Source organism: Arachis ipaensis, chromosome B2 (assembly GCF_059453495.1).
Source record: "Arachis ipaensis isolate K30076 ecotype BB chromosome B2, ASM5945349v1, whole genome shotgun sequence".
In the NCBI taxonomy this organism is placed as follows: Eukaryota; Viridiplantae; Streptophyta; class Magnoliopsida; order Fabales; family Fabaceae; genus Arachis; species Arachis ipaensis.
This window is the reverse complement of record NC_142437.1, coordinates 88,873,411-89,161,768: the sequence shown is the minus strand read 5'-3', so window position 1 is coordinate 89,161,768 and position 288,358 is coordinate 88,873,411. Positions and strand designations below refer to the sequence as shown.

The 288,358-nt window shown below is 36.4% G+C and overlaps 11 protein-coding genes, 4 non-coding genes and 3 pseudogenes across 17 annotated transcripts; 7 read left to right on the top strand and 11 right to left on the bottom strand.

Moving 5' to 3' along the window:
* Positions 1-33,658: 33,658 nt before the first annotated feature.
* On the bottom strand, positions 33,659-33,766 carry LOC148574775 (small nucleolar RNA R71). Its single transcript, XR_015906251.1, has one exon. It is a non-coding gene; the product is annotated as a small nucleolar RNA R71 (small nucleolar RNA).
* Positions 33,767-52,188: 18,422 nt separating this feature from the next.
* Positions 52,189-52,715, top strand: LOC148574774 (ATP synthase delta chain, chloroplastic-like; annotated as a pseudogene).
* A 291-nt stretch (positions 52,716-53,006) lies between these two features.
* LOC107625441 (small ribosomal subunit protein eS24z) lies at positions 53,007-55,337 on the top strand. Its single transcript, XM_016328073.2, has 6 exons — positions 53,007-53,482; positions 53,570-53,680; positions 53,903-53,944; positions 54,048-54,218; positions 54,883-54,969; positions 55,075-55,337. The coding sequence occupies exons 2-6, from the start codon at positions 53,609-53,611 to the stop codon at positions 55,114-55,116; spliced, it is 414 nt and encodes a 137-aa protein (XP_016183559.1). The 5' UTR covers positions 53,007-53,482; positions 53,570-53,608; the 3' UTR covers positions 55,117-55,337.
* A 7,106-nt stretch (positions 55,338-62,443) lies between these two features.
* On the bottom strand, positions 62,444-63,487 carry LOC110268891 (uncharacterized). The gene is made up of 4 exons (XM_088504422.1): positions 63,340-63,487; positions 63,144-63,237; positions 62,775-62,845; positions 62,444-62,472 (listed from the first exon to the last, which is right to left on the bottom strand). The coding sequence occupies exons 1-4, from the start codon at positions 63,485-63,487 to the stop codon at positions 62,444-62,446; spliced, it is 342 nt and encodes a 113-aa protein (XP_088360548.1).
* Positions 63,488-65,134: 1,647 nt separating this feature from the next.
* Positions 65,135-65,704, bottom strand: LOC148574773 (uncharacterized). The gene has a single exon (XM_088505956.1). It carries the CDS (start codon positions 65,702-65,704, stop codon positions 65,135-65,137), a length of 570 nt encoding a protein of 189 aa, XP_088362082.1.
* A 9,921-nt stretch (positions 65,705-75,625) lies between these two features.
* Positions 75,626-82,902, top strand: LOC107627376 (UPF0481 protein At3g47200-like). The gene is made up of 2 exons (XM_021115959.2): positions 75,626-76,431; positions 81,880-82,902. Exons 1-2 carry the CDS (start codon positions 75,719-75,721, stop codon positions 82,628-82,630), a joined length of 1,464 nt encoding a protein of 487 aa, XP_020971618.2. The 5' UTR covers positions 75,626-75,718; the 3' UTR covers positions 82,631-82,902.
* Positions 82,903-83,768: 866 nt separating this feature from the next.
* LOC107627375 (GTP cyclohydrolase 1-like) lies at positions 83,769-109,431 on the bottom strand (annotated as a pseudogene).
* On the bottom strand, positions 94,761-94,864 carry LOC148574772 (small nucleolar RNA R71). The gene has a single exon (XR_015906809.1). It is a non-coding gene; the product is annotated as a small nucleolar RNA R71 (small nucleolar RNA).
* Positions 109,432-118,015: 8,584 nt separating the features above from the next.
* Positions 118,016-136,820, bottom strand: LOC148574771 (uncharacterized; annotated as a pseudogene).
* Positions 136,821-138,731: 1,911 nt separating this feature from the next.
* On the top strand, positions 138,732-156,493 carry LOC107627374 (P-loop containing nucleoside triphosphate hydrolases superfamily protein). Of its 3 annotated transcripts, none has more exons than XM_088503452.1 (33): positions 138,732-139,012; positions 139,105-139,194; positions 139,305-139,423; positions 142,422-142,535; positions 142,625-142,706; positions 142,845-142,912; positions 142,993-143,064; positions 143,233-143,378; positions 143,459-143,561; positions 143,849-143,929; positions 144,310-144,378; positions 144,497-144,556; positions 144,631-144,792; positions 146,470-146,526; positions 147,727-147,969; positions 148,048-148,113; positions 148,196-148,378; positions 149,070-149,174; positions 149,636-149,704; positions 149,856-150,005; positions 150,152-150,265; positions 150,342-150,428; positions 150,520-150,723; positions 150,841-151,005; positions 152,093-152,299; positions 152,424-152,513; positions 152,602-152,742; positions 153,399-153,496; positions 155,350-155,425; positions 155,499-155,648; positions 155,722-155,841; positions 155,917-155,988; positions 156,145-156,493. In XM_088503452.1, exons 1-33 carry the CDS (start codon positions 138,889-138,891, stop codon positions 156,367-156,369), a joined length of 3,912 nt encoding a protein of 1,303 aa, XP_088359578.1. In that variant the 5' UTR covers positions 138,732-138,888; the 3' UTR covers positions 156,370-156,493. The 3 variants fall into 3 exon arrangements, with proteins under 3 accessions (XP_088359578.1, XP_088359577.1, XP_088359579.1); XM_088503451.1 differs by having other exon boundaries at positions 148,045-148,113; XM_088503453.1 differs by lacking the exon at positions 142,422-142,535 and having other exon boundaries at positions 138,756-139,012; positions 148,045-148,113.
* Positions 156,494-160,805: 4,312 nt separating this feature from the next.
* On the top strand, positions 160,806-161,987 carry LOC107627373 (uncharacterized). Its single transcript, XM_016330212.1, has one exon. It carries the CDS (start codon positions 160,806-160,808, stop codon positions 161,985-161,987), a length of 1,182 nt encoding a protein of 393 aa, XP_016185698.1.
* Positions 161,988-162,287: 300 nt separating this feature from the next.
* On the top strand, positions 162,288-163,400 carry LOC148574770 (uncharacterized). Its single transcript, XM_088505955.1, has one exon. It carries the CDS (start codon positions 162,288-162,290, stop codon positions 163,398-163,400), a length of 1,113 nt encoding a protein of 370 aa, XP_088362081.1.
* Positions 163,401-164,837: 1,437 nt separating this feature from the next.
* On the top strand, positions 164,838-165,902 carry LOC148574769 (uncharacterized). Its single transcript, XM_088505954.1, has 2 exons — positions 164,838-164,864; positions 165,339-165,902. Exons 1-2 carry the CDS (start codon positions 164,838-164,840, stop codon positions 165,900-165,902), a joined length of 591 nt encoding a protein of 196 aa, XP_088362080.1.
* A 353-nt stretch (positions 165,903-166,255) lies between these two features.
* LOC148574768 (uncharacterized) lies at positions 166,256-167,330 on the bottom strand. Its single transcript, XM_088505953.1, has 4 exons — positions 167,228-167,330; positions 166,765-167,153; positions 166,450-166,695; positions 166,256-166,408 (listed from the first exon to the last, which is right to left on the bottom strand). Exons 1-4 carry the CDS (start codon positions 167,328-167,330, stop codon positions 166,256-166,258), a joined length of 891 nt encoding a protein of 296 aa, XP_088362079.1.
* A 9,981-nt stretch (positions 167,331-177,311) lies between these two features.
* Positions 177,312-180,341, bottom strand: LOC107625439 (nucleolar essential protein-like protein). Its single transcript, XM_016328072.3, has 7 exons — positions 179,978-180,341; positions 179,802-179,894; positions 178,721-178,865; positions 178,486-178,596; positions 178,251-178,333; positions 178,119-178,176; positions 177,312-177,748 (listed from the first exon to the last, which is right to left on the bottom strand). The coding sequence occupies exons 1-7, from the start codon at positions 180,236-180,238 to the stop codon at positions 177,669-177,671; spliced, it is 831 nt and encodes a 276-aa protein (XP_016183558.1). The 5' UTR covers positions 180,239-180,341; the 3' UTR covers positions 177,312-177,668.
* A 7,228-nt stretch (positions 180,342-187,569) lies between these two features.
* LOC148574767 (small nucleolar RNA R71) lies at positions 187,570-187,677 on the bottom strand. Its single transcript, XR_015905539.1, has one exon. It is a non-coding gene; the product is annotated as a small nucleolar RNA R71 (small nucleolar RNA).
* Positions 187,678-207,412: 19,735 nt separating this feature from the next.
* On the bottom strand, positions 207,413-207,751 carry LOC107627372 (uncharacterized). The gene has a single exon (XM_016330211.1). It carries the CDS (start codon positions 207,749-207,751, stop codon positions 207,413-207,415), a length of 339 nt encoding a protein of 112 aa, XP_016185697.1.
* Positions 207,752-279,621: 71,870 nt separating this feature from the next.
* On the bottom strand, positions 279,622-279,729 carry LOC148574766 (small nucleolar RNA R71). Its single transcript, XR_015906325.1, has one exon. It is a non-coding gene; the product is annotated as a small nucleolar RNA R71 (small nucleolar RNA).
* Positions 279,730-288,358: the final 8,629 nt, after the last annotated feature.

Sequence of the window (288,358 nt, the reverse complement as noted above, 5' to 3'; positions counted from 1 at the left end):
ATTTTACTCTATTTTCTGCATTTTGCATTTTTTGTTCATATTTTAGTTATTTAGTTCATTTTAGTTATTTAGTTTAGTTTGCAATTCTAACTTATTAGTGGATCAATTAGTATAGTTTACCCTTTTTACATAAGATAGCTTAGTTATAGCTTAGTTTAAATTGACAAATATAAAAAAGAGTAAGCTAGGAACTTGAACATAATAGATTTAGATCCATAAAACCTTGTATATATAGCATTACATGATGTAGTTAAACTGACAACATGTCATCAAGGAGAAACATTAAAACTTCAAAGGCTACCCTAAATTACTTTTTAAGAGAATAATGAGAATTTTTAACTAAACCTGCATGACATACATAAGTGATAAATGATTTTTCAGCTAGAGAACACATAGCCTGTGAGTTTTGAGCTTAACTGTATGGTTACATTCAAACCATGATTTTTATTTCTGTGTGTTCCAACCTTCTTTCTTATTCTGATGTTTTTTACTTTGTTTTAGTCTATATGTCCGATTATAGAATTTAGGTACATCTCAAAATAATGATTGAGGCCATCATTTGATCTTAGCTCAGTTACCCCAAAATTAGCCTACCTTTTACATCACCTTTGTTAGCCCCCTTTGAGCTTTTTAAAACCCCTTATTCTATTTCAGCCAAATTACTAGCCTTAAGCAGAAAAACAAAAGAAAATCCCAAGTGAATCCTTGGTTAGCTTAAGATAGAAAATTAAAAATAGAGTAAAATGTGGGAAACTTATTGAGAACATAGTTGATAAAGACAAAAGGTAGAAAAATTAAAAAGAATAAAGCAACTCAAAATTTTGGGAAGCAGGCTCATAAAAATTCAAATTAATAAAAGTTACCATGTGTATTCAAAAAAAAAAGTTAGTTTTCAAGCATGTAAATAAGGGGATACAAAAAGAACTCCCCAATGCAAAATAAAAAGCAATGCACATGGATAAAAACAAGAATTGAAACATGAGCATGTGACATCAAAAGCAAGAAAATAGGGAGAATAGGTAAAGAAGCATTGTTTTACTAAGTATGTATGTTAGGTGAGATCTTAGTCTAATTAAGGATTCACTTATTAGCTCACTTAGCCTTATACATATATCCTTATCCTTTGCCTTGACCCCATTACAACCTTAATTAAAGACCTCATGAGTTTTGGTATGACTATGTTCTATAATTGTTGATTGGTTAGACGAAAAATAAAGTTATAGAAAGGAAGAATAAAAAGAAGAATAGAGTAATTAACCTAATAAACACTGAGTGATTAGAGAGAAAACACAAAATCCAGTGAGGGTTTAAAAGCTCATTAACATTTATCTCTGATTGTCTTACAAGTTTTTTTTCTCATCTCATTTGCAAAAACATGCTTTATTATTTGAGGGTTAGCTATATATATATATATCTCCTTGAGAATGTGAAATAACTTGACTACATGTAAGCTTATTATATAAGTGAATAATTTAGAGTTGCATGATGCATCATTCATTTAGATAGATGCATTTAGCATAGGTTGCATTTCATAACATTCCATCACTTTAGCCTTAATTATTTACCTTGGATTTAGCATGAGGACATGCTAGTGTTTAAGTGTGGGGAGGTTGATAAACCCATATTTCATGAGTTCTTTTGTGCTTAATTAGAGTGATTTATTCAACTCTTCACCTACTTATTCACATTAATTGCATTGTTTTACTTTTCCTTCCTTATTATGTCATATTGTGAAAAACATGTTTCCTAAGCTTTAAAATCAATTAATTTAATTACCTTTATTTCCATTCGATGCCGTGATTAGTGTGTTGAGTAGTTTCAGATTTTCTAAGGCAGAATGACTTAAAGGATGAAAAAGGAAACATACTAAAATGGAAGGAGGAAGCAAAACGGAGCTTTAAGGAAACTGGTATCCATGCGATCGCATGGATGACGCGATCGCGTGCCAAGCACGAATCAGCAGCAACGTGGCCGCATGACTGACGTGACCGCGCGCCTTAAGCAGAACGCATATGACGCGGTTGCATGACTGACGTGACTGCGTGGCAAGGAAAGGCTCCAAATGACGCGACCGCGTGACCCACGCAGACGCGTGACAGGGGCCACGTATCAGAATTTACAGAATGCGCCCCCAGTGAATTTTGAAGCCCTTTTTGGCCCAAATCCAAGTACAGACAGCATAGACCAGAGGTTATAAAGTGTGGGAATGCATCCATTCAAAAGAGAGCTCGCATATTTTACTTTTCAATGATTTAGATTTAGTTGAGAGGGAGATCTTCTCTCTCTCTCTTTTAGGATTTAGGATTTCTTCTTGTTTTAAGAGTAACTCTGGATCCCAGATTTAATGTTCTTTTATTTTTAGTTTTATTTATTCCAACATTTGAATTGATTATTATAATTTGATTTATGAATTATTCCATGTCACAGATTGTTCTTTGAATTAATGATAATTGAGGAATTTTCAGTTTATGATTGTTCTCTTTGATTTAAGTTACCATTGCTTCCCATCTAAGGATATTTTTATTATTCTATCAATTTTACTTTTTCCCCTTTTGGTTCTGGTTAAGGATTTAGTAACTCAATAGTTATTAAACTCAACATAATTGATAATCGTTATCTTGCTAATTGAGCTTAACTTAAATAATCCCAACCTTTTCTTAGGAAATAAATAGGATTCAAAGGCCAGATTAATTAGTCCATTGACTTTCCTTTGCCCTAGTAAAGGTTGACCAAGTGGAGTCTAGATTCAACCTTCATTATAGTTGAGAGAGATAACTACATTGGACCTCCAACTTCTCTTACCTTGCCAAAAGTTGTTTTATAGTTATTATTTATTTTTAATTGCCATTTAATTCACTCGTCATTTAAATTACTTGCTTCTCACCTTCTAAACCCCGATTACAACCTTTATAACCAATAATAAGAACATATTTCCCCGCAGTTCCTTGAAAAGATGACCCGAGGTTTAAATACTCGGTTATCAATTTTAAAAGGGGTTTGTTACTTGTGACAACCAAAACGTTTGTATGAAAGGACTTTTGAAGGTTTAGAAACTATACTTGCAACGAGGATTTATCCGCAAATTTCTAGACCACGCAAAAGTTCTCTCATCACATTGCTGAAAGCCACTCAAGGGGCGTGGCACGCTAGGCTGGGCGTGGCACGCCTAGCCCATCTTATATTATGGGCATGCCACTTGATGAGCCAGGCATGGCACGCCAAGCTTAGGAGAGCCACACTAAAGGGGCGTGCCACTTGAGCAGCAAGGCGTGGCACGCTGGTACAAGTTTATAGAGAAGAAGTTGAAGGCCCAAAAGGCTGGGCGTACCACTTGGTGTCGAAGGCGTGGCACGCCAGACCCTCACCCTCACTTAGGCGTGCCACTTGAGCATCCAGGCGTGGCACGCCAATGTACAAAAGGCCAAAGCAAAGGCTAGGCGTGCCACTTGGTATCGAAGGCGTGGCACGCCAGCTCTAGATTCTTACCTGGGCGTGCCACTTGAATGCTGGGCATGGCACGCCAGCTACTAGAACAAAGAAGAATAATGGGCGTGGCACGCCAGCATCACCAATCAATAAGAAGAAGACCTGGGTGTGCCACTTGAGTTCTGGGCGTGGCACGCCAGCGAAGGAGCCAAGCACACAAATGGGCGTGGCATGCCAGACCCTGGGCGTGCCATGCTAGTTCAGTTTTCTAGAGAGAAAGACCAAGCACACATAATGGGCGTGGCACGCCAAACCCTGGGCATGCCACACTAGTTCAACTTTCCAGAAACAAGAAGAAGAGGGAGAAGGCCTGGGCGTGCCACTTGAGGTCGAAGGCGTGGTACGTCAGACTACACAAGTGCTTAAAGAACCCTGGGCGTGCCACTTGGGCTCAAAGGCGTGGCACGCCAGGGGGGCCAATGAAGGAGGGCGTGCCACTTGAAGAGTTGGGCGTGACACGCCAAGCCAGATTTAGAGCTGGGCATGGCACGCCACTGAAGCGCCAGTCACACGCCAGCTGGGAGATCACGTTTATTGAGTTTCTTTTCCCCCCAAATTGTATTTTTCTTTTTCACTTTTGTATTTTATTTATTTCTAGTGCTAGGAGTAGTATAAATAACCCTTGAAAGTACTGAGAAGGGGGTTAAGTAGTTAGGAAGCTAAGTTGTGGAGTAGAGTTTTTAGTTGAATTTACTTTTTCACTTTATCATTTCTTCCATCTCTTGTACTTTTCTCTGAGCTATGAGTAGCTAAATTCTCTCTCATTGAGAGAGGGAGCTCTGTTGTACTTGATGGATTAATGATAGTTAATTTTTTCTTCTCTTCATCTTCTCTTTGATTTGCTAGAAGGAATTTCGTTTTAATGTTAGTGTTCAATTATCTTGGAAAAGAGATTGAATGCAAAATGGGTTTCATGGGAACCTTGGAAAAGGAAATATGAAAGCAAACTAGAAATCCCTTCTCACACTTGAATAGGATCTGGGTTTTGGTGTTTGGATATGGTGACATATAATCCTCCCTCTACTTGGACCTATGATGATGTGTGGTATAATCAGGGACCAAGCATATCTCTCTTCATGAGCAATTAGACCAAGGAATTGGCTATTGATCAAGATCTGAGAGATTGAGTCACCAAGGGATTGGGGCTCAATCAATCATGATTGCCAAGAGGTCAATGAGTTGCATGATTGAAGAGGATATGAGCCGGATTTAATCCAAAGAGACAACATCTCCTGATCTCAATGAATTCCCCTATTCTCATCTTCCACATTCTTTATAGCTTTCTTTACATTCTGTAAATCCCCATTCCCATTTACAATTAAGTCATTTATGTTTCTGCACTTTATATTATTGCCATTTCCTTTTCTGCACTTTATTATTTATTTACTTTTGAGTCATTTATGTTTCTGTCCATTTATAATTCTGCAATCACAATCTATTCTGTTTAGCTTGACTAATTTACTAATTGATTAAAATTGCTCAAATATACCAATCGCTGTGGATACAATCCCACTCCACTGTGGGTTATTACTTGACGATAATTTTGGTGCGCTTGCCAAAAGAACGAATTCATCAATTTTTGTATTGGGAGTGAATTCGATTCATCACTTCTCTCGAGGGTATTCGACTGTCATTGTTTTCATGGTCGAAACCAAAGGATATGTCATCCATTAATGCCTTTTGTCATTTCATTAAACTTTTCCTCGATATAAAAAATAATGATGACTCCTCATACTATCCCAATCCCTTAGTTTGTCAAAAAAGTGTCGTGGGATATCTTCATTCTCTTAAGAGTCTCAAACCTGAAAATCAAGAGACTGTCAATGATCTTTGGTAAAAAAACCCTAACCTCCCAAATCCTTCCTGTCGGTCTTCCTCATGAGTCGACCATGGCTCTAGAATGAAATTAGTCACTTACTCTCCGCAATATGTGTTAAGACAATTTGGTCTTGCACAAGCCTTACCTTTCCCTCTTTCTCTTGAAGCTGTGGGGCAAATGATACATTATGAAGTGTCGAACCTAAAAGAGTTCGACCATATTTTGGATATGAACCATCAAAGAGTAACCTCCCAGTACCAGTGATATGACATCAAACTTTGTTTTCTTTCGACCCCTGCATTTCACAAATGGTGGTTAAGTTATTATCATTCTCATTGCCCCTCAACTGAGCAAGCTCTCTCTAACTTGATTCTTCTTTCTGCACAGACTGCTGCTGCGTCAAAGAAAACCAAAGGTGAGCATATCCATAAAATCCTTGCCTTTGAGAAATATTATTAGGTAAAATGGCATTTCTGGAACATAAGGTATGTTTTCACCGAGGCCTTAGAGGTATGAAAAAAGAAAAAAAAGCACATTTTCATAGATGTCTCGACCGTTATTTTAAAGCTTTAGCTCAAGGCCCTTTTGTCCAAAAAAAATTCTATGCAAACATTCAAGTTCCCTTCTTTTCCCAATACCCCTTTTAGTCTTGCTGATTGACTATCTGACCCTTCTAAAGGAGCCTTAGGAGTAGATTATCGACTCTGAAAGAAAGACCCTCGTACCCTGGGCATAAACACAACTGGTGCCATCTATTACCCTGGTGCCAGAGATAAAATCCATGGTCGGACGAGAATTGCTGGATATTCTTCAAGTACCATGTTTTCTTAAAACTTCAAAATATTTAAGTCTTTACTCATCTTATACTTTCTTTGTGTTCTAGCTGCTCAACCAACAAACATAACAGGTGTCACTCCTGACCCCAAGCCAGTCGAGGAGAATTGGGAGTCAGACGAGGAGGTCGTTCCCAAGAAAACAAAATCTAAAAGAGCTTGAGGCAGAAGACGGTCGAGTGAGGCCACTTTATCCTCTAAAAAGCACGACGCTGTGGACATCATTGTGGGGGCTAATCCCAAAAAGGTGCAGAAACCTAATCCAACTCCTTCTGTCAAGGTACTTCTTTGATAGTCGATTCATGTTCCTTAAATAGTTGATCTATGTTTTTGCATACTTTAACTTTTCACATTATCTTTTAGTCACAACAATCAAAGCACAGTTTTCAATCTCGAACCGTGCCACAAAGTCGATTTGAACCAGCTGTCAATTGGGCTGGTATCGATGCAGAGGTGACTCAACCTCCTCTAAAGGTGATTGCTTCCCTTCCTTTTCAAAGTCCCATTCAGACTGCACCGTCGACTATTGCTTCTAAAGCTTCGACTTACTCCCCAATGGTAATTATGCTTACCCTTTTCTCTTCTTTCTTTTGCTTATATTCTTATTGTAAAATCCGGTCAAATCGTAATTAATTAAGTAATTAATAAAATAGGAGTGTAATGGTTGAAAAATTTAGAAATCAAAATTTGACAATTTAAATATGATAGTTGGACTCAATAGATTTTTTCGAGTTAGAAAACATAGTTTTCTGCATAAAAACACGCACTGAAAATTTGACCGGCAGTATCGGCTGAGATCTGTCCGGTACTGCAGCTGAGAAAATTAAGTATGTGTGAAAAAGATTACAAAGTTAAAACTCATATTTGAGAAAGTAAAAAATAATTAAAACGCACATTAAAACACTAATCTTAAAGATTTTGGCCCAAAGTTGGGCCCAAACCCAACCTATATAAGCCTTTACAAAGCCATTTCAATACTAACAACACATTCATTTCCACATTCATGCTGAAATTGAAGAAGAGAGGGTGAAGAGAGAAAACTCTAAGCTCCATAAACATTCAAACCACCATAACTTGTGATTCCGAGCACCAATTGCCACAACGTTTGCGGCCACGTGAAGCCCTTCTCATCCTCTATATTTCTATCTAAAAATATTGGTAAGAATCTTGAGAACTCATACCCCATTTTTGCAGTATATGATAAATTCGAAATTTGGTTATGGGTTTTGAGAAATCTTGTGATTTTGGTTATTTAGGGGTGCTCTAGTATGAGCTATCGATGAGTTTCATCAACAAATTTCGCAGGTTAAGGTAAGAGATCCTCAAAACCTTGTGATTTATGAGATTTTCTAAATCCTAGGTTGATATATGTATGAAATTGTGTATATTAGAGTTTTGGGTTCTTTTGGATACACCTTTGGAACTTGGAATTAGCTTGATAAGCTTTTGGGTGAGCCTTAGAGTGGAGATTCACAAGTAAAGAGCTTGATTTTTGACTTCTAAGAGGTACGATTTTAGTTTTATTTAAATACCGTATAATGTAGTATGAAATCCTAGGCTAGATGCCCCTATGATTAAGTTTGAATTGTGTATTTGGTTGGAGTTGATGTGTATAGATGATGTGTTTGGTAATGTATGATTTGGATGAGGATTGGGTAATTATGCATAGTTGTTGTGTTGAGGAATTTGATTATTTGAATGGTGATAATGCATTTATGAAATTATGTGTTGAATTGATGGATATTGGTTCGAAGGGCGGAAAAAGGTAAGAAAGGTAAGTGGTGATTGTATTGTGTGATGACTGATTGAGTTTGAATGGAAAATGTATTATTGAATATGTGGAAATTGAAAAAATTGATGGAATAGTGGAAAATATGATTTTGAGGTGTTGGATTGATGAATTTGAGTTGAAATGTATAGATGGAGTAGGTTTGAATTTGATTGAGTGTAAATATGTGAATGGAGTTAGTTTGTGGTCAATTTGTTGAGTGAAAATGGTTTTGCCTTGTGAACAATTGGAAAGAATTGGTAAATGCTATTTTGGTTAAAATGATTTTCGGCCAACTTCGGCGGCCATAAAACAGTCCTCGGAGTTGGAAAATTTTCAAAATTGGACTTTTATGAAATTTCATTTATCGATCTTTATAACTGTTCAAGAATGGTTGAAAAATAAATTTTGTAGAAAAAGATATGAAGGTTTGAAATTTGGGTTAAAAATCTGGATTTTATAACGTATTAGCTTTTTCAAGTTCTGGTATGGCCTGCGTACGTGAGCACTGTCGTGCATACGCGGGAGTTGGCCTTTGTCTACACCCATGCGTACGCGAACACGAGTTGCGTACGCGAGTTTGTCAAAATGATGCTCATGCATACGCGACGCAAGCCATGCGTACGCGAACGAACCCACTGCCCAAACTTTCCGCGTACGCGAAGGTGGTCTGCATATGCGACTTTGTCAAAATTACACTCATGCATACGTGAACTTGTGCATGCATACGCAATGACCCTGTTTTTCTGAAAAGTAAATTTTTAAAGCTTTCAACCATTCCTCGAGCCTTGTAAACCTTTATAAATCCCAATAAGAGTCTAGAGCTAGTGTAATTATGGATAGAAAAGTTAGAAATGATAATTAAAGAGATGAGTTGATTAATTGGAAAGAGAGGAACAAAGTGTGAAGTGATGTACTAAGAGGATGAATATGATGATTGATTATGATGATGAAAGATGATGATGAATGAGATTAACTAAGATTGAATATGAATTGAGAAGAGATTGAAGAGGAGATTGCTGATGAGATTAATAATGAAACGATTGTGAGATTAATGTTGAACATGATTCCAATTGTGATATACCTGCCTGGGTAGATGCAGTGGTATTGATCCACTTGCTCTGGGTTTGGTTTGAGTCTCCTGAGGTAGATGCAGTGGTTTGCCCCCACTTGCTCCCAGTCGAGAATGACATGAGATATGAGATTTTATTTGAGTTTCAGGCTTCCCTGGGTAGATGCAGTGGGTCGGCTCCACTTGCTCCAGGTTTAGATCTGAGATTCTGTTGACCCTTTGACGCAAGTTTTGACCAGGCACTTAAACTTCCCAGATTCCCCCAATGAGATAAAATTGATTGAATGATAAATGATTTTACATATGCATAGACTCATGGGGATGCACACTTAGGGACTGTCCAGGGTTTGCTATCGGACATGTCGGGTTGGCTTGATAACCGACAGATGAGACTCATCGGCCATTGGATAGGCATACATCATTTCCATATGTTTGACTTGTTTGGGTTTGCCTACTTGTATCAGTTTGCCTAATTGAACATATTACATGATTATATGCTAGTTGCTTTACTTGAACCAACTTGTGTATGCATTTTTTGCATTGTTTGTGTTTGTACAACCGAGAGGTCTCTCATGCTAGTGTTGGTTGATGCTGAAGGCTGGTGCTGGTTTTGGTTATGTTTTTATTTTGATTGGAGAGTGTGAAAAGACAGAGAATATTGAGTTAGATTTAGAAATCCCTTATGATAGTTACCAATTTATGGATTAGAGATAACTTAAGCTGGATATGATGAGGTATGGAGCTTAAGATTGCTTAGTAAGTTCGTGTTGCCTTATGCTGTATCTATTTGGCACTTTTACCGTACTAAAAACCTATGGGTCGGGAGTTCTCATTCTATATATATCTCTTATTTTTCAAATGTAGGTTGATACGAAGAATTTTACACCGGTTTGGAATTTCACAAAATATTTACGTTGTTAGTATAGTCCAAACCGATAGTCAATCCTCGAATCAAATTTAGTTTTGGTTTTGTCACGAGTACAAACTCCAATGAAAATTAACCGAAGTATTTAAATCTCGGGTCATCTCACAAGGAATTACAATGAAGTGGTCAATTATTGGCTATGAAGAACAAGGGGTTTGATTGATAAAAGGACAAGAAATTAAATGGGCAAGAATTTAAATGACATGAAAGGTAAATCAAGAATTAAAAAAGGCAAGAAAAGAACTATTGGCTAAGACATGGGAAATCGAGATCAACATCCTTGTTAACAAACCATATATTGATAATTATAAGGAACCAAGCTCATTAAGTCTACTTCCAAAAGTCTTAAGTACGTAATATCTACTCCTAGGCTTGAAGTACGTCAAATGGCTTGATCAACATCAATCCATAAGTCCTAACCTAGCTACTAATTAACTTAGTAGTAGACTAGAGTCAATGGTTATCAAATTGACCACTAGGGGTTCTTAAATCACCAATTCAATGAGACCCAATGACTCAAGGTTACTCAATTCCCTTAGCCTAGGCCAAGAGTCAAGAAAACTACTCAAAAACTAGAGGAAACATTCTATCAAACATCTAGAGTGCAATAAAAGTAAACATCATCAAATGCAAGAATTAATAACAACAATAACCAACAAGAGCAAGAAATCAACATTAGCAACTAAGATTATCACCAAAAGAGCATCAAATATCAAATTGCATTAAAAGAGATCTAAATCCAACATGAGCATTCATGAACATAAAAGAGAGCATAAAAGAAAAATTAACACTACAAACCATGAGAATGAAAGAGTAGAAGTAAGAATTCATAAAGGAAACAAGATGAAAACATGAAATTGGACCTAGATCTAAGATAGAAATAGCCTAAGAACCCTAATTCTAGAGAGAAGAGGGAGCTTCTCTCTCTAGAAACTAAACTACATGATGCTAAGCTACAACTAAATGCTCCCCATTTTCTCAATCTTCAATTCTGCATCAAATACCCTCAGAAACGAGTTAGATTTGGGTCTGAGCAGCTCAAAAATCGCCTCCAGCATTTTGCCTTTAAGTGAGTCATGTGCGAGCATCGACGCGATGCGTGGGTCATGCGTGCGCATCGCTTTGCAATTTCCTATCCACGCGTATGTGTCATGTACGCATACGTGTCGCCATGCAACTTCACTTCCACGCATGCGCGTCTGCTGCGCGTGCGCGTCCATTGATGTACTCCAAATCCTTATTTCCTCATGCATTCTTCACTTTGTATGCTTTTCTCTTCATTTCTTCCATCTAATACTTGCCTTATGAACCTGAAATCACTCAACAAACACATCAAGGCATCAAATGGAATTAAAGTGAATTAAAATCACCAATTTAAGGGCCTAAAAAGCATGTTTTTACACTTAAGTGCAAATTAAGGGAGAATTACAAAATCATGCTATTTCATTGAATAAATGTGGGAAAAGATGATAAAATCCCCTAAAATAAGCACAAGATAAACCACAAAATTGGGGTTTATCATAGATCTAGCTACTCAGTAGTAAGCTGTGATACATCTGAGAGATGGCGAAGATCATTGGACTTTGTTTATATTTTATTTAGATTCTCTTCACACTTATTTTGAAAAACTTATATGTATGTATTTATTTTTTTGAGAACTTGCCTATAGAGGCCTTTATGTATATTTTGGGAGAGATAGGAAAAAAATAATGTTGTCAAACTTATCTTTAATTTTGTATCCTAGCTGGCTAAACTTCGCAGGTCGCGACTAGTGGCTATTTACTTATGTCATATATTTATATCCTGTCTTTATCTTACTTTTCCTTAATATTTTATTTCTTATCGCTTTTCGATCATGCTTTATCTTTCTTTTATCGATACGTGAGTGTTCCTGATTCACAATTTTATTTTACTCCTTTTCAGACATCTGGTGCACGAAATTGACTCCGTAATATTCGCATAGATAGATCAGTAAGTGCACCGGGTCATCCAAGTAATACCTTATGTGAGTGAGGGTCAATCCCACGTAGATTGTTAGTTTGAACAAGTAATGGCTATCTTGTAGATCTTAGTTAGGCGGATAGAAAAATGCATAAAAATAGAATAAATAAAGTATTACTGGATAGATGTAAAATCAATTGATAAGAGAACGGTTGAGGCTTCGAAGATGCTTCCTCCTTCTGGATCAACTTTTCTCACTGTCTACTTCAACTTTTGATGATTCATTCCATGGCAGGCTGCAAGTGATTAACGCCAGGTCAGTGGTCATTAATCTCCTCTGCTTCAGATCAAACGCCAGGTCAGTGGTCATTCAATCTGAACGGGGGTGAAGCTCCTGCAGTCCATTCCCTTAGTGATCCTACTCAAAGCGCCACAATAAGGTCGGATCTTCCGGATTAGAGAATGTTGCTTCCTGATTCTAGCCTATAACACAAAGGCCCTAATCACCTTGTACCTCGGTTGAACTGATGTCTCCAAGTCCCCCAACGAAGTCGTAAATTAGCCGTCTAAGAGATGTATAATCAAGCTTGTGGTTCAATACTATCCCGTCAAGGACTCGCATGAATCCATGTAGAATAGGGATGACGATCAAGTTACACTCCCAATTTCTTAGGATGAAGAACAAAGATACATCTTAGAATGAAATCAAGCATAGATTGAAAGAGAATAGTGATATTATTAATCCATAAGAATCAGAAGAACTCCTAACCTTAACCTAGGAGGTTAGTGACTCATAGCTTACAGAAAAGTAATGAAAGGTTCTAATGGGCAAAGATTTCTAACAAGGGTGATCTTTGCTCTATATATACTAGTCTAGCAACTAAAGATTACAGAAATAGGATAAACTAGGTTGATAGTGTGAAAATCCACTTCTGGGGCCCACTTGGTGAGTGCTTGGGCTGAGCTAAGGGTGACTCAACGATCTAGTACCCTTCTTGGGTGTTGAATGCCAACTTTGGACTCCTTTTTGAGTGTTGGACGCCAGCTGTTCCCTTTTGGGCGTCCAACGCCAGGAAGAGGGTGAAGTGCTGGCGTTGAACGCCAGCTTTGGACCTTCATTTCTAGAAGCAAAGTATGGACTATATTGATGGAAAACCCTGGATTTTAGCTTTTCAATGCCGTTGAGAGCGCGCCATTTGGACTTCTGTAGCTCCAAAAATGCTCCTTCGAGTGCACAGAAGTCAGAATTCGACAACATCTATAGTCCTTTCTCTGTCTTTGACTCAGACTTTTCCAAAGCTCCTCAATTTCAGCCAGAAATTATCTGAAAATATCATAAAATGCAATAACTCAAAGTAGAATCCAAAAATATAAATTTTGCACTAAAACCTATGAAAATATAATAAAACTTAAACAAAACATAATAAAAACTATATGAAAATGATGCCAAAAAGCGTAGAAAATATCCGTTCATCAACTTCTCGTTTAATACTTCCTTTCAACTTATATGTATTATGAATCCACCTTGAGAGTCGTATCACCTTATTATCATGACTTATGACTCAAGAATAAGGATTTGAATATTAGGATATTACATTATGGTATCAGAGCTGTTCGTCCTCATGAGCCTGAGGGATGGACTGCTTATGCTTCAATGCATACTTTGAATTGTGCTTATGCTATTTAGGATATCTGATTGATATGTTTAGCATGAAGTTCATGAGTATACTTTTGAGAAATTGAAGTACTTAACTTGAGATATTGAGACTGATCACTTTGATATCACTTGTTTTGTGTGGATAGGATCCGAAATGGCAACTCGTAGACGGTGTTGAGGACGGAGAGGAAATGAGGGATCCGCTTCATCTGGTAATCAGGCCAAATTTCAGGCAGCGATGACCCAACTCGTTAACACAATGCAAGCTAGTGCAGTGGCTACAAACCAAGCTATGGAGAGAATGAACGGGAATGGTAATGGATCTGGAGGAAACTCAACTAAAGGAGGCCCTATAATATTAGCAACCTTTTTGAAGGTTAATCTCCTAGAGAGAGCACTTCAAGCGCAGCACATACCTGAGGGTCAGTTAGTAGAGCTATGCTAGCTGGAGAAGCACAACATTGGTGGGAAGGAGCTTACCATCTTCTACAACAAGGAAATGAAAATGAGGCGATCACCTGGGAAGTTTTAGAGAGGAGTTCTATAAAAAATATTTCCAAAATTTCGTGAGACAAGCCAAGGAGCTAGATCTGCTTCAATTAAGATAAGGAACAATGATTGTGGCTGCTTACACAAGCAAATTCGAGGAATAATGCCATTTCTCAAGAGTTTATCAGGGTGCTCCTGAAGGATATGAGGAGTGAAAATGTATGAAGTACTAGGATGGCTTGAGGGATGATATCATGCGAGCTGTGGCACCTCTTGAGGTTAATAGTTTTGTGGAATTGGAAAACAAAAGTCATGTGGTAGAAGATTGCTCTAGGAAGAATGTGAATGTGAGCACTAGCCGTGGTTGTTACCACAATTGAGGAGGTGCAAGATCCTTTACTCCAAGGGGTCAAAACTTCAAGAGAAGAGGATATGTTTAGCAACCTCAACGTGGTCGAGCTACTTTCTGAGGGAACAACAACAACAACCATCAAGAAAGGAGATATGGAAGGCAACCTCAGAATGAATTGACTTGTAGATGGTGTGGAAGCTATCACCCGAAAACTCTGTGTATAGCTAGATTGGGACTTTGTTACAGTTGTGGAGGAGCTGGACACATGTCTTGGAACTATCCCGAGAAGACCGACCAGAATGCTGGAAGAGCCCAACATCAAGGCTGTGTGTATGCACTGACGACGGATGATGCTGCTAAGTTGAATACTTTGATCAGTGGTAAATGCAAAATTGGTGGTAAAGTGTTAACTACATTGTATGATATTGGAGCATCTCATTCATTCATAGATTTTGATAAAGCTGCTGAATTAGGGTTAAAGGTGTCAACATTGTAATTTGATTTATATGTGCATACTCCTTCTTCTAAAACTATTGTGACTAGATTAGGATGCCAAGGAGTTCTTTTTAGGGTGGAAAACCGAGGTTTGTTCATGACTTTATCTATTTGCCAATGACTAAATTAGACTTGATATTGGGTCTGGATTGGTTATCAGTGAATCGTGCATTGTTGGATTGTTTTGAGCATTCTATCTAGTTTATGTCTGAGGAATCAGAAGGACCGGTGGTTGCACGAAGTTACTACTTAAATACGATGAAGGTGAATTGTAGTGGAGCCGAGTGCCAGGGATTTATCCTTGTGGCTGCAAATTCGTCAGGGGAAGAGCAAGATTTAGATTGAATACCAATTGTGCAATAAATTCCTGAATTTTACTCGAAGATATACCCAAGTTTTCACCTCAGAGAGAGATTGAATTCGCTATAGACTTAGTGCTAGGAGCTGGACCGGTGTCAATTGCACCTTACCGGATGGCACCGTTAGAATTGGTAGAGTTGAAGAAGCAATTAAAAGAGTTAATAGACAAGAGCTTTATTCGACCAAGTGTTTCTCCGTAGGGAGCACCTGTGCTGTTGGTGAAAAAGAAGGAAAGAGGTATGATGTTATGTGTTGACTACTGACAGTTGAATAAGGTGACAGTAAAGAATAAATACCCTTTACCACGAATTGATGCTCTGATGGACCAGTTACAAGGAGCTGGTGTATTTTCAAAGATCGACCTAAGGTTGGGTTACCATCAAATTAGAGTGAAAGAAGCTGACATTCCTAAGACTACATTCCGAACTCGCTATAGTCACTATGAGTACGCAGTGATGTCCTTTGGGCTAACGAACGCCCCTGCTGTGTTCATGAATTACATGAACAGGGTGTTCCAACCTTTTTTGCATAAATTTGTGGTGGTATTTATAGATGACATGCTGGTGTATTCTAAAACTGAAGAGGAGCATGAGGAGCACTTGAGAGTTGTGTTGCAAATCTTGAACGAGAGAAAATTGTATGCGAGCTTTTGAAGTGCGAGTTTTGGAAGAGAGAAGTGAAGTTTTTAGGTCATGTGGTAAGTAAGGATGGGATTGCAGTGGATCCATCTAAGATTGAGGCAGTTACTGAGTGGAAAAGGCCGACGTCTATAACTAAATTAAAAGTTTCTTAGGCTTGGCTAGTTGCTATAGGAGGTTTATCAAAGGATTCTCACAAATTACCTTGCCAATGGCGAAGTTGACACATAAAGAAGTACCATTTGTGTGGATGCCAGAGTGCGAAGAGAGTTTTCAGACCTTGAAATAAAGGTTAACTTCTGCACCAGTGCTTATTCTACCTGAGCTGAATGAACCATTTGAAGTTTATTGCGATGCGTCATTAAAGGGTTTGGGTTGCATGTTGATGCAACATTGAAACGTGGTGGCTTTTGCCTCACGACAACTGAGACCGCATGAAGTGAATTACCCGACGCATGATTTGGAACTAGCAGATGTGTGTTTGCTTTGAAAATATGGAGGCACTATGATGCGGAATTTCTACATCCATAAACTAACTAGCAAGTGTATCGGGTTGTATCAAGCAATACTTCTGGTGAGTGAGGGTCGATCCCACGAGAATTGATGGACTGAGCAACAATAGTCAAATGATTCCTTAGTCAGGCAAGCAGAAAATGATGTTTTGAGGGTTCAAAAAGCATTAAATAGTAGTTCAGAGAATAGAAAATGCAAACAGTAAGAGTGATGTGAGATATACGAGAGAAGGCAGTTAAGGTATCGGTGATATTTACTTTTCCGGATTAATTTTTCTTACCAACTATTTTAATATTACAAGATTCATTTTATGGCAAACTATCAGTGACTAAACCCTAATGTCTTAGTGATTTAGTCTCCTCTAACCTAGTTAACCGCCAACGTCTTGGTCACTTAATTTCGATTAGAGGGTTGAGTTCAATTCTAGTTTATGGCCACAAAAACCCTAATTACCCAAAGCTAAGAGGATTATATGTCACGTATCCCGATTAGTTTAAGTAATTATCGATTTAGGGGGAATTTACTTTCAAGTTATTATTCAGGTGAGATATCTCTTCTGAGAGTCACAAGAACGCATATAGAATAAGGGTTATTCTTCCGATCTACCAAGATTCATAAGATGAAGAACGAAAGTAATCCTTGAAACTGAATCAATACATTAATTAAAATAGAAAAGTAATAGTCTTAATCTATAGAAATAAACAGAGCTCTTAACCTTAACCAAGGAGAGGTTTAGTAGCTCATGCTTCAGAGAAAAATTAGGGTTCAGAAAATGTCAAAGTGTAGAAATGAGAAGATCCCCCTGAAGGGTGAATCTTTTTCCTTTTATATCTAACCTAATTTTATTTCAAACTAAAATAAAATAATAAATTCTAAACCTAAAAGATTTTGTTTCTAAATAAAAATTACAAAAATAAAAGATAAAACAATAATGAAAAGCTAAATCCAACTAAAGATGCTCATTGAGTAAAAGTAGATCCGGATTGTCTGGCGTTAAACGGCAACTTGGGCGTTTAGCGCCCAAAGGAGGCAGAACACTTGTAACATTGCTAAGTTGCTGGCGCTAAACGCCAGCTTGGCGTTTAGTGCCCCAGTAAGCAGCTTCAATTCTTCTCTTTTTTGCACAAAGTAGCATCAAAAGAGGATTTTAACACTAAAATATACTTAAACTCAACAAATTCTAACTTAAAATAAATAGAAAATAAGGTAAAGATGCTAACTCATCACAACACCAAACTTGAACTGTTGCTTATCCTCAAGCAACTAAAAATAGTACAGGACTGAGAAGAGAAATTTCCCAAGACTTGAGTGCTCGTTTAAGCTCATGTCCAATCACTGAGTGGGGCTAATAACACTATAATTCTGAATAGGTTTTGTGTCTCACTATCCTTTGAAACTCAGAAATATTTATATCTTTCAAAATTAGAACTCGAATAATATTATGGATTCTCTTCCTACTTAAGGTTTGATTGATCCTTGAACACAACTTTTTCTTTTCTTTCCTTTGGTGCTTTGTACCTTGAGCCTAGCCGTGACTCTTAGTGTTTTGTTCTCAAGCTTAACTTGGCACACAAACACCACAAGCACTTAACTGGAAAACTCTTTGAGTTATAATTTTTTTTTCTTTTTAATCCCTACCAGTTAGTGGTGCTCAGAGCCTTTGGCATACTCTGCAATTGTACTTGGTCTCGACTCTTAGTACTCTGTCTCAAGGATAACTTGACACATTCACACCACAAGCAAATGGTTATGAAAACAACTCTTTGAGCTTTTAGTCATGTTTGACCTTCCTAACCATTGATGCTCAGAGCCTTGGACCTTGATTTTTATTTTTCTTTTGCTTTTTGCTGTTTGTTTTGCTTCAAGGATCAATGTCTTACTGAGTTTAGAGAATCCATAATACTTCTCTAAGTTTCTGTAACACCCTAGCACACAGAGCCTTATGCTTAAGTCATAAGACAGAGGTGGCGAGGTATTACAACCTCTAAAAATAAAATTTAGTACATATAGTATTGTGAAGAATGTTTATAACTAGGAGCCTTTGAAGGAAAAGGGGTAAATCAAAATCATAACTCGAAAAGCACAACACTCCGATCGATAACGTAACGAAACAGATAAAGGATAAGCTAACGCAAGAATATATCCAAAGAGTTCCAAAAATAGAAATATCCAAAACTCAAAGTCCGGTTGTGAAGAAAACCGGTCCGAGCATAGAAGTATATACAAATATATATAAAGCAAGAAACCCAAAGGGAACCCAAAGGGTGAAATACGAAACCTATTCACCAAAAATTCCTCTAAGAGGAAGTCAAACAGTATATTTATATACATTATTTAGTGGAGATAAAAGTATCTAAGTGAAAACATAAAACCAAAGTAAAGTCCTGAGAACCAAGGATCTTCACTAAGCCAGAAGTCTCCAGCAACCTCAGCGAGGAGCCTCACGTCCTGCATCTGAAAACCACAAATCCGCATGGGTGAGAATCGGAGGTTCTCAGTATGTTAACAGTGCCCACATATCTAACATGTAATGTCCTGGGAAAGCCAAAGGCAATCCTAGAACTCCCACCAGATAATTCAAATCTTATAAACAGACTAAACCATAAAAGGCAACTGACTAAAGATCTTCAGTCTAACTAATACTTCCCTTTCCAATTCCTGCAGACCGCCCAACCACCAGCAGTAATATAATATGGCAAACACAATTATATCAGACAAGAAGATATACAGATAGGAAACAAATACGGCATTTAGACAATTAGCAAGTAATATGCAGTCAATTAGGCAATTCCAAACAATTCACATAGTATGCATATGATGAATGCCTGTCCTAATGGCTGATGATATCATCTGTCGATTATATAGCCAACACGACAAGTCCTGGTAGCTAACCATTGGACTGTCCCTCTGTCGTGCATCCCCAACTCGAGTTATTCACATTATAAGTCATAATTCATATCCAACACCCCCACTGGTGTATATTCACGGGGGCGAGCTCATTCGGAACTTTCACAGTGTCTGGCCATACTTACGACATAAGGTCAACAGAGTATCGAGTCTCCACCTGGAGCACATGATGGCTAGCCACTGCTTTCTCCTAGGGAAACTCGTATCTCAGATAGTGGAAGTGCAACATTCACATTTCATTCAATACGCATATATGCAATCATACTCAGCCATAAATCAATAATAGCTCAGCCGTAACACGGCAATATCTCAGCCATTCGGCTCATAATACATTCCATAATCAGCCAATTCATTAACAATTATAGCCCTTCGGCACATGACATATCAAGCACTTCCACATTCATCCTCCGTATCTCATACAATGATCTTTGATCATCATTAATCATTAATTCTCCCATTTCTTCATCCACAAGTTACCACATTTGCTATCCCTTCCCATTTCTAAGCTTATCATCAAGTTTTAAGACATAAGGGGTGAGATCGGAGGCTTAAAAGTATGAAATTTGGCATTGAAATCTCAAAAATCAACTTTGGGATGAAAACAGGGTCATGCGTGCGCGTCGCCCACGCGCATGCGTGGAACGCAGCAAAATAAAATGACGTGTATGCGTCCCTCCACACGCATGCGTGGATGGGAGAAAAGCCCAGTGACGCCTACGCATCAACCACGCGTACGCGTGGGTTCGTTTTGTGCCCCAGGCACAAAACCAGCACAACTCAGGCACAACTCTCGGGAATTTTGGCTGGGCCAATTGAGTTCGCCCATCGACGCGTACGCATGGGCCACGCGCACGCGTGGGTAGCGAAAATTCGAAAACGACGCGTGCGCGTCGGCCACGCATACGCGTGGGAGTGCATTCTGCTAAAAATTTTACTATGTTAAAAAGCTGCAAAATTCACAGATTCAACCCCCAATCTTCCGACGGATATAACTTCTCCGTTTTAAATCATTTTCACCCATTCTTCAAACGTCATAACCATCCCGGATCCAATTTTATTTCTAAATAAATTCGGCATAAAACGGGGATCCGGAGTCCAAGTTACGCTCTGTCAAAGTATACCCAAAAATCACATTTTTATACAAAATCACAAAGTGCCATTTTCAAAACAACCCAATTCCAACCCTTTTTAAAATCAAGAAAAACATACCAAAAATCAACTCAAGCCTTCTTAACTCATACATTAACATCCTTATCAAATCACAAAATCACCATCCCACCATTTTAATCCATCTCAATCAAATAGATCAATATCAAACACATTATCATGTCATATACTATTTCTCATCCCAATTTCCAACAACACCATATCCAATCAACCATCATTACATACAATAAATAACACCCCCACCATCAACATGGTTTTACTCACAATTCAACCTCAACCAATCATCAAACATATATCAAAGCATGCATAACTCTCATACATCATACCACCAAGATATCAATATTCATAATCACATATATGACCACACAATATATCTCAACCATTCAACAACATCAACAATTCAAGTCCTATCTTAGGGCCTCTAGCCTAAGTTTTCACACCACATTACATTTTAGATACTGAAAACTGAGACCATACCTTAGCCGCTTTTTTGCTTAACCCGGAACACCTCCAAATCACTTTTTCACAAGCTCACCAAGCTCCAACACCTCCAAGAATAGATTTTTAGCACACCAAAGCCCTTTTCCAAGCTTTCCAACATCTTAATCAAGCTTCAATATTCACATACACACTACCTAAGCCACAATTATCACATCTAAACACAGCAACTCAATACCCAACATCATAAATCAACAAATTCCACTAGGGTTGAGAATCTTACCACACCCAAGGGTCAAGGAGACAAGGTTACTCTTCTCGTTCAAACTAGTTGGGTCTTATAACATCAAAGAGCCTAAAATCTCAACACTTTTTCTCCAAAAATTCGAATTTAAGGCTGAGAAAACTAGACCAAATTCGTGGCTTACCTCAAGACTAAAGTAATGGTTTTTGGTAGAGCTCATCATGGTGAATGTGTGGCAGCAAACGATGCAGTAATCGGAGCTCTGGATCAAAAGTTATGGTGGTTTGAAGATCAAACAAGGGTGAAAACTTGGGAGAGTGTTCTTCCCCTTTCTCCTTCCATTTCCAACGTGTTCTTAGTGTTAGTGAGGAGAGAGAGTGCTGAAATGAGGGTTTTAGGTTTAGTTTGTTTGGGCCAAGGGCCCAATATGGGTCCGACTGGCCCGGTTTGGGCCGTTCGGTCCAATCTTGGGCCGATTTCTATAAAATTGGTATCGAAATTCTTGTCTCAATCTCCTCTATCATATTAAGCCATCTAAATCACATTTTTGGCTTTCTAAAATAAATTCTCATTTATGAACTAATTAGTCATTAATTAACTGGGTTTTACATTCTACCCACCTAATTGGGAATTTTGCCCACAAAATTCAAATTCAGTTACCTAAGAATAAGTGTGGATAATCAGTTCGCATCTCCAGCTCAAGCTCCCAAGTGTGCTCCTCAACACTGACTCGACTCCATGCCACTTTGACTAACAAAACCTCTTTCCCACGCAATCGTTTGATACTAGTATCGTCAATTCTGATCGGAGTCACCGGAAGCGTCAAATCTTCTTTTAACTGAACCGATTCAGGTTTTAACACATGGCTAGCATCAGGAGTATACTTTCGAAGCTGCGACACGTGAAATACGTCGTGCAGGTTCGAAAGTTGGGGTGGTAGAGCCATTCGATATGCCACCGGTCCAACCCTTTCCAGGATCTGAAACGGACCAATGTACCAAGGATTTAACTTCTTTGCTTTAATTGCCCTACCTACTCCTGTGGTTGGAGTAACTTTAAGGAAAACATGTTCTCCTTCCTCAAATTCGAAGGGCTTCCGCCTCTGATCAGCGTAACTTTTCTGACAACTCTGCGCAGTGAGTATTCTATCTCGAATTTTCTTGACTTGTTAAGTGGTCTCAGCTATCATCTCCGGCCCCAACAAGCTTTTCTCCCCAGCTTCATACCAACATAGCGGAGATTGATATTTCCTCCCATACAAAGCCTCATATGGAGCCATTGACAATAAGAATTTTATGTCGGTTCGGAATCGATCAAAATAAGAATCAATTCATTGGTAGCATAGTCGAAACCAACAATTAATTCTCAAGATCAAATATTTAAATCCAATACAAAATAACCGAGAGTAGTTAAACCTCGGGTCGTTCTCCCTAGAAATGCAATTGAGGTATTGCGCTTTCGGTTGTGGAAATACGGGGTTTTAGAATCGAAGAACGAAAGATTAAAGAAACTCAAGAAATAAAAGAACTAAGAGATGATCAAAATTATAATTAATGCAATTAAAGAGAAGATGAGATCAAAACCAATGAAAATGCTATAAATACATGGAAAGCCTTGACTTGGGAATGAGAGTCTAAAAAATCCTTTCATTGCCATAACCACAACTATGATAATTATCATGAGTTAATCTCGCTTAGTTAACCCCTAACATCGAGGAGTAAGTCAAGCAAGCATAATTGACCTTAACCTATAAGTCCTAACCAACTAATGAAACTAGTTGATAAAAGGCTAGCTTTAATAGAAACAATAGTCAACTAACTCCCCAAGAATTACCACTAAATGTCAGACATTATGACTCTAGTATCCTAGGAACTCAAACCTCAAGCCAAGGTGTGAAAATCTACTCAAAATCTAGAGTTGGCATTTTCACAAACACCTTGTGTGCATAAAAGTAAAACATGGAAAATTGCAAAGTAAAATGAAAAAAACTACAACCAACTATCAACAAAACCAAACATAAACAAGCAATCAAACATAAAGGAAGCATGAAAAATAAAATTAATTGATCAAAACTTCAAGAAACACAAAATTGCAAATATGAACAAAGTAACTTGAACCAAAGCAAATGAAAATAAAGACAATGTAATTAAAGAGAAAATTGAGAGTACTTACAATTAAAGATGATCAAAATCTAAAATTAAGCTTGCTATAAATTGCTACAATTGAAATTGATAAACCCTAGGAGAGAAATCTACTCTACACTACTCCTACTCCTAATACTATGAAAAACTTTGCCTAAGTGAGCTCCAATAATGCATGCCTTCATATGTGTTGAATTCCCCTTGATATAGCACTCTAATTTAGCCTTCAAGCCTTCCAAAAAGGGCCAAGAGGCCTCAGAATTCGCGAAGCACATGTTTTATTAATGCAACCACGTGCAGGGACCTGTGCGTACGCACAGATGTGTGCATACGCACACTTGGCTGAAGGTTCTCCTGTGCGTACACACAGGTACTTGTGCGTACGCACACTTCGCTGTGTGTGCTTTTCCTTGTTTTCTTCATGTTTTCTCCCTTGTACATGCTTTCTTCCACTTTTTGCTATCCATTCTTGCCTCCAAGGCCTGAAATCACTCAACAAATATATCACGGCATTGAATGGAATAAAAGTGGGATTAAATTGCTTAATTTAAGCATAAAAACGCATGTTTTCACATTTAGGTTCAATTTAGGGACAAAACACAAAACTATGTTATTTTGGTGCTTAAGTGTGAGTTCATGTGCTAGAATCCATCCAAATTGAGTCAAAATATATCATCAATTATGGACTCATCAATTTTTCCACACTTAAATAATAGCATGTCCTCATGCTAAACCAACAAGGAGAATGATCAAAAAGGGGTAACCAACTTATTAAATGCAACTACCTACATGCATGCAAGTATGTATATACTATTTATACCTATATATCTATCTATAGTTTTCTATGAAGTTGGTGAAAACAAACAATCAAATTCCCAAGCAAGTATAGACAAATAGGGCTAAGCAAGGAAATAATCCAATGCAACCAAAATCTAAAGAATTGATTCAACTCATCAAAATGAAGGAACTTGCAAGAATACATGACAAGAGGCATGGAAACATAGAATTGAGTAATTGAACCCTCACTAGGTGTGTATACACTCTAATCACTCGGTGTCTAGGGTCAATTCACTCAAGTCTCTTCTAATCATGCTTTCGAGGGTTTGCTTTTCATCTGACAATCAACAACATGTGATGCATGAATGCAATTATCATGAGGACTTCATAGGGTTGTAATGGAGTTAGGGTCAAGGTGGGATAGATATGGCCAAGTAGACTAAAATGATTGAATCCTTGATTAGTTTAAGTATCCAACTCAACCTATATCAACCAAATTAAAGTAAAATGCAATCCTAACCTTCCATCATTTCTTTTTCACAAACACTCATGTATGATTTATCATTCACATCACACATGCATTTCTTATTCATTTTCCTTCACTTAGGGGTAACTTTCATCCCCTTTTTATGATTGTGTGTTTTTTGTTTTTTTTTTTTTTTTTGGAAAGTAAAATGCATATGGTTTTAGTAGTTCATACATGAATGCACCAATTTTCAAAATTTTCAATGAATACCCAGAAATAACATTTTTCAATCACTACCAATGTTTCTCAAAATTCCCCCACACTTAAATGACACACACTCCTCAACCTAAGCTAATCAAGGATACAATCCAAGGTAAATCATGGTTTTTCGCTTAAGGTTGTGACGTGTTATTATCAAGAACAATGGGGGTAAATAAAGATCAAAGGGGTTAACAATGGTAGATGCAATGGGTAGGCTATATGGGCAAAGTAAGCTTTTAATCAAAGATGGCCCCAATCATGCTCAATGCAATTCAAAACATCAGTAATTGGAAATAAAGAATCAAGCAAAATCAAGATTACAATCATAGAAGAGATATAACACACAGTGAACAAAATTAGTGGTTAAAATGTGTAACCACTCATTCAAGCTCAAAAACTCACAAGGTATTTGTTCTTTACTCTTCTATGTTCCATCAAGAAATCATTCAAGCAAGTTTGAAAACAATTTTCTCAATCAATTCAATAGAATGCCCTTGCACAAAATTCTTGAAAATCTTTGTCGTTTTTTTCACCAAAATTATTTCCTATATGTATGTATGATATGATGGATGCAATTTCCAAAATTTTCCTAGTTCTCTTCCTAATTTTCAACAAGCAAAAAGTAACATGAACAATTAGGATCAAAGATGAACTAGGCATATGCTATTCACATCATCCAATCACAATCCATATCTATACAATATACCAAGCAATATAAAGATGCAATATGTACATATATACCAAAACGAAGGTGCAATACTAAAGATGACTAGAAACAACTAATATATATATATATATCAAAGTACTAGTATGTAGCAAAAAGTAAAGTGCTGTAAATATCTACAAAGGCATAATAAAACTGAAATAAACTAAATAAAAAGTTTTCAGGAGAGAGTTTTTACACCCAAAATATCGTAGATCCTCCCCCACACTTAAATCATGCACTGTCCTCAGAGACAAAAGAATCAAATTGGGGGGATCAGTTGTGAGATGCTCCACCGTTAGATGGTGGTGGGTGGTGATGACGCTGATAGACAATAATGGCGCTAGAGGACTCCGGGATGGTCTCAGCTGCCGGCTCCTCAACTCTCTGAACTATTGCTTCCTCAGCTATGGACTCCTCTGCTCTGTGGTCAGGGTGCTCGACTGTCTGGCCAGCTTCAGCTGCTGGCTCCTCCAGTGCCGGTTCCTCAGTCTCAAACTCTGGTGTATCCGGAGGAGGTGGCCCAGGGTCTTTACCCTCAAACTTCGCCACAATCCACTGGAAGCGGCGAGTATTGCGGCGCTCATAGTGGTGGACGGCTTGAAGAATCTCCCGACACAGCTCATAAGGTGTCTGAAGTCGGGGTGTGGGTGCGGGAGCTATAGGAGGTGTTAAGGGTGCTGCGGGCTCTATTGATGACGGTGGCTCAGTCGTCTTACTCTTCTTCTGTGGTGGCTCCTCATAGTCGCTGTATGGCAGGAATGGCTACTTGCTAATGAAGACAGATGTCCGGTCTGTCGGGTGTCTCTCCACTCTAGATAAGGCGGCTAATTTGGTGATCATCGATGGGTAAGGAATGTTGTATTTCTGTTGTTGGTTCACCTTCCACATCGAATCTCTGATAAGCGGAAGAACAGAGATCCTCTTTCCCTCCAGAATAGCTCAAAGCAAAACCGCCACACGGACTCTAATGTTTGTGGCATACGTGCTTGGTAGGATATAATCGGCAATGATTTGTTGCCAGATCCTTGCCTCAGGAGTCAAGTCGGTGCACGCGATGCTCAATGAGACCGCATTCTCTCCTCTGCTGTACTCCCATCTGGCCTCATGCAGGCCAATCTTCTTCAGGACTACGTCCAAGGAAAGCTTGCCGGATGTCAAGTCCTTCACTATTTGAGTGTAAGCATCCCTAGCCGGAGGAATATGCGGAATATCCAAGAGAGCCTTTAAAGCATGATCAGAGGTATCCAGTGTGACACCTCTCAGAAAAATGGTTGGGGCATCTCTCTTCATTAGATTTTCGTAGAATTTTTTGACCTGGTGTTCATTGATTTCCACCGGGTCAAATTTCACGAATCTCCAATGGTAAAAATTAAGTCTGTTTTGTATTAGGTCCGCATATTTCTCTGGTAAGTTCAACTTTCTCTCATAGTGAAAGGCTCGCTTTTCTAGTTTATTGTATTGCTCCTCGGCTGTTTCATTGATGAACTTGTCCGGTTGAGAACTCGGAGGCGCAGGAGGAGGACGAGCCAAAGGATTGGCCTTTTCCTTTCCCTTGTGAGTCATCCTGAAAAAGACAAAAACAGAGTACAACTCAAGAGAGCAGATAAAATTCGCAGAAAGAAGGAGGATATAATTAATCAATGCATAATAGAGCCAAAAAGGTAAAGAAACACTCAATTAAGGGAAAACATGTATAAAGCGGTTGAATGCTCAAAAGGAAATGTATTTTCCCAAAATCAAGCAACCTAAGTAACAAATGAAGAAATGAACAACAATTAAAGCATACATATGACTTAGGTGTAACAATGCAAGTGAATTGACTTGAAAGAAATCGAGTGTTGCAATTGTGCCTTGGAAATTGGAAGAGTTTGCAAAAATTGGCACAAAAGGCAATAATCAAAGCCATAGTGAACGCATGCACATATTCATGTTAAGAAGATAAGAAATGATCACATATACATAACTTCTTGTCCAAAGCAATACTCGGTTGAAGAACAGATTGCATTGCTAAAAAACATAAAGGAACAAGTTGCTATGTATGTGGTTATCCATTTTTTTAACAGCTTCATGAATAGGCAACAGCATCAATTCACTAAACAAAATCATGTTATGCACTTAGAATGTACCAAACAAAAATGGTTTCAGCTTAGTATTCTAACACAGCTGCAAATTGCAAGTGTAGTTTAGTCTTTCAGCAAAATCAGCAACTAAGTACATGATTAACAGAGCATCCAGTAAAGTATGATATGCACAGCAAAGATTGACATCAAACACCATAATCATAATGGTAAAGTCCAGTTCAGTTTGATGTTTCAGCAAAAATTTCACAGGGTGCATGATAATAATTAAAACTCAGGCGGCATCCAAATCAACAGAAAATTGCATAAGTATGAAATAAAATGCCAAATGAAAGCAAAATCCAAGGTCTATGCTGATTAGACATAGAAACCAGACAAAAAACTTCATTCAGGCAGTATCTCAAGCATGTTATGTGCATCAGTTAAAAATAGCATTCACAGTTCAATGTAGCAGTTATCCAGCCCAGAGAAATCAGAAATAATCAGCCAACATCAACATTCAGTCCAGAAAATCAGAAATTAACTAACCTAATGCTACATAGTTACTAAAACAGAAAATAAAAGAAATGCAGGTAAACAAGGAAAATGGAACAGAAACAGTAAAGAGCAGGTTACGGGGAAGAAAATGGAACCTATAATGCAGAAGGAAGAAGAAGAAGAAATGGACCGAGGGAGAGAGTCGCAGCGGCACAGAGGTCCGCCGCTGCTGGTGGCTACTTGCTGGTACTCGAAGAGCGGGCTAGGGCTCGTACGACAGAAACAGGGCTACTGGCGCGGAGAAGAAGGGAAGTGGCAGAGAAATGAAGAAGAAAGAGAGAAAGAGAGAGTGTTGGCGACGGTAGTGTGGTCGCCGGCGGTGATGCCTGGTGGATGGATGTGATGGTCTGGCTGAGCTGTGGAGGGCTGGTGGTTCTCAGAAAAGAAGAAGAAGAGAAAAGAGTTGGGGGGTTTTGAGGAAACTGAAGCACGAGTGTCCTTCTTTTTGAATTAACGTTCGAAAAGGACCTCGTGCATACGCACAAGGTCATGTGCGGACACACACTAGGATGAAAGAAGGGGTATGCGTGCGGGTGCTGCGAACAGAAGATGCAACGCAGCCTGTGCGAATGCACATGGGGCAGTGCGGGCGCACAGAAGGGGAAAAGGGGTTGCGTTCCCACGCACAAAGGGTGCGTGTGCTGCGACCAGAGGGGTTGTTAAAAGCTGTGCGTGCACACCGAGCTATGCGTACGCACAGGGAGCTCTCTTTTTTTTTTGAAAAAAAAAAGGGTGGAGTGTGCGTACGCACGCATGGTGTGCGGACGCACAGAGATAAAAGAAGGGGTGTATACACGCGCACAAGCCGTGCGCGTGCTGTGAGTAAAGGGAGTGTTTAGGTTTGTGCGTGCGCACAGCTAAGTGCGTACGCACATGGACGGAAAAACAGGGGAACTGTGCGCGCGCATGAGTCTGTGCGTCCGCACAGGACTGTGTTCCTACAACAAAAATTTTGCCTCTAAGGCATCAAACATGACATCCAAAACAGGTTTACAAATCCCAAAACACCATAAAACTCCATAAACACATTATTCTACTAAAATTACCTAACAAACATCAAAATGTAACTAACCAAGCAAGCAACATAGCCAATTATTCAAGAAATAAAAGCTAAAAGAGAGAAGGTTAGAAGGATATTACCATGGTGGGGTGTCTCCCACCTAGCACTTTGGTTTAGAGTCCTTAAGTTGGACTTGGTGAGGAGATCTTTGTTAGGGTGGCTTGTGTTTCCACTCCTCCTTGAATCTCCAACCAAGTTTGCTCATGATTTGACCTCCGGGGTCCCAAATGAGTAGCATCAAACTCTTGAGAGATTTCAAGCTAGCAACTAAGATCCGTAAGTGTTGATTCTTGAAGCTAATGCTCGGATCCCATACTCTAGGCTCTTGTTCATCTTCTTGTTGATCTTCATTGTTGCACTTAGATGAACATCGTCTTGAGTCACCATGTACACATTTGCACACTCCTCAGAATCCACTAAAGTCATTCTTGCACCACAATTGAGCTCCAAATGTTGATTTGGCTTCCTTGATGAATGATGAGCGGATAATTTATACCCTTTTTGGCATTGTTTTTAGTATGTTTTTAGTAGGATCTAGTTACTTTTAGGGATGTTTTCATTAGTTTTTATGTTAAATTCACATTTCTGGACTTTACTATGAGTTTGTGTGTTTTTCTGTGATTTCAGGTATTTTCTGGCTGAAATTGAAGGACTTGAGCAAAAATCAGATTCAGAGGTTGAAGAAGGACTGCTGATGCTGTTGGATTCTGACCTCCCTGCACTCAAAGTGGATTTTCTGGAGCTACAGAACTCAAAATGGCACGCTTCCAATTGCGTTGGAAAGTAGACATCCAGGGCTTTCCAACAATGTATAATCGTCCATACTTTGGCCAAGTTTAGACGACATAAAAGGGCGTTGAACGCCAGTTCTACGCTGCTGTCTGGAGTTAAACGCCAGAAACAAGTCACAAACCAGAGTTGAACGCCAGAAATACGTTACAACCTAGCGTTCAACTCCAGAAAGAGCCTCTGCACGTGTAACATTCAAGCTCAGCCCAAGCACACACCAAGTGGGCCCCGGAAGTGGATTTATGCATCAATTACTTACTTCTGTAAACCCTAGTGACTAGTTTATTATAAATAGGACTTTTTACTATTGTATTAGACATCCTGGATTGTATTCTGGTCCTGTGATCACGTTTTAGGGGGCTGGCCATTCGGCCATGCCTGAACCTTTCACTTATGTATTTTTAACGGTAGAGTTTCTACACTCCAAAGATTAAGGTGTGGAGCTCTGCTGTTCCTCAAAGATTAATGCAAAGTACTACTGTTTTCTATTCAATTCATCTTATTTCGCTTCTAAGATATTCATTCGCACTTCAACCTGAATGTGATGAACGTGATAATCATCATCATTCCTTATGAACGCGTGCCTGACAACCACTTCCGTTCTACCTTAGATTGAATGAGTATCTCTTAGATCTCTTAATCGGAATCTTCGTGGTGTAAGCTAGAATGATGGCAGCATTCAAAAGAATCCAGAAAGTCTAAACCTTGTCTGTGGTATTCCGAGTAGGATTCAATGATTGAATGACTGTGACGAGCTTCAAACTCGCGAGTGCTGGGCGTAGTGACAGACGCAAAAGGATAGTAAATCCTATTCCAGTATGATCGAGAACCTCAAATGATTAGCTGTGCCGTGGCAGAGCATTTGGACCATTTTCACAAGAGGAGGGGATTGTAGCCACTGACAACGGTGATGCCCTTGCATAAAGCCAGCCATAGAAAGGAGTAAGACTGATTGGATGAAGATAGCAGAAAAGCGGAGGTTCAGAGGAACGATTGCATCTCTACACGCTTATCTGAAATTCTCACCAATGATTTACATAAGTATTTCTATCCTTCTTTTATTATTTAATTTCGAAAACTACATAACCATTTTATATCTGCCTGACTGAGATTTACAAGGTGACCATAGCTTGCTTCATACCAACAATCTCCGTGGGATTCGACCCTTACTCACGTAAGGTTTATTACTTGGACGACCCAGTGCACTTGCTGGTTAGTTATGCGAAGTTGTGAAGATATGTTTAGACCATGGTTATGTGCATCCGTTTTTGGTGCCATTGCCAGGGAATCAATTTCGAACAACAATTCACAACCTGAGTAACAATTTCGCATACCAAGTTTTTGGCGCCGTTGCCGGGGATTGTTCGAGTTTGGACAACTGACGGTTCATCCTGTTGCTCAGATTAGGTAATTTTCTTTTTGTTTTCTTTTCAAAAATTTCTCCTTTGTTTTCGAAAAAAAAAATGTGTTTTCAAAAATATATTTTTCTTCAGAATTTTTAAGAATGAATTCTAGTGTTTCATGAAGCCTGGCTGGCTGTAAAGCCATGTCTAATTCTTTTGGACTGAGGCTTCCACTTATAAGTATATGAAGTTGGATGAAATATCAGCTGTTGTATACATGAGAGGTATCTATGTTTGCTGAAGCTTGGCTGGCCATTGGCCATGTCTTGTGTTTTGGACTGGAGCTTTCATTGAAAGCTTGGCTGGCTAGTGAGCCATGTCTAATTCCTGGGCTGAAGCTTTAGACTAACAATGCAAGATTCCTGAAATTCATATTAAAAATTTTGGAATCCTTATTTTTCGCTTTTAATTAATTTTCAAAAAAAATCCAAAAAAAAAATTAGAAAATCATAAAAATCAAAAATATTTTTTGTGTTTCTTGTTTGAGTCTTGAGTCAATTTTTAAGTTTGGTGTCAATTGCATATTCATCTTGCATTTTTTTAAAATTGCATTCATGCATGTGTTCTTCATGATCTTCAAGTTGTTCTTGGTAAGTCTTCTTGTTTGATCTTGATGTTTTCTTGTTTTGTGTCTTTTCTTGTTTTTCATATGCATTCCTGCATCCATAGAGTCTAAACATGAAAGATTTCTAAGTTTGGTGTCTTGCATGTTTTCTTTGCATTAAAAATTTTTCAAAAATAAGTTCTTGATATTCATCTTGACATTCAAAGTGTTCTTGGTGTTCATCTTGACATTCATAGCATTCTTGCATGCATTCATTGTTTTGATCTAAAAATTTTCATGCATTGCATCATTTTCATGTTTTTCTCTCTCATCATAAAAATTCAAAAAAAAATCAAAAAAAATATCTTTCCCTTTTTCCTCTCATAAAATTCGAAAATTTGAGTTGACTTTTTCAAAAATTTTTAAAATCTAGTTGTTTCTTATGAGTCAAATCAAATTTTCAATTTAAAAATCTTATCTTTTTCAAAAATCAAATCTTTTTTTCAATTTTTTTAGTTATTTTCGAAAATTATAAAAATATTTTCCAAAAATCTTTTTCTTAATTTTATATCATAATTTTTGAAAATAACATCATCAATTAATGTTTTGATTCAAAAATTTCAAGTTTGTTACTTACTTGTTAAGAAAGATTCAAACTTTAAGTTCTAGAATCATATCTTGTGATTTCTTGTGAATCAAGTCATTAATTGTGATTTTAAAAATCAAATCTTTTTCAAAAACTAATTTCAAAAATATCTTTTTATCTTATCTTTTTCAAAAATTTGATTTCAAAATATCTTTTCTAACTTCCTAACATCTTATCTTTTCAAAATTTGTTTCAACTAACTAACTAACTTTTTGTTTGTTTCTTATCTTTTTCAAAACCACCTAACTAACTTTCTCTCTCTAATTTTCGAAAATATCTCCCTCTTTTTCAAAAATTCTTTTTAATTAATTAATTATCTTAACTTTTGATTTTAAACTTTTCAAAAATTACTAACCTTTTTCAAAAATTATTTTTCGAAAATTACTAACTCCTTTTCAAAAATTATTTTCGAAAATCCTCTCCCTCTCTCATCTTATTCTATTTATTCATCTACTAACATCTCTTCCTCACATCACTCACCAAATTCGAACCCCCTCTTCTATCTGTGTTCGAATTTTTTCTCTTCTTTTCTTCTTCTACTAACAATAAGGAACCTCTTTACTGTGACATAGAGGATTCCTCTTCTTTTCTTTTTCTCTTCTCTTTCTTATGAGCAGGAACAAAGAAAAAGGCATTCTTGTTGAAGCTGATCCAGAACCTGAAAGGACTCTGAAGAGAAAACTAAGAGAAGCTAAATTACAACAATACAGAGACAACCTTATTGAAAATTTTGAACAAGCAAAGGAGATGGCAGCCGAACCCAACAACAATAATGCAAGGAGAATGCTTGGTGACTTTACTGCACCTAATTCCAATTTACATGGAAGAAGCATCTCCATTCCTGCCATTGTAGCAAACAATTTTGAGCTGAAACCTCAGCTAGTTTCTCTGATGCAGCAGAACTGCAAGTTTCATGGACTTCCATCTGAAGATCCTTTTCAGTTCTTAACTGAATTCTTGCAGATCTGTGATACTGTTAAGACTAATGGAGTAGATCATGAAGTCTACAGTCTCATGCTTTTCCCTTTTGCTGTAAAAGACAGAGCTAGAGTGTGGTTGGACTCTCAACCCAGAGATAGCCTGAACTCTTGGGATAAGCTGGTCACGGCTTTCTTAGCCAAGTTCTTTCCTCCTCAAAAGCTGAGCAAGCTTAGAGTGGATGTTCAAACCTTCAGACAGAAAGAAGGTGAATCCCTCTATGAAGCTTGGGAAAGATACAAGCAGCTGACCAAAAAGTGTCCTTCTGACATGCTTTTAGAATGGACCAATCCTGGATATATTCTATGATGGTTTATCTGAGTTATCAAAGATGTCATTGGACACTTCTGTAGGTGAATCCATTCACCTAAAGAAAATGCCTGCAGAAGCTCAAGAACTCATTGACATGGTTGCTAATAACCAGTTCATGTACACTTCTGAGAGGAACCCTATGAGTAATGGGACGCCTATGAAGAAGGGAGTTCTTGAAATTGATACTCTGAATGCCATACTGGCTCAGAACAAAATATTGACTCAGCAAGTCAATATGATTTCTCAGAGTCTGAACGGAATGCAAGCAGCATACAACAGTACTCAAGAGGCATCTTCTGAAGAAGAAGCTTATGATCCTGAGAATTCTGCAGTAGCAGAGGTAAATTACATGGGTGAACCATATGGAAACACCTATAATCCATCATGGAGAAATCATCCAAATCTCTCATGGAAGGATCAAAGGCCTCAACACGGCTTTAATAATGGTGGAAGAAACAGGTTTAACAATAATAAACCTTTTCCATCATCCACTCAGCAACAGACAGAGAACTCTGAACAAAATACCTCTAATTTAGCAAACTTAGTCTCTGATCTGTCCAAGGCCACTGTGAGTTTCATGAATGAAACAAGATCTTCCATTAGAAATTTGGAAGCACAAGTGGGCCAGCTGAGTAAAAGGATCACTGAAATCCCTCCTAGTACTCTCCCAAGCAATACAGAAGAGAATCCAAAAGGAGAGTGCAAGGCCATTGACATAAACACCATGGCCGAACCTGTAAGGAAAGGAGAGGACATGAATCCCAAGGAGGAAGACCTCCTGGGACGTCCAGTGATCAATAAGGAGCTTCCCTCTGAGGAACCAAAGGACTCTGAGGCTCATCTAGAGACCATAGAGATTCCATTGAACCTCCTTATACCATTCATGAGCTCTGATGAGTATTCCTCTTCTGAAGAGGATGAGGATGTTACTGAAGAGCAAGCTGCCAAGTTCCTTGGTGCAATCATGAAGCTGAATGCCAAATTATTTGGCATTGAAACTTGGGAAGATGAACCTCCCTTGTTCACCAATGAACTAAGTGATCTGGATCAACTGACATTGCCTCAGAAGAGACAAGATCCTGGAAAGTTCATAGTACCTTGTACCATAGGCACCATGATCTTTAAGGCTCTGTGTGACCTTAGTTCAGGAATAAACCTCATGCCCCTCTCTGTAATAGAGAAACTGGGAATCTATGGGGTACAAGTTGCTAAAATCTCATTAGAGATGGCAGACAATTCAAGAAAACAGGCTTATGGACAAGTAGAGGACGTGTTAGTAAAGGTTGAAGGCCTTTACATCCCTGCTGATTTCATAGTCCTGGATACTGGAAAGTAAGAGGATGAATCCATCATCCTAGGAAGACCTTTCCTAGCCACAGCAAGAGCTATGATTGATGTGGACAGAGGAGAATTAATTCTTCAATTAAATAAGGACAACCTTGTGTTTACAACTCAAGGATCTCTCTCTGCATCCATGGAGATGAAGCATAAAAAGCTTCTCTCAAAGCAGAGTCAAACAAAGCCCCCACAGTCAAACTCTAAGTTTGGTGTTGGGAGGCCACAACCAAACTCTAAGTTTGGTGTCAAACCCCCATATCCAAACTCTAAGTTTGGTGTTGGGAGGTTTCAACAAAGCTCTGCACATCTGTGAGGCTCCATGAGAGCCCACTGTCAAGCTATTGACATTAAAGAAGCGCTTGTTGGGAGGCAACCCAATGTTTAATTATCTAATTTTATTTTTGTTTTTCATGTTTTATTAGGTTCATGATCATGTGGAGTCACAAAATAAATATAAAAATTGAAAACGGAATCAAAAACAGCAGAAGAAAAATCACACCCTGGAGGAAGACCTTACTGGCGTTTAAACGCTAGTAAGAAGCATGTTTTGGGCGTTCAACGCCAGAACAGAGCATGGTTCTGGCGCTGAACGCCAGAAATGCACCCTGGAGGAGAGCTGGCGCTGAACGCCCAGAACAAGCATGGTTCTGGCGTTCAACGCCAGAAATAGGCTACAAATGGGCGTTCAGCGCCCAGAACAAGCACCAATCTAGCGCTGAACGCCCAGAGTTGTGTGCAAGGGCATTTTGCATGCCCAATTTGGTGCAAGGTTTTAAATCCTTGAACACCTCAGGATCTGTGGACCCCACAGGATCACTTCAGGATCTGTGGACCCCACAGGATCCCCACCTACCTCCACTCACTTCTTCTCACCCCTCTTTCACACAATCCCATAAACACTCTTCCCCAAAACCCTTCACCAATCACCTCAATCTCTCTTTCCCATCACCTCTTCACCACTCACATCCATCCACTCTTCCCCATAAACCTACCTCATAAACTCCACCTACCTTCAAAATTCAAAATCAATTTCCCACCCAAACCCACCCTATATGGCCGAAACCTCACCCCCTCCCTTCCCTATATAAAGCCTTCCATTCTTCCTCATTTTCACACAACACAACTCTCTCTTCCCTTCTTGGCCGAAACACACCTCCCCCCTCTTCTCCATCTTTTCTTCTTCTTCTTCTTCATCTTTTCTTTCTTCTCTTGCTCGAGGGCGAAAAAAATTCTAAGTTTGGTGTGGTAAAAGCATAAGCTTTTTGTTTTTCTATTACCATTGATGACACCTAAGACCGGAGAATCCTCTAGAAAAAGGAAAGGGAAGACAAAAGCTTCCACCTCCGAGTCATGGGAGATGGAAAGGTTCATCTCCAAAACCCATCAAGACCTCTTCTATGATGTTGTGGTCAAGAAGAAGGTGATCCCTGAGGTCCCTTTCAAACTCAAGAGGCGCAGGAAGCTCATCACCATGAGATCCCGGAGATGCCTCATATGCATTTTCCTCCACAAAACTGTTGGGAGCAAATCAACACCTCCCTAGGAGAATTAAGTTCCAACATGGGACAACTAAGGGTGGAACATCAAGAGCACTCCATCATCCTTCATGAAATAAGAGAAGATCAAAAAAGCAATGAGGGAGGAGCAACAAAGACAAGGAAGAGACATAGAAGAGCTCAAGGACATCATTAGTTCCTCAAGAAGGAAACGCCACCATCACTAAGGTGGATTCATTCCTTGTTCTTATTTCTTATGTTTTTCGTTTTCTATGTTAAGTGCTTATCTATATTTGTGTCTTCACTACATGATCATTAGTAGTTAGTAACTTTGTCTTAAAGTTATGAATGTCCTATGAATCCATCACCTCTCTTAAATGAAAAATGTTTTAATTCAAAAGAACAAGAAGTACATGAGTTTTGAATTTATCCTTGAACTTAGTTTAATTATATTGATGTGGTGACAATGCTTCTTGTTTTCTAAATGAATGCTTTAACAGTGCATATGTCTTTTGAAGTTGTTGTTTAAGAATGTTAAATATGTTGGCTCTTGAAAGAATGATGACTAGGAAACATGTTATTTGATAATCTGAAAAATCATAAAAATGATTCTTGAAGCAAGAAAAAGCAGCAAAGAACAAAGCTTGCAGAAAAAAAAAAGAGAAAAAAAATAGCGAAAAAAAATAATAAAGAAAAAAGAAAAAGCAAGCAGAAAAAGCCAAAAGCTCTTAAAACCAAGAGACAAGAGCAAAAAGCCAATAACCCTTAAAACCAAAAGGCAAGGACAAATAAAAAGGATCCCAAGGCTTTGAGCATCAGTGGATAGGAGGGCCTAAAGGAATAAAATCCTGGTCTCAGCGGCTAAACCAAGCTGTCCCTAACCATGTGCTTGTGGCGTGTAGGTGTCAAGTGAAAACTTGAGACTGAGCGGTTAAAGTCAAGGTCCAAAGCAAAAGAAGAGTGTGCTTAAGAACCCTGGACACCTCTAATTGGGGACTTTAGCAAAGCTGAGTCACAATCTGAAAAGGTTCACCCAATTATGTGTCTGTGGCATTTATGTATCTGGTGGTAATACTGGAAAACAAAGTGCTTAGGGCCACGGCCAAGACTCATAAAATGGCTGTGTTCAAGAATCATCATACTGAACTAGGAGAATCAATAACACTATCTGAACTCTGAGTTCCTATAGATGCCAATCATTCTGAACCTCAATGGATAAAGCGAGATGCCAAAACTATTCAAGAGGCAAAAAGCTATAAGTCCTGCTCATATGATTGAAGCTATGTTTCATTAATAGTTTGAAATTTATAGTATATTCTCTTCTTTTTATCCTATTTGATTTTCAGTTGCTTGGGGACAAGCAACAATTTAAGTTTGGTGTTGTGATGAGCGGATAATTTATACGCTTTTTGGCATTATTTTTAGTATGTTTTTAGTAGGATCTAGTTACTTTTAGGGATGTTTTCATTAGTTTTTATGTTAAATTCACATTTCTGGACTTTACTATGAGTTTGTATGTTTTTCTGTAATTTCAGGTATTTTCTGGCTGAAATTGAAGGACTTGAGCAAAAATCAGATTCAGAGGTTGAAGAAGGACTGTTGATGCTGTTGGATTCTGACCTCCCTGCACTCAAAGTCGATTTTCTGGAGCTACAGAACTCAAAATGGCGTGCTTCCAATTGCGTTGAAAAGTAGACATCCAGGGCTTTCCAGCAATATATAATAGTTCATACTTTGGCCGAGTTTAGATGACGTAAAAGGGCGTTGAACGCCAGTTCTACGCTGCTGTCTGGAGTTAAACGCCAGAAACAAGTCACAAACCAGAGTTGAACGCCAGAAATACGTTACAACCTGGCGTTCAACTCCAGAAAGAGCCTCTGCACGTGTAACATTCAAGCTCAGCCCAAGCACACACCAAGTGGGCCCCGGAAGTGGATTTATGCATCAATTACTTACTTCTGTAAACCCTAGTGACTAGTTTATTATAAATAGGACTTTTTACTATTGTATTAGACATCCTGGATTGTATTCTGGTCCTATGATCACGTTTTAGGGGGCTGGCCATTCGGCCATGCCTGATCCTTTCACTTATGTATTTTTAACGGTAGAGTTTCTACACTCCATAGATTAAGGTGTGGAGCTCTGCTGTTCCTCAAAGATTAATGCAAAGTACTACTGTTTTCTATTCAATTCATCTTATTTCGCTTCTAAGATATTCATTCATACTTCAACCTGAATGTGATGAACGTGACAATCATCATCATTCCTTATGAACGCGTGCCTGACAACCACTTCCGTTCTACCTTAGATTGAATGAGTATCTCTTAGATCTCTTAATCGGAATCTTCGTGGTGTAAGCTAGAATGATGGCGGCATTCAAGAGAATCCAGAAAGTCTAAACCTTGTCTGTGGTATTCCGAGTAGGATTCAATGATTGAATGACTGTGACGAGCTTCAAACTCGCGAGTGTTGGGCGTAGTGACAGACGCAAAAGGATAGTAAATCCTATTCCAGTATGATCGAGAACCTCAAATGATTAGCCGTGCCGTGACAGAGCATTTGGACCATTTTCACAAGAGGAGGGGATTGTAGCCACTGACAACGGTGATGCCCTTGCATAAAGCCAGCCATAGAAAGGAGTAAGACTGATTGGATGAAGATAGCAGGAAAGCGGAGGTTCAGAGGAACGATTGCATCTCTACACGCTTATCTGAAATTCTCACCAATGATTTACATAAGTATTTCTATCCTTCTTTTATTATTTAATTTCGAAAACTACATAACCATTTTATATCTGCCTGACTGAGATTTACAAGGTGACCATAGCTTGCTTCATACCAACAATCTCCGTGGGATTCGACCCTTACTCACGTAAGGTTTATTACTTGGACGACCCAGTGCACTTGCTGGTTAGTTATGCGAAGTTGTGAAGATATGTTTAGACCATGGTTCTGTGCATCCGTTTTTGGTGCCATTGCCAGGGAATCAATTTCGAACAACAATTCACAACCTGAGTAACAATTTCGCATACCAATGAACTTTGTATTTTCTTGCCAAATGACATTCTTCTCTTCACCATCCACTACTCCAAAAAGGGTTTGAAGTTGACAATCCATCTCCAGGACGGCATATTGATGCAGGCCTAAGAAGCTTATTGGAGAAACCTTCACCCGCTCAATTTGCTCTTGCACATATATCTTCACTTCTTGGTGAATAGAATCTTCCTCAACCTCCTTTGAATCTTTCTCATCATCATTCAAATAAAAAATTGGAGGTTGTGTGAAATCCACATCAACTTTCCCTTCAAATTCAAACAAGGGAGGCTCATGAAGGTTATTGAAGGGATCAACCAAGTTGGACAAAAAATCTTGAATGATGGAATCCTCTTGATCAATTTCCAACAATTCCCCAAGTGCATCTTCTTGTGTTTGTCTCTGAGAGATCCCTCAATGGTGGAGGAGTGTTGAGGGTTGTTCTATAATTGGCGATTGGGAGGTTTGCAGGAAACGAAAAGTGAAGAGATAGTTTAGGATTAGAATCCCTAGATAGGTTGCCAAAATTCTAGTTTAGTGATAACGTTAGGCTTTGATCTGAGTTGTTGGAGCTCTAGGAATGCCTCTGGCTTTTCCGGAGCTATATATATTATCTATGTAGACACCTTTACCATACTAAGAACTCCGAGTTCTCATTCCATACATATTCTATTATTTTTAGATGCATGACGAGAGGCACCTTGCTGAGCATACTGGAGACTCTATGGTAGTAAAGAACTACATTTTAGGACTTTATACTTTTGTTACTAGATTGTATATGTGTATATATATTCTCCACTTTGTATATATATAGGCTATGTCCCTCTTAGAGGTTGACTTGGAGAAAACAGGTTTTGTAACTTGCGATTTTTGGGATACTCTTATGGGTTGTATATATGTATATATACTCTGGCTGACCATTGCTTCGTAGGTCGAGTATGGAGCTTGCTATTTGTATCTTTGGAACTTCGGTTATATATATATTGTCTTTCTGCTCGATCTTAATTATCCTTCTACGTTTATCCGAATGAGTGTGATGCGATTTTCTATTTTGGTTTTGTTTAGCTCTTCTTCAAGGCTCCTAGCTATATTTTCTTCCGTATATATCTATATGTATTTTTATTTTAGAGATCGTAATACCACACCACCTTTGATTTATGACTTAAGCGTAAAGTTCTGTGTGGTAGGATATTACATAAAGTATAGACTAAAATTAAGATAGTCAACTAGCACCGTAGAAAATAAATCTAATAGCAGAAAATAAATTCGTACCACAGCAGCAGCTGCAACATCGCAACGGAAGCAAAACAAGAGGGGTGACAGCAGCAGTAGCAGCAAAAAGACAACTACCAAAAGCCTGAAATAAAATAAACATAGACTTAAATAAATACTAATAACTAATATATAGCTTCCAATATTTTCCAGTAACCTCCCTCACTCACTGATTTGTCACTTCAACATTCAATTCAAGTTTAGACATATAGAAAAAATTCAACAAACAAACACAACATTTAGTTTAAGTTTAGACATATGGAAAAAATTCAGCAAACAACACAAGAATAACTTAGAAAGTAAACAAATAGCAAGCAACCAAACAAACAAACACAAAATTTAGTTCAAACAAGCAAACACAAAGTATCTATGATGATTTGAGTGATTTGAAGAGTAAAAGCTACATTTAAGATTATTTTTTAGCATTGTTAAATGAAAAAGGACTAAACAGTAATATAATATTAGGTATAGTAATAATCTAGTGACTACCATGATTCTTATTCGTTAATGCTTATATTCAGGGCAAGCACAAGCACAAAAAAAATCAGTTCAAGTTTAGACATATAGAAAAAATTTAGCAAACACAAGATTAAGTTTAGACATGTAAAAAAAATCAGCAAACAAATACAAGATTCAGTTCAAGTTTAGACATATAAAAAAAATTCAGCAAACAGTACAAGATTAAGTCAAGAAGTAAACAAACAACAATCAAGCAAACAAATAAACACAAGATTCAGTTCAAGCAAACAAACACAAAGTATCTATAATGATTTGAGTGGCTTAAAAAGTAAAAGCTATGCTCAAAATTATTTTTACCAATGTTAAAAGAAAAAAGACTAAGCAGCAATATAATGTTAGACATAGCCAAAGAATATACAAAAACAATATAAAGAGTAAAAGCTATGTTTAAAATTATCTTTTACCAATATTAAAAGAAAAAGTACTCTTGGACCAATTAGAAAGTTTCCTTATAAGTATCTAAGAATAAACAATATACAAAAACCAAATATAGAAAGACTTAAAACTTAAGATATAATCAGCAAACTTTACTAATATAGAAAGATGATGGAAGATGAAGACCATAAAAACTTAAAATATTAAGAAATGAAAGTGTATTCAACTAAAAACAGAAAAAAAATCAGCAGCAACAAAGCAGTACCACAAATAATAAATTTAGTAGTAAAAAATAAATTTGTACCATAACAGCAACGGTAAAATTATAGCAAAAGCAAAACAAGAAAGGTGGCTGTGACAGCAGTAGCAAAAAAACAACTACCAAAAGTTTAAAATAAAATAAACTTAGGTAAATTCAATCTATGTCCATTCCATTAAAACGAATTTCAATCCAGTCTTGTAATTTAAATTTTAAATTATTTTTGGTGTAGCATAATTAATTATAATATATCTCATATTTCCAAATATGAATTAATATTGGTAAGTGAAATTAAAATCAAATAATGTCCGATAGATACATTAACTAACCTAATGCAGCATACTACCACACACACTTTTTCATTAAAACACCAAATAAAAAAATAATTTAAATAAAAATATCAAAATACATCCATTGAATATTTCCTATGACAATAAATTCATCAAAAGCATCAAAATTAGTATGCTAACATTTAAACAAGAGTAAAACTTCTATGTAATAAATATTTACTTCACTTCTATTTTCACAGCACTACAACATCAAAGGGCATATGAGGGCCCTCATGGTCCAAGAGATCACAAGAACCAAAATAATGAACTTTATCACATATGAAGAAAGAAACAACAAGGGAATAAATACGTACCTTAGCTTGTAGTGTTTTATGGTGAGGGTTAAGCACCGAATGAGGGAGAGGAAGCGATGATTGAGGGAGGACCGAGAGAGAGGCAGCATCAACGAAGGTAGGATTTATGAGAGAGAGTGAGGGCTGATAAACTACTATTTTATTGTTTATCTTATGCTCAATTGAGTGGATTTTATTAATCTTTCATACACTTATTCATACTATTTGCATGATTTTACATTCTCCTTCTTGATTTTGTGCTATGATTGAAAACATGCTTATTTGGCCTTATATTTGCTAATATTAATCCTCTCTTATTACCATTAAATGCCTTGATATGTGTGTTAAGTGTTTTCAGAGATTACAGGGCAGGAATGGCTTGGAGGATAGAAAGGAAGCATGCAAAAGTGGAAGGAATACAAGAAGTTGAAGGAACTGCAAAGCTGTCAGCCTGACCCTCTCGCACTAAAACGGTCATAACTTGAGCTATATAGGTCTAAACGACGCGGTTCCAGTTGCGTTGGAAAGCTAACGTCTGGGGCTTCGATTTGATATATAATATGCCATAGTTTCCCTGACGCTAAGCGACGCAAACACGCGCTCCACGCAGACGTGTCGCAGTGACGAAAATCAGTGTGGCAGATTTCTTCTCTAACGATTTCTGGGTTGTTTTCGACCCAGTTTTCGCCCCAGAAAACACAGATTAGAGGCTATAAAGTGGGGAAATCCATTCATTCATAATCATCAGCTCATAATTCATAATTTTTAGGAGTAGATGTAGTTTTTAGAGAGAGAGGTTCTCTCCTCTCTCATAGGATTTAGGATTAAGATTTCTCTTACTTTCAGGATTGTTTCTTTTTATCAGGTTCAATGTTCCTTTTATTTATTTTTCCAAATTAATTTATGAACTTTTCCATGTTAGATTGATTTTCTTTTATTAATCCAATTGAGGTATTTCAGATTTATCACTTCTTCTATTGTTTGTTATTAATTGATGTTATAAGTTAGATCCTAACTTGATTTTGGAGTTGATTGATATTTGGAGACCCTTGAGTTGAATTACTCAAGAGTTAAATTGTAATTGGGTTTATTGTTGGTTGGCTCTCTAGTCACTAACGCTAATCCTTCCTAAGGGAGAGGATTAGAACTTGTGAATAGAAGTAGACTTCCAACTCACTTGACTTTCTTTTACTTTACTTGGTAAAGGATAACTAAGTAGAAGTAATCTTCAATTATCAATTGATCTTGAGAAAAATCCAACAAGGATAGAACTTTCGATTAATCTCTCCTAATCAAGGCTTTTTATTGTTATTATTTTATTTTCTCTGCCATTGCTATTCTTGCTTTTTATCTTATACATTAAAAACCCAAAATTCTACCTTTTCATAGCTAATAATAAGTCATACCTCCCTGCAATTCCTTGAGAAGACGACTCGAGGTTTAAATACTCGGTTATCAATTTTATTGGGTTTGCTTAAGTGACAACCAAAACTTTTGTAAGGAAGGAATTCTTATCGGTCTAGAAGCTATACTTACAACGGAAACTTATTTGTGAAAATTCTAGATCGCGCGAGAGTTTCGTTCTTCAAAATGGCGCCATTGACGGGGAATTGCAAACGTGTGCCTTATTATTGGTTATTGTAAATATTTGCTTTTAAATTGATTTATTTTCAAAAAAAAAAATTCAGATTTTTATTTTAAATTTTTTTTAATCTTATCTTATCTTAGTTTTAAAATTTCAAAATTCAAATTTTTTCAAAAATCATATCTTTTTTTTTAAATCTTATCTTATCTTATTTCAAAAAACAAATTTTAAATCTTTTCTCTTATTTATTTTATTTTATTTTATTTTCCTTTTCTTATTTATTTGTTTTTATTTTTTTAAAATTTTTATTTGTTACTATGAACTCTCACCTCTTTGGCTATGAGTCTGGTCACAATTATGTTGCAAGAAGAGGAAATTACAATGAGAACAGGCATCAAGGTTGGAACAATCAAAGATGGGAGGAGTCACAAGGATTTGATCAACCCTCTTGGCAACAACCCCCTCCAATGCACTATAACCAACAACCATTCTGTGATGCATACCAAAATGATGACTATGGTGGACCCCCTTGTAGTTACCAACAAGCCCCGCCATATGCTTATGAACCTCCTCCTCCACGTAATTTTGAACCACCATACTCACAAGTCCCTTACCACCAAACACCACCATATGACCCTAACCTGTATCCACCATACCAACCACCATATGAACCACACCCAGAACCACTACCTCAATATTCACCATCTTCATATCCTTATCAAGAAGAACCACCTTCCTATTATGAACCCTTTCTCCAAAATAATGAACCATCCTATCCACCCCAACCTCCATTAGATAACAACGCCCTTAGTGCTATTCTTCAAGGGCAAGAAAGGATGAATAAGAGTGTGCTAAATTTCGCGGCCGCCTTAGGCGAGTTAATAAATCGAATAGCTTCCCAACATCTGAGCACTCAAAGAACTCCCATGGCTACATGTGAAGAATCAAAAGAAGAGCAAAGCATGAAGGAGACACTAGAAACATCGGTGGACAATGAGGAACATGGCTTTGTATTGAAACAAGTGGAGGAAGCCATAATAGTTGCAGAGGAAGAAGTGGTTGAAGACTTGGGAGATGCTGAACCTCCATGGGAAAGTCAAGACATAGAGCCTCCTTCCAAGATGGTTGCATTTGATGTCGAGGAGGGTGTACAACCTCCAAGGCATATCATAGTTGAAGACTTAGAAGAGGTTGGTCAAGAGATGGAGATTAAAGAAGAAGAAGCACAGCCTCCCATGCCCTTGGTGAGCAACGAAGAAGAGATTGAATTGGAAGAAAGCTACCAAGAGGAAGAGGTTGATATTGAAGAAACTTGCAAAGAGGTGGAAGTTGTCAGAGAAGAGCGCAAGGGAGTGGAGCTTGCAAATTCGTTAGAAATACCTCCCCCTAAGTTACCATCATCCTTCACAACATTCAAGTAGGTAAAATTCATATCTCTTAGCTTTCTAATTCCACTTGAATATGGGCTACTGGAGACGGATGGTCAACTTAGAGCTCATTGTGGCATTAAGAGTAGGAGGAAGATGGTTAGTGGTAAGAATTGTCCTGCAAGGTTCATTATCGTTGGAAGCTTTAAGTTTAAACGCAAAGGTTGGTGTAAAGCTCAACTGAATGGGTCTAGGAAGTTGTTTGGCCGCTTTAGTGAGAATTCAGATTGCTTGCTACCCGGATGGGATCATAATGATCAACAAGAAGATGGGTGCAAAAGCAAGATTTGGGACCCCGAAATTCATTCCAGCAATCAACACTCATGGGGCATTGTCACTTGCTTTAACTTGCTTGAAGGCTTTATGCAACTAGTTTGGGATCCCGGAGGTCATTGGAATTACAAACATTGGTGGAGATTCCTGGATGAATTCAAGCACAAGCCGCCATAACAAAGGACTCCCCAAATGTCCAACTTAAGGACTTTAACTAAAAGTGCTAGGTGGGAGACAACCCACCATGGTATGATCGTTCTTTTTTTTTTCAATTTTAATTTTATTTCATTTTGTTTATTTTTGAGTTTTATTTTATTTTATTTCATTGAACCTGGAATTACTCATAACATCCATATCATTTTGCATTCTGCATACTGCATATAAAAAAAATAAAAAAATATAAAAAAAAGAAGCACGCACGCGACGCGGCAGCGTCGCTGACGCGTCCGCGTCACAAGTGCATTAGGAGAAAAGAAAAGTGAACAGAGAGTCACGCGAGAGCATGGCTGGAGGCGTGCCTTTGGCACAAATTGATCCACGCGACTGCGTCGCTGACGCGTCCGCGTCATTTATGAAAAATGCCCCCCACGCGTCCGCGTCACCCACGCGAACGCGTGCCCTAAAAATTGACATAAAAAGGGTGTATGTCAGAAAGTTATGATGGAGTGGGACTGGAACCATGCTAGCAGCACAAGCCCTACCACGCGAACGCGTGCCCCACGCGTTCGCGTCATTTTTAAAAGCAAGGCCATTTGCGTCAACCACGCGATCGCGTCACCCAGAATTTTGGCAATATGCATTTACAACAGAGAATTGCGCGAACGCGAGGCTGCACTCGCGCCAATCGCACAAATCAGGCCACGCGATCGCGTGACCCACACGTCCGCGTCACCTGACCTTATCGCGCACCACGCGACCGCGTCACTCATGCGTCCGCGTCGCCTGCGCCGCACAACTTATCCAGATCAGCACCAATTATCTTTTCTTTTTCTTTTCTAATCCTAATTTCTTCTATCTTTTCTTCTTTCTTCTTCTTCATCTCTTTAACTTCTCATCCCTCTTCACTTCCAATCTATTTCATTTAATTTATTTGCATACTTTCATTCATTACATTATTTTAATTGGTGTTAGAAATTTATTTGGGTCATTATTTTCTATATTTTGCTTGTGGAATTGTTTGACAATTATATATTACTTTTTAAAGGGTTGCTTGCATGTTCAATTTAATACATTCAATAACTTATTTACCATGCATGCTATGTGTTTGTGTAAAAGCCTGTATGGCATTGTGCACTATTTTTAGATTTCTTTTATTTTACTACTCTAAATGCTTGCTTTTCACAAAATCCTTTTTATATTTTATTACTTAAATATAATTATTATTACAAACAGGTTATTAGTTTGAAAGGCTTGGTAATCTAACTTGGACATTGAATGCTTGATCTATGCTACTCATGCCTTTGCCAGCATGCCAATAAACACCTTGCATTTAATTGTCATCATATGCACTTGCTATATTTCCATTGATGATTTTTCACATGTAGTCATGACCATGTGTTAACGTCATTCTTCTTTATTGTGCATTGATTACCACATTTCCTGCTCTCTTCCTTGCTCTAACCCTTAGCTTTAAAAGTTACTTTCTTTTTCCCTTTTCAGGATGGCCACCAAGAAGGGTAAAGAGAAAGCTACTCCCAAACCACCGGCAAGGAAAGGAACAAAAAGAGCCCCAGCTGAGAAACCACAACTCCCATCCACTTGCACATCTTAGCATGCACCGAGGACGGTGCAATCTTTAAGTGTGGGGAGGTCGATACCAACTTCCAGGGGTTAGTTACTCTTCTATCTCAACACCAATGGTTTATTTTCCTTGTTAGTTGTTGCATTTGCATGTTTGATTGCATGATTATTTGATTTTGTGCATATTTTACCACTTGGTTAAAGTAATATTTTCTTTTTCAAGAAACCTTTTAGAGCATTTCACTAATTTGAATAAAATTTAATGTTAAATTTGTTTGAAGAAATATTATACTGGAACATGGTTTAGATCTTGAACACACAAAACCAGTGAGATTTTGAGCCTATTTGATTGGTTGCATTTTATCAACCAAAATTTTATTTTTGGTGTGTGTTGTTCTCTCTAAAATTGTGATTTTTGTCTTGCTTAATTCTATATTTCCATTATTTGATGTATGCATACACTTACATGATTGAGGCCTTTATTTCACTGAACTTACATACCCATATGGCCTTACCCTTTTCATTATTCTTTGCAAACCAATTTTGAGCCTATTTTACCCCCTTTGTTCTTTACTTTAGCACATCATTAACTCTAAGCAAAAAACAATAATGTCCCTAATTTGAATCCTTGGTTAGCTTAGACTAGTAAGAGTGCTTATGATTTAAGTGTGGAAAAATTGGATTTGAAAACATTTGGTTTGAGAATTGAGTATGTTAGAATTTTCTGAAAATGTGAAAGAAATGTTTAGGACATGATTCATGCATCCAATAATTTAATCATATGCATTGAGAAAAATAAAAGAAAAAAAAAAAAAAATATATATATATATATATATATATATATATATATATATATATATATATATATATATATATATATATATATATATATATATATAAGAAGTGAGAAAAAGAAAAGAAAAAAAAAGAGCAATTAAGCAAAAGGGGGACAAAATGCCCCAAAGTAAGTGGTGAAAGCAATGCATATGTACTGTACTTGAAATTAGAATACATGAATATGTGAAAAATATGGTTAATGGATAGTTAAATGTGGTATTATGATTACATGGATTGTCTAAAGTTAGGTGAAAAGTTTAAGTTAATTAAGGATTCAGATTTTAGTCCACTTGGCTAAATACAATCCTACCTTGACCCTAACCCCATTACAACCCTTAAAAGACCTCTTGATATGTGTATCTGTGCATTAAATTTTTGTTGATTTTTAGATGAAGAGCAAGCCTTAGAAAGCAAGGTTAGTAGAGAATTGAGAGAATCAAACCTTAAACACATGAGTGATTAGAGTGTATACACTTCCGGTGAGGGTTCGATGCTCGATTCTTTGTTCCCGGCTTTCATGAGCTATTTTCTTCTGCAAGTCTATTTGTACTTCATTTTTATGATTTGAATTAGTGAAATCCAGTTCATGTTTGTTCTTGAAAGGTTTATTTACTTTTCACCAAGTAGGTAAAAACATTTTGCATTTAGTTGCATTCATATAGATAGGATTGCATTTCATACAATTTACCATTCCTCTTCACTCCTTTATAGCTTCTCTTGAGCTTAGCATGAGGACATGCTACTGTTTAAGTGTGGGGAGGTTGATAAACCACTATTTTATGGTTTATCTTGTGCTCAATTGAGTGGATTTTATCAATCTTTCATACACTTATTCATACTATTTGCGTGGTTTTACATTCTCCTTCCTGATTTTGTGCTATGATTGAAAACATGCTTCTTTGGCCTTATATTTGCTAATATTAATCCTCTCTTATTACCATTAGATGCCTTGATATGTGTGTTAAGTGTTTTTAGAGATTACAGGGCAGGAATGGCTTGAAGGATGGAAAGGAAGCATGCAAAAGTGGAAGGAATACAAGAAGTTAAAGGAACTGCAAAGCTGTCAGCCTGACCCTCTCGTACTAAAACGGTCATAACTTGAGCTACAGAGGTCCAAACGACGCGGTTCCAGTTGCATTGGAAAGCTAACGTCCGGAGCTTCGATTTGATATATAATATTGCAGTGACGAAAATTAGCGTGGCAGATTTCTTCTCCAGCGATTTCTGGGCTGTTTTCGACCCAGTTTTCGGCCCAGAAAACACAAATTAGAGGCTATAAAGTGGGGAAATCCATTCATTCATAATCATCAGCTCATAATTCATAATTTTTAGGAGTAGATGTAGTTTTTAGAAAGAGAGGTTCTCTCCTCTGTCTTAGGATTTAGGATTAAGATTTCTCTTACCTTCAGGATTGTTTCTTTTTATCAGGTTCAATATTCCTTTTATTTATTTTTCCAATTTAATTTATGAACTTTTCCATGTTAGATTGATTTTCTTTTATTAATGCAATTGAGGTATTTCAGATTTATCACTTCTTCTATTGTTTGTTATTAATTGATGTTCTAAGTTAGATCCTAACTTGATTTTGGAGTTGATTGATATTTGGAGACCCTTGAGTTGAATTACTCAAGAGTTAAATTGTAATTGGGTTTATTGTTGGCTGACTCTCTAGTCACTAACGCTAATCCTTCCCAAGGAAGAGGATTAGAACTTGTGAATAGAAGTAGACTTCCAACTCACTTGACTTTCTTTTACTTTACTTGGTAAAGGATAACTAAGTAGAAGTAACCTTCAATTATCAATTGATCTTGAGAAAAATCTAACAAGGATAGAACTTCCGATTAATCTCTCCTAATCAAGGCTTTTTATTGTTATTATTTTATTTTCTCTGCCATTGCTATTCTTGCTTTTTATCTTATACATTAAAAACCAAAATTCTACCTTTTTCATAGCTAATAATAAGTCATACCTCCCTGCAATTCCTTGAGAAGACGACCCGAGGTTTAAATACTCGGTTATCAATTTTATTGGGTTTGCTTAAGTGACAACCAAAACTTTTGTAAGGAAGGAATTCTTGTCGGTCTAGAAGCTATACTTACAACGGAAACTTATTTGTGAAAATTCTAGATCGCGCGAGAGTTTCGTTCTTCAAGGGCCAAAAGAGAGCACACCAATGGAGGGTGCGTCGACAGAGGCAATACCGATAGAGGGTTACGAAAGAGGGAGCGAGGTTGCGAATCCGAGGAGGAGGCTTGCGATAGAGGGTGGTAGGGTTGCGACAGAGGGGAGGGTTACAATAGAGGGTGTGAGAGAGGGTTGCAATAAAGGGTGCGAGAGAGGGCTGCAAGAGTTCTTAGTGTTGAAGATGAAGATGGGTTAATGTTAGAGAGGGTTCTCACAGTGTGGGTGAATGTTGAAAGTGAGGGTTGAGGGTTCTCATTTCTTTCTAGAGTTATCTTTGGAAAAAAATTGGTAGAAAATTAAATTTTTCGTGGGAACTCTGTTACTTTGTTTTTAAGGTGCTCAAATAATTAGAGGATACGGACACGCTTTAAAAATGTGACCGTAGGAGAACAAACCAGCCACGTTTTAAAAGAGTGCATGTTTTTCAATATGGCCACGCTTTTGAAGCGTGGCAAAAAAAAGTATGGCCAAATCACTAATCATTCGCCACCTTCATAAAAGCACGCCTGTTTCCTTCTATGACCACGCTTTTGAAACGTGACAAGAAAAAACGTTGCCAAATCTCTAATCAATCGCCACCTTGATAAAAACATGGCCAGTGATCTAAAAGCGTGGCAAAAAAAAAGTGTGGTGACAAGCCTTTTTTTTTTGTAGCAATATTTGCTCATGAATGTCTATTTATAAGAGAAACCTGGGGATATAGTATATTATGGCTACCTGTGCAGGCTATGCTTGGAGAATCCACCAAACTCTTGAAGAAAACCTTTACTAATTTTGGCACCGTCTTAAAAGAGATGGATTCTTGAAAGCATGTTGTGTTAATGTGTATCTGCATAAGCTCGCTCTGGTTGAAGAGACTCGAAGCAATTATGCAAAAGCAATTCTTTTTAAATTAATCATAAAATGACAAAAAAAAGTCCAAAACGCTTTTTTAAAGTACAACAACAATAAGATACCTATTTTTTAAAGTAATATTCGACCATTAAAAAATAGTCAAATTGATTCTTATCTTTGAGCGGTGTGTGAAAATGCAATTTTTTTATTTACATTAACATCCAATGGATTCTCCCTTTCGTGGAATGTTAAGTTGTCGTAGGGGTGTTTATGAATCTAATCATATACAGATTCATATTATTTATCTACATCCGATCCACAAAATGATCAAATCGAATGAGATTCGATCCGCACTCTTAAAGATTAATAATTTAAGAAAAATAAATAAAAGTAAGGTGCCAAAATTGAGCATGAAAAATTATAACGCTGATAAATCTTACCATAAAAGAATTAAAACTAATTTATAACCATGAAATATTGGGTTTCATAGAGAAAACTATCAAAGCGTAAAAATCTATCAAAAATTTTTAAATTGCCCTTCTACTTTAACCTAATCACTCTTAAACTCTAATCCCACTTCATCTCCAACGATAATGACGTCACTTCACACCACTACTACAGCTTCACTCCCTTCAATCCAAACCTCAAGATCCCTCCTTACCCACCCAAAACCCATCCTCAACCTCTCGCTCTCCACCACCATCTTCCCCTCCCCTCCCTCTCCCTCAAACTCACCCACCCTCGTCGCTCCGCCAGAGCCCTTGGCCCCCGTATGGTCTCCACCGCCGCCGCAAGCTAAGCCCTCGCCTTCACCGACGTCGCCAAATCCAACAACACCCTCGACGGCACCACAACTGACATCGAGAAAATCAACGAGATCTTCTTCGATCTGCAGGTGTTCGACTTCTTCGCCAACCTACTGTGGACGTGAAGAAGCAGTTCGTCAATGAAGTCGCCACGTCATCAAGTTTCTAACCCCACACGTGCAACTACCTAAACATTCTAGTTTCTTTGCATCGGGATGGTGAAGAAAATAGCAAAAGAGTATAAGTTCGTTTACAACACGCTTACAAATACAGAAATGATGGTGGTGAAGCTCAAGTCGTAGCACTTAGCATAGATCGTGAAGCAGAAGAGGATCGGGAGATAGAATAGGGATTAGGAGATTGGAAGTGATGAAGAGAATTGAAGAATGGAGATGAGATATGATTAGAAATTGAGAGTGATTAAGTTAGAGTAGAAAGACAATTTAAAAAATTTTAAAGTTTGAATAAATTTGTCTATGAAATTTCATCTTTTATGATTACAAGTTAATTTTAATTTTTTTATGATTAAATTTGTTAGTCTCATAATATTTCATGATTAGTTTTGGTATTTACTCAATAAATAATATATATATTAGTATTACTTCAGGCATAACAAACCCTAATTTCACATTTCACCCTCTTTTCGGCGCTGCACTCTACCCTTGACCCACACCCACACCCACACCCACACCCACCCCCACCCCCAGAGATCAGAGACACCACTCGGCCACTCCTTCCTTGACCACCACGGTAGCCTGTTCGCCAGAGATCGCCCGCTCTTCCTCGCGTTCATCCCTCTCCGTCGCGTTCTTCCTCTCGCCATTGTTCCTCGCGTTCATCCCTCCCTCTTCGTGGTTCAGACGTTCTCACCGTCAGTCGTATTCAGTTCCTACCACATCGCCGTCCTCCTTTCGGTTCCCGCCGTCAGTCCGTAGTCTTCTGTTCTTGCCGCCTTGACGTCCTCCGTGCTTGCTGCCTTGCAATACTCAGTTCCTGCCGCATCACCGTCCTCCGTTCTCGTCGGTTCGCCGTCCTCGTTTCGGCGAATCAACGTCCTCGGCTTCATTGTTCAGGACTTCAGGTAAATTTTTTACGAAGATCATTTAAATTTTGTGAAGATCATTTGAACTGTGAATTGTGAATAATTGTGAATTGGTTGTGGATTTAGACTAGTAATTGTTTTTGGGTCCTCAAGCTTCAAACAAACATGGCTGACAAAGCGGTTACCATCAGAACAAGGAAGTTTATGACTAACAGGCTCCTCTCCAGAAAGCAATTCGTGAGTTCGTTCACCATTCTCACTTTTGCTCTGTTTTTATGGCTTTATCGTAGAATAATTGGGATTTGATAATGATCGATGAATTATGCGATACATAGGGGTTTATTATTATTATTATTATTATTATTGTTATTGTTATTGTTATTGTATTGTTATTGTTATTGTTATTGATTAATAATAATGTATCTGAGCCTCGTTTTCTCTTTAATTGTGTGGTTGTAGGTCATTGATGTTCTTCATCCAGGGAGGGCAAATGTTTCTAAGGTACATTCTGTTTGGGGAAAACTTTAGATTTAATTGATTTTTGTCAGGTACTTGACAATTATGGTGTTTAGGGTTTTTAATTTGTTGTGTTTGGAATATGAAGGCTGAGCTTAAGGAGAAGCTTGCTAGAATCTATGATGTTAAGGACCCCAACACGGTGTTTGTGTTCAAGTTCCGCACCCATTTTGGAGGTGGCAAATCCACTGGTTTTGGTTTGATTTATGACACTGTTGAGAATGCTAAGAAGTATGAGCCTAAGTACAGACTTATTAGGGTAAGATAACTTGGTTTTTTGTTTTTCTAATGTGGTTTTGGTTCGTGAGTGGAATTGCTATGGAATGAGAAACACTTTCATGCAACTAGGATGTATGTATGTAAATTGTAAGACTGGTAAGTTAGTGCTTACTAGTATTAATCATTATTGGATGGCCTCTATGTATAATATATAGTACTCCGTCAATTCTTGTCCGCACTGTTTTTTATATTTAGATTGGAGTTGCATGGGGTGAAAATATGTTGATCTTTATTGTTGATCCATAATGTGACATGCAATTGTATACTGTTATGATTCATGAGCAATAACATTAGAGATGTTCCAAGAAGATTAATTTGAATGCTTGTGCATATTAGAATTCATTTGTTTTCAGATGAAATCATTAGCTCTTTTTAGTTGCTGTTTAGCTTCTAACAATTGCTTCCCTCTTAAAGAATACCATAATTTGGTTTGCTGGATTAATTACCCCTTTACTATGCTAGAATTTCTTGAGATATTTTGTACAAGACCCTACCCTGTAGCTTAATCTTACCATGCTCATGTCTTGCCATGCACCCATTAGTTCTTTTTGGTCTTAGGGAATTAGAACTTCTCTTCTTTAATTAAATCTGTGCCATGTTGCTCTGTTTTGCATAATCCTTCACTAAAATCCTGTCATTTGCAGAATGGACTTGATACTAAGGTTGAAAAGTCGAGGAAGCAAATGAAGGAGAGAAAGAACAGGGCAAAGAAGATCCGTGGAGTAAAGAAGGTAAATAGTTGCCAAAAATAAATTGTTTTTTTATTGATGATTGTTCATCAAGTATTGCTCTTGCTTAGTAAAAATAGTAACCTCTGTCATTTTTAATATTTTCAGACCAAGGCTTCTGATTCTGCCAAGGCTGGAAAGAAGAAATGAGTTTTCAAACATCATGTTCTGATTTTAAGGTGGTTGTGTTGGAATTTTGTAATGGCTATTTTATTTTATAGATTCGTAGAATGAGATATTTCAGTATATGATATGTGATCTTTTTGCCTTTCAAATTATTAATCTTTAGTTTCAACTTAAGATTGAGGAGAATTCAGTTACTTTCGACTGTTTTCAAATCTTTGGTAGACTGTTATGAATTCCTACGGTGCTTGAAAATTTGACAGATTAAATTTTATGTGTATCTAATTCCATAACGCCATAAAAATAACTATTTTTATATTGACTGCCTTGAATGGTCATTTAAGAGAACGGCCGTGATTTCATGATTTTTAAATTGGTTTACACGTGTATTAAAATTAAACTTTAATTTTATAGTATTTTTATCAAATGTGATTGTTATTTTTTGTGCTTATTGAAAGTTAATTTTAGGGTTAAAGTACGATTTTGGTCTTTATTTTTTTTTGCGTATAAAATTGTTTTATTTCTTTTTGCGTATAAAATCGTTTGTGGAGGTGGGGCAAAATCTTAGACAGCCCTTTTTCTCTTGCTGGATCAGAAACATACTCTTATTTTTTTCTTATATTTATTTTATAATTTTTGTTATGAATAATTTAATCCAAAATTTTAATATTTAAATTAAAAGAACGATTTTAAAATTTAGTTTTAAATTTTAGGGATAATTTTGTATGTAAAAATAATTAAAGATAAAATATATTTTTTGCTTATACTTTTAGGACTAAAATTGTATTTAATTTTTATTTTTAATTTAATTTATTAAAAATATTCTTTAAAAGCTAGTTTTATAAGTAATTTTTTAAATATAAAGCCCTTATCAAATCAAACTTTAGTGTGGCATCTTAGGAGATAAATAGTTTAGCCAACAGTAGAAGTCTCATCCATAGATTTTTATTATTTTAAATGAACTTTTTTTATTCGAAGAGGGCAAATTGGATGGGCCACTCTAATATGGGCCCAAATTGAGTAAGCTCTATCCAATTATGTTCCTGTTTTTTTTAACATAATAGTAAATATTTATAGTTAGTAAAAAGAAATTTTAATAGTTTAATTTAATTTAAAAATTTCAATAATTAGTTCATTTTTTTCTAAAGTTAGAAGTAAGATTCAAATCTGCAACTTCTAGGTGAATATAGAGAGACTATGTCATTCGAGTTATAATTAGTTAATTAAACTAATTTTTATTTTATATTATTAAAGATATAGTAAATTATAGTTTAAAATTAAATTAATCATTAAATACTATCACTAATATAGAATTAAATCATATTACTCAAACTCTTTCCCTCTAAATTATTAATAGTGGCTTATTTGAGCAAATTGTTATAATTCAATTTTTTTTTCGCTATATGATATATTAACATTATGTGACTACTGACTACGTCCTTAATACCCTTTCTTTCCATTTCGATTGGTATGAGGTGAATTTTGTTTATGAGATTCTCCTATGGAGGGGTATCTAGCTTCGGACGTATTAAGGGGATGCAATCGTGTTGGGTTCACCTAGGGTTGTGCTCAAGTTCAATTTTTGTGGTCTAGGCTCTTTATTGGGCCAGACACTTATTGGGTCTCAATCAATTATCCTATTTTACAACATTGATAAATAAAAATTACAATCCAGAATAAAAAAAAATTGTTACAATCAATGACCTTAGGGCTGCATAGGAATCAATCGGATACTATATCTACATTTTTTTAGGTCGAATCGAATTAGTCAGCTATATTGCACAATAAAAATGTTTAAAAACTTTTATTTCTATAAAAATGTCAATAACACCTATTTTTTTACTTTTTAAAATCTATTTACTTTTAAAATATTATCGATCAAAGTTTCCTTAATAAATAAAAGATACAAGATCTAAGAATAATAATTATAAGTCGGATGGATATTTGTTTTTTCAAAGAAGGAGCTGGTTTGGTATTTGTTTTCCTTTCCCTTGTTGATTCTTCTTCTGTAGATTTAACAATATTTGATGGTAGGAGTGCACAGACCCGGCCTGGCCCAAAGGCCCGGCCCGGTCCCGAACACTTTTGGGGCTAATTTAGTGTGATTTCATCGGGTTTAGGGTCGGGTAAGGGTCTCAAAAATAGACCCGGTCATTATTTCGGGTCGGGTCCGGGCCATAGCTCGGGTCACCCGAAGTCGGTCCGGTGACCCGGTCATCATACACAATTAATATTTTGTGTTATTAGTGATGGATCATGACTATTCTTATGTGGAATTTAAGTATTGTAAATCTTAATATTTTGTGTTATTAGTCATTATAAAACTATAAGTTAATGTTTTATGTTTAGAATGCATAAGACTTTAGACTAATGCATAATATTGTGTTATTTGTATTGATTTAAATATTTGGTATTATTAGACAATATTAGTATTGATTGTGGTTATACTTTAATATTGATTGTGGTTATGCTTTAATTTTGAAGAAGGGTTGGTTCTTGTTATATTTTTCTAAGTGAATTTTACCATGTTAAATAATGGTTGGAGTCTTGGAAATTTGGATATTTTTACATGCTAGCTAGCTTACAAGAAGGTATCAACGTAATGTAATGTTAACGGCCCGGTTTTCACCCGGTTTTTACCCGGTTTTTACCCGGTATAATTGTGATCCGAAAGTGTATTGGTTTCATCGGGTCTAGGGTCGGGTTCGGGTCTAATAAATAGACCCGGTGTATATTTCGGGTCGGGTCTGGGTCACATCAAACCCGGCTTCACCCGGCCCATGTGCACCCCTATTTGATGGAGTAAGAATGGTCTCCACTTTGAACTCACTTGTATTGTTAGTAAGTATTTGTCTATCAGCTATTCTAATTTTTAAATAATCCTACAATTAAATAAACCATACAGGAAACTCAGACTTAGAACTAAAACTATTAATATCAAAATTTTGTTTAAGAAAAAGGTTAATCCATAATAGCAGCAACTCAAAGTTAGAACAAGCAAAAATAACTAATTGATATCAAATTGTTAAAGTAAAATAAATGATATCCAATTTACATTAAAAAAAATTGAAACCATAATAATTGCACCTCAAAAGTCAGATTAATAGATTAACAAATAAAAAAAATTAAAATAAAGAATTTTAACACAAAAGAATTTTAACAGATAACAGATTAACAGAACAGAATTCTTTTTCTTACTATTTTTTTTCAAAAAAATAAACCTATGAGCATAAGCACCTCACCTTATAACAGATTAATAGAGAATAAAAATTGTTGGGTCAGACGCTTATTGGGTGTCAATCGATTGTCCTATGTTAGAACACTGATAAATAAAAATTAGGGTTAAGTACTGAAATCGTCCTAAGGTTTGGGGTGAAAATCAAAATCGTTCTCGATTTTTTTTTGTTATTAAAATCATCTCCAACGTTACAAAATGTTATAAAATCGTCCTTTTGTCCATAAATAAATTTTTTCGGACAATTTTGCTCTTAAACAAAAATTAAAAAGTCTCTCCACCTTTACCACTACCCTCTGCATTATCATCACCATCACCATCGCTACACCATAACCACCAACAATCCGGTAACACCAACAGCAACAATAAAAAACAAATCAACAAAAATTTCAAATTAAACAATTCAGCAATCATCAACTATAATTTCAGATCCAAAATTAGCAACAACATAAATTAAAAAATTTAAAAAAGAACTCATATGTTCTTCACAAAAAAAAAATGAAGAGAGAAAGAGAACTACGGCGAAGAAACTGGGAACAAGAACTCAAAATTGTAGTATCTCACATCACAAAATAGAAGCAACAGATTAATTTTGAGTTAACCAACATGATCTCACTAACGAAGCTATTATCCACTGCCACCAAAAATAGCCTTGAGCTTCTTCACTTCAGAAAGATCAAGTAACGCAGTCTTTGTGATCAAATCAGAATTCAAGTTGCTACCAAACAACGCAACATCAAGAACAGACATCATCACCATTCATATATAACAGAAGCCTCATCATTCTCCTTTTCACCTTCTTCACCCCACCACCACCCCCACTATCAGCATAAACACTAGAACCTACCACAACTCCCACCTCAAAAAATCATAACTCAGAATAATCAACAAATTCACTTTGAACAATAATCAACAAATTCAACAAAAACAATATTCCAAATTTAAGCCAAATCACAAAAAATTAAATTATAGATATTCCATAACAAATTTCACTAAAAATTCAGAAATTCTCCAACAAAAATCTAGTTCAAAGAAGAAGAAGAGGGCGGTGAGGGCGAGGAGGAGGAACAGTGGCGGTGTGACGGGGCGGCGGTGCGGCTTCCCTTCCCTCCCTCCCCCCACCCCCCTCAACGGCGGCCCTGGCGGTGGTGACGCTCCCCTCGGTGGCTCACTCCCTCTCTCGCGCTGTCTCTCTTCTCGGCTCAACTCTGATTTGCGACGGCACTCTCTCTCCCTCTTCTCTTTGATGGCGACGATGACAAGCAAGGCAGCTGGGCATGGCGGCGGCGGCGCTGGACACGGCCTCCCTCTCTTCCCTTCTCAGCTCTCCGTCACTCTCTCCCTCAAGCCCTCACCGTTTCTTTCTTTCTTTCTTTTTGTTTCCTGAAGCCGTTTCTCTCTTTCCTTTCTTTTTTATTTATTTTATTTTATAATTATATTTATTTTATTTTATAATTTTTTAATGAGGGATACTTTAGTAATAAAAAAAATAAAATTGGTAAAAATGATGATTTTAAAGCGTTTTTGAACATTGGGGATGATTTTAATAACAAAAAAAGGTTGGGGACGACTTTGATTTTCGCCCCAGACCTTAGGGACAATTTCAGTACTTAACTCTAAAAATTATTTCAATCCATGACAAAAAAAAAAGTTATTACAATTCTTGACCAGTAAAGCTTCTTAGGCTTTTTATTCTGATATCCTAGCATGTTTGATAATTCCATTCTTTTATGAGTATCTTGTTTTATTAACAATTTTGAAGTCCAAATATTTTTAAAAAGATTTAATTATTTTGTTAGTCTTTATAATTTTATCGAATTTTCAATTAGATTCTGTACCTTTTTTTTTCAATTAGGTTTTTATACCATATCAGATTTTGCAACTAAGTTCTTACTGTGACAAAAACGTTAAAATTAACGAGATATTCGGTCAAATATTAGACATATTTGTTTTGTTTAATGGAATATTCTGTTAATTCCAGTATTTTTGTTACGGTAGGAACTTAATTACAAAATTTGATATGATATAGAGACTCAATTGAGAAAAAAAAGTATAAGGACCTAACTAAAAATTTAATGAAATTATAGAAACGATAGAATAATTAAACCTTTTAAAAACTATTTCAACCTAGAAAAAAGATTTAGTTGGATCCAAAAATAATCTACCAACATTAGAATTAAAAAAAAAATACTCTACCTCAAATTTTACTCACGGACAAGTTCTCTTTTAATAATAATAATAATAATAATAATAATACACAACTAGAAAATGGATTAATACAGACAGATTTAGTCTTTATTACAGACAAATTTTTGGTTACCGACGGATTTTATCCCTCTGTAAAAGCGTCGTTGGAAATTATTTACTGACGGATTTTTTTCGTCAGAAAATTACTGACGGATTTTTACCAGTTACCGACAAATTTTCCCTCGGTAAATTCGCCCATCCATTTCCCTGAAACGTCGAACTTTCTGACGGATTTTCCTTCGGTAATTACAGACAGATTTTCCGTCGGTAATTACAGACGGAATTTTTGACGGATTTTTCGTCTATAATTACAGACAGATTTTTCGACGAATTTTTCGTTGGTAATTGGCAACAGATTTTTCGACAGATTTTTCGTATGTAATTTGAACCTTGGAAAATCATCCTACACTCTGAATACAGACAGAAAATCTGTCTGTAAATCCGTCAGTAAGATAAAATAGATTTTTTTTTTAGATTTTTTCATTACAAAATAAATACTTTAGATTTGTTTTCTAAATTTACTCCATCAAATACACTGTAAATTGAAAAAAAGAAAGCCAAAAATCACATAGATAAACATAATATTCATTACATGATACCTATAAAATTGGATGTTATTTTTCAACACCATTAGCCAGTATCTCACTGTCTCAATAAAAAGATACCCCTAAAAAATAAGATGACCATCCCAATGTTACATGGATCTCCTTCATTAATTGATGTCACAAATTACACTTAACAGTTAAAGATGGGATAATCTAAAATATTAATGGATAACCAAGTTGCATTGGCAGCATTAAGCTCCACATTGAAAATTGCAAAATAGAATGCTGAATATGCAAAGTCAGATGCACCAAAGTTGATACTATCAAATACAAATGCCAAGGTATTGATGGGTTGGGTGGCTGCAACAAACTGATAGAAACAATCAAACATAAATATAAGTCTTACAAATTTAGGGTGCTGAAAAGATTAGATACCAATGTACACAAAATAGACTTACAAGTATTCTATTTTTTTATGAGGTGGAGGAGATTAACATCTCTTGTAAATAGTTTAGCTCCAAAAAGAAGTCCTGCACCAAGAATGAATGCAAGAGCCAATCCCAGAACCTCACAATTTTTGGAAATGCAGCTCTTAGTTGTGCAAGTCTAAGCTCGCCACCATAGATCTCACTAGCAGCAATGTAGATCTGCATGTCTCTATCAAAACCTAAGGCTTGGAGAACTAAGGCTGTCTCTTCTGGGATTATATTTTATGACACTATCTTATTTTACAATTTACATTATACAATATATTTTTAAATATGATAGCATATGGTTTTACTTACACAGGGAATGCAAAAGAACCATTACTGCCTTTAGATCGGTTGGAATCACTTAATTCAGAATACAATATTCCAAACTCATCAATTCCTTCTCGGATTTGCTCTCTTTCCATCTCTTTTATCTCTTCCTACAAAGTAATAAAAGAAGATATAAATCAATAAGAAACTAATAGTTTGGTGATAACACTAAAGACGAATAATCCATGTAAATTGTAAAGAAAGATCTAGTTAGACACAAAGAATCTCACCTCCCATGTCGCTATACCCTTCATGTAGCCAGGAAGACATTCAAATTCTGTTTCCGATATCTTTATAAGAGAGATGGAAGGTTTAGGTGACTCTAATTCTTCTTGTTTGTCTCTAAATTTAGTTTAAAAATAATACATAAAAAAATCTCTTTGTGGCTTATGGTAGGATTTGAAGTATTGAAGCAAGAAAGAAAACTATTACCATCAGATAAGAAATTTCTCCCCTCAAATGCCACTATTTTGTCTACCACAAGTTGCTCCTGCTGCTTAAACTCTTGTTGCCTATTCAACCATTGCTCAGGAAATGAGAAACTTGCAGCAATCATCTACAGAAATGTGGAAATAATATTCACAACTTTTAACTTACATCTCAGGTTCTTGTGGAAATAAATCAGCAGTAGCGGTGCAAGAAAATAAGATAGTGGTACAAATAGAGTTAGTAACAAACAAATAATCAAAACAAAAGTTTTGTTTTCATGAAATCAACATCAACATGACCACAAGACCAGATCAAGTGACATCCCTTTTAACCAGAAAATAAAGAATATTGGAACCAAAACATATGCATGAAATTCTCACAACCAACAAGAATGCCAATGGAGGCAAGTGGCATATCAGTATCACTAACCTCCAGATGCTAACGTGGCCAGACAAGCATCTGAGAATCCAAGTTGTTTCAAACTCATAGATTCATCAAATCTGGAGAGAATTAGATTAAGGGACAGACACCAATAAAAATCAAACGGGATGAAAATATCATATCGTCATCTAGTCTTTTCAGTTTTCATAGCTTCAATATAGAATTTCTGAAAACAAAGTATAGAAATAAATCAAATGGATGAAAAATGTAAAACACAATCATATGTGAATTGATTTTGGTATCTTCAGGGTGGCAGATCAACATAATTTTATTATTTCATCTCCAGAATTTTTTATTTTTATTTTTTTCAGTTCTATGTTAAAAATTGTTCAGCAGCCAAAAATTAGAGAAGGATACAAATTATCTTCGTTGAAGCTAGAATCCGGCACAGGAGCTAAAATCTTCCCTTCTTTTTCTTCTTCCTCATCCTCTTCATCCTCAAAATCTGGAGCTAATTCGCAAAAATAGAAAATTCTCAATCCAAAAAAACAAAGGAAGGAAAAAATGCAAAGTAAAAATGGAAAGAGGGGCGAGAAGAGGAAGTAAGAAGCACCTGGAACATAGCCATACCTGCTCTTGAGACGATCTTCGAGTTCAAGTAGATCGGAGTGATTTTTCTTGAAACTAATAGATTTTCCATAAAAAACTATTCCTTGATTATTGTAAAGTAGGGTACAGAACACAACAAGAAGCAATTTCATTAGCGTATAGAAATTGAAGCTATGTAAATTAAACTACAACATTCACATAAAACAAGAAATGGTTACTATCTCATTTATATTACGACTATATTTCCACCTAGAACTTGTACTTTTGAATCATAATTCATATTTTATAAGGAACAAAACAGCAGAAAATTTTGATATAATAAAGTTATACCTCAACAGCAAGATAACAAATAAAGGCACCTAAAACATTCCAGTTAGCTAATTTTTACTAAATTAGCTTTGGTGACGTCAGATGTTTTCAGTTAGTTACCATTGGTGTATATCCCTTCAATCCTAGCTATGTATATCTCTTCAATTGAATTCAATTTCCATATTCAATCCTTCTGTGTATCCTGTAGTTCTGCACTCTTTCATTCACACGCTTGGATCCTTCCACACCAAGAACTACTAAGAAATGTGGTTGAAGGCTTCATTCTTTTCTAATTGGTAAGTTATTTTTAATTGAACATTTTAAATTAAATGATAAATAATGCCTCTGCATTCTTTCATAGATCATATATAGACAAATTAATAAAATTTAAATAAAATTGAATTCAATTCCAAACTTAGAATCCAAATTAAATTAAATTCAGAATCACATCAGCATTCAACAAATTAAATAAATAATTCAATTCCAAAATTTGTGCACAAATTCAGTTCAGAATCTTAAAAATTAATTGAAAAAAAGATGAAAATGAAGAAGCATTGGCTTACCGGAGAGATGGCGAGATGATAAAGTGAGCTCGGAGAGTGTGAGACAGAGTGAGCTCGCGATGAGAGTTTGAGACAGAGTTACCTAAAATCAGAGAAGAGAAGGGGGGCAACAGCCAAAAATGGCAAGGAGCAGAGAATCAGAAATGACGCACGGTGAGGAGGGGAGAAACCCTTCGCGACGGCGACGCCATGAGCTCAACTCAGAACTTCGTGCGATGGCGAGGAGAGGAGGAACGATGCGAAGAGAGGCGAGGAGAGGAGGAACGATGCGAAGAGGGCCGAGTAGAGCTTCCCCAGATGACGAAGGCACCCACAGTCTGTCCCCGCCGGTGGCGACAACACCTTCTACCGGAGGAGAAGAGTTTGACGACAACTTTGAAGAGGGATGAGGGCTGCTGGCAACGTTCGAAGAAGGTTTAGGTCAGGAGTGTGAATGGAGCTCGTTAGGGTGGGGATAAAATTAGGGTAAACTCAATATTTTCGACGGAAAATTTTAAATTACAGACGGATTTTTCGTCTATAATAAATTAATAAAATGCAGCATTTTTGTTCATTTAATTATAGATGAATTTTTTGTTTGTAACCATATCCCATGAAAAAAAATTAATTTTTCTAACAGAATTATCGACGGATTCTCTTTTCTGTCTGTAATTTATGCTAATTCATTTTTTTGTTTTTCGACAAAAAATCCCTCTAAAATTTCGTCTGTATTTCCGTGGGATAAAATCCGTCGGAAATATCCGTCTGTAATAACTAGTTTTCTAATAATAATAATAATAATGATAATAATAATAATAATAATAATAATAATAATAATAATATATTATTATTATTATTATTATTATTAATTGTGAACAATTTTCTTTTAATATTTTTGCAAACACATTTTTATTTAATTTGATTTTCACCCCCAATCTTTTCGTTTTGCTAATTCTGGTTATTCTGGTCAGGAATATTCTGGCCGCTACCGGTGTTGTTTTCCTCACGAGGGTCCTTGGACCTTGGATGAACTGCCATCTTGAGCGGTTTTTTTTCTCTCGGTGGTTGTTTCTCCACTTCTGTACATCCTTCTACCTTGTCCCCGTACCTTCCGCAATGGAAGCAAATCTGGTGAAGACCTTCATAAACCAAATGGAATTCCTTTCCGAAAGCCGTAAAGAATGAAACTAGTTGATTTCTTAGGTCAATTTCTACACAAATGTGAGCAAACTTACCTCTTGAGTGAATGGATGTGAGTTCATCAGTGCGGAGCATAGTATCCATAGTTTTTTCTAACTTCCATAAGAAATAGCCGTTGTAAAGCTTTGCCAGAAGATTCGAAATTCTGACCCAGATAGCCACTTTTTTCACCTCCGTTTCCTGGGGCATGAATAATGATCTCCATCTTTGGATTAATATGTAATGGTTTGCAATCATCCAAGGCCCCTCGAAGAGAGCATGTGCATAATCATCATGGTTAGAAAATCTAACCAAGAGGAAGCCACATTCCAAATCCATCACTCTGACAGCCTTTTTATTAGCCTATCGCCTAGTGATCCATCTTTCCAATTGTCAGCAGATTGATCTTCTTCCCCAAGGGTTTAACGATAAGAGTTTGTTTTCAAGGCTTGCACTAATCCTCATATTCCTCCAAAGTAACCTCGATATTAGACATTGAATTTTGGGAGCTTGATCACAACCCCCTGACTCAAGTGTTTCATTATCAGAGATATACTCTTTAGCCATCATTTCTATTATCTCTCCCAGGTTTAATTTCTCTATTCCATCACCTACTAATCTGTTCCTATAAGAGACTTTAGGGAGTTGCGTAGGTAGCGTTTCCGGAATAACCTCAAGTTCTGGTTCAGCTTCAACCTCCTCCATGGGGTCTTCATTTTCCTTAGTTCCTTCGGGTTCGGGGGCACCATATCCTCTATATCATCAGCAGCTTGTTCTGTCGCATTCATCTTTACTTTTTTGGTACTCTTTGTCACTAGATCTTCTTCTTTCAGTGATCTCGTTTCTATTTTTTTATGGTATGAGTTTAACATTTTATTTTTTACTTTCTATTTTTTAAAGAACATTAATCTTTTTTTTTACCAAAGATAGGGAGACTCAAACCCGCGACCTCTAAATGAGTATGGGGACACTATGCCATTTGAGTTATAACTCATTGGCTAAAGAACATTGATCTTACTAATGACGAATGCCAGATGAATATAATCCCTCCACAATAATTGTTTAATTTGTTTCTTTTGAAACTTTAAAGTATTTATTCAATTTACAATTTTAGGTAGTATTTTTTTCACATTTACTCTTAAGTGTATAAATATGTTATAGTATTAATTATGTTAATTTATTGAATTTTATATTTTTTTGGTGGTACAATTTGATCTCCTTAATATTTTTTTACTATCACTACTTGAAACATGGTCATCTTTCGTCAATTTTTTTCCAAGGAAATTAGCATCAAATTTTGTATAAAAAAGTTGGACATAAATTGTTGATAGGGGTAAATGCAAAAATATTACTGTTGGATTGTCCAACTCTAATTCTGTTGCAAATATTACTATTAGTTTTTGCGAAAACTCCACTTGGTAATTTGAAGCTTATACCTAGAGTCAAGAATCACTGTAATAAAAATTATCATGTTTGTATTTTTTATGTTGTCCTAATACTTATCATACTTAGACTTTATTTTTTCAGCCACGTCTGAAAATACCATATCTAAGCTCCTTATCCAATGCTTAAGTGTAGATAATATTTTACAAAAGTCATTAAAATATTAAAAAGTGGTCACAAATGTTAAACCAGAAATTTTATTGGTTACATCATAAAATATTTTTAAGAACTTGACAAAATGTCTTGCACTCTTCTAATCTTTAAACTTAGGGATCCCACCAGGCATCAGCCATCATAGCATATTCTACATCTTTCTCCCCCAACCGTTTAAGTGCATTTTGAAATTTCAAAGCACTTTCAAGTTAAAAAGGTAGAGTTCCATTAGTAAGAACATCTAAATGCATATGCCTTTCTCTTGAATTCTAACTTCTTTAATCATAGTCTTAAACCTCTCCGTATGACTTGGTGATGCATGCACATGCCTAACTACATTTCTAATCCTTAAAATTGAATCATATATTTCTTTTCAATCTATCATTTATAACAACATTTAAGATATGAGCACAATATCTAATATGCAAAAACTTGCCCTTCGATGGATGCGAGTTTCAATCGTCTACTCCACTTTTTAAGTAAGAAATAGCAACATCATTTAAACTAGCATTATCAATAGTTACAGAAAAAATTTGAGATATCCCCCATCCCAACGAACATCTCTCAATCTTCCTACCAATTGTTTTTCTCTCGTGATTCTTGATAGCACAAAAATTCAAAAAAAATTTTCTGTAGTTTTCAATTAGCATTAATGTAATGAGCAGTAAGAGAAAGATAGTTTAAGTTTTGCATAAATGACTAGCAATAAGTTATCAAAAAAAATATTTTGATTTAGTTGATTAAAAATATACTTCAATTTAGTTTTTTCATTCAAATAAAGCTTCCAACAATCTCTAGTAAATGTGATCCTCCTAGGAAGTGGAAACTTGGGCTGCACACAACTCATATAATAGCAAAACCCTTCCACCTCAACATGCAAAAAAGGTAATTCATCCATAATAATCATTCTAGCAAGGGCTTGTACTTATCCCTATTTCTAATTTTTTACAATGTCTTGAAAACAAAGAATCTTTTGAGTAGGATCTAATGCCTCTTTAGGAAACTTTTTGCACTACGACAACAAGTGATTTTTCACATTACTGGTGCCATTTTTATGTGTATCACAAATATAACTAGCCACACACCAATTGCATTTAACTCTAGGGTACAATAATAGGTTGAACAATAATCAATAACAAAAAATCAACAACAAAATAAGTTGAACAGAAATTAAATCAAAAATTGAATCAACCTGACTCGAAGGCTCCATTCTTGAGGAGTTGATGATGTAGACAGAGAGTTGCTGAGTTGAGTGTAGGGAGGTCTTATTGTGCATCGAGGACAACGACGTTTGGTGCGTGCTGCTCTGTGCGGGGAGGATGACGGCGTCTACTGGTGTGTGGAAAGAGACAGCGTGGAGGAGATGGCATCTACTGTGTATGGAGGAGATAATGGCTGCTGTGCATCGAGGACAATGGTGGCTGCTAATGCATGGAGAGAGAAGCGCTACGAGGAAGGGAAGGAGAGAAAGGGCCGCGCTACCGCGATGGTGCTGTCCAGTGCCATCGATGGCGAAGAAGAGGGAAGAATTTCAGCACAGTGAGAAGTTGAAAGGAGATTCGACGCTGTAGAGTGTGGGAGGAGTTTTTGGCATTGAGAGGTTAGAGGATTGGAGACTGGAGATTAAGGTTACTAACGGCTGGGTTGGTCATTTGGAGGGGAGGGGGGAGGGGTTGTTTTATTTAGGATTTATAAGAAAATCAGTTAGTTTCAATTCAATTAGAGTTTTTCTTACCAGAATCGAAAACCGGAAATAACTGCAAAATGTTTTTTTTTTTTCAATTTTATCAGTTTTCAATTTGTTTAGTTATCGGTTTTTTTTATTCAATTAATCAATTTTATTCGTTTTAGATCGATTTAAAACATCGCTATTTATAATAGATATTGTTCCATCCGTTGGCTATACTTCGACTCAGGTAAAACTATAAATCAGAATCTAGTTAAAACTAAATACACACGTGCTATATCAGGAGTACGTGGAGAGTACGTATTTTACTCTCCTAACGGACTTATCCCATAAAATCAAGTAACTACGTGCCAACCCAAATGGGCACTGGAATCTCTCTAAAGAAGCTCACTAAAGAGTAGTTATCACATCATTAGGCCCATTAAGTAACCGCCTGTAGCACAGCAATTCTATAAATATATCCACTCCTGACATGAAGGATGTACGTTATTCATTCCGAATAACTTCATCTTTATCTTTTACTCTTACTAACTTGAGCGTTGGAGTGCCTTTGCAGGTGCCCACTTAGGGCTGGCAATGGGTAGAGTAGGGTAGGGTTTGGACCCTACCCTAACTCTACCCGCGGGTTGAAAATTCTATTAAAACTCTACCCTATCCTACCCGCGGGTTGAGAATCTCTCAACCTTAACCCTACCCGCACCCTAAAGTTCTAAACCCTACCCTACCCTACCCTACCCGCAGAAATATCATATTTTTTCAAAGTAAATATAAAATTCAATCATTTCAAATTTTATACATATTAATAACATAAAAAATAACAAATTAATGCTCTAAATTACTAAATTAACTAACTAGTTTTGTGGTTGTTTACTTATTGTAAGTCATTACATAAGAGAGATTGTGGGTTTAACTCTCACTTCCTTCACTATATACCTAATTTTTATAAAATATGTGTTATATTTGAGGTGCAGGTAGGGTAGGGTAGGGTACACCCTAAACCCGTACCCTACCCTACCCGCAGGCATACACAGACCGTACCCTACCCTACCCGCAGCGGGTAGGGTATCCTATCCTACCCGAATGGGTTGGACCGGGTTGGGTACCCGCGGGTAGGGTATGAATTGCCAGCCCTATGCCCACTGCTGCCGTCCTTACAAGAAGTCGATGTTCCTTCCTCTCACTCCCAAGGAAAGCAAGTTCAAGCACTAGCAAAACAGGCTATACTTCGGAGTCTATTTTTACACAGGAACATTTGGCGCCCACCGTGGAGCCGAAATTAAATAATCCCACGACAACCTTTTGTTATTATTTTTGTAGGTCCACAGTTGATGATGTTGTTTCCCACTAGTGACAATGAACATCACTCTCCAAGTGGAGGCAAAGAAAATGGACAATCTTTTGACCAACGGGACCAAAAACGAGAGAAATAAGGAAGGGCCGAATAAACTAATTTCTGCTCCACCGAAGTTCATAAAGTTGAAATTGTATTCGAGTTTTTAATCAAATTTAACAATCTTTTACAATTTATTAACTTATCATTTATTCTATCTTTTCGGTGATAGTGAATCTTTTTTTTATGTTCATTTTAAATTCACGTATTACTCGTGAATGAGTATTCACTTTATTCTTTATTTTACATTACTTTGCTCTGATCATAATATTTATTATTATGCCGAATTCCTTTTTTTTTTCTTCTTATGTTGTTGACTATAAAAATTTTAAATGACTTACCATGGTAATGACACTTTTTTTATTGATTTTTAGCAAAACAGCATAATACATAACTACTTATTCCTGTTGACACGCTAATAAGCTACATTTTTTCTTATTCTTTCTCAATTGTTTTCATTCATTATTGAAAACTTCTCTATTTGTTATTTATATTATCATTATTAGCAATTACTGCTTGTTCTTCAACTAATTACTCAATGTTCATGCTGTCCTATTCATGTTTTTTCCAATTATTCGGAATGACGGAGCTTAATTTTAACTTTAGCCAATAATTTCAGAATATGTATTTAACAAAATTTCTTCTTAATGTATTGGCGATTGGAACAGGACATGTTTAATGTGTCTTCCATTTTTCACCTTCAACTTATGAGAATGGACCTCAATCATATGTGAGCAAATTTCACCTTTTCCACCAACTCAGGTCGAGTTATAACTTATGAACCTTACCTATAAGTCGCCGTTGACATTTCTACTTCGGTAAAATTATGTATATGTATAATCTAATTTGCTTATATCTTTTATATCAACTTTCAATACATCATAGCTTCCTACGAGGTATCTACTCCTCTGTATATTCGAATTGCTTCACATTATGTATGTATCTTATCATTTCATATATCAAAATCAATCAATCAATCCATCAGAAAATAAAATTGGCTATTAATCAATCCAAAAAAAAAAGACTTTTTACCAATAAAAAATAAACTCAATTAGCAATTATCTCAATTTATTTTTCTATTTTACAATAATTTATGGATGTTTACTTTAAATCTATTTTATTTATGTTACAAATCTTTATTATTCACTCAATATTTAATAATTAATTGTTTGGACAAAAAATTCGTTAATAAGTTGCTGTGGGTTGAAAAAATTCTCAAGACAATTGATCATTGCATCCTCGAATCATACAATTGATTCGGTCAACGAATACATATTTTCGAATTTTTCAGTTCGCATCAATCAAATACTATATGCCATCCATGAAAAATTGTTCTCAAGCAGAAAAGTATTTCCCGCACAATTATATTGATCGAACAACTCTTACCATTCAATTGGTTTTGAATAAATATCGACTAACTGACTAAGTTTTTTCATCTATTCGATCGTTCACAATCTTTCAATATCACTTTTTCATTACCAATTTTTTTATTTTTTCTCTCTTTTCAATCTAACAAGTTGAGCTTGGGGCTGTCATAATCACAATTCCGATTTATAGGTTGGAAGCTCAACCTGTTGAAAATTTTCACAGTTCAAGCTTGGGGGCTATGTTCCGTCCGTTGGCTATACTTCGACTCAGGTAAAACTATAAATCGAAATCTAATTAAAATTAAATACACACGTGCTATATTAGGAGTACGTGGAGAGTACGTATTTTGCTCTCCTAACAGACTTATCCCATAAAATCAAGTAACTATGTGCCAACTCAAATGAGCACAAGAATCTCTCCGCAAATCTCTCTAAAGAAGCTCACTAAAGAGCAGTTATCACATAATTAGGCCCATTAAGTAACCGCGTATCACAGCAATTCTATAAATATATCCACTCCTGACATAAAGGAGGTACATTATTCATTCCGAATAACAATGAATAACTTCATCTTTATTTTTTACTCTTACTAACTTGAGCGTTGGAGTGTCTTCAGGTGTCCACTGCTGCCGTCTTTACAAGAAGACGATGTTCCTTCCTCTCACTCCCAATGAAAGCAAGTTCAAGTACTAGCAGAACAGGCTATACTTCGAAGTTTATTTTCACACGGGAACAGATATAAACACTAATCAGACACTATATTATAGAGTTTGCATATATAACCCTCCAACTACCAACGTGTTTCACTTTCACATATATGCGTTCCCAATCTCCCCAAGTTTCCTAATGTCTTTTTCAATTTAAAGCCAAAAGTAAAATGCTTGAAAGTCAGATGCCAAATTCAGCAAGATCACTCCATACGAAAATATGTATATGATCCATTTATACTTACAAACTTGAAATATTAGTGAAGCTACATTCACTTATAAAGTGTTCTCGTACCTAACTACATTAGTTCGCACACTTTTTGCTTCCAAATAGTAAATACCCTTTTAAAGTGTTACTATGTTAATGTTCCTATGATACCAAAACTACTTTGTACAATTTTATATATATTCCATCACTATATATTTTTACTATATATGTATGTTCTTCAAAACTACGTGGATAACCACAAATAACAAATATTATATTAAACCTAACTTAAGTTCATTTTTTTCCTCTTAAGTTCAGTAGTAATTTTTTTAGAGTAATAAATTAGGAGTTCTAATTTATCTTCCTAACACTTAAATAAGTAAAATTTAAAAAATCTGTTCCTTTTTTGAAAATATAAAAAAATAAAAATTCAAAATTTTTTATTTAAAAATTAGAAATAAATATATTGGAGAATGAATTAGAACTCTTGATCATTTTTCTCTTTTTATATTATATAATTGCCTATTTTTAATTAACAGATTATATATTATTATCTATTTAAAAAAAATTAGGCAACATTAATTAATTACAGACTTACAGTAGTAGTAAAGATAAGTTTACACAATCAATGAAGTTTTTCTAAGAACAAAATTTTTCTAATTATTTTCTCAATTAATGTGTGTAATTATAACTCCACAATTATTTGGTAATAGAGGGAATTTTTTTTAACGTAAAAAATAGTATCACATAATTAAATGATTACATGGATGCGAAAGTTAAACTGTCGATAAAAACAATCGATGGTTGTTTGGGGCATCATTTGTATTACCAAATATTCTTGACACCCGTGACCCGTATAAAAATACCATTGTTGTTAAATAATTGTGTATTAATTTTTTTTAGTTAACAAAATAAAAAGAACACATATTTGGTTATTATTAAAAAAATATTGATGTCAAAATAGTGCTTATTATAAAGGGTATATATGTAACGGAATTATTTTTATTTTATATAACAATAAAAACGGTTAAAAATGAAGGTTAAACTGTCTATAAAAGCAAATAGATGGAGAGAACAATCGCTTTATGAAATAAATGAAAAATAAAAAATCAACACCACAACCATATTTTTAATAAAAAAAAACACTAACTAACATTTTTTTTAAGAAATATTCTTCACATTCAAACAATTTTAAAATTCAAGTTTATCAAGCAATTTTAGATCATACACTTCTTTTTTCTATTTTCTTCTCTCTGCTGCTGTTTTTTCTTATTTCAAATTCACGCATGCGTTCTTCGTTATACATATCATTGTTATCATTATCGTCGTTTTTGTTATTGTTGAATTTTTGGCATGTTGATGATGTTGTCTGATCCAAAATTGATTTTAGATGTGTTTCTGTTCACGATTTAGTCTTGTTTGTGTGCTTATTTTCAAACTGAGTTTATGTGTCACAATCATTATGTAATTTCGGTTCATTTTGAGTTAATTGTGTCGCAGTTCATTATGCAATTTCAGTTCATTTTTGAGTGAATTAAAGTGCATTTGGACTTGTTTTCTTGCACAATTCAAAACTCTTTTTTCTTCACTTTCTACTACAATAACAGCAATAACAACAGTAACAAAAGAATGACGACGATGAGAAAAAAACACGTGAAAAAAGAGAAAGAGGAGGAGGAGGAGGAGGAGGAAGAGAAATAGGAAGAGAAGGAGAAGGTGAAGGAGTAGGAAAAGGAGGAGGAAGAGGAACGCAAAGAAGAAGAAGACGACGACGACAATAACATAAATAGTGGGTGCACGTATAATTACGCTCTTTTTTAATGAAAGTAGCTTTTGTTAGTGTTAGGTCTACTTAATTAAACTTAGATGATAATATTGCTTGAACGTGTAACAAATCTATTTTTTTTAATTATTATAGATGATCAAGCTATCGATTTTGCATACAACTAAGATATCCATAGAATGGATATACTTGTGTATAATTGTGTGGAAATTATGTACCACTAATGAATGTTCAAAACCTTTTACACCTTTTTATGTTGTAAATTAACATTTTTTAAATTTAATATTTATAAAAAATGAAAAAATAGGCAAACTCTCTACAATATAATGCCGAGTTAGTGTTTATGTCTATCATAAACATGAATATGATGGTGACACATATCCATTGTTTGTGTTGCTTAGATACAAATTTTTCTTAAACACAGTGACACAGCATTACACAGAGATACAAAATTTGTATACCTCCTTAGAAGTGTAACTGAGGCACAAATTATTGATATTTTTTTTTTCTCGTTAAATTTTAAAATTTCAAATCTTTCTTCTGTATCTTAATACTCTCTATCTTCCTTCCTTTACCTTTATTGTCTTTCTTTTGCCTTCGGTGAAGGGAGGCACAACGTCGTCTGCACCGATACCACCGACGCAAGAGAAGAGGGACGACTAGGAGGACGATGCAGATGATTATGGAGACCCTTAAGATTTTTATTTTCGTTCTTTTAGTATTCTATTTTTTATAGTTTGATATTTTATAAATATTGCACGTTTTATTTGTATTACTGATATTTTAGTTTATTATTTGAATAAAAATAGCATTTATTTTTTGTTATGATTAATGGTTGTTTAAGGCCAATTCTAGTAATAGGATAATGGATGTTTAATTTATTTAATTAAAATAATTAAAACTGTTTATCTTCGGATTTATAGTGGAATGTATTTGATAGTAATTATCTAATATCTTTTAATAAGAGTCATGGTTATTATCGAATTTATTGTCGAAAGAATTTGATGATACTAGGTGAGATATTAGCGTCAGAAAATTTGATGGTAATATATTTTTTATGAGAATTTTTGTGTCGTATTGAATTCGATAATAAACAAGATGGTAATATAATTTATAATTGGATTATCTTAAATATCCGAGGGTAATTTTAATAGTAGAAAAGAGAATTTTTTGCAGTTTACAATCAAATTTTTTTTTATTATAATAAAAAAGATAAGCTCATAAAGTTAAGGTTGCAACTTGCAACTAAGTGCATTACTGAGCCATTATTACAGTTTATAAAGTCTAAAGGAAAAAATAATACGTAATTAACATTTTTAAAATAAATATAAACAATATCAATCATCACCTAATAAATTATTAGACTATTTTCCAAGTATCTATTGCGTGCTTAGTTTCAACCTAATTGGGTGCCTGTACAATGTAGTAGTACATTCAAATTCCAAACTTGAACCATTAGCAAAGAATGATTATAATATTCCTTATCTCAAGTATATATAAACAAAAAAATATCCTATGAAGTGCAACCAAAGAAAAAAAAAATCATCCACAACACCGAAGTTAAACTAATTAAACTCTCCCAACACTATTAATAGTTAGCTCATCATCACGGGTGATGATGGAACAAAAGTTTAAGCAATTTGAAGAAGAAAACCAAAGATTACTTCTTCTACAAGAATCATCAGAAAGATCTACCCAAACAAGATGTGAAGAAATTCATGAGTTGCAAGCTCCACTCCCCAAGATTCGTAAGGTACCACATTATCTCCGAAACCGAGTAGATTTCGCCAAGCATTACTCGCCCAAATTGGTTTCATTTGGTCCCATCCATCATGGAGACCAAAATCTGAAGCTAGGAGAAGAGTACAAGCTTATGTGGTCAGTGATGTATGTTAGAACCAGAGGCCAAACCGCAAGGGACCTGCACAAAAGAGTTCTTAGCAATATCAAGGAACTACAGGACCTATTCGACAAGGACTTGTTTGCAAAACAAGAATTCACAAATTGTGAGGTTGAAGGCTTCAAAGACCTTGACCAGAAACTTTCTTGGATGCTGTTTGTGGACGGATGTGCTCTGCTTCAAGTCCTGGAAAATGGAAACTTAGGTGATGATTTTAATTACTGCGACTTGAAGATTAAAATAGATCAGTTGATTCTTGTTCAGCAGGATGTGCTGTTGCTGGAGAACCAGCTTCCATTTCAGCTGCTGAGGCTCTTGTGTTGCGATCCCAATGCCAACGTCAATTCCAATGTCGACGATCACTTAGTGAAGAGCATGGAAAAGTTTCTTTGCACTCATCATTTATGGCCAAAGCCATGTCCTCCAAGGTACCCAATTAAGAGACTCATACTTTTGGTATGCTTTTTAAATTATTAGATTGGATTTTTACCGTTATTCATGAATATCGCAGGTATCTTAGAATATTAATACGTGTTATTTCATATATTTTTAAGTTAAATAATCAACTATTAAAATAATTAAATTTTGTATAATAGAATCATCTCTTTTTTTTTTTTTATACAAAAAAAGTCACCATAATTATTCATGAAATTTGATGAAAAGCATTAAAATCAAATTCAATTATATATTGCTCACAAAATTTGAATCTAAATATATGATGTTTTTTTTTCTTGTCTATGTAGCATGGTTGTTTGAAAATCATCATTACTAGCTCATTGAAATGATTTATTATTATTATTATTATTATTATTATTATTATTATTATTATTATTATTATTATTATTATTATTATTATTAAAAAATATGTGTGTCTCTTTAAAAAATGAGGTATTGAAGGGGAAAAATTAACAAGACATGTTAATAGTAAAAAAATGAAAAGAAAAATCGGTTGTTAAATACTTATTATCAGTTATCATAATTAAATTAGTCCTTCTAGTTTTCATTTTAGAATTAAATCAGTTCTCAAAGGAGGAACCAAATTGATTGAAACACTTTATGTATCATGAGTTCATGACAGCTTGCCTAATATGGCATATGCGTTGTACTTAAGGTTTTGTCACTTTGTGAAAATTTTTCACTAACACTGTATGACCAATCAATTGATAGAAGGACTAATTATAACTTAAGAGATTATTTAACACTGATAAACTAACTTGACGAATTCATTAATTGAAGAACCATTTGATTATTAGTATCACATATAAATTTAGAAACTAATTTGACTGTTTATCTCTTTATTATAACTTCTAAATTAGTAAATTTAATATGGTGGTTGTCATAACTACTATTTGCATGCATGTTCAGAGAGAATGAATTTTAGTTTTTTTCCTAAAAAATACTTTTTTTTAACAAAAATACTGTATAAACACTAACTATTAAATCAATTATTATGTATTTGTATATATTTGTATGTGTTATTTTACGTATTATTCTAATAAATGATAAAGCATTAATTGATTTTTTTATAATAGAATAATATAACTTTTTATAACATAATAATCAATTTTTTTTATAACAGTATAATCAGGGACAGGGACGGATCTATGTGTGGCACTGTGGGGATAATTGTCCCATTGAACTTTTACAAAACTAATAACAATTATATATATATGTGTAGAGAATTGCCCCATTATAATAATTTATTTGCCCCTACACTTCAAAAAAAATTATATGTAAGAAATATTTATATTATTAGATATTAATACAATAATAAAAATTATTATATTATACAAATTGAAAACAAATATTAATAATAACTAATAAAAATTTAATTATTTAATTGACTAAAGTTAAGTTTAACTTTTTAAATATAAACGAGATTATTAGTATTTAATACTTTTTTATAATATATATCATTTATTTATTTTTTATTGTTTTGTTTAATTTAATTTTGTTTATACATACATATAATATTGTTTTCGTTAAAAAAAACGTTTACTATAATATTATAAAATGTCAACTTTTCAATTAAATATCAAAAAATTATTTAATATTTATTTAATAGAAAAAATATATTATTTTAACTATACCTACATATAAAGATAATTGTGGTTGTTTGATTTGAATTTTTATTTTTTTCACAAATTTCTTGTCTTTCTTGCATAATTTTAGAAAAAATTCAGACACCAAAATAAAAAATAGTCAAAATTTTAATTTAGTTTATTCGAGTTATATTTCTTACAAATTTTTTAGTTATTGAGTTATAATTTTTTTTGTATCATATAAAAAATAATCAATATAAATATAATTTGACAGATATTAAATGCTTGACTAAGCACAAATATTAATAATAAATGTAGCTCATGCAATATTACTGAAATAGTGAAATGAAAAAAAAATAAATTAAATTAAATTACTATACTTTTAGATGTATTAATTATATTTATTTATTAGAAATTTGATTAGCTAATATACTTCAAAATTTAAATATCTAAATATATTAATATTAATATTTTTTATTATTTTGCTATATTATTTTACCCCACTTCTAAAATTTTCTGGATCTCTCACTCACTATAATTAAAATTTTCATGAATATGAGTATAAAAAGTCAACTACCACTATATTTTTTATATTTTTATTCATGTTTTGATTGTGAATATAAATATAGTTTGTCTTTATTATTTATGAAGTATAATTATAAATATGAAAAGTTTGATTATATTACTTATAAAATTTGATTATAAATAAATATATGATCTTGACACATTTTAATACGTATCTATATATCGGTTATTGATTTTTTTTATCCACTGTAGCATGTTGTTTTTTAACAAATATAGATGAGATTAAATGTGTGAGACGATATGAGAGAAACCTACCAAAAAGCATTTACAGAAACATATGTTTTGATGAATCTCACATTATTAATTTTATGTACACCACACTAATCTTCGGGGAGGTGTTTGTTTGTTTGTTTTTTTTTTTGGTGACTCGGGGAGGTGTTTGTTTAAAAGTATGTATTTAGAGAATTCGTCAGAGAAAATATTACTTGATATAATATACTCACACATTTGTTTCAAGATTTCAAAAAGTTATCACGTGCATCAATTATATATTGTTCCTAGGATTCAAATTTTTACAATTTAAAGTGAGATTTTATTCATACCAAGATTGAGCATAAAAACTTTTATATAAAAATACCAAATATGCCTTTAAGCAATGATTTTTTAATTAAAAATTAAATAACTAATATTAGTTCTAAGAATTTTTTAATATTAAATAAACAATTTTATTACAATCGAATATTTTCCAACAATTTCGCTACGTTACCAACAGTATTTCTGTCAACTTCTACCAACTCTTGTTTATGACTGTATTTAATGAAAGTATTGTCTAATAAAAATATCTTTTTTATGGCTGTATTTAATGGAAGTATCTTTTTATATGTATTTTCTTAATGTGTCTCCTTATATATATATTTAAAATATAATAATTAATTATTGTTGATAATAAATTGGCAGATAATATATTGGTATTCTATATTTTTCTATTTTTTAAATACAGTATTACTAAAAAAATATAATTCCTGAAAACAATTTTTCTAACTAAAAAAAAAACTCTTTATAATTGGTAAATAATAGAGGGTTTAATCATGACTGAGAATTATGATGCTAATAGAGGCATACATACAGTAAGCGAAATTGTTGTCATCTATTTCCAGTCAAAAGATCTGTACGTTTGTTTGAGTTCCAAGTAAGAGATATTTTAGTAAGAATAAGTATTACGAGCAAACACTTTTCAACTAATAAAGTAGTTAATAATTGTTTATTAAAATACTCCAAAATAAAAATAATAAAGGCATATAATAAAACTCAAGTAAGTTCTTGAATTGGAAACAAAATATAACCAATTTAGGGATATAATTTAAATTTTAGGATTTTAGATTTAAAATTTAGAATTTAAAATTTAGAGTTAAAATTTAGAATTTAGAATATGTGATTTAAGATTTAAAATTTAGAGTTTAAAATTTAGAATATATCATTTAAAATTTAAAATTTAGGATTTAGAATGACTGACGATAGATTTTTGGCGACAGCAATCGGCAATTACAAAAAGGTGGTCAGCGATAGTTTAAGTTAGTATTAGTGTGTGAAATTGTGATGCTGAAAGAAAGGAGAAAGAAAATTAAAGGAGGTGAAAGAGTAATTTTAAAAAAAATGTGAATAAGTGAGCTTTTTATATGTTTTTTTTTTACAGAAGCTTTTTATATGTTTAAATACTAGGACTAATAATTTTTGTGATTTATAATTATCAAATAGTCATTAATGATAGTTTTAATGGTATGAAATTGATGTGAGATTTTATCCAATGACTTACTTTTCTTTATTAGTTACATACTAATCAAAATTTAACAAAATTACTCACCCTAGACTTTTCCTAAATAAATTGCTTGGGATTATTGTTGGCTGCAATCATGTTAGTTCCGTTACAACTTACAACCACATGTCAAGTACATGTGTGTGTGTTTTTTTTTTTGGAGGGAGGCGGTTGGTTGAAGGAAGAGAGAAGGGGGATAGAAGTCTTAATCATACAATTTTTTACTGGAAATCATTTTAGTTATTCAAAGTAAGAGATATGGTCAAACATAAGTGTTTTTTGTAGGGAGAAGATAGTATTTGAAATGTGAATTTCAGCACCTAATTTAATTTGCCAAATGTCAAGACATATTTTAACTCTAAGATAATGTTTGGTGGAAAGATAGAGATGAAAAGACTAAAATTAAAAAACAGAAATTAAAAGATAGAAATTAAAATAAATCTCAGTATTTTATTTGGTGTAAAATATGAGACAGAAATTAAAACAGGAATAAAATTTTAATTTAATTTGTATAAAAGGTAAAATTAGAATTAATTAATTGAAATGAGAGTATTTTAGATATAAAATGTTATTAAAGTTTCAGTCTTTATCTTTAAAAATTTTAATTTTTGTGTCCCTACTTTTTGAAAGTACTGAAATTTTGAAAATAGAAACAAAAATTTTAGCACCAGTCTCTGAACCAACAAATATGATACTGAATCTCAATCTCTCAGTCTCTGTCTCAATACCTCAAAACAAACGCTACCTAAAGGAATGAGATCACAAACCTTGTTACCTAAAGAAATTTCACCGTGCTGTGGATTTTTTCTTAACAGGCAATATAGTTAATCAAATTTATTTTTCCAATTTCTCTCTTGATTACATCATCATTAGCAGCAGCATCAATATAACATTATCTCATCTTTTTTTCACCACCACCATCACCACTACATCCTCTTTTATTCACTATTATTGTCACCACCATTACCACCACATTCTCCTTTATTCACTACTATCACTCGCCTACTTCCAATCCTTTGGTATTTAGCTATAGTTGATTATGATTCTATTTTTATTATTGTTATTGGTATTGCTGTTGTTAGTAGTAGTGGCGGCAAACGGTACAGGAGAAGGTATAGGTATAGGTGTGATGGTACAGGTAGATGATGATGATATTTGTCATGACAATTGGGGTTGGGGTTAGAGAAGAAAATATATTACTCTAAAAAACTTAACTTTAGCGATAAAACTGAACTTATTTTAAACCTCAAGATAAAATTTAATCAAATTGAAAGTTAGCAATATTTCTTTTAAATGTTATGAGATACTTTTTTGTTCAACAGTGCATATCGCGCATACCTGAATCATATAAGAGATATTGGGAATACATTGTACACCTAAACCTTTTGAAAAGGACAAAGAAAAAAGAAGTCATGATAGATATCAAATTAAATAATGTTAAATTGAGTTAATGTGATAAGCATGACCTTTTTTTTTTTTTGTTTCAATTACTATAGGAAAGAAAGTCCTTGTCCAAAACCAAACAGCGTCAAATTGCAACAAGAAGAGAGCACCAAAGTGGTAATAACAGCACCTGTGCATCTGCTTGATTATCTTCGCAAAACCATCGTGGAGGATGATGGTTGCCAGGAAAAAAAATCCAAATCCGATGCTAGTAGTGTTGATCACGGCATCATCACACACAGAAACATCCAGGAGCTAACAGCAACAGGGATTCATTTGAAGAAACTCGATTCTCGAAATCCGAAATATATCAAATTCTCTTCTGGAGGAATATTTTCTGTTGGTGGCATCCTAGAGCTTCCTGAGATCACCGTAGATGACACAACAGCGCCTACTTTCCTTAACTTGGTAGCTTATGAGATGTGTCCTGATTTTCAAAATGATTATGGGATTAGTTCCTTTGTGGCCTTCCTTGACTCACTTATCGATCAACCTGAGGATGTCAAGAAACTGAGATCTGCTGGGATTATGCGTAACGCACTTGGTAGCGATGAGGAAGTCTCGACGCTCTTTAATGCCTTAAGCCAAGACTTGATAAGCATTGAGAGTTATTCTCATGTTAGTAAAGACATTGAGAGCCATTACAAAAACAAATGGTTGAGGTGGATGACTGAAATTTGGAATAACCATTTTAGCACTCCAGTGGCTATCATTGCCTTGTTAGCTGGTATTATTGCTCTTGTTCTCACTTTTATCCAAACATGGTACAGTGTTAAGCAAGGTTCTGACAACCAATCACAATAAAGTTACAAGTTTAAAAATATTTTTTATACAAAAATATATTATTCTATTACATTCCGTTTAACTCTATTTGAATCAGTTCATCAGATTTGGTTCTCAGAACGTTGGTGTTAAATAGGAAACACTAGTGAGCATATGACTTCATAAACAATAAATGTTATATGTATTTGTGTGATTCATTGTTTGTACGTTGTGGTATTTTATACTTGGATCTAATAAATCTATTGATGTATGTTTGAGATTTGATAATGAAGAAACATTGAAGATTTTATCAACTTCTAAAGGTTTCTTTCAGGTAAATGTATGTCCAAATTTAAGTGCATTTGTGGATTCTAATTGATTTAAGATTACTATTATCTCCATAGTTTTCAGAACTAGACTGGATCAACAATTCGACTAGAAGCTAGTGAACCATCCTGATGACTTGTTTTGTTCCATTATAAAATCGAATAAGCAATTAAACTGGTTAATGTGATCAAAACCCATTGAACATTGTTTGGTTTATGCCAAACTAGTCCTGGCTTGGGTCATTAACCTGTGCATGCCCACGGCCGTGATACACCATTTATTATTACTTTTAAATTTATTATTACCATATTTTTATTAAAAAATTTTGAATTATTATATTTTGTAAATATTTAAATATCGTTTTTTTTCAAAAATAAAGTACAACATGATGTGGATAGATTCGAAATAGTTAAGTTAGAAAAACAAAAATAACTAACTAATTTTGGACAAAGAATATCATATACAATATTACTACTAATTGTTTTATAAAATATTTGGGAACCATGGCCCCATTTCTACTAATTCTCATTCTTCCTTATCTGACCTTCAACTAATTGACACCATTTTTAGCATAATTGTGATCAGGTTAATACAAGTAGATGCCATCTACCTGTTGCCTATGTCCATTCCACCATTACAATGTCCTAGGCTCCTAGCACACTTGCAATCTCAGTCATTTGCGTGCACAACAAATAAGCCTAGATCGTTCCTTTGTGAACTTTGAGAAAATAATCAAAATTTGTAAAAATATTCTAGCTATATAACATTAAGAAAAAATTTCAGGGTACAAACATGAATAACATTCTAGCCTTCTAGGAGTACAGTCCAATAGTATGAAAACCTGTAAGGGAAATAATCAAAATTTCAGGGTACAAACACGAATAACATTCTAGAAGTACAGTCTGCCAGTATGAAAATCTGGAAGAATCTCTTCAAATCTTCTCCAGGGATTTAGAGTACAAGTATAGCATAAGATACTATTTAGAATGATCAAGATCTGACTGCTAAAATCAGACAACTTCTGAATATAAATCTGTCACATAAGCAAAATGAGAGCAGTTTCAAAATTTTCTAAGAAAATCCATTAAATGATCTCTTCTGAATTCATCCATGTCTTGCCTACTGCACTGCTGACATTGAAACTTTCAAATATGCAAATATTGAGTGGAACTAATGCAAATTATTTAAAGCGAACTCAAGCAAGTATTATTGCCCTGCAGGATGCATGGCTCGGAATAGTCTTCAAGAATGAAGCCCTTACAGTTACATCGGTTGCAAAACGCCCTAAGACTGCAATGGTAGACGTGTAACTTCCAAACTTTTCAATTCCTCGGGAAATCATACACATGTGACTTGCCTCTGCAACTACTATCACATCTCCACCTAGCAGTGGAGAAATTGCTTCTGCTACCTGCCTTGTAAGCCTTTCTTGAACTTGAAGTTTAAAACCATAAAAATGTATTATTGATTGCAAATGAGATCTTCCAATAGGATTAAATCCATCGGAGATGAAGTAACCAATGTGAACAACACCATGAAATGGAAGCAAATGATACTCACATTGTGCCCAGAAGGGTATGTTGGGTTCGGCGTAAACCTTCTTGCTATTTAAGTCAACTTCCCCGTTGGTGCTCAAAGGATCTCTCCTACCACAAAGAAAACTATTCACCTTCAAATCCGGTTTACTTTGGAAGTTCCGAATCCACTCCACAAACCGTCTGGGGGTCTATGTGAGCTCCTTACTTAATGGATCCTCTCCCAACGACGACGTAATAATTGAAGCTGCTGCAGGAACCATTCCAGGATTGGCCGGTTCAATTTTGGAGGAAACTTTTCCATGTCAATACCTCTAAGCCTAAGAAGGCCAAGAAAATCTGCTCAGTCATCTGACTTTTTGTCCACAAAAATTCTTTATTAAGCTACTCTTCTACCTCAACCCATAACAATAATAACCCACAAATTCATCCCAACAGAATACATAAATTATAGGAAGTCGTTTAAAAAAATAAAATAAGCTTGCATTAGAAAACATTTTGAACTAGTTTATCTTGAAATCCACAATGCAAAATCCTGGGAATTCTCTAATTCCCCATTACGAAGCTTCCGGCTGTAACATTCAAGTGCATGCTTTGCCTTCTCCAACTCCTCAGGGGTAGAGACCTCCTTAAGTCTATACTCGCGAAACCTCCTCGTCTGTCGACAATACTTCGTAGCAGGATGCTCACGGATGAACTTAAACCAGGCTTGTATCGTATTGCCCCACTGTTGTTCGCCAGGGCTGGATTCACCACGAATCAAATCCATAAATCTATACGCATCGATCCCACCCTCAGTGGCCCTATGATATAATGCAGTGATTCCGGCAACAAATGAATTAAAATGTTCCAGATGGTGGCGGTGAAGGTCAAGTGAATCAATATCAATCCAACCATCTTGTCGCCTCCATGGTGCGACTTTTGGGAATGGAACATCCTCACCATTAATTGAACGAATACGAGAAAATTTGATTATATCATCAGGCTTCAGACCCGTCACAGCATATAATTTAACTGCCTGGATGATCAGGTATCGATGCTTAAAGTGGTTGATGTTATGATGATTGAAGGGATTATCTACGATCATCGAGAGAACACGATCCGAGCCCTATGAACAAACTGAGAACTGTGATATGCCAATTGGTCCAATTATAAGAGTAACAACTAAGAGAATAAAAGAAGGTTTTACAAACATGGTTAAACCATGTGTTTCAGAAGATGCAAGACAATGATTAATGATTATCAAAAGTTAAACGTTTTACTATTTTACAAGATGCATTGAAAATTCTCATTAGTCAAGATGAATTAAAAGAGACATCACTTTCTTCTTAGAATTTATTATATGTTTATTTTATTTTTGTTATTTGTTTGTTTTAGGCCAATTATGTTTGGCCCATATTTTATTCTAGTGAACTTAGGGTTTTAAATTTAAGAGGTATAAAAACCCTCTAAAACCTTGTAGCCTTTTTTTTTTTTCTTTAATTTTTCATGAATGAAATTTTCTTTTGAGTTTCTTTGAGAAACTTGGGTGTGAACAGGTGAGGTAGAGTGATTTCCTTAACTGTTGCATCAGAAAATCAAATTGAGGTAGAGGAGTCCCTTTCTTTGATCTTCCATCTTATCCTGGGTTACGTTTCGTATCATTTGGTATCAGATTTCAAGTATTAGATTTAGGAAAAGTATAGGGGCCAGCAACTTTGTTAAATTCTGGCCAGCATGTAACCAGCAAAGAAAAGTGAGCCATTGGATGAAATCTCATACCAATCTCACACCATTAAAATCATCATTGATGGCTATTTGATGGCTACAAATCACAAAAGTTGCTGCCCCTAGCATTCCTCTTAGATTAATTTTTATTAGTCTACGTTCACCCTTGTTTTATATAAATTAAAAAAAAAAATTTCAGCCACGCATAGTCAGTTTATCCTTACGTCTTATTCTTTTCTTGTTAATTGGCTTTTAATTCCTTTCCCTTATTTTCTGTCCTCGCTGCCTTTTGTGTTCATCATTATTCTTTTCGTCCTTCCTTTTATTAGTTTATTATCGTTCTTCTCATTATTAGTTAAAAAAAAAAGAGTACGCACTTTGAAGTTTCTTCTTAATATTAGTAAATTTTTCTTTTGCCAATACATCTTGAGTACAAAAAAAAAGAGAGTACATACTTGAGAATACATACTTTCCAGTTTACACAGTAGCACTCAAAGACAAAAAAACAAAAAAAAAGCATTGTGTTCTTATAAAAAAAACAAAACAACAATCTCAAAAAAAAATCATTACGCACATTATTATTATTATTATTATTATTATTATTATTATTATTATTATTATTATTATTATTATTATTATTATTATTATTTTTATTTTTTTTATTATTCTTATCTTTTGTCTTGTGTGCCTTTGTCCCTGCGTCAAATTTTCTCTATCTTTTATTTTTATTTGATTTCTAAAATGCAATAGTCAAAGAGATTCAAGAGTGGTAAAAGGCAAGAGTGGTAAGTTCAATAGAGGGTAAAAGCCAATTTTGAGAATAAACACGAGTGTCCATCTTTGAGTGAAACAGGTGAGCGAGTGATTGTGAGGTCCTTTTATAACATTTTTGTTACAGGTTCATTGTTATGACAGCTCATTCCGAAGATACTTTAGTTGACATGGAGTTGATGCAAAGGGCCATTCAACACTTAACTAATCGTTTGACTGAATTGGAAGCATAGAAGTAAGAGGTAACACAGACACTATCTAAGATTGCTAAACAATGACTTTTCTGAAATCGGCATCAGAATCATGTACCTTCTGATGATGACTCTGATGTGGTTATAACACCTCGACATAAAAGTCAAGATAGCAATATCAACGCCATCAAGATGCAAATACCACCATTCAAAGGAAGAAATAATCATGAAGTTTATTTGGAGTGGGAACGTAAGGTGGAAAGAATTTTTGCTTGTCATAATTACTCTGAGGCAAAGAAGGTTCATTTGGCAGCAGTTGCATTCTCTGATTATGCCTTGCTTTGGTGGGATGAACTAGTGAAGACACGACGGCGGAATGATGATCACCCTATAGAGTCTTAGGATCTTATGAAGCGCCTCATGAAGAAACGATTTGTGCCTTCGTACTACTACCGGAAAGTGCATCAGAAGTTACATCGACTGACTCAAGGCTCCAAGTCCGTTGAAGACTACCATAAGAAAATGGAGATGCTTATGATTACTACCAACATAGAAGAGGACACTGAGGTTACTATGGCACAATTTGTGGGTGGTTTGAATAAAGCAATTGCTGATGTGGTGGAGTTACATCATTATATGGAGATGGAGGATTTGGTCAGTATGGCCATGAAGGTGGAGAGGCAACAACAAAGAAGAGCACCAAGAGGATTATCGCATGCTAATCCAAAGTGGGAGTCTTATAGTGCTGACACAACAAAGACTAAGGGTGTTGAATCCAATGCATTGTTTGATGCTACGAAGAAGAAAGGTAATTCTAACTCTTCTTCTGCTACTTCTAGACATTGAGATATTAAATGCTTCAAGTGTCATGGTATGGGTCATTATGCTAATGATTGCCCAAATAGGAGATTGATGGTTATTAGAGGAGATGATATTATCTGATTCTGATCATGGTGATGACTCTGATCATAATAGAATGCCATCTTTGGAGGATTGTTCTGATGGTGATGTTGAGTATGCAGTCCATGGTGAATCTCTTGTTGTTAGACGTGCTTTGAATTTGCAGGTGAAAGAAGATAGTCTAGAGCAACGCCAAAATCTTTTTCACACTAGATGCTTGGTGGGTGGAAAAGTGTGTAGTCTGATTATTGATGGTGGAAGTTGGACTAATGTGGCTAGTACACTTATGGTGGAGAAATTGGGTTTGACATGTGTTCGACATCCTAAACCATATACGTTGCAGTGGTTGAATGACAGTGGAGAGATCAAGGTTGACAAACAGGTGACAATTGCATTCTCTGTTGGAAAGTATGTTGATGAGGCATTGTGTGATATGGTGCCAATGCAAGCTTGTCATTTATTATTGGGACGACCTTGGTAGTTCGACCGTCGAGCATTTCATGATGGTCACACGAATCGGTTCTCCTTTGATTTTAATGGTCACAAGATCACTCTTGCTCCTTTATCACCTAAGGAGGTTTACCTTGACCAGTTGAAGCTTCAACAGGATACCAAGGGGAACATGGGATGTGAGATCACAGAAAAATCTGAGAGAAAAGATGCTATGAGAGAAAAGAATATAGCAAAAGGCCCAAAGGTGAGTGAAAATAAAGAAAAGAGTCCATGTCATGAGAGTAGTACAAATACAAAAAAAAAATTGAGAAAGTTGAGAGCAAATTGTGTTTCTTTGCAAAAGAGAGAGATTTAAAGAGTGCTTTAATAGGCAAGAAAGCTTTGTTTATGGTTTGGTTTAGGGATACTTTATTCTCTGACACTGACCTTAACCCAAATTTGCCAAATAGCTTTGTCTCTTTGTTGCAGGAATTTGCCGATGTCTTTCCTACTGACGTGCCACATGGTTTGCCTCCATTACGTGGGATTGAGCACCAAATTGATTTTATTCCTGGTGCTAGTATTCCTAATAGATCAGCCTATAGGAGTAATTCTGAAGAGACAAAGGAGCTTCAAAGGCAAGTGGAGGAGTTATTAGCCAAAGTTCACATCCGGGAAAGTATGAGTCCATGTGCTGTACCAGTTTTGTTAGTTCCAAAGAAGGATGGTACTTGGAGAATGTGTGTGGATTGTCATGCAGTCAATAAAATTACGGTAAAGTATCGTTATCATATCCCTAGGTTAGATGACATGCTTAATGAGTTATATGGTGCATGCATATTCACTAAAATTGATTTGAAAAGTGGGTATCATCAAATTAGAATAAAATCAAAGGATGAATGGAAGACTGCATTTAAAACAAAACATGGGTTATATGAGTGGTTAGTAATGCCTTTTGGGTTAACTAATGCCCCTTAGTACTTTTATGCGTCTAATAAACCATGTTTTGCGAGACTTTTTGGGTAAATTTGTTGTTGTTTATTTTGATGATATTCTCATTTAGAGCACTTGTTTGGATGACCACTTATCACATGTTTCAGCTGTTTTGGAAGTGCTTCGAAAAGAAAAATTATATGCTAATCTTAAAAAGTACACTTTTTGTATTAATCGAGTTATATTTCTTGGTTTTGTTGTGAGTGCGAGTGGAATTGAAGTTGATGAGGAAAAGGTAAAGGCTATTCGTGAATGGCCAACGCCTAAGAATGCTTCTGAGGTACGAAGTTTTCATGGGTTAGCTGGGTTTTATAGAAGATTTGTAAAAAAATTTTCTACCATTGCTGCGCCTCTCACAGAGGTTATCAAAAAGGATGTTGGATTTAAATGGGAAAGGGAATAAGAAATTGCATTTCATACCCTAAAAGACTATTTGTGTTCTGCTCCTATTCTTATTTTACCTAACTTTGATAAAACCTTTGAGATTGAATGTGATGCTTCTGGGATTGGTATAGGTGCTGTTTTAATGCAGGAAAAACGAGCCATTGTCTTCTTCAGTGAAAAGTTAAATTTATCTCAGCGTAAATATTCAACATATGACAAAGAATTATATGCTTTGGTTCGGGCTTTAGAGGTTTGGCAACACTACCTCTTACCTAAGGAGTTTGTGATTCACATGGATCATGAATCTTTGAAGCACTTAAAAGGACAAGGTAAGCTTGATAAAAGACATGCTAAATGAGTGGAATTTATTGAAACATTTCCCTATGTGATTGCCTTTAAACAAGGTAAAGATAATGTCGTTGCTGATGCTTTATCTCAATATGCTTTGATTACTACACTTACCTCTAAGTTATTGGGATTTGAGTTTTTAAAGGAGTTGTATGTCACTGATTCTGACTTTTCTGCTATTTATGCCTCTTGTGAACATAGTGCATTTAACAAATTTTATAGACATGAAGGTTTTCTGTTTCGTGGTAATAGAATTTGTGTGCCTGCTTGTTCTATGAGGGACTTACTTGTTCTTGAATCACATAATGAGGGTTTGATGGGTCATTTTGGTGTGCATAAGATATTGGATGTGTTATCTGAACATTTTTACTGGCCACGTGATGAGCGGATAATTTATACGCTTTTTGGCATTGTTTTTAGTATGTTTTTAGTAGGATCTAGTCACTTTTAGGGATGTTTTCATTAGTTTTATGTTAAATTCACATTTCTGGACTTTACTATGAGTTTGTGTGTTTTTCTGTGATTTCAGGTATTTTCTGGCTGAAATTGAGGGACTTGAGCAGAAATCAGATTCAGAGGTTGAAAAAGGACTGCTGATGCTGTTGGATTCTGACCTCCCTGCACTCAAAGTGGATTTTCTGGAGCTACAGAACTCTAAATGGCGCGCTTCCAATTGCGTTGGAAAGTAGACATCCAGGGCTTTCCAGCAATATATAATAGTCCATACTTTGGCCAAGAATTGACGATGTAAACTGGCGTTCAACGCCAGCCTTCTGCCCAAATCTGGCGTCCAGCGCCAGAAAAGGATCCAAAACCAGAGTTGAACGCCCAAACTGGCACAGAACTTGGCGTTCAACTCCACAAATGGCCTCTGCACGTGCTACACTCAAGCTCAGCCCAAACACACACCAAGTGGGCCCCGGAAGTGGATTTATGCATCAATTACTTACTCATGTAAACCCTAGTGACTAGTTTATTATAAATAGGACCTCTTACTATTGTATTAGGCATCCTGGATTGTATTTTGATCCTGTGATCACGTTTTAGGGGGCTGGCCATCTCGGCCAAGCCTGGACCTTCACTTATGTATTTTCATACGGTAGAGTTTCTACACTCCATAGATTAAGGTGTGGAGCTCTGCTGTTCCTCAAAGATTAATGCAAAGTACTACTGTTTTCTATTCAATTCTTCTTATTTCGCTTCTAAGATATCCATTCGCACCCAAGAACGTGATGAAGGTGATGATTATGTGTGACGCTCATCATCCTTCTCCCTTATGAACGCGTGTCTGACAAACACTTCTGTTCTACATGAAATAAGCTAGAATGAGTATCTCTTAGATCTCCTAACCAGAATCTTCGTGGCGTAAGCTAGAATGATGGCGGCATTCAAGAGAATCCGGAAGGTCTAAACCTTGTCTGTGGTATTCCGAGTAGGATTTAATGATTGAATGACTGTGACGAGCTCCTAACTCGCGATTGCAGGGCGTTAGTGACAGACGCAAAAGGATAGTAAATCCTATTCCAGCATGATCGAGAATCGACAGATGAATAGCCGTGCCGTGACAGGGTGCGTGAGCATATTATTCACTGAGAGGATAAGATGAAGCCATTGACAAGGGTGATGCCTCCAGACGATTAGCCGTGCCGTGACAGGGCATTGGATCATTTTCCCGTGAGATGACCGAAAGTAGCCGTTGACAGTGGTGATGTATCACATAAAGCCAGCCATGGAAAGGAGTAAGACTGATTGGATGAAGATAGCAGGAAAGCAGAGGTTCAGAGGAACGAAAAGCATCTCCATTCGCTTATCTGAAATTCCTACCAATGATTTACATAAGTATTTCTATCCCTATTTTATTATATAATATTCGAAAACACCATTATCACTTTATATCTGCCTGACTGAGATTTACAAGGTGACCATAGCTTGCTTCATACCAACAATCTCCGTGGGATTCGACCCTTACTCACGTAAGGTATTACTTGGACGACCCAGTGCACTTGCTGGTCAGTTGTATCGAAGTTGTGACAAATTATGAATGTGTAATCACTATTACGCATACCAAGTTGCTCACGTGCCAGGAATAGTTCGAGCCTGGACATCACAATTTCGTGCACCAAGTTTTTGGCACCGTTGCCAGGGATTGTTTGAGTTTGGACAACTGACGGTCCATCCTGTTGCTCAGATTAGGTAATTTTCTTTTTGTTTTCTTTTCAAAAATATTTCAAAAAATTTCTCATCTGTATTCGAAAAAAATTAAAAATGTTTTCAAAAATTTTATTCAAGATTTTTAAGAATGAATTCTAGTGTTTCATGAAGCATGTGAAGCCTGGCTGGCTGTAAAGCCATGTCTAAATTCTTTTGGACTGAGGCTTCCAAACCATCAGAGGTAAGTTACATACTTGATAAATGATGAGCAGCAATTTGTTATCAAGATCAATATACTCTGGTGTTAAATGCTGAAGCTTGGCTGGCCATTGGCCATGTCTAGTGTTTTGGACCGGAGCTTTCATTGAAAGCTTGGCTGGCTAGTGAGCCATGTCTAATTCCTGGACTGAAGCTTTAGACTAAGAATGCAAGATTCCTGGAATTCATATTAAAAATTTTGGAATCCTTATCTTTCTTTTTCATATAATTTTCGAAAAAAAATCTAAAAAAATTAGAAAATCATAAAAATAAAAAATATTTTTCTGTTTCTTGTTTGAGTCTTGAGTCATATAATAAGTTTGGTGTCAATTGCATGTGCATCTTGCATTTTTCGAAAATTTATGCATTCATAGTGTTCTTCATGATCTTCAAGTTGTTCTTGGTAAGTCTTCTTGTTTGATCTTGATGATTTTTTGTTTTGTGTTGTATAGTATTTTTCATATGCATTCTTGAATTCTTGGTGTCTAGGCATTAAAGAATTCTAAGTTTGGTGTCTTGCATGTTTCCTTTGCATAAAAAATTTTTCAAAAATATGTTCTTGATGTTCATCATGATCTTCATAGTGTTCTTGGTGTTCATCTTGACATTCATAGCATTCTTGCATGCATTCATTGTTTTGATCTAAAAATTTCATGCATTGCATAATTTTCATGTTTTTTATAAAAATTTCAAAAATCAAAAAAAAAAATATCTTTCCCTTTTTCTCTCATCAAATTCGAAAAATTGAATTGACTTTTTCAAAAATTTTTAAAATCAAGTTGTTTCTTATGAGTCAAATCAAATTTTCAAATTGAAAATCTTATCTTTTTCAAAATCTTTTTCAAAAATCAAATCTTTTTCAAAATTCTTAGTTATTTTCGAAAATTCCAAAAATATTTTTCAAAAATCTTTTTCTTATTTTTATATAAAATTTTCGAAAATAACTAATCAATTAATGTTTTGATTCAAAAATTTGAAGTTTGTTACTTGCTTGTTAAGAAAGATTCAAACTTTAAGTTCTAGAATCATATCTTGTGATTTCTTATGAATCAAGTCATTAATTGTGATCTTAAAAATAAAATTTTTTTTCAAAAACAAATTTCTATCATATCTTTTCAAAAATATCTTCTTATCTTATCTTTTTCAAAAATATCTTTTCAAAATATCTTTTCTAACTTCCTAACTTCTTATCTTTTCAAATTTGTTTCAACTAACTAACTAACTTTTTGGTTGTTTCTTTACTTTTTCAAAACTACCTAACTAACTCTCTCTCTCTCTAATTTTCGAAAATATCTTCCCTCTTTTTCAAAAAATTCTTTTTTATTAACTAATTATTTTTATTTTTAAATTTTAAAAATTTTTCGAAAATTTCTAACATTTTTCAAAAACCATTTTTCAAAAATCACTAACTCTTTTTCAAAATAATTTTCGAAAATTATCCCTCCCCCATCCTATTCTATTTATTCATTCATATCCTAACATCTCATCTCACATCTCTTCCATCCGTACAGCTGTGTTTCTTCCTTTACATCACATTCTTTGTCTCCCCCTCTTTTCTTCCACTCACAAAGGGATCCCTATACTGTGGTATAAAGGATCTCTATTATTATTATTATTTTTCTGTGCCTTCTTCTTTGTCATATGAGCAGGAGCAAGGATAAGAACATTCTTGTGGAAGCAGATCCAGAACCTGAAAGGACTCTGAAGAGAAAATTAAGAGAAGCTAAAATACAACAATCCAGAGATAACCTTTCAGAAATTTTCGAACAGGCAGAGGAGATGGCAGCCGAAAATAATAATAATGTAAGGAAGATGCTTGGTGACTTTACTGCACCTAATTCCAATTTACATGGAAGAAGCATCTCCATTCCTGCCATTGGAGCAAACAATTTTGAGCTGAAACCTCAATTAGTTTCTCTGATGCAGCAGAACTGCAAGTTTCATGGACTTCCATCTGAAGATCCTTTTCAGTTCTTAACTGAATTCTTGCAGATATGTGATACTGTTAAGACTAATGGAGTAGATCCTGAAGTCTACAGGCTCATGCTTTTCCCTTTTGCTGTAAGAGACAGAGCTAGATTATGGTTGGATTCCCAACCCAAAGACAGCCTGAACTCTTGGGATAAGCTGGTCACGGCTTTCTTAGCCAAGTACTTTCCTCCTCAAAAGTTGAGCAAGCTTAGAGCTGATATTCAAACCTTCAGACAGAAAGAAGGTGAATCCCTCTATGAAGCTTGGGAAAGATACAAACAGTTGACCAAAAAGTGTCCTTCTGACATGTTTTCAGAATGGACCATCCTGGATATATTCTATGATGGTTTATCTGAGCTATCAAAGATGTCACTGGACACTTCTGCAGGTGGATCCATTCACCTAAAGAAAACGCCTGCAGAAGCTCAAGAACTCATTGACATGGTTGCTAATAACCAGTTCATGTACACTTCTGAAAGGAATCCTGTGAGTAATGGGACGCCTATGAAGAAGGGAGTTCTTGAAGTTGATACTTTGAATGCCATATTGGCTCATAACAAAATATTGACTCAGCAAGTCAATATGATCTCTCAGAGTCTGCATGGAATGCAAGCTGCATCCAACAGTACTCAAGAGGCATCTTCTAAAGAAGAAGCCTATGATCCTGAGAACCCTGCAATAGCAGAGGTAAATTACTTAGGTAAACCTTATGGAAACACCTATAACTCAACATGGAGAAATCATCCAAATTTCTCATGGAAGGATCAAAAGCCCCAACAAGGCTTTAATAATGGTGGAAGAAACAGGTTTAGCAACAGCAAGCCTTTTCCATCATCAACTCAGCAACAGACAGAGAACTCTGAACAAAATGCTTCTAATTTAGCAAATCTAGTCTCTGATCTATCTAAGGCCACTGTAAGTTTCATGAATAAAACAAGGTCTTCGATTAGAAATCTGGAAGCACAAGTGGGCCAGCTGAGTAAAAGGATCACTGAAATCCCTCCTAGTACTCTCCCAAGCAATACAGAAGAGAATCCAAAAGGAGAGTGCAAGGCCATTGACATAAGCGCCATGGCCGAACCTGTGAGGAGAGGAGAGGACGTGAATCCCAAGGAGGAAGACCTCCTGGGATGTCCAGTGATCAATAAGGAGCTTCCCTCTGAGGAACCAAAGGACTCTGAGGCTCATCTAGAGACCATAGAGATTCCATTGAACCTCCTTATGCCCTTCATGAGCTCTGATGAGTATTCCTCTTCTGAAGAGAATGAGGATGTTACTGAAGAGCAAACTGCCAAGTTTCTTGGTGCAATCATGAAGCTGAATGCCAAATTATTTGGCATTAATACTTGGGAAGTTGAACCTCCCTTGTTCATCAATGAACTGAGTGATCTGGATCAACTGACATTACCTCAGAAGAGACAGGATCCTGGAAAGTTCATAATACCATGTACCATAGGCACTATGATCTTTAAAGCTCTTTGTGACCTTGGTTCAGGAATAAACCTCATGCCCCTCTCTGTAATAGAGAAACTGGGAATCTATGGGGTGCAAGCTGCTAAAATCTCACTAGAGATGGCAGACAGCTCAAGAAAACAGGCTTATGGACAAGTAGAAGATGTATTAGTAAAAGTTGAGGGCCTTTACATACCTACTGATTTCATAGTCCTGGATACTGGAAAGGAAGAGGATGAATCCATCATCCTAGGAAGACCTTTCCTGGCCACAGCAAGAGCTGTGATTGATGTTGACAGAGGTGAAATAGTCCTTCAATGGAATGAGGACTCCCTTGTGTTTAAAACTCAAGGATCTCCCTCTACAACTATGGAGAGGAAGCAGAAAAAGCTTCTCTCCAAGCAGAGTCAATCAGAGCCCCCACAGTCAAACTCTAAGTTTGGTGTTGGGAGGCCACAACCAAACTCTAAGTTTGGTGTTGAACTCCCATATCCAAACTCTAAGTTTGGTGTTGGAGAGTTTCAACAAAGCTCTGCACATCTGTGAGGCTCCATGAGAGCCCACTCTCAAGCTATTGACATTAAAGAAGCGCTTGTTGGGAGGCAACCCAATGTTTATCTAATTCTTATTTTTATTGTTTTTCATGTTTTCTTAGGTTCATGATCATGTGGAGTCACAAAATAAATAGAAAAATTGAAAACGGAATCAAAAACAGCAGAAGAAAAATCAAACCCTGGAGGAGCATCTGTCTGGCGTTCAGCGCCAGAACAGAGCATGGTTCTGGCGCTGAACGCCCAAAATGGGCAGCTTCTGGGCGCTGAACGCCAGAACAGGCATGATTCTGGCGTTCAACGCCAGAAATGGCACACAAATGGGCGTTGAACGCCCAAAATGGCCACCAACCTGGCGCTGAACGCCCAGAGTTGGGTACAAAGGCATTTTTATATGCCTAATGGGTGCAGGGATGTAATTCCTTGAACACCTCAGGATCTGTGGACCCCACAGGATCCCCACCTACCTCCACTCACTTCTTCTCACCACTCTCTTTCACACAACCCCATAAACACTCTTCCCTAAAAACCCCTCACCAATCACCTCAATCTCTCTTCCCCACTAAACCTTCACCACTCACATCCACCCACTCTTCCCAATAAACCTACCTCATAAACTCCACCTACCTTCAAAATTCAAAACCAATTTCCCACCCAAACCCACCCATATGGCCGAACCTTAACCCCCCCTCCATTCCCTATATAAAGACCTCCATTCTTCACCAAATTCACACAACACAACCCCTCTATACCCTTCTTGGCCGAACCACATCACCCTCTCCCTCTCCTCCATTTCTTCTTCTTCTTCATCTATTCCTTTGTTTATTGCTCGAGGGCGAGCAATATTCTAAGTTTGGTGTGGTAAAAGCATAGCTTTTTTTTGTTTTTCCATTACCATTGATGGCACCCAAGACCGGAGAATCCTCTAGAAGAGGGAAAGGGAAGACAAAAGCTTCCACATCCGAGTCATGGGAGATGGAAAGGTTCATCTCCAAAGCCCATCAAGACCACTTCTATGATGTTGTGGCCAAGAAGAAGGTGATCCCTGAGGTCCCTTTTAAACTCAAAAGAAATGAGTATCCGGAGATCCGACATGAAATTCAAAGAAGAGGTTGGGAAGTTCTAACAAATCCCATCCAACAAGTCGGCATCCTAATGGTTCAAGAGTTCTATGCCAATGCATGGATCACCAAGAACCATGATCAAAGTAAGAACCCGGATCCAAAGAACTATGTTACAATGGTTCGGGGGAAATACTTAGATTTTAGTCCGGAGAATGTGAGGTTGGCGTTCAACTTGCCATACATGGAAGAGAACGCACGCCCCTACACAAGGAGAGTCAACTTTGATCAAAGGTTGGACCAAGTCCTTATGGACATATGTGTAGAAGGAGCTCAATGGAAGATTGACTCCAAAGGCAAGCCGGTTCAACTAAGAAGATTGGACCTCAAGCCTATTGCTAGAGGATGGTTGGAGTTTATTCAATGCTCAATCATTCCCACTAGCAACCGGTCTGAAGTTACTATAGACCGGGCCATCATGATCCATAGCATCATGATTGGAGAAGAGGTGGAAGTTCATGAGATTATACCTCAAGAACTCTACAAGGTGGCTGACAAGTCCTCCACCATGGCAAGGTTAGCCTTTCCTCACCTCATTTGCCACCTATGCAATTCAGCTGGAATTGACATAGAGGGAGATATCCTCATTAAAGAGGACAAGCCCATCACTAAGAAAAAGATGGAGCAAGCAAGAGAGCCCAATCATGGAGCTCAAGAGGCGCAAGAAGCTCATTTCCATGAGATCCCGGAGATGCCTCAAATGCACTTTCCTCCACAAAACTATTGGGAGCAAATCAACACCTCCCTAGGAGAATTGAGTTCCAATATGGGACAATTAAGGGTGGAACATCAAGAGCACTCCATCATGCTTCATGAAATAAGAGAAGATCAAAAAGCAATGAGGGAGGAGCAACAAAGACAAGGAAGAGACATAGAAGAGCTCAAGGACATCATTGGTTCCTCAAGAAGGAAACGCCACCATCACTAAGGTGGATTCATTCCTTGTTCTTGCTTTCTCTGTTTTTCGTTTTCTGTATTATGTGCTTATCTATGTTTGTGCCTTCATTACATGATCATTAGTAGTTAGTAACTTTGTCTTAAAGATATGAATGTCCTATGAATCCATCACCTCTCTTAAATGAAAAATGTTTTAATTCAAAAGAACAAGAAGTACATGAGTTTCGAATTTATCCTTGAACTTAGTTTAATTATATTGATGTGGTGACAATGCTTCTTGTTTTCTGAATGTATGCTTGAACAGTGCATATGTCTTTTGAAGTTGTTGTTTAAGAATGTTAAATATGTTGGCTCTTGAAAGAATGATGACTAGGAGACATGTTATTTGATAATCTGAAAAATCATAAAAATGATTCTTGAAGCAAGAAAAAGCAGCAAAGAACAAAGCTTGCAGAAAAAAAAAAGAAGAAAAAAGAAAAAAATAGGCGAAAAAAAAAAGAAAAAGAAAAAGCAAGCAGAAAAAGCCAATAACCCTTAAAACCAAAAGGCAAGGGCAAATAAAAAGGATCCCAAGGCTTTGAGCATCAGTGGATAAGAGGGCCTAAAGGAATAAAATCCTGGTCTAAGCGGCTAAACCAAGCTGTCCCTAACCATGTGCTTGTGGCGTGTAAGTGTCAAGTGAAAACTTGAGACTGAGCGGTTAAAGTCAAGGTCCAAAGCAAAAACAAAGAGTGTGCTTAAGAACCCTGGACACCTCTAATTGGGGACTTTAGCAAAGCTGAGTCACAATCTGAAAAGGTTCACCCAATTATGTGTCTGTGGCATTTATGTATCCGGTGGAAATACTGGAAAACAAAGTGCTTAGGGCCACGGCCAAGACTCATAAAGAAGCTGTGTTCAAGAATCATCATACTGAACTAGGAAAGTCAATAACACTATTCGAAATCTGAAGTTCCTATAGATGCCAATCATTCTGAACCTCAATGGATAAAGTGAGATGCCAAAACTATTCAAGAGGCAAAAAGCTATAAGTCCCGCTCATATGATTGGAGCTATGTTTCATTGATAGTTTGGAATTTATAGTATATTCTCTTCCTTTTATCCTATTTGATTTTCAGTTGCTTGGGGACAAGCAACAATTTAAGTTTGGTGTTGTGATGAGCGGATAATTTATACGCTTTTTGGCATTGTTTTTAGTATGTTTTTAGTAGGATCTAGTCACTTTTAGGGATGTTTTCATTAGTTTTTATGTTAAATTCACATTTCTGGACTTTACTATGAGTTTGTGTGTTTTTCTGTGATTTCAGGTATTTTCTGGCTGAAATTGAGGGACTTGAGCAGAAATCAGATTCAGAGGTTAAAAAAGGACTGCTGATGCTGTTGGATTCTGACCTCCCTGCACTCAAAGTGGATTTTCTGGAGCTACAGAACTCTAAATGGCGTGCTTCCAATTGAGTTGGAAAGTAGACATCCAGGGCTTTTCAGCAATATATAATAGTCCATACTTTGGCCAAGAATTGACAACGTAAACTGGCGTTCAACGCCAGCCTTCTGCCCAAATCTGGCGTCCAGCGCCAGAAAAGGATCCAAAACCAGAGTTGAACGCCCAAACTGGCACAGAACTTGGCGTTCAACTCCACAAATGGCCTCTGCACGTGCTACACTCAAGCTCAGCCCAAACACACACCAAGTGGGCCCCGGAAGTGGATTTATGCATCAATTACTTACTCATGTAAACCCTAGTGACTAGTTTATTATAAATAGGACCTCTTACTATTGTATTAGGCATCCTGGATTGTATTTTGATCCTGTGATCACGTTTTAGGGGGCTGGCCATCTCGGCCAAGCCTGGACCTTCACTTATGTATTTTCATACGGTAGAGTTTCTACACTCCATAGATTAAGGTGTGGAGCTCTGCTGTTCCTCAAAGATTAATGCAAAGTACTACTGTTTTCTATTCAATTCTTCTTATTTCGCTTCTAAGATATCCATTCGCACCCAAGAACGTGATGAAGGTGATGATTATGTGTGACGCTCATCATCCTTCTCCCTTATGAACGCGTGTCTGACAAACACTTCTGTTCTACATGAAATAAGCTAGAATGAGTATCTCTTAGATCTCCTAACCAGAATCTTCGTGGCGTAAGCTAGAATGATGGCGGCATTCAAGAGAATCCGGAAGGTCTAAACCTTGTCTGTGGTATTCCGAGTAGGATTCAATGATTGAATGACTGTGACGAGCTCCTAACTCGCGATTGCAGGGCGTTAGTGACAGACGCAAAAGGATAGTAAATCATATTCCAGCATGATCGAGAACCGACAGATGAATAGCCGTGCCGTGATAGGGTGCGTGAGCATATTATTCACTGAGAGGATAAGATGAAGCCATTGACAAGGGTGATGCCTCCAGACGATTAGCCGTGCCGTGACAGGGCATTGGATCATTTTCCCGTGAGATGACCGAAAGTAGCCGTTGACAGTGGTGATGTATCACATAAAGCCAACCATGGAAAGGAGTAAGACTGATTGGATGAAGATAGCAGGAAAGCAGAGGTTCAGAGGAACGAAAAGCATCTCCATTCACTTATCTGAAATTCCTACCAATGATTTACATAAGTATTTATATCCCTATTTTATTATATAATATTCGAAAACACCATTATCACTTTATATCTGCCTGACTGAGATTTACAAGGTGACCATAGCTTGCTTCATACCAACAATCTCCGTGGGATTCGACCCTTACTCACGTAAGGTATTACTTGGACGACCCAGTGCACTTGCTGGTCAGTTGTATCGAAGTTGTGACAAATTATGAATGTGTAATCACTATTACGCATACCAAGTTGCTCACGTGCCAGGAATAGTTTGAGCCTGGACATCACAATTTCGTGCACCACCACGCATGCGTAGAGATGTTGAAAAATTTTGTGCTAAGTGTGTTGCATGTAAACAGGCTAAATCTAAGTCTTTACCACATGGTTTGTATACCCCTTTACCTGTTCCTATGCATCCGTGGGTTGATATTTCTATGGATTTTGTTCTTGGTTTGCCTCGAACAAAAAAAGGCCGAGATAGCATTTTTGTTGTGGTAGACAGATTTAGTAAAATGGCTCATTTTATTGCATGCCATAAAACTAATGATGCAACAAATATTGCTGATCTGTTCTTTAGAGAGGTTGTGCGTTTGCATGGTGTTCCCCAAACTATTGTTTCTGATCGTGACGTAAAATTTTTGAGTTATTTTTGGAAAGTTTTATGGGGTAAATTAGGCACAAAATTATTATACTCTACTACTTGTCACCCTCAAACTGATGGTTAAACTGAAGTAGTAAATAGAACATTAGGAACCTTATTACGTGCTGTTGTTGGTAAGAATTTGAAAACTTGGGAAGATTGTTTACCTTTTATTGAGTTTGCTTATAATAGAACCATTCATTCTTCTACTGGGTTTTCTCCTTTTGAACTTGTTTATGGTTTTAATCCTTTGACTGTTTTGGACTTATTACCTTTGCCTTTGAGTGATATTGTTAGCTTGGATTCAGAAGGTAAAGCTGAAAAGATTAAAGCAATGCACTTGAAAGCACGTGAATTGCTTGAAAAGAAAAATAAGTTGATAGCTCAACAGGTGAATAAAGGTCGAAGACAACTTATCTTTGAACCTGGTGACTGGGTATGGGTTCATTTGAGAAAGGAGAGGTTTCCTACTCAAAGAAAATCCAAGTTAGACCCTAGGGGTGATGGTCCATTTCAAGTGCTCGAAAGGGTCAATAACAATGCTTACAAGATTGACCTTCCAAGTGAGTATAATGTATCAGCTACTTTTAATGTCTCTGACCTATCTCCTTTTGCTTGTGATGCAGATTCGAGGACAAATCTTTTTTAGGAGGGAGGGAATGATACGAGCTCTATGGGACAAACTGAGAACTGTCATATGCCAATTGGTCCAATTACAAGAGCGACAACTAAGAGAATAAAAGAAGGTTTTGCAAACATGGCTAAATCATGTGTTCAGGAGATTCATCAAGAATTGGGCAAGACAATGATTAATGACTATCAAAAGTCAAACGTCTTACTATTTTACAAGATGCTTTGAAGAATCTCATTAGTCAAGATGAATTAAAAGAGACATCACTTTCTTAAAATTTATTCTATGTTTATTTTATTTTTGTTATTTGTTTGTTTTAGGCCCAATTATGATTTGGCCCATATTTTATTCTAGTGAACTTATGAGTTAGGATTTTAAATTTAAGAGGTATAAAAACCCTCTAAAACCTTGTAGCCTTTTTTTTCTTTAATTTTTCATGAATGAAATTTTCTTTTGAGTTTCTTTGAGAAACTTGGGTGTGAACAGGTGAGGTAGAGTGATTCCCTTAACTGTTGCATCAAGAAATCAAATTGAGGTAGAGGAGTCCCTTTCTTTGATCTTCCATCTTATCCTGGGTTACGTTCCGTATCAAAACAGATGCCTCATAGTCCTCAATAGTCGTCACCAGCCCCTCGGGAAACAATAATTTCTCGAGATTATCATGTGATGGCCTGATAGGTAACCCATTCACCAGCCAATAGCAAGACAGAAACTTTGGCTTGCCGATAAAATGGTAACGCCACCGGTGAGACATTCCTTCATCTTGATCAATGAGAATCTCATCTGTGAAAGGCTCCCAAACTGCTTGCTTGATGATCTTAGAAGTCCCATGCCTCAAGTCGGTCCTTGGCTCGAAAACTGCTTGCTCCTTAAATACATGAAAGGGAGGACGGGTGATGATAAAGTCATCGTCTTCAATACCAGCCCGAAAGAAGGAGTTCAGACGCCGCTTCAATTCGAGGATTACATTATCTCTGGGATCGACTGAGAATAAAGTCAGATTGTCATCGCCACAGCATTTAGGCACTGCCTCCCTCTCAGTAAAACCCATATCCAAGAGAGCTGTCGTGATATAGAGTATGTTGAGGGTCGTATCAAGGAAACCTGTCCATAATGATCCACTTGGCACCATGCCATCCATTGTGAATACCCCACCGATGATGGTCACAAAAGGTCTTTCCACTAGAGCATGCCGCATGCAGATCCCATAGGCATCGAAAAGCCGTCGCTCGCGGACGTTCTTGGGTGAGAAACATGATAGGATCACTTCAATGCAAAAGAGGATATCATCACTTGGACGTTCTCTGTTGAATTTCTTCCAATCCAGTTCAACGATCACGCAAGACCCCTTGATTTCCTCCCACATACGCACCCAACATCACAACACATCGACCAAGAGGCTTACCTTTCGACAGCTTTTCGAGAGCAGATGCGATGGGGAGAAGCTTGCTTCGAAACCCCCACAGAAATAAGGTAAAACAGAATCACTACAATTATTACAAGCATAATAATCAAAACAATCCCACACAAAGTCAGATAGCAAAGTACTTAAGCCAGCTTTACGTTTACAATTAAAAGCAAAAAGAAGAGGACCAGAAGTTGCTTTATCATTAAAGTTCTTCATACGACAACAATTTCACGCTCGTCTGTTGTGGCATCTGTAACTCCTGGTATGTTAGTATTCGTTGCAAAGGTTGAGAAGGGGTCGGCATGTTCCGAATTAGCAATGGCCCCACCGGTTTTTTCTGCAGTAACAACTGGCGGTACTGAAGGGGGTGTTGGAGCAACTTTTTGGTAACCCACGATTTCCAATGAGCGACAAAAACGCTTGGCAACCCTAGTATCACCTTCTGATTCAAACTAAGTAATCTGACTATTGATCCACCTGCATAGGGTCTCCCTCCTATTATCAGCATCAGCGAGAAAATCTAGAATGTCCCTTTGCCGTACAAAATCGGAATGCTTTTCAACGGCGGTTCTAAGATTGGCCTCGGTCAGGGGGAGATACGGGGTGCCGACAGCTTCACATTGACTGAGGTAAACGTCCCAGCAGCGTCTGTTGAATTCGGCACTTGGCATAGGAACATAATCACCCAAAGGGGAAAAGGTTTTTGGAGTGTCACGCAGGAAGCGATCCAAGTGGGCCGGGAGATTACGGAGATGGAGACGGGCTTCCCTGATCTGATGCTCAAGATCAACTCTCCCCTCTTTCAGACGGTTGGCAACGACAGTACGTTGATGCTCAAACATATCCCAAATTCCCAACTCCTCGGGAGTGAAAACTTGACCTCCCTTCACAGCTAGCTTGGAACGGTGCTTTAGATGAACAATCTTCTCCTAACCCTCGGCAGTCTTCAAATAAGTAGCAAATCTGAAGAATTGTTGAGTGGTACATTCATGATGACAGTCGAAAATCCTCCGTTCAACGGCGATTCGAACACTTGATCGAGATCAGTAGGATGATCAAATGTTTTGAAGACCCGCAGAGCAGATGCAGCTTGAGAAATCAGAAGCCCATATCTGAGAATGGACTCGGTAGTAAAAAGGGCAGCAGGTACGCCAACCGCGACCAGGCGTTCAGAGATGGCATCGATGGTTGCACGATGATCGACGGCGTGAGGCGCGAGGACTGGATTGATGGGAAGGGGTTGATCTGGATCTGAAACTGCCATTGATGAACTGAAAATATGAGATCGATGAGGAGACCAATGCTGCTCGGGAAACGTTAGGAAAATAAATATACATAGAGCATTCTCCTATGAAAAATAAAAACAAATAAAGATAAGATAAGATAATGAAGACTAAAATTGTAATTGAATTTATGTATTCTGTTAGACTGAATTTGTGAATTATAAGACTTCTTATAAGTTGAGCTGAAAGAGTAGTTTAATACTCCGAAACCCGAAGAAACAAGTGTCTTTAACCATCCAAAAAGAAACAAGTGTCTTTAACCATCCTTGGTGGTTTGGTCAAGAATGTGCAACTCTACGTCTGGAAAGTGGACATGAGTACATGCAAGTACAACAGCAACACCTGCAGGCTGTATCTGCTAATGCAAAGCAGAACAAATCTCATCTACCAGACGCTGAGGCTTTTGGAGCCGTTTTGCAAATATGCCAGCAACACGACAGAATTTGCTTAAACCAAGAATTCTTTGTCCAGAAGGGACATAACCGACGTGACATTTAACTTGGAATGGAAGCAAGCAGGATTCACAATAGAAAAAATGGTCAAGATCTTGGACAATCACTAGTCCGCCTGCTCCCCCGGCATGACCAACTTTATTATCCAAACCAGCTTCAGGGAACAGTGCATCTTGAACAATGTCCTTCACCTTTTGTTTGTAACCTACAAGATCACCTTATGATTAGAAAGAGTAGCATTCAAGAAATTATGGTTATTTACTTTCTTTTTTAAGTAGTATTCATGAATAATTAAGTAGAAAATGGAAAATTGTAAAGCAGTTGGGAAAGGAGCCAAAAATGAAGGAACAAAACCGTTTTAGTGCAGAACGAATAAAACAATGGATTTTTTTAAAGAAATAAAATAAATATTTTATTTACCAAAATAAACAATTTATAGCATTTTAACCAAAATGCGTTGGATCTCTTACCTTACACGTATCTCGTTTACACTGTAAACGAGATAAGACACGAGACGACATGGCCATATAACGTTTGTACACGTATGGTGTAAAGCCCTTATCTCGTTTACAGTGTAAAGGAGATAAAAATAGAAGAGGCCTATATATATGCATTTCATCCGTAGCATCCATTAAGAACTTTTCACTTCCGTTTCTTGACTTTTTCTCCTGCTTTTACCCTTTTCTAATCATATTTTCGAATTACTTAAAAAATATGACGCGCACTGATAATCATGTTGCAGATATTAATAGACTGAACGCGACTTGACACATTGTCGGGGCAGGCGATTTTGAGATTGGTGTTGTTTTTCGTTTTATGTTTATGTTAAAGCATAGATTTGTTGTCATACTTAGGATACTTTTATAGAGGTAGTATGTAGTATATGTTAGGCGAATGAATATATAGTTTAGGAATGGTTTAAATGCTAGGGTATGATGTTAGGCATACTTTAAAATGAATTTGTTAGTTAAATGTTTGTTTAGTTTTTTTTTTAATCTAAGTTATTATTAAGCTATGAAGTATAGACACTTCACTGAGTTACCATGTCTGCATGTCGAATACATTTCGGACACGACACTCATAGATACTTGTCTAACATACGTGTCTGCTGTGTTCCAACCGTGTCTTAATAAAAAATAAAAAATTCTTCTCCAGACACACTTGGACACACCTAAATACCATCACGTGTTAGCGTGTCCAGTCTTATTCTTAATATATATTCTTGAAATAAATTTACATATAGTATATATTATTATTTATTAAAATAAAAAATATTTTAAATACTTGATATAATTAAAATAGATATTAAAAATAATTAAAAAATTAATTTATATTCTAATATCAATAAAATATCAAAATATCATTACAATTTATCTAAAAATTACTTTATATTTTATATGTATGCGTGTCCCTGTGTCTTATAAGATTTTAAAATTCGCATGTCGGCGTGTCCCGTGTCGTGTCATGTCCCGTGTCCGTATCCTTGTCCATGTCCATACATCATAATATTAATCATATGTTTATTAATTTAGTTATTAATTTAGATTATTAACAATTTTTAATAAACTTAATTAAGTAGCAAAATGTTTATGTTTCTATTTACTAAATATTTGAGTAAATGATTTTTTCCTTAAATTTTTTGTTACTTAAACTAAGTTATTAAGTTTATGGTTTACTTGTTGGTTATTTAAATAAATATTTTCACTTAATCTAACTTAATTATTTTACTAAATATTTTCATTATTTAAATAAATTTATAATTTAAATGTTTGTAGTTATTTGTTAAAATAGTTTAAAATTAATTCGTTATTTAATGTTTGTTAATAAAATATTTTAAGTTAAAATTCTTATAGTTTTATAGGTTTATGTATTCTTGATTCAATTTTTTTTATTATTTATCAGAGGTCTCACTTACTTCTTCCCAGAAGAGTGAGTCATTCCCACCACCGGACTCCATTGTCTTGTACCTGAGAGTGTGAGACTTGTACCACATAAACACATGAACTATGCAAACATAAACCCTAAACCCGAAACCAAACACGTACAAAGTAACGACCATAAACTAAGCCTCGTCTGTCTGCTGATTTGGACAACCTCTTCGGATATGACCGGTTTGTCTGCATAGACCACATCTTTTTTTTAGTTTTCGCCCTCATCCATCTCATTACGAAATCTGGTCTGTCAGTAGTGTAGTGGATTCTTCTCCTCGTCCACACCACCGTCTAAGTTGTAATCATGTTCATCCATGTTGGAAAATTGATTATTCTCTTGCATTGCATCCAGATCCAACGTAACGTAGTGAGTGGGTATGGATGACAAGGCCGGAATTGAGTTTGGGGCAGGCAGAAGATATCGATGTGATGCCTCAACCAGGGTCTCTAGTACAAACTCCTCCTCATCATCATCCTCAGAAGAACTGCTCTTCTATCTATTCGCAACATACTCCTCGAATGGACTAGCAACGTCCATGTCTTCCATTGGACTAGCAACGTGCAGCGGTTTGGGTGTGAGAAGTGGGTCATCCTGGACGAAGTCTACCAAGCCAGATCCGCCGCCACCGACGTCACCAATCTCCGCAGAAAGCTTCATCACTTATTTCGCCATGATTCTCCTATGGATGTCCAATATCAGGCGCACATACTCGTCGCCATGGAGTCAAAACAGACGAAACCGAAAAATTCCATTTTCCATCTGTGCTAGCAACCTATACCCTACCTTTCCGATCTATTTAATCCCACTTCCACCGATGCTACTCAATATCAGACTCTTCACATCAGATAAAGAACTTATTGCTGGGTATACAACAGAATAGAATTCTCACACTCAAATATCACTCTATTATCACTATTTCTCATACGACAATTCGGATACACACTTACAACCAAATATCCACTACTACTAGACATTTTGACTTATTTTCAGAAGAAATAGGTAGAAAAGAAGTAGTAAAATATTTGTGGAGAATACAAAGAGTTGCACATCCTTTTATAGCTATTAAAAATTTGTCTTTACGTATATCCTTTACAGTGTAAACGTTATAATTATTCACGTATCTCGTTTACACTGTAAATGATATATACACTTTATTTCTATGTGTCCTTATCTCATTTACCGTGTAAACAAAATAAGAAATCTGATGATTTTGGTCAAAACGCTACAAATTGTTTATTTTGGTAAATAAATATTTTATTTATTTAAAAAAATCCATAAATAATGTATACTCTGATAGAAAAAGTCTTCCATATGTCCCTATCACACAAATGCATAGAAAAGGAGCAAAACGACAAATGCATCCAATAATTGCCTCAATGGGATTAAGTACATGAACAGACAAAAATCTATAGTAAATTCTCACTATGGTTTTCTTTTTGAAAAAAGAAAATATCGAGATAAAAGACGAGATCATCTTACGCATTAATTAGTATTTTGTAGTATTTATCCTCAAGTCACTTCCTTAAATTTTATCCATTTCATGTAGCAAAAGACACAGTTTGTAAAATACTTGCAAGGTTCCTTTAAGGAATAACAGATTTATTTTTTTTTTGGTTGATAGTTTTCTAATGATACCTATAACTAAAACCAAATATTAAGTTAAAAAGCATGCTAGTGAAGAAAGTTATGGAGAAAAGTTCACCTCTGGTTCCTTCACGAAGTGCCTTGGCAACACGAAACGGTGTTTTTCTAATACCTTCCCTGTTTATATCTTCCCCAAGACCCTGAAGCAAAACCTTCACGGCATCATCAATGGAAGTAGATCCATCTCCAAAATCTACTTCACCAAACCCACTACTCACTCCATTTCCAAGCTCACCATCGAAACGACCATCATCCAAACAGTTCATTGAAAACACCACAAAATCCCACAAGAGACAGAAAAAAGAAGGAAGGAGATAAATAAAACGACGAGAACAAAAAGAGGGGGGTTATTGAGTTAGGCAGTTTGCGCATGGACAGAATAATACGAAGGAATAATAGAAGTGTAAAAGAATAGACAGGAGAAACAAAAGGAAAAAAGGGCCAAAAGGGAATGAAGGATTGAATTTGAGGAAGGGTTGGTGTGGTTTGGGGAGTTGGATGTTGACAGTTGGATTCTGTTTGAGTGTGGAATGTGGATCTCAAAAGTGAGAAGGAGGGAACCGCACCCGCCTTAGCGAGGAATGACAAATGGTGGGTTCTGTTTCTCTCAAGTGCGATTCTAACTCTACGTAACATCGTCGTATATATAGAGAAGGGAAATGCTGCCATGCAGTGTGGAATTAAATAATAAATACAAAAAAAAATATTATATATATATATATGTTCTTCTTTAGCACCTTCAAGAATCACTGGTGTTGAAAATCCTCTATAGATAATAGCTTTTGTTAGAATATATTAGGATCTATGAAACATACTGATGATAAGAATTCTTGACGGTTTAGAATTTCCTCAAAAAAATGAATTCTCGTTGTAAAGTGTAGTTTCCAAACCAATCAATAATCCTTTCATACAAAAATTTAGGTTGTCACATGTACAAACCCCAAATGAAAATTAACCGGAGTATTTAAACTCCGGGTCGTCTCACAAGGAATTGCAATGAAGTGATCAATTATTGGCTATGAAAATGCAAGGGGGTTTGATTTTGATAAGAGGACAATAAAATAAATGTGCAAGAAAAGTAAAGAGAGCAATTAAAGAAAGCAATTAATAAAGAGAGACATTCATGGCAAGAATTGAGATCATAGGCTTCCTATCCTAGTCATACAATGATCAATTCATCTTATTTAGTCAACTCCAACAAATAGGGAGAAAGTCAAACAAGACTAATCAATCATACCACAATAATAACAAGAATTTATCTTATTACGTCATCTCCAACATTGGAAGAAGGTATTATATTATCTTCCATGAGAGAAAGTCTAATAAGACTAGCTAATCTCAATCCAAAAGTCCTAATCAACTTACTAATTAAATTAGCAAAAGATTAGCGTCAATGGAAACAATATTAGCTAACTCTAGATCACCAACATAAGTTGGATTTTCATGACTCAAGATTGCCAAATTACTCTTTCCAAGCCAAGAATGCTTAAAATCTACTCTAAAGTCCAACCAAATATTTTAACAAACACTTAGCGTGCAAGGAAAGTAAGCATCATAAAATGCAAGAATTAAGGAAACCCATAACTAACATAAGCAAGAAATCAATAATAACAATCAATATCAACATAAAAAAGACATGGAAATATAAAATTGCATTAAGAGAAATCAAGATCCAACAATTGTTCATAAACATAAAAATGGCAAAATAAAGGAAATGACAAGTAAAGCTAGAAGAATAGAGATGTAATAACAAGAAATTAAAAGGAAGAACTAAATCAAAACAAGAATTAAAAGTGGATTTAAGAAAATTAAACCTAAACTGCCCTAATTTCTAGAGAGAAGAGAGAGCTTCTCTCTCTAGAATGCTACCTAAAACATGATGAAAACTAAACTATGACTACTTGGTTCATTCCCCCTTCAATCCTTGGGTTCAATAGCATCAGAAATGAGTTGGATTGGACCCAAAATGCTTCAAAAATCCCTGGGGGCGATTTCACTTTAGTGGGCCACGAGTAGCATCGGCGTGCACGCGTATATGGCGCATGCGCGCCCCTGAACGTGAAGCAACATATGGCTAATTTTATATCATTGCGAAGCCCCGGATGTTAGCTTTCCAACGCAACTAGAACTGCCTCATTTGGACCTCTGTAGCTCAAGTTATGGTCGATTAAGTGCAAAGAGGTCGGGCTTGACAACTTTACGGTTCCTTCATTTCTTCATGAGTTCTCCCAATTTGCATGCTTTTCTCTTCACTTCTTCCATCCAATACTTGCTTTATGAACCTAAAATCACTCAACAAATACATCAAGGCATCGAATGGAATTAAAGTGAGTTAAAATTGGCAAAATTAAGGCCTAAAAAGCATGTTTTCACATTTAAGCACAAATCAAGGGAGAATTGCAAAACCATGCTATTTCATTGAATAAATGTGAGAAAAGGTGATAAAATTTCCCAAAATAAGCACAAGATAAACCACAAAATCGGAGTTTATCAAATCTCCCCACACTTAAACCAAGCATGTCCTCATGCTAAGAATAAAGAAGGACAAGAAAAGGGTATGAACATTTATTCAATGCAAATAAACTATATGCACCTATCTACATGCATGCAACTAAATGCAATATGAATCTATCTACTTGGTCAAAAGCAAATCAATCTCCAAGAACATATATAAGCAAGTAGGGTAAAGGTCATATGACGACTCACAACTCTACCAATTTGAATATCAAAATGAAGCACAAATAGACTTGCAAGAAGAAAAGCTTATGAAAGCTGGGAATAAGGAATTGAGCATCGAACCCTCATCGGAAGTGTATCCGCTCTAGTCGCTCAAGTGTATAGGGTCGATTCACTCAATTCTCTTCTACTCATGCTTTCCAAGATTTTTTTTCTTCTAACAATCAACAGTTATTCAATGCATGCATACATTCATCATGAGGACTTAGTCATAGGTTGTAATGGGGCTAGGGTAAAGGTAGGGTGCATATGGTCAAGTGAGCTTGAAATTTGTATCTTTGATTAGCCTAAGCTCTCACCTAACACATGTAACAACCTATACAATTCTAATACACAACCTAGCTACCCATGATTCCCACTTTTTCACATACTCATGCATTCTCTTTAATTCACATTCCATATGCATTGATTTTTATTGAACTTTACTTCGGGGCATTTTTGTCCCCTTTTTATTTCTTTTTCTCTTTTTTTTTTCTATTTTTTTTCTTTATCATTTTTTTAGTATATACAAATGTATCAATGCATATGGTTTTACATAATTAATGCATAAGCATGTACCCAATTCCCAATATTTTCAACAAAAATAAAAATTACACTTTTACCTCAACCAATGTCCCAAGTTTCCCATATCCAAATGATAAATACTCTCACTAGCCTAAGCTAATCAAAGATCCAAATTAAGGGATATTTATTGTTTTTCACTTAGGGGTAGTGATGTGCTAATATTAAGAACAATAGGAATTAATTAGGCTCAAGATTGGCTAACAATGGTTGATGAAAGGTAGGCTATTTGGGTGAGTGAGATAAATGAAATGATGCCCTCAATCATATAAATGCACATATACATGGAATAATAGACATAAAGAATCAAACAAATCAAAGATTACAATCATAGAAAGAGAACAATGCACACAAGAATGAAAATAAGTGGTTATAAGATGTAACCACACAATTAGGCTCAAAACTCACATGCTTGTGTTCTTAACTCAAAAACCATGTTCCAAAATAAATTCTTCAAGCAAGTTCATCACAAAAAAAAATTTTCAAATTGGTAGGGTACTCTAAAAACAGTTTCTTGGAAAAGAAATCATCACCCTAACCAAGTAGTCCTAACATAAAAAGGAAGTGGTAAAAATATATACAAATTATAACTAACATGCAATCTATCATGCAATGCAACAACTAATCTAACAAAGACAAAAATTAAAAATTGGTGTTGAAAAAGGAAGTTGTTACCCATGGAGATCGGTCGGACGACCTCCCCACACTTTGAAATTTGCACCGTCCTCGGTGTATCCAAAGAAGAGCAAGGTGGACGGGTTGCTACAATTGATGAGTTTCTTCAAAAGGTTGTGCGGAAGAACTTGTTTGTTACCCCATTTAGAAGTCTTTCCATTCCTTTCCTTCTTGGTGGCCAACCTAAAAGGAAAGAGAAAGAAGGATAATTAAGCCTATATCAAAGATATCAGAGCAAGTAGAACATAGGCGGGGCTAATGCCAAATAAGAGTAAGGTTCTCATTACATGTTAGCTACGCATGTAAGTGAGAGAGAAATATAGGCAAAGGGCATATTAACTGATACTTGATGCAAGAATAAGTTAAAGCATGAAGATCACTCAAAAGCATCAAGTTCAAACAAGAAAGAGTGGGTTCTGAAAGACATGTAAGCTCATATCAATGCACAAAGGATATAAGAGTCATACAAGATTAAGCATTGATTTAAAAGTTTCATCACCCAACAATATCAAACAAGTCTAGAAGCACCAAGATTAACCAAAAAATTCTCAACATTTGAGTAAGAGCACTCAACACCATTATTAACATAAGAAACTCAGAAAAGAAAATAAGACAAAGCTATAAAAACAAGATTAAAATACAATGAATGAAAATAAGCAAATGCAATAAAAGAAGATGGAAGAAAAGAGAAATTTTTTTCTTTTCTTTTTTTTAGAACCAGCGCGGACGCGTCATGCACGCCCATGCGTCGATTCTCAGGTTGGCCCATGGACGCGTACGTGCCAGATGCGCGCACACGCGAGTTGGTTTATGCCTTGCGCACAAAGTAGGCGCAAGTTAGGCACAACTCTCTGGAATTTGGCTTGGAGGTGAAATCTTTGCATCCACGCGTACGCATACATGGCGCGTCCGCGTGGATTATCGAAAATGCTTGAGGCGCGCGTACGCGCCAGGTGCGCGCACGCGCGGGTTGGTGCTCTGTTTTTCAAAATTTTTCCAAGTTTTTACACCAATCCAAGCATTCCAAACCTCCAAACAGCTACCCAAATACCATAAAACCTTATTTAACATATTAGACTACCAAATAGACTCAACAAACTACTCTAAATATGAATTTAAACTAATTCTACCAATATTTACAAAAGAGAAAATAAAAAGATATTACCATGGTGGGGTGTCTCCCACCTAGCACTTTTGTTTATTGTCCTTAAGTTGGACTTATGGGGAGCTCCTCTTAAGGTGGCTTGTGCTTGAAGCTATCCTTAAACATCCACCAATGCTTGAATCTCCAATAAGCTTTAGTCTTCAAAGATGATAACTCCAAGCCTTAATGGAGTTCCACACAAACCATGGGCTCCCAAATTTGATTCTCCTTGTGCGATCCGGGATCCCACACTTTGTTTTGACACCCATCTTCAAGTTGATCATCACAATTCCAATTGGGTGGCATGACCTTAGAATTCTCAATCGAGCATCCAAACATTCTCCTAGACCCATGCAATTTGGTTTTACACCAACCATTGCCATTCAACTTTGAGCATGCAACCATCATGAACTTAGAGTGATGTGTCCAACCACTACACAACTCTCTCTTACTCTTAACTCCACAAAGAGCTCTAAATTGACCATCATTTTCAATCAAATCATATTCAAGTGGAAAAGTAAAGATTAGGGATAATAATTTTACCCACTTGAATGTTGTGTAGGATGGTGACTTAGGAAGGGGTGGTCCTAATGATCTTGCAAGTTCCACTCCCTTGTGCTCTTCTTTGACTACCTCCACCTCTTCACAAGCTTCTTCAATTTCAACCTCTTCCTCTTGGTAGCTTCCTTCCAATTCAATCTCTTCTTCATTGCTTACCAAGGGTATGGGAGGTGAGGTATCTTCTTCCTTACCCTCTATGTCAAACCCAATTGGAGAGGATTCAATTGTACATAAAAATTCTTCAATGATTGAATCCATCTCTTGGTCAACCTCTTCAAAGGCTTCAACCACTTCTTCCGGCTCAATTATCTTAACTTCCTCCTCTTGTTGCACTCCTTGCTTCAACTCCTCTTCTTCACCTTGAAGCTCTAAACTCACTCCCTCACTATGCTCCTTGGTTGCTTCTCCACATTCGTCAATGGGAGTGCCTTGGTTGCTTAGGCTTAGTCGGGAGGAGGCCATATTGCTAACGGCTTCCACTAGGATAACCATCTTGGCTCCTAGCTCTTTAAACTTCTTTTCATCCTCCTCTTGTCGCCTTAAGATATGAGATTCAAGATCTCTCAATTCCAACATGGAGGCTTTATCGAGAGGTGATGGTGGAAGAGAAAGTTCATTGTTTGAGGGGAAGGCATTATAGTTGGAAGGTGGTTCATTTTGGTAAGGGTATGGAGTTGGTGTATATGGAGGTGGTTCTTGGGAGTAATTGTGTTGGAATGGTGGTGGTTCCATGTGTGGTTCATATGGTTCATAAGGTGGTTGGTATGGTGGATAAGAATTAGGGTCATAATGAGGTGTTTGGTGGTAGGGGGCTTGTGAGTAAGGTGGTTCAAAGTCATGTTGAGGGGGTGGTTCATAGGCATGTGGTGGTGGTTGTTGACAATTACAATAAGGGCCACCACATCTATTAGATTGATATGCATTAGGATTAGAATTATACCATAAGAATCCGGAGGTTGCTGTTGCCAAGAAGGGTGATCAATCCTTTGAGGCTCCTCCCACCTTTGATTGTTCCATCCTTGATGCATATTGTCATTGTAGTTCTCATTCCCTACAACATAATTTGAGCCAAACTCATAGCCAAAGTGATGAGAATTCATAGTGAAAGAAAAAAAATAAAAACAAAAGCTAATAAAAATAAGCAACAAAGTCCTAAAGCTAGCAAAAACTAACAAATAAGCAAAAAGCAAACATATTCACAATATTCACAATAGCCAATAACATAAAACCATTGCAACTCCCCAGAAACGGCGCCATTTTGATAATGAATTTTGCTCTATGGTTTAGAATTTCTCTTCTAGAAATAAGAACTTCGTTGTAAGCATAGTTCTAAACCAACAAACAATTTCCACATCAAAAATTTGAGTTGTCACAAGTACAAACCCCAATAAGAATTAACCGAAGTATTTGAACTCCGGGTCGTCTCACAAGGAATTGCAATGAAGTGCTCAATTATTGGCTATAAAGGGGTAAGGGGTTTTGATTTTGTGTTTTGGCAAGAAAATAAATGGCAAGAAAAGTAAATGAACAATGAACTAACAAAAGAGATGGAAAAGAACTCTTGACTAGACATAGGTAATTGAGATTACCATCCTTGTCTACATACCAAATATTGATAATTATGAGAGGCCAACCTATTAAATCTACTTCCAAAGCCTTAAGTACGTAATATCTACTCCTAGGCTTGAAGTACGTCAAATAGGTTTGATCACATCAACCCATAAGTGCCAACCTACCTACTAATTAGATTAGTAGTGGGTTGGCATCAATGAGTATCAAATTGATCACCAAAGGATTCTCAAATCACCAAATCATTGAGACCCAATGACTCAAGTTCACTCAATTCCCTTAGCCTAGGCCAAGAGTCAAGAGAACTACTCAAAAACTAAAGGAAACATTTTAACAAACACCTAGTGTGCAAGAAAAGTAAGCATCATAAATGCAAGAATTAAGGAAACCCATAACTAACATAAGCAAGAAATCAATAATAACAATCAATATCAACATAAAAGAGACATGGAAATATAAAATTACATTAAGAGTAATCAAGATCCAACAATTGTTCATAAACATAAAAATGGAAAAATAAAGGAAATGACAAGTAAAACTAGAAGAATAGAGATGTAATAATAAGAAATTAAAAGGAAGAACTAAATCAAAACAAGAATTAAAAGTGGATTTAAGAAAATTAAACCTAAACTACCCTAATTTCTAGAGAGAAGAGAGAGCTTCTCTCTCTAGAATTCTACCTAAAACATGATGAAAACTAAACTATGACTACTTGGTTCATTCCTCCTTCAATCCTTGGGTTCAATAGCATCAGAAATGAGTTGGATTGGGCCCAAAATGCTTCAGAAATCGCTGGGGGCGATTTCACTTTAGTGGGCCACGAGCAGCATCGGCGTGCATGCGTACATGGCGCGTGCGCACCCCTGAACGTGAAGCAACATATGGAAAATTTTATATCATTACGAAGTCCCAGATGTTAGCTTTCCAACGCAACTGAAACCGCCTCATTTAGACCTCTGTAGCTCAAGTTATAGTCGATTGAGTGCGAAGAGGTCGGGCTTGACAACTTTACGGTTCCTTCATTTCTTCATGAGTTCTCCCAATTTGCATGCTTTTCTCCTCACTTCTTCCATCCAATACTTGGCTTATGAACCTAAAATCACTCAACAAACATATCAAGGCATCGAATGGAATTAAAGTGAGTTAAAATTGGCAAAATTAAGGCCTAAAAAGCATGTTTTCACATTTAAGCACAAATCAAGGGAGAATTGCAAAACCATGCTATTTCATTGAATAAATGTGAGAAAAGGTGATAAAATCCCCCAAAATAAGCACAAGATAAACCACAAAATCGGGGTTTATCACATACACACGGATACGGACACGAGACACGACACGTCACGCGACACAGCGACACGCAAATTCTAAAAAGTTGTCGGACACGGGGACACGCATATATTAATAATATAATATATTCATTAAATAGAGATATGTCTTAATAGAGATATTTTCAAAAACAACCATATGATATGCATTTCTTCCTAAAGTGTATAGGTATTCAAAAGATAAAATTCTAAACTCCTATGTCTTAATAGAGATAGTAAAAATTTTGTACATCATATATACACACACAAAAAGTTATCTAAAGTTATATTATTTCTCCATCATATATGGTTGATATCTTTATCATTAGAAAAAGTCACTCTTTCCAATTCCGGTTGATCAAGAGAAAGATGAGCAAGTTCAAGAACACCATTTTCTTCATCAATTGGTGAAAAAGTATCTCTAGCAATATCTCACATCATAGTTTCTCCTTTATTGTATTGTGAAGTTTTTCTTGAAAGAAGACGAAGATTAGTGTGGACAAATACTAAATTTTCTACATATTTAAGCTTCAACTTGTTTTTTTTAGGGAATGGATAAAAGAATATGTGCTCCAATTCCTTTCACAACAAGAAGATGAAGATGGTTGCCTTAGTAGCCTAAGAGCAATTGGTTGAAGAAATTTTGCTTTACCACCATGAATTAGCCACCAAGACTTTGCATCATCTATGCCTCTGTAATTCAAAGAGTCATAATCATCAAAGACACCTCTACCATCAGAAAAGCTTGCAAATTCAATGTTTACCTTTCTCCTCTCTTCTTCATCAGGAAAATACCTCTTCAAGCATTTAACTCTCTCATTAGTGATCTCAATATCTTGATGAGGAGAAACTCGTGTAGGATCTTCTCTCAACCATTGGTGGCTATAATACCTATATAATTAGTGTTTAAGCAGAAATTAATAATGATTTAATTATCTTCACTTATAAATAAAAGTTATAAACAATAAATATAAAAAATTACCTTGGATTCAATGAATGTGCTAAATAATGAAGAGGTGTGCTACTTTTCGTCCATCTTTGAACTAATATTGAGTGCACAACATTGTAGAAGGATGATGACTCTTGTTCATCTTTTCTTTCATAGAGATATATAGCACTTTTTAATTTCTTGATCATTGAATCCCACATCTCATGGACCAAATGAAGAGTAGGTGCATTCGTGTCTGTACTTCTTAAAACATCATAAATAGGATTTGTGAAAGCAAGAATATAGTCAATTTTTTGCCACCAATTTTCACTCAAAATCTTTTCTGTAATAAACACAGCTTTGCCAATATTATCTTCCTTGTATAAAGACCACTTCTCACTTATAATCATCTCTTTGAGGCATTGCTTTAACAACCTAAATCTTTTGAGCATCACAATAGTAGAAGCAAATCGAGTAGGAGCAATATTAAGCAACTTCAATGTATTAAATTTATTGAAAATAGATAACCTTATATGATGATTAACAATGAAATTTTTTTATAAAAGAAGCATCTTTAGCAATTTGAGTAATCCATGAGCATTCTTGATAAACAAAAATTAATCTTCTCTGTATTCTTAACTACACAAATGTCCTTTAAAGCAAGGTTGAGAGTATGAACAATATAAGGAGTCCAATAAACAGATGGAAATTCAACTTCAATCAATAAACCAGCCACTTTACAAATCGGCGCATTATCAATCACAATCTGCACTACATTTGAGAGACCGACTTCTCTTATCACATCTCTTATTTGCTTTGCAACATAATCCTTATCTTTGATCTCATTTGAACAATCTACAGCTTTCAAAAACATAGGCTCACTTTTAGTTACAGCCATAAAATTAAGAAGAGGCCTCCTTTAGGGATCACTCCATCCATCACTTACAATGCTCACTCCCTTTCCACTCCATGAATTCTTAGTAGGTTCTAACATTCTCTCCACATGTTGCTTCTCTTTCTCAAGTAAAGTTGTCCTCAATTTATTATATCCAGGAAGAATATAACCATCAATATAATTATTAGCAGCATAAGAAAAAGCTTTGACAAAATACGGATTTTTTGCTAGATGAAAAGGTAATCCAGATGAAAAAATATTCTAGCAATATGTAAATCTAGAGTCTCCCTTGCATTCACATTAAAAGCTTTCTCTAAAGATCCAGTAGCTCTTCTTTTTGTTGAATCAAGTTCACTTGCATTAGATAAGGGTAGAAGAGGAATTGACTTAGCCTTTTTACTTTCATGCAACAATGTACTTTCACTATCAAGTTTCTTAAGTTCTTCAAGCTTTGTTGATGTAACTTTTGCACAAAATCTAATTCTTTTTCCTGAAATCTTCAATAAATGTGCTCTTACTCTAGTATAAGAACCACTGAATAAAACCTTGCTAAATTTACATTCAAATTCAAGATTTCTACCCCCTTCAATTTTATCTTTCTTTGTTACAAATTTTCATAAAGGCTTATCAACACTTTCTTCAAAATTGTTTTGAACACTCTCTAAACTCATCTCTCACAATCCTACAATAATTTAAGAACCAAAATTATTTTTTTACAATTTAATTTCTTGAGCAAACCATAACCAAAAAAAGCATAGAGAGAAAACAAAACCAAAGAAAATTATTATATAATACTAAACATTTGTGTAAGTTTTTTATTGCTATTTATTCAGTTCTCCATCCAATTCAAGATAAACAATAATACGAACAATGATGTTATATCAACAAAGTAAGCTGAGTTCATTCCCAACTATTATTGTTTACTAAATTATTCAACACTTGACAAACATATAAGTTTATTTTTGACAATATTGAAAAGACACTTAATTTGACACTTAATTTTTGATTGCAAGCTTTTGTGCTATTTCTAAGCCCCATGCCATATATGTGTCACAAACTATGCTTATGATTCTGTTACTCCCACCATCCCTGGAATTAATGACCCTTATAAGCATTTCAAGATAACTAGGCATGGTTCTCACCATTGAAGCAATTAAACCAGCCACGTCACTTCTATCATCTTCAGGTCCTAACTCCTAACCCATCAGGAAGTGAGACTAGCTCCACTCTGAACCATCAAGAGTAACCTTACCATTCATTGCATTAAAAACTCTCTTGTGGTTGAACTCAGTGTTCACAAAGGTAACTTTGCAACCATGTTGAACTAGTTTGTGTGATAAGTGTATTAAAGGGTTCACATGCCCCTGTGCTGGAAATGGCAGAACTAGAACATGTTTCAGACCCATCTTTCTTATTATATATGCTAAAAAACACATTAACAATCAATCCAATTTTTTTTCTCTTGTCTTTCTTCTGTGTCTTTCTATTACTTTCTAGTTTATAATCTTCTCATAGCAGCCAGTAAAAAATTCTGAAAGAAGTCTCTAACAATACCTAATTCTAGAAGCACAAAACAAAACAAACCAAACCAAGGAGATGCACAGAACAAAATAAAAATCCAGAATCAAATGGAAGCACAGAACTGACAAAACAAATCAGAACCAAAGAAAAGCACAGAGGCCAGATCAAAATAGAAATACAGAACGAGAAATTGATTGATGAAAAAATAAACATTCTCCCTTACTTGAAATGGAGGATGCAGAAGAGCACGAAGGAAGAGCACGAGAGCAGGGCAACGGTCACGATAAAAGTGGCGACCGGAAAGGTGGCAAACATGGCAGCGAGAACTGGAGCAATGACGACAACAAGTGGTGGCTGGAGAAGCAGTGAACAGCAGCGAACAGCGATGACAAGCACCGCAGAAGAAGTAGCAGCAGTGAAGAAGAGATGCTGAGATTAAGAGTGAGGGGGTGTGGAGAGAGACGACGAACATCCACGGCGGTGATGACCGGAGGTGGCGGCGATGACTGGAGGTGGCGGTAGACTGGCGGTGAGGAGAGGGTGAGTGGGTGTGGAGCCACTAAGCCAGAGACGGGTTTGGGGGTAGAGGTGGAAAGTTAGGTTTTTAACTTTTGTAAAAGTGAAAGGGTAAAACTGAAGAGAACTTTCAAAAATACTATTGGGCCGTGTCCGTCCGTGTCTGGGCCGTGTCCGGGCTGTGTCTGACTGACTTTTTTGTTTTTTTTCGACAGGACACATTTGGACACGGGAGACATGCGTGTCGGACGAGTGTCTCCATGCGTCGTGTTCGAAATGTGTCCCACAGCCCGACACAGAAATTAAACAAAGTGCCCGTGCTTTATAGATTAGGATCAATTAACATTGATTATAATTATTTAGCATATCTGAATATTCTTTATAGGATATTACGTCTTTATTATTTCGATTCTCTTAACACTTATGAATATCCTTCTATATTGTATCGTTCTATACAACTTGAATACACTCAAATATTTTCTCTATTGCTCTCTCTTACCATTTCTAACATGGTATTAGAGTCATGGTATCCTCTTTGAAGAAGATGTGTTATTTTTTCTTTATGTGAAAATCACCGTATTTTTCACATTATGAAGATTCGTGCACGGATTCTAACTGCTCAGAGTCGATAGAAGAGTTATGCGGATCAGAGGAGGAAACCGCTAGAGTTTGAAGTGGGAGAATATGTATTTCTTCAGGTGACACCGACAACTGGGATTGGAAGAGCAATTAAGACCAAGAAGTTGAACCCAAGATATATAGGACCGTTCGAGATTCTGAAAAGATTCGGGCTGGTGGCGTATCAAGTTACCTTGCCACCTCATCTGTCTAACTTGCATGACGTATTCCACGTGTCACAACTCCATAAGTACACGTCGGATGCAGCTCATGTGTTGCAGCCTGAGTCGGTTGAGTTGAAGGAGAACTTAACTTTCCAAGTAACGCCAGTGAGGATCGATGACATTAGTGTGAAGAAGCTGTGAGAAAAGGAAGTCTCGTTGGTTAAGGTTGCTTGGGAGCGAGCAGGAGTTGAAGAGCACACTTGGGAATTGGAGTCCGAAATGCGAAAGGATTATCCCGAGCTTTTCTCAAGTAATTCAAATTTTGAGGGCAAAATTTCTTATTTGGTGCGGAGAATGTAAGAACCGTAACTAATCAACCGATTAATTACGTAATTAATATTGCCCAAATTAGATTTCGAAAAGTTAGAAAGAGAATTTGAGAATTTAAAGGTGATTTTTGGACTCAGTGGGTTTTTCTGAGTCAGAAAATGTACTTTTTGCGAAAAATCGTAAAAAACCGCGAACAGGCAGTTAAACCGGTTGAACCAGTTCAAGTATGCTCGGTACCGCATGAAAAAAAGTGAAAACCGGCAAAAACCTTAGAAAAATATTAGAAATAGAAAACCGGGCATTAATTTTAAAGATTTGGCCCGAAGTTGGGCCAAACGGGTAAAAAATGCTAACGAGTTGGACCTGGCCCAAGCCCAACATATAAAAGGGTTCATTAAGTGAACCAACTCACCACACAACACTCATAACACACACACATCAGAAAAAAGAAAAGAAGGAGAGGAGAAGAGATTGAGCACTATTCATCTCAAACTTCCAAAGCTCATATCTTGAGGTAGAGAGCTCCGATCGCCGCACCGTTTGTGGCTACGCGTTCCTCGTGAAGCGCTCTACAAAACTCATACAAGAAACTGGGGAGATAACCATGAAATCCCTTCTATTCTTCTCTCTAAAGTTTCGGTTCCTAGGGCTTTGGGGTTAAATGAGTTTTTGTGATTTTGGATGTTTAGGTTTGCTCTAAGCCTTGCTTAGCCTTGGATTTTGACATCCAAATTTGTTGGAAGAGGTAAGAGCCATTAAACCCTTGTGAATTTATGTATAATTGGAACCCTAGGTTGATTTGAGGTGAATTGTATGCATATAGTTTTATTATTGTGGCTTTGGGAGCTTTTGGAACCTAATTGTGCTTATTGGAGTGGAATTGAAAGCTTGGATTGTGTTGGAAAGCATAGCTTGTGCTCGTTTGGATTTTGGTGCATAAAGGGAATCGGCTAAGGTATGGTTTTGGTTTTCTCTATGTAGTATGTAATATTCATGGACACTTAGGCTAGTGACCCATAGGATAAGTTTGAATTATAATGGTTGATGAGTTGTTTGAAATATTAATGTATGATGATTTATGATGGTGTGATGATTATTGAGGTGAAGGTATGACGATTGCTAATGTTAAGATATATGTGAAATTAATGTTAATGATATGGTTATGTAGTTTGAAGAGTTGAATGGAGATTTGTTGTGATATTGCATGATTGATATTGATGGTTGGAGAGTGGTGAAATGTGATGAAAATATGTGGTAAGTGGTGAATTTTTTACCCAAGAGGGTAGTTGTGCTGTAAATGGGAGGTTGATGTTGTTTTGGTTGGAGGTGGTTTGAGAATTGTGAAAATTTGGTAAATTGTGACTTTTGGTAAAATGGGATTTTTGGTGAACTTTGCTCGATCATAACTTTTACCTCGATTTTCAAAACTTATTGAAATTTGTTTAATTAAAGATCTTTGAAAATCCTTTACATCGATATAAAGTATGTGAAATTTAGAATTTTGTAGAGGAAGTTATGATCATTCAAAGTTGGTGTTAAAAATCTGAAATTCTGCAAAGTTGCAGAATTTCATGATTTCTGATATGTGTGGGCGCACACCCTCGTGCGAACGCACACCCTGTAAAAATTTTGACCTGTGTGGACGCACACACCTGTGCACATGCACAGACAGGGAAGTGCATTCTGTTTGCAGCGCTAGCACAGCTTGTGCGTGCACATATCTAAGGAAAAATTTTAACCTGTGCGGACGCATACGTCGGGAAGGCCAGTCTGTTGGGCGAATAACTTTTCCTAGTGAATTTGCATTTAAATTGTTGAGTTTAATCAAGAATTTATTATCTTTTAGCCACTATGGATGATACTTTGAGTCTTGTTCATTTATGTTTATTTTAGGTAGCATTTGGTTGGATTTGATGGAGTTTCTGCAGCACAAGAACCAAAGGAGATGGCAGCAAGGAGCGACACGTACGCGTGACTGACCCGTGCGCGTGACTGATGCGTACGCGTGATTTGAAGATTTGCTAAGCGACGCGTACGTGTGACTGACGCGTACGCGTGACTGACGCGTACGCGTAACTGACGCGACATGCAGAAAACGCAGAAAATGCTGGGGCGATTTCAGGCCAAGTTTCGACCTAGTTTTCGGCCCAGAAACACAAACTAGAGCCAAAGAATAGCAGAGACTCAAGGGAGATTCACAAAGGAATGATTATACCCACTCCAAGTTGGGCGTGGACCCTACAAAGTAAGTGGTCCCCATCCATCAATTGAAGACATGCTGATTGCTTTAATTAATTCTGAATTAAACTTTATTTTATTTTAAAAAATAGAAAAATATATTATTTTAGTTTTAGAAGATAGATATTAAATTAATTAGGATTTGATATAAAAGGAAATTCCAACAGGGTGATTCGAACAGAACATTATTCCATTCCAATTTACAATCATTATTTTTCTCTGAACCATGAGCAACTAAACTTCCATTGTTAAGGTTAGGAGCTCTGTCTATTTGTATGGATTGATTTTATTGCTTTTTCTATTTTAATTCATGTATGGATTTATAATTTAAGAATTGTTTTCGCTCTTTATCTTATGAATTTGGGTGGAACGGAAGTATTACCCTCTTTCTAATTGAGTTCTTGTATAACTTGGAAAAGCTCTTTAGTTGAACAACAGCTTGAAAACACATTCTCCTAAATTTCTAGTTTATCTGAATTTAATGGGATACGTGACATATAATCATTTTATTTTTGGGTAATTAGGATTTTTGTGGCATATAAACTGGAATTTGATCATCACACTCTAATTAGAATTAATTGACCAAGGAATTGGCAGTTGATGAATTTTAAAGGAGACTAGAAAGGTCTAAGGAATTAGGATCTAGTCACACATAGTTTGCCATGAATTAAATCCTGCATAATTAAAATAGTTAGTAAGAAAAGTTAATCCGAAAAAATAGATAACTCTGAAACCTTAACTGTTTCTCCACACATTATTCCTAACTTATTTACTTGCCTTTCTTTAATATTCTTGCTATTGTTTAATGTCTTTGAACCCTCAAACATTACTTTCTGTGTGCCTAAATAAATAAATCAATTAACCATTGTTGCTTAGTCCTTCAATCCTCGTGGGATCGACCCTCACTCACCTGAGGTATTACTTGGTACGACCCGGTGCACTTGCCGGTTAGTAGTGTGGTTAGAAATTCCGCATCAAGTTTTGGCACCGTTGCCGGAGATTGATAGTGATTAACAACTATCAGTTGTTTGATTGCTTAGATTAGGCATTTTAGTTTTAATTTTTATTTAAATTTTGCTTAGTATTTTTCGAATTTTTTTTATTATAAATAGTACTACTATTTTTCCTTAATTTCTGAAATTAAGTTTGGTGTCACCTAATTAATTTCATTTTAATTTTCTTGTTTATTTTTTCTGTTAATTTTCGAAATTTTTGTTATATTTCAGTTATTATTTTCGAAATTTTTTCTATTTCATTTATTTAGTATTTTTATTTTATTATTTTACACAGGTTACCTCACTGGGAATTCTCTACACTCTAACGTAGAGATTCCCATCTTTTTTTTGTTTTCTGTTTGTTTATGCGTAGGAACAAAGACAAAGAACATCCCTTAGACTTTGATCCTGAACCTGAAAGAACTCTCAGGCGATGTTTACAACAAGCAAGACTTTGCAAGGCTGCAGAATCTACTATGGATCACAATAATGCTGTTAATGCCAATGTGACAAATCCGAATGGGGATGATCAATAAAGGAGAGTGATTGGCTCTTACTCTGCTCCTACTGCAGATCTTTATGGAAAAATCATTGTGGTGCCTCCTATAGCTGCGAACAACTTTGAGCTGAAGCCACAATTGGTCACCCTGGTGCAACAAAACTGTCAGTATCATGGTCTTCTCCACGAAGACCTAAATTAGTTTATTTCTAATTTTCTGCAAATTTGTGATGCTGTGAAGACAAATGGAGTGAACCCAGAGGTGTACAAACTCATGCTCTTCCCGTTTGCTCTGAGGGATGGAGCAAAGCTATGGCTAGATTCCTGACCCAAGGAGAATTTGGATACTTGGGACAAGATTGTTACTGAGTTTCTTACTAAATTCTTCCCACCAAAAAAGCTGACTAAGCTTAGGGTGGAGGTTCAGACCTTCAGGCAGAAGGATGGTGAAACTCTTTATGAAGCTTGAGAGAGGTACAAGCTACTGACTAGGCAATGCCCTCCGGACATGTTCTCCAAATGGACCCAACTAGATATCTTTTATGAAGGCTTGGGTGAAATGTCCAAGATGTGCTTAGATAATTCTGCAGGTGGTTCATTGCACAAGAAGAAGACACCGGAGGAGACTATTGAGCTGATTGAATTGGTTGCTAGTAACCAATATTTATATTCATCTAACAGGAATCTGTGAACTCTGAGGCTCCTCAGAAGAAGGGTGTTATGGAAGTAGAAGCTCTTAATGCTATTCTTGCTCAGAACAAGCTTATGTCTCAGCAAATAAATCTACTTACTCAGCATATGGGTGGCATGCAAGTATCAGCTATCAACACCCAAAATCCACCTCAAGCGGTCTCTTATGACATGACAGGTAATTTTGTACAAAATGATAATTATGATTATGCTCAATCCTTTTCTGAATAGGTCAATTACATGGGGAGCGCTCCTAGAAATCCCAATAATGATCCCTACTCTCAGACCTACAATCAGGAGTGGAGAAATCACCCAAATTTTGGGTGGAGGGACCAACCTTAGAGACCTCAAAATTTCAACAATAATTTTCAGGGCGGCTTCCAACAGAATAATCACAATAACCGCCAATTTCAATCTCATCAACAACAACCACCTTCACAGGCAAATTCAAAATCCTAAGAAGATTCTAATTGGGAGATGATGAGGAATTATATGCAGGAAACCAGAGCATCAATCAAGAATTTGGAGATTCAGATGGGTAAAATAGCCACAAGAGTTAATGAAATTGATCAGAGGACCACTAATAGCCTTCCTGGTAACACAATTCCAAATCCAAGAGAGGAATGCAAGCCTATCACCTTGATAAGTGGACAAGTGGCAAGTATTAAAGCACAAGTTAATGAAGAGCCAGTTGAAAAAGAAGATTGCAAGGTTATTCAATTGAGAAGTGGTAAAGTAGCTGGCTCTGAGACCAAGGTCAATGGAGAGTTAGTTGAAAAAGAAGCTCCAAAAGAGAAGAAGGAAGAAGTAGAGCACGTCCCTCCAAAGCGTGCAGACAACCCATTCCCAGACTCTCTTGACACTTATCCTACATTGCCAAAGGCTCCCGAGTACAAGCCAAAAATGCCATATCCTCAGAGACTTCAAAAGGAGACCAAGGACAAGCAGTTTTCAAAGTTCTTGGAAGTCTTTAGAAAGTTACAAATCAATATTCCTTTTGCTGAGGTTTTGGAGCAAATGCCTCTCTATGTCAAGTTCATGAAGGAGCTATTATCAAAGAAGAAGCCTTTAAAAGGAGATGAGACAGTGGTCCTGACTAAGGAATGTAGTGCCATCATTCAGAATAACTTGCCAAGGAAGATGCCGGATCCAGGGAGCTTCCAAATTCCATGCACCATTGGGAGCACAACCTTTGAGAAAGCATTATGTGATCTGGGAGCAAGCATCAATCTAATGCCCTTATCTGTGATGAAGAAGCTGCAAATCCAAGAGGCACAACTCACAAAGATAGCATTACAGATGGCAGACAAATCTATGAAGCCTGCATACGAATTAGTGGAGAATATCTTGGTCAAAGTGGGTAAATTCTTCCTCCTAGCAGATTTTGTGATTCTTGACACATGGGAGGATGAGAATGCCTCTATAATTCTAGGAAGACCATTCCTAGCCACTGGAAGTGCTCTGATTGATGTAGAAGTGGGTGAATTAGTGCTTAGAGTGCATGATGAGCAACTGGTCTTTCATGTCTTCAAAGATATACATTCAACAGGTGAAGAAGAGAGATGCATGCAGGCTGAGCTTATTGATCCAAACCTTCAAAAATTTGATGCGTAATTTCTAACCACACTACTAACTGGCAAGTGCACCGGGTCGTACCAAGTAATACCTCAGGTGAGTGAGGGTCGATCCCACGAGGATTGAAGGACTAAGCAACAATAGTTAATTGATTTATTTAGTTAGGCACACAGAAAGTAATGTTTGAGGGTTCAAAGACATTAAACAATAGCAAGAATATTAAAAAAGGCAAGTAAATAAGTTGGGAATAATGTGTGGAGAAACAGTTAAGGTTTCAGAGTTATCTATTTTTTCGGATTAACTTTTCTTACTAACTATTTTAATTATGCAGGATTTAATTCATAGCAAACTATGTGTGACTAGACCCTAATTCCTTAGACCTTTCTATTCTCCTCTAAAATTCATCAACTGCCAATTCCTTGGTCAATTAATTCCAATTAGAGGGTAATGATCAAATTCCAGTTTATATGCCACAAAAATCCTAATTACCAAAAAATAAAAGGATTATATGTCACGTATCCCATTAAATTCAGATAAACTAGAAATTTAGGAGAATGTGTTTTCAAGCTGTTGCTCAAGTAAAGAGCTTTTCCAAGTTATACAAGAACTCAATTAGAAAGAGGGTAATACTTCCATTCCACCCAAATTCATAAGATAAAGAGCGAAAATAATTCTTAAATTATAAATCCATACATGAATTAAAATAGAAAAAGCAATAAAATCAATCCATACAAATAGACAGAGCTCCTAACCTTAACAATGGAAGTTTAGTTGCTCATGGTTCAGAGAAAAATAAGGATTGTAAATTGGAATGGAATAATGTTCTGTTCGAATCACCCTGTTGGAATTACCTTTTATATCAAATCCTAATTAATTTAAAATCTATCTTCTAAAACTAAAATAATATCTTTTCCTATTTTTTTAAAATAAAATAAAGTTTAATTCAGAATTAATTAAAGCAATCAGCATGTTTTCAATTGATGGATGGGGACCACTTGCTTTGTAGGGTCCACGCCCAACTTGGAGTGGGCATAATCATTCCTTTGTGAATCTCCCTTGAGTCTCTGCTATCCCCTGGCTCTAGTATGTGTTTTTGGGCCGAAAACTGGGTCGAAACTTGGCCTGAAATCGCCCCAGCATTTTCTGCGTTTTCTGTATGTCGTGCATGTCACGTGTACGCATCAGTCACGCGTACGCGTCGCTGAGAAAATCTTCAAATCACGCGTACGCGTCAGTCACGTGCACGCGTCACCATGGAAAGCTCCAAATCACGCGCACGCATCAGTCACGCGTACGCGTCACTCCTTGCTGCCATCTCCTTTGGTTCTTGTGCTGCAGAAACTCCATCAAATCCAACCAAATGCTACCTAAAATAAATAGAAATGAACAAGACTCAAAGTATCATCCATAGTGGCTAAAAGATAATAAATTCTTGATTAAACTCAACAATTTAAATGCAAATTCACTAGGAAAAGATAGGAAAGATGCTCACGCATCAGGGGCGCTGGCACAGGTTGTGCGAGTGAACAGATTCTGAAAGTTTTGCCACCTGTGCGTACGCACACATTTTAAAATTTCCTGGGCGTGCGTACGCACACACCCCTGTGCGGCCGCACACGTCCTGTTTCTCAAATTTTGTTTATCTTTCAACTATTCTACCTTCCCAACAAGGTTGTAAGCTTCTAAAACACCATTTTAAGACTTTTGGGCCTAGTTTTGAGTAATAGAATATGGGATATGACTTAAGGGTCCCTAGTACATAATTTTATGATAAATTAGAAAACGGAGGCCTAGGTTTCTGGTATACTGAGAACGGTTTGACATTAGGTGAAGGGGTGATGAACATATGAGATGAGGAATGATGAACTTTTGATAAGTGAAAACTGAGTTATGAATGGACAGTGGTTGAGATGAGTCGAGGACTCGGATTGAGATGATGGATCTCTGTATACTGAAAATGCTTTTTGAAAACCACTGAAATAATATTTTTACTGAGATTATGAGACGATATGCGCCCGGCAGGGACGGTGGTTAATCCCGCCTGTCATGGTAGCGGTGGCGGCGTAAGGACGGTGGTTAATCCCGCTTACGTTAGGATGCGAGGTCTGAGGCAAGAGTATCCCGCTCGCATCCCTTAGGATCTATAGGCGTGCAGGCGCCGGTACCTAGACAGTGATCCGGGCACTATATCTTGGGGGTTCCCATATGAGAAATCCGAAGGGCGACGTCTCCATGGAGATGTGTCGGGTTAGCAGTTGAACCGACAATGTGATATCACGGCCAGTAGGGCAGGCATTCATCATATGCATTTTCTATCTATTTGTTTGCTTTGCTGACTTGTAATTGTATGCCTAATTGAATAACATGCCTAATTGCTTACTTGATCTACTTGCCTTGTATGCTTTTACTTGTGAATTACTTGCATTGTTATTAATTGTGCTTTCTACTGGGATTGAGGAGGTTCGGAAGGCGGTGGCGATGGGATCGCATGGAGGATATGTTGGTGAAGGCTATGGGACAGCAGTGTTTGGTTAGAATAGAAATCCCTTAAGATAGATTACCCGGTTTAATTATGATAAGGTTTATATTATGCTTATATTGTCTTAGAATGCTTTAAGTTTGAATCTTGTGATGGATATGGAGCTTAGGATTGCCTTTGGCATCCCGGGGTCTTATATCCTACATCACTGGGTACTGTTACCATATTGAGAACCTCCGGTTCTCATACTATATCTTTGTTGTGTTTTTCAGATGCAGGTCGCAACCCACCTCGGTGAGTTGCTTTGGATGGTGACAGAAGCGGAGGATTCTGGATTCTTTTGGAGTCTTTTTGGTTTATCTTGTTTATACATCTCTCCTTTTGTATTTTGTTTAGCCTAGAGGCTTGTATTATGAGAGAAAAACTTGTATAAGCTGTTTTCATTGTATAGTTCTGTATACTTGTTTATGGCTAGCCGGCTTAAACTCCGCGAGTAGAGGCTAGTTTTTTATGATATTATATACTTATATTTTGTTGTATCTTATCTGTCTCTTGTACCTTAAGCTAGTAGCTTCGTTAGTACGTTTGCGCTTTTGAAATCCTGTTTTTGAGCTATATCCTTCATCGGGCTTCTAGATTATATTATTTCTTCTATATATTATACGTATGAGCTTTAGAACTGTCGTAATCTCTGATTAACCTTTGATTTACGGCACGAGGTATGGCTTAGGGTAATTAGGGTGTTACATTGGTTCCTCCCACGACGGCAATCTTTTGCAATATGTCCAGGCAGTCCATAGTTAAAGCATATACCTCTTCCTATCGTTTAGTGAAACTGATCATAGTTAGTTCCTCTAAAGTTGCCTTGCCCCTGAGGATGCTGAGGAGTATGTCCAATTGTCCATCCTTCTTGAATTTTCGTTCCTTTGGTTGGAAGAATTCTCCACAGCATCGGTCGTTATTACCTCCATGAGTATCCCTTGCTAAAGCTGTAAGAACCGCGATTAATTAGCCGCTTAATTAAATTAAATTAATTGCCCAAAATAGGATCCAAAAATTTAGAATGTTAATTAGAAAATTTAAATATGATTTTTGGACTCAGTAGATTTTTCTGAGTTAAAAAATATAATTTTCTGCGAAAAATTGCGTAAAAACGCGTACCGATAAATTAGCCAGCAGTACCGGCTTAAATCTGCCCGGTACTATGTGAAAGTAGTAAAAACTGTAAAAAAATTTAGGAAAATAACTAAAGTTGAAAATCAGGCGCTAATTTTAAAGGTTTGGCCCAAAATTGGGCCAAATAGACTAAAAACGCTAACGGGTAGGACCGGGCCCAAGTTGGGCCCAAGCCCAACATATATAACCAATTAAATGAACCCCATTCAGCCCATTCATCACTTAAACAACACAAACACATTTGAAAGAAAAGAGGAGAGAGGTGAGAGCTTTTCCAAAACTGTTAGGTAAGGTAAGAATGTCTTGAACCCTTGTAGATTTATGATTTTGGTAAATCCTAGGTATTAATTATGATGAATTAATTGTGTATAGCTTGGAATTTATGATTATTGGAACTTTTGGATTGTGTATGATGGCTTGATTGAACTTGGAAACTTGTGAAAGCTTGGTTGAGGTCAAATTTTGGTGTTTGGTGCATATTGGGAATCGGCCAAGGTATGGTTTTAGTTTTGTCTATGTAATATGTAATATTTCTGGACACTTAGGCTAGTAGACTTTAGGATAGGATTGGATTGATTGTTGATAATTATTGAAATGAGGTTGTTATTCATAAATGGTGTTGATTTTTGAGTTAATGTTGCATGATGATGAATTATTGATGTTGAGCTATGGTTGGTGGTGGATGACTATTATAATGATGGGTGGTATGTGATGAATTTATGTATGAGGAATTATTGATGTGTGATGTTGTTGCATATTGTTTGAGAGATTAATCAATTGAATTATTATTAGGTGTGAAAATGATGAAAATGTGAATTATAGGTTGTGGAATAAATTGGAAGATATATGAATGTAATTTAGATACATTAGGATTGGTTTGGATGAAAAGCAATTGGTTTTGAATTGAGAGATTTAGTGAAATTAGATTTTTAAGGTTTTTGGTAAAAACAGATTTTGGGCCAACTTTGGTAGATCATATCTTGAGCTACAGTTTTTGAAATTGATTGAATTTTATATCAAATTAAAGATAATTCAAAGAGCTTTAAAATGATATATATTTTGTGGAAATTGGAATTTTGTAGAAAAAGACATGATCATTGGAAGTTGGTATCAAAAATCTGATTTCTGTGATGTTGCAGAAATTGTGAGTTCTAGTTTGTGTGCGCACGCATATTGTTGTGTGCGTGCTCTGAGCAGGGGCCATGTTTTACTTGTGCAGGTATGCACACGCACACCCTGTAAAAATTTGAAAACGTGCGTATGCACAGACTGGTGCGCACATACACACATGGATATGCCTACTGTTGAGAGCGTTCGCACACTTTGGTGCGCACACACACCATGTGAATTTTGCAAGTTGTGCGTACGCACAACATCATGCATACGCACACACTGGGAAGTGCCTTCTGTTGAGGGTGTTCGCACATATCTATGTGTGCACACACAATGGAAAATTTTACTATGTGTGCGTACGCACGCCTCTATGCGTACGCACAAGTTAAGAAAACTCCTCTGGGCGTGCGTACGCACAACCCTATGCATATGCACACTGTCTTGTTTTTCAATGAAAACCTTGTTTTTAACCGTTTTATCTTCCCGGCAAGCTTGTGAACTTCTGTAAAGCTTATCTAGGGTGTCTTAACTTGTTTTTAGGCTTTGAAACATAAAGAAATATCATAAGTGAGTTTAACTATATATTTTCTGGTATAAAGTTTAGAAGGCGAAGCCTTAGGATTCTGGAGTATTGAGGGTGGATTAGTTGAGTGAAGTGGTGAAGTACTGTAAAGACGATTGGTATGATGAAATTGTGGAGTTATGGATTTGAAGATATTTGAGACGAGTCTAGGACTCGGAGTGGAATGATGGTCCTACTGAGTACTAAAAATGATTTCTGAAAACCATTGATATACTATTTTATACTGAGATTGTTGAGACGCTATGCGCCTGGCAAAGATGGTTGGTTAATCCTGCTTATCGAGGTCGCAGTGACGGCGTAAGGACAGTTGGTTTATCCCCTTACGTTAAGGCTCACATCCTTTCGGATCACAAGAGTGTGCCTGACACTATATCCGTGGGGGGGGGGATCCCACTTATATTCGTGATCAAAAGGCGATGTAAATGTGTCGGGTTGGCAGTTGTACCGACGATGTGATATCACAGCCAAATAGGACAGGCATTCATCATGTGCATATTCTATATGTTTGTTTGCTTTGCTGACTTGCATTGTTTGCCTAATTGTATAATATGTTTAATTGCTTCTTGCCTTACTTGCTATACATGATAATTACTTGTACTTTACTTGTATGAATTACTTGTGTTTTCTGCTGGGATTGAGGAGGTTCGGAAGGCGGTGGCGATGGGATTGCATGGAGGTTAGGCTAGTGAAGGCTGTGGGGCAGTGGTGAACTGACAGTTTAGAAATCCCCTAAGTTAGTTGACCTGTTTAAGGATTTGTTTATCTGTTTTATAAGCTTGAATATTTATGATTGATATGAAGTTCTAGGATTGCCTCTGGCGTCCTAGAATCTTATATCTTACATTACTGGGCACTATTACCATACTGAGAACCTCTGGTTCTCATACCATATTCTATTGTTATTTTTCAGATGCAGGTCGTAACCCACCTTGGTGAGTTGCGAGACGGTGACAGAGCGGATAATCTTAATTATCTTTTGGAGTTTTTTGGGCTGAGGGGAAGAACTCGGCATTGCTTCCTCGGATAGAACGACTTCTGGTTGAAGGGACTCTACCCAGGGCTCCCCTGAAGTCTTCAGATCGGACATGTTAATGTCCCCTTCTTGGAGAGGAGGGACAATCTTGCCATCGTCCACAACCATATCCGGGTTAAGAGGAGAAAGGTCCAAATCGGGAGCAATAACCCGAATTTGAGACTTCAGGTTCTCAAACATTTCCTCTGTACCCTCAGCAATCGACTCCTCCAAGTTGGCATAATCATCCTTAAGTCACCACACCTCTTCCTTCAGATCCAAGTTTTCTCCAAAAACTCGGGTGTAGCTTTCTTCAGCCTTTTTCATTAACCCCTCGGCCATAGCACAAGAGGCCGCGGACTATCTTTCCTTCTCCCGAGTTTTAAGGAAGTCGGTTTCCAGTTTGGATTTCTCTTCCTCCCATTCATTTTTGCTTTACGGAGAGAGGCCACCTCGGCCTGCAAGGCCTCCAAAGAATGTTGAGTAGCATTCAAATGAGCTTTCCGTAACTCTTTAAGCAAAGTAGAGTGCACCCCAGCTGTTTGAATCCCACCTCGGATCAAGACTTGGAGGTGGTTTTTGATAGAAACATCATCCATAGCAATGAAGCTATGAGGAAGGATGTATTTCTCACAAAATCTCACTCTGTCAAAACCAATGTCGTAAATATTGACACCACCCGATTCCGAAGTCTTTTGCTTTTTGAAACTCGGCTCCGAAAAAGGGGGAATAGGAGGAGTGGAGACAAAAGGAGGAGGAGGAGAAGGAGAAGGAAGAGGGGTTACCGACTTGGAATGAGAAGAGGTACCTGAGTCTGATTTTGTCGCAGAAGGAACCTCCTTGACTCCTGCAGCTGTGCAGCTCGAGCTCTGGCGTTCCTCTTTACCTCCTGAATTTTCTGGTAAGCTTTCGAGCTGCTTTTCATTTTTTCTGCACGAGAACATGGAAGATCAGAAACAAGTCGGAGCAACAAACAAGTATTTACAAATATTAACAAAACTACCTGACTCGGTACGAACATAACTCGGCTTTCCGAGAAGTAACTTCTTCGTATCAAGGTTTGGAGCCCGCCCCCAAGCCTCTAGGAAGAATTCAACTACGACTTCCTCGACCTCATCCAAATCTATCAGATTATACTTATCGACAGGAGCTACCTCTACCCAATATAGTTGAAAACAGGGTTCATTATTTTCATTTAAGAAGAACGGACGGTGTCCCTCAGTAGTACGAACTTTGAAAAACAAGATTTTGAAGTCGTGAAATGAATCATCAAATATGGAGAATACCTTTTGACCTTGAATAGCCCGGAAGGAAACCCATTGTTGTTTATTCGAAATGGAACTGAAAGGTTTTGAAAGATGAAATAAGAAGAAAAAGATCTTCAAAGAAATCGAAAAGTCAAGCTCACGGCTAACAAGTTGGTAGATTTTCATGAACCCCCCAAGAATTTGGGTGAAGTTGGGAAGGAGCCACTTTGCAGTAGGACAAAACCTCGATTTCAAAGTCGGAAAATGGGGAAACTACCCCAAGTCGGGTGAAAAGATACTCGTACATAAAAAGAAAATGGGGTTCCGACATGGCAACTCGGCTAAAGCAAACTCGGTCTTCCGGGTCAGGGGCCACTATCTCAAATTTCACCTCATCATCCCTATAACTAAAAATCCTATGGTGTCTACGGAAATCGTCTACAAAAACATTATCTACTACAGGAACTACAGAAAGAACCGAAGAATATACCCATTTCAACAAATCCTCAGGGACCTTGGACGACATTTTTGAGACAGTTGAACGAGACATATAGAAGAGTTATACCTACATTACAAAATAAAAATTATCACTGCAAGTTAAAAGCAAGGAAAACTCCCTTCCACAGATAAAAATAATCAACAACCACAAAGGGAGTATCTTTGAAGAACAGAAAAATGGCATTGTTCTTAAAAAAGCCACAACAATCTCATTTAGGGGCATCCTAACACAAAAAGAGGACCATTGGCAGTATCATAACAGCGAGAAATAAACCAACTAATAAAGAAGTGCAACAAAACTAACTTCCATGAAACTACCAACAAGTAAAGATTCTACATTCAAAGGTTTTCTAATAAATAAGGAAACATTACATAATACGAAAAAGCTAACCTTTATTTTCTTCAAAGAAACCAAAAGCAAATACAGGTGCGGCAGAGCAACGGATGATTTCCTGTTCTTTAGAGTTCTTTGGAAAAAGGAATGAAGCTCGAATACAAGAAGATGAAAGGAAATGAAAAAGCTTGAGGAAGAAAGAAGAGCACAAAATTCACAGAGGAAGAAGAAACGAAATAGAAGAGAGAGAACGCGGAAGGGGTATTTATAAGACCCAAGGGGCAAAATTATCAAAACCCCTTCCCTCATTTAAAGAACATGCATGGTTACAAATGTAACTACATCCCACGTGTCGAAGTTGGAAGCCAACAGACGCAACAGTTGGCATTCTAAAATGACATCGGGTTTCTGATTTGAAAACGGAGATCTGAAAAACCCGATGTGATAGCTCTACCTCTCGGCACCTGTCCGACTTCACGCATACTTGTATCCGACCTAAGCAAAAGATCAGACTCAAGTAGGGGCACTATTCATACCTGGCCCAAAAGCAGAGAAAGCCCAAAAAATAGCTACCGTAAACGCTACAAAGTAATAACTCCCCCCCTAAAGGAGTTATAAATAACCCTTAATATCTCTTACCCACTTCTAGAAGAGAAATCTCAACAACTCCTAAATAAAGGAACGATTATCCACCATCAATAGTGAAACTACTCCAATGGTGATTATTGGCTCATCACCTATAAATACACTGACACTCTCAGGTATACTTAAGATCCAATACACTATAAACCTACTTATACTTTTGATGACTTAGACATCGGAGTGTTTTACAGATACCACCCCTTATCTGCTTACAAAACAACTCGGACGACGGCCACTTGACACGAGCTAAGTCGAAAATCACCTCACTAAAAGTTTGGACTTTGCGTTCAAGCCCAAACACAATCCAATTTAAGGTAACCCTCAGAACAAGTGTAATTATAAAGTTGATTTGGCATTTGAATTTTAGATAAGCTAATTAATTTGCGATTTTGCTTTCGTGATAATTATGCTATTTTTTATTCTTATTTAAGTTGAGAAAATATTTTATATTAGAATAGTGACTAATTTATTGTCTATTTTTATATTATTAATTAAATCTAAAATTGATGTCAATTGTTATTAATGGATTTGGATCCTCTAAATTTTGAAACTTACTTTAGAGGGTAAAGTATGATCTATCACCATTTATTTCATAGGTGGGACCAAGAGAAAACATGAGAGAGAAAACATTCAATGGTAAGAGATTTAACTTTATCCTCTAAAGTAAAAATCTAAAATTTAGAGGATCTAAATCCGTTATTAATATATTTGCGAAGATATAAATTTTAAATTTTAATTTTATTTTTTTTATTTATAACTGAGTCGATCAATTCGACTAATAATTCACTAATTAAATTACTGACTAACCAATTCGATTTTAATATCTATCATTTTAAGAATATTTTTGTCATAATAAAAAAAAACAGAATATTAGTAAAAAATATTTTTATTTGCGAAGAATTAGAGATCATTTTAGGAATTTACCCAAACTTTAAAATTGAAAGGCGAGGGCTAGGATTTCAATAAGGAATAAACCCGCCCATTCTCTCTTCCTTACATCCTCATCTTTCTTCCTCTTGGCGCGTGCCTCTCTCTTTTTCTCTTTTTGAATTTTAAGCACACTTGAGAGCTCCGTTGCTGATTCCTTTGCCTGCATCGGAGAGGGAAGAAACACTTGAGAATGGAGAGGATTCATGTGAGTGTCCGTGCAAGACCCCTCTCCCTTGAGGATGCCAAGACTAGCCCTTGGAGGATCTCTGGCAATTCAATTTTCATTTCCAATCACTCCTCCAAGTTTGAATTTGGTGCTTCCTCCTCTCTTCATTCCATTTTCACTTTCTTTTCTTTTCTTTACTTCTCTATTTCTATTTTTTTTGAATATTTTTCTGCTCCACAGATAAAATCTTTAGTGAACATTGCAAGACCGTGGAAGTATATGAAAGTCGTATTAAAGAAATCGTCGCTGCTGCAGTTCGCGGATTCAATGGTTTAGGGTTTCCTCTACTCTAATTGTTTTGCATTTTACTTTTTAGTCTTTAGTTTTCACATTTTCTTTGGTAATTTGCGATTTTTTAACTTGTGGTTTGTGATGTGAAGGCACTATTTTTGCTTATGGGCAAACAAATAGTGGGAAGACTCATACGATGCGGGGCTCAAAAACAGAGCCAGGAGTGATTCCTCAAGCCGTGCATGATTTGTTTCGGATGATTCAAAAGGTTAGCGTTCTGCTCCTTGTTGAGTCAGGTTATGTTGCTTGTGCACATTAGATGTGCAAATTATACTAATTGGTTACCTTGTTAGATTATAGTTGCATGTTGAAATTTTGTTATAGGTAAGCATTTATGGTAGTGCAGTAGCTTGTACAGTAAATTTTGTTATATGCTGAAAAAGCTTACATTTGGAGACTGCTTTGGCAACTAAGTCTGCTGGCCGTTCTTTTGAGGGATTGTGAGCAATTAGAAGCTTAACCTGCATCACTTTCTCTCAAACAAAGAACAAGCTTACCTCCATGTGTTTTGTCGTGGAGTGCAAAACCTGTTTGTGAAACATGACAGTGCTGAGGACCTGAGGTTATAATAGATTCATAGTACACAACCAGCCTGATTGTTGGAACTTTCGGCTCTTCCTGCAGTGATTGCCCCTACATAATATCAGCTGTTAGATCAATTAGGCTTCTGAATTCAGCCTCTATGCTACTAGAACTTGCCACATGGAGTTGTTTCTTGGTCCACTAAGAGATGAGATATTGGTCCAAGAAAGACAAGCTCCTAAAGTTGACCTATGATCGTCAACATATGATGCTCAATTATCATCACAATAACCTTTTAGGCGGTTAGGCCCAAATCCTCCGTGGCAGGTTTTAGCTACAGCCATGATGTAGAGACCAGCCAAGTATTGTAGCATCCTTTTCACAAGCCTTCTAATGAATATCAACAGGGAGGCTATGACTTGGCAACCTTTGTTGACACTGAAAGAAATTTCAGTTTTGGTTAAAATGGCATGTTGAACAGCCCCAAAAATGGAGCTATAGAGGGTGACATTCTGCATAGTACGTTTTCGTGTTTTAGACATTTTTAGACCTGAAACCATAGGAGGGCAATCCTTTTGCCTTCTCCATATTGCTGTGCTGTGGTAGATCTCTCAGTTGTTTATACTGAGATACAAATAGTGTTCCATCCTGCAGCATGTGCACATATATCTCTAGAAAATACTGCATAGTTACCACGTCCTTTAGAGAAAATCCAGTATCAGCTTTGCTGGTTAAATGCTGAATAAACTGACGAGATTAGCCAAAACATAGGTAACTTGGGACTTGTGGTTGCATGAACACTTATGGACAACAGTTGCTTCTCACAACCAATTTGTGTTACGCTGTTGCCAAGCCATAGCCTGAGGGGCTTGTTAAAGGCCATATAGTGCTTTGTGGATCTTACATTCTGATTTGAGCGATTGTTGCATGAAGACTTCCTCAGTTAGAATTTAGAACACTTTTTATGTAAGCATTGCTCACATCCAATTGCTTAAGCACCTACCCTTTGGTCAAGACAAGTGTAAGAACAACATGGGTAGTTGCTGGTTTTATCATTGCTGAGAAAGTTTCAGAATAATCAAAACCAACTTGCTGATGAAAAATATGGGCACAATAATCAAAACCAACATCTGGGTTTTGCTTTACTCAAAAAACCGATTTGTAACGAAGCAATGAAATGGTCAAGGCTTCACTTACATAAGTTCAGTGTGAGTTAGAAGTTCGGTGAGTAAAGGGAGGGTGAAAATGTATTAGGTATTAGGAGAAGGTGAAGTCGGTAATAGTCCACGAACCTTAGATCAAGTAATAACTCAATGAGAGGATGAGCGTGGAGGGAGCAAGGATGAGGATGATGATAGTACATGTCACTGGAAGAAGAGAGTGGGAGTACTGGCTGTTGCAAAGTCTGAAGATGAAATAGGGGTTTCTGGAATAGTTTGAGCTGGTGTGGAATCAGGATTGCAGGATTGGTGGATGTAGATGAGGGTTTAGTGGGGCTTCTGTTATGTGAAGGGGTGGGCATAGGTGATGTTGGTAACAAGGGGAATTCTGTTCAGTTAGAGGAGATGGAAGGGCTTGCTTTGAGGGGAAGGTGAAGGGCAGGGAACACATGCAGGTGGATTCAGAAGTGTAAAGAAAGGAATTAGAGTGAGATGAGAGGAAGAAGTATTGTGTTTTGGTATGAATAGAGAATGCTCCTTGAAGCAAAACTTAGTCTCATGAAACAATACTTTCAGAGATGATCAAGCAGCCATTCAAGTACAGGCAACTAAAACCTCTATGATGGGAACTGTATCGTAGGAAATTGCATTCATGAAAATAAAATTTATGTTTGTCGTATGGTGTTAAGAATGGAAAAAAAATGCACATCTAAAGACACAAAAGTGAGTGTAATAAGGTTTCTTGTTAAAACGAGTCTCAAAAGGTGAGGGAGAGTGAGGTTCAGATGGGGAATTTTTTCTAATGACATATGTGGTTGTGGCCACTGCATCATCCCAATTGCAGGGGCATAGATGCATGAGCAAGGAAGGGGAGGTCAGGTTTAGAGAGATGGTGATGCTTGCACTCAACAACACCATTTTCTTCATGTGTCAGAACAAATTAACCTCTAAGAGACACCTTGCTACTAGAACTAGTTAGAAAAAGCTTGAAATTCAGCCCCCTAATTAGACTGAACAGCCTTAATTTTGAAACCTAGCTGCAGTTCTACAGCAGCTTTGATTTGCAAAAATTCTGGAAATGCTTCAGATTTAGTTCAGAAAATATACTGATGTAAAACAACAAAAGGCATCAATAAATGCAATATAATATCTGTATTCTCAGGTAATGGTCCCCACAAGCCAATGAATACTAATTCTAGAGGATATTTGCAAGTATTGAGAGAAGAAGGAAGAAGATGTGCTTTGCCAAGATAGGACACAACAATTTTCAGACGTTCTATTAGAACATCTTTTGTGCTATTATCCAACTAAATACCAGTAAATCAATAAAGTAGTTTTAGCTATCAACATTACTACCCCTTGGAAGTTTAACCTAATTATGTATCAATACATCATTAGAAGATAGCATAAGAATTTGTATAGAAGTGTGAACTCTGTCTTTTGCTTCATCATTCCCATAATACATGTAATGATTATAATAGTAACGAACTAATGATAATCAAATTTTCTTTTAAAATGTTTTAGGATATAGATCGAGAGTTTTTGCTTAGGATGTCATACCTGGAGATTTACAATGAAGATATCAATGATTTATTGGCTCCTGAGCATCGTAAACTTCAGATTCATGAAAATCTAGAGGTTGTTGTCACTTCTTATTGTGATGTTTGTTTATGTTGGTTTTGTATTTGGATTCCTTAATATTTTAATTCATTTATGTAAACTTACAGCGAGGAATATATGTAGCTGGGTTGCGCGAAGAGATTGTCGCCTCGCCTGAGCATGTGCTTGATCTCATGCAGTTTGGAGAATGTAATTTTGATTTTTATTTTCATTTTCTCTCATGTTTTACCTCTTAACTCCTATTTTTGGCTTTCACTATAAGTGAATTCGGATTTCTTAACTCCCTTTGGTTAGTTTTGTTCCTTATATTTGTTTTATGTGTACCAGCTCATAGACACATTGGGGATACAAATATGAATTTATACAGCAGTAGGTCTCATACTATTTTTCGCATGGTAATCTGTTTCTTTTGTTCTCCCTTTTTTCCCCTATAAAAGAAATACTTATGGTTGTCCTTCCTTCATTGGTTCAACAGATAATTGAGAGTAGGGATAGAAGAGAAGATGAAGGCAATGGAAGTTGTGATGCTGTTCGTGTATCAGTGTTGGTATGTTACCACTGCAGGCAACAATGGTTTCTCTTTTCTTTTATTTTAAAACTTTGTATGTCGCTGGTTATGATTCACACATGTGTCTTCCTTCCAACCCCTCTTCTTTCTAACAAATTAATCTGTGTACTGTAAACTTTCTCCTAATAATTATTTTCTCATATCTAGAATCTAGTGGATCTTGCTGGTTCAGAACGTGTTGCAAAAACTGGAGCAGAAGGTGTTCGGCTCAAGGAGGGTTCTCATATAAACAAAAGCTTATTGACTTTGGGAACTGTCATTAAAAAATTGAGTGAAGGTGCTGAGAGTCAAGGGTAAGTGTATGCTATTACATATTTTTTTTCTACTTTCTATTTTTCAATGATCTACAAAGAAAGTATAATATTCCGTGCAGAGGTCATGTTCCTTACCGAGATAGCAAGCTTACACGATTTTTGCAACCTTCACTAGGTGGAAATGCTAACACAGCTATGATATGCAACGTTACACTTGCACAAGTAAGATTTGCCTGTATTTCTTTCAATGTTTTATATGCACAACTCTTTCCTTTCGCAATTACATGTCTTTTGTGGATTACCTAATTTAATGTTACTATTTAGTTGACGTGCTTGTTTGTGTGTACTTTTGATTTTTGATATACTTTGGTAAATATCTTTTGTAAAAGTAGAATAACTAGGAAAAGTACAAGATCTTTTTACAATATTTTCTTTCTCTATGGAAGAATCTCATTTTTTCCTTTAATATTATTTCGTCTAGTTATATCAGCATATTTGTTGTGTGGCAGATACATACAGATGAAACTAAAAGTAGCCTCCAATTTGCAAGTAGAGCATTGCGTGTCACAAATTGCGCTCAAGTGAATGAGGTTCCTTCTTAATTTAATGCCTGAATCACTCTTTTGTTTTGATTTTGTTCCTTTCTTTGAAGTCTTATCTAATATCAAATTAGTCTCTTGTTTCTATGATATTATTGTTATCTTTCTTTCTCGTCTCTCTTCCATCGTTAGCTTGTAATAGTTATATTTTAGAAAGTAATTTTGTTGTATCATCCCTTAAATACAAGTCAATTATTGGTGCAACCACATCATTGTTGGAAGTTGTAGAGCAGCTTAGTTTCTGTTTGCCACTTGTCCTGTGTTGTATGGCGTCGTTTGATTCATGTAGCCGACCCCACTTAGTGGGACAAGGCTTTGTTGTTGTTGTTGTTGTTGTTGTTTCATGAAGTGATGGTTGGTTCTCACTGCAGATTTTGACAGATGCTGCCTTGTTAAAGCGTCAAAAGAAAGAGATTGAAGAGCTTCGTGCTAAATTGATGGTTGATCTATTATACTATCGTTCTGTTTTATATTTGATTCTATATTTTGTTTTTGTTTGATATAAATTGAATAGTAAAAATGTTTTCTAAGCGCTGCTAAACTATGGTTGTTTTTCAGAGTTCTCATTCAGAGCATCTGGAAGAGGAGATTTTGAACCTTCGGAATACATTATTACAAGTGTGTGAATTTTCCTTCTTTGTTTATTATTGCCAAATGCTTGCTTATTCAGTATGTCATACTTTCTGTGCCAGACTGAATTGGAAAGGGAACGCATAGCTTTGGAATTGGAGGAGGAAAAGAAAAATCAAGCTGAATGGCAGAAAAGAATAAAGGAGCAAGCAAAGAAAATTGAAAATTTAAGCTCAATGGTTCTGTTTTCAAAGAGGGATGAGACATGTGAAATTATTAAGAAGGTATTCTTGGTTACATTTCATAATATACCTTTTATTTGCCCCGCAGGTGTTATTTACTGCTTTATTTTTTGCCATAATTATTTTTTAATGTTGTGTATCTAGTTTGTTTCCTAGGTCATTAAAATAGGCTTGCTTTCTTTTGGATATGTTTATATACAACCCGTACAGGGTTAGTTGTTTGTAGTGATATGTAGTGTTGACCCCAGAAGAGGACATAAGTTCGTTTCATATTCTTGTAATTAGAAATATAACCTGTGTCTTGCTTTAGTCAAATAAAATAGTCTTATGATGGTTCATGTAGGCCAAAATTATGGGGAAGGCACCCTATTGTGTCACTAAAAGTATTATAGATAGGATTTTATACCTCATTGAAGTTTATATTGTTTGCTTAAGGAGCAATAGTTTCTTTACTTCAATGGAGATGCAAGTCATCAACACTCTGCAAAAGATAATTCGAAGCTTTAATACTGCGTGTCTTTATAGTTTCTTTATAGTTGGCATTCAGCTTTCTTGATAATGATAAATGTTCCAATGGAACACGGCTGTGCAATTCTCTGCAGATTTTTATTTTTATTTTTCTTACTTTTTCCTTTTTGACCTTTTCCCATTTGTTTATGAAATCCATGGCATAGCAAATCATGTAAGGAGTCAACTTTGCGTTTCAGTGTATGTTAGACAAAGGTTATGATGTTCACTGCTAATATTAGGCTAGTGTCAAGGTAATGGTGTAATGGAGCTGGAAATTATATGGATAGGATGCTTTTATGAGTATATTATGCTTCGTTTGGGGATTTAGATGTCAGGCTATTCACGTGCTTTTGCTTGATAGCATGAGGTTTGGGTGAGATGGTTCTTATCATGGTATTGGATTTTGTACGAGCCTGGTATATGTTCGATTCTTGTTGCCCATGTTCTACCATTCTTTTTTATATTAAAAGCCAGAATTTCTCACGCAATAAAGTGTGTATATGCAATGTCCATGCAACCTCTTGCTTGAGGTGTTATGTTTGCTATAAATCCATTCACATGCCTTTTCTTGACAGCTTAACTATATGGAAGAAATGGTTCTTGAAAAGAATTAAAAGTTATCCTTAAATTAAGGGCTGCAACTGCAAGTTGCACAAGGAAACTATTTTGGGATCTTTGACAAATAATCAAAGAGGAAACAAGGATGTGCAGAGAATGTTAAAGTCTGAAACTTGTATAAGGGTAGAAATATGGGGACAATCATCACTTCATCAGATATTGGGGGAAGTGTGAAACTACTTCATCCACTCGTTCAATCAAACTACTCATCCTGGAATGAGAGTGTGGTCTTGATGCCACTGGAACTTGTAATCTTATTGAGTTGTAGCTCAGAGCTGGACCACAAATTCAGTAAACTTCACTCAAATCTAAAATACTGGCAGACATAGTTAAGAACAATATTATTGAACTATCAGCTGCTTCTAGAGTAGTCGTCACCAATCTAGTCTAGTGAAGAATTATAACTAATTTCATCCTGCATGAAGAACTGCTTTCCTAGTTTTATCTTCCATTCTTTTTTATTTTTAAGTTCACATTTGCTGCCTACCTAATCATATATTTATTTACCTTTTTCTTTCTTTTGGTTGGTATTACCTCAGATAACTCATTTGCTTATATCTGTTGATGTAAATTACTATGCATGCTTTGCAGGACAAGAGACGGGATACATGGTGTCTAGGAAAACTATCAAGGGAGAATCCAAGAGATGTAACGTATTTCTTTCATGCTAAAGATAATTTCATTAGTTCATATCATAGGGGACTTATTTTATGCGTATTGTGAATTTTTTAGTCTGTTTATGGGGCATTTTAAATGATTTGAATTGCTCTATACATCATTTATCTGTTGAGGTAGAGTATAGTATTTTTTTCTTTTGCCATTGAAACAAAGTATACTAATTTATGGTAGGATTTTGATAAGATTCTGAAGTGTTCAAGGATTTTAAATGTATTAAAAAGTTTACTTGTTCGGTACAAAATTTCTATTTTAGTATTCTTAACAAGTGCCCTAAGGGAGCTTGTTAGCAAAATCCTATATAGTATAGTAAAATTATAAAATTTTACTAGTGAGCATCTGTTTGCTTATAAAATTTCTTGTAGGCAACATGTGTGGTTTACTGATTGACTTTGTCTCAGTTAGTATCTTGATTATCTATGCATAGTTCCCGTAGAGCTGCATATCTCTATTCCTATAAACTTCGGGTGAGATGAGTGTATATGCATTCAATACACAATATGCTGTTTTAAGTATTTGGCTTTGGTCCATCAAGATTTGGTTTTTCATCATCAATATCATTCTCACGTGTTATTCATTGCTACCAAGTGTGACCTCATTGAAGGCACAACAAAATAGTAATGCTATAAGGAACTGATTGGAAAAAAGACCAAATGAATCAAATTTAGCAAATGCATGATGCTGTGTAGATGGTATTGGTGTTTTGAGGGAATCTGTGGATAGTCAATGGCCAATCTGAAGAGTTGCCAATCTGAAGAGTTGTTCTGCCTTATCTGATTTTTGCATTTGGTTCAAAGATCAGTCTGGTAATTCAAGGGGTTCCCTTGGGGAAAAAGAGTCAGAGTAGGATATCAAATGACTTAACTTGTTAATGCTAGATCTTAGTCTGACTTTATGTGCTCTTTTTTGAATTTAATTCCTTTCTTGTTCTCTCTAAACATAAATCATTACAAGTTCTATTCATTTCTTGACATGTTTGTAGGTATAGATAGGATTTTTATTTTTATCTTTTTATCGCTTCAAATTTTTAGATAAGTTGGTATTCATATGTTAGAAATCAGAAAATTACTTTCATTTTTGCTTAAGGTTGTTTCTTCCCCCTCCTAATATATTGTATGACACTTACGTTTGTTCTATACTTGTGATAATAACTAATTTATTTCTGCAATTCAGGCCTGCTCTAGCATCCAATCAAATGCTTCTACTGTAAAACCTGGAAGACAGAAGCAATGCATTGGACCACTTGTTCCTTTTGACGAACTTATGATTGAGGATGCTTTTGTGGAGCAGTCTTCTAACCAAGAGGACAATAAAAATGGTGATATGAATGAGGACTGCAATCTGCCTAACCCAAGTGCTTTATTGCATGTAACAAGCAGGAAAAAGATTCCATCACGGAAAAGAAGTTTATCCATGGTTTGTAATATTGCTCACCAATATTCCCTTGTGATCAACTTTCAATAGTTTTATGCTAATATCTTGCAAATATAGCAGGAGGATGATGAGTTTCTAAAGTTACAGGAAGAATATGAGAATTTGCTTTTAAGATTTGAAACTCAGGTTTTGCTTATCCTTCTTGATTTCACTGACTGTGAGCCAGAAGTTGCTAGACCCTAAGCTTGGCCATGTTTTGTTACTGCAGAGAACTGCGAGTGAGATAGAAATAAAGTCATTGAGAAAACAGCTAGTTGAGGCAAATTCTCTTCAATATACAGAACCTATTGGCTGTTTAAATAGTGCAAATGGTGTTAACTGGAATGAGAATAAAGATGTGAGTTTCCAAGAGTCAGAAGCTATTCTTGTCATCAAGAGACTTGAAGAACAGGTTTTCTTCTCTCTCTCTCTCTCTCTCTCTCTCTCCAACATTCTATCAGAGTGTTGGATTTTAGCACATTTGTAACATGTCATAGGAAACTAAAATATGCATTAGGAGATGGCTTAGTATTATTACATATTGTTGGAAACAAATCATGCATATATTGTCCAGTGTCTTTGTAGACATTGCTGCTTCTATCTATGCAGTGAACATTGAGATTATTTCTACCAATTTGATATTTCTCTCGTCTTACACAGTTACACCTCTTTTATCTTCGTACAAATTCAAACTAGCATTAGAGCAGTGTCATCCATTTTCTCTATTGCTTGTGAGTTGTTATTCTTCTGCAAAGTCCTACAATTGAAACTCATTTGCCATTCATGCCATACCTTCTAATACATTCTAAATATTTCTACAAATGTCTTTGGAAATAGCTTAATATTTATTACATGTGCTTGAAACCATGCTGCATTTATTCTCCGGTGGCTATAGCTGTACACAATGTTGCTACTATCTAAGTTACATTTGCATTTTCAGTCCAAACATTTCTACCAATTTGGTATCTTTCTACTGTTACACTCTTCTTTCATTTATTTTTAAAAATTTAACTCTTTTAATATTGACTTCCTACTTTCTGCTGCATGAAATTGTATTCAAATATATATATTGACTTCCTATTTTTATTCCTAATAACTTGAAGATTAAGGTTTTGGAAATGGAAAAGTTATCAAGCCAACAAAACCTGGACAATGTTGTTGATCTAGCAACTGAGCAGAATATATGTGATCGGAAGAAATTTGACGAGGTGATCATATTTAAGTTAGATCTATGCATAATTCGCATTTCAAGCCCAAAAGAAAGGATCTTCCATTTTTTTTTGGGGAGGGGGGGGTGTTAGAAATAGTTTCATGACATGGTATGTGAATTTCTATAACTGAAAAAAGTAGAGTTCAATATTTATTGCCCCAAAGAATTTTAGCATAAGGCAAAACAGATCCATGCGGATTCACGTTTCAAACCCAAAATAAAGAGATTCTTGTGTAAGGGGGTGTGTTAGATAAATTACTATTTATGTGTTTTTTACCTTTCAAATTTTTGGGATAAGTGGTTGCATGACATTAGGTGAATATATATTCTTTTCTGTGCATGAAGTTGATTAAAATATGTTGATGTATTTTGGCTACTCATCAATTATCCTTGAACTTGCTGTTTATTCTATTTCCTGACTTATATATTTATTATTCCTTTATTTCCCTCGTTTCTTAGTTGTATGAAGAGCTTAGTAAAGTACAGAAGGCAGCTCAAGTTGCTAACAAACAACTTGCTTGTGAAACTGTGAGTAAAGTTAATGTTTGCATTTCATGTTTTATGCACACAGAATGTTGCTTACTAAAAAAGTCATGATTATTTTCAAGATTAAGTTTATATGACTATGGTATATTTTGTGTCATGCCCAAGATAATTGATTCCCAAAGCTTTTATGTAGGATGAAAATTTGAACTTTGTGATCAATCTTTCAATGGAAGTTCAAGAAATATTTTCAGATGTACAAAATGCAAAAGAAGCTGTTCAAAGTGCATTGTTGATGGTGGATGACACCACTAAAAGTTTCTTTGCTCTCTGCAATGTGTTTAATGTAAGTACTATTGAGGCACTATGGAGTATATATTTGTAACAAAAAATGAAGTTCACTCTGTATTTTTGTATGATGTCTATAGCTGTTGTCTTTGATTTGTGTGTGATGTTAAGATTGTTGTTTTCATATGTTTGTCTTTATTGCAGGATTTTAAAACCTCAATATCTCAGCATGTTGCAGAACTAAGTGTAATCTTGAGTAACTACAACCAGTTGAATTCTTGCTCAAGACAACAAATTTCTGAGCTTGAGAATGAGAAGGTAAAGTTATCTAAACGTCTAGAGCTATTTCTAGTTGTATCTGTAATTCCTAGACGGGCTAACACTTTTGCTGCAGATTCTTCTAGACAACCAATTAGCTGATCTTCAAAAGCAGCTTCAGGATTCAAAAGTGGATTTTGAGAATTCCCAAAGTTCTTTAATGGTGGGTCCTTTCTTGATGTTGATATCCATGTTATCCCATTTTATTCGAATGTGCAGCGCAGCTAATTGGTAGCACTAAATCTCTATTACAGAAATGCATTGAACAACAGGAATTGCAAAATGCAGACCTGATTTCACATATCCATACACTTGAAAAAGAAATATCAGTTTTAACATCATCTTCATTGGTCAAGGAAAAGGAAACATTCAGAAAAGATCTTGAGAAAACAAAATCCAAGTTGAAAGAAACTGAGTCTAAGCTTAAGATTGCAGTACAAGAGAAAACAAAACTTGAGGTTCATTTTTTTTTGTTATTTTATCCAAAATTTTCTTGGTTTCCTTGCAATTGACTTGTTAAGTTCATGTATTTTATTCTCTATTCTCAATTTTCTAACATATCATATCTGCCTAAGGGTGAGAAAGCCTCTATTGAACGTGAGCTTAAACGGTTGCATGGTCAGAATTCTCTTCTTGAACGAGACATTAATAAACGTGATTCACTTGCTGGTAGAAGACATGAGGTGTTTGATCCCAAAAGACCAAAGAGTCTTGCTTCTTCTCTTGAGCAAACATTACAGGTTTGGACATTCTCTTGCATCTTCTTTTGCAGTTATTGTTACTAGCAAATTTAAATCCTGGTTCAAAGGTCAAAGAGCTTTAAGCTAAGGAGATCCCTTATCCTCTTCATTTCATCTCAGTGGTCAATACTCTTAGTTTTAGTTGAGTTTTTGACTATTGGCTAGTTAAAGGTCTTAAAGGTGGTATGGAGCCTAGGATGATAGGATGCTGGTTCTTTAGCCTTTCATTTTCGTTTTAGCTGCTACTATGTTTTCATTTTTGATTGAAGAAAGAGAAAATGAAACTAGTTTTTTTCATTCTAATCAACTTTTGAAGTTTTCTGCAAGTCTGTAGGTGTTAGAAGCAAAGAAAACAATATGATTTCACCATTTCCGTCACAAGATATTGAAAATACTCAATACCGAGTAGAAACAAGGTGGCTTTTATTGTAGTGATTAACAAAAAATCATATCAAGTGACATGAAAATAGATAACAAACTGAACTATACCCTAAGATGTAGCAGATTGTAGAAGTGTTTAATACTGCAATCTTGCAGTAGATTGCCCTATGCATTTGAATGATATATAATCTTTTCGTTTTTCACACAGAAGGATATAATATTGTTTGAATGATCAAAATCCCATAAGCTTTACTTTTTCTTTTGACAGGCATAAGCTTTACAATCTTAGAGTGAGTTGAGGAAGTGTCTAGAAGAGTTTAGAAGTGGTTAGAAATGGTCAAGGAATTCAACTGATATGTTAAGACAATGCCAGCTAGGATAGATTCCCCTAACTAACTTTAAGTGTGTAAAGACTCCTGCTCTTCTTCACTAGCTATCTGAAACACACTCCTCTCATGTATATAAGAACAGATTCAGTGCTTTGATGAATCACTTTCAGAATGAGCAATTCGCATTTCTCTCTCTAACTTTCTCTCTCTTTCTCTACATTCTATCTTACTTCTCTCAGTTTCTCAAACTCTATTATTTCTGATTTCTTGGTGTGTACAGTATATAAACATGTTGGTCTATTCTCTGATGATAAAGAGGTTCTCCAATCTCCTCAGGAATGCATTTAGTTTGATCTAATATAAATGTCACTGTACAGGAAGAGCTCAAAAAGATGGACGCTTTTGCATTTGAAGCAGAATCAAGAATCACTTCTTTGGAAGAAGAACTGACAGCTGCATTGAAAGAGAAAGAAGAGGTGAAATTTAGCAATGAGGATTTAACTTCACAGCTGGAAGGCTTGATGGAAAAGCTGAATGAATCAAACTCTGAACTGTACAATTTAAAGGAAGAGATTTCTGTTCTTGTAAGATTATCTGTGAAGTTCTTCTAAAGTTTCTCCTTTAAAATCACTTGTTGGGTGTGTTTACTAGATGTTATTATTTCTCATTCAAACTGTCAAACATGGCATCTTATTCTTGTCCACTCAGAGACAAATGTTGGAGGAATCTGATCAAAGGCAAGAAAAATTGAGAAGTTCTATCAAAGTATTGTTGGAAGAAAAGGAGGAGCTGGCAATGGTTGGCAACTGCAACTACTCTTTTTTTTTTCTTTTATTGTGATTCTACCTAATCAACATTATTTCTCCGGGTTTTGCAAATCTTGCAGCAACTCACAGATTCCCTTTTGGAAATAGAGGAGGAAAGGGCAATATGGTCTGCAAAGGAAAAGGCTACACTTCTAGCCATAGAAGAACAAACAAGAAAGAACAACATGCAAATTACATCATCGTCAAAAGAGTTATCAGAAGTAAGATTCTTGGATATGCTATTGTACAAACCTTGATTTGTTTCTTTTAAGTTTCTTACACGGTTTTTCCTTTACTTAGTTTACTTTTTTGTAAAGGAAATCATTTGATGAATAGGAGGATAAGCAATCCTCTTTACAATAATAAGATCAAAGAAGATGAAAAACTGTCAATAAAGTAGAGTATTCTAGTCTCTCAATATATTGAAGGGAGAAACTCTTCATGTGGTTTGCATCAAATAAGGGCCAAACATACAATTCTATTTTATCTCTCAAAACTAACTTGTTTGAGAATTCATTATCAAAAGGTGCAGGGGCCATGCTTAAAAATACATCAAATAAGGTATACGCAGCGTACCACCACAAAGACTTCATTTGTTTTCCCATATATCACAAAATTGATCATCATGAATTGATCCTAAGGTTGTAGTGCACACCAAATACTCATCAAAGATACCAAATGGAGTATCCCACAAATATTTTCTAAATGGCATAATGTATATTGTGATACAATTGATTGTCTATTAAGAAAACAGTGAGCGGAATAAGAGTCAGTATAGAAAGTTGGTGGATTTTCTAAGTTGTTTGATAGTTGAAGTTTCTTTTTAATTGCCATTTTTCATGATATCTAAAATTGATAAAAATTTTATAAATGTAAGGTAAGAAATGAACTAGCTTCCTGTAGAGAAGAATGTCAGACACTGCAAAAAAGGTTAACTACTTCAGATGAAAGTGGACGTCTCATGGAAAATATCAGGTTTGTTTAGCTTATTTAATTTTTTCCCCCACTCTTCTCCGCTTCATCTTTTTAAGGATTTTTGTTGTTATATGTAACCCTGTATCCTAGAAGTGTTTCTGAATATTTGATTTACGTTCAACCATACTAAATTCAGAAAGGAGCTTGGTGATTAAGCTTTCTTCAAATACATATGCTTTCCTCAATTTGACTATACACACAGTATTATCTAAAGTTAACCTCTATTATTAATGTAACTTTCGTGCTGCCATTGGCATTAATCAGGTTGATTCTACTTACCCAAAATGATTTAAGCAGTACCTACTATGCTAGAAGGGTTAGTACCTCATGGGGCCTTAAAAGTTTATTCTAGAAAATTTCAAAAGGCAATTGAATATTAATGATTTTCGACCTATTAGTTAGGTATTAAATCTTTATAAGCATAATGAAAGATGTTGCTGCCAGATTGTGCAAATTCTTTCTTGATGCCATTTCTTGAAATCAAAGTTCATTTACGGTAGGTAGCCAATCTAGATTTGGCTGTCATTACAAATGAGATGACAGAAAATGTTAGATCCTGGATAAAACATAGTTTTGATTGAAGAAGAAATGTAATTTAGAAAATAAAATGATAATAGAGAGAGCGTAAAGGACAAGAGATCTTCAATGCCATAAGATAGGAAAATACAAAAAGTATCAAAGGAGCAAAGAGCAAGACATTGGCTGCTAAGTAGGATTAGATGCCTGACATCTATAAAGCTCATAATATTTATAGATAAATCTTTTGTTTGTTTTGCTTTTGTGTAGGGTAGCCCTTCCTAATCCCCAATTTGTATTATCCTTCTCCTCATCTTAAAGGGTTTTTTTTTTTTTTTTTCTAATCTAACATGTTTATGAAGATATGTTTAGGTTAACAATAGTCTTCTTAGAAAGGCTTTTTCCCTAACTCTTTTGCTTACGACTTTGCATCTATCTGTCAATTTTCCCCCACTCTGGTCTCTGGTTAAGATCACTTGGGGCTTCCATCTTTTCAAGTTTTTATGATAAAAATGTTGTTCAGTTAAAATCTCTTGAACCTTTATTTGATTCTATTCATTTTTATGACACCCCTGTACTCAAGAACTTGGACTCTATCCCTGCTCCCAATGGATTTTTTCTTTTATAATCATTTTAAGCTCTTGCATTCCTCTCCTAAAAGAGAAGATTTGATTTCTACTTCACAAAACATTTACATGTACCATTGAAGTAACACAATTGACAGTGCTCCGAAAGTGCAAACCTCTCACTGCTTTGTCCTTGTATACATAATTAAGAGTTTTGGCTGTTGTAAAGAAGCAAAGTTCTTGTGGGAATCTTCCATTTGATATATCTGGTTATAAAAAAGTTTATAACTTGTAAGCATTTCTTTTTCAACCATAACTTTTTTGGTATAGAGTTACTCCTGCAACATCTCTTTGTTGCTTTGCTCATGATCTCACCAATGGCTTTTCTTTATCAGATATGCAAAAGGATTTGTTTATTTAACTGTATATTTTATCCTCTGGTTTTAATTGTTTACTTTGGTTCTCTGTCAAGACTCAAGATGCATTCTCCACTTTAGTAATGATTTCCTTCTCATGGACTTCATTTGGCTCTATTACACTTTATCCTATGTTTTTTTCTTTTTCCTATTAAATTTACATTCTGCTTTTGCCAGTCATGCTTTCGTTTTTGGGGTCATGGTTGTATTGGGTAGTTTTTAATGGTTACTTGCAAATTAGAGATGCTTCAGTTGTTTTTCTTTTATTTTATTCTTTCTTTTTTTTCGGTTATGATTTCCCATGAGCTTCAATTGCCAAATAAATTAATAAATATTATGTTAACAATGGCTGCAGAGAAACAACTTTGGAGTTAGACCAGCTAGAAAATCACACTGAAACAATCAATGCTGAGAGCAAACAATCACGAGAAGTAAGAATGTTTGATAATCATTTCATAGCCGATTTTCAATGCATAGCTGTCACTAAATTGACATGAATTGCAGAGTCCAAAAGCCAATTCAGAGATGCCGTTGCCAGAGCCGCGTGGCAGTCTTGAGAAAGATAACGCTGATGATAATCTAAGTGAGCTTTATGTCCTTGTTAAAGGCGTTGATCTCTCAAGTCAAAGCCAAGAACTTTCGAATGAGTTTCAGGTTTTCTTCATTGTCACAACTCATAGATGCATATACAGAAAATTGTCAATATATAACTTATGACTATGGACAGAAACTCAAGAACGAACTTGCTGTTGCAATAAGCGAAAGGGATAAATTGGCATGTCAGATGGAAGACCAACAGAAACATGTTACAGAAATGGAATTTCTGCAAAAGCATTGCCAAGCTCAGGTAAACTGAAGAGGTATATCATTTGGTAATTACCATATCAATCTCTGATTTCTGAAATCACATTATGCTTCTCAGTTGTCAACAGCAAAGAACCAGGTTGAGGAACTTAGTCAAAAAGTTTCTTGCTATGAAGCAAAAATGCACGCGGTGAGTGATATACTAGATCCTGCTTTAACTATCTGTATATATCTCACTTCATTGCAGTCCTAATTTTCAGGGAAAAAATTTTTTGTGGTAATTTTAGATCTTGCCTAAATGATCTCAACATCATTGACATTTTTTCCATTCGAATCTTCTGAACAGGATAAAGTAACTAACAACAAAGAGACGACCAAACTTCGAATGATGCTCCGTGGAACAAAGGCAAGGCTAGATGCTATCCTCACTCGATATAGAGAAGTAGTAGATGAATCAGATTTAATGCATAGGAAGTTTGAGGAGGCAGCAGCAAAGCTGAAGGACAAGTTGGCTACAAAAGGAATAGAGGTCCTTAATCTAAAGAAGCAACTAGCTGCAAAAGGAATGTAAAAAATATTTGTATAGAATTTTGTACAGGAAACCATGCGTTTCTTAGTTACAATATGAAAATATATAAATGATGGTTATTTGGTTCTCAAAATTGATTAACTAATGGTAAATATATATTTTCTTTTATTCCGGTGATGAATTAGAGTTATCACTTTTTGTTGAACTTTAATTTGCAAGTACCGTATAGAGTTGTAGAGATTACAATAAACAATGGGGTAATACTATGATGAAGAGTGAATTTGGGGGAAGAGTGAATATTACACTTTCTAATAAAAAAAGAAAATAAAAAAAATTAAAGATATCATATGTAATGTACACTTCTCTTAAAAACTAATTACAATTTTTACTCTTTACTTAACATCATTATTCACCAAAGAAATTTTCAAAAATGGATATTCTCAATTGTTAAAAAAAATTGAGGGAGTAAAGTGTGATCTCTAACCTTTCATTTTCTCTCATGTTTTTTCTTGGTTCTATTTATAAAATTAATTGTGAGAGATCACACTTTATTCTCTCAATTGTTAAAAAAATTGAAAAGATTCATTCCCGAAATTTCCTAAGCAATGAAGTTAGATTGTTATAAACAAAATAAAATGATTTAAAAGGTGAAACAAAATTGACATTTATATAAAAATGAAAATAGAAGTGCCAAAGTTATAGGTTTGTATGGTTGTATTTTATTGTGCCATAATCTTGCATTAATTTCTAGAAATAGATTTATTAATGCTGGCAAAAACCATAAAAAATACATAAGGAAAAAGATAAAACTAATAGAAAAAGGAGAAAAAGAGCTTAGTGTGTAAAATCTTTTGCTGATATTTATAAGATGTCGATAATGAACATCTTTTAATTGACACATTTACGATAGATATTCAAGTATTTCTATGTTAAAAAGCAAAAATAGAATTTGGAAAAAGAAATATTTGATAAGAGAATTAAATTAAACTAAGTAAAAGTGGGAGAAAGAAACTCTACCGAGGATGTGCTGCACAAATTATAAGAAATAAAGAACTTCAGAAAATGAACTAACTTAAAATAAAATTCAGTACCCAATCAATAACAAAGAAGACAAGACAGAAAATAAGCAATATTCAGAAAAGAAAACAAAGATTAAAAAGAAACACAACCTGAACTAAACGATCCTATGTCTCACACTACAAGGTTTTGAATTCAACGATTCTACGAGAAGAAAGCTCACGATCTAAATCACAAGATAGATTCAAAAATGATTGCAAAAGGAATTTGGATATATAGATGCAGTTAAGGACTGGTATATTTGGATAGAACGAAATATTATAATAAAAAATTGATAAGCTTAAGAATGTTACAAGGATGAAGTTTAGAGAATTCTATGAAAAACTCAAAGAGAGAGTAAATCTCACGATCTATCTATTTATCTATTTTATTTATATAAAAAGTTGATATACAAGTTTTACTATAATTAAAAATTATCTCATCTATTATTGTATTGGCACATAAGTTTTTTTTTTTATGTTGTAATTTTTTAAATTTTTTATTTTTTTAATTATGTCTATTCATTCAAAAGTTTTTATTAACATTACCTTCTAATTAATATTAATAATAAATTTGATCAATAACTTTTATTAGCATTATTTTTTAATTAATAAAATTAATATCACTATTAAATTATTTTGTAAGAAAAACTATCCTGTTATTTCTTTGTCATTAGCTATGTTTATTAAAATGTTATTCTATTTTGGTATATTTTGTGTTATAAATCAAATAACCTATATATTATATCTTTTTCTAAATTCTTTAATTTTAGATATTAAATTATAAGTTATGAAGTCAATTGATATTCAAAGATATTAAGAAGAATTATTAAAATATTTGAATTTATTCTAATTTTCTATAATTTTGTTTTCTTTAACTTATATAAATAATTGTAGAATTTTATTTGACGAAAAAAAATTTTGAAGTAGAATTTATGAGTCAAACTGTTTGAATGTCAATATATTACTTTTGTGTTTATATGTTATTTTTTTGTTTAAATATAATTTATCAAAATTAAATAGAAAAAAAATTAATTCTTTTATATATTTTATCAAAAAATTCTACTTAAATAAATATTTTATTTACACCAACAAATAAAGAGAAGTCTATTTACTTATAAATGATTATATTAAATGATAAGATACGAAAAAAAAAAATATTGCATCTTTAAAAAGAAAAACACTCCTATTAATTTTACTTTATATTTTTTTTATTATTTTAATACTTTAAATATAATTATATTTTAAGATCCTTATAAAATTATAATTATATGTTTTGTTTACTAATTTTTAACTATAATTTACTAACACCTTAGGAAATATCTCTTCATATAATTGTGAGAAAAAAGTCTATGCCATAAAAAATTTAAAAATAGAAAATGCAAATAATTTGTGTAAGCCAATTAATGAAATAATAAAAATATACTTTTTACTCAAAATTATTGTGAACGAAATTAAAGAATCAATTTTAAATATTTTTTAATACTATTTTAAGTTTGTATCACTTGAGACACTATTTGATAAAGTGGGTCAAAGAAAAATGTTAACATATATTTTTATTTTATACAATTTAAATTAATCTTATTAAAAATAATTTATTCAATATTTATCTACATACGTAATAAATATTCTAAAAATTTTTATTCTTATTATTATAAATGTCATTAAAAAATTGCATGCATTAGGAGAAGAAGAACAAATAAATATCAAAAGAAAAGCTATAAAATCCGAAAAATAAAGTTAATATTTAAAGAATAAAAAAAAATATACAATTCATTTTAATTTACTTATTTACATATATAGAATATCATATACCTAATGCTAACAAATAAAAAATAGAAATTTTAAATAGAAAATTTTTTTACAATAATACATGGTTATCAAAATATTGTCCCAACAAAAAATACTAAAACTCAATTTCTATTATAACAAATAAAATAGGTAATACTATAAAAATTTCAGTTATTCAAAACAATTATTTATATTGCTCATTTATACATATAAAGATGGAACAAAAAAGACAATAAAAAATACATACAAATCAACAATTTAGAAAGAATATGTCCTTACAAAAACATATGACAAAAAAAAAAAGAAAAAGAAATAACTCAACAATAACCAAAAATAAAAAAAGACAAATACCACATAAAAAGATTAAGTCCGTCAACTAAAATAAATACGAAAACAAAAACAAATAAAAATGTAACTATGTACAACTTCAATATAAAAAAAATGTGTACTACAAAATATTTTAAGTAAAAAATACAATCAAATTTAACATTAATTTACATATATTTTAATTATTTTTTAAATAATATAATATATATTAAAATATATTATATACTATCATTATTTTTTATTATGCGCATTAGTATTTTATAAAAGTTGATACCAAAGTCATTCTACATTCAAGTGAAGAGATTACTTATAATTTTGCCATATAAATATTATGGTAGATGCCATTTTATTATGAAACCAAACATATATACTTATTTCTTTTTAATTTTAATGTTACTTCCTGAAATGGTTTTTACAATAATTAGCAAGATGATCCATACTACTAAAATCTCTTCTTAACAATATTAATGTCCTCTTAACTATTTAATTCGAATTTAGTAACCGTTCTCGTAATAATTAACAAAATTAATCCTATAACTAAAATCTTTTTTAAGTAATGTTAATTGTTTTTTAAATTATTCGATTTATATTTTTAAAACATATAATTTACATGTATATAGACACTGGAAGTAACATTTAAAGTCACAATAATGAATTAATAATGACAAATATTAAAAAATATTAGAGTTTTTCAAAAGAGTAATCGTAAAGAGGATGACATATAAAATCAACAATGTAAAGTGATACATAACGTATACCTCGGCAGGTAAGATATATAGATTTTTCGGATAGAAACGCAACCAAATAATAACAAACCCACCAAGTTCAGACGAGTTATAATAGAGCTCAGAAGTCATAACTAACACTTTCAAACGTTATCCTAAAGATAATCTCGGAGGCCATAACTAACGTCATCATAGAGATAATCTCGGAACTCATGGAAAACTCCGAAAAATACTATAACCGAACATATCAAAAATGCCTATATAAACAGATAGGTAACCTCGGAGTAAAACATGTTACACAACTCACTCTGATTCATTTTCTCTTATTTTCTCATAACTCACATTCTTACTTGAGCGTCGGAGTGCTTTTTGCAGGTGCTTCCGCCGCGGTGTTCCAACCCAGCCGACGTATACCTCTTCCACCTGAGCACAGTTGCAGGCAGAAGGAGTCGCTATACCTCGGCAACATCAAAACGGAACATTTGGTGCCACCGTGGGGCCGGAATTAATCTAATCCCACTATTACTGCTACACTGCGTTTTTCTCTTTTCTTTTGCGCAGGGATTTCGACCTTCTAGATATGGCTGAGAACGGAGCTCAACAATTCAACCAAGCCGAACTTCTAGGCCAGATGGCCGAACTCCAAGCAGAAGTCCAAAGACTTGCTGAACATTCCACACAAAATAATGCAGGAAAGCATGAAGAAGGTAGCTCCAAAAGCTCGGCCCTGGGGAACTCAGATCCTTTAAGCATCACCCCGCCAAAGGAAAAGCTGACGCTGGATAACCCTTTCTCCGAAGAAATCACAAACTTCAGGATGTTGAAGAATTTCGTGCTGCCTAACTCCCTGGAACCATATAAGGGGATTGGCGACCCCCGAGCTCATATAAAAAAATTCCAGTCTATGATGTTCTTTAACGGCGCTAATAATGAACCTATACTTTGTCAATCTTTTCCCACTTACCTTGACGGTGCTACTCTACTTTGGTTTTCTAAATTATCTGCAGGATCAATTTCATCCTTCGAGGATCTGGCGAGGTCTTTTATCGACTACTTCGCCGCCTCAAGGATTTACGTCCATGGATCAGACTACCTCGGGACGATCAAGCAAGGACAACATGAAAGCCTTAAAGACTACTTAACCCGATTCGCCGAGGCCACCATGGAGATTCCAGATTTGGACCCTAAGGTCCACCTGCACGCGCTTAAGACAGGCCTCAGACCTGGGAAATTCAGAGAAACAATTGCAACTACTAAACCCAGGTTGTTGGAAGAATTCCGAGAGAGAGCTGCAGGTCAGATGGAGATCGAGGAATTACAAGAAGCTCAAAAAACGGAAGAACAGCCGACAAGAAGAGAGGAAGAGAGGACATTCAAACCGCCGAGCAAAAAAGAGCAAAAGAAGCCCTTTAAGCTCACACCAAAGTTCGATACCTACACCAGATTCAATACAAAGAGGGAGAACATAATCAAGGAAATCCTCAACGCCAAAATAGTCAAACCCCCCGCCAGAGCAGGAAGCTATCAAGATCAACGGTTCGTGGACAGAAGTAAGCACTGTGCCTTCCACCAGAAGTATGGACACACGACGGATGAATGCTTAATAGCCAAGGACCTGTTGGAAAGGTTAGCTCAGCAAGGGCTCCTAGACAAGTATGTCGAGGGACGAAAAAGCAGGGAAACCAAAAAGGAGCCAGAAGAGCGATCAACAGAGAAAGAAAAAGGAAAATGGACAACAATAGACCCCCCAGGGGGATCATAAACTGCATATCAGGAGGATATGCAGGAGGAGGTGAAACAAGCTCGGCACGAAAAAGAAATTACCGAGCAATGTTGGCAATCGAAGGAACAATACCTACAACAAAGCACAACACAACAGAGCCATAGATAACCTTTAGTCAAGATGACCTAACCTCAACAGGCCCAAACCTCAATGACCCAGTGGTGATCTCCATCCAAACAGGAGAGTTATTGGTAAGAAAGGTCCTCTTGGACCTAGGTAGTAGTGCTGATGTACTATTCTATTCAACCTTTATAAAAATGCAATTATCTGAAAAAGGCCATGCAACCTTCATCGGGAGAACTGGTTGGGTTCTCTGGAGAAAGGGTCCCAATAAAAGGACACATATGGCTAAAAACAACCATAGGCAACCCCCCATTAGCAAAAACTATTGACGTCCAATATCTTATAGTTGACTGTCCTAGTCCTTATAACATTATTCTTGGAAGGCCCGCCCTGAATAACTTCAGGGCGGTAGTATCTACATTACAATTGTGTGTTAAGTTTCAAGTACAAAACAACAAGATAGCAACAGTACATTCAGACCGACAACAAGCTCGGCAATGCTACAACGCCAGCCTGAAGAAAACCAACATACAACCAAGGGCTAATCAGGGAACGAAAATAACTCACACCACATCCGAGGTATTGATGCTCGCCGACTTGGATCCAAGGGAGGACTTCCAGGAAAGGCCCCAGCCAACAGACGAACTCCAGAAGATTCCTCTGACGACAAAGGCCGAACAGTTCACTTATATCGGCCGAGAATTAGAAGGAGAGGAGAGAACAAAGCTAATAAGGGTGCTCCAAGACAACGCCGACTTATTCGCATGGACACCAAAAGACATGCCAGGAATAGATCCGAGTATAATCTGCCATAAGTTCTCCATAAACAAAACAAGTAGGCCGATCACCCAGAAAAAGAGGAACCTCGGAACTGAAAAAATGAAAGCAGCCCTTGAAGAGACAAAGAAGCTCCTCAACGCCGGCTTTATCAAAGAGCTCCGCTTCACCACGTGGCTCTCAAATGTGGTAATGGTAAGGAAACACTCAGGTAAATGGCGCATGTGCATCGACTTTACAAATTTAAATAAAGCTTGTCCAAAAGATGCCTATCCTTTACCTTGCATTGATAAACTAGTAGATAATGCTTCTGGGTTTAAAAGTCTAAGCTTCATGGATGCATACTCTGGGTATAACCAGATCCTTATGCATCCAGAAGACCAAAGCAAAACGGTTTTTATAACAGAACACGAAAATTTTTGTTACAAAGTTATGCCATTTGGCCTTAAAAATGCAGGAGCAACATACCAACGACTTATGGACAAAGTCTTCCAACATCAGATAGGACCAAACATGGAGATCTATGTAGATGACATGGTAGCAAAAACCTAGGCACAGGGATCACACTGTGATGACCTGGAAGAGGTCTTCCAACAGCTCCGAGCATATAACATGAGACTCAACCCAGAAAAATGCGCATTTGGAGTTCAAGGAGGGAAATTCCTCGGATTTATGCTGACCTCACGAGGGATTGAGGCAAACCCAGAAAAATGTGAAGCTATTCTTAAAATGAACAGCCCGAAGACAATAAAAGAAGTACAACAACTAGCAGGAAGAGTTGCTGCACTATCACGATTTCTACCTGCAGTAGCAAACCGATCATACCATTTTTTCTAAACAATCTCCAAGAACAAAAAGTTCAACTGGACAGAAGAATGCGAACGATCTTTCACAGAGCTTAAACAAATACTATCATCACCACCAATCCTCCAAAAACCAGAGCTCGGTAAACCATTATTTTTGTACTTATCAGTTTCTAACCATGCCATAAGTTCGGTGCTAGTGTCTGAAACAAGGGAAACACAAAACCCAGTGTACTTCGTCAGCAAAGTTCTACAACCGCCAGAAACCAGGTATCCGAAGATAGAACAGCTCGCATTAGCCTTGGTCACAACAGCAAGAAGACTGAGGTAATATTTCGAAAGCCACATTATAATAGTCAGAACAAATCAACCACTGCGACAGATTCTAACCAAGCCCGAGCTGGATGGACGTCTAACAAAGTGGTCCGTTGAGCTCTCTGAATATGACGTACAATATTAACCTCGGAAGACTCCAAGACTGCAAATACTAGCCGACTTTATCTCTGAGCTAACAACGGATTACAAGCAAATAGAACATAACTGGAAACTTTATGTAGATGGCGCAGCAAACAAAAACGGAAGTGGAGCGGGTGTAACACTTAAAGAAGGCGAACAGGTCATAGCCGAGCAGTCATTACAATTCTCCTTTACAGCATGCAACAACCAGGCGGAGTACGAAGCTCTTCTAGCCGGACTAAAGCTCACCCAGGACTTGCAAATATCTCACCTCACTTTATATTGTGACTCACTACTTGTCGTCCAGTAGATCAAAGGCGACTTCCAGGGAAAAGATTCTTTGTTAGAGAAGTACTGGCTCATAACAAAGGATCTTATTTCAAAATTTCATAAGTTTGAAATTATACATGTGAACAGAGAACAAAACACAAGAGCCGATGTTTTATCTAAGTTAGCAACAACAAGGCCACAATCACACACACCAACACTTTCACAATTAACACTTGAAAAACTAAGCTTTCAATTAAATAGCATATTGAGCATTACACAGGAAAGAGATTGGAGGACACCGTTTCTCGAATACATCAAAACATGAGTCATCCCAACAGATGAACAAAACCAAAAGCTCTTTCGAAGAAGAGCAAGCTACTATAGAGTAGTCGGAGACAACCTATACAGGCGAAGATTCTCGCAACCCCTTTTAAGATGCATAAGCAAGAACGAAGCCGAAATGGTAATGGCGGAGACGCATGAAGGAGTATGCGGCAACCACATTGGAGGCCGAGCATTATCCACCAAAATATTATGAACAGAGTACTACTGGCCAACAATGAAGAGAGATTGCATAGCCAAAGTAAAAAAATGTGACAATTGCCAAAAAAACGCCGTGATATCCACAACACCAGCCGAGAAGCTACACACTCTAGAGGTAAGCGGCCTTTCGATAGAAGGGGGTTAGATATTCTCGTCCCCTTTCCGAAAGCGCCAGGACAGGTAAAATTCCTTTTAGTATCAATAGATTATTTTTCAAAATGGATTGAAGCACAACCTCTGGCACGAATAACAGCAGAAAAATGTGAGATCTTTCCTATGAAAAAACATCATTTGCCGCTATGGTATACCTAGAGAAATAATCTCTGACAACGGAAGACAATTTACAGATCAAAACCTCGCCTTATTCTTGCAAAACTTCAATATAAAACATCATTTTAGTTCGGTTGAATACCCATAGACAAATGGCCAGGTAGAATCGGCTAACCGAATTATTTTGCAGGCCTTGAAGAAAAAATTGGACGACGCTAAGGGCGAATGGGCCGACCTTGTTCCAGAAGTCTTATGGGGATACAATACAACAATCCAATCAGCAACTGGGGAGACCCCCTTCAAATTGGTATATGGAGCAGAAGCCCTTATACCCGTAGAAATCGGAACGCCAACCCTCCGAGCCGAGCTATACGATCAGAATAGGAACAACAAAGAAAGAGCAACCGACCTGGACCTCTTGGATGAAGAAAGGGAAATACCAACAATAAAACCACTAGCGATGAAACAACTCTTACAAAAACGACACAACAAAAGAGTGGTTTCCAGAACATTCGAACATGGGGAACTTGTCCTCAGAAAAACAGAAGAGGCAAGAAAGCCCAAAACCCATGGGAATCTAGCAGCGAATTGGGAAGGGCCATTTCAAATTAGCAACATACTCGGCAAGGGAGCATATCAGCTAGAAACATTATTGGGAGATCCAGTACCAGAAAACTGGAATGTATCCTCTTTGAGGAAATATCAATCATAATCTATGCAAAGCGGATGAAGGTACTCTTTTTCCCATTTGAGGTTTTATCTCAAGTAGGGTTTTACTCAAAGGGTTTTAACGAGGTCGGACGCCATATCTTATTTCAAATACTAATCTTAACGTAATTCCAAACAAATAAACATGGTCCATGTAAATCGCAAAATCAATTATCTGAAAGACGTCTTAGCAATATATATATATATATATATCAAAAGAAACAAACCGAGCTTCATACTCGGGCAGTTATAACAATCAAACCAAAAAGTCAAACAATACAAACCAAACAACGAAAGGTCAAATCCTGAACAATATTAACAAAACAGAGTTTATAAAACAAAAAGGCCTAAAAATCCTCATTCTATCTTATTATCGATACTTGAGCTATCACTCTTATCAGCTTCATCATCAATCAACTCCCCATTAACAATAATTTTTGTAGCATCCAACTTGGCGACATCAACCTCAGGAAACAAAACACGGACCTGACCGGTAGCCCGTTCGAAACCCTGTGCAAAGGCCTCATACACCCAGTCTCCAGTTCCTTAACCCGAGCCACAAGCTGACTATTTTCAGACTTCAATGTACCAGCTTCTTTGACAGCCAAAGAATGAAGTCGCTTTTCCTCATCAAGCTCGGTCCCCTTCTGCTTCAAAGTCGATGAAAGATCAACAATGGTTTTTTCTTTCTCCTGAAGAGCAGAAGACAACTCAGCAACATTCACAGATTCCTTCACCTCTGACTCGATAGCAAGTTCTTGAGCTCTCCCAACAGCAACTATCCTAGCACCCACAACCTGCGACAAAAGAAAAGCGATCAGACACAAAAAAGGAGAAATCGAACATAAACAAAGCAGCGCAGATACCTGAAGGAAGCGACTGATTCCAGCACGACCGACCTCCTCGATCATTTTTGAGTCCTCAGGAAAACGGCACAACTCATTGGCAAGGGTTGCAAAAGGGAAAAACCTTGACCACAACGATCTCATGTTATCGTCATCACGATAAGCATGAAACCGCTTCTGAGACTCATAAGCAGCCTCGACAATTGGCAAAATAGGAAAATCCCCCTCTTTGCTCTCAGCCAGATCAACATCTTTCTTACCCCTCTTTCTTTTCGGACGAGGATTAACCTCGGACGGCATACCAGGCCCATCTTTCTTTACGTTAGTTGTCGATCCCTCATTTTCATTCTTCTTCCTCTGACTGAAGAAGGACTTCAACCCAGCAGTAGTAATAGTCGGCGCTTTCTCAGCTGCAAGAACAGTAAAACAACGAGTCAGCAAAAACCATGCTACAACACTAGAAAATATTTCCAAAGTAAATTACCTAAATAATCCAACACAGCTTCCTTATCAGTATCCCACTTTAACAATTCTACAACAGACAACAGCCCTGTTGACTCCGACATCTCTAACAGAAACTCCAACATAATGTTCTCATCAGACACCCTATCGTCTACATCTAGTACTTGAACAGGATCGGGTGACCAAGAAATAGGAAATCTCTCCTCCAGAAACTCATTCAGGTAAAATGGAAATTCCTCTTCCACAATCCTTACTTTCACAAACATTGTCTTGAAATCCTTGAATGATGATTTGTAAAGAGAAAAAACAGATCGACGAGGGTGACTACTAAGGTTTACCCATAAACCACGCCTAACACCCTTAGTTTGAAACAGCGAAAAGAAAACCCTAAGGGAAGGAGGATATTCTAGGAGAGACATCAAATTCTCAAAAGCTCGGATAAAGCCCCACGAATTGGGGTGTAACTGGGAGGGAGCACAGTTTAACCAAAACAGAAACCCACACTCAAAATCAGTAAAAGGAAGACGAACCCCAAGCTCAGTAAACAAGCATGAATAACAGTAAAAGTAGGACCACCCCTCCACCCTCTCACACACACGATCATCCCTACCACAAGACAAAAATTCCACCCTTATATCGTGGCCGTCCCTAACCCACACATTAGACCCTAACACCTTCACTGACTCCACATCACTAAACTGGGATACACAACATTTTACCTGATCACTAACCCAGCTGCAAGGATCATCCTCTGCCACAACAGTCTTACCTTTTTTCATTACAATACGACAACAAACAAAGAAAATAGAGAAGAAAGGGAGAGGACTAGAAGACATCAAAACCTACCTTTTTCACTCATTTTCTCTGAAAAGATGAAAGTGCAGAACCAAAACAAAATAAAACTGGGGGCTCACTCCAAATAAGCCAGGCAATAAATCTACAAAGAAATTGAAACGATTTTTACATCCATCGATAACCGTCCCAATCCTCACCATCTATTTATTACATCAACATCTAACGGCCATAATAGCTCCGAAAGCCGAGCCACGATTCCCCATCAATCATTTTCGACGCGGAAAACGAAGCGGTCATTAAATGCTCCATATTTCTCTTCCCAACAAAAAACTAAGGCAAGCTTGGGGGACAAGACCACCACTAGATATATATTTTCGGCCGAGGTACACGGAAAAACTCAAAAGCTTGCCTTCGTTTTCTTACAACAAGGCAAGCTTGGGAGCTATGATACATAACGTATACCTCGGCAGGTTCTATGCAGATATTTCGGATAGAAACGCAACCAAATAATAACAAACCCACCAAGTCCAGACGAGCTATAATAGAGCTCAGAAGTCATAACTAACACTTTGAAACGTTATCCTAAAGATAATCTCAGAGGCCATAACTAACGTCATCATAGCGATAATCTTGGAACTCATGGAAAACTCCGGAAAATACTATAACCGAACATATCAGAAATGCCTATATAAACAGATAGGTAACCTCGGAGTAAAACAGGTCACACAACTCACTCTGATTCATTTTCTCTTATTTTCTCATAACTCACATTCTTACTTGAGCGTCGGAGTGCTTTTTGCAGGTGCTCCCGCCGCGGTGTTCCAACCTAGCCGACGTATACCTCTTCCACCTAAGCACAATTGTAGGTAGAAGGAGTCGCTATACCTCGGCAACATCAGGATGGAACATAAAGTATTACATGTTATAAGATATTTAAAATAAGAGAACGAAAAAAATTTATATAAAAATAATAGCAAAGATATTTAAAAATCAATTCACATTTAAGTATATATATCCACATAGGTTCCTAAAATTTTTTTTTATTGAACGTTTTTGTCCTCAAAATTTTTTTATTATATTGAGATTTTTAAATTTTACAAAAGTTAACTTAAAAAGCTAACTTTTGAACTAAATCAAGTAGTCAACCTATGTAATTTTATTTTATTTTAGTATTTATATTTTAATTCTATCCAATGAAAGCGCAATCTATTTGTACTTATCAAAATAGTTGATAATATAGATATATAAAATTTTAATTTTTGAAAGAAAAATTAATAAAAATAAACTGATATTACGTGCACACACAAAAAATAGTTACTAACATAAAATAAATATTAAAATATAAAATACATATTCTAAATGGAATAACATAAATATTTATACACAAATATATAATGATTATTTTTTTATGTATATATAATATTTTTAATAAAAATAATTTTTGATATTATATAAATAATTACGTGTCTTAAAATTGTTATAAATTTACAATGTATATTTTTATGTGATTAAACTTTTATTATTTCACCAAATATTTTCTATTTTTATTTATAATTATGTATTTAAAATTATTTTATAATATTTATTAATTATTAATATCATTTATTCGAGTTCGCACAACGTGCGGATATCATTCTAATTAATAATCTTCTTTGTCCATTGCATATTCCATGAGCCTCTTCTTAAAGTGCTTAATGGATGGCAAACATATTAAGCAATTCACTAAGCATTTGTTACTTCACTGTATTGAAAACCATTAAACATTTAAAACTCATTAGAAAATTAAATAGAGTCTCTTTTAGAGTACTGAATGAATGACAAGTTTTCTAAATAATTCACTAATGTTGGGATAAGAACGTAATGGATCTCCATTTATTAATTGAGTGGCTAATCTTTTTTATATTAAAGAAATTATTTTTTAAGATAAATTTAAAATTAATGAAGTTGTAAAATGAAGGTTTGTTACCTGTATAAATAAGAGAAACTACACTTAAAACAAAACACAGCAATAAAAATAATTTTTTCTCTTTTATATGCTTTATGTTGCAACTATTCTGAATATTTCTCTTTCATCCTCTTACAATATATAGATATACATTATAACATGTAATATTAGTAAATACAAATATGAATCATCTCTATTATATTGAGATATTAATATTGGTGAATATTAATATTAGAGTTTTTTATTTATATTTTTGTATTTTATATTTATTTTCTCTTTCTTATTTATTTATTTTACAACACGTTATCAGCACGAGATTTTAATCAAATTTTTGGAAGACTCAGGTAATAAATTTTCATTATGTCAAAACTTTCTCATCTTGAATTTAATGCTCTTAATATATCTGGACACTACTTATCATGGATACTAGATGCCAAAATCCATCTTGATTCAATGGATTTAGGAGATACCATTAAGATTGAAATTAATGCATCCTAGAAGGATAAAGCCAAAGCCATTATCTTCCTTTGTTGACATCTTGAGGAAGAATTGAAAAACGAATATCTCACACTAAAAGATCTTGCAGATCTATGAAAAAACCTTGAAGAAAGGTATAATTATCAAAAGACAGTGATACTTCTTTAAGTCCGGTATGAGTGGACGTACTTACGTCTTCAAGATTTTAAATCCATAAATGAATACAATTCAGCAATGTTCCGAATTACTTCACAAATGAAATTATGTGGGAAAAAGATAACGGATAATGACATGTTAGAGAAAAAAACTTTCTCAACTTTTCATGTCTCGAATGTGCTCCTGCAGCAATAGTATCGAGAAAAAGAATTTAAAAAATATTATGAACTGATTTCTTGCCTTCTTGTTGCCGAGCGTAACAATGAATTGCTTTTAAGAAATCATAAAGCGCGCCTAGTTGGCACCGCCGTCCCATTTCCGGAAGCAAATGCGGTAAATCATTATCCCAGAAGAGGTAAATGGCAAGGTTTTGGTAATAAGAAAAATTATGGAAGGAAAAATAAATTATGTTCACAGGAAAGGATCTCACTAGAAGTGCGATAAAGAAAGAAATAATGGGTAAAATAAATCAACAAAGAATAAATATTTCCGTTGTGGTGGAAAAGACCATTGGTCACGTCCTTATTGTACCCCAAGGCACCTAGTCGATATTTATCAAGTATCTTTGAAAAAGGAGGACAAAGGAAAGTGGATGAATTTTGTTTCAAAGGATGTTGCTGAAAATTACACCACTCATTATGAAGTATCTGATTTCTTTGAAGATTTTGAAGAGAATATTGATCATTTGATCAATGATAAAAAAGTTTGATATTTGGCTTCAGTACTTAGGTAAATAAAAAAACTTGAGTTTTATTCCCTATGTATTTGAATTTGAAGTATGATGTATATAAATAATGTTTAATAAAATATTTATGTTTATAAATTTCTAAATTACTAAATGTGTCAAGTTCTAAAATAATAATAATAAAATTTTTAGTATATTTTTTTTGGTGACTGAAATAAATTAAACAAAGAAAAACAAAAGAAACAAAACAAGGAACTGCTTAAATAGAGGGACAGTCCCGTTTAAGACTACTCTTAAACTCCTCCCAAGGTGAAAGAAGCTCCACATGCGAAAGTTGTAACTTCATCGCCATCTTTGCCATAGTATCTGCCACCGTGTTTGCATCTCTCATAATCAAACGAAAGTCAACATGCCAATTCCAATGCATGATATCTCTTATTTTGAGCACCAGTGGATCAATAAACCCAAAACCATCTTGAGTAACAAGATTAAATGCTTCCACACAATCCGTCTCACAAATAACATCTCGTTGACCCACATCCCAAGCTAAGAGATATCCTCTCCAAATAGCAAACAATTCTCCTTGAAGAATACTATTACTCTCAATCATTCCCAAACACCCCATTTGCCAGCTCCCATTACAATCTCTAATAACACAAGCAAAACCAACACTATCACCCGAACCAAAATAACTAGCATCACAATTAATCTTAAAAGTACCAATGGATGGGGGATTCCAAAAACCATTTAGAGTAGAGGGAAGGGACATACATTGTAATTCAAAAATATTTCTAAGCTCCTTTTCTGAAGTTAATGCCAGACAAATGACTTTTTCCGGAGGCCAAGTTTCATGGGGATTAAAGATGTCGTTATTCCTTGCTCGCCATATCCACCAAAATTTTTAGTATATGATACTATGTATAGTACTTCTTAGAAAAATAATCAAGAAAATAATTTTACTCCATGTATACTTTTACTCATTTTATTATTATTATTATTTGTCTTTGAAAGAAATGGTAAAGATATATAGTGAAGATGTTTGCCTTGCGGATAGTGCAAGTTCGCATACCATTCTCAAAAGTTATATATTTTACTCATCTTATACCAAAAGAAGAATGTGTTAATACCATTATTGGCTCAGGCAATGTAATATAAGGCTCCGAAAGAACTATAATTTTGTTTTCCGAAGGAACAAAATTCATAATAAATAATGCACTATTATCTACTAAGTCTCTAAGGAACTTGTTATGTTTTAAAGATATTCGCCGAAATGGATATCATATTGAAACAATGAATGAGGAAAATCATGAGTACTTATGTATCACAACTCATGATTCAAATAAAAAGGTGATATTAGAAAAGTTACCCTCACTTTCATCTGGGTTATATTATACTAAAATTAGTACAATTGAATCACATGCCATTGTAAACCCATAAGTGGAGAATTATTGAAAACTCCCATGGACATTCACTAAAGAACCAGAAGATACTTAAATCTAGTGAATTTTGTTGTGCTACATGTTCTCAAGGAAAGTTAATTTTAAAGCTATCACCAGTAAAGATTGGATTTGAGTCCCCTAAATTCCTAGAAAAGATTCGAGGCGATATATGTGGATCTATTCATCCACCATGTAGATCTTTTAGATATTTTATGGTTCTAATAGACGCATCTTCAAGATGGTCACATGTGTGCTTATTGTTTTCTCCCAACTTGGCATTTGCGAGATTACTTGCTTAAATTATTCGATTTAAAACACAGTTTTCGAAAAATCCAATCAAAGTAATTTGACTTGATAATGCTGGTGAATTTACTTTCCAAGCCTTTGATGCTTATTGTATGGCTAACGGAATAAGCGTTGAACATCCAGTAGCTTATGTTCACACCCAAAATGAGTTAGCCGAATCACTTATTAAACGCCTCCAATTAATTGCTAACCCTTACTTATGAGAACAAATCTCTTAATTTCGGCTTGAAGGCATGCTATTTTGCATGCCGCAACACTTATTCATTTGAGACCAACAAGTTACCATCATTTTTCTCCTATTCAATTAGCTTTTGGCCAGCAGCCAAATATTTTCTATTTAAGAATATTCGGATGTGCGATATATATTCCCATTGCACCACCTTCTTGCACTAAAATTGGACCCCAAAGAAAATTGGAGATATATGTTGGATATGATTCTCCTTCTATAGTGAAATATATTGAGATACAAACTGGAGATGTATTTAAAGCCCAATTTGCAGATTGTCATTTTGATGAATTAAAATTTTCAATTTTAGGGGGAAAGAATAAGCTTCCTGAAAAGGAACTTAATTGGAATGCATCATCCTTGATGCATTTAGATCCTCGATCAGAGCAATGTGAACTAGAAGTTTAAAAGATTATACATTTGTAAAAAATAACAAATGAATTGTCGAATGTATTTTTTGATGCCAAAAGGATAACTAAATCCTATATACCAGCTGAAAATGCTCCAATTCAAATTGATGTCCCAATTGGAGAAATGGCCACCAAAACAAATTTACGCCAGAAGTGTGGTAGATCTGTCAGTTCCAAAGACAAAAATCCTCAAAAAAGAAAAGAGATAAATACTATTCCTGTTGAAAAAGATAAAGACATAATAAAGACACCTATAGTTGTCCAAAATTCTGATATAGTTTTAACGCCAGAAGACGTTCAGGTACCTAAAAATTGTGAAAATGACGAGATCTCAATAAGTTATGTCTTTACAGGAGAAAAGTGGGACCTAAATAAGATAATTGTCAATGAAATATTTGCATATAATGTGGCATTAAATATCATGCATAAAAGTAAGGATCTTGAGTCAAGAACAGTCGAAGAATCTCAACAAAACGAATGATTGGCCAAAATGGGAAGAAGCTCTGAAGGCTGAGTTAGACTCACTTGCGAAACGTGAAGTTTTTGGACTTGTAGTTCGTACACCAGAAGATGTAAAACATGTTGGATACAGATGGATATTTGTGAGAAAACAAAATTAGAAAAATTAAGTTGTACACTACAAAGCTCGACTTGTGGCACAAGGTTTTTCACAAAGTCCCGGTATAGATTATGAAGAAACATATTCCTCTGTAGTGGATGCAATAATATTGCGTTATTTTGTCAGTTTATCCACATATCATAAACTACATATGCATTTAATGGATGTGGTAATAACCTACTTATACAAATCATTAGATCGTAATATATATGAAAGTTTCTAAAGGAATAAAATATCTAAACCATCCAATGAATATTCGCAGAGATTATACTCAGTTAAATTGCAAAGATTTTTATATGGTCTAAAGAAATCTGGACGAATGTGGTATAATCGTCTTATTGAGTATCTGACTAAAAACGGATTTAAGAATGATGATATCTGTCCATGTGTTTTCATAAAGAAATCTACATCTGGATTCATTATAATTGCTATGTACATTGATGATTTAAATATCATTAGAACCCTTGAAGAAATTCCAATTATAAAATCTCTAAAAGAAGAGTTTGAGATGAAAGATCTTGAAAAGTCTAAATTTTGTCTCGACCTGCAAATTGAGCATACAAAAAATAGAATTTTTATTCATCAAATAACATACACAGAAAGGATCTTGGAGAGATTTTATATGGATAAGTCATATCCATTAAGTACCCCAATGATCGTAAGATCTTTGGATGTGGAAAATGATCAATTCCATCCTAAAGAAGAAAATGAAGATATTCTTAGTCCTGAAGTACCATATCTTAGTGTCATTGGGGCACTAATGTATCTTGCTAATAATACACGACCCGATATATCATTTGCTGTGAATTTACTAGCAAGGTATAGTTCTTGTCCAACCAGAAGATATTGGAATGTAATTAAACAAATCTTTTGATATCTTCATGGAACGGTTGATATTGGATTGTTTTATCCATATGGATCTAAGTCACAACTAGTTGGCTATGCAGATGAAGGATACTTGTCTAATTCACACAAAGAGAGATCTCAAATAGGATACCTGTTCACATATGGTGGTACAGCTTTATCATGGAGGTCCACGAAATAGACGATTGCAGCAACATCCTCTAATCATGCAGAAATACTAGCGATACATGAAGCTAGTCGCGAGTGTTTTTGGCTCAGGAGTTTAATCTAATATATTCTGTCATCATGTGGACTGGTTGATCATAAGATAGCTTCAACTGTTCTATTTAAAGATCATACAACATGCATTGCTCAACTTAAGAGTGGATACATCAAAGGTGATAGAACAAAGCATATTTCTCCCAAATTTTTCTTCACTCATGATCTTCAAAATCAAAGAACAATTGATGTCCAACAGATCTGCTCAAGTGATAATCTGGTAGATTTATTCACAAAATGACTTCCAAAATCCTCCTTTGAAAGATTGGTACATCAGATTGGGATGCGCCAATTTCGAGATATTGACAAGAGGGGGGAGGCTGTACTTTTTTTTCCTTGGTCAAGTTTTCTTTCCATTGGATTTTTCTTGACAATGTTTTTAACGAGGCAATAATCATCACAAAGGATATTATACTCTTTTTTCTTCACTAAAGTTTTTTTCCATTAGATTTTTCTTAGTAAGGTTTTAACGAAGTATAATCTTAAATGGACATTTAAGGGAGAGTGTTGCGATAAAAAGGTAATGGATGCCCATTTATTAATTGAGCGGCTAATCTTTCCCATATGGAAGAAATCACTTTTTAAGATAAATTCAAAATTAATAAAGTTGTAAAATGAAGGCTTGTCTCCTGAATAAATAAGAGAAGCCACTCTGAAAACAAAATACAGCAATAAACAATTCTAAATACTCCTCTCTCTCCCTCTTGATATATATATATATAAAATATTAGTAAATACATATATGAATCATTTTTATTATATTAAAATATTAATATTGGTGAATATTAATATTAGAATCTTCTATTTATATTTTTTTATTTTATATTTATTTTCTCTCTTTCTTATTTATTTATTTTACAACAACTAAGCATTTATTACAATTAAAACTAACGTAAAAATGAAGACAGACTCAGACTTGGATAAATATCATTAAATTCGTATAATATATTAGTCCACAAGTAAGCTCTTTTTTTTTTTTGGATTTTTCACTGTATTTTCCAACCCAACAGATTAAGAACTAATTCATTGCAAATCGAAACTCTATTCAATGGTTTGTTACTGATCAATAGATTGCTGCATGCACAAAGTCGGATTCAAACCACCGACACTTGCTTAAGCGAACTAGTGAGCTAACTACTAAACAAACCTAACTTGATTCACAAGTAAGCACTTTTTATTCATGCATATTTGGAGTTCATGATGTAAAGAACAATCTTTTTTTTTTTAGCCAAGATGGATTAGACAACTCTCAATCTTGGATACTACAACACATCCACACTACACACTTACCCACACAACACTAAAAGACTCATATTTAACACTTGGCGCATTCGCCAAGGTTTGAACCCATGTGCAGCTCAAAGACTCGAGTTTCTCTCGAGTTTCTCTTGCTTTGGACTGTCTTAAGTATAGTTGCAATAATTTATTGTAGAATCTCTGTAACGGTTCTTGCTTTTGCTCTACTCATAGGACCGCCTAATCCTTGTATGTCTCGCCATTGATCAAGCTCAATTGTGCTGTTAATGCTTATACCATTATCAAGCTTGATTGTGTCCACAATATAGCCACTCTTGTTTAGCCAGGTTCTAAATTAAATTATTCGCCACCTTAGAAACTCCTTATTCCGTGATACTTTTGAACCCTAAATCAACAAGAACAAAATTCCTTCTATTTCCAAGGATACTTCCTTTAAACAAGTTTGTCGCTGAAGAAGAGAATTAGCAGTGTACATATGAAGTCATGATTTTAAATGCACATTAATATTGCATAATTCACTAGAATAATTGGCATTTATATTATGTAGGTCTTTTGGATTTGAGATAAGGAAAATTTGTGCTGCTTGCTAGTGTTATCTTGGTAGGGAAAATTACTGTTGAATTCAAATAAATAATGAATTAAAAAGCTCATACAAGAACACGAGAACAATTTTGCAATCAAAGCCACTCCTAAATATAAATAAACAACGAATCCAAAAACTTATACAATATAAGTAGAATATAAGTAGAAACTAGGACAAAAAAAATATACCCTACCCTTAATCATAATACATTATACATCACTGTAAACCAATAATTAGGCATGAGAATTAACTAATCTCCAATTCCTACAACAATGACCAATTCTATGATGTTGCATGAAGTGTTTAGCCACTCAAACTATAGTCTACTTTTGCACAAGGCCTTACATTCTTAGCTTTGCGCAAAGGGACATTGGTGTTTAACTGGGTACGGAAACAAAACTGCTCCAGAAAACTGTGCCTCAGGGGAATGCAAAGAAGTTAATTCACAATATTTTCCACATATCCTCGAGGGCATTACATATTCTCGCGATACAGTAAGCAGCACTTAGAGGGTATCCAGATACTGCATTCAAAAATCAAATAAGAAATGAACAGGGAACTAAAATTTTCCTCATAAAACAAGATATTATCAACAATGAAGGATAGGTAAAATGTAACAAAGAAAACTTAGAAAAGCAAAATTTTTCAATCACTGCATATCTGAGAAAGGTCTAAAGATGTTAAATATTTCTTTTCATAAGACTTGAACATGAGACCTTACTATTGGTAAAAGTCTCAGGTCCTGAATAGGGACAAGGCGATAGGCTAAAGCACCGCAAAGACAAAAGACTAAACAGAAGAAAATAAATGTGGCTAAAAAGGTGAGTGTAGAATTATTTGTATATAGCTATTAACAAAACCAGAAGGCAAGCGCATATATAGTGTATACATACTTGCTATGTAGTCCTCTGTATAATCTGTCTCAATTTTCCCATGGGCCATTGCTCCCACCTGAAAAATAGATTATTAAATTTCATATCAACCGAGATAATAACAATAACAGAGAGTTGAACTTCAGAGAGTACCACAAAGACAAGGTCTGTATTACTGGGTATAGTTGATACATAGTCCCTCATGGTTACCAGCTTGTCTGAACTGTAGGAGAGACCTAACATTGAAAAAGGAAAAAAAAACGACGGTAAAAGATGGAAACAAGCATCATACTGTTTTCTCTTTCCAACCAACAAGAGAAACTCCTTCTCAACAATCATTTAACCTTGCTTGAAACAATTTTCAATACAATTGTAAAAGAAAAGTTACCTATTTTTCTAGAGTTAAGAGGCAAATACTGGGTTACAGGGTTTTTTATTGCGCGTAGAAGCTTCTCACGCTTGCCAGCAGCAGATATGCTCAATTTTTGCAGCAGTTCCACTGCAAGATAGTAAAATTTATTGAGATTTGATAAATGAGAGCTCATTCAGTTTTCTCGCTGGAAAAATTCAATACAAAATACATAAAAGTGCACACAGATGGGAATCTACAAGTTGTAACTTACACATAACACCAGAGAACCGCTTAAATGTTCTGGGAATACGAACATATGGCTTAACCTCTATAAGAACACCTTTTTCAGTCTTTATATATACTGTGCGCAACCTCCCAGCCTTATTCAGTGGGCTATCCAAAATAGATAGAAGAGCCTAAAAACATAATTTGGCAAATATCAAGATTTAAAATAACACAGAGCAGCAAGAAAAAGCTATAATGATACAACTTTCAAGAGAAAAGTAAACAAATGAACACACACCCTGCTATTTAGAACATTGTTTGGAAGTATAAAGATCAGAGGAATGACAGTGATATTTTAATGATACCCATGTTTGAAAATGATTTATAAGGAGGGAATGGGACAAGAGAAGGCTTCAATCCATCAATAACAGTAAGCCCTAAGGGCTTTAGCAAACTGCTCAAAACGTTTGGCTATGTTTGGAAGATTTTTGGAGGTGGGAAGGAAGGGCCACTAATGCATTGGAGAGGAGAAGGGAGGCGCAGAACGGACCACCCTGTGCTGTTTGAGTGCTCAAGGGGAGAGAGGGCACTGCGCTCGCCTGTCTCTGTCTTAGACCCCCCGATTTGGAATCATCATTTTTACTGTTCGGAGACGGCAACTGAGGGCTTCTGCATCCTTCCAAACATGTTCCTCTTGACCAGTGCCACACCACTCCTTGCTATTCTATGTGCTATGCTAAAGCTCCCAAACATAACTTTTGTTTTTAATGTTAACCCTACCCTTCCATTCCACCCACTTATCAACAAATGGACACGGTCCTTCCTTCTGAGATGTACGCTAAGACCGTGGATTTCAATCCCCACGGTATAACTTTCTCAGTGTCCCCAAGACACTAGCCAGACGGAGTAAAAAATCCAAGAAATGAAGTGGAAAAAAACATACCATCTAAATTCATTTGGAAGTTGAAAATTAAGTTTAACGAGGTAAAGGAAGAGACTAACCATAGGAGTGACTCTGGTTATACGAACAAGGACCATAACAAAGCCAATTGAAACTCGTAGGCATGTAAATATTTGAAAAAACAAAGTCAAAAACAAATTCTAGAAAGTTCAACCAACAAACCAACCTGATGAGTAATGTCAGGCCTATAATCACCGGGGTTCTTGTTATTCTTTCGGAGGAAATGGCCATGTTCATCCGAGTTCAAGAGCTGATAAGTCTGCACTCAAAAGACCCCAATTTACAGTGAAACGCAATAACCAAAAGCCATAGGTCCAAAATGCAATTTAATAAAATTATTACCTTGCCAACTTTGGCGACCTCCAAAGAAGCCTTTTCGAGGATGAAGATGACGTTGGGCTTGTCAGTTTGAAGTTCGGTTGGGGCAATAGGGATGCCCGGCAGTTCTTCGTTGTTATCAGCGGGTGGTTGTTGCTGTTCTGGTTCTTGGCGCTTTGGCTGCGGTTGCTGGTCTTCTTGGTGGTAATCTTGATCTTCCTGGCGGTCGTATTTGGGCTCAGCTAGCTTTCGCTTCCGCCCCTTCCCGCCGTACGCCCTCGTCATTGCCTCACCCTTTTTCAGTCAGTCAGTGTGCTGCTAGGGTTGTGGAATGTGGACTTCCCTTGTCCTAAAAGTTCCCTTCAATACAAGGAATTGTCGGAAAGTAGATTGTGGAGTTTGGAGGACCAATTATTTAAACAATTTGGATTTTTTAAATTTTAAATTTTTAAATTTTATTTTAAAAAATAAATTATAATTTTTTATTTTTAAATTATTTTTATATTTTTTTAATTTTATTTATAAAATAAATGAAGAAAAGTTATACTTTATTATTTAAAATAAAATTTAAAATTTAAAAAATTCAAATTACAATTTAAAATATTCTATTTGTATGACCGGAATTCATTCTTTACCCAACTTTTATAATTTAGATTATAGTTCATAAAAAGATCAAATTAAAGTCATGCCTAATTCTAAATCCTACCCAAGTGTTCCTTCCTCATATTCTCAACGATTAAACCTACTTTTCACGTTGTCCATGACTTATTTCTCTCATGTCCAACAATGACAGATACACAATCAGACTTTATACTATGAAAAATAAATAAATTTAATGTACAAATATACCTATGCTGCATTACGAGTTACCACATTCATGCTCTCTTCCATTTTTTTATTTATAATTTTCAAAAATTGTTTGATGAAATTTCATTATTATTATTATTATTATTATTATTATTATTATTATTATTATTATTATTATTATTATCTGAAAGAAAAAGTTAATGAGGTCTACTGAAAAAATTTTAACAAATTAATTGTTAGAGATCTATTCAATTCAAAACCTCGATCTCAGTTTCAGAACCACAATCGAAAGTCGATGTTTCAACTTGCTCGTTGTCCACTTGAGGTAGAGGAACGAAGAGCAGACAATGTTGTTGAGCAAAGAGTAACTAAAAGAAGAGAAGAAAAAAACTATTGTTAACGGACAAAGCAAAGGACAATTTGCCAGCAAAAATGGAGTCGGAGTCCACAGTGGCAGTGAAAGAGTTGGAGTTGGAGTCATCTTCAGTACGGTCCTGTGAAAAATTTTCGAGGTGCTGTCTTTTTTTTTGTTGGAATTCGGAGAAGTCTAGAAGGTCGTCGATGGAAAAATTTTTGCCAACGGCACAGCCGTCATTGACGCGTTGAAGCACAGGTTGCCAAGTGCATCTGTGGTGGATGGATTGGTTCTTGTGATGAGAACCCCATATTTACAAAAGAACCCCAAAATTATTTTCTATTTCATTATGTTTCTTGGTCTTTTAAGGTCATGAAGATACTTTCACCACCATAGAAAGCTCCTCAATACAATAACTCTATAACACGTACACATTCAGTTTTCAATTTTGATCCGGACCAATGTATGTATAATCTGAATTTTTTATTTTAATAAATAAATTAAATATAATAATTATCAAATTAAATAATTTAAAAAATATTTATCGAAATAAATATTCTTCTCTTATTTCGTTTACACTGTAAACGAGATAATTTTGCATGTATCTCGTTTATAGTGTTCGGTAGCTCGGAGCTTCGGACGGGAAAGAGGGGTGCTCCAGATGAGAAGGTGGGGATCAGCCTGGATCTGGGTCTGTACGTGAGATGCGCAAGCCGACAACCTCTCGAGCTCTTCGTGAGGCGTGGGGGATGCCACCTGCAATGACACTCCGACGCCCAAGTCAGAAAGTACGCAGGTAACGTAGAGTAAAAAGGTGGTAGTGACGTACCTTGGGGAGGGGTAGGGCCCTCCCCTTTTATACCTTATCAGAGGGGTGGGTCCCACGAGGACAGACCCACCTTCCTCGAACTTTTCTAGCTCCAACTGTGGGGTAGCTGGCTCCATATGAGGAGAGGTGTCCGGGTCAGGGTCAAGACGTGTGATGCCCCGCAGTTCGGCCGCTCGGGTCGGGTGGAACCGTATTTTGGGCCGGGTCGGCTATGTGGCCAGCTGGGTTGGGCCGCAACAGTGCCCCCAATGTGCCAGCTATGGCCGTGAGCATCGTAGTTGGCGCGTTCAGTTCCTCTTTGTGTGTGTTGTCGCTTTGCCGGTCGCTCGTGCTCGGGACGCGTCTCCTGCGCACGTGAGTCTCTTCGTTGCAGGGGTGCGCCGCTTCTCGCCTCGTTTTTTGCGCTGAGCATTTAATGCTCATAATGAGTTATTCAAAATCCTACGTGAAATGACTGTTCTACCCCTGTCTTTCGCGCTTCTTCATGTCTTAGTTTCCTTTTGGTTTTCCTTCATTTTCGCGTCCAGTTCTTCCACTATCATCACGTCTCTTCCATCTCCTCTCACCCTTTCCAAGCTCCTTGCTGTGCATCTCTGCTTTGTCCAGATTTCTCCTAGTTTTTCATCCTTCTTCGATCACTACTATTAACCTGGTAAGTTATCTATATGTATAGCTTTGCTCTGCTGTTATACTGCTTGCTTTCCTATCTTGCTTTCGGACGTGCGTTGCTTGTTTGGTTGGATTGCATGGTGTTAGTGTTAGGTAGATGCATTAGGGGGTTACCATTCCAAAATGTTGATTTTTTAGGCTTTACTTTGGCCATAGATTTATCCTTTGTTTGACTATAGCTATCGAATAGGAAAACTGTAGTTTCTGGGCCATCTCGATCTTCCGGTCTCTTAGACTAACTGTGAGTGGTGCCCTCACTGTAGGTATGGCCCAACGTCCTGTTGCGCAGGCTTCCATTGCGAGAGCACCTTATGACCGGTACGCCTGGGTAACTTCGGACGTGAAGGATTCCCCTAACCAGATGGATGTAGCGGAGCTCACCGAGTTCCGACAAGCCAAATACTTGTGTGGTGGGAGTGACGAGGAGGCCAATTACGAGGTCTTCGTGCCCGCCCCTCACGAGCGGATATACCAACTAAACCTGCACTCCCCCCGGATTGCCGATTGGATCTGGTTTTAGAAGGCGATATTCACCCAACTGGGAGTGTGTATTCCCTTTCCCCTTTTCAAATGGTGCTGTTCAACTGGTGTGACGTAGCGCCGTCTCAATTGCATCCGAACAGCTGGGCTTCGATCCGCTGTTTCGAGATGGTCTGTGAATACTTGGAGCTGCCGGCCTCTGTCGAGGTGTTTTTATTCCTTTTTACTCTTACAAACCCTTCAAAGGAGGGGAAAGCCAAAAAAGGCTTTATGTCCTTCCGGTTCGCTCAAAGTCGGAGGATCTTTGCCCTTTTCGAAGATTCCTATCATGGTTTCAAGGACAAATACTTCAAGGTTCGTCTGGCTGAAGGTCGGCATCCCTTCTGGTTGACGTTAGAAGGTGAACGTCGTTGATGAGCGGATAATTTATACGCTTTTTGACATTGTTTTTAGTATGTTTTTAGTAGGATCTAGTTACTTTTAGGGATGTTTTCATTAGTTTTTATGTTAAATTCACATTTATGGACTTTACTATGAGTTTGTGAGTTTTTCTGTGATTTTAGGTATTTTCTGGCTGAAATTGAGGGACTTGAGCAAAAATAAGATTCAGAGGTTGAAGAAGGACTGCTGATGCTATTGGATTCTGACCTCCCTGCACTCAAAGTGGATTTTCTGGAGCTACAAAACTCGAAATGGCGTGCTTCCAATTGCGTTGGAAAGTAGACATCCAGGGCTTTCCAACAATATATAATAGTCTATACTTTGCCCAATTCTGGCGTCCAGCGCCAGAAACAAGTTGCAAAGTGGAGTTCAACGCCCAAACTGGCACCAAAACTGGCGTTCAACTCCAGGAATGACCTCTACACGTGTAACACTCAAGCTCAGCCTAAGCACACACCAAGTGGGCCCCGAAAGTGGATTTATGCATCAATTACTTACTCCTGTAAACCCTAGTGACTAGTTTATTATAAATAGAACTTTTTATCATTGTATTCACAGTCTTGGTTACTCCGGTTCCCCTCTGGGGCCGAGACCAATGAACTCCATTATCACTTATGTATTTTCAACGGTAGAGTTTCTACACTCCATAGATTAAGGTGTGGAGCTCTGCTACTTCTCAAAGATTAATGCAAAGTACTACTGTTTTCTATTCAATTCATCTTATTTAGCTTCTAAGATATTCATTCGTACTTCAACCTGAATGTGATGAATGTGACAATCATCATCATTCCCTATAAACGCGTGCCTGACAACCACTTCCGTTCTACATTAGATTGAATGAGTATCTCTTAGATCTCTTAATCGGAATCTTCGTGGTGTAAGCTAGAATGATGGCGGCATTCAAGAGAATCCGGAAGGTCTAAACCTTGTCTGTGGTATTCCGAGTAGGATTCAATGATTGAATGACTGTGACGAGCTTCAAACTCGCGATTGCTGGGCGTAGTGACAGACGCAAAAGGATAGTAAATCCTATTCCAGCATGATTGAGAACCGACAGATGAATAGTCGTGCCGTGACAGGGTGCGTTGACCATTTTCACTGAGAGGATAGGATGCAACCATTGACAAGGGTGATGCCTCCAGACGATTAGCCGTGCCGTGACAGGGCATTTGGATCATTTTCCCGAGAGAAGACCGAAAGTAGCCATTGACAATGGTGATGCATTACATAAAGCCAGCCATGGAAAGGAGTAAGATTGACTGGATGAAGATAGCAGGAAAGCAGAGGTTCAGAGGAACGAAAGCATCTCTACATGCTTATCTGAAATTCTAACCAATGAATTACATAAGTATTTCTATCCCTATTTTATTAATTAATTTCGAAAACCCCATTACTATTTTATATCTGCCTGACTGAGATTTACAAGGTGACCATAGCTTGCTTCATACCAACAATCTCCGTGGGATTCGACCCTTACTCACGTAAGGTATTACTTGGACGACCCAGTGCACTTGCTGGTTAGTTGTGCAAAGTTGTGAACCATGGTATTGGCATCATGTTTTTGGCGCCATTACCAGGGAAAGAAAGAGCGATGAATTTTACATAATCAAAGTGTAATCACAATTTCTGCGCACCAAGTTTTTGGCGCCGTTGCCGGGGATTGTTCGAGTTTGGACAACTGACGGTTCATCTTGTTGCTCAGATTAGGTAATTTTCTTTTTGTTTTATTTTCAAAAATTTTTCAAAAGAGTTTTCAAAATTTTCTCCTTTGTTTTCGAAAAAAAAATTTTTAAAAATAAAATGTTTTCCAAAATATATTTTTCTTCAAAATTTTTAAGAATGAATTCTAGTGTTTCATAAGGCATGTTGAAGCCTGGCTGGCTGTAAAGCCACGACTGTAGGGTATGTCAGGCGTGTCATGTTTGAGTTACACACTAAAGCTTGGCTGGCTATTAAGCCATGCCTGACCCTTTGATTGGAGCTTTAGATTAAAGAGCATAAGATTCCTGGAATTCATATTAAAAATTTTGAAATCCTTATTTTTCTTTTTCAAAATGATTTTCGGAAAAAAAATTAAAAGAAAATACAAAAAAATTATAAAATCATAAAAATAAAAAATATTTTGTGTTTCTTGTTTGAGTCTTGAGTCATGTTATAAGTTTGGTGTCAATTGCATGTGCATCTTGCATTTTTCGAAAATTCATGCATTCATAGTGTTCTTCATGATCTTCAAGTTGTTCTTGGTAAGTCTTCTTGTTTGATCTTTGCATTTGCATGTTTTGTGTCTTTTCTTGTTTTTCATATGCATTCTTGGATTCTTAGTGTCTAAGCATTAAAGAATTCTAAGTTTGGTGTCTTGCATGTTTTCTTTGCATTAAAAATTTTTCAAAAATGTGTTCTTGATGTTCATCATGATCTTCATAGTGTTCTTGGTGTTCATCTTGACATTCATAGCATTCTTGCATGCATTCATTGTTTTGATCTAAAAATCTCATGCATTGCATCATTTTTCTTGTTTTTCTCTCTCTTCATTAAAAATTCAAAAATAAAAAAAATATCTTTCCCTTTTTCTCTCTCAAAATTTCGAAAATTAGATTTGACTTTTTCAAAAATTTTTAAAATCAAGTTGTTTCTTATGAGTCAAATCAAATTTTCAATTTGAAAATCTCATCTTTTTCAAAATCTTTTTCAAAAATCAAATCTTTTTCAAATTTCTTAGTTATTTTCGAAATTTTCAAAAATATTTTTCAAAAATCTTTTTCTTAATTTTACATCATATTTTCAAAAATAACAATAACAATTAATGTTTTGATTCAAAAATTTCAAGTTTATTACTTACTTGTTAAGAAAGATTCAAACTTTAAGTTCTAGAATCATATCTTGTGATTTCTTGTGAATCAAGTCATTAATTGAGATTTTAAAAATCAAATCTTTTTCAAAAAAAAACTAATTTCTATCATATCTTTTTAAAAATATCTTCTCATCTTATCTTTTTCAAAAATTTGATTTCAAAATATCTTTTCTAACTTCCTAACTTCTTATCTTTTCAAAATTGGTTTCAACTAACTAACTAACTTTTTGTTTGTTTCTTACCTTTTTCAAAACTACCTAACTAACTCTCTCTCTCTCTAATTTTCGAAAATATCTCCCTCTTTTTCAAAAATTTCTTTTTAATTAACTAATTATTTTAATTTTTTTATTTTAATTTTCGAAAAAAAAAACTACTAACCTTTTTAAAAAAAAACTATTTTCGAAAATCACTAACTCTTTTTCAAAAATTATTTTCGAAATTTTCCCCCTCTCATCTTATTCTATTTGTTTATTCATCTACTAACATCTCCTCATCTCACATCTCTGCTCTCCTCACCCTTGTGTTTCTTTCCTTACATTACATTCTTTGTCCCATTCCTTTCTTCCACTCACACAGGGACCTCTATACTGTGGTATAAAGGATCCCTATTATTATTATTATTATTTTTTCTGTGCCCTCTTCTTTGTCATATGAGCAGGAGCAAGGACAAGAATATTCTTGTTGAAGCAGATCCAGAACCTGAAAGGACTCTGAAGAGAAAACTAAGAGAAGCTAAATTACAACAATCCAGAGATAACCTTTCAGAAATTTTCGAACAGGAAGAGGAGATGGCAGCCGAAAATAATAATAATGCAAGGAGGATGCTTGGTGACTTTACTGCACCTAATTCCAATTTACATGGAAGAAGCATCTCCATTCCTGCCATTGGAGCAAACAACTTTGAGCTGAAACCTCAGCTAGTTTCTCTGATGCAGCAGAACTGTAAGTTTCATGGACTTCCATCTGAAGATCCTTTTCAGTTCTTAACTGAATTCTTGCAGATATGTGATACTGTTAAGACTAATGGAGTAGATCCTGAAGTCTACAGGCTAATGCTTTTCCCTTTTGCTGTAAGAGACAGAGCTAGAGTGTGGTTGGACTCTCAACCCAGAGATAGCCTGAACTCTTGGGATAAGCTGGTCACGGCTTTCTTAGCCAAGTTCTTTCCTCCTCAAAAGCTGAGCAAGCTTAGAGTGGATGTTCAAACCTTCAGACAGAAAGAAGGTGAATCCCTCTATGAAGTTTGGGAGAGATACAAAGGACTGACCAAAAAGTGTCCTACTGACATGCTTTCAGAATGGACCATCCTGGATATCTTCTATGATGGTCTGTCTGAGTTATCTAAGATGTCATTGGATACTTCTGCAGGTGGATCCATTCACCTAAAGAAAACGCCTGCAGAAGCTCAAGAACTCATTGACATGGTTGCTAATAACCAGTTTATGTACACTTCTGAGAGGAATCCTGTGAGTAATGGGACGCCTATGAAGAAGGGAGTTCTTGAAATTGATACTCTGAATGCCATATTGGCTCAGAATAAAATATTGACTCAGCAAGTCAATATGATTTCCCAGAGTCTGAATGGAATGTAAGCTGCATCCAACAGTACTCAAGAGGCATCTTCTGAAGAAGAAGCTTATGATCCTGAAAACCCTACAATAGCAGAGGTAAATTACATGGGTGAACCTTATGGAAACACCTATAATCCATCATGGAGAAATCATCCAAATTTCTCATGGAAGGATCAAAAGCCTCAACAAGGCTTTAATAATGGTGGAAGAAACAGGTTTAGCAATAGCAAGCCTTTTCCATCATCCACTCAGCAACAGACAGAGAATTCTGAGCAGAATCCATCTAGCTTAGCAAATTTAGTCTCTGATCTATCCAAGGCCACTGTAAGTTTCATGAATGAAACAAGGTCCTCCATTAGAAATTTGGAAGCACAAGTGGGCCAGCTGAGTAAAAGGATCACTGAAATCCCTCCTAGTACTCTCCCAAGCAATACAGAAGAAAATCCAAAAGGAGAGTGCAAGGCCATTGACATAAGCACCATGGCCGAACCTGTAAGGGAAGGAGAGGACGTGAATCCCAAGGAGGAAGACCTCCTGGGACGTCCAGTGATCAATAAGGAGCTTCCCTCTGAGGAACCAAAGGACTCTGAGGCTCATCTAGAGACCATAGAGATTCCATTGAACCTCCTTATGCCATTCATGAGCTCTGATGAGTATTCCTCTTCTGAAGAGAATGAGGATGTTACTGAAGAGCAAACTGCCAAGTTTCTTGGTGCAATCATGAAGCTGAATACCAAATTATTTGGTATTGAAACTTGGGAAGATGAACCTCCCTTGTTCACCAATGAACTAAGTGATCTGGATCAACTGACATTGCCTCAGAAGAGACAGGATCCTGGAAAGTTCATAATACCTTGTACTATAGGCACCATGATCTTCAAGGCTCTGTGTGACCTTGGTTCAGGGATAAACCTCATGCCCCTCTCTGTAATAGAGAAACTGGGAATCTATGGGGTGCAAGCTGCTAAAATCTCATTAGAGATGGCAGATAATTCAAGAAAACAGGCTTATGGACAAGTAGAGGACGTGTTAGTAAAGGTTGAAGGCCTTTACATCCCTGCTGATTTCATAGTCCTGGATAATGGAAAGGAAGAGGATGAATCCATCATCCTAGGAAGACCTTTCCTGGCCACAGCAAGAGCTGTGATTGATGTGGACAGAGGAGAATTGATCCTTCAATTAAATAAGGACAACCTTGTGTTTACAACTCAAGGATCTCTCTCTGCAACCATGGAGAGGAAGCATGAAAAGCTTCTCTCACTACAGAGTCAACCAGAGCCCCCACAGTCAAACTCTAAGTTTGGTGTTGGGGAGTCTCAACAAAGCTCTGAACATCTGTGAGGCTCCATGAGAGCCCACTGTCAAGCTATTGACATTAAAGAAGCGCTTGTTGGGAGGCAACCCAATGTTTATTTATCTAATTCTATTTCTATTATTTTTCATGTTTTCTTAGGTTCACGATCATGTGGAGTCACAAAATAAACAAAAAAAATTAAAAACGAAATAAAAAAAAAAACAGCAGAAGAAAAATCACACCCTGGAGGAGCATCTGTCTGGCGTTCAGCGCCAGAACAAAGCATGGTTCTGGCGCTGAACGCCCAAAATGGGCAGCTTCTGGGCGCTGAACGCCCAGAACAGGCATGGTTCTGGCGTTCAACGCCAGAAATGGCCAACAAATGGGCGTTGAATGCCCAAAATGGGCACCAACCTGGCGCTGAACGCCCAGAGTTGCGTGCAAGGGCATTTTGCATGCCAAATTTGGTGCAAGGGTGTAAATCCTTGAACACCTCAGGATCTGTGGACCCCGCAGGATCATCTCAGGATCTGTGGACCCCACAGAATCCCCACCTACCTCCACTCACTCTCTTCTCTCTTCTCAATCATCCTCTCTTTCCAATAAACACTCTTCCCCAAAACCCTTCACCTATCACCTCCATCCCTCCCTTCTCTATATAAAGCCCTCCATTCTTCCTCATACTCACACAACACACCCCTCTATACCCTTCTTGGCCGAAACACATTCCTCCATCTCCTCCATATCTTCTTCTTCTTCTATTCTTTCTTCTTTTGCTCGAGGGCGAGCAACATTCTAAGTTTGGTGTGGTAAAAGCATAGCTGTTTTTGTTTTTCCATAACCATTGATGGCACCTAAGGCCAGAGAAACCTCTAGAAAGAGGAAAGGGAAGACAAAAGCTTCCATCAAGGGTCTATAGCTCAGTGGTAGAACATTTGACTGCAAATCAAGAGATCCCTGAGATACCTCAGGGGATACATTTCCTTCCACATAATTATTGGAAGCAACTAAGGGTGGAACATCAAGAGCACTCCATCATCCTTTATGAAATTAGAGAAGATCAAAAAGCAATGAGGGAGGAGCAACAAAGACAAGGAAGAGACATAGAAGAGCTCAAGGACATCATTGGTTCCTTAAGAAGGAAACGCCACCATCACTAAGGTGGATTCATTCTTTGTTCTTATTTCTTCTGTTTTTTCGTTTTCTATGTTATGTGCCTATCTATGTTTGTGTCTTCATTACATGATCATTAGTAGTTAGTAACTATGTCTTAAAGTTATGAATGTCCTATGAATCCATCACCTCTCTTAAATGAAAAATATTTTAATTCAAAAGAACAAGAAGTACATGAGTTTTGAATTTATCCTTGAACTTAGCTTAATTATATTGATGTGGTGACAATGCTTCTTGTTTTCTGAATGTATGCTTGAACAGTGCATATGTCTTTTGAAGTTGTTGTTTAAGAATGTTAAATATGTTGGCTCTTGAAAGAATGATGACTAGGAGACATGTTATTTGATAATCTGAAAAATCATAAAAATGATTCTTGAAGCAAGAAAAAGCAGCAAAGAATAAAGCTTGCAGAAAAAAAAAATAGGCGAAAAAAAATATAGAAAGAAAGAAAAAGAAAAAGCAAGCAGAAAAAGCCAAAGCTCTTAAAACCAAGAGGCAAGAGCAAAAAGCCAATAACCCTTAAAACCAAAAGGCAAGGGCAATTAAAAAAGATCCCAAGGCTTTGAGCATCAGTGGATAGGAGGGCCTAAAGGAATAAAATCCTGGTCTAAGCAGCTAGACCAAGCTGTCCCTAACCATGTGCTTGTGGCGTGTAGGCGTCAAGTGAAAACTTGAGACTGAGCGGTTAAAGTCAAGGTCCAAAGCAAAAAAGAGTGTGCTTAAGAACCCTGGACACCTCTAATTGGGGACTTTAGCAAAGCTGAGTCACAATCTGAAAAGGTTCACCCAATTATGTGTCTGTGGCATTTATGTATCCGGTGGTAATACTGGAAAACAAAGTGCTTAGGGCCACGGCCAAGACTCATAAAATAGCTGTGTTCAAGAATCATCATACTGAACTAGGAGAATCAATAACACTATCTGAACTCTGAGTTCCTATAGATGCCAATCATTCTGAACCTCAATGGATAGAGTGAGATGCCAAAACTATTCAAGAGGCAAAAAGCTATAAGTCCCGCTCATTTAATTGGAGCTATGTTTCATTGATAGTTTGGAATTTATAGTATATTCTCTTCTTTTTATCCTATTTGATTTTCAGTTGCTTGGGGACAAGCAACAATTTAAGTTTGGTGTTGTGATGAGCGGATAATTTATACGCTTTTTGACATTGTTTTTAGTATGTTTTTAGTAGGATCTAGTTACTTTTAGGGATGTTTTCATTAGTTTTTATGTTAAATTCACATTTCTGGACTTTACTATGAGTTTGTGTATTTTTCTGTGATTTCAGGTATTTTCTGGCTGAAACTAAGGGACTTGAGCAAAAATCAGATTCAGAGGTTGAAGAAGGACTGCTGATGCTGTTGGATTCTGACCTCCCTGCACTCAAAGTGGATTTTCTGGAGCTACAAAACTCGAAATGGCACGCTTCCAATTGCGTTGGAAAGTAGACATCCAGGGATTTCCAGCAATGTATAATAGTCCATACTTTGCCCAAGTTTAAACGACGCAAACTTGCGTTCAACGCCAGCTCTCTGCCCAATTCTGGCGTCCAGCGCCAGAAACAAGTTGCAAAGTGGAGTTCAACGCCCAAACTGGCACCAAAATTGTGTTCAACTCCAGGAATAACCTCTACACGTGTAACACTCAAGCTCAGCCCAAGCACATACCAAGTGGGCCCCGGAAGTGGATTTATGCATCAATTACTTACTCCTGTAAACCCTAGTGACTAGTTTATTATAAATAGAACTTTTCATCATTGTATTCACAGTCTTGGTTACTCCGGTTCCCCTCTGGGGCCGAGACCAATGAACTCTATTATCACTTATGTATTTTCAACGGTAGAGTTTCTACACTCCATAGATTAAGGTGTGGAGCTCTGCTGCTTCTCAAAGATTAATGCAAAGTACTACTGTTTTCTATTCAATTCATCTTATTTTGCTTCTAAGATATTCATTCGCACTTCAACCTGAATGTGATGAACGTGACAATCATCATCATTCCCTATGAACGCGTGCCTGACAACCACTTCCGTTCTATATTAGATTGAATGAGTATCTCTTAGATCTCTTAATCGGAATCTTCGTGGTGTAAGCTAGAATGATGGCGGCATTCAAGAGAATCCGGAAGGTCTAAACCTTGTCTGTGGTATTCCGAGTAGGATTCAATGATTGAATGACTGTGACGAGCTTCAAACTTGCGATTGCTGGGCGTAGTGACAGACGCAAAAGTATAGTAAATCCTATTCCAGCATGATTGAGAACCGACAGATGAATAGCCGTACCGTGACAGGGTGCGTTGACCATTTTCACTGAGAGGATAGGATGCAACCATTGACAAGGGTGATGCCTTCAGACGATTAGCCGTGCCGTGACAGGGCATTTGGATCATTTTCCCGAGAGAAGACCGAAAGTAGCCATTGACAATGGTGATGCATTACATAAAGCCAGCCATGGAAAGGAGTAAGATTGACTGGATAAAGATAGCAGGAAAGCAGAGGTTCAGAGGAACGAAAGCATCTCTACACGCTTATCTGAAATTCTAACCAATGAATTACATAAGTATTTCTATCCCTATTTTATTAATTAATTTCGAAAACCCCATTACTATTTTATATCTGCCTGACTGAGATTTACAAGGTGACCATAGCTTGCTTCATACCAACAATCTCCGTGGGATTTGACCCTTACTCACGTAAGGTATTACTTGGACGACCCAGTGCACTTGCTGGTTAGTTGTGCGAAGTTGTGAACCATGGTATTGGCATCATGTTTTTGGCGCCATTACCAGGGAAAGAAAGAGCGATGAATTTTACATAATTAAAGTGTAATCACAATTTCTGCGCACCAGTCGTATCCCTACCTATTGGAGCTTTGATGTGGGGTCCAATGCCTTCACCAAAATGACATATAAATGATTGTCTGCCGAGAACAAGAAGGTTGCCGACGTCTTGTTGGCCGTTTTTGGTAGGAAAAATGTAAACCCCCATCTTCTCATGGGGGATCAAGACATGGCTAGAGGTTATATTGGTGGGTGGTCACTTGATCGCTTGTTTGTCTGTTGTTTTTGTCGTTTTATTATCCGTCTTACCAACTAACGGGTTCTATCTACTCTTGTAGTGTCGATGGCTGCCGACCAGGTTATTCTTGATGCTTTGTTCAATACCTTTCTCGTTAGTGATAGCGACGACGAACCGGCTACCGAGAACCAGGAGGTGCCTCCCCATAACGCCCTCGAGGCCGGAGCTCAATCCCTGCCCACCCAAGGTGAGGTGATCGGGACTAGGGTGGCCCGGATCCCCAGCCAGAGATTGAGGTTGAGAACCCAGATGTGATGATCGTTGACAACCCGATGAAGAGGAAGCCGTCTTCTAGCCCCGAGGGAGTTCTTATCGTGATGATGAAGAACTTTGATGCTGGGAGCTTTATTGATTCCCAACTGCTCCCGGGCACCGAGGACTTCTTCCATGGTGGAGATCTCCCTTCACAGGCCAGGTGGATGTACCGTACCCTACTCCGGGGAGCCGCCATAGCGAGGAAGGCGGAATTCGCCCTGGCGGGGACGCATTCATTGGAGAACAAGCTCGAGTCCTCCGTTCAAGCTAATAACAAGTACAAGGCCGAAGTCCAGTCACTTCGGGAGTAGTTAGCTAGTGCAGAGGAGAAGGTTAAGACTTCCGATGTTGCCGTGGCGCGGCTTACCAAGCGGGAGTTGACTCTGGAGGGTCAGCTCAACGCCGCTTAAGGCCGGGTGAAAGAAGTGGAGAAAGAGCGCGATGAGGCCCTTGCATCGGCAACCGCAGCCAAAAACAAGGCGGCTGAATTGAAAAGGAAGTATAAAGAGACCGTGAAGCAAGGGAAGAGCGCTATCTTGATGACTGAGGAGGCCCTCAAGGCTCAAGGGATGCTGCTAGCTCCCGACTTCGATACCTCGGCTGTTGGTGTCTGACGAACGAATTTTTGATGGTAAAGAATTTCATAATAAACTCTTGTTGCTAGTATAGTTTCTAAACCAACAGAGAATCCTTTCGTACAAAAGTTTTGGTTGTCACTAAAGCAAACCCGATAAAAATAAATAACCGAAGTATTCAAACCTCGGGTCGTCTCTCAAGGAATTGCAGGGAAGTATGATTTATTATTGGTTATGAAATTGTATATTTTTGGGTTTTTGAAATAGAGAACGAGTAATTTAAATGGCAAGAAAAATAAATTAATAATTATAAAGAAAACTCTTGGCAAGGTATAAGAACTGGAAATTCTATCCTAGTTATCCTTATCAGGTGTGATGAGAATTATTATTGCTCCTACTTAGTTAACCCTTACTAAATAAAGGAAAGTCAAGTGGACCAATCAATTTGATCCTCAAGTCCTAGTCAACTCCTGTGGAAAGACTAGCTTTAGAGCGATCCAAATCAATCAGCAATTCCCAATTTTCAATCAACTGCTGAGTCTGACTCAAGTGTTACCAATTACTTAACCAAAGCAAAAAGGGAGAAAATATACTCGAATAAAAATGCCTTCAGATGGGAAGCAGCAGTAACATAAATAAAATAAAGAAATCTTAAATCTGAAATACCTCAAATTATATTAAATAAAAAATCAACTCTAACATGAAGTTCATAAGCCAAATTGAAAAGATAAATAACAATTAAAGTAATAGAATAAATAAAAGTAGAAAATAAATTAAAGGAACATTGAACCTGGAATAAAGAGAAGTAGCCTAATCATAATAGAAATCCTAAATCTTAATCCTAATCCTAAATCCTAAGAGAGAGGAGAGAGCCTCTCTCTCTAAAAGCTACATCTAAACCTAAAATTATGAATTATGAATGTTGTCTCTTATTGTTTCAGTTGTTCCATGATGAATGGATGTATTTCCCCACTTTATAGCCTCTAATCTGTGTTTTTTGGACCGAGAACTGGGCCAGAAACAGCCCAGAATTCTCTGGTTGTGAAATCTGCCACGCTGGTTTTTTGTCACTGCGACGCATCCGCGTGATGCACGCATCCGCGTTGTCTATCCTCAGAGCAACTATAGCAAATTATATATCATTTCGAAACTCCGGATGTTATCTTTCCAACGCAACTAGAACCGCATCATTTGGATCTCTGTAGCTCAAGTTATGGTCGATTTAGTACCAGGAGGTCAGGCTGGACAGCATTAGCAGCTCCTTCAGTTTCTTGTATTCCTTCCACTTTTGCATTCTTCCTTTCCATCCTTTAAGCCATTCCTACTCTATAATCTCTAAAAATAGTTAACTCACATATCAAGGCATCGAATGGTAATAAGAGAGGATTAATATTAGTAAATATAAGGCTAAAGAAGCATATTTTCAATCATAGCACCAAATCAGGAAGGAAAACGTAAAACATGCGACTACATGAATAAGTGAGTAAAGAATTGATATAAACCACTCAATTAAGCATAAGATAAACCATAAAATAGTGGTTTATCAACCTCCCCACACTTAAACATTAGCATGTCCTCATGCTAAGCTCAAGAGAAACTATAAGAGTGAAGAGGAATGGTAGAATGTATGAAATGCAACCTATCTGTATGAATGCAGCTATATGCAAAATGCTTTTACCTACTTGGTTAAAAGTAAATAAATCTTTTAAGAACGAATATGAACTGGATTTCACTAATTCGAATCACAAAATAAAGTACAAGTGAACTTACAGAAGAAAATAGCTCATAAAAGTCGGGAACAAATAATAGAGAATCGAACCCTCACCGGAAGTGTATACACTCTAATCACTCAAGTGTTTACGGTTTGACTCTCTCAATTCTCTACTAACCTTGCTTTCTAAGGCTTGCTTTTCTTCTAACAATCAACAAAAATTTAATGCACAGATACACATATCAAGAGGTCTTTTAAGGGTTGTAATGGGGTTAGGGTCAAGGTAGGATTGTATTTGGCCAAGTGGACTAAAATATGAATCCTTAATTAACTTAAACTTTTCCCACCTAACTTAATACAATCCATGTAATCAAAATACAAAACCTAACTATCCATTAACCATGTTTTCCACATATCTATGCATTCTAATTTCAAGTATAGTACATATGCATTGCTACCAACATTTACTTTGGGGCATTTTGCGCCCTTTTATTATTTGCTCTTTTTCTTTTCTTTATCTCTCTTTTTTTTTCTTTTTCTATTTTTCTTTTCTTAATTTTTTTTTTCAATGCATATGATTAAAGTATTGAATGCATAAACATGTTGTTTAATATTTTTGTTCATATTTTCTCAAGAATGCACAACACCCAATTCTCAAACCAAATATTGGCAAACCCAATTTCCCCACACTTAATTCATGAGCACTCTTACTAGTCTAAGCTAACCAAGGATTCAAATTAAGGACATTATTTCTTTTCGCTTAGAGTTAATTATGTGCTAAAATAAAGAACAAAAGGGGTAAAATAGGCTCAAATTGGTTTGCAAAGGATAATGAAAGGTTAAGGCCATATGGGTATGTAAGCTCAGTGAAACAAAGGCCTTAATCATATAAGTGCATGCATCCATCAAACCATGGAAATATAGAATTAAGCAAGACAAAGATCACAATTTTAGAGAGAAAAACACACACCAAAAATAAAATATTGGTTGGTAAAATGCAACCAATCAAATAGGCTCAAAATCTCACTGGTTTTGTGTGTTCGAGCTCTAAACCATGTTCCAGTATAATATTCCTTCAAACAAGTTTATCAAAAATTTTTAATCAAATTAGTGAAATGTTATAAAAAGTTTCTTGAAAAAGAAAATATTACTTTAACCAAGTGGTGGTAAAATATGCACAAAATCAAACAAATATGCAATCAAAATGCAAATGCAACAATGAACAAAGAAAATAAAACATTCGTGTTGAGAAGGAAATAAATAACCCATGGAGATCGGTATCGACCTCCCCACACTTATAGATTGCACCGTCCTCGGTGCATGCTGAGATGTGCAAGTGGACGAGCTGCTGCAACTGATGTTTTTCTCCAAGGATTGTGCAGATGGACTTGTTTGTCGCCCCATATAGAAGCTTTCCCTTTCCCTTCTTTGGTGGCCATCCTGAAAGAAGAGGAAAAGAAGAAAAGTAACCCAGAAATAAAGATAAGAAAATAAATAGAGTCTGGGTGGGTTAATGCCAAATAATGAGGGTCTCAATTATATGGTAGCTACAACATGCAAGTGAGAAAATAATAGAAGCACATGGCATACCATTGGTGCAAAAGTTGCAACAATGGAGGAGAGAGTATGGGCAATGCAAGATAGTGTAAGTTCATGTCAATGCAAGATAATATAAGTATCATGAAGGAGTAGCATTGACTTATGAGTTATGAATAATAATACCCAATCAGAATAAAATAATTCATGAAGGACCAAAATAATACCAGAAAAGATGCAACAGTTGAATAAGGAAATTTAACACCAATGGAAAAAAAAATAAATTTAGAAAAGAAAATAAAAATATGCACAAAATTAAAATGCAATGAATGAAAGTATACAAATAGATTAAGTAAAATAGAATGGAAGTGAAGAAGGATGAGAAGTTAAAGAGATGAAGTAAGAAAGAAAGAAGAAAAAAGAAAAGATAGAAAAAATTAGGATTAGAAAAGAAAAGATAAGATAATTGGCGCTGATCTGGATAACTTGTGCGACGCAGGCGACGCGGACGCGTGGCTGACGCGGTCGCGTGGTGTGTGATATTTATCAGGTGACGTGGACACGTGGGTCACGTGGTCGCGTGGTCTGATTTGTGCTATTGGCGCGAGTGCAGCCCCGCGTTCACGCAACTCTCTGTATTAAATGCATTTTGCCAAAAATCTGGGTGATGCGTTCGTGTGGGTGACGCGATCGCGTGAATGGCCATATTTTTAAAAACGACGCGGACACGTGGGGCACGCGTTCGCGTGATAGGGCTTGTGCTTCTAGCACCATTCTAGCTCAGCTCCATCATAACTCTCTGCCATACACCTCTTTACGTCGATTTTGCAGGGCCACGCGTTCGCGTGGGTGACGCGGTCGCGTGGGTGATGTGGTCGCATGGGAGGCTCTTTTTTAGAATGACACGGACGCAGCATTGACGCGGTCGCGTGGGCGTATTTGTGCCTAAAGCACGCCTCCAGCCACGCTTTCGCGTGACTTTCTGTTCAATTCTATTTTCTTCCCAACGCAACTATGACGCGGTCGCGTCAGCGATGCTTACGCGTCGCGTGCATATTTTTTTTTATATATGCAGGATGAAAAATGCAATGCTGAATGCAGACTATATGCAGAAATTATAAGAAGATTATGAGAAGAGTCATTAACAAAAATAAAAATAGAATAAAATAAAATAAAACTAAGACTGAAACTGAACGATCATACCATGGTGGGTTGTCTCCCACCTAACACTTTTAGTTAAAGTCCTTAAGTTGGACATTTGGTGAGCTCCTTCTCATGGTGGCTTGTGCTTGAACTAGTCTTGAAACTTCCACCAATGCTTGGACTTCCAATAAGCTCTATCAATACCAAGTAAATTTCTCAAGCTTTGATGGAGTTCTTCACAAGCTTTGAGGTCCTAAATTTGATCCTCATATATTCCTGGATCCCAAATCTTGTTTCTGCACCCGTCTTCAAGTGGAACATGATGATTCCATCCGGGTGGTAAGCAATCCGAATTCTCACTAAGGCATCCAAACATCTTCCTTGACCCATTCAGTTGAGCTTTACACCAACCCTTGCATTTAAACTTTGAGCTCCCAACCACAACGAACCTAGGATTGTGTTGCCAACCACTAACCATCTCCCTCTTACTCTTAAGGCCACAAAGAGCTCTAAGCTGACCATCTGTTTCAAGTAAACCATATTCAAGTGGGAAAGTAAAGGTCAAGGATAAGAATTTTACCCACTTGAATGTTGTATTGGATGGTAATGGCTTTGGGGGAGGTGTTTCTAATGATCTTGCAAGCTCCACTCCCTTGTGCTCTTCTTTGAATTCCTCCACCTCCTTGTAAGCTTCTTCAATTTTAACCTCTTCCCCTTGGTAGCTTTCTTCCAATTCAATTTCCTCTTCATTGCTTTCCAAGGGCATGAGAGGTTGTGCTTCTTCTTCTGTAATCTTCATGTCAAGTCCAATGGGAGAGAATTCAATTGTAGATAAGAATTCATCAATGATTGAGTCCATCTCTTGATCAACCTCTTCAAAGTCTTCAACCAGGCTATGCCTTAGAGGTTGTACACCCTCCTCAACATCAATTTCAAATGTCTTTGAAAGAGGCTCTATAACTTGACTTTCCCATGGAGGTTCAGCATCTCCTAAGTCTTCAACCACTTCCTCCTCTTTAGTAATTACTGCTTTGTCCAGTTGTTTTTGTATAAAATCGTACTCATCCTTGATGATTTTCTTTCCATGACAACTCCTTTCGACTATTCCTTCATCTTCAAGGGTCTCTCCTATCTCCACATTTTGGGCCTCCTCTTGCTCTAAGACAAAATCAGACTCCTCTTTGATGTCTTCCTTCACTAATTCTTCAACCACTCCTTCGACTTCAAGGGTCTCCACTACCTTCATCTGTAGGGCCTCCTCTAGCTTCTTATGAAGTATGGATACGCGAAGATGATTCCTTCTTTCTTGTTCCATATCAATAGCATAATTGGGATCGTCTTGCTCTTGGATTGATGGATGTGGGTGCTCTTCCATGAAGGGTGGTGATGGAATGGAAAGATCATTATATGGTTGAAAAAGAAGTGTACTAGAGCTTGAGGGTTGAATATTGGAGGTAGAGGATTAGTTCATGCGGGATATAAGATTTTGGAGTGTAGAGGTGAGACCAATGATGTTAGAGATGAGTGTGTTGGTATCCAGTGGAGGTTGGGGTGGATAGGAGGGTTCATTTGTTTGGAGAAAGGGCTCATAATACGTAGGTGGTTCATCTTGATAAGGATATGGAGATGGTGAATATTGAGGTGGTGGTTCTGGGTGTGGTTCATGTGGTGGTTGGTGTGGTGGTTGGTGTGGTGGATGTGGGTTAGGGTTATATGGAGGTGAATGGTATAAAGGGGCTTGTGAGTATGGTGGTTCAAAGGTGTGTTGGGGAGGTGGTTCATAGGTGTGGGGAGGTGGTTCATAAGCATATGATAGGGCTTGTTGGTAACTACAAGGGGGTCCACCATATCTATCATCTTGGTATGCACCTCAGAATGGCTCCTGACCATAGCAATTTGGTGGATGTTGGTTGTCACGAAGGGGTCTACCATATCCAATGTCTGGGCATGTATTGTAGGATGGTCGTTGTCCATGGTATCTTGGAAGGTGTTGTTGCCGAAAGGGTTGATCAGATTCTCGTGGCTCCTTCCAACTTTGATTGTTCCGACCTTGATGTATGTTCCTGTTATAGCTTCCATTCCTTCCAACAATATTAGAACCAAACTTGAAACCAGAGGTGTGAGAATTCATAGTAGCAAAAGAAAATAAAAACAAAAACTAATAAAAAAATTAATAAAAATAAACTCCTAAAACTAGAAACACTTACAGCAATATAAGATAAAGATTTGAAAAAGGTTTAAATTTTGAAAAGATTATTTTTAAAATTTTAAATTTAAATTTTGAAATAAGATAAGATAAGATTTTGAAAAAGATATGATTTTTGAAAAAGATTTGAATTTTGAAATTTAAAACTAAGATAAGATAAGATAAAAATTTTAAAATAAAAATCTGATTTTTTTTTTGTAATTTTCGAAAAAATCAATTAAAATAAAGAGAAAAGATATTTTTGAATTTAATGAGGAAAGAGAAAAACAATAAAATGGCACCAAACTTAAAATTTTTAGATCAAAACGAAGAAAACAACCAAAAACAACTTGAAGGTCAAGATGAACACGAAGAACAACTTGAAAATCAAGAAAGAACAAGGAACATTATTTTCGAAAATTTTAATAACTAAATAAAAACCAATAACCTCTTAATTTACGAAAAATCAAAAATAAAAACAAAAATAAAAATAAATAAACAAGCAAAAAGCAAATATTTACAATAACCAATAATAAGGCACACGTTTGCAATTTCTCGGCAATGGCGCCATTTTGACGAACGGATTTTTGATGGTAAAGAATTTCACAATAAACTCTCGTTGCTAGTATAGTTTCTAAACCAACAGAGAATCCTTTTGTACAAAAGTTTTGGTTGTCACTAAAGCAAACCCAATAAAAATAAATAACCGAAGTATTCAAACGTCGAGTCATCTCTTAAGGAATTGCAGGGAAGTATGATTTATTATTGGTTATGAAATTGTATATTTTTGGGTTTTTGAAATAGAGAATGAGTAATTTAAATGGCAAAAATAAATTAATAATTATAAAGAAAACTCTTGGCAAGGTATAAGTACTGAAAATTTTATCCTAGTTATCCTTATCAGGTGTGATGAGAATTGTTATTGCTACCACTTAGTTAACCCTTACTAAATGAAGGAAAGTCAAGTGGACCAATCAATTTGATCCTCAAGTCTTAGTCAACTCCTGTGGAAAGACTAGATTTAGAGCGATCCAAATCAATCAGCAATTCCCAATTTTCAATCAACTGCTGAGTCTGATAACTCAAGTGTTACCAATTACTTAACCAAAGCAAAAAGGGAGAAAATCTACTCGAATAAAAATGCCTTCAGATGGGAAGCAGCAGTAACATAAATAAAAGAAAGAAATCTTAAATCTGAAATACCTCAAATTATATTAAATAAAGAAATCAACTCTAACATGAAGTTCATAAGCCAAATTGAAAAGATAAATAACAATTAAAGTAATAGAATAAATAAAAGTAGAAAATAAATTAAAGGAACATTGAACCTGGAATGAAGAGAAGTAGCCTAATCATAATAGAAATCCTAAATCCTAATCCTAATCCTAAATCCTAAGAGAGAGGAGAGAGCCTCTCTCTCTAAAAGCTACATCTAAATCTAAAATTATGAATTATAAATGTTGTCTCTTGTTGTTTCAGTTGTTCCATAATGAATGGATGTATTCCCTCACTTTATAGCCTCTAATCTGTGTTTTCTGGGACGAGAACTGGGCCAGAAACAGCCCAGAATTTGCTGGTTGCAAAATCTGCCACGCTGGTTTTTTGTCACTGCGATGCGTCCGCGTGATGCACGCGTCTGCATCATCTATTCGCAAGAAAACTATAGCAAATTATATATCATTTCGAAGCTCCGGATGTTAGCTTTCCAACGCAATTAGAACTGCATCATTTGGACCTCTGTAGCTCAAATTATGGTCGATTTAGTACCAGAAGGTCAGGCTGGACAGCTTTAGCAGCTCCTTTAGTTTCTTGTATTCCTTCTACTTTTGCATGCTTCCTTTCCATCCTTTAAGCCATTCCTACCCTATAATCTCTGAAAACACTTAAAACACATATCAAGGCATCGAATGGTAATAAGAGAGAATTAATATTAGCAAATATAAGGCCAAAGAAGCATGTTTTCAATCATAGCACCAAATCAGGAAGAAAAACGTAAAACATGCGATTACATGAATAAGTGAGTAAAGAATTGATATAAACCACTCAATTGAGCATAAGATAAACCATAAAATAGTGGTTTATCAGCGTCTTCAAGACTATTAAGGATGGCAAAATTGTTGACATGCCGAAGAAGTGACGTGGTCTTGCTTTTGTACTTTGCTTTTTGTAATATGTATATCTTTGAATACTTTATTTTGGTAAACTTGACTGCCATTTTGGCGTACATGTAACAAATTGTTTGTTTACCATTTTCTCAGTACATGCTTTGGTCGTTATTTCTTATCGTTTTACTGGTAGTTAGCGGTTTTGCTTGTACTCGTTTACCTTTTTCGTTGGTAATTATCAGAGCCGAATTGTGGCTTTTAACGATTTGACAGTCATTTATTGCGTCCTTCGTTGTCTTAGTGGTTCCCGGGGTGATTAGTCCCGGGGCACCATCTTGTTTCGTCGCTAATTACTTTGGTAAAATAATTTGGTCGGGTAATTTTTTGAACGCAAACAAAATTAATTGGGTATAAAATAGCAATGTCAAGTAATACGAATGTAAGGTAATGGCAAATAAATAACAAAGGGCAAACAATCCCACATATAACCATACAGGTCTTACTCAATCGATTGAACCGGTAGAACGCTTGCTCGCCTAGTGTGCCTCGGCCGCTAGGGGTAAAATCTCCTTAGGTTGCTCGCGTTCCAAGTCCTCGGCACTTCTTTGCCATCAAGCCGTTCCAGTTTGTAGGCGTCGTTGCCGAGTACCTCATTCACCCTGTATGGGCCTTCCCAATTCGCCGCTAGCTTTCCTTCCCTAGGTGTCGGTAGTCCAACATCGTTATGTCGCAAGACCACGTCGCTCTGCTCAAACTCTCTCCTGAGTACTTTGGCGTTGTAACGCAGGGCCATCCTCTACTTCAACGCCATCTCCAATAAGTGGGCCGTCTCCCTAGCCTCGTCTATCAAGTCCTTTTGTACGGCTTCTTTGACTCCTCCTAGGAGTAGCCGTGGGCTTGGTTCACCAATCTCCACGGATATTATTGCATCTACCCCATATGTGAGTCGGAAGGGGGCCTTCCCGGTAGATGACTGCTGAGTTGTGTGATAGGACCAGAGGACCGAGGCTAACTCGTCTGCCCATGGTCCCTTTCGCAGCTTCGACTTGGCCGTTGGTTCGGGGATGTTCAATTGATGAGAATTTCTACCTTATGCCCAAGCCGGCGAGAAACTTTCCGAATTTCTTATCGGTGAACTGCGTCCCATTATCCGAGATGACGACTTCCGGGACTCCAAACCTGGCTATTACTTGCCTTCACATAAACTTCCGACAATTTGCTGAGGATATGCCAGCCAATGGCTCGGCCTCTATCCACTTGGTATAATAATCAACGGCCACTACTAGGTACTTGAGCTGCCTTGGCCCGACAGGGAAAGGTCCTAACAGATCGATTCTCCATTGGGAAAAAGGTCGGGAGGCCGTTAGCAGGCTCAGTTCGGCCGCTGGCGCTTTGTGAAAATTGGCGTTCTCCTGGCATCTTCTGCACCTTTTCACGAATTCCTTAGAATTCGCCATCATAGAGGGCCAGTAATAACCGGCTCTAACGAGCTTTCTGGCTAAGGCCTTTCCCCCGATGTGGTGACCACAACATCCTTCATGGACTTCTCTAAGCATGTAGTCCGTTTGGTCGGGACACAGGCACTTCAACAAGGGTTGGCTAAGTCCTTTCTTAAACAACTGGCCTTGTATGATCGTATACTTGATCGCTTCTCGCCTTATCGTCTTTGCCAACTTCTCGTCACTAGGGAGTTTGCCACTATCCAAGAAATCAGTGATTGGGTTTATCCAGGAAGGATCTGCCTGGATTAAATGCAAGGTCACTGATGGTTCTTTTACCAAACCCTGAATGAGAGATCGGTTCCCCGTCCCTGGCTTTGTGCTCGCCAGTTTTGATAGGAGGTCTGCCCATGTGTTCCTCTCTCTCGAGACGTGCTGCACCGTGACTTCCTCGAATTGCTTGCTCAACTCTTTGACTTTCTCCAGATATTTCTGCAATAGTGAATCTCTGGCTTGGTACGTCCTATTTATCTGTGAGGTCACGACCTGCGAGTCACTATATATTTCTAGTCTGGTGGCTCCGACCTCTCTCGCTAGAACTAGGCCGCCCAGCAGAGCCTCGTATTCTGCTTGATTATTTGATAGCGGGAATTCGAACTTGACTGCCTGCTCATATACAACTCCGGTTGGACTTTCCAGGATGATTCCTGCTCCTCTGAACGTTTGGTTGGATGCTTTGTCCACATGGAGCTTCCACCGTGTGCTCGGTGTCCCGATAGGGTCTCCTGTGACTTCTACTAGGAAGTCAGCCATGGCTTCAACCTTGATCGCGTTCCTGGGTTCATATTGCAAGTCGTACTGGGACAATTCGACAGCCCAAGTCATCATCCTGCCCGCCAGATCGGGTTTTTGGAGTACCTGACGGATTGCCTGATCCGTCCTGACAATTACCTGGTGTCCTTGGAAGTATTGCCGCAGCCTGCGGGACGAGGTCAGGAGTGCATATGCTAACTTCTCCAGCTTACTATACCGCATCTCTGCTCCTTGTAGTGCTTTACTCACAAAATATATTGGTTGCTGGATCTTTCTTTCTTCTCGCACCAAGACCGCCGCCAGAGCCTCATCGGTTATTGCCAAGTACAGGTATAGCACTTCTCCACTCTTAGGCTTCCCGAGGACATGTGGTGCCGATATTATCTCCTTGAAGTGCTTGAAGGTTTCTTCACATGCCGGGGTCCACTCGAACACTATCCCCTTTTTCATCAAGTTGAAGAATGGCAGAGCTTTAGCCGCCGACGCACCGAGGAAGCGGGATAGCGCGGTAAGTCTTCCCGCCAACCTTTGGACATTATTCATACATCCCGGGCTCTTCATTTGTAGGATTACCTCGCACTTTTCTGGGTTGGCCTCCACTCCTCTTTGGGTTATCATAAACCCCAAGAATTTCCCATTTTCCACGGCGAAAGCGCACTTGAGCGGATTAAGCCTCATGCCGTGTCGCCGAAGGGAGGCGAACACGTTCTCCAGGTCGCCGATGAGGTCCTCAGCTTTGGTGGTCTTGACCAGAATATCGTCTACGTACATTTCCACCGTCTTGCCGATAAGAACATTGAATATCTTATTGATCAGCCTTTGGTACGTAACCCCTGCATTTTTTAGTCCAAACGGTATCACTTTGTAGCAGTACGTTCCTCCTGGCATTATAAACGCCGTTTTCTCTTCGTCTGGCCGGTGCATCGGTATCTGATTGTACCCAGAATAGGCGTCCATGAAACTCAGATATCGGTATCCCGCCACCGCGTCAATAAGAGCATCAATGTTGGGGAGGGGGAAGGAATCCTTGGGACATGCTTTGTTAAGATTGGAATAATTCACGCACATTCTCCATTTCCCACTGGGCTTTTTAACTAAGACTACATTCGACAGCCAAGTCGAGTAGTCGAGTTCCCGAATGAAGCCCGCTTCTAGTAGATTGGCCGTTTGCCTGGCCACCTCCTCCGCCCTTTCTTGGGACATTTTCCTTCTTCTTTGAGCCACCGGCTTGGCCTCTGCCCTCATGGCCAGGTGGTGTGACATGAACAGGGGGTCTATTCCCAGCATGTCGGCCGGCGTCCAAGCGAACAGGTCGACATTAGCTCTGATCATTTCCACCAAATGTTCTTTCAAGTCATGGGGTAGGTTTCTATTCACAAAGGTGAACTTTCCCTCCGAGTCGCCGACCCTGAACTTCTCGAGGTCCCCCTTGGGTTCCAGCTTGGGTTTGTCGTCTACCCTGGCGTCCAGGTCGGCGAGGAAGACTCCGGATGCCTCTTTAGATTTCTTCCTAAGGGAGAGGCTGGCATTGTCGCACGCGACTACCGCTTCCAAATCTCCCCTGATGGATCCAATCGACCCATCATCTGCAACAAACTTCATCATCAACAGCTTTGTGCAAATCACTGCTCTGAATTCGTTGATAGTCTTTCTTCCCAAAATGAGGTTGTAGGTCGTGGAGTCCCTCAAGACCACGAACTCCGCCATCACCAACCTCTTCCCTCCTCCTCCTCCTCCTATGGACACCGGTAGAGAGACTATTCCATCTGGTTTAATAAAGTTATCCCCCAAGCCAACTACGCCGTGTCGGTGAGACTTTATGTCGGCGTCTCGGAGGCCCAAAGCATCAAACACATTGTGAAATATGATGTTTGAGTCGGCTCCAGTGTCCACTAGGATTCACTTTACTAAGCTAGTTCCAACTCTAGCTGTGATCACCATCGGAGGGTTCTCTGATAAGTCGTCAAACCATTGGTCCTCGGGTCCGAATGATATTGACGGTATCCTCCTGGAGTGTTCCCTGGGCCTTTCCCCGCTACTGGCCTGACGGGTATGGTTGTAGGCGGGCTGCCGTTTGTTGGCTGCCACGACCTGGCTAACCTCTTCATCATTGATATACTCCTTGGCCACGTTCTGGATTTCTTGCATTGTCTACACGGGCTTGGTGGTGAGATGTTTTCTGAAATCCTCGTTCAACAACCCGTTCGTCAAGCACAAGCTGGCCACCGAGTCGGTTAGGCCGTCGATCTCCAAGCACTCGTCATTGAACCTATCCAGGTACTTCCTGGTCGGCTCGCCATTTCTCTCTGTCACCCCGAGCAGGTGGATCGGGTGCTTCGCTTTAGTGATGCGTGTGGTGAACTGAGCTAGAAAGGTGCGACTGATGTCGGAAAAGGTGGTTACAGAACCCTGAGGGAGAGCATTGAACCAGTGAATTGCTGGTCCAGCTAAGGTCACGGGGAAGGCGCGACACCTTACTTCATCACCCATCCCTTCTAGGTTCATCCTGGCCTCAAAGGCCGTTAGGTGTTCTTAGGGGTCTTGGGTCCCATCATACCTCATATCTGTTGGCTTATCGAAGTGCTTCGGTAGCCGGACCTCGAGGATCGAATGGTAAAAAGGGGTTGCCCCCATGATCACGGGTGGTCGCCTTCTCCTCGGTCTTTCTCTGCTGTCTTCTCGGTTCTCCTCTGCAGTATTTCTTGTCAGGGGTCGGGTGTAAATCACGGGATCTCGACGTCTCCTTGGCACTTCCCTGCTTTCTCCTTGACTTTCTGCCTCCAATCGGGGGCTCGGGGTACATCTGGAGTGACTCCTTCGGGGACTTCTCCATCTTATTTGAGGAGACCGGGAGCGCTCGTGCCTTGGAGTTGGTCGGTGGTGCTCTCTGTTGGCCACCTCCCACACCAGGTTTTGCACTCTGTGGCGTAAATCTTGTATTATTCTGGCACTATCACTACGTGTTCCTCCGAATGGTCGCCTCTCGTAGGAGCGCGAAGGGAGCTCAGGTTGTCGAAAAGGGGATCTGGTGCGTTTGCGAGAGGAAGTCACTGAGGCTACCCTGCCGCTTCTTGGGACCATTTCCTCCCTGCGTGGTTCACCTCCATTGTCCGCCTCTACGGGACCTAACAGAAAGTCCATCTTGGCCAGGCAGTCCCCACAGACGCCGCCAATGTTCGGTAGCTCGGAGCTTCGGACGGGTAAGAGGGGTGCTCCAGATGAGAAGGTGGGGATTAGCCTGTGTCTGGGTCTGTAGATAAGATGCGCGAGCTGACGACCTCTCGAGCTCTTCATGAGGCATGGGGGTGCCACCTGAAATGACACTCTGACGCCCAAGTCAGAAAGTACGCAGGTAACAGTGAGTAAAAAAATGGTAGTGACGTACCTTAGCGAGGGGTAGGGCCTCCCTCCCCTTTTATACCTTGTCAGAGGGGTGGGTCCCACGAGGACAGACCCACCTTCCTCGAATTTTCCTAGCTCCAGCTGTGAGGTAGCTGGCTCCATAGGAGGAGAGGTGTCCGTGTCAGGGTCAGGACGTGTGATACCCCGTAGTCCGGCTGCTTGGGTCGGGTGGAACTGTATTTTGGGCTGGGTTGGCTATGTGGCCAGCTGGGCTGGGCCGCAACATAGTGTAAACGAGATATATGTTATCTCGTTTACACTGTAAACTAGATATATGTATTTATAAATAATTAAATATAATTTTTGAAGATAATAAAAAATACTAATGCTTTTAATTTGACCAAACTCTTAAAAATGGATTGTTTCAAATAGTAGGAAAGATAAACCGTCCATTTTGAATAAGAGGAAAGATAGACTGTCCAGTTAAAATAAGCACGTTAACACGTTCATAAGTGCACCGTTAAATTGTCCACTATTAACACGGTTATATTAGATTGACTCTTAATGGAATCATCCAACCAATCAATCCATCTCCATTGAATCTGGGATAAGATTATTTAAATTATATTTCAAATTTTTATGTACTCCCATACAATAAACGAAATTTCGTAAATTTAAAATTTAAAATTTCAAAAATTATATTTAATTATTTCGTTTAAAATTTTGAAACAGTTAAGAGAGGTTGACGAGAGAGAATTGAAACGGTTATCTCCCACGTGAATAGTGGGAGATAACGTGGGGAGATAACCGTTTCAATTCTCTTCCCACTATCCCATCAACCTCTCCTAATAATTGACAAACGGTTATCTCATTTTTTTTATTTATCATGCATCAACTTCAGGCTTCCTATCCCACTATCCCTATCAACCTCTCCTAATAATGGGCAAACGGTTATCTAATCTTTTTGTGTTTTATTTATCATGCATCAACCTCACGCTTCTCATAATTGGATCATAAGTTAACCTAAAATTTTTTAAGTACTCTTTTTGAGTACTAATTGATCAAATATATCCATCTTAATCTCTTCTACCAACTTTTTTATGTACTAATTGCATGCTAAAAATTTGGATTATTGATATTATTAGTATTTTTTTTATCATTTTCAATTATTTTTTAAAAATACATGTATCTCGTTTACACTGTAAACGAGATATACACATGTCGCGTCCAACTGTCTTATCTCGCTTACACTGTAAACGAGATACATGCAAAATTAGGGGTATTTATTTCGGTAAATATTTTTTTAATTATTTATTTTAGTAATTATTATATTTATTTAATTTATAAAAAAAAATCCATGTATAATCTCCTTTTTATTATTTCTTTTCGAATAAATGCCTTTAATATTTTTCTGTATCACTTGTAGTCATTAATTGAATTCTTTTAATTTAGTATTTGCCTTACAATTAAGAAAAGAGAAAGTATTAGAACATATACTAATTATGTACAATGTGTACAATAAATTAAAAAAAAATAAAATTAAAAATTAGATTATTAATTAATTATTTAATTTTAAATTTTAAAATTTAAAAAATTAGGATTAGCATTTAAACTCATTCAAATTATGTACAGTTATTTCTAATCTTACCGTAACCTCCAATACACGTCTAAAATTCACCGTCATCTTCTCCGGTCTTCACCTCGCGTCACTGAATTCCTTGTCGGCCATACCGACACCGCCGCATCCTCCCGCCGTCACCTCCGTCGGTCAGCCCAACGCACCTCACTCTCCGACGCTCAGCCCAACGCTGCTGCCGTTGTTTTCACGCTACTCTTTTGAACTAGCTTCGCTTTCTCCCATTCCTTCAAGCTTCTTCTCACTAAGGATATTACCATGCTCTTATTCTTCTTCGGATCCAAACATAGTTAGATTCTTTTATGATTTGAGCCATATGCTTCTCAACAATGCCGCTTTTGTCATGCCTAATCCTTCAAACTATGTTTTACCACAAGTTCCAACTATAGAATTATTCAACTACTTCCTAGACTGATTATTAGATCTTACTACAGACATACCATTTATTCATTAAAGTGTTGGATGAACATAGTTATTTTTTCTGTTTATTCATCTTCTTCTATTTTAATGGTCAATTTAGGATGATCATTTTAGTAGGTATGCGGATGGTTATTTTAATTTTATATAGATGATTATTTTGATTGGATTTGGTTTAGTTATATATAATTAAAATATGTTAGATGTTCAATTCATTAAGTATGCGGATGATTATTTTTATCCTTAAGTGGATGGTTATTTTTACTAAGGGTGAGTGGCGTGTGGCAAGCCAAGCAACCACGGTGAAATGGGATGATGAAGGTGGGAGTGGCCGCCGGTTGAAATAGAAGAGAGTATTGGAGTGAAATACTTTAGTAAATTAGGATTTCAGATGGTTATTTTTTTTTGAAATAACTAATTGAATTTTTTAAAGATTTGAAATTTGAAATTGGGAGATTTGAAATTTGAAATTTGAAATTTGATGTTAAATAACTGAATAAAAGTTTTTAAATTTAGGTAGTATGTGAAGTGATTTTTATTATTTATCTCTATTGGGCTAAATAACCAGCCCATTGTACACATTGTCAAGATTCTTCATTGGCTCCCTAGCGGAATTCGAAAAGAAAAAGAAAAATATGTGATACTTAAATAGTAGATATTTAAAACACATAACGAAAATTTATTTTTTTTTTATCAAACTCAATAAATATAATGAATGATTTATAACTTTTGAAGATGATAGAAATGACAATATTATTAATAAAATAGGTAAAAAAAAATTTACTTTCATAGACAATATATTCTTAATTAAAGAATTGAAGTATAATCGTTTGAGTATTAGTCAATTATGTGATATAAGATATATAGTGACTTTTAAGAGGCTTGAATGCATTGTTCTTGATGAAATTTTTAAGGAGATTTTATTTATTACTAAGAAATATGATAATGTGTATGGTTTAATTCTAAATGAACTAAAATGTCAAAATATCACTTTTTTCATCTTTCGAATATTAAAAATTTCTTTGGCTGCATTTTAAATTTCTAAACTTGTAAAAAAAAATTAATGAGAGGTCTTTCTAAAATCAAATTTGATAAAAATGTCACCATAATGCTGTTACCTATTAAAAAAATCATACATATTACATGTTATCCTAAAGTTGTTCCAAGTTTTCTTAATGTTGAGGATATCAGGAATAAAACTCAAGACCAAGAGAAATCAGATTCACTGCAAGTTGTACTAGAAAATTCTATAACAAAAAATTCTGTAGGAGACAATTTTATGAGGAGTGTTAGGAAGTCAGCAAATTTTGTTATTTGTAGTCATCAATTAATTATTATTAGTATTTTTAATGGTGTGAGATTACATCTAATAGTGTAGGATTACTCACTTTTCTTTACTGGTTAAGTATTGGCCAAATTTTAATAAAGTGTTGGTCCCCTAGACTTTTTTCTGGAGTAACTAAAAATCTTAAAAGCCCCAACTTGAATCCAAATCTACCCCTAAGAGCTCCAAACTTATGAAATGGATATTTTTAAAAAATTATCCACATAATTTTATCATTGGAGATCCATCACAAGGTGTCATTACAAGATCTTCATTAAGAATAAGAAAGCTAAACAACTTAGCTCCAGTTTCTCAAATTAAACCTCCAAATATAGAGAAAACATTTAAAAATTCTTCATGGGTTAAAATTTTAAAAGATGAACTACTTCAATTTAAGAAAAGCAAGGTTTGGACTGTTGTACCCGATTCCAATGGGAAGAAAATGATCAAAATAAAGTGGATCTTTTAAAATAAGTTGGATGAAGATGGGACATTACAAGAAATAAAACTAAGTGGATATTAATTTTGATGAATCATTTACACCCATTACAAATATAGAAACCATAAGATTATTGCTTGCTTATCTCTTAAACCATCAAGACAAACTAAAAATAGCATATTGATCCTTTATTCAGTGCAAAGCACATGACCTTTTTTATATGGGACTTCTTTAACAGATGCTTAGAGTATTTAGTTGTGTTTTTTGTTTATTTATTTGTAGTGGAATTTTTCTTCCACTATATTGAATATTTGAAAAATTAGATTAGAAAAATGATTTCCATTCATCTTAAATGAAATTACTTACATTTTGTTCTTGCCCAAAGTGTAAATTACTTGCTGTGCTGAAGAATCGGCTATTTTCAAGTGCTTTAATCTTTACCAATTTTTTTAATTACACAAATTTTTTTAAAAAACTAGTAAATGAAATAGCGGTGATTTACAATTGGCGCAAAAACCAATGCCCACACCTTAAAGGACGACGCTCTCACAAGCATCGCAGTATTATTTTGCGGCAATTTGAAATTGTCACAATTCATATAAAATTACTGCTAAAATGAATGTCTTGTAGTGAAAGACAAAATTGATGAGGTGCAATACAGGATAATGCTTTAAAAAAAGTCAAAATCAATTAGTATAAAAGATCAACTATTCTAGTATGCCCATATTTATGATAGTTACGGTAGTTATGCAAGTATTGTTAAAATTAAAGGCATACTTTTTTATATTTTGGTAACGCTTTTTTAGCAACACTTTAAAAAGCATTGTTAAATAATAAAAAATATTATTTTTATTTTAGCAATATTTGTTTAGAATACCATAACACCATAGTATAAGCATACTAAAATTCACTTGATGTTGATGAGTTTTAGGAAGAAAAAGAAAAACTAAAAAAAAAAACCAAATAGTGCATGAAAGCACACAACATATTGTGTATGATTAGAATAGATAAGTAGATTTTACATTTACATATTTTAGTTGAAGGCCCATGCAACTCATGAGGTTTTGTAAGTTTTTAGATGCAAAATCTCTTAGGACATTCAATAGTAAAAAATAGAAAAACAAAAAAGAAATCAACATAAAAATTATATAAGACAATCTATTAGATAAAAAGATAAAAAAGTATGGTTCTATATTTATAGTCAAACATAATTCTTTTTTCCCCCTAAGAACCTTCGAAAATAATTTATAATAATGCAAGTGACATATCTAAAAAAGAAGTTAACAACATATTATTCAAAGAGCAAGCTAAGAAAGTGATACTGAGAAATTGGGAGTAAAGAGTTATTATTTAGTTTACAAATCATCTGCTTCTAGATTATTAGCACCATAATCAACTTGTTCGGTCTCTATGCAGTGAAAACATATTCTAGGTGCATAACTGATCTTAGTGTACGTTAGTAAAATTTGTGCATAAACTAATTATTTGTTGCATGAAATATGCTGTGCAATTATTTTCCTTGACTCTAGGATTTTTGAGTGTTTTGGTAGGATTTAAGAGGAATTATATCCAAATTTTGAGAGATTTCTCCGAGTCTATTCAAACTACAATGGCAGCGACTATCGCCTCTTTGAATCTTGATCATGTGAGTCTTGGTGTAACAAGGAAGAGGAGGATAAAGTGATTAAGCTTAATGATAAAGATATCTGAGAAGGAGTGGAAAATTGCTCGAAAAGTTTGGTCGGCAAATTACTCTCGGATAGAGGTTTTAGTGCTAGAATTATGGAAATGGCGCTCTTTGCGATATGGAGACAACCAGATAGCTTTAAAGTTCTAAATTATGGAGATAATTAATTTATTTTAATTTTTCTTTGATAAAGAGATTGATCTGATTAGGTTGGAAAAGGAGCACCTTGACTGTTCAAGAATTATGTCTTGAATTTAAAAATCTAGGAGAAAAATAAAACCATCAAGAAAGAAAAGTTTGCTCATGTATAGATCTAGTTGTAGCTGTGGGAAGGCATTCGGAAGAGTCTTAGATGTGGACCTATTTACAAAGAGGAAAAAGGAGGAGAGAATTCTCAAGGAATAGGTGCTTACGGATATTACAAGACCTTTGAGAAGAACACTAAAAATTACAGGCAGTAGCAATCACTACAAGAAAACCACGCTTTTGTTATGCTTTTAAAGCATGGCCAAAAGTTGAAAAAAGCACAACGATAGCTTTTTGCTATGCTTTTTGAGTTACCGACACGCTTTTGATAGGATCACATTTGCAAGCGTGTCGGTTGCTCTATCGTTATACTTTTGTCGATCTATTGGCACGCTTTATTTTTTGTCATGCTTTTATCTGTTGCCATGCTTAAAAGTGTGGCCATATGTAAAAGATATGGCTATGTTTTTAAAGTGTACCAATAGTAAATATATGGCTACGTTTTTGAAGCGTGCCAATAGTCGAAGATATGGCTACGCTACTTAAGCTTGCCAATAGTGTGGTTATGGCTATGTTTTTCGAACGTGGCTATTGATAACTACTGTACAATATGACCACTCTTTTTAAGCGTAGCATTAAGTTTGTTCAGTAACCTATTGTTCTCCTTTTTTAATCTTCCTAAAAAACATCTTACAAAATTCATATATAATTTTAAATCATAGTTTAAAAGAGTAATTCGGACAATGACCAATAATTTTAAATCAACCAATCCAACATATATGAATTTGTCAACAAAAAAATATACTTTGATCATATGATAGCATTCTAACAAAATACCAAAAATCAAAGTCATAACAACTATTAATAATTTCCTAATATGTGAATTACAAATAAAATACAAACATTCTTTACAATAACAAAGTTGACATTCATTCCTCAGCGTGGGAGAAATTAATTAGAAACATGAAATTAAAGGGTGGATGCATAAATTTAAGCAAAAGTGGAATAGCTCAGCCAGCAATTGTGTCTTGTCAAATAATAAAGCAAGCTACATTTGATCATGAATATTTTCTCGGCCATGTTACAGCCACTTATATGTCACCCTACAATTTCACGCAACATCTATGATTTTCATTTTTTCTTGTCCTGCACAATCAAGCAAGGTTTCAAATAAATTGGTCAATTCAGATTATATTAAAAAATAAGATAGTAATATACATTATAACTTATACCAAAGGCTAAATTTTTCTTTCACTTTTGTAATTGAAGAAAATGAAAATAAAAATGATTAAGTGGATTAGTAGAATTATAAATAGTCATATAGTATGATACTTTCGGAACTTTTATTAAAAAACCATCAACCACCTATTAAGTAATCAGAAAAATAAACTTGCTTTTAAGTGCTAATTCACAATATGCATACTGGGGTTTATTCTTAAAAATTGCACTCATCACATGGTGGAATTGGTCATTCAAACAGTAATAGCAGCACTCGTACCATTGAATGATTTGATAATCTATACAGTACAGTCAATTAATGAAACTAGGCAATATTTTATAAGCCAAATGATACAGTTTTAACAAGCACCAGATGTAAATAGAGGCCTGGAACTTATAGGAAATAATGAACGAATTCATTTTACATGTTGGATAAGGCCTTATATGCTCCATGCTGGATACGTTCATTTGAAATTCAACATGGTCATGGAAGACGGATCATCATTAGAGTAGCTTTAGAGTGAGTTTACTACCATTGTGAATACTCTTTGTGGCAACTCTTAACACAGCACGACTTTTGTATAGCCTATTATGGTCATAAAAGACATTAAGAAATCAAAATGGCGGGTAAAGGAAATAGCCATCAACATCTTTTACAAAGCAATTCTCAGTAAACTATAAACTATCTTGAAAGAACTCTCTTTATTGTCTTATTTGCTAAATTGCTAGGTAAAAGACAGGTTGTTAGTAGTAGTAGTAGTAGTACCGTATCCCTTATAAATCGGGAAAACCGAGTTATACCTCGGTGGTGGTGGTAGTAGTAGTAGTAGTATCTCTTCTAAATCGGGCAAACTGAGTTATACCTCGGTAAAAGAAAACAAATTCTAAAGCAACAACCATCCACCGTAACAACTCCCTCCCCATATCTCGAACACTCCTAAGATATCGGCTCTGGAAATCTCGAAAAAAATCACCAGCTAATTGACCTACAACGATTATAAATAAAGTTCCCAGCCGAGGATATAGGGCAGAAGAAAAAAAGCATAACACAATGTCACATTTACTCTCTTTACTTCAAAGATATTTCACTGTCTTGAGCGTCGGAGTTCTTTTTGCAGGTTTCACGCCCGGGTCCGAGTTCTGAGGATTACTTCCTTGCTGATCAAGAGGCTTCAAAGACTCGTAGAATAGCATGGAGCCGATCTATAGCGCGGAAGAGTATCCTTGACGGAATATTTGGCGCCCACCATGGGGCCCAACTTTGAGTAATCCCATGCCAATTTTGTCTTACCTTTTTTGTAGGACCGTGGCCGACGATGATGTACCTCAACCCCTCCCCCGACTCATGACGAGTTAGTAGCCATGAACCCTGCCCTTCAAGCCGAAGTTAAGAAAATGGCTGACATGTTAGCCCAAAGCAAAAATGGGGATCCCATCTCTTAACTCTTTTGGAGCTATTATTTTTACAGTTCACTTTTGTGTAAAGTTTTCTGTGCAGGATAACATCGTCGCAACAGTACACGCCGACCATAAGGATGCTCAGCAATGCTACAATGCGGGCCTAAGGACAAAAATAACACAAAAGGAAGGCATCAAAAGGGTCAACTCTGTCTACAATACGGAGAACATCCCAACTTTGGCCGAATTGGATCCACAAAATAATACTAGTCGACCTGCTCTAACAGGCGACTTACACAAGGTACAACTAGCTGATTTTGGTCATTTTACTAACATTGGTTCTGTTTTCTCTATAGGAACCGAGCACCACCTTATCAAACTGCTAAGATCCAACTCCGATCTTTTCGCATGGACACCTGCGGACATGCCGGAAATTGACCCAAATTTCATATGCCATAGACTCGCAGTCAACCCTAATGCTTGCCCTGTACGACAGAAAAATGGAACTTAGGAACAGAAAAAAGAAACGCAACAGTATCAAAAACACAAAACTTGCTCGATACAAGATTCATCCGGGAACTCAGATTCTTATCATGGTTGGCAAATGTAGTTATGGTAAAAAAGAGCTCGGAAAAGTGGCGAATGTAGGTGGATTTTGCATATCTGAATAAAGCATGTCCAAAAGACTCATACCCACTGCCGAACATTGATAGATTGGTAGACAATACTTCAGGATTTGAAGTACTCAGCTTCATGGATGCTTACTCCGGCTATAATTAGATACTAATGCACCCAGACGACCAAGACAAAATGGCATTCATAACTTACCACGGTAATTTCTTTTATAAAGTTATGCCGTTTGGATTAAAAAGTGCAGGGGCTACTTACCAGCGACTGATGGAAAAAGTCTTCAAAGACCAAATCGGATGAAACATTGAAATATGTGTTGATAACATGGTAGTTAAGTCAAGTTCAGAGGAGAATCATCAAGCTGACCTTCTTGAAGTTTTTCAACAACTTCGAGATGCAACATGAGGCTAAACCCTGAGAAATGCGCATTTGGAGTACATGGAGGCAAATTCCTTGGATTCTTAATAACACACCGAGGAATAGAAGCAAACCCTGATAAATGTCAAGCTGTGATACAAATGCAGTCACCTCAGACAGTCAAAGAAGTACAACAACTCACCGGTTGTTTGGCAGCTTTGTCACGCTTCCTGCCTGCGGCTGCTGCAAAATCATATCATTTTTTTAATAACTTGAGGAAGACCAAGAAGTTCATCTGGACAGATAAATGCGAAAAGCCTCCACTAAATTAAAAAATATCCTCAATTCACCACCTATACTTCAGAAACCTCAACAAGGTAAGCCCCTCTACTTATACCTTTCAATTTCAGCTAATGCAGTCAGTTCTGTACTTGTGATAGAAATAGGTAAAGAGTAGCACCCAGTTTATTTTGTCAGTAAAGTCCTATAGAACGTAGAAACAAGATATCCAATAATAGAAAAACTTGCATTTGGTTTGATCACTACAGCTCGGCGGTTGCAGTACTATTTCCAAAATCACCAAATAATAGTTTGGACCAGCCAACCACTACGCCAAATATTGGCACGACCGGATCTAGCGGGACGGCTTACAAAGTGGTCGATAGAGCTCTTAGAATTTGACATCTGTTATCAATCGCGGGGGTCATCAAAAGCACAAGCATTGGCTGACTTTATTTCAGAATTCACCACCTCACAAAATATATCCCCCAAATCGGAGCTATATGTGGATGGGGCCTCCAATGAAACGGATGTGGGACTGGAATCCTACTCAAAGACAACATCGAAGTACATGCCGAACAATCAATAAGATTTCTGTTTCAAACAAGCAATAATCAGGCCGAATATGAAGCATTGTTGGCCAGATTGCGATTGGCAAACAAGGTAAACGTTCAAAATCTAAGAGTATACTGTGATTCCCTCTTTGTCATGCAGCAGGTAAGTGGTCACTTTCAAGAACTCGATCCTTTCTTAAAAAAAATATTTGAATATGTCAAAAGATATAATACAATATTTTCAAAAATTTGAAATATCACACATACCCAGAGAACAAAATCATAGGGCAGACATTTTATCTAAATCAGCTACTTCTAGAATAACTGATTTTGCAAATACTATGTCATATGTTACATTAACTAAGCCGAGTTTAGATGTCAAGCCCGTTTTCAGTGTGTCACAGGAAGAAGACTAGCGATGCTCGTATGTAACATATCTAAGAACTGAAGAAATACCACCTAATGAACAACCAAAGTCATTCAGAAAAAAAGTGAGCTATTAAACTCTCATAGGAAACGACCTGTACAAACGAGGTTTCTCTCGACCGTTGCTAAAGTGCTGAGGACCGTTAGAAGCAGATGCCACCATATCCAAGGTCCATGATGGCATTTGTGAAACAGGAGGATGGAGTCTAGCTACAAAAATCTTGCGAGCTGGATATTACTGGTCAACCCTGCGGAAGGATTGCATGGACAAAGTACAGAGTTGCGATGCATGCCAAAAATGTGCACCATTCATTCATAGTCCCGCCGAGCTATTGCATACTTCCGATGTTCCCTGGCCTTTTCATAAATGGGGGATGGATATCCTAGGACCATTCCCAATATCGGCATGATAAGTAAAATTCCTGTTAGTAGCAATTAACTATTTTACAAAGTGGATAGAAGTACAACCACTTGCAAAGATAACCTCTGACAAACTACGCTCTTTTATTTGGAAATCACTCATATGTAAATATGGCTTACCCAAAGAAATTATTTCTGATAACTGTCATTAGTTCACTGATAAAAAAATTGCATCATTTCTAACTGACCTTTGCATTAAGCATCACTTTTCCTCCGTCGAGCACCCGCAAAGTAATGGGCTCGCAGAGGAAGCTAATAAAATTATTTTGCAGGCTTTAAAGAAAAAATTAACAGAGGCCAAAGGACATGGACCGAGCTTATACCAGAGATCCTGTGGAGCTACAATACAATACCACAATCTTCAAACAATGAAACTTCGTTCCAATTAGTATACGGCACAGATTTTATGATCTCAATTGAGATCACCCAAGGTTCAATTCGGACCGAGTTTTTTTATGAAACTACCAACATGGATGCAATATCATCCGAGCTCGATATGATAAATGACGAACAAAATTTGGCCAAGCTTTGACAGAAGTCCATGCAATTAGCTATGCAACAAAACTATAACAAAATAGTACGACCTAGAGTACTACAACAAGGAGATCTAGTGCTACGAAGAATAGAAGAAGTCTGAAAGCCCACAGGACATGGCAAGCTAGCAGCAACATGGGAAGGACCTTTCAGAGTCTGTAAAGTCATTGAAAATGGAGCTTATCATCTAGAAACATTGGATGGAGATGCGATACCCAGCACTTGGAACATTTCATCGTTGAAGTTCTATTATAGCTGACTTTCATTGTAAAAAGTTGGGGTGGATAGGTACTCTTTTTCTTGATCACGAGATTTTTTCCCAAAGGAGGGTTTTACTCGGAAAGGTTTTAACGAGACCGACCTCACCACACCTTCCACATTGGAAGGTCTTTTCACTTGGTGTGTGCTTGGGCTGAGCATTGAAGTTTTCACGTGCATAGGCTATTCTTGGAGTTAAACTCCAGCTTGGGTGCCAGTTTGGGCGTTTAACTCCAATTCTGGTGCCAGTTTGGGCGTTTTACGCCAGGAAGTTTTTGGCTGGCTTTGGATGCCAGTTTGAGCCATCAAATCTCGAGCAAAGTATAAACTATCATATATTGCTAGAAAGCCCAGGATGGCTACTTTCCAACGCAATTAAGAGTGCGCCAATTGGGCTTATGTAGCTCCAGAAAATCCACTTCGAGTGCAGAAGGGTCAGAATCCAACAGCATCTGCAGTCCTTTTTCAGCCTCTGAATCAGATTTTTGCTCAGGTCCCTCAATTTCAGCCAGAAAATACCTGAAATCACAGAAAAACACACAAACTCATAGTGAAGTCCAGAAATGTGATTTTTGCATAAAAACTAATAAAAATATAATAAAAAGAAACTAAAACATACTAAAAACTATGTAAAAACAATGCCAAAAAGGGTATAAATTATCCGCTCATCACAACACCAAACTTAAATTGTTGCTTGTCCCCAAGCAACTAAAAACAAAATAAGATAAAAAGAAGAGAAAATACAATAAATTCCAAACTTATCAGTGAACTTAGTTCCAATTAGATGAGCGGGGCTAGTAGCCTTTTTGCTTCTTAACAGTTTTGGCATCTCACTTTATCCTTTGAAGTTCAGAATGATTGGCATCCATAGGAACTTAGAATTCAGATAGTGTTATTGATTCTCTTAGTTCAGTATGTTGATTCTTGAACATAGCTACTTTATGAGTCTTGGCCGTGACCCTAAGGATTTTGTTTTTCAGTATTACCACCGGATACATAAATGCCACAGACACATAACTGGGTGAACCTTTTCAGATTGTGACTCAGCTTTACTAGAGTCCCAGTTAGAGGTGTCCAGAGCTCTTAAGCACACTCTTTTTGCTTTGGACCACAACTTTAACCGCTCAGTCTCAAGCTTTTCACTTGACACCTTCACGCCACAAGCACAAGGTTAGGGACAGCTTGGTTTAGCTGCTTAGGCCAAGATTTTATTTCTTTGGGCCCTCCTATCCATTAATGCTCAAGTCTTGGATACTTTTTACCCTTGTCTTTTGGTTTAAAGGGCTATTGACTTTTTCTGCTTGCTTTTTCTTTTTCTTTCTCTTTTTTTTCTTTGTTTTTTTTGCCATATTTTTTTTCTTTTTTTTCACAAGCCTTGCTTTTCACTGCTTTTTCTTGCTTCAAGAATCAATTTTATGATTTTTCAGATTATCAATAACATTTCTCTTTTTCCATTGTTCTTTCAAGAGCCAACAATTTTAACATTCATAAACAACAAATTCAAAAATATGCACTGTTCAAGCATTCATTCAGAAAACAAAAAGTATTGCCACCACATCAAAATAATTAAACTAATTTCAAGATAAATTTTGAAATCATGCATTTCTTGTTCTTTTGTAATTAAAAATATTTTTCATTTAAGAAAGGTGAAGGATTCATAGGACATTCATAGCTTTAAGACATAGACACTAGACACTAATGATCATGTAATAAAGTCACAAACATAGACAAAACATAAAGCATATATTTTGAAAAACAGAAGAATAAGAACAAGGAAATTAAAGAACGTGTCCACCTTAGTGATGGCGGCTAGTTCTTCCTCTTGAAGATCTTATGGAGTGCTTGAGCTCCTCTATGTCTCTTTCTTGCCTTTGTTGCTCGTCCCTCATGGCTCTTTGGTCCTCTCTGATTTCATTGAGGATAATGGAGTGCTCTTGGTGCTCCATCCTTAGTTGCCCCATGTTGGAACTCAATTCTCCTAAGGAGGTGTTGATTTGCTCCCAATAGTTTTGTGGAGGAAAGTGCATCCCTTGAGGCATCTCAGGGATTTCTTGATGAGGAATTTCTTCATGCTCTTATTGAGGTCCATGAGTGGGCTCTCTTGTTTGCTCCATCCTTTTCTTAGTGATGGGCTTGTCCTCATCAATGAGGATGTCTTCCTCTATGACAATTCCAGCTGAATTGCATAGGTTACAGATGAGATAAGGGAAGGCTAACCTTGCCAAATTAGAGGGCTTGTCCTCCATCTTGTAGAGTTCTAGAGGTATAATCTCATGAACTTCTACTTCCTTTCTATTCATGATGCTATGGATCATGATAGCCCGGTCTATTGTAACTTCAGACCGGTTGCTAGTAGGAATGATAGAGCATTAGATGAACTCCAACCATCCCCTAGCCACGGGTTTGAGGTCAAGCCTTCTCAGTTGAACCGGCTTGTCTCTTGACTTTCTCTTCCATTGAGCTCCTTTCACACAAATGTCCCTACGGACTTGGTCCAACCTTTGATCAAAGTTGACCCTTCTAGTGAAAGGATGAAGATCTCCTCTTATCATTGGCAAGTTAAATGCCAACCTCACATTTTCCGGACTAAAATCCAAGTAATTCTCCCGCACCATTGTGAGCCAATTCTTTGGGTTCGAGTTCATACTTTGGTCATGGTTCTTAGTGATCCATGCATTAGCATAGAACTCTGGAACCATTAAGATTTCAATTTGTTGGATTGGGTTGGTGAGAGCTTCCCAACCTCTTCTTCGAATCTCACATTGGATCTCTGGATATTCACTCTTTTTGAGCATGAAGGGGACCTTGGAGATCACCTTTTTCTTGGCCACAACTTCATAGAAGTGGTCTTGATGGACCTTTGAGATGAATCTCTCCATCTTCCATGACTCGGACGTGGAAGCAATTGCCTTCTCTTTTCTCTTTCTAGAGGTTTCTCCGGTCTTAGGTACCATTAGTGGATATAGAAAAATAGAAAAGCAGAGCTTTTTCCACACCAAACTTAAAAGGTTTGCTCATCCTCGAGCAAAAGAAGAAAGAAAGGAGTAGAAGAAGAAGAAATGGAGGAGATGGAGGGTAGTAGTGGTTTTGACCAAGGGGGGTAGTAGTGTGTAGGATGTGTGAAAATAAAGGTAGTGAAGAGGGGTATTTATAAGGTAGGAGAGAGAGGGAATTTGGTCATGAAGGGGTGGGTTTGCGAGGAAAATGGTTTGAATTTTTGAATGGTGAGGTAGGTGGGGTTTATGATGGATGGATGTTAGTGGTGAAGAGAATATGGAGAAGAGGGTAGGATTTGATAGGTGAAGGGTATTTGGGGAAGAGTTAATGATGGGATTGGTCAAGGGTATTTGGGGAAGAGTGTTATGGAAAGGTGTGAAGAGGAGAGAATAAGAGGTGGGGTAGGTGGGGATCCTGTGGGGTCCACAGATCCTGAGGTGTCAAGGAATTCTGCTCCCTGCACTATTCTGGTGTTCAAACGCCCTCTATGTGCCAATTCTGGCGTTAAACACCAGCTCTGCTACCTTTCCTGGCGTTAAACGCCAGTCTGCTGCCCCTTTCTGGCGTTTAACGCCAGCCAGACGCCAGACACCCTTTTTTGGCGTTAAACACCCAGAGTGCTGCCCATTCCGGTGTTTAACGCCCAGAATGCTGCCATGCTGGGCGTTAAACACCCATTCTGCTATCCTTACTGGCATTTAAACGCCAGTAAGTCTGTCCTCCAGGGTGTGCTATTTTTGATGCTGTTTTTTATTTTTGCTTTAATTCTGCAGTTGTTTTTATGACTTCACATGATCATCGACCTAAAGAAAACATAAAATGACAATGGAATATAAATAAATATAATTAATTAACATTGGGTTGCCTCCCAACAAGCGTTTCTTTAATGTCAATAGCTTGACAGTGAGCTCTTAGAGAGCTTCACAGAGACTCAGAGCTTGATGATGGCCTCCCAACACCAAACTTAGAAGTTGACTGTGGGGACTCTGTTTGACTCTGTATTGAGAGAAGCCTTTCATGCTTCTTCTCCATGGTTACAGACAAAGATCCTTGAGCCTGAAACACAAGGTAGTCCTCATTCAATTGAAGGACTAACTCTCCTCTGTCCACATCAATCACAGATCTTACTGTGGCTAGAAAGGGTCTTCCAAGGATGATGGATTCATCTTTATCCTTCCCAGTGTCTAGGATTATAAAGTCAGCAGGGATGTAAAAGCCTTCAACCTTCACTAAGACATCCTCTACAAGTCCATAAGCCTGTTTCCTTGAATTGTCTGCCATCTCTAGTGAGATTCTTGCAGCTTGTACCTCAAAGATCCCTAGTTTCTCCATTACAGAGAGTGGCATGACAGTTATACTTGAACCAAGGTCACACAGAGCCTTCTTAAAGGTTATGGTGCCTATGATACAAGGTATTAAGAACTTTTCGGGATCCGGTTTCTTCTGAGGCAACTTCTGTTGAACCAAGGTATTCAGTTCATTGATGAGCAATGGAGGTTCATCCTCCCAAGTCTCATTACCAAATAACTTGGCATTCAGCTTCATGATTGCTCTAAGATACTGAGCAACTTGCTCTTCAATAATATCTTCATCCTCTTCAGAGGAAGAATACTCATCAGAGCTCATGAATGGCAACAATAAGTTCAGTGGAATCTCTATGGTCTCTATATGAGTCTCAGATTCCTTTGGTTCCTCAATGGGGAACTCCTTATTGGCTAGTGGACGTCCATTGAGGTCTTCCTCATTGGAAATCACTATCTTCTGACTCTCTCCAGGTTCGGCCATGTTGGGTATATTGATGGCCTTGCACTCTCTTTTTGAATTCTCTTCTGTATTGCTTGGGAGAGTACTAGGAGGAGTTTCAGCAACTCTTTTACTTAGTTGACCAACTTGTGCCTCCAAATTTCTGATGGAAGACCTTGTTTCAGTCATGAAACTGAGAGTGGTCTTAGATAGATCAGAGACTATGGTTGCTAAGTCAAAGAGGCTCTGCTTAGAATTCTCTGTTTGTTGCTCAGAAGATGATGGAAAAGGCTTGCTATTGCCAAACCTATTTCTCCCACTATTATTATTATTGAAGCCTTGATTATGCTTCTACTGATCCTTCCATGAGAAATTAGGATGAATTCTCCATGAAGGATTATAAGTGTTTCCATAGGATTCTCCCATGTAATTCACTTCTTCCATTGCAGGGTTCTCAGGGTCATAAGCTTCTTCTTCAGAGGAAGCTTCTTTAGTACTACCAGATGCAGCTTGCATTCCAATCAGACTCTGAGAAATCATATTGACTTACTGAGTCAATATTTTATTCTGAGCCAATATTGCATTCAGAGTATCAATCTCAAGAACTCCTTTCTTCTAAGTTGTCCCATTATTCATAGGATTTCTTTCAGAAGTATAAATGAACTGGTTATTTGTAACCATTTCAATGAGTTCCTGGGCTTCTGCAGGCGTCTTCTTCAGATGAAGAGATCCACCAGCAGAGTGATCCAATGATATCTTGGACAATTCAGACAGACCATCATAGAATATACATAAGATGCTCCATGCTGAAAGCATGTCAGAAGGACACCTTCTGATCAATTGCTTGTATCTTTTTGAAGCTTCATAGAGGGATTCACCTTCCTTCTATCTGAAGGTTTGGACTTCCACTCTAAGCTTGCTCAACTTTTGAGGTGGAAAGAATTTGGCCAAGAAGGCATTGACTAACTTTTTCCAAGAGTTCAGGCTTTCTTTAGGTTGTGAGTCCAACCATATCCTAGCTCTGTCTCTTACAGCAAAGGGGAAAAGCATAAGTCTGTGGACCTCAGGATTAACCCCATTGGTCTTAACAGTGTCACAGATTTGCAAGAATTCAACTAAAAACTGATGAGGATCTTTCAATGAAAGTCCATGAAACTTGCAATTCTGCGGCATTAGAGAAACTAATTGAGGCTTAAGCTCAAAGTTGTTTGCTCCAATTGCAGGAATTGAGATGCTTCTTCCATAGAAGTCAGAAGTTGGTGCAGTAAAGTCACCAAGCATCTTCCTTGCATCTCCACTATTGTTGTTATTTTTGGCTGCCATCTCTACCTCTTTTTCAAAAATTTCTATTAGGTCCTCTCTAGAGTTTTGTGCTTTAGCTTCTCTTAGCTTCCTCTTTAGAGTCTATTCAGGTTCAGGATCAGCTTCAACAAGAATGTTCTTATCCTTGTTCTTGCTCATATGAAAAAGAAGAGAACAGAAAAGAAGAGGAATCCTCTATGTCACAGTATAGAGATTCCTTTATGTGAGTAGAAGAAGAGAAGAATAGAAGAATGAGGTAGAGAGAGAATAAAGAGAATTCAAACACAGAGAGAGGGAGAGGGTTCAAATTTTTACGAAAAAGAGAAGTGTTAGTAAATAAATAAAATAAACAGAAAGAGATGAGAGAGAAAAGAGTATTCGAATATTAATAAAATAAAAATATTTTTTATTTTTATTTTAATTATTAGTTAGAATTCGAAATTTAAGAAGAGAAATAAAATTAAATTAAAATTTAAAACAATTAGTCAATTAAAAGGAATTTTGAAAAAGTTATTAGTGGTTTTCGAAAATTAAAGAGAGAAAAATAGTTAGGTGGTTTTGAAAGAGATAAAAATAGTAAACTTTTAAAATAAAAAAAAGTCAAGTAGTTAATTGAAAAAGATTTGAAAATAAATTTTGAAAAGATGAGAGGTTAGAAAAAGATTTTGAAATTAAGTTTTGAAAAAGATATGATTGAAATTCATTTTGAAAAAGATTTGAAAAGGAAATTAAAAAGATTTGATTTTTGAAATTAAAGTTGATTACTTGACTAACAAGAAACTAAAAGATATGATTCTAGAATTTAAAGATTGATCCTTTCTTAATAGGCAAGTAACAACTTGAAAATTTTTGACTCAAAATATTAAATGTTGGCAATAATTTCAAAAATCATGAAATAAAAATAAGAAAAAGATTTTGAAATTTAATTTTTGGGAATTTTTGAAAAACATGAAAGAAAAATGAAAAAAAAGATTTGATTTTGAAAAAGATTTGAAAAGATAGAATTTTTAATTTGAAATTTTGACTTGACTAACAAGAAACAACTAAAATTTTAAAATTTTTTGACCAAATCAATTCAAAATTTCGAAAATTATGAGCAAAATAAGGGAAATATATTTTTTTGATTTTTAAATTTTTAATGAGGAGAGAGAACAACAATAAAATGACACATGACATGGAAATTTAAGATCAAAACAAATAATGCATCTAAGAACATTTTGAATGTCAAGATGAACACCAAGAAGATTTTGAATGTCAAGATGAACATCAAGAACATATTTTTGAAAATTTTTAAGAAAAGGAACACATGCAAGACACCAAATTTAAAAATTTTTAATGTTTAGACTCTATGAATTCAAAAATGCATATGAAAAACAACAAAGAACACAAAACAAGAAAATCACAAGATCAAACAAGGAAAATCATCAAGAACAACTTGAAGATCAAGAAAAAACACATGATGGATTTTCGAAAATTCAAGAGAAATTAAAAACATGCAATTGACACAAAACTTAAAATTTGACACAAGACTCAAACAAGAAACACAAAATTTTTTGTTTTTATGGTTTTATTAATTTTTTTTATATTTTTTTTCGAAAATATTTTGGAAAAAGAAAATAAAGAGATTCAAATTTTTAATAAGAATTCCAGAATTCGTGCAATGTTTATTCTAAAGCTTCGGTATAATAGAATTAGAGATGGCCAATGGCCAGCCAACCTTCAGCATAACAATTACAGACATGTCCTTTCTACAATAGAAAGTGGAAACCTCGGTCCAAAAGATTAGACATGGCTTAACAGCCAGCCAGGCTTCAACATATCTCAAGAAACTCTAAAATTCATTCTTAAAAATTCTAAAGAACATACATTTTTTTTTGAATTTTTCGAAAACTAAATTTTTTTTGTTTTTTTTTCGAAAATAAAAAGCTTAAACATAAAATAAAATTACCTAATCTAAGCAACAAGATAAACCGTCAGTTGTCCAAACTCGTACAATCCCCGGCAACAGCGCCAAAAACTTGGTGTAGAAAATCGTGATTCACACTTTTCATATCTCCGCACAACTAACCAGTAAGTGCACTGGGTCGTCCAAGTAATAAACCTTACGTGAGTAAGGGTTGATCCCACGGAGATTGTCGGCTTGAAGCAAGCTATGGTCATCTTATAAATCTCAGTCAGACGGATTTAAATGGTTATGAGGTTTTGATAATTAAAAGATAAATAAAACATAAAATAAGATAAAGTTACTTATGTAATTCATTGGTGAAAATTTCAGATAAGCGTCTGGAGATGCTTTGTTGCTTCTGAACCTCTGCTTTCCTATTGCCTTCTTCCAACCATGCGTGCTCCCTTCCATGGCAAGCTGTAGGATCCTCTCAGTGAAAATGGTCCTCTACGGTTTCTGCATGGCTAATCAACGGTCGGATTTCTCGTCTCGAATTAAAAATACCAGGCACAGCTACCGCATGGCTAATCATCTGTCGATTCCCGCTAGCGTTGGAATAGAATCCATTGATCCTTTTGTACACTGTCACTGCGCCCAACATTCGCAGGTTTGAAGCTCGTCACAGTCATCCCTTTCCAGATCCTACTCGGAATACCACAGACAAGGTTTAGACTTTTCGGATCCCAGGAATGCTGCCAATGATTCTAGCCTATACCATGAAGATACTAATCTCACGGACTCGGTTCGTGTATTAGATACCCAAGAGATACGCACTCAAGCTGCGCCCAATGACTACGTTGAGCTCAGATAGAATGGGAGTGGTTATCAGGCACGCGTTCATAGGTTTGAGAATAATGATGAGTGTCACGGATCATCATATTCTCCATATTGAAGTACGAGTGAATATCTTAGAATAGAATCAAGCGTGATTGAATAGAAAACAGTAGTAATTGCATTAATTCATGAAGAACAGCAGAGCTTCACACCTTAATCTATGGGGTGTAGAAACTCCACCGTAGAAAATACATAAGTGAGAATAGTCTAGGCATGGCTGTGAGGCCAGCCTCCATTGTCTAAGGACTAAATGTCCAGAGATGTGAATACAATAGTAAAAAGTGCTATTTATACTAAACTAGTTACTAGGGTTTACAGAAAATGAGTAACTAAGTGCAGATAGTGCAGAAATCTACTTCCGGGGCCCACTTGGTGTATGCTTGGACTGAGCATTGAAGCTTTCACGTGCATAGGCTGTTCTTGGAGTTACACGCCATCTTGGGTGCCAGTTTGGGCGTTTTACGCAAGGAAGTTTTAGGCTAGCTTTGGACGCCAGTTTGGGCCATCAAATCTCGGACAAAGTATGAACTATCATACAACCGGTAGTTGTCAATCACCGTCAGTCCTCACCAACGGCACCAAAAACTTGGTGCGGATTTTGAGAATATCCACAACTGAATCGGCAAGTGCACCGGGTCGTCCAAGTAATACCTCAGGTAAGTGAGGGTCAATTCCACGGGGACTGAGGGATTGAGCAACAATGGTCGACTGATTGTTTTATTTAGGCTAACAAAAAAGTTGCTTTGGTGGTTTTCAAAAGCATTAAACGATAAAACAAGAATAAAGAAAGCAAATAGTGAGATTGGTGTAAAGTCAGTGAGAGAAAACAATTAACGTATCGGAGATGTTTACTTTTCCGGGTTAAGTTTTCTTACCAACTAGTTTAATCATGCAAGATTCATTTCATGACAAACTGTAATTGACTAAACCCTAATGTCTTAGTGATTTAGTCTCCTCTAACCTTCATCAACCGCCAATGTCTTGGTTACTTGATTCCAATTAGAGGGTTAAGTTTAAATCTAGTTTATGGCCATAAAAACTCTAATTACCCAAAGCTAAATGGATTATATGTCACGTATCCAGATTAGTCCAAGTAATTAGCAATTTCGGAGGAGTTTACTTTCAAGATGTGTCCAAGTGAGAAACCTATTCCAAGGGTCACAAGAATAAATCTAGAATAAGCGTCATACTTTCGTTCTACCCAGATTCATAAAATGAAGAATGGAAGTAATCCTTGAAACTAAATCAATACATTAATTAAAATAGAAAAGCAATGGTCTTAATCCATAGAAATAAACAGAGCTCCTAACCTTAATCGAGGAGGTTTAGTGGCTCATGACTTACAGAGAAAATAAGGGTTCTAAAAAGTATGAAAGTGCGGAAGTGAGAAGATCCCCTAAAGGGTGAATCTTTTTCCTTTTATATCTAACCTAATTTGATTTGAAAATAAAATAAAATAATAAATCCTAAAACTAAAAGATATTGTTTGTAAATAAAAATTACAAAAATAAAAGATAAGATAACTAATAAAAGCTAAATCCAACTAGATATGCTCTAAGAGTGTAAGCGAGGTCCGGATGCATGGCGCTAAATGCTAGTTGGGCGTTTAGCGCCCAAAAAGGGCAGCAGCATTTCTAGCTTGCTGTGTTGTTGGCGCTAAAGAGGCAGCTTCAAGTCTTTTCCTTTTTTTCACAAAACTCTGCCAAATTGCTTCGAATTTCACCTGAAATCATAAAAATACTAAAACAACTCAAAGTAGCATTTAAAGAAAAATTTTGTACTAAAATATAATAAAACTTAATAAATTCTAACAAAAAACAACTAAAAAATAAGAAAAAAAAGAGTACAAGATGCTCACACATCAATAACTGTGTATCGTATCTCTTATAAATCAAGTAATATATATAAATGATACGGCCATATTTTCATATGAAAATTTAATTAAAAATAAATTAAAAAATACATGAATTTTTGTATGTGTGCAATATATGTAAATGATATTGTTGTGGAGAGGAATTTTATTTCTTCATCTAATTGCTTCTTAGTTATTTTGTAATTTACATCCTGTTATTAGTTAAAAGAAATAAATGATATTGTTGTAAATTTAAATAAATAAATATTATAAAATTGAATATTTTTTATTAGAATTATCATTAAATTAAATTTCTTGTTGTTAATTATATTTATTTTGCATAAAATAAAATAAAATATGTGACAAAAATTTAATTATTATATATTTGTATATATTACACGTAAAAATATTTCATGAACACAAATATTTAGCTACTATATATTTATATATAAATATATATAATATTTTATTCAATTTTTGTAATAAAATTATTATTCTCTGAATAATGGTATAGAAAAAGAATTAAACTTATCATAATCAAGTACTTAAAACTTTTTCATAAATACTAAATATGTATTCTTATACAATGGCTGATTTTTTGTATTTATATAATATAATTAAAAATTATTTAACATACATTTTTTATATATCAAAATTAATATTAGTATAAAAATTTATAACTTATATGAATTTAAGCCGATATATTATAGTTTTATTTCAAGTTAAATTTTAACAAAATTTGATAGAAATAGTCTTAAAATAGGTGATTATAGTTTAATGGTTGGATAAATAAAAGGATAATTTACATAAATAAATTATTTGAGAAATAATTTGTTTCAATTGTCTTAAATGAAGTTGCATTACATAATTGCACTACATAATTGTTTATCTTTTTTTACAAAATTCTAAATTCTAATGGTCAATCATTAATACTCTAAAATCAAAAAAAAATTTTTTATATTAATAACTGTTAGTGAGGCGATTTTATTTATATACTAAAATCGAATTTTATTTAAGAGTAGAATAAGATTTAATTTATTTAAAATTTTTAAAATTGAAATAGATGTATACAATATTAAGAATCAAGGTTACGAGAATCGGACCGATAATAAACCGATAAGGTCATTAGTTTAATGATTCATTGGTTTAGCCGAAGTTCAACTGAGATTCATCGGTATAATTAAATAGTAAATAAAATTATTAAAAAAATTATTTATAATTTTAAATATATAAATTAAACAATTACTAACTTAATAAAATTTAAAATTTTACAATTTCACATAATTAATTATCCAGAAACAAATTAACTCAGCAAATAAATTTAACAGAATTATTCAACAATTCACAACTCAAACATTCAGTAAATCATTAAACTCAGTATTATTAACAAACAATAGTACAACTAGCAAAAATAAGCAACTCACAACTCAGCTAATTAACAACTCAATTTCAAACAACAGCAAAAATAATTTCAGACAACAGTAAAACCACTAAACTCAGACATTCAGTAACTCACAACTCACAACCCAGCTAATCAGCAATTCAATTTCAAACAATAGTATAACCAGCAAAAATAATTCCAAGTCACAATGCTTATCGGCGGCAAGGAGGAAGGGGAATGACGGCGATGACAGAGGAGATGGCGACACCGGAGAACACAGAGAGAGAGAGCTCAAACAGAGGAGATGACGACAATCACAGAACTTTCACACAACAGCGAGGGAGCCTCCTACGACAGCGACACAACTTCTTAGGTGCTGGGATGTTATATTTTGAGTTGTCGGTTATGTATTTATATTTACAGACTCTTCTATGTATAAATAACTTATGTTTAATCCTCTTAGAGAATTTTTGAAGAACTAGGTGTTACTTTATATATATATGATATTCTCTGGCCGACAGAGAGGATCTGTTTGAGAAAACCTTAACAGAGCACTTTTACCCTTAACAAAGCACCTTTTTTTTTTGTAATATTTTAACTGTTTGAATATCTACTATGTTGATTTGCTTACAAATATAGTATAATATTTTGAGAAATATTTGAATGATATAGAAAATAAGTTTAAAACTTGTTTTGAATTTGATTTTTCAATTTGATATTGATAATCTATGGACTGTAGTTGATTTGTTGTTCCAAATTTCAATTTGAAATTAGGTTGACGTATAAGTCGGTACAGGTGAATATGATAGGAGACAATTTTATATGATTGTAGACAATGATTTGTCTTTGAATTTAAATAAAATATTAAAAAATTAAAACGAATAAGAATAGAAATTTAAATTTTGTATTTTAGTTCAAATTTTAAAAGATTTATACTTTTACAAACTTTTGAATCTAAAACGAAACAATAAATGATTTCTAAAAATTTATTAAAAATTATCCTTTATTAGGGTTAACCTTTAAAAATGCCTCGGATTATTTAAACCCTGACAAAAATACACTCAAATTTTAATATCGACAAAAATGCCTTCAAATAATTTAAAAACATAACAACAATACCTAACAACAAATATATATTTTCAAAAATACCTTAGAGATTGAATTTTGATACAATTTTTTGTAAGTATGATTATAAAAATAAGATATTATTATACATAAAAATTAGTGATTTTTCATTAAGTATATATTTTTTTATAATTTTTTTGTTAACAATTAATAATACATTTAAAAAATCAAAAAACAATATATACTTAACAAAAAATCACCAAATTTTAAGAATAATAATATCTCATTTTTTTAATTATTCCTGAAAAAAAGGTGCATCAAAATTCAATCTCTAATGTATTTTTTGAGAAATATATATTTAATGTTAGTTTTTTTGAGATTATCTAACATTAAATATGTATTTCTCAAAAAATACATTAGAGATTGAATTTTGATACAATTTTTTTCAAGCATGATTAAAAAAATGAAATATTATTCTTAAAATTTGGTATTTTTTTGTTGAGTATATATTTTTTGTAATTTTTTTGTTAACAACTAATAATACTTTTAAAAATCACAAAAAAATATATACTTAGAAAAAAAATGACCAAATTTTAAGAATAATAATATCTTATTTTTTTAATTATGCTTGTAAAAATTCACATCAAAATTCAATCTTCAAGGCATTTTTTGAAAATATTTATTTACTGTTGGGTATTGTTGTCGTGTTTTTAAATTATTTAAAGACATTTTTGTCGATAGTAAAATTCAGGTATATTTTTGTCAGCGTTTAAATAATTTGGCGATATTTTTGGTGGTTAACCCAAAAAATTATTACTGAAATTTTTGATATTAAAAAAATTATTATAAAGTATAACTCCCAAAGCTGATTCGATTTACTGTGGTTATCCTATACAAATAGTAAATCAAAAGAAGTTGATTTAATTTACTACTGATACTGCATATACATAATAAATCGAATCAATTTAATTTGATTTATTACTTATACAGAAAATATGATAATTCAATTTATATAAAAATATATAAAACAGAATGTGCAACCAATTCTAATTTAAAACATTTGCATAATTTTAAACTCATATTTATTTTATCAATGTAAATTATCCTACTTAATAACGCTCTGCTTGCCACCATCTCCGCTTTGCCTTTGTTAATATATATATATTGCTTAAAAGTTATCTACTTATGTTCAATATTATGTTTATATTTATTTAATTTTTAATTTTAATTTTGATTTATTTTTTTAAATTAATCATATTTTTAATTTTAAATAATTAATAAAGTAAATATTAAATCTTGTTAAATATTTATAAGGATAAAGTATATTTTTTGTTCTTAAAGTTTGTTAAAAATTTTAAAAATATCCTTAAATTTTATGTTGTTTCAATTTTGTCTCAGAAATTTTTAATTTGCATCAAATATACCCTTAGCGACTAATTTTTCAAAGATTTAGGATAAATTTAGCTACACTTTTATAAGAACAACCTTCAATACAAACAAATCAGACATAGGTATCATGTATTATTGCTGAATCGGTGCTAAATTTTTTAAAAATTTAACTGTAAGGAGTATATTTGATATAAATCGAAAACTTTAAAGACAAAATTAAAACAAAACTTAGGGATATTTTTAAAATTTTTGACAAACTTCACAGATAAAGTATACTTTATCCTATTTATAAATAAAAAAACAAAAAAATAATTAATCATAACATACTTTCTCTGTTCATAGTTATGCTATATTTATTAAATATTTTTCAATGAAATATATACCTAAAAGTACGATAAATATAAAATAAAAAAATAACTATTTATACTCATAAATTTTACGAATGTTGATAAAAGTATCTATTAAAAAAGAAAAATAACATTATATCTATGAAAGATAAATTTCATGTGACAAACGTATCCATCCTAATTTTTTATTAAATTTTTAATAAAATTTTTAAATTAATTCGCCCTTTATATTCAACTTCAACTCTATTGCCGGTTCTTCTTCCCGAAATTCCAAATTTTAACATGAATTCCTCCTAATCTTTATCACTACTTTCTCCTTCTATTAATCACTATCCACTGTCGCGAACACCTGTCATTGCCCACTACCACGATCACCATCCTTTACACTCATTATCGTCCCATACCATCCCTTTTCAAACCCCCACATCTTACACCACCTACCCACTATTGCTACCATCATACCGTTGCTCCCTTCTCATAATTGTGGCGACACCATGAATTCTTTATACCCCATCTGAAACTCAACTTATCAACTCCACTCAACTCTCGTCACACACCAAACTTTGGTTATCACCCTTTTTACTCACTGCTACTTCCTCCAAAAAGTCTTTCCACTCTCATAACCACCACTACTAAGAACAACAACGATACAAACAAAAACAATAACCACCACCACCAACACTTAACACAGATTTCAACAATAGATTTAACAATAGAAACAAAATAAAAAATAGATAGCGAAAAAGTTGATGATGACAAGCGAAATAGTGAAATATGCAGAGATTGTTACTATGGGTGATGAAGGAGACAAAGGTAGTTATGACAGCAACAAATAATGAAAGAAAGAGAATCGGGAGATAGAAAATGGTGGATGAGGTCAATACGAGTTTGGATAATGGTCACGACAAGGAAAGTGAAAAAGGTCGAGGTGGTTGTAACGACAGTGAATGGTGGAGAAGTTAGATGCGATGGTAATGCATGGTGTATGAAAGAGGTAGAGTGGTGATGGTGGTGGCGGTGGTGGGGGATTTGGAAAGAATTGAAGGTTCGAAGAGAGAAAAGAAGTGTAAAAGTTTGAAATTTTGGGAAGAAAAAACGGCAACAGAATTAAAGTTGAAGATAAAAGGTGGGTAATTTGAACATTTTGTTAAAAAGTGAATAAAAAAATGGGTTTAGATACTTTTATCACACGAAATTTATTTTTTATGGATATAATGTTAATTTTTTTTTGTTTAACGGGTACTTTTATAGTGTTCACAAAGTTCATTAGTATAAATAATTATTTTTGTTTAAATAAAATTTAAAAATTATTATTATAAAAAAATAAAATTTTATATAATTATTAAATTATGATTGTATCAGTAGTTGAGTCAATCACACAATTACTGAAACAATTAAGTTAACCAAAAAACTTAAATTTAAATTGTAAAAGAATTTTTTTTAGTAACATACATGATAAAAAACATTCAAAAATAAATATAAAATAAATATATAAATGAAAGAAAAAAAATTACTAATTTGTTATTAAAACAAATGTGACAATAACAAAAAATCAAATAAAAAATAATATATATTACATTCTAATTTATATTCTATACAAACAATTAATTTGATTATTATTTTTTATATGTACATAAAATATGCTACAATCTTATAATATGATAATTCCATTTAATTTTCGTTTAATTATTATAAAAAGAAAATTAAGTCATCAAATCTTTGTATAATATGATCCTTCTAGGACCTTCGTTCCTAAAGTCCAAAAGGAAAAGGGACTAAGACTAAGGAAGACATCTACACCCGCTTACACACATCTAAAAATGACTCCGCACAATGAATCATTCATTAGATATTAGTATAGGTATCGCTACTACCCTACTATGTACGTGCTCTCTTTTAAAAATAGAAAGATACATTTGAGTTCGCTGAACCAAGACACTTGGATCTTCAGACAGTGACCACTTTTCCCATTAACAATGACAAAGTCTCCTTGACCTTCAATTCAATTCTTGTCCACATCTCTACCAATAAATAAATTAAAATCTTCTCATTTTCTTTCTCACTCGCATATTCATTCATCACAATTTTCTCACCCTAGCTACCTCTTTAATTGCTGCCGTACATATTCACTATCACGGGCCTGCAAGTACTCTCTAGTAGTACTTTGTCTGGATACCTTGTATCCTTTTTCGACAACAGATTAGTTCAAATTCAATTAGCATCTATCAGAACAAGTTGGGTTAAGGAGTAACTTTTTTTTCCGATTAATATTATTTTTTATGCAGTAAAGAGATTTGAATGTGTTCGAATATATATGTTTTGAATTATATTTTTGGTTGCTAGGTAGTAGGTATCTGTTAATTTAGCAAGTTAATTATTAATTTGTGGTGATTGGATCAAAATTTTATCTAAAAAATTTATTATTAATTAATAAATTATTACATTTACAAAATATGATTCGAATTTTTTATAGTTATCTAAATACACAACGAGACTAAACAAATTTTTTGGAACTAATATTAACTTTGAGTCAAAGGTGGAACACAAAAAATCTCCGACGGTCATGATTTACCAAAATAAGTTCCAACATGTACGTTGGTGAATCCCGATGTGGTTATTTTCTTCCTTCCACTTTTATCTTTTAGTAATTTTCAGGGTCGTGGGCACTGACAAGAAAAGGTGCAAGGTTTCTGGTCATGACTCATGAACGCTGAAGAGCTAGGTGGAGCCGCAACAGAGAGTTTTGAATGGTATAGGTGGCTCTTCAATTCTGAAGAATAGAAAGAGAAAGTTGTTACATGCATGTTACGGTACACAATGATGGCTTTGGTTCTCCTCACACTTTCAATCTTGGTGCTTCCGGTGGTGTTGCCGCCGCTGCCGCCACCGCCTTTGAGCCTTCTCCTTGTTCCCGTTTTCATCTTGCTGCTGCTATTTTTCTTGGCCTTTTCATCAACACCCTCCAAATTTCCAAGCTTTGCTGTTCTTTTCTCTTCGATGTATTAGTGATTTTGTGAGATCCAGAACAAAGTCAATAAAGCTGTGGAATCTTGAATTTGTTTCAGCTTTCTAGGTTGCACGGATTATTCATGTTTTCGCTGTCCATATGGAGAGGTAATGAATTTTGTTCATGATTATTTTCTGGGTTGTTTCATTTAATTTCTTAGATTTTATCGTATTGCCTTTTTAGTTTCATGTATGTTGTGATTATAATCATGTTGGAATTAATGGTTTTTCCAAGCGGTGACAATTAACCGGCACTGGGGATTTTTTCCAAATAATAATCAATCCAAATACTGAAATACAATATAAAGATATGATAAGTGATAAATATGTTTGATTGTTCTAAGCAGAGATAGTATGTAGGACTAGAATATACAGTCTTCAATATTAATTTCAAAATGAGGGATGCTAATATTTTTGTATTTATCTCCATTGTACATCTCGTGTTATCTTGTTTCTCTCCCAAACGCATTTCGGGCATAGGATTTGTGTACAAATTGCAATAGTGCCCCTAAACATTGTCAAATTGATCGAGTCCTGTACTCCTGTGAATATGATGAAATATCAGGAATTTTTTACATAAACAAATTAAATTAATATTGTATTTTAGGTTTTTTTTTTTTTCGGAAAATTTTCATGAAGTTTGTGGAGGAATTGGGTGGACTTCATGAAAACTCCGAAAAAAATGAATCCTAAAGTATAATGTTATTTAATTTGTTTTTGGAATTTAATTTTTTTTTTACTTTATAATAAAAAAATCCTAAAATATGAACATCGGTATTCAGGATTTATTTCTTTTAATTCCTTCTAATTTTATTAGCTTAGTATGGACGACAATTACATATGCAGGTTCTAGTACTGTTCGGTGTTTTGGGGACATTAGTTTGTTTGTCTATTTTTTTGTTGAGGTGATATACTTTGGTATTTACAAGAAAGTCAAGATCGTATAGTCAATTTAATTTGTTGCGGTAAAAGAATTGGTCCCATATGTGAACAGGAATGTTTTTATTTTCGCTGGTTCGCCCGTATGTTTGTCTGCACGGTTTGGTGGTGCTCTGTCAAAATATTGGCCACTTATCGGTATTCCAGAACATTCTGATATTGCAAGTTTTTGAGTTTTGTAAAAAAAAAAGAGGAAAAAAAAAAAAAGGAAGTAAACCCAGAATGGGGGGATTTGTTGGTTTAGTGTTAGCTATTAAACCACATTTTTTTATTTGAATAAAAAAAATTATTTACTCAAATAAATTGGATTATAGAAATTTATCATTACGTGTATTAGATTCAATCCGTATATTTGCGATATTTATTTGATTTTGATATAAAAGTTGTGGATGTGATCTTATCTACAAAGCTATCAAATTGAATCGGATGTAATTCACACACTCTTAAGATCGGATAGCAAAATTTAGGTAGTTATCCACATATTTGATTTACATATTTCTAAATTCAAAAAAAAATAAATAAATAAATATTTTTTTATATATTTTATTTTAATTAATAATAATTATATTTATTATATTATTTTATTTTTATTATTTAAAAAATGTGTTTAATAATATTTTAGGAGTAAATATGTTAAGAAAAAGTGAAAAAAGAATTTTATTGATCTTTTTTAATAGAAAAAATTTTTTAAAAATTTTTTTATGTTTTGCAGATATATCCGATCCGATTGGCAAATGTGCGGATTGAATCCAATACTAAATTGAATTTGTCCTGACCCGATGATTTTAGTGCAAATCAAATAGAGATTTTAGCTATATTCGATCCACGTAGACTCTTATATATTACATATATTTAGTTGTATTTTCAGCTAGGCTGAAAATGCAAAAATAATATTTACATAGTTTATATAATGTATGATTGCAAAAATGTACGCAAAAACATAAATCATTTTTTGTTTTTTTTGTAATACCCTAACTTTTAATACCTTATAATCACATTAAAAGTTCATGCACTACTTACTTTTACTCTTTTAATTTAGTACTATATTTATTTAATATTGAGTCTTCGCAAATACAAACTGGATTTTTAATTATGAAAATGAAAAGCCTTTGTTTTAAACCATTTAATCACATAAGTATATTCACATAATATATAATATATAACGTTATTCAACAATCCTCAAATATAAGTTCTGTCCCTCTAAAAACTCAAAATGACAAATGACGATGGAAAAAATCTCAACTAAACTAAAATTCAGAAAATACAAATACATATAGTTCTGTAGTTCAGTTGCGGTTTCGTGCTAAAACTTCCTGAACCTGTCACTAAAATATTGGATATAAAAAGGGGTGAGAATATCATCCTTTCGGGTTCTTAGTAGAGAAGAGAATACCATCAAAGCAAAGAAATACTTGCAAATAGAAAGAATTCCATTATAAAAATAGTTTATCTTTTAAATAACCATTTGGAAGAGCTATGTGAAAAATCTTATTTTAAAAAAGTCGTAATGAATATTCTTTAGTTTACAACTTTGTAAGGTAAATTGTTTAAAAAGGGAAAAGACCAAAGGCGTGCCTAAGGGCTTCCTACTCAATAAATTTACATCGCTCATTCTTATAAGTCCAATATATAAACTAGAGTATCAGGGCAATACCAAGTCTAATTTGCCTCAACCTCCATCACCACATCAAGAACAACCCTCAGCGTCACCATCGCCAACAGGAGGGATCTCTCAGTTTTCAAATACGGACAAAGCAATACAAAAAGTATACAAATAGAGAGAACAGATAGAGCAATTAGATCAAATAGCAGATAGATCCAATTATTTAAATAGACAAACCAAATAGAAGATTCACACCAAAATAATACACACAAATGTAAATAGTGCATGTCTGTTCTATAGCTAATGAGCTCATTTGTCAGTTATACAGTCAAACCCGACATGTCTGGTAGCTAACCCTGGACAGTCCCTCGGTGTGCACATTTCTCAAGAGGAATTCACATCTCTTGGAGGAATTATCCGGAATGGTCTAAGTGTCCGGTCACATCTTGCGACGGAGGGTCAACGAAGTCTCAAATCTCAACCTGGAGCAAGTGAGGGCGAACCACTACATCTACACAGGAAGATTCACGACTCAGATATCCGAAATCACATATCATATCAATTAATTCATTTCATTATGCAAGCGAGATAATACCCAGACTTTGCCAACTCAGCCAATCCGCCATAAACAGTGAAGTAGATCATAACAGTCAACATCATCACCAAATTTATCATTTAGCATAATCATAATCATCACTAATCACATCATTAATGACATAATCATCATCCTCAATCATAATCTCTCGCATATATCTTAACTTAATCAAGTTCTCATCATAAACTTTAGATTAATCTCACTTATCATCAATGATCTCATACTAGACAGAATTCTCATCATTATTATAAACTCCACTCCGTACACTCTTATACTCACCAAGTTAGGCTTAGGCCGTTACATACAGCTTACGAGTATGAGGTCTCTAATATGACACCCTAGACTTGAGGTCAAGGTTGCGAATAAACTAGCGTATAGAACAAAATCATTTATACTTAACCTCAAGCTAATTCAAATACCATCATGTCTTTCTTATTCAAGCTTATTATACCATTCTTTAATTTATCACTTGTAGGCTAACAAACCAATCTTCCATAATTCACAATTTCAGTTTAAAGTACTCTCAATGTCCTCAACTATTGTCTCATAATTCTTATAAATTGCCACTTAACTATACGTTTCACAAGTATCTCTTTTTTTCTTCAATTCCATTACTTAGCTCTATTAACCCTATCTCATTTCACAATTCCTAAATCCGAACCTATTGATTAATAAGTATTTGAACTTTTTAAACTTCAACTAAATAAATAAATCCATTTTTGTTATTCAAAATTAAATAAGTTAAATCACAAATCAATTTCAAAACCATTTCAAACTTTAAAACTTTTTCAATAAAGTTCCAAGCCATATTAATTAAAAATTGAAAATTCTAATTCAAAATCTCAAAAGTATTTATCCTCAAATCAATTACATGCTATAAAATCTTAAAAGTACTCAAGACATATTTCTTTCAATGAATTAATCAAACTAAACTCATTTCTAAAACCATAACCAAAACTTCCAAAACTCTTCAATTTTTACAAAAACTCCGACAGAACTTTTTCTAAAAACTGGAGTTTACCACCCTTTGCAGGTTTTCTCAATTCAACTTCAACCAGCTTCCATAGTCAACAAAGCCATCATCGGCCATTTATTTTCAAACTTTAAAATCACATTTCAATCTTTTTCCCAACTAAACTTTTACTGAAAAATTAAAAGAATTGCTTCCAAAGATTCTAAATAATCTTTCAAAAAATTCAAACACAACAAAATCAACCAGTCCCACCAAAATTCAGAAATCAATAAATCACTAACAAACATAACATATTCAATTACAGTAGAAAATCATTTACATCACTGGCATTCATTCATTTGCATTAATTTACTAAATTTGTCAATTATTCAAAGTTTAAAGAATTTTAATTTAAATCCCCTACCTCAATTAACCGTAATTTGCATAATTAAATACATTAAATCTCTTTTTTCTTTTGGCCCGCAATAGCAGTAGCTGTATCTGTGGCTTCGTTTACTTCTGCAACAACAGCAGCAGCTTTTATTTCAAATCATGCAATTACCAGAACTCGATCCTAGAATGTTAACATCGCGAAATTCTCAATAACAAATAACCAAAACACTAGCAGTGATAGTTTCAGAATATGGTTAACTTACTGCAATAAAAGAACGAAATAGCAGTCTCTGAAGTGACCCGACAGCAGCTCTGCGACCAAAAGCTCCGGTGGTTCAACAGCAACCTTAATTTTTGACATGCAATTACCGAAACTCAACCCTATGGTACCAACACCTCAACATCTTTAACAAACTTTAACAAAACTCTAATTTTCGAGGGTTCTAGACAAATAACACTTACCCCCACTCAGAAAGAATGACGGAACAGGCCGCAGTAGCTCCGACAGTAACCCTCGATGGTAAAAACTGCGGCGAGGAGCTCCGGTGGAGATAGTGGAAGCAATGACAGTGGCAGTGGCAGCGGCAGCGGCAGCATCGCGGTGACTACCTACCACCAGTGTGTCCTTGTCTGCACTCGCAAGCTCCCTTTTTCTCTTCGCGTTCTGTTCGACGGCAACTCTGAGCTTCGGCGGTGGCGATGGCTTCACGGACGGCAATGCAAACGATGACCTAATACGATGACAACGACAACGACGATAACTGCAAGTTGCAGTGGCGGCGATGTAGAACCCTCCAGTAGCGGTGATTGCTCCTCGTCCCACTTAGCGCTGCTATCTCTCTTTCTCTCTCTCTCTCTCTCTCTTTCTCTCTCTTTTGGTCCAACAACAACGATGGCGACGGCGGTACCCAGCTCCACCGGTGCCGTCTGTAACACCCTACCACACAGAGTGACGAACATGATTTTTGCCAGTAAAGAATGTCATAAAAATAGTCGCGTTGTAGATATAGTCTCTAAACCAACAAAAATCCCTTTCGTGCAAACGTTTTGGTTGTCACAAGTAACAAATCCCTTAAAAATTGTTAACCGAGTATTCAAACCTCGGGTTGTCTTCTCAAGGAACTGCAGGGAAGTATATTCTTATTATTGGCTAAAAATGTTGTAATCGGGGTTTAGAAGATGAGAAGCAAGTGATTTAAATGGCATTTAAAATTAATAAATAACTGTAAAGCAACTTTTGGCAGGGTAAGAAAAATTGGAAGTCCAACTTGGTTATCCCTCTCAACAATAATGAAAGTTGAATCTTAATTCCTCTTAGTCAACCTTTAAAGCAAAGGAAAGTCAAGGGACTAATTAGTTTGACATTCGAATCCTATTTATTTCCTAAGAAAAAGTTGGGATTATTGAAGTTCAGTTCAATTAGCAAGATAACGATTATCAATTTTGCTGAGTTTGATAATGTTGAGTTACTGATTTCTTAACCAAGACCAAAAGGGGAAAAAGTAAAATTGCTGGAATAAAAATGCCCTTAGATGGGAAGTGAAAATATCTTAATTCAAAGAGAACAATAATAAACTGAAATACCTCAAATAATCATTAATTCAAATCATAACATGGAAACGATTCATAAGCCAATTTGGCAACATTTATAGATACGAATAAAAGCATTAAAGTAAAAGTAGCATGGAAACATAGATTAAAGTAAATATTAAACCTAGATCGAGAGTCACTCTTAAAAACTAAGAGAAGTCCTAAATCCTAACCCTAAGAGAGAGAGGAGAGAACCTCTCTCAAACTAAATCTAAATCATGGAAAGTGAAAAGTGGCGAGCTCTCTCTGAATGGATGTATTCCCTCACTTCATAACCTCTGGTCTATGCCTTCTGGACTTGGATTTGGGCCAAAAAGGGCTTCAGAATTCGCTATGAGCATTTTCTGCAATTTCTGGTGCGTGGCCTCTGTCACGCGTCCGCGTGGGTCACGCGGTCGCGTCGTTCGGAGCTTTTCCTTGCCACGCAGTCGCGTTTGTCATGCGACCGCGTCATGTGCGTTCTGCTTAAGGCGCGCGGTCGCGTCAGTCATGCGACTGCGTCGTTGCTTCTTTGCGCTTGGCACGCGTCCGCGTCGCCCATGCGATTGCGTAGATGCCAATTTCCTCAGAACTTTCGTTTTGTGCTTTCCTTCCAATGTTGTATGTTTTCTTTCCATCCTTTAAGTCATTCTGCCTTAGAAAATCTGAAACTACTTAACACACTAATCACGGCATCGAATGGAAATAAAGGTAATTAAAATAGTTAATTTTAAAGCTTAGGAAACATGTTTTTTCACATATATCACATAATAAGGAAGGGAAAGTAAAACCATGCAATTAATATGAATAAGTGGGTGAAGAATTGAATAAATCACTCAAATTAAGCACAAAATAACTCATGAAATATAGGTTTATCAACCTCCCCACACTTAAACAATAGCATGTCCTCATGCTAAATCCAAGGTAAAGAATAAGGTAAGGTTAAAGTGGTGGAATGTTATGCAATGCAACTTATTCTAAATGCAACTACCTAAATGAATGATGCATCATGCAATTCTAATTTATTCACTCATATATAAAGCTTACAGGTAGTTAAATTAATTCACATTCTCATGGAGTCATATATGTATATATAGCCAAGCCTTAGATAATCAATAAGCACTTTTACAATTGTGATGGGAGAAGAAACATTTGCAAGACAATTAGATAATTCAAACAGAGATAAATGTTAATGAGCTATTGAACCCTCACTGGATTTGTGTTTACTCTCTAGTTACTCAGTGTTTATTGGGTTAATCACTCTATTCCTCTTTTTATTCTTCCTTTCTATAACTTTATTCTTCATCTAACCAATCAACAATTATAGAATACAGTCATACCAAAAATCATGAGGTCTTTAATTAAGGTTGTAATGGGGCCAAGGTAAAGGTAAGGATATATGTATAAGGCTAAGTGAGCTAATAAGTGAATCCTTAATTAGACTAAAATCTCACCTAACATACATATTTAGTAAGACAAAACTTTTTTACCTATTTTCCCATACTTTTCCCACTTTTGGATGTTACATGCTCATGTTTCAACTTTTGTTCTTATTCCATGTGCATTGCTTTTATTTTTGCATTTGGAGAATTCTTTTGTTATCCCCTTTATTAAAATTATTTTTTTTAATGCACATGGTAATTTAATCACTTTGATTTCTCATGAGCATGCTTCCCAAAAATTTCTTAGTTGAATTATTTTATTCTTTTCAACTCTTCTACCTTTTGTTTTTATCATCCATGTTCCCAATAGGTTTCCTACAATTAAACTATTCATAATTTTCTATCTTAAGCTAACCAAGGATTCAACTTGGAATTTTATTTTGTTTTTCTGCTTAAGGCTAGTAGTGTGGCTAATAGAATAAAAGGGGATTTAAAGGCTCAAGGGGGCTAACAAGGGTGATGTGAAAGGTAGGTTATTTTGGGATAAGTGAGCTAAAATCAAATGATGGCCTCAATCACTCTTTTGGTATTTGTGTATATTCTATAATTGGACATATAGATTAAAACAAAGTAAAGAACATCAGAATGTAAAAGAAGGGCGGAACACACAGGAATAAAAATTATAGTTTAAATGTAACCATACAATTAAGCTCAAAACTCACAGGCTATGTGTTCTCTAGCTCAAAAATTATTTATCAGTTATGTATGTCATGCAGGTTTAGTTAAAAATTCTCATTATTCTCAATGTAAAACTTATATTGAATGGCTTTAAAGTTTTAGTGTTACTCCTTGATGAAATGTTGTTAACTTAACTACATGATGTAATGCTATATATACAAGGTTTATGGATTTTAATCTGTTATGTTCAAGTTCCTAGCTTACTTCCTTTTTATATTTATCAAATTAAACTAAGCTATAACTAAGCTATCTTATGTTAAAAAGGGTAAACTATACTAATTAATCCACTAATAAGTTAGAATTGCAAACTAAACTAAATAACTAAATAACTAAAATATGAACTAAAAATGCAAAATGTAGAAAATAGAGTAAAAATACATAAAAGTGGCAGTGTATAAGTACTCAGAAAATAAAAATAAAGAGAAAAATACAGAAAAATATCCCAAAATAAAAGAAAAAGAGATGTAGTGGTTCACCAAAATAAAATGCCAAAGATGGCGACCTTCCCACACTTAAAATGAAGCATCGTCCCTGATGCTCAGTCAAGCCGGATGTGAAGGGGTGTCATCACTGGTAGGGATGGTAGCTGGTGTCTCAGTGGTGGTGACTGGCTGAGGATCTGGCTGCTGCAGAGGAGGTGCTGACTGGATCGGGATCTCCGGATCTGCAGCCTCAATCTAATGGGGAACCTCTTGATGTGGGGCAGCCTGCTCTGTGCCTGCCTGCGGATGGGTCTCCTCCTGGGAATGAATCTCCTCTTCGTGCTCATCCTCCTCCTCATCTGATGGCTCTGATGGTGTGTCAGGCTCGGAGGGGATGTCACTGCCCTGTCGGATCATCAGCTTCAGATGCGCATAGCGTCGCCTGCTGCGACGCTCCGATCTCTCATACCGGCGCCGGTTACGGCGCTCCATCTGATCAAGTTGTCGGAATAAGCGGTGCACGAGGCGGTACACTGGCTCTGAGGCAGGTGGAGGTGCAGTGGTGGTGGCAGGGGCAGCTGTGGAGGAAGAGGGTCCAGCAGACGGTGGAGCTGTCTCAGCAGTAGCAGTGAAGGATGGTGGTCTGTAGCCCAAGGCCAGGAAGTTCCTGCTGTGAGGAATGATCTTCCTGCAATCCGCCGTTGGTGGTCTCTCATCGGCATCCTCCCATGACACGTCAGCTCGACGGCCTAGCTGTGTAACCAGATAAGGAAAGGGGAGGGTGCCGCGGACGTGGACCCTGGCCATATAATGCCGGATAAAGCGTGGCAAGTACATGTCCTTACCCTCCATCACACACCATAGGAGGGTGATCATAGCAGCCGGGATCTCCGTCTCATGAGTACTCGGCATCACAAAACTACTCAGGATCTGATGCCATAACCGAGCCTCATCATTCAAATATGCCCTCTTGATCCCTCTAGGCATGGTGGTGTCCTGACCCATCTCCCAAGGAACAGTCGGGTCGAGGGCTATCCGTGCCTTAACAGCATCCCAATCAAATCGCATATAGCGCATATCCTCCTCAGCCTTTTTGTAACCATCAGGCTGATCAGACTTAGGTGGAAGCTGTAGGATGTCCTCAATGGCCTCCTCAGTGACCAGAATCTGCTTTTCTCTCAGGTTCACTGGATCTAGGGTGGTGATGTAGTAGTTGCAGTAGAATTCCCTAACCCAAGATGCATTGACCTCTGTCAGTGCTCTCTCCATAAAGAACCAGCCTCTTTGCTTGATTTGCTCAGTGGTGCATTGCTGGAGTGCTTCTGAAATCTTCAGAGTTTTCTCCAGGTATAGGTTCCTGGAGTTTGCAAATGCCGGATACTTCAGCTCACAGTATCGGTTTGCAAATTTTACGAAATCATTTGCAGGGAGCAGCTGGTCAGCTTTTTCCTGCTGGGTAAAGTTCTTCTCCCGCCAGGAGGAATTGTGCATGAGATCAATGATGGACACGGCTGATTCTCCTCTTTTACGCTTGCCAGTTGTAGCTTTGCCTTTACCTTTCCTCTGACTGGCAGACATCCTGAAAAACGGAAAACCAGGACATATAAAAATAGGAAAGCAAATAGACAAAGAATCAATGAAAACACAGAGTGGCAAAGGAGAATTAGAATGAGGTAAATGAGTTAAGTAAATGTGCATTCAGGATTGTATAGGAATGAAAAGTTCAAAAGGAAAAATTCACAATCCAAAATGTAATTGAATTCATGTTAAACAGAAAAAAATTATCATTATGCCATGGTTAGAAAGTTAAAGGAAAGTGAAAAACCAGAAAGAGATTTTAAAAGGTTAGCTTGGTTAGAATTTGAAAGAGAAGTTAGTAATTTAAAATCAGGGAGTCAGTAAAAAGGGGGTTAAGGTAAGTGGCATAAAGAAAATATTCTATGTAACAAGGATTCACAGGTAGGAACTATAAGTAACTCACAACCAAACAAGAAAGCAAGTTGAAGCTGATTCAAATAGATATAAAGAAAGCAAAAATTGGAATAAAAACATCACAAATGCAGTTTATAAACCAGGAAATCAAAAAGGATAAGAATGCATGCCCAGGCATTCATGAAATGGTTTGGTTAAAGCAGAGGAAAACAGAGTTCAAATTGCCAAACCGAAACATGAGTGAAAACATTTTTATAGAAATTCGGGCAGCATTTCGGCTAAAATTGGATTATCCTGGAAAATAAACAACAATCAAAGCAGTTCATATGAATTAAAAATCAAGCTGCAGTTACAGATAATGAATAGAAACATGAAAATTCAGAGTAATAAGCAGCAAATGCAGGAAACCACAGCATATGAACAGGGTCACAGCAACAGCAGAATTGCATATATGATAAAGCAGAAACAGGAACAGTGCAAGTAAACAGACCTAAATCCACTAACCACATCCTAGGCTACCTAACAACCTAAAATCCACTACAACATGCATATCTAGCTATCCTAAACATGAACATAAACGAAAAAAAAAAAAAGAAAAACTATGAACGGATAAAAGGGATCGCGTGTTGCGGAACCTGGAAGGCGAAAGAAGGAGGTTGGGGTACAGAGGTGGCTGAGGGTGGTGGCAGTGATGTCCGGCGCGGCTGTTGGCGGCGGTGGGCACGGCGGCGCGGTGCTGCTTGTGTGGTAGTTCGGGCAGGGGGGAAGGGATGGGATAATGGGGGGTAGGGGAAGATAGGAAGGGGGGTGGGTGCGGCTGGGACGGACGGCGGCGGGTGGTGTTTCGCAGAGGGCAGTGGCGGAGAGGGGGGGAAGGGGAAGAAAGAAGAAGAAAGAAAGGGGGGGAAAAGAGGGGGTTGAGTGGCGGTGGCGTCTGGGTGGTCGGCGGTGTCAGGCGGTGGTCGGGGCGGCGGCAATGGTGGCTGGGTGGTGGTTGAGAGTAGAAGAAGAAGAGAGGGAGAAGAGGGTTGGGGGGGGGGGGCTGCGCGACTGATAGGGTTCGCGTGGCTTGGGGGTTAGATTTTCAAATCCACACGATCGCGTGGGGGACGCGGTCGCATGGTAGGGGTGAAAATGGAGATGACGCGATCGCGTGGGTCGCGCGATCGCATGAAAGGGATAGAAGAGGGGATGACGCGATCGCGTGCGCCGCGCGATCGCGTCGCTGGAAATTGTGCTAAACGCACGACTCTAGCGTCATTTTAGCGCAACTCTCTGTCTCCTTCTGGGGTGATGTGCAATCCATGCGATGCGATCGCGTCGCTCACGCGGTTGCGTGGGATTGGTTGTGTGTATGTGACGCGATCGCATGGGGCGCGCGATCGCGTGGTCCATTTTGTGCTAAACGCACCAGGGCCGCATGATTCCAGCGTAACTTTCTGGACGTTGGATCTTTACACCGATCTCCAGGTCACGCGGCCGCGTGGTTGACGCGGTCACGTGGGTTATGTTTTCGCAATATGACGCGATCACATGGGGCATGCGGTCGCGTCGTACACCCCCTTTTTTTTATGCAGAATGCAATGATTAATATGAGTGTTATGCATGATTCCAGGTTCAATAAAGTAAACTAGAAAGGAAGTAAAAATAAAAACAAATAACATGAAATAAACTGAAAAAGAAGCGACCATACCATGGTGGGTTGTCTCCCACCTAGCACTTTTAGTTAAAGTCTTTAAGTTGGACATTGGAGGAGCTTCCTGCTATGGTGGCTTATGTTTAAATTCGTCCAAAAATCTCCACCAGTGCTTGGAATGCCAATGGCCTCCGGGGTCCCAAACTAGCCATGTAAAGCTTCTGAGCAGCTTCAAACAGATTTTCAGACTCTCGGGATGACGAATGTCAGGATAGAGTCCATGATTCCAAGCCTTGCTCTTAAATCCGCCACCGTCTTGATCTACATGTTTCCATCCGGGCGGTTTAAAAAGTAGAATCTCACCATGGTGACCAAAAGTTCTCCGTGATCCATGCAATTGAGCATGATACCAATCTGTGTACTTCGAGGTGAAGCGTGGAACCTTATTCAACCTTGTGCACCAGCTGTGAGTACGAGCCATTTCCCTCTTACTCTTAAAGCCGCAAAGAGCTCTAAGCTGGCCATCTGTTTCAAGCAAACCATATTCAAGTGAATAAGTAAAGTTAAAGGTTAAGGATTGTACCCACTTGAAGCTTGTATTGGGTGGCAATGGCCTTGGGGTAGGTGTTTCTGGAGGTTCTGCAAGTTCTTCTCCCTTGTGCTCTTCTGTTAAATTCTCCACTTCTTCGCAAGATTCTTCAAATGCATCTGCACCCTGGTCAAAGTCTTCTATGTCTTTCTCATCACTCGAGTCATAGATTGGAGGTTGAGAGAAATCTACCTCTGCATCATCTTCATATTCGTCTGGGGAAGATTCTTCGATCTCAGAGAATTCACTTGCGGATGCAAGTTCATTACTAAGAGAGCTAGACTTGTGACTATCACTATCAAGGGAATTTGCTTCTTGGATTATTCCGTCTGATTCTTCATAAATGACTTGCCTTGGGGGTTGTGCACTATCCTCCTTAGCATCAACTGTGACGTCCTTGACGGAGTTCTCTTCAGCTCTGCATTCCCATGGAGGTTCAGCATCTCCTAGATCTTCAACCAACTATTCTTCTTGAACGATGACAGCTTCTTCTACTTGTTCTAGTACGAATTCATATTCTGTCTTGTCCACTGGAGTTTCTAATATCTCCTTCATGCTACGCTCTTCATTAGTCTGTCCACATGGAGCTGTGGTTGATCCTTGCATCTTTGAGCGTCTAGAAACCCATTGAATTACTGCTTGCTCCAGTTGTCGAATGGTTGTTTGAAGTTTATTCACTGTTTCCTTGAGGCGAACCTCTGATTCTCGGGGTGCTGGATTTGGATATGAAACACGGGGAAGTGGTGGTGCTTGGGAGTGAGTGGATTGGAACTGGATTGGAAAAGGATCATATGGTGGCGAATGGTGAAAAGAAGCTTGTGAGTGTGGTGGTTCGAGGTTATGTTGAGAGGATGGTCTATAGGCACGGGATGGGCTTGTTGGTAGTTACAAGGTTGTCTACCATATCTCCCAGCTGGGTATGAATTGTGGAATGGTCGTTGTCCATGATATCTTGGAGGGTGTTGTTGCCTAAAGGGTTGATTAGATCCTCTTGGCTCCATCCATCCTTGATTGGTCTGACCTTGATGCATATTCCTGCTGTAACTTCTATTTCCTTCAACAAAGTTAGAACCAAACTCAAAGCGAGAGGGGTGAGAATTTATAGTAGCGAATGAAAAATAAAAAGGAAAAACAGAAATAAATAAACAAGTAAAAGAAAAATATTCACAATAACCAATAATAAGGCACACGTTAGCAGTTCTTCGGTAACGGCGCCATTTTGACGAACAGGATTTTTGCCAGTAAAGAATGTCATAAAAATAGTCGCGTTGTAGATATAGTCTCTAAACCAACAAAAATCCCTTTCGTGCAAATGTTTTGGTTGTCACAAGTAACAAACCCCTTAAAAATTATTAACCGAGTATTCAAACCTCGGGTCGTCTTCTCAAGGAACTGCAGGGAAGTATGTTCTTATTATTGGCTATAAAGGTTGTAATCAGGGTTTAGAAGATGAGAAGCAAGTGATTTAAATGGCAATTAAAATCAATAAATAACTGTAAAGCAACTTTTGGCAGGGTAAGAGAAATTGGAAGTCCAACTTGGTTATCCCTCTCAACAATAATGAAAGTTGAATCTTAATTCCTCTTAGTCAACCTTTAAAGCAAAGGAAAGTCAAGGGACTAATTAGTTTGACCTTCGAATCCTATTTATTTCCTAAGAAAAAGTTGGGATTATTGAAGTTCAGTTCAATTAGCAAGATAACGATTATCAATTATGCTGAGTTTGATAATGTTGAGTTACTGATTTCTTAACCAAGACCAAAAGGGGAAAAAGTAAAATTGCTGGAATAAAAATGCCCTTAGATGGGAAGCGAAAATATCTTAATTCAAAGAGAACAATAATAAACTGAAATGCCTCAAATAATCATTAATTCAAATCATAACATGGAAACGGTTCATAAGCCAATTTGGCAACATTTATAGATACGAATAAAAGCATTAAAGTAAAAGTAGCATGGAAACATAGATTAAAGTAAATATTAAACCTGGATCGAGAGTCACTCTTAAAAACTAAGAGAAGTCCTAAATCCTAACCCTAAGAGAGAGAGGAGAGAACCTCTCTCAAACTAAATCTAAATCATGGAAAGTGAAAAGTGGCGAGCTCTCTCTGAATGGATGCATTCCCTCACTTCATAACCTCTGGTCTATGCCGTCTGAACTTGGATTTGGGCTAAAAAGGGCTTCAGAATTCGCTATGAGCATTTTCTGCAATTTCTGGTGCGTGGCCTCTGTCACGTGTCCGCGTGGGTCACGCGGTCGCGTCGTTCGGAGCTTTTCCTTGCCACGCAGTCGCGTTTGTCATGCGACCGCGTCGCTGCTTCTTTGCGCTTGGCACGCGTCCGCGTCGCCCATGCGATCGCGTGGATGCCAATTTCCTCAGAAGCTCCGTTTTGTGCTTTCCTTCCAATGTTGTATGTTTTCTTTCCATCCTTTAAGTCATTCTGCCTTAGAAAATCTGAAACTACTCAACACACTAATCACGACATTGAATGGAAATAAAGGTAATTAAAATAGTTAATTTTAAAGCTTAGTAAACATGTTTTTTCACATATATCACATAATAAGGAAGGGAAAGTAAAACCATGCAATTAATATGAATAAGTGGGTGAAGGATTGAATAAATCACTCAAATTAAGCACAAAATAACTCATGAAATATGGGTTTATCACAGAGTCTTATGCTCAAGTCATAAAACAGAGGTGGCCAGGTATTACGACCTTTAAAATAAAATATATATACATATATACTTGAAAGAATAGAATATCCGAGGAGCCTTGAAAGAAAGTTAATTCAAAATCGTGAAAAATTAAAAGCGCAACACTCAAAAGTAACGTTTACCATCATATGAAGATAGAAGAGATACATATATACATATATAAGAGTAGAGAGTCAAGGATATAAAATATTCAAGCCTCGGGCTCAACCTGCGAAGCTTAGGCTGGCCGGAGAATAAATACATACATACATATAATCCCAAAGTACTCAAAAAACCTAGTTTTCCATCAAAAACCTCTATGAGGTACAACAAAAAAATATAGCATGGGTGAAGTCTATACATAAGTACATATATATCAAAACACCCAAAGTATGATAGCCCAACAGCGCTGCGACAGGAACTCCAGACGTCTAGTGAGGTGCCTCTCAACCTGCATCTAAAAAACAGAAATATCCGTATGGAATGAGAACCGGGATTCTCAACATGGTAATGGTGTCGCATACATAAGATATAAGGTCCCGAAAAAGCCAGAGGCAATCCTAGAACTCCGACACTCATATTTAAAACTTAAAAAACTGAAACGGTAAACCATAAGCAGGATCGTTATCTAAAGTTCTTAAAGTTCTGACTCAATTCTAACTTAATCCCTCAATTTACAATCCACTGTCTGTCTCATAAAACTCTAACCCTACAATTCACCTTCTATCTCCTCCAACCCTTCAAAACACCGGTGCACAAATAAGCAATGCAGACAAAGCAATCACAGGTAGAATTCAGATACAACAGGTAGCAAGTATAACAGATAAACATAGTAATTCACATTGACAAATCCAAATAATTTACAATCAAACAAAGAAAACATATGCATATGATATATGCCTGCCTTATGGCTGACGAGTCTCATCTGTCGGTTATAAATCCAACCCGACATGTCCGGTAACTAACCCTGGACAGAACACCACAACATGGAATAGGTATTACTCGTCTTTCCATGCCGATGTTTTCCCCAACCCAGAATAGGTATTACTCATCTACTCAGGTAGGTGCCTCAAACCATAACCCGAGTAGGAATTACTAATCTATCCACAGGCCATGACTTGGATAGGAATTACTCATCTATCCTCGGATAAAAATTACTCGTCTACCCATAAAATTGCATCTCGAATAGGGATTATTCGTCTATCTTCAAAGTCTCATATCAAATGAGAATTACTCATCTATCTACAAAACCATAAGTCGGATAGGGATTACTCATCTATCCTCAAAATCTCATCATACATAGGGATTACTCATCTATTCTCAATGTTATATCTCGGATAGGGGTTACTCATCTATCCCTAAGCCATTACTCAATATCTAATAAATTTGTGTATTCCCTTCTTCAACTCCTCAGATACCAATTCTATCTTCTTTCACTTGCTAACCCTTACTTCGTAACTCAAAACATTACTAATAAATTTTAATAAGAGTTTTTAGAGGTTTGAAAAATCAAAAGAATGTTAAATAGTTAAAAAATAGTGAATTTCATCAGAAAAATAATTTCGGGGGTTTACAGGCTTGCCAAAAAGGTCAAACAATGAAAAACGAAATTTTTGTGCAACAGGGTAGTGTGCATACGCTTAGATGCTGTGCGTACGAACACAACAGGACGACTTCCCAACCTGTGCGTACGCACCCTTGTGTGCTTAAGCACACCCTAAATCACACTTCCTGGTCTGTGCGTATGCACACCAATGTGCATACGCGCACACACCAGAAATTCTGGTTTTCTGCACTTAGGAAAATTTTAGCTTTTTGTACCTAATTTCTGGCGCTCATAACTTCTTCTACAAAATTCTGACTTCCACAAACTTTATACCATTTTAAAGCTGATGAAATTATCTTTAATTTAAAATAAATTTTATTCAAATCCAAAATTCAAGGTTCAAGTTATGGATCGCCGAAGATCATTAAAAATCAAGTTTTACCCAAAAAGTTCAAAATCTCTACTTTCCAAATTCTCATTTTCAAACCAAACCATTATCAACCAAATCAATTTCAAAACACTCAAAATCAATACCAAATACTCATGAATAATTAACACAACAATATTTGTTCATATATCAACTCATACCCATTCAACCAATTCATACTCATACCCCACAATACCCCCAATCATCATCACAATTTCCTACCAACCTTTCACATCTCTACACAGCTCCAAAACATACCAAACCACACCTCAACAATTCATATTCATGTTATGACACCCCAATACACAAATTCACCAAGTCCAACCCCAAAAATTCATATTCAATACCACATTTGTACTCAAACATCAATATATCATTATTTCATCAACTATTCACCACATCTACTTAACAACCGACATACCTAATACCCACAGCAAAACAATACACATTTCATTAACCAACACTACCAAATATGCACCCACATATAATTCATCTTATCCTATGGTTATCTAGCCTAAGTTTTCACAAAACATTATATATTACATACGAGAAACCAAAATCATACCTAGGCCGGTTTCTTCATAAAACCCAAAGACACCTCAAGGTCAACATTCCTCAAGAGTTCACAGCCCCAAAGCCTCTCCAAATAGAATTTTTAGCCACCAAGGTCTAACAATCAAGCTCCCAACACCATCAATATACTCCAACTCAATATTATTTAATCTAATTCAACAATATAACACTATAATCAACATTCAAGCTTTCTAATTCACTAATCAACAAGAGGTTTGGGGTCCTTACCTTACTCAAGCCTCAACTGAATAAAATTTGCTAATTTTCACGATCTAATTCGAACCTAAAATACCAAAATCATATAAATTCTCAATTCCAACACCCCTCAAAGTTGAAAATGAGAAGGAAAATTTAGGTAAGAAAAAATAAATATTTTACCAAATTATTCTATGGATTTTGTGGAGGGTTCCGAGACGAAGGCGTGGCCGCTAACGGCTCGTCAATCAGAGCTCTGAATTGAAAGTTACGTGAGATTGAATTTTAGGTGAGGGTTTTGAGTTCTTCCCCCTCCTTCCTCATTTAAGCTTCACCGTGGGTTTCATTATGGAGGAGAGAAGAAGAGTTGAAGCTCTTTTATGTTAGTGAGTTGAGTTGGGTCTTGGGCCTAATATGGGCCCGTTCATCCAGTTTGGTTCGTTTGGCCCAATTTTGGGACAAATTCTTTAAAATTAATGTCAAAATTTATATTTTAATTAATTCTACCTCATTTAACTATAAAATTCTATTTTTTTAATTCTTTAACTACCTATTAATTTTGCGGGTTTTACACCGTCACCTCCCTTTCTTCTTCTCCCTTTCTCCGAACTCTCTCACTCGAGCTCTTCCTCTCTTCTTTCTCTATGTGTGTATGTTACGTTAGTGAGGGTGTGGTGAAGGTGAGTGAAATTAGGGTTAGAGTTAGTGGATTTTAATTTAGGAATTTTTGGGTTAGTGTAGGTATTTTCAATAAATTTGGGGGTAAGATAGTAATTGAAAATTAAATATAATACAATTTACTTATCTTTAAAAATACTATTTATTTGTCAACTTGAAAATTATTTTCAATTGAGTATTCTAATTTAAAATTAGAGATAAATATATTAATTTTTCTTCAACTCATAAAATCAAACTAAAATCCCAATTATTCAAATTTAAATAGTCAAAATTTTATTATTTTCAAATTTCTAAAAATTTAATTTGTAAATAAAAAATACTCAATAATTGTAAAATTAGATAAAACCTTAATTTGTTTCAAACTCAATTTATTAAACCCGATTCAATTACCCTTAATAAAATAATTTTTGAAAATCGAGCTTTGAACCATTAAAATATATCAAAACTAGTTCTTAGTCTAACTTCAAAAAGTTTGGGTCTTACATTCCCCGCATGCAAAAATGAAGAAGACAAAAGAGAGTCATTTTCTCTGTAAATACTGGTGAAAACTAGAGGTGGCAATGGATAGGGTAGGATTTGGACCTAACTTTAACCCTACCTGTGGGTTGAGTTTTTTACTAAAATTCAACTCTATCCTACCCATGAGTTAGGAACATGCCAACCCTAATGCTACCCGTCATCAACCTGTGGGTATCTAGTCCTATCCACAAGTTATCAAGAAGATACAATATTATTATATAACCTGATGAGCATGCAAATTAAAAATCCAACACAAATTACACAGTCATCCCACAAATAACATAATTATAATACAAAAATAATATCAACAATTTTTTCTCAAGATTGTGATTCTTGTGATTTGAAAAGGCTCTTAAGATGGTTGACCATTAGTGGCTATAAGTTTCTTTCCTCAGGAGTATGACTCATTACATCAGAAGACATCCTGACAATCCTAAATCATTCAAATTTAAACGAATTTAACACAACATTAAAACATCAAAGATAACAGAGTCACAATGATTTTACAGAATCATAGTAACAAACATGAATTTCACAAAACCACAATAATAAATATCAATTTTACAACAACGCGAAGGAAGCCCTAAACAGAATTTTAAAGCTATAGAATTTAAATCCTAAACCTAATTTCATAGTAATCAATTCCAAACCCTAAAGTAACAAAATCCAAATGCTAAACCCAAGTTCACACTAATCAATTCCAACTCTTAAACCCAAGTTCATAATAACAAAATCCAAACCCTAAACCCCAATTTCACAGTAATTTCATCAATTTGAAATTAAAATATATATTAAAACCAATTTCACTACAAAATATAAACATGAATTTTAAAAAATCTAATGGTAGAAATGACCAACTTACTTGCATTGGAGGAGGCGGCATAGTAGATTTCTTATCGTAGAAAAGATTCTTTGTGGAGTAGAGGCGTGGCTGGATCAGCATCATCATCACGATGTAGAGGTGCGATTTGAGCAAATTTATCATTGCGGCAGAGACATTATAAGCAGCAAGCTACAAGTAATGCATATGCAAAGAAGGAAGAAGGTAAGCGGCGGCAAGGGAGGAAGAAAAGGATAGACCGGTGATGGACAACGATGGAGGACAGAGATGGATGCTGGCAAGGGACGAAAGTGATGGACACTAGAGAGAGGAGTAGCACAGACGGCTGGAGAAGCGACATGCGATGAATGTTTGGTGGAGAGCGTCAGCGGAGAGACACAAAGTCGCAGAGAGATTGAGATTATGGTTCTTGGGGCTGGCCATTGCGGCTATGAGTTTGATCTGAAGGAAGAGATTAGAGTTGTGTAATAATTTGGTATTTATATATCGCTGGATAGAATTGGATTTTGTATAAACAAAAGCGTCAAATTACCAATTGATAATCTTGGCTTAGTGGTTTAAACTTTTTATACCAAGTGAGAGGTCCTTGGTTCAACTTTTACTTATACCATGTTTTTATATAATATAATATATACATATACAGAGTGCAGGTTAGTCAGGTAGGATTGAGACTCAACCCGCACCCTACTCGACCTGCATAAGAACCCGCTCCGCACTCAACGCTACTCGCAATAGGTTGGATTGACAACCCTACCCAACCAGACTGGGTTGGATTGGGGAGAAATTGTAATTTCTGAAGTTTAAGCTGGCTATAAGAGAAATGGTGGTGAAGAGTGAGAGAAAGAAAAGACTATAATAACCACGACAATTGCTGCTGTAACAAGTCTCTTGGGTAACGTTTGGTAGGAGGTACTGGGACTGAGAATAGGAGGACTGAAACTTAGTATTGTGTTTGGTGGCCAAACACTGAAACTAAAAGTTCAATTTCGGGACACAAAATTTCAATCCCTTTAGTACCTCCAAAAAGTGGGGACACAGGAGACTAAAATTTTTGGAAATAGAGATTGAAACTTTAATAACATTTTATTTTTGAAATACCCTTATTATATTTTTAAATTTTCAACATTATCCATGTACAATCAAATTAGGATAAAGCTCTATGACCCTGTTTTCTTTCTCCTTCTTGATCGTGTTCACTCTCAGGATATTTCCTTCCTTCATCCAACGATCCCTCTCTCTGTTCACTTCTACCCTCACCACCTTTATCGGCATCTGCTTCTTCTACCCTTTTCCTTTCGAGATATTCTTCAACCGTGCCTTTGAAGACTCCTTCACCACCGTGGAGATTGATAGTCGCCCTCACCTACTGATGAGTGGATATTTTATACGCTTTTTGGCATCATTTTCATATAGTTTTTACTATGTTTTATTTGAGTTTTATTATGTTTTTATAGGTTTTAGTGCTAAATTCACATTTTTGGATTTTACTTTGAGTTTGTCTGTTTTATGGTGATTTTAGGTATTTTCTGGCTAAAACTGAGGAGTTTGAGCAAAAGTCTAATTCAGAGACAGAAAAAGCACTGCAGATGCTGTCAGGATCTGACCTCCGTGCACTTGAAAGACCTTTTCCGGAGCTTCAGAAGTCCAAATGGCACGGTCTCAACAGATATGGAAAGCTAACATCCAGGTCTTTCCAGAAATATATAATAGTCTATAATTTGCTTCGAAAATGAAGGCCCAAAACTGGCGTTCAACGCCAGCCACCAGCCCATTCCTGGCGTCCAGCGCCCACAGGGGAGTAGCTGGCGTCCAACGCCCAAAAGGGAGTCCCTAGCCAGCGTTCAACGCCCCTAAGGAGTCCTAGCACGTGGAGACACCCTTGGCTCAGGCCAAACACTCACCAAGTGGGCCCGAAAAGTGGATTTTCGCACTCCTAAGACTAGTTTATCATATTTCTATAATCCTTAGTCATTAGATTAGTATATATAGGAGAAGATCACCCTTGTTTAGGATCATCTGTAACGACCCAACTCCCAGTATGCCATGGTCATACAAGAAGCCAAGTGTTACCAACTTTTTCTTCCTAATTATGAACTATTACTTAATATACGAGCGTGTTCCTTGTTAGAACGTTGCCAATTTTACGGGTAACATTTTTTTTTACTTATATCATTGCGAGCGAGGGAGTAAAATAAATAAGCACACACTGATAGAAATAATAAGGAAGCATAAAGAAACATATAACTCAGCTAATATTGCACGTCATGTATACTATAACAAAACATATAGTGTTCACAAAAGATTAAGTCAGTTTACATCCTCGTCATCCTACGTAGCTAATATATACACGACACTCCGAGGGCCTGGCCCTTTCAAAAAGCCGCTAAGCTGGCGCCCAGGCTAGCCTAACCAATATATAGCTCCTAGCTCTCAGGTGTACTAACAAAAAATGAGAGACTAACTAACAGATAATGTTAGACTAGAGTGTCATCAAAAGAATTTCCCTAATGCTGTCGGACTATATATACACGTGGTCGATCGAAAGATCGTCATGAGGCTCATCCATCTCCTCATCCTGCTCTATCTCTATCTCAGAATCCTCCTCCTCCTCCTCGTCCGCAGCTGCAGCTATACCCTCAGATCCACCAGAAATACTACTGTCACTATGTACAAACCATTCGTGAGCACAGGTCCGTTCGCGTAAATAGGAGCTATCCCACCATCCGGTAGAGCCGGCTCATCAGGCTGTGGAAAGTCGGGGATCGGCTCAGGGGGAAAATCCCACTCTCGTGGTATCACAGGTACGTAGTCACCAGCTAACTCAGGGTCATCAGGAATGACAGGCTCAGGTACCGCCTCATTCAAAGGTTGAGCTGGTATAGGGGGTTCGGGATCATCAGGAAAATGATGTACAGGTGCGTCAGGATCTAACCAGGATAAGGGAAAGTCGTAAGGAGCATCGGGGTCAAAATTCGGCCTAGACAGAGGATGTTGGAAGGGACAATTTTGTAACGCGTAACGTCTCATACGAGGCTTTGTACTCAAAATGTAGTGACCATAGTACACTGAGTCCTTATAAATGTAAAGGTCTTTGACTTCATAGAATATCACGCCCGTTTTCCATCTGATGGGGGAGAAGAGAGAAAGGGATAAGAACTGGGGAGTTCTTAGTAGGGCCGGGGTTATTAGTTAAGTTCATTAATTCCGTGTTGTTTAGCAGATAATAGCAGAATACCGAGAAGCAGTGAACAGAAGAAACAGATAACTAAAGGAAACAGAGAAAATAGAAAGCAAAACACAAACAAGAGAATACAAGAAAACAAAACACAGACACAGTGAATAGAATACAAACAAAGAAAGCATACATTCAAACAACAACCATAACAGAGTAAATGCGCAACCAAGTATGATGTATGTCTAGTCCTAGTGCAGGTAATGAGCTCATTTGTCGGTTACATACCCACTCCCGACGTTACCCAGAGTCCTTTGACCAGGTAAGGCTTCCCTGTTGGCTATACCCCTGTGTACAGGAAATAACCCCTCTGCCACCACAGGGTCCACTGCACGCAGGAAATAACACATCTGTCACTGCAGGAATGTATGCCGACACACCTTCTGTATACAGGAAATAACACCTCTGCCACTACAGAAATGGAACAGGTGGTCACGGTACTTCTGTAGCAGGAAATAACCCCTCTGCCTTACAGAATTAAAATATGGACCTGTACCGCAGGAAAGCATTCTCAGTGGTCGTACCACCATCTATCTGACTGCCTTCACGCAGCAGATCATCACATAATCATTCTCGTTATTATCATTCATTATCATTCTCATTATTCATCATCACTTTCACATTCTTATGCAGTACCTCTTTCTTTCTATGTTCAATCATACTATACAAACTTTACATCTTTCACTTTTACAATATCTTGGCTCAAACTATTTCTCTTTATCATATTACTCTTTTCTCTTTGTATCTCTTTACTCTATTCTGGTTTCTCTTTTCTCTGTATTTCTTTACTTTTCTCTGATTACTCTTTCTTCTGTTTCTATATCACTCTTTTTCTCTTTATCTCTTTACTTTAGTCTGGTTACTTTGTTCTCTGTGTTACTTTATTCTGCTCTGATTTCTCTGCTTAACGTATGTACTTAAAGCTTATGTAAATTTCGGTATGAATAGTTAGCCTGTCCCAAGTATAGGTTCATTAAGTCTATACTGAAATAGTTTAACTTTTCATATAATACCTAACCCTAGCCGCAACTCAAGGACTAACTATGTTGCCCTAGTTCGTTCGATAGTCTCTGTCTGTTTTTCTGTCATTAATACTTTACAGACTTTTACTTCGATTTTTATCTTTTCTTCAACTTCTTATCTTTCTTTTATCTTTGCCTCACTAATATGTTCTTACCACTCCCTAAGTGTTTTATGAAGGTAACTATGAGATTCTGAGTTTAAAGTTGTCTTTCTAAAACTTTTACAGAAAACTGCCTTTTCCGCATTATTTTATTATTTTTATTAAAATATTATTTTTAATTAAATATATTATTTAATATTTTATTATTATTTATTATTTTATCATTAATTTTTGAAAATTAACTTACCTTTTACTTTTAACCTTTAAAATTCACTTTTTACCACCCGTAACTTTTAATATTTCTACTTTAACCACCCTAACTTTCAGAAATTACCGAATAACCCTCAAACACAAAAATAATTACAACCTTGCCCTTTTTAAGATCTAAAAGGTGTTCTTCAATGTTCTTCATCACACTCAAAGTGTTCTTCGTGTTCTTCGTAAATTCTTCAGATTCTTTCTCTGTTTTTACCCATTTTTCAGTCTTTTCAGCAACCGATTTTTACCATCATTCATAATAAATTAGCAGCCACTAAAACCCCATCTTTTCTACATGATTTTAACATAAATCGAACCCCAATTTAAGCTCTAAGGTTCGTTTTTCCAGCAGCCCTCAAGAACAACATTCATAGCTTAAATATCATCAAATTTCATCAAAATTTCACCAAAATTTCAACAAGAATCATTCATATAAACCATCAATTTCAAGCACAGCCAAACCATATCATAATCACTCAACTCAAACACAATCAATCAAGATTAATTTCGTCAAACCCTACCTGGTTTTGCTGCTCCTAATTCAGTTAGACTTTCAGGTGGTCCTTAAGCACTTTTTCCTCCTAAATCACATCAAGAACAACTTTAAATCCAAAAACCCTCAACTGACCAAATCTTGCTCAGCACGTTAGGAAGGGATATCTCACCTTAGACTTGCTAGAAATTAACGTTTCTTGGCCCTCAAGTCAAGTTAAGCATGATTCCTAAGGAAGAACATCAAGAAAACACATGTTTAAGCATGTTTCCTTGAAAATTGAATTGAAGAGGGAGGGAGACAGCCATCTCACCTTATTTTCAGCCTTGATATATTATATGGTTATGTAGAGGAAGAAGAGAGGATCATTTTGGTGAAATCAGAGTTTTGATTTGAGTTTTAGTTCAGAAGAAATCAAGCTTTGAAGATTTATGAACCAAGAACTTTCTCTCCTTTTTCTCTTGATGATTTTCGGCCACAATGAGCAAATGAGGCAGCCTTGGGGGTTTTGGGGGTGTAGGGTGAGTTGTGATTGGTTGGTTTGGAGGTGGATTAAAATAATATTAAAATATCTCAGGTGTATAACTACTAAAACTAGATGTATCGGAACACTTGCAAAAATATCTCTAAAAATTATTTTCTGAGCTACTAGCATAAATGACACTAGTAACATATTTATTATGAGAATAAAACATGTATAATGAGGCCTTAGCATTGCTAAAGTCATCAGGGAGTGCTGGTGCTAAGCTGCACCAATAAACTGTGAACCCGGTTAAACCGATTTTCTGTTTTTAACTAAAACTGACCAGGTAACCTTATAATATTATTCAAGAAGCTTCTAATACTCATATAATGATAATATCATCCTATTATATCTCTTCTCTCATAAATCGAGTCCGGTTTGTCAAACTGAGACTATTTACGAAAAACCGAATAAAAACTCCTAACCGATACGGTTCAAAAAGTAGGTTCTTCGTGACTGCGTTATCAAGCTTGCCTCGGAAAAGGTTCTAGCTTAAAGATGACATGATGACAATTAGGATTGAGATACTTGATGATATATCAAAGGTTCTCCCTTTACTGATCTTCTGGAGAAATCTGTACTTTCAGAAAAAATCTCGCGTACTCGAAAATTAGGGTTGTTACATCATCTACCAGCTCTTGGACACTCTACACATTTTTCATTATTATTTTCTGTACAGTATGAGTCATTAACCTCCTAAGGTTAAGGTTAGGAGCCCTGCTGAGTTTCATAGATTAATAATATGACTGTTCTAGTTCAATATGTCTGATTCTATTCTCTTATGCATTCTCGTTCTTCATCTTATGAATTGAGGGTAACCCGTGACAATCACCCTTGTTCTACCTGGGTTCCGTGCGAGTCCTGACCCGGATAGCGTTGAACCAAAGCTAGAGATTGCATTGCGGATTCCAATAGAGTACCAGGGAACTTTGGATACGTGACATAAAAGCCCATTGATCGTATGTAAGTAAGGTCTCTGTGGTGTTAAGGCTAGAGTCAGAGAAGCAGCACTTTCTGATTCGAAAGATCTACCTTGTCTGTGGCACCTTGAGTAGGACCGTGAAGGGGAATGGATTGCTTAGAGCTTCATCTTCTGCTACAGTGAGAATCTTAGAGGTGGCTTGATGAGAGGACACGAGTCACTTCAACATGGTGGATTGCTGCAATAGAGGAGGTTAACTTGATGAGAGGACATGAGTTAATCACTTACGACTGGCATTGAATGAATTAGAAAGTTATTGAAGAAGACAGTAAGAAAAGTTAATCCGGAAAGACAAAGCATCTCTGAAGCCTCAACCGTTCTTATACCATTGATTTCACACCTATCTAGTAACATTTTATTTATTTATCTATTTTATGCATTTTTCCTTGACAAACTATATTTTCTATCCACCTAACTAAGATAATCACTGCTCGCTCAAACCAACAATCCGTGGGGATCGACCCTCACTCACCTGAGGTATTACTTGGACGACTTGGTATACTTGCCGGTCTATCTGTGCAAAATGTGCGGAGTCAGTTTCGTGCACCACCTACCCGTGCCCTTTGGATTCTCCACCAAAGAATTGATCTCCCTCTGCGACTGCACCAAGGATATCCTCTCCCTTGTTTGTGGATTGCTTTTCTTTTACAATCGAATTATAGTGGAAATTGAGAAGAAAAAAATTGCTTATGTTGTGTTTGTAATTTGTTGATTCTGTGTTTGTATTTGTTGATTTTGACCATGGTGATGGAGGAACAGGACATTGAAAAATTGGAGGACTTTGGGTCCGTGATTCCACAAGAGCTTCAAAATCTTGTCGACATAGTGCGGGGACCGTTGGAAGATGGGCTTTGCTAGGGCTTTGGGGAAGATTATGGGGTCTGATTGAAGGATGAGTTTGGCTACGGCATTGACGTCTTCTTCTGCTTCCAGTTAGGGTGGCGATGGACGGTGGGGCAGGCTAAAAATGTTCGAGGCAGAAACGAGAATGGGGTTTTTGGTTTGTGGGCTCTCTGTGTTTTTTAATTTTAATGAACGAGGATAATTTAGTCTTTTACTTATTTTAGTCTTTGTTTTTATTTTGACCCAAACAATGTACTAATATATAATTGAGTTATGTACATCTTACACCAAACACAATACAGAGACTTAATTAAATTTCTGTCTCTCAATCTCTATCTCCTAATTTTTGTCTCTCAATCCCTGTCTCTCTTCCAAATACTACCTTATTATTTGTATCCACTAGTAATTTCTTTTTCAATGATAATATATGAATAAAAAAATATTATCAATCAGTCTTTACACATAAAATTTTTATAAATAATATAATTAAACTATATCTATATTTATAATTAAAATAAAAAATAAGAATATAATGACAATTATTTTAAAACATCTGTTGATTATTATTGAAATAATTTTCTAGAACATAAAATATTAGTCACACCACACCATAGTTTAATTAGAAGACTTTATGTGATTTAATTAGTTAACTCGAGTTGGGTTAAATTTCTTGAGTTCTAAATTAGTTAACATTGGTAATTGATCTAAAGTCATATAAATGTTCAATATTTTATCCAAGAGATTTAAAGTAGAAAGAAAATTTTATTTGTAGCATGAAATGTAGTACAGAAACAATGGAAAGGTATTTTCTTCTTATATAGGTGTTATTAAGAATAGAAAAGTCTTCATGTGTACCACAGGACGACAGTAGAACTTTAGCTTCATCTATATGGATAGTTTTTTCCTTAATTTGTTTTGTAGTGGGACTGAAATTACAAAATTAACCTGTAAATGAGTTTGAAAATGTAAAAATTGGACAGCCTTGGAAAGAAAGGTAGAAACTCAGAGAGGAATAAACAAACATCTTTTAGGGAACCCTCAGTCCCATGCAAGACATGTCCCACACAAGACATGTGAAAACCTCACGATTCAAGACCTTGCTATGTTAGATAAAATGTGTGCTATTGCTATGGCAAACTTGTACATTATGTTAATAACTGTAATGTTTTAAAATTTGTAAGTAACCTAAGTACTAGACCACAAATTAAAGGAAGAGTATTATCTTTTAATGGAGAAGAAGCAACTAATTTTCCTAACATGATCAAAAATAAATGTTTTCTGAACAATAATCTCTTAATTGTATTGTATGATACTAGTGCTACGCTTTTTTTTATTTTCATTGACTGTATGAAGAAATTAAATTTGTCCAACTCTCTTCAATTTTTCATCCTACTTGTTTCAACTCCTACGAGAGTAAAAGTTTCTAGTACAAATACTTGTTTAAATTGCTCGATATCCATTGAAGAAAAATCATTTGTCATTGACCTTGTTTGCTTACCTTTAAGGAACATCGATATCATCATTGAAATCAACTGGTTATCCAAAAATGGTATCCTCTTAGATTGTTATAAGAAACTTGTTTGTTTTCTTAATAACTTTCTTCCTAACTCTTTTGAATCTTCATACTTTAATGCCATTCAAGTAAAGTAGTGCCTTTTTAAAAAATAGTAGATTTTCTTTTATATTCTTTAAAGTTAGAGGTCAGACAAGATATAAACAACATACCTACAGTAAAAGAATTTTCAACAGTATTTTTAAAGGATATAATGAACTTACCACCTGAAAGAGAGGTTGAATTCTCTATTGATCTTAATCCAGGAATAGGTTCACCATCCTTTGCACCTTACCAAATGTCTCCTTTAGAATTAACTAAACTTAAGAAATAACTTGAAGATCTATTAACTAAAGGATTCATTATGCCGAGTGTGTCTCTTTAGAGTGCACCAATTTTGTTTGTTAGGAAAAATGATGGTAGCATGAGGTTGTGTATAGATTATAGACAGTTAAATAAGATTATTATTAAGAATAAGTATCTTCTCCTCAGGTTTTTTCAAAATAGATTTAGGGTCTGGTTCTCAACAAATTAGAGTAAAAAATAGGACATTATTCCAAAGACTACTTTTAGAACAAGATATGGTCATCATGAATATCTTGTAATGCCTTTTGGGCTGACCAATGCTCTTGTAGTATTCATGGATTATGATGCCTAGGCATCTTTAGTTATTTTTAGGTTTCTATTTCATAAGTTTTTTTAGTTTTAAATCAAAGTTCTTATGTTTTAGTGAAGTTTTGATAACTAATCATATGTTTGGAGTTTTGTTAGAATGATTGTATTTTCAAGATATAATCAAGCAAATCAGGATAAAATTCAAAAGAAAACACAAGATTTGGTAGCGCTAGGTGATACGAATTTTATAAAACCATATACTATTGACAATGAATTCTTTGCTCGTATAGAATTTCACAATTAAAATATTGTTACAAGTATAGTTCTACACCAACAAACAATCCACCAATCAAAAATTTGGTTGTCAGAAATAACAAATCCCAAATAAGAATTAACCGAAGTAGTTAGACTCCGGGTCGTCTCCCTAGGAAACAATGTAGTGCTTAATTATTGGCTATGAAGGGGTAAAAAGGGGGGTTTTTGGTTCATGAGATGGCAAGAATAGTAAATTAAGTGAGTAAGTAAAGAAAGCAAAATAAAGAACTCTTGGATAAGACTTAGGTAATTGAGATCACCATCCTTATCAACAAACAGAATATTGATAATCATGAGAGGCCAACCTATTAAGTCTACTTCCCAAAAGCTTTAAGTACGTAACATTTACTCCTAAGCTTGAAGTACGTCAAATAGGTTTGATCACATCAACCCTTAAGTCCTAACCTACCTACTAATTAACTTAGTAGTGGGTTAGCGTCAATGGGTATCAAATTGATCACCATGGGTTCTCAATTCACCAATTCCATCATACCCAATAACTCAAGTTTATCCAATTCCCTTGGCTTAGACCAAGAGTTGACAAAACTACTCAAAAACTAAAGAGGATATTTTATCAAACACATAGAGTGCAATAAAAGTAAACATCATAAATTGCAAGAATAATAAAATCTAACAACTACTAAGTGCAAGAAAAGTAAGATCACAACTCAATTCATCAATTAAAGAAACATCAACATCAAAATTGCATTAAATGTAAACCAAATCTAACATGAGTTCATCATCACAAAAGAGAGCAAAATGAGAAATTAACATCACAATTAAGAGAATCAAGATGTAGAGATAAGAAATTATAAAAGAAACAAGATGAGATCAAGTGATTAAACATGGATCTAAGATAATCTAACCTAATCCTAACCTAATTCTAGAGAGAAGAGGGAGATTCTCTCTCTAGGAAACTAACTAAAGGCTCATGTTGGCTAAACTAATTACTCCCCCTGCCCAAACTTGAATTCTGCATGAAATAGCATCAGAAATGAGTTGGATTGAGCCCAAAGTATTCAGAAATTGCTGGGGCAATTTCACTTTAGTGGGCCACGAGCAGCATCGGCGCGCACGCGTACATGGCGCGTGTGCGCCCCTAAACGCGAAGCAACATATGGCAAATTTTATATCATTTTGAAGCCTCAGATGTTAGCTTTCCAACGCAACTAGAACCGCCTCATTTGGATCTCTATAGCTCAAGTTATGGTCGATTGAGTACGAAGAGGTCAGACTTGACAGCTTTATGGTTCTTTTATTTCTTCATGAGTTCTCCCACTTTGCATGCTTTTCTCCTCACTTCTTCCATCCAATACTTGCCTTATGGACCTGAAATCGCTCAACAAATATATCAAGGCATCGAATGGAATTAAAGTGAATTAAAATCACCAATTTTAGGGCCTAAAAAGCATGTTTTCATATTTAAGCACAAATAAAGGGAGAATTGCAAAACCATGCTATTTCATTGAATAAATGTGAGAAAAGGTGATAAAATCCCCCAAATTAAGTACAAGATAAACCACAAAATCAGGGTTTATCAAATCTCCCCACACTTAAACCAAGCATGTCCTCATGCTAAGAATAAAGAAGGACAAAAAAGGGATATGAACATATATTCAATGCAAATAAACTATATGCACCTATCTACATGAATGCAACTAAATGCAAAATGATTCTACCTACTTGGTTAAAAGTAAGTCAATCCCCACGAATACATATGCACATGTAGGGCTAAGTAGTACGATGATTTATAAATCCTACCAATTCAAAAATGTAAAAATGAAGTTCAAATAGACTTGCAAGAAGAAAGCTCATGAAAGCCGGGAACAAGGAATTGAGCATCGAACCCTCACCGGAAGTGTATCCGCTCTAGTCGCTCAAGTGTATAGGGTCGGTCCACTCAATTCTCTTCTACTCATGCTTTCCATGATTTATTTTTCATCTAACAATTAACAATTATTCAATGCATGCATACATTCATCATGAGGACTTATTCATAGGTTGTGATGGGGCTAGGGTCAAGGTAGGGATGTATATGGTCAAATGAGCTTAAAATTTGCATCTTTGATTAGCCTAAGCTCTCACCTAACACATATAACAACCTATACAATTCTAATACACAACCTAGCTACCCATGATTCCCACTTTTTCACATACTCATGCATTCTTTTTAATTCACATTCCATATGCATTGATTTTTATAAGATGTAACCACACCATTTGGCTCAAAAGTCACATGCTTGTGTTTTTAGCTCAAAAACCATGTTCCAAAATAAATTCTTCAAGCAAGTTCACACAAAAATTTTTCAAATTGGTAGGGTGCCCTAAAAACAGTTTCTTGTAAAAGAAATTATCACCCTAACCAAGTAGTCCTAACATAAAAAGGAAGTGGTAAAAATATGTACAAATTCTAACTAACATACAATCTATCATGCAATGCAACAACTAATCTAACAAAGACAAAAATTAAAAATTGGTGTTGAAAAAGGAAGTTGTTACCCATGGAGGTCGGTCGGACGACCTCCCAACACTTAGAAATTTGCACCGTCCTCGGTGCTTGCAAGGAAGAGCAAAGTGGACGGGTTACTACAATTGATGAGCTCCTTCAAAAGGTTGTGCGGGTGAACTTGTTTGTTGCCCCATTTAGAAGCTTTCTCATTCCTTTCCTTCTTGGTGGCCAACCTAAAAGGAAAGAAACAGAAAGAAAATTATGCTTACAACAAAGATAGCAAAGCAAGTAGAACATAGGCGGGGGCTAATGCCAAATAAGAGTAAAGTTCTCACTACATGGTAGCTACAACATGTGAGTGAGAAAATAATATAAGCTAAGGGCATATTAACTAACACTTGATGCAAGAGAAAAGTCAAAGCATGAAGAGCACTCAAAAGCATCAAGTTCAACTAGAAAGAGTGGGTCATGAAAGACATACAAGTTCATATCAATGCACAAAGGATACAAGGATCATCAAGGGTTAAGCATTAAATTATAAATTTCATTACCCATCAATATCAAACAAGTCAATAAGCACCAAAATTAACCAAGAAATTCTCAACAATTGAGTAAGAGAATTCAACACCATTATTAAAATAAGAACTTAGAAAAGAAAACAAGAACACGTTATAAAAACAAAATTAAAATGCAAAGAATAAAAGTATGCGAATGCAATGGAAAAAAGAAAATGGAAAAAGAAACATTTTTTTATCGGCGCGGACGCGTCATGCACGCTTACGCGCCGATGCGCAGTTTGGCGAAAGGACGCGTACGCGCCAGGTGCGCGCACGCGTGGGTTGCAGGCACAGAATAGGCACAAACTGGACATAACTCTCTGGAATATGTACCAGGAGGGTAGGTGGCACTATCGGTGCGCACGCGCACAGCGTGCGTGCGCGCGCATTGCGCAATTAGCTTCAAGGACGCGTACGCGCCAGGTGCGTGCACGCGCAGGTGGTTTGTGCTTCAGGCATTGTGCTGGCACAGTGTAGGCGCAACTCTCGGGTCAGTGTATGGAGGGGTGAGATTTTTCAATCCACGCGTCCGCGCACATGGTGCGCCGCATGGATGGTGGAAAATGCTTGAGGTGCGCGTACGCGCCAGGTGCGCGCACGCGCGGGTTGGTGTTCTATTTTTCAAAATTTTTCCAAGTTCTTGCACCAAACTAAGCATTCCAAACCTCCAAACAGCTATCCAAACACCATAAATCCTTATTTAACATATTAGACTACCAAATAGACTCAACAAACTTCTTTAAATATGAATTTGAACTAATTCTACCAATATTTACAAAAGAGAAAATGAAAAGATATTACCATGGTGGGGTGTCTCCCACCTAGCACTTTTGTTTATTGTCCTTAAGTTGGACTTATGGGGAGCTCCTCATCAAGGTGGCTTGTGCTTGTAACCATCTTGGAACATCCACCAATGCTTGAATCTCCAATAAGCTCCATTCTTCAATGTTAATATCTTCAAACTTCGATGGAGTTCTTCACAAACCATGAGCTCCCAAAGTTGATTTTTCTTGAGAGTAATTGTGTTGAAATGGTGGTGGTTCCATGTGTGGTTCATATGGTTAAGAATTAGGGTCATATGGGGGTGTTTGGTGGTATGGAGCATGTGAGTAAGTGATAAACCCCGATTTCGTGATTTATCTTATGCTTATTTTGGGGGATTTTATCACTTTTTCTCACATTTATTCAATAAAATAGCATGGTTTTGTAATTCTCCCTTGAATTGTGCTTAAATGTGAAAACATGCTTTTTAGGCCCTTAAATTAGTGATTTTAATCCACTTTAATTCCATTCGATGCCTTGATGTGTTTGTTGAGTGATTTCATGTTCATAAGGCAAGTATTGGATGGAAGAAGTGAGGAGAAAAGCATGCAAAGTGGGAGAACTCATGAAGAAATGAAGGAACCGTAAAGCTGTCAAGCCGACCTCTTCGCACTCAAACGACCATAACTTGAGCTACAGAGGTCCAAATGAGGCGGTTCTAGTTGCATTGGAAAGCTAACATCCGGGGCTTCGAAATGATATGAAATTTGCTATATGTTACTTCGCACTCAGGGGTGCACGCGCGCCATGTACGCGTGCGCGCCGATTCTGCCATGGCCCACTAAGGTGAAATCACCCCCAGCGATTTCTGAAGCATTTTGGGCCCAACTCAACTCATTTCTAATGCTATTTCATGCAGAATTCAAGCTTGGGCAAAGAGGGAGCAATTAGTTTAGCCAACATGAGCCTTTAGTTAGTTTTCTAGAGAGAGAAGCTCCCTCTTCTCTCTAGAATTAGGTTAGGATTAGGACATCTTCATCTTAGATCTAGGTTTAATTCATGCTTTGATTTACTTTTCTTTTATAATTCCTTGTTCCTCTACTCTTTGTCTCTCTAATTTTGTATTTCATTCTTGTAATTGCTTACTTTGTTGTTGATGCACTTTTGTTCCTCCATTTTCCTTTAATGCAATTTATGATTCATGTTCCTTTATTGTTGATTTGGATTTGCTGTTGTTTAATTCATTGCAATTGAGTAGTGTAGATTTACATTCCTTGCAATTTTACTATGCTTTCCTTTTATGCCTTCCAAGTGTTTGATAAAATGCTTGGAAGGATGTTAGAGTAGATTTTGAGCATTCTTGTCTCGGAAAGAGTAATTAGGCAATCTTGAGTCATGAAAACCCAATTTATGTTGGTGATCTAGAGTTGTTAGCTAGTATTGTTTCCATTGACGCTAATCTTTTGCTAATTTAATTAGTGAGTTGATTAGGACTTATGGAATATTGTTTCCATTGACGCTAATCTTTTGCTAGTTTAATTAGTAAGTTGGTTAGGACTTTTGGATTGAGATTAGCTAGTCTCATTAGACTTTCTCCCTATTTGTTGGAGTTGACGTAATGAGATAAATTTTTGTTTATATTTGTGACATGATTAATTAGTCTTTTTTGCCATTCTCCCGATGTGTGAGTTAACTAAATAAGATGAATTAATCATGCATGACTAGGATAGAAAGCCTATGATCTCAATCCATTGCCATGAATGTCTCTCTTCTTTAATTGCTTTCTTTAATTACTTGCTTGATTTACTTTCTTGTCATTTATATTTTCTTGTCAAATATCAAATCAAACCCCCCCTTTGCATTTTCATAGCCAATAATTAAACACTTCATTGCAACTCTTCGTGAGACGACCCGGAGTCCAAATACTCCGGTTATAAATTCATTTGGGGTTTGTTAATTGTGACAAAACCAAATTTTTGATGTGGGAATTGTTTGTTAGTTTGGAACTATGCTTACAACGAAGTTATTCCTTCTATAAGAAGAAATTCTAGACCATCAAAAGTTCGATCATCAAAATGGCGCCGTTGCCGAGGAGTTGCAATGGTGTTACATTATTGGTTATTGTATATATTGTGGATAGCTTTATTTTTGGTTTGTTTGTTGATTTTGCTAGTTGTAGGACTTAGTTTTCTTTATTTCTTGTTAGCTTTTGTTTTTATTTTCACTTTTCACTATGAATTCTCACTTTGGCCATGAGTGTGATTACAACTATGTTGTAGGGAATGGGAACTTCAATGAAGATGTGCATCAAGGATGGGATAACCAAAGATGGGAGGAGCCATATGCATATGATCAATCCTCATGGCAACAACCTCCACCAACGCACTATGAAGAAGAGCCATTCTATGATGCATACCAATCCAATGGTTATGGTGAATCCCCTTGTGACTTCCAAGAACCACCACCATACATCTATGAGCCATATCCTCAACATAACCATCAACCATACTCACAAGCCACCTTTCACCAACCATCTTCATATGACCCTAATCCATACCCACCACACCAACAATCATATGAGCCATATGAGCCACACATAGAGCCACCACCATTCCAACATCAACATTTTCAAGATGAACCACCTCCAATGTATGAAAACTTCCAACCACAAGATGAATACCACTTTTCACCACAACCTCCCATGGAAGAATACTCATGTCCTTCAATCCAAGAGTCATATGATCCTACTCATGATATCCAAGAAGAACAAGAGTCAAGGAATCGTTTCAAGGAGACATTGGATCAATTTCAAGCAACCATGGAGTGTTTTGTACAACAAATGGAAAGAATGGGAAATATTAAACCACCACAACCCTACCAAGAAGAACCACCTTCCAACTACAATACCATTCCCTCAAACAATGAACCCTCTCTTCCACCATCACCTCCCGATGAGGCCTTCATGCTAGAATTGAGAGATCTTAAATCTCATCTCTTAAGGCGACACGAGGAGGATGGAAAGAAATTTGAGGAGTTAAGAGCAAAAATGGCTATCATGGTAGAAGCCATTAGCAACATAGTCTCATCCCACCTAAGCCTATGCGATCAAGGCACTTCCATTGTGGAATGTGGAGAAGCAACCAAGGAGCTTAGTGAGGGAGTGAACTTGAAGCTCCAAGGTGAAGAAGAGGAGTTAAAGCAAGAAATGCAACAAGAGGAGGAGGTAGAGATTATTGAAGAAGAGGAAGAAGTGGTTGAAGACTTAGGAGATGCGGAACCACCTTGGGAGTCTAGGATTGAAGAAAACCACTCCAAAATTACTGAAATTGATGCTAAGGAGGAATGTGCACAACCTCCAAGGCATATCTCTTGTGAAGAATTGGATGGGATAGAGCAAGAATTGAGTTCCCTTGATGATGCAGATTGATGAGCGGATAATTTATACGCTTTTTGGCATTGTTTTTAGTATGTTTTTAGTAGAATCTAGTTACTTTTAGGGATGTTTTCATTAGTTTTTATGTTAAATTCACATTTCTGGACTTTACTATGAGTTTGTGTGTTTTTCTGTGATTTCAGGTATTTTCTGGCTGAAATTGAGGGACTTGAGCAAAAATCAGATTCAGAGGTTGAAGAAGGACTGCTGATGCTGTTGGATTCTGACCTCCCTGCACTCAAAATGGATTTTCTGGAGCTACAGAACTCAAAATGGCGCGCTTCCAATTGCGTTGGAAAGTAGACATCAGGGATTTCCAGAAATATATAATAGTCTATACTTTGCCCAAGTTTAGACGATGCAAACTGGCATTCAACGCCAGCTCTCTGCCCAATTCTGGCGTCCAGCGCCAGAAACAAGCTGTAAAGTGGAGTTCAACGCCCAAACTGGCACAAAAGCTGGCGTTCAACTCCAAGAATGACCTCTCCACGTGTAGACTTCAAGCTCAGCCCAAGCACACACCAAGTGGGCCCCGGAAGTGGATTTATGCATCAATTACTTACTTCTGTAAACCCTAGTGACTAGTTTATTATAAATAGAAATTTTTATCATTGTATTCGTAGTCTTGTTTACTCCGGTTCCCCTCTGGGGCCGAGACCAATGAACTCCATTATCACTTATGTATTTTCAAACAGTAGAGTTTCTACACTCCATAGATTAAGGTGTGGAGCTCAGCTGTTCCTCAAAGATTAATGCAAAGTACTACTGTTTTCTATTCAATTCATCTTATTTTGCTTCTAAGATATTCATTCGCACTTCAACCTGAATGTGATGAACGTGACAATCATCATCATTCCCTATGAACGCATGCCTGATAACCACTTCTGTTCTACATTAGATTGAATGAGTATCTCTTAGATCTCTTAATCAGAATTTTCGTGGTATAAGCTAGATTGATGGCGGCATTCATGAGAGTCCGGAAAGTCTAAACCTTGTCTGTGGTATTCCGAGTAGGACTCTGGGATTGAATGACTGTGACGAACTCAAAACTCGCGAGTGCTGGGCGTAATGACAGACGCAAAAGGATAGTAAATTCTATTCCAATATGATCGAGAACCTCCAAGATGATTAGCCATGCAGTGACAGCGCATCGGACCATTTTCACAGAGAGGAATATGATGCAACCAACGACAAGGGTGATGCCTCCAGACGATTAGCCGTGCTGTGACAGAGCATTTGGACCATTTTCCCGAGAGGATTGAAAGTAGCCAGTGGCACCGGTGACATCCTTACATAAAGCCAGCCATAGAAAGGAGTAAGACTGATTGTATGAAGACAGCAGGAAAGCGGAGGTTCAGAGGAACGAATGCATCTCCATACGCTTATCTGAAATTCTCACCAATGATTTACATAAGTATTTCTATCCTTCTTTTATTACTAAATTTCGAAAACTACATAACTATTTTATATCCGCCTGACTGAGATTTACAAGGTGACCATAGCTTGCTTCATACCAACAATCTACGTGGGATTCGACCCTTACTCACGTAAGGTATTACTTGGACGACCCAGTGCACTTGCTGGTTAGTTATGCGAAGTTGTGAAGATATGTAATAATTCACAACCTGAGTAACAATTTCGCATACCAAGTTTTTGGCGCCGTTGCCGGAGATTGTTCGAGTTTGGACAACTGACGGTTCATCTTGTTGCTCAGATTGGGTAACTTTCTTTTCGTTTTCTTTTCAAAAAGTTTTAAAAAATTTTTCAAAAAAATCTTTCAAAAATTTCTCCTTTATTTTCGAAAAAAATTTTTAAAATAAAAATGTTTTCAAAAAAATATATTTTTTCTTCAGAATTTTTAAGAATGAATTCTAGTGTGTCATGAAGCATGTTGAAGCCTGGCTGGCTGTAAAGCCATGTCTAAATTCATTTGGACTGAGGCTTCCAATTTGTTATCAAGAGCAAGCTAATCCAACTGCTGCTGTTCCTAATTTACATACTAAAGCTTGGCTGGCTATTAATCCATGCCTAACCCTTTGATTGGAGCTTTAGATTAAAGAGCATAAGATTCCTGGAATTCATATTAAAAATTTTGGAATCCTTATTTTTCTTTTTTCAAAATGATTTTCGAAAAAATTAAAAGAAAAAAATACAAAAATAAAATTAGAAAATCATAAAAATCAAAAATATTTTTTTGTGTTTCTTGTTTGAGTCTTGAGTCATGTTATAAGTTTGGTGTCAATTGCATGTTCATCTTGCATTTTTCGAAAAAATTCATGCATTCATAGTGTTCTTCATGATCTTCAAGTTGTTCTTGGTAAGTCTTCTTGTTTGATCTTTGCATTTGCATGTTTTGTGTCTTTTCTTGTTTTTCATATGCATTCTTGCATCCATAGAGTCTAAGCATCAAAGATTTCTAAGTTTGGTATCTTGCATGTTTTCTTTGCATTAAAATTTTTTCAAAAATATGTTCTTGATGTTCATCATGATCTTCATAGTGTTCTTGGTGTTCATCTTGACATTCATAGCATTCTGGCATGCATTCATTGTTTTGATCCATAACTTTCATGCATTGCATCATTTTTCTTGTTTTTCTCTCTCATCATAAAAATTCAAAAATCAAAAAAATATCTTTCCCTTTTTCTCTCTTAAAATTTCGAAAATTAGATTTGACTTTTTCAAAAATTTTTAAAATCTAGTTGTTTTTATGAGTCAAATCAAATTTTCAATTTAAAAAAAAAATCTTATCTTTTTCAAAATCTTTTTCAAAAATAAAATCTTTTTCATTTTTATTAGTTATTTTCGAAAATAACAATAACAATTAATGTTTTGATTCAAAAATTTCAAGTTTGTTACTTGCTTGTTAAGAAAGATTCAAACTTTGAGTTCTAGAATCATATCTTGTGATTTCTTGTGAATCAAGTCATTAATTGTGATTTTAAAAATCAAATCTTTTTCAAAACTAATTTCAATCATATCTTTTCAAAAATATCTTTTTATCTCATCTTTTTCAAAAATTGATTTTAAAATATCTTTTCTAACTTCTTATCTTCTTATCTTTTCAAAATTGATTTTCAAAATTTGTTTCAACTAACTAACTAACTTTTTGTTTGTTTCTTATCTTTTTCAAAACCACCTAACTAACTCTCTCTCTCTAATTTTCGAAAATATCTTCCCTCTTTTTCAAAAATTCTTTTTGATTAACTAATTATTTTAATTTTTGATTTTAATTTTCGAAAATTACTAACCTTTTTCAAAAACCATTTTCGAAAATCACTAACCCTTTTTCAAAAATAATTTTCGAAAATCCTTACCCTTGTGTTTGGATTCTTCATTTTTCTTCACCCCTATTCCTTTTCTTCTTCTACTAACAATAAGGAACCTCTTTACTGTGACATAGAGGATTCCTCTTCTTTTCTTATTCTCTTCTCTTTCTTATGAGCAGGAACAAAGAAAAAGGCATTCTTGTTGAAGCTGATCTAGAACCTGAAAGGACTCTGAAGAGAAAACTAAGAGAAGCTAAATTACAACAATCCAGAGACAACCTTATTGAAAATTTCGAACAAGTAAAGGAGATGGCAGCCAAACCCAACAACAATAATGCAAGGAGAATGCTTGGTGACTTTACTGCACCTAATTCCAATGTACATGGAAGAAGCATCTCCATTCCTGCTATTGGAGCAAACAATTTTGAGCTGAAACCTCAGCTAGTTTCTCTGATGCTGCAGAACTGCAAGTTTCATGGACTTCCATCTGAAGATCCTTTTCAGTTCTTAACTAAATTCTTACAGATCTGTGATACTGTTAAGACTAATAGAGTAGATCCTGAAGTCTACAGGCTCATGCTTTTCCCTTTTGCTGTAAGAGACAGAGCTAGAATATGGTTGGACTCTCAACCCAAAGACAGCCTGAACTCTTGGGATAAGCTGGTCACGGCTTTCTTAGCCAAGTTCTTTCCTCCTCAAAAGCTGAGCAAGCTTAGAGCTGATGTTCAAACCTTCAGACAGAAAGAAGGTGAATCCCTCTATGAAGCTTGGGAAAGATACAAGCAGCTGACCAAAAAGTGTCCCTCTGACATGCTTTCAGAATGGACCATCCTGGATATATTCTATGATGGTTTATCTGAGCTATCAAAGATGTCATTGGATACTTCTGCAGGTGGATCCATTCACCTAAAGAGAACGCCTGCAGAAGCTCAAGAACTCATTGACATGGTTGCTAATAACCAATTCATGTACACTTCTGAGAGGAATCCTGTGAGTAATGGGACGCCTATGAAGAAGGGAGTTCTTGATATTGATACTCTGAATGCCATATTGGCTCAGAACAAAATATTGACTCAGCAAGTCAATATAATTTCCCAGAGTCTGAATGGAATGCAAGCTGCATCCAACAGTACTCAAGAGGCATCTTCTGAAGAAGAAGCTTATGATCCTGAGAACCCTGCAATAGCAGAGGTAAATTACTTAGGTGAACCTTATGGAAACACCTATAATCTATCATGGAGAAATCACCCAAATCTCTCATGGAAGGATCAAAGGCCTCAACAAGGCTTTAATAATGGTGGAAGAAACAGGTTTAGCAATAGCAAGCCTTTTCCATCATCCACTCAGCAACAGACAGAGAATTCTGAGCAGAATCCATCTAGCTTAGCAAATTTAGTCTCTGATCTATCTAAGGCCACTGTGAGTTTCATGAATGAAACAAGGTCTTCCATTAGAAATTTGGAAGCACAAGTAGGCCAGCTGAGTAAAAGGATCACTAAAATCCCTCTTAGTACTCTCCCAAGCAATACAGAAGAGAATCCAAAAGGAGAGTGCAAGGCCATTGAATTAATTACCATGGCCGAACCCACAAGAGAGAAGAAGGACGTGAATCCCAAGGAGGAAGACCTCCTGGGACGTCCAGTGATCAATAAGGAGCTTCCCTTTGAGGAACCTAAGGAATCTGAGACTTATCTAGAGACCATAGAGATTCCATTGAACCTCCTTATGCCATTCATGAGCTCTGATGAGTATTCCTCTTCTGAAGAGAATGAGGATGTTACTGAAGAGCAAGCTGCCAAGTTCCTTGGTGCAATCATGAAGCTAAATGCCAAATTATTTGGTATTGAAACTTGGGAAGATGAACCCCCCTTGTTCACCAATGAACTAAGTGATCTGGATCAACTGACATTGCCTCAGAAGAGACAAGATCCTGGAAAGTTCATAATACCTTGTACCATAGGCACCATGATCTTTAAGGCTCTGTGTGACCTTGGTTCAGGAATAAACCTCATGCCCCTCTCTGTAATAGAGAAACTGGGAATCTATGGGTTGCAAGCTGCTAAAATCTCATTAGAGATGGCAGACAATTCAAGAAAACAGGCTTATGGACAAGTAGAGGACGTGTTAGTGAAGGTTGAAGGCCTTTACATCCCTACTGACTTCATAGTCTTGGATACTGGAAAGGAAGAGGATGAATCCATCATCCTAGGAAGACCTTTCCTAGCCATAGCAAGAGCTGTGATTGATGTGGACAGAGGAGAATTGATCCTTCAAATAAATGAGGACAACCTTGTGTTTACAACTTAAGGATCTCTCTCTGCATCCATGGAGAGGAAGCATAAAAAGCTTCTCTCAAAGCAGAGTCAACCAAAGCCCCCACAGTCAAACTCTAAGTTTGGTGTTGGGAGGCCACAACCAAACTTTAAGTTTGGTGTCAAACCCCCATATCCAAACTCTAAGTTTGGTGTTGGGAGGTCTCAACAAAGCTATGCACATCTGTGAGGCTCCATGAGAGCCCACTGTCAAGCTATTGACATTAAAAAAGTGCTTGTTGGGTGGCCACAACCAAACTCTAAGTTTGGTATAAAACCCCCATATCCAAACTCTAAGTTTGGTATTGGGAGGTCTCAACAAAGCTCTGCACATCTGTGAGGCTCCATGAGAGCCCACTGTCAAGCTATTGACATTAAAGAAGCGCTTGTTGGGAGGCAACCCAATTTTTATTTATCTAACTATATTTTTCTTAGTTATATGTCTTTATAGGTTCATGATCATGTGGAGTCACAAAATAAACGAAAAATTTAGAAACAGAATCAAAAACAGCGGAAGAAAAATCACACCCTGGAGGAAGCACCTGTCTGGCGTTCAACGCCAGAACAGAGCATGGTTCTGGGCGCTGAACGCCCAAAATGGGCAGTATCTGGGCGCTGAACGCCCAAAATGGGCAGCATTTGGGCACTGAACGCCAGAATTGCACCCTGGGGAAGAGCTGACACTGAACGGCCAAAACAAGCATGGTTCTGGCGTTCAACGCCAGAAAAGGGCAACAAATGGGCGTTGAACGCCCAAAATGGGCACCAACCTGGCGCTAAACGCCCAGAGTTATATGCAAGGGCATTTTACATGCCTAATTTGGTGCAAGGTTGTAAATCCTTGAACACCTCAGGATCTGTGGACCCCACAGGATCATCTCAGGATCTGTGGACCCCACAGAATCCCCACCTACCTCTACTCACTCTCTTCTCTCTTCTCAATCATCCTCTATTCCCAATAAACACTCTTCCCCAAAACCCTTCACCTATCATCTCCATCTCTCTTCCCTATTAACCCTTCACCACTCACATCCACCCACTCTTCCCCATAAACCTACCCAATAAACTCCACCTACCTTCAAAATTCAAATCAATTTCCCACCCAAACCCACCCATATGGCCGAACTTTAACCCCCCCTCCCTTCCCTATATAAAGCCTTCCATTCTTCTTCATTTTCACACAACACAACCCTCTCTTCTCTTCTTGGCCGAAATATATCTCCCCCCTCTTCTCCATCTTTTCTTCTTCTTCTTCTTCATCTAATTCTTTATTTTCTTGCTCGAGGGAGAGCAAAATTCTAAGTTTGGTGTGGTAAAAGCATAAGATTTTTGTTTTTCCATTACCATTGATGGCACCCAAGACCGGAAAATCCTCTAAAAAAGGGAAAGGGAAGACAAAAACTTCCACCTCCGAGTCATGGGAGATGGAAAGATTCATCTCCAAAGCTCATCAAGACCACTTCTATGATGTTGTGGCCAAGAAGAAGGTGATCCCCGAGGTCCCTTTCAAACTCAAAAGAAATGAGTATCCGGAGATCCGACATGAAATTCAAAGAAGAGGTTGGGAAGTTCTAACAAATCCCATCCAAAAGTCGGTATCCTAATGGTTCAAGAGTTCTATGCCAATACATGGATCACCAAGAACCATGATCAAAGTAAGAACCCGGATCCAAAGAACTATGTTACAATGGTTCGGTGGAAATACTTAGATTTTAACCCGGAGAATGTGAGGTTGGCGTTTAACTTGCCTATGATGCAAGGAGATGAACGCCCCTACACTAGAAGGGTCAACTTTAATCAAAGGTTGGACCAAGTCCTCATGGACATATGTGTGGAAGGAGCTCAATGGAAGATTGACTCCAAAGGCAAGCCGGTTCAACTAAGAAGATTGGACCTCAAGCCTGTGGCTAGAGGATGGTTGGAGTTCATCCAACGCTCCATCATCCCCACTAGCAACCGATCTGAAGTTACTGTGGATCGGGCCATCATGATCTATAGCATCATGATTGGAGAAGAAGTAGAGGTTCATGAAGTCATCTCCCTTGAACTCTACAAAATAGCCGAAAAGCCCTCTCCTGGACAAGGCTAGCTTTTCCTCATCTTATCTGCCATCTATGTTACTCAGCTGGAGCTTTCATAGAAGGAGACATTCACATTGAGGAAGAGAAGCCCATCACTAAGAAAAAGATGGAGCAAGCAAGAGAGCCCATTCATGGAGCTCAAGAGGCGCAGGAAGCTCATCACCATGAGATCCCGGAGATGCCTCAAATGCATTTTCCTCCACAAAACTATTGGGAGCAAATTAATACCTCCCTAGGAGAATTAAGTTCCAACATGGGACAATTAAGGGTGGAACATCAAGAGCACTCCATCATTCTTCATGAAATAAGAGAAGATCAAAAAGCAATGAGGGAGGAGCAACAAAAACAAGGAAGAGACATAGAAGAACTCAAGGACATCATTGGTTCCTCAAGAAGGAAACGCCACCATCACTAAGGTGGATTCATTCCTTGTTCTTATTTCTTCTGTTTTTCGTTTTCTCTATGTTAAGTGCTTATCTATGTTTGTGTCTTCATTACATGATCATTAGTAGTTAGTAACTTTGTCTTAAAGTTATGAATGTCCTATGAATCCATCACCTCTCTTAAATAAAAACTGTTTTAATTCAAAAGAACAAGAAGTACATGAAATTCAAATTTATCCTTGAACTTAGTTTAATTATATTGATGTGGTGACAATGCTTCTTGTTTTCTGAATGAATGCTTGAACAGTGCATATGTCTTTTAAAGTTGTTGTTTAAGAATGTTAAATATGTTGGCTCTTGAAAGAATGATGACAAGGAGACATGTTACTTGATAATCTGAAAAATCATAAAAATGATTCTTGAAGCAAGAAAAAGCAGCAAAGAACAAAGCTTGCAGAAAAAAAAAAGAAAAAAATAGGCGAAAAAAAATAGAAAGAAAGAGAAAAAGCAAGCAGAAAAAGCCAAAAGCTCTTAAAACCAAGAGGCAAGAGCAAAAAGCCAATAACCCTTAAAACCAAAAGGCAAGGGTAAATAAAAAGGATCCCAAGGCTTTGAGCATTACTGGATAGGAGGGCCTAAAGGAATAAAATCCTGGCCTAAGCGGCTAAATCGAGCTGTCCCTAACCATGTGCTTGTGGCGTGAAGGTGTCAAGTGAAAACTTGAGACTGAGCGGTTAAAGTCAAGGTCCAAAGCAAAAAAAAGAGTGTGCTTAAGAACCATGGACACCTCTAATTGGGGACTTTAGCAAAGCTGAGTCACAATCTGAAAAGGTTCACTCAATTATGTGTCTGTGGCATTTATGTATCCGGTGGTAATACTGGAAAAACAAAGTGCTTAGGGCCACGGCCAAGACTCATAAAGAAGCTGTGTTCAAGAATCATCATACTGAACTAGGAGAATCAATAACACTATCTGAACTCTGAGTTCCTATAGATGCCAATCATTCTGAACCTCATTGGATAAAGTGAGATGCCAAAACTATTCAAGAGGCAAAAAGCTACAAGTCCCGCTCATCTGATTGGAGCTATGTTTCATTGATAGTTTGGAATTTATAGTATATTCTCTTCTTTTTATCCTATTTGATTCTCAGTTGCTTGGGGACAAGCAACAATTTAAGTTTGGTGTTGTGATGAGCGGATAATTTATACGCTTTTTGGCATTGTTTTTAGTATGTTTTTAGTAGAATCTAGTTACTTTTAGGGATGTTTTCATTAGTTTTTATGTTAAATTCACATTTCTGGACTTTACTATGAGTTTGTGTGTTTTTCTGTGATTTTAGGTATTTTTTGGCTGAAATTGAGGGACTTGAGCAAAAATCAGATTCAGAGGTTGAAGAAGGACTACTGATGCTGTTGGATTCTGACCTCCCTGCACTCAAAATGGATTTTCTGGAGCTACAGAACTCAAAATGGCGCGCTTCTAATTTCGTTGGAAAGTAGACATCCAGGGCTTTTCATTAATATATAATAGTCCATACTTTGCCCAAGTTTAGACGACGCAAACTGGCGTTCAACGCCAGCTCTCTGCCCAATTCAGGCGTCCAGCGCCAGAAACAAGCTGCAAAGTGGAGTTCAACGCCCAAACTGGCACAAAAGCTGGCGTTCAACTCCAAGAATGACCTCTCCACGTGTAGACTTCAAGCTCAGCCCAAGCACACACCAAGTGGGCCCCGGAAGTGGATTTATGCATCAATTACTTACTTTTGTAAACCCTAGTGACTAGTTTATTATAAATAGAACTTTTTATCATTGTATTCGTAGTCTTGGTTACTCCGGTTCCCCTCTTGGGCCGAGACCAATGAACTCCATTATCACTTATGTATTTTCAAATAGTAGAGTTTCTACACTCCATAGATTAAGGTGTGGAGCTCTGCTGTTCCTCAAAGATTAATGCAAAGTACTACTGTTTTCTATTCAATTCATCTTATTTCGCTTCTAAGATATTCATTCGCACTTCAACCTGAATGTGATGAACGTGACAATCATCATCATTCCCTATGAACGCGTGCCTGATAACCACTTCCGTTCTACATTAGATTGAATGAGTATCTCTTAGATCTCTTAATCAGAATCTTCGTGGTATAAGCTAGATTGATGGCGGCATTCATGAGAGTTCGGAAAGTCTAAACCTTGTCTGTGGTATTCCGAGTAGGACTCTGGGATTGAATGACTGTGATAAACTCAAAACTCGCGAGTGCTGGGCGTAATGACAGACGCAAAAGGATAGTAAATTCTATTCCAGTATGATCGAGAACCTCCAAGATGATTAGCCATGTAGTGACAGCGCATCGGACCATTTTCACAGAGAGGAATAGGATTCAACCAACGACAAGGGTGATGCCTCCAGACGATTAGCCGTGCTGTGACAGAGCATTTGGACCATTTTCCCGAGAGGATTGAAAGTAGCCAGTGGCACCGGTGACATCCTTACATAAAGCCAGCCATAGAAAGGAGTAAGACTGATTGGATGAAGACAGCAGGAAAGCGGAGGTTCAGAGGAACGAATGCATCTCCATACGCTTATCTGAAATTCTCACCAATGATTTACATAAGTATTTCTATCCTTCTTTTATTACTAAATTTCGAAAACTACATAACTATTTTATATCCGCCTGACTGAGATTTACAAGGTGACCGTAGCTTGCTTCATACCAACAATCTACGTGGGATTCGACCCTTACTCACGTAAGGTATTACTTGGACGACCCAGTGCACTTGCTGGTTAGTTATGCGAAGTTGTGAAGATATGTAATAATTCACAACCTGAGTAACAATTTCGCATACCAAAGATCAAGCATCAAGTCTTAGTGGTGAAAAATCCTTTGAGCATGAAGAAATTTCTCCCAAAGAGATGGAAAACAATGTGGAGGTAAATCTCTCTTGTCCTCCCATTTGTGATTTAAGTAAGGGAAAATGTTTAGATAAAATTGTTGAACAAAGGATTGAAATTAAGAGATCTTGTGGAGAGGTGGAAGTCCTTAGAAAAAGGAGGATGGGAATTGAATACGCCTTGTCAAGACCCTTGGAATCACCTTTGCCTAGGTTGCCATCTACAACTTCATTTGAGTGGATGAAACTCATTTCTATTATCTTTATTATCCCAGTCGAATATGGCTTGCTTGAAACGGATGGTCAACTTAGGATGCTTTGTGGGATGAAGCGTGAAAGAAAGATGTTTCTTGGTTGGCGTTACAAATCAAGGCTCATTATGGTTGAAGCTTCAAAGAGCAAGGGTTGGACTAATGCTCAATTGGATGGGTCTAGGAGAATAGATTGGTGCTCCTATGAGAATTCATCTCTCTTGCCACCCGGAGGAAATCACCATGATCAACTCAAGGACGGGTGTGAAAACAATGTGTGGGATCCCGGATCGCACAAGGAAGATCAACTTTGGGAGCCTATGGTTTGTGAAGAACTCCATCAAAGCTTGGAGTTATTATCTTTGAATGAGGAAGCACAATGGAAGTCCAAGCATTGGTGGGTGTTCAAGGATGGATTCAAACACAAGCCACCTTGATAGAAGCTCCCTATAAGTCCAACTTAAGGACAATAAACAAAAGTGCTAGGTGGGAGACACCCCACCATGGTAAACTCTTTCCTTTTTCTCTTTTGTACATATTGGTAAAATAAGTTTAATTTCATGTTTTGTTTGATTATTTGAGTTTAATTGGGAGTCTAGTAGGTTAAATAAGGTTTTATGATGTTTTGGTAGTTGTTTGGAGGTTTGAAATGCTTGGATTGGTGCCAAAACATAGAAAATTTTTTGAAAAACAGAGCACCACCCACGCGCACGCGCACTCTACGCGTACGCGTGAATCAAGCAATTTCGACCATCCACACGGACGCGCCATGTACGTGTACGCATGGATTGAATTTTTCCACTTCCCATACATTTTCCCGAGAGTTGTGCCTGGAGTGTGCCAACTTTGTGCCCAAAGGCACGCGCACGCGTACGTTGCGCAGACGCGCCATTCTCGAAATAACCCACCGATGTGCAGACGTGCCGTACGCGTCCGCGTCGCTTCCATTTCATCCATCCACGCTTATGCGCACATGATGCGCACGCGTGGATTGTCCTGTTTCACTCACCTTCTTTTTCTTCTCCTCTTTCCATTTCTTTCCTTCTTCTCTCTTCTCTTCTTTTCCTTCCACCCTCCAATCATCATCCAACACTACCAAACATCATGTAACACCATTTCTTTCAGTTAGTTAGTTAGTTTAATTTTTGTTTTCCATTATAAGTGTTGGATTACTAATCTTATTTACCATTTACTACTACTTATTAAGGATAGGATGTTAGTTTAACATCATTGTTGTTATTGTCATTGTTGGATTCCTTTGTTGAGATTGCAATTTATTACTTGGTCCTGAATTTTCATGTTGAACATTTGTGAATACCAAGTACATGTTACGTTGCCTTCATGCATCTTACCTCTTTGAATTTCATGTTTTGGCCACCATGCATTCATCATCTATTGTTAGGCAACTGTGCATTATCAATGCATTTTTTTAGGATGCTTGTTCTAATTGATCATCACCTATTTCATGCATTGAGATTGTGGAATTGTGAATTTGGATCGAAAGCTTACCTAATGACGTATTTTTGAGC

Bases quoted from the DNA above. Each gene is read 5' to 3' on its own strand.
- LOC148574769 (XM_088505954.1), top strand. From the start codon at position 164,838: ATGGTAATGGCGGAGACGCATGAAGGA. The intron at 164,865-165,338 runs GTATGCGGCAAC...GAATACCCATAG, and splicing joins TGGCGGAGACGCATGAAGGA to ACAAATGGCCAGGTAGAATC.
- LOC107627374 (XM_088503451.1), top strand. From the start codon at position 138,889: ATGGAGAGGATTCATGTGAGTGTCCGTGCAAGACCCCTCTCCCTTGAG. The intron at 148,114-148,195 runs GTTTTGCTTATC...TTGTTACTGCAG, and splicing joins TTTTAAGATTTGAAACTCAG to AGAACTGCGAGTGAGATAGA. The intron at 150,266-150,341 runs GTAAAGTTATCT...CTTTTGCTGCAG, and splicing joins CTGAGCTTGAGAATGAGAAG to ATTCTTCTAGACAACCAATT.
- LOC107627376 (XM_021115959.2), top strand. From the start codon at position 75,719: ATGATGGAACAAAAGTTTAAGCAATTTGAAGAAGAAAACCAAAGATTA. The intron at 76,432-81,879 runs GTACCCAATTAA...CAATTACTATAG, and splicing joins CCAAAGCCATGTCCTCCAAG to GAAAGAAAGTCCTTGTCCAA.
- LOC107627372 (XM_016330211.1), bottom strand. From the start codon at position 207,751: ATGGGTGATGAAGTAAGGTGTCGCGCCTTCCCCGTGACCTTAGCTGGA.
- LOC107625439 (XM_016328072.3), bottom strand. From the start codon at position 180,238: ATGACGAGGGCGTACGGCGGGAAGGGGCGGAAGCGAAAGCTAGCTGAG. The intron at 178,334-178,485 runs GTAACTTTTCTT...TTTCAATGTTAG, and splicing joins TCTTAACTCTAGAAAAATAG to GTCTCTCCTACAGTTCAGAC. The intron at 177,749-178,118 runs GTATGTATACAC...TTTTGAATGCAG, and splicing joins TACAGAGGACTACATAGCAA to TATCTGGATACCCTCTAAGT.
- LOC148574770 (XM_088505955.1), top strand. From the start codon at position 162,288: ATGCAACCTTCATCGGGAGAACTGGTTGGGTTCTCTGGAGAAAGGGTC.
- LOC107627373 (XM_016330212.1), top strand. From the start codon at position 160,806: ATGGCTGAGAACGGAGCTCAACAATTCAACCAAGCCGAACTTCTAGGC.
- LOC148574768 (XM_088505953.1), bottom strand. From the start codon at position 167,330: ATGTTGGAGTTTCTGTTAGAGATGTCGGAGTCAACAGGGCTGTTGTCT. The intron at 167,154-167,227 runs GTAATTTACTTT...CTGTTCTTGCAG, and splicing joins AGCTGTGTTGGATTATTTAG to CTGAGAAAGCGCCGACTATT. The intron at 166,696-166,764 runs GTATCTGCGCTG...CTTTTGTCGCAG, and splicing joins GAATCAGTCGCTTCCTTCAG to GTTGTGGGTGCTAGGATAGT.
- LOC107625441 (XM_016328073.2), top strand. From the start codon at position 53,609: ATGGCTGACAAAGCGGTTACCATCAGAACAAGGAAGTTTATGACTAAC. The intron at 54,219-54,882 runs GTAAGATAACTT...TGTCATTTGCAG, and splicing joins CTAAGTACAGACTTATTAGG to AATGGACTTGATACTAAGGT. The intron at 54,970-55,074 runs GTAAATAGTTGC...TAATATTTTCAG, and splicing joins AGATCCGTGGAGTAAAGAAG to ACCAAGGCTTCTGATTCTGC.
- LOC110268891 (XM_088504422.1), bottom strand. From the start codon at position 63,487: ATGAAATTGCTTCTTGTTGTGTTCTGTACCCTACTTTACAATAATCAA. The intron at 62,846-63,143 runs GTATCCTTCTCT...AATTCTCTCCAG, and splicing joins AGCTTCAACGAAGATAATTT to ATTTGATGAATCTATGAGTT. The intron at 62,473-62,774 runs GTTAGTGATACT...ACATTTCTGTAG, and splicing joins GGCCACGTTAGCATCTGGAG to ATGATTGCTGCAAGTTTCTC.
- LOC148574773 (XM_088505956.1), bottom strand. From the start codon at position 65,704: ATGGATTTGGAATGTGGCTTCCTCTTGGTTAGATTTTCTAACCATGAT.